Genomic DNA, 288,358 nt, shown 5'->3' on the forward strand with positions numbered 1-288,358 from the left:
ATCCTCCTTCCTACCCCATCGCTGTACATATAGACTATTCCCTTGGTATCAGGAAATAGCACTTCCCCAACAAGAACACCAGCCATGAGAATCGCAGACTTTCTGGTAGTAAAGGTTTGTTGATTTTGTTTTTTAAAGAATATTCTCAAGCAGGTGAAATACTGATACGATATGCATTTCTTTCACGACTAGCCTATTGTGTAAATCATATACATCAATCCTGTAATTTCAATCCAGCTGCAGTCTGCATCGCCTAGAATGATTTGAGAATCTAGTGTGATATTACAGCATGGAGATGACTGCCAGATTATGAAACATCAGGCTAGATCAGATTAGTAGGAAGAGGCACATGCTTTGGATTTAGCGGGAACATCTGAAGGTTCCTTGTTACCATATCCTTGTGCTCCTGAAGTTACAGTAATTCTGTGCATTACCCAAACGACAGAGTTTGCTTCCAGAAAATCGTGAGGTAACAGGAAACTTCTGAGCGTTCACTGCTGCTCATGGCACGTACACATGAAAGGTCTGTGAACTCAGCTGAAACTCTTGAGGTGCTAGGGACAACACAGACACAAGGTAGGCTACAGTCTGGTTAGGTCAGAAACAAAAACTTAACATTTCATTATACTGCACACGTTCCTTCTATGCATAAACACAGGGTGCGCAAAATAAGCTGTTCACTTAGTAAAATTTAATGTTTTGCATATATAAAATAATCAGCTAATACTGCAATGAAATAAAAAATCATGCACTAGATAAACAGAGCTTCTTCCCCATGAACTTTAGTTCTCAGGAACATTTTATTCTGCTTCAGGTAACACCTCATGGTTTGCCAGCTTACATAGTCCCTTTTAAAGAACACAGTATTTATCTAAAACTGAAAAGCAAAATTAAAAAAAAAACCAAAAAGAAAATAAGTTTTTCTTTTATTTGCGGTACAGCTGGGATAGATGCAACTGAGCTGCTGCAATGCACCAGAGTAACAAAAATTCAACATAAGTATCAGAAGAATAAATATATACCCTAAATTAGTCTCTGTAAATACATTCACAGGTCCACTTAAGACATCCTTACGCATAACTCATACTTCAGAGATGGATGTTAGTTCACGGGGAAAGCAATTTATCATATGACTTGGCTTATCTGTCATTATTCCAGCAAAAATCAATAGCAAATTTGAAAATCTACATTTATTTTCCCCAGACCAACCACACAGAGGCTTAAGTCACAAATTCTATTGTTTCCAATGTTCGATCAATAAGGCTTTTTTTACACTTTTTTACTATAAAGTCAGGAAAAAGTCTGGTGCAATGTGCAAGAGAAGACTGCACATTTCACTGATTGGAGACTAACATCTGCTTATGGTTTAATGCTAACCCACAGGCAGCCAATTAAAGTCCCATATATCCATGTTTTTACATAAAGTTTCCTTCCAGATTCTGTCAGAAGCATACTAGCAGTTAGGCCACCTAAAAACAGCAAAGATGGCAAAGTTTTCTTGAGGCTTAGTTTGGAATGAACACTTTTTCCAGGGAACTTATTTCTTCTTTTAGAATCCTTTGCATCATAAAACTCTATTAGTAACCTACAAGCAGACAAAAGGAGATGGTCAAAGTTACGCATTAGTGCAAGGAATTTTAAGCAACTTACTTTCATCCAATAACTGCTTCTGATCACATATTATTTAACAAATTATTTCACAACACATAGCAGCTCACCTGTGACAAGTTTGAACAAACAGTATGCCTTAAGAATATGATGCATTCAAAGTAACGTTGCATGTCAGAGTACTCAACCTGAACCCTTGTAAGCAATAAAGGCAGATTTTCCTTAGGGACCTATTTTAACACTAAATATAAAAGCTGAAAAGAATCCTTTTCATTCAGCATTTAGCAGATAAGCCCAGAGTACCGGGCAATATCGTAGGACAAAACAGCAAACAATCAGTGAACACAAAAGGGAGGAAAAATCTATCTTCCTAAAATAAAATAACAAATAACGAGGGCTCACAAGACACTAAATATTTTGGAAGCCAAATGTGCAAGATTAAAATGCTACACCAGTGGTTTAGTAGTAACCTTTTTCTTCCTATTTTTGAAAAACAGTAATAAATGGATTTGAAAATTCTGTGGTTTTAAGTATCTCTAAATTCTCCTGACAGGCTGCTTTGGTCCCAGGAAAGATGTTCCGGTCAACAGGAGTCTACAAGGAGACAGATGATCAGGGTTCAGTTTTGCTGATCTTCACCAGAGACTACTTAAAGGACAGTAGACAGCCTTTTATGTTATGTATCAGTTCCTTGTCTATAAAATGAAATTCAGACTTTCTTCCTCTCAAGAGTGAAGGAAAGAAAAATTACTTGGTGATCCTAAACTTCTAAGACACTTCAGCAATAGTGCCATGTTTACATAGTCATGTTAACTTTTACATGAATTGAAAGATCAGAGGACAAATTAATCTGTTTTTTACTTCCCTGGAGTATGAGACTGGTAGAACAATTTTAAAGCAGAACATACCTGAAGAACCAGGGAAATTTCTCTCTCACACAATGCATTAAGGATTTAGAAAGTAAACAGATTCTCCTCCCTTAAGCTGGACTTCAGACGTGGCAAATTAAACCATCGTCTCTCACATAATACTTAAATCCCACATTTAGGCACAAGGGCCCCCAGGGTCTGTTGCATATGCTCACTAGTGACCTTATCTGGAGATGCTGGAGGGAGCCAGGCACTTCAGTTCTGCCACGATTCAAAGACGGACAGATGAAACTTCTACTTCACCTACCTCCCCAGTGAAGGTAGGGATCTCAGGGTTACCTGTGTTTTTACCCAGTCGCTGTCTGACGGAAGATGCATAAACAACTTTGGCAGAAGAGATTAGATGAATACCTGCCCCTTTCCAACTCTAACACTAATTACCAGGCTAGAATCAAACTCCTTTTGCTTGCTTGCCTTCCTTGGGCATCTCACATTCCTGGCTGCACACGTCTCAGCTTCCAGAAGACAAATGGGAAGTATTCAGATGAGTATGAGTCTTGCCTGAAACACGGATTCACAGCTCTTCAGTCTAAGGAAGGTCTAAAACCCGGGAATCCCAAACTCCCAAAGCTTTAAACACAAGAGTATTACACAAAATATGTGCAGGAGTACCAACATCACTTCTCTTCAGAGCACCCTATGGCTTGCACTGCTGGTAACACTGAAATCATGGGTCTATCTGTTAATATAAAAGAAGGAATAAAGTTTCTTGAAACAGAAAGTTCTGCATATTTCTACTCACTTATCCTTTATTTCAAAACGTTCATGAAGCCACCGTCTCATATACATCTGCTCTTCTGGAATGTCTTTCAATTCAATTCGATCAATGAAAATATGAACTCTTGGGCATTCCTTGCAAAGGAACTCTAAAAAGAGAGCAAATCAACAGAACCAAGTTACAGAAACACTGTAGGGCATTTATTAATGTAAAATATGCTGAAAATCTTACCTCATAGCTGTACGTGCCTTGGAAGCTTAACTTTGGTTTTCAAAAGCCCCCCCTCTTTACACTTGGATCCCGAGCACTTCACTGAACTTTGAAGCCATCTCGCCTACATGCTTTTGCAATGGTTGCCCATTATCATGTGCAGCATGGAAAAACTGTCCTAAAATGCACCCTGCTAAGTGCAAAATGCTGTGCTTGAAAATGTTACACTTCTACCTCAGCAGCAATCTACTCATTCTGTAGTGTGGGATGCAATAACTTTGATGTTGGAAAATTATCCAGCCTGCAATTTCAATTAAAGTTAGTAATGCTCTTGTCCTTTTTAAAATCTAATTTTTTTTTGCCCCTCATCGACAAAATCACAATTATAGTGATTTCCCAAATAATTTCGAGGATAAGTAATAACCTATAGTTAAAAAGTATAATAGGGCAAAAGACTCGGAACAAACCGCTGCTTTCCATTTTGTGTCTCTTCATTTTCCCTCTGTCATACAGGGTTACAAAGCTCGAGACAGCCCTATTGCAATCCTCCTCCCCAATTCCTTAATTTGTCCCTAGAAAAATTGAGCAAGCAAGCCTTAAGCCAATTACAAACAAAACTCCATTACTCAAATAGCCTTGTGGGATTTCTTACAGCTAACAAATGTTAAAAATACTGCACATCGGATGAAAAACCCAGCAGTATTTGTGTATTAGTAATCATTTGCCTTTATCAGTAGCAAGGGGTATTGCAGTACGTGTAGCATCCATGTACAAAGAGATGCATGATGTGAGGATGTAAGTCCTTGGGAATTTGGACGATCTTCATATTTTGAAAAGTACATTTTGCAGAAGTGCCTTCCTACAATAAAGAGGGGCAACAAATGTAACACAGACTGGGTGGTCCCTTTAGGTTGTAGATGTTTTCTGGACAGCAGTGCAGATGTACAGAAGACTTTGACCCATAACTGTTAGGGGTATCTTGAGGAATGACTGTGCAAAATAATTGTCACTGCATGTACATCTTTATTATTGTCTGTCAAAGCAGATATCCCCCTATTTTTTGCTGTTCTTTACAGGATTATTTATTTTTAAGGACTTTGCTGTAAAAGCAATCCTTATCATAAACCAGAAATTGCCTTGAAGAATTTTAAAAGCCTGTTGATGAAAATGTGTTTCCATACATGTAGAGGGGGAGAGAAGGAGAAGAGATAAAGAGATCAGCAATGTCTTACAGCATTTTGATGCAGAAATCTGTAAGCTGCTCTGTGCACTTTTGTCTAGTCCTCAGGCAGAGAGATCCCTTCACTGAACGACACCGTAGTGTAAAGGGAGCAACACGGCCCATGCACCGTCAGCTGGACATGGCTGAGGTGCATGACCTCAGGTGCCCACCAAAGCTGCTCTATCACTCCCCTCCTCAGCTGGGCAGGGGATAGAAAATATAACGAAAAGCTCATGGGTCGAGATAAGGACAAGGAGAGATCACTCATCAATTATCGTCAGAGGTAACACGGACTCAACTTGGGGAAATTAGTTTAATTTATTACCAGTTAAATCAGAGTAGAGTAATGAGAAATAAAAATTAAATCTTAGAACACTGTCCCCCCACCCCTCCCTTCTTCCTGGGCTTAACTTTACTTCCAAATTCTCTACTTTCTCCCCGCTCAAGCAGTGCAGGGGGATAGGGAATGGGGGTTGCAGACAGTTCATCACACATTGCCTCTGCTGCTCCTTCCTCCTCAGGGAGACGACTCCTCACACTCTTCCCCTGCTCTCCAGTGTGGGGTCCCTCCCATGGGAGACAGTACTCCACGAACTTCTCTAACATGAGTCCTTCCCATAGGCTACAGTTTTCATTAACTGCTCCAGTGTGGGTCCCTTCCGTGGGGTGCAGTCCTTCAGGAACAGACTGCTTCAGTGTGGGTCTCCCACAATGTCACAAGTCCTGTCAGCAAACCCGCTCCAGCGTGGGCTCCTCTCTCTCCATGATTCCACAAGTCCTGCCAGGAGCCTGCTCCAGTGTGGGGTCCCTCCCATGGCAGACCGTCCTCTATGAACTTGAACTTCTCCGACGCGAGTCCTTCCCACAGGCTGCAGTTCTTCACGAACTGCTTCACATGTGTCTCGCCCACAGGGTCACAAGTCCTGCCAGCAAACCTGCTACAGTGTGGGCTTCTCTCTCCATGGGTCCACAGCTCCTGCCAGAAGCCTGCTCCAGTGCGGGCCTCCCAGGGGTCACAGCCTCCTTTGGATGCATCCACCTGCTCTGGTATGGGGTCCTCCACAGGTGGATCTCTGCTCCACTGTCAACCTCCACGGGCTGCAAGGGACAGCCTACCTCACCATAGTATTCACCAGGGCCTGCAGGGGAATCTCTGCTCCAGGGCCTGGAGCACCTCCTCCCCCTCCTTCTTCACTGACCTTGGTGTCTTGCAGAGTTGTTTCTATCATGCGTTCTCACTCCTCTCTTCAGCTGCAGTTGCTGTTGTGCAAGAACTTCTTCCCCTTCTTAAATCTGTTGTCCCAGAGGCTCTACCACCGTTGTTGATGGGCTTAGGCTTGGCCTTGTCCAGTGGCGGATCCATCTTGGAGCCAGCTGGCATTGGCTCTGTCAGACATGGGGGAAGCTTCCAGCAGTTTCTCACAGAAGCCACCCCTGTAGCGCACACCACTACCAAAACATTGCCATGGAAACCCCATACAGGGCTCTAACCAGAAATAAGTCCACCTGTTAGCTATAGGGTAGCAAACACAACTGTTGCTAAAAAGTTTTGCATAAAACCATCTCCTAGCTACAGCTATTAGATGGCAGGCAAGTTAAGTACCTGGAGGTCCAGAATGACGGTAGGTATAGATATTGTCTTCAGGTTTATGTGCAAAATTTTTACTAACCATAAAGAAATCAGTGCTCATGTATCTGAAAGCAGGTTCTTCCTCTTGCTTTTAATGGTAAGGAAGTATTTTCCAGATCTGTTTCTCTGAGGGTACTATCCAGGCCACTAAATGAAGGTCATTCACTACATGAGCACCTAAAAGCACACTATTAGTATTTTAAAATCACAGACGTATTATCCATGTCTTAAATGCTTATAATGTTCACTGATGTACAAATCCTCTTTTTGAGTGGCATTACTTATTAAGTGGAACACTCTAAAAATACGCAAAACTGTATCTAGAAAACAAATGCCTGGAAGCCAGATGATACAGTCTTTTTTGTACTAGACTCTTATAAAAAGCACCTCTGCTATGCATATCCAGCTAGGGCTGAAGATCTAGCTTTAAAAGGTATTTGAAACATTCTGTGCATCATATAGTGTATATTTCTTTGGCTTCATGGCACATAGGTTGTTCTGTATAGGAACAAACAACTCTTTTCTGATGTTATTTATAATCCCAGTTATAAATTATTAAGGAAAATTATAAACCAAATACAATTCTAAGTTAGATGAGACAACATTGTTAATAGCTATATGGTATTTTTAAAACTAATGTTATGCTGCTTAAAAAATATTGATATTTTGTCATTTAAAGACAGCACCTGAGTTTGTTATCAATCATAAGTTCTGTTTAACAAAACAGGAATAAGACATAAGTATTTCAAAAGAAACATCTTCTCCCACCAAAGCTGAAATGTAGCAACTCTATAAATCTGCTTAGAAAGCAAAAAGCCCTCCACAAATATCTAAGCATTGCTGCTGGTTTTCTACCTTATGCCTAAGTTTCAATGCAAGTTGATTCTTACTACTTCCTACACTGGTCTTCTACAACCAGTCTAAATTGATTCCCCGCATGTGAAGATCCTAAAACTTGGTCTTAACTTCCCACCTTGGTAAATCCCAGTGCTCTTCACCACAGCCTTACCCTCCCTTGCAGTTTGAGACGTAGCACAGCCTCGCCGAAGGCTGTGTCATCTGCAACTGCAGGTCCTGCCCTAGAGAGGACCATGATTCCCACCCATCAATTGAAGGCTGTTTTATCCAAAACCTAGGCATCCAGGACAGTTGCGGATGACACTGTAATGCATGCAATCAAGCTAGGCAGGGAATCTGACTAGTCTTTAATTATCCAATTCATGTTAGGGTTTAATGCAACTAATCAATTTTTTTTTTTTTTTTTTTAAGATGCACAATGTCACTGTGATCACGTAAGAGCACCAGTGGATAAGAACAATATATTGAGAGGTTGGTTTTGAGAAGAAACAGCTGGATTTTATCACCACAACCTCTAAAGGTTTGTGGTGGTCCCATGACCCTTAATTTCACATTAGCTTAACTCCCAAAAGACTTATGTAATTAAGCTAAGAAACAAAATCTTATTGAAGCAATTTATTATGTGCAAATTACATCCAACTTCGGGGACACGAGCCCTTAAGGCCAACATCTGACAGGCTTTTCAGATCCTTAAACTTGCCAGAATTTGTTATAATTAACGGCAGGAACAAGCAAGCTTGAACTTTCCTTCAAAAGACAAAATATAAGTGCAAATCAAACATTACAATCAAACATTATATTGGGGACAGTGTTGGTCAATCAAGAACCAAGTATGATTTGGGTTAAATGAACACAAACAACTTGTGTGGGAGCCAAGTGGACTGACTTTCATATGGGAGATAATTTCCTAATAAAGCTTTCTATCTGGCTAAATAACAGATACAAGTGCAGAATGTTTTTAATGCTTCTAGTGACCAACCATAGCAGATGGAAGGAACTGAAAATAATAAGGTGGATTGAGCATTTTTGTTCTTAAACTGTGACACTGTGGCCCTCTTCCTGTGGGATAGGAATCACCAACACAGGACTGAAGGATTCAATGCAGAATTAGGATTTATGAGTGGGGTGCAACAGCCTCCTGGAAAGGAATCAGATCTACCCAGTTTTTAATTGCGAATGAATGTTTTGGGAGGGTGCTTTGCTCACTGGAGCTTCCACAAAATTCTACCAGTTTTCAGCTCCTCACCTTCAAATGCCAATTAATTCTGTTTCGAATTATCAGCATTCCTAGAGAAAATGAGGGAAGAAGAGCAAGCTCCAAAGTACAAACACACCTGTAACTGAGAAGGGACATACAAATGGCTTCAGACCACCTTCCCCTTAACACTACCACAGAAGTTCATTCCACCACTCCAAATTATTTGCCTTGCCCCTTAAGAAATTCCGACAGTAGTGTTACACTTAAACAGATACTCCAGTTTGCAATTACTAATGAAGTCTATTTTTATATGAACTTTAAATACCACAGCAATAAAGTAGCTCAGATTTCAGCCTCCTACATTGGCTCTTTTACTGCAACGTAATTATTGCCAAAGTCCTTCAAAATTAAGAAAGGACAAACTGAAGCCTGACATAGGTGTGTCCACTTAAAGAGCCCCCAATCTCTCCTGTTTTGGCAGATTTCCATGTTTGTGATAAATTGAAAGTTATATCATAGGAAACTGAAATCTGAATAACATTTATTCTAAGCAACTAGTATTCCAAACGTGTGAGAACATATCTCTTCAGTAACAGAACACTGCATGTTGTGGTGTATATAGTTTTACAGGCAAAACCTCAATAGCAAAGACATTCCAATTTGAGATGTAGATGATTTCTTTACTTTTAAAACTTTCATTAGCTTGGACTTAAGTGTTCAGCTACCAAAGCAGTTCGTAAATTATCTCCTCAACGAAAGAAATCCTATCTCCCTGCTTTCATTTATTTTGTACACCAAATTAACAATCAATTGGCAAAACAAACATGAATGTAAATGCTGCGTTGTTTCTCAGCTTCACGCTTTCCATCACCTCAAGTTGAGCTGACAGGAAACTATTTCATGGCTTGCTCTAACAAAATAAAGCAGTGGTACAGCAAAATGGCACCAGACGGGAAAGCAAACATCCAGGCTGAGCGAAGGTTGTTTAGACGGGTTAACCTGGGGAGCAGCGGAGGAGCGGGCAGCACTGGTACCTGCTGGTACTGCTGATGTAGGGATGCATGAGGGGATGTTCTGCAGGCTGAATTCAAGCTTGCAGCCAGGAGACAAACCTAAGACGTGAGGAATAGCGCATTCAGAAATACTGCCAATCCCCTGGGCAAGGCCTGAGATGCACGTGGAGATCAGAGCCTCAGTGCATCCATGAGGACACAGCATAAGGAATAAGCACGTTAGGAGCTGGGGGACCTTTTGGGACAAGAGAAATGGGACGCATCTGAATCATTATTAAGGTGCTGGCAATGAAAACTGAAAAGGTCTTAGACAGCATTTCCACTAGCAGTTGGGGAAAGTGAAAGGTCAGGAACAGCGACCTCTTCAGACTGACATAACATGAGGTGGACGTGGCTAAAATACAACATGAGGGCAAAACTCAGAAGTGCCTCTGTACCAATATGAGAAGCCTAAACATGAAGACAGGAGACCAGAATTATTGGCACCAAGAGATTACCCCTGTAAGGCAGGTATCCTGGTGACCTTGAAGGAGTGTGCAACCTTACCAGGCTACCAGATTTATAGGAGTGCTAGAATAAGATGTACAGGTGAGGGAATGGAAGAGTGCATGAAGGATTATATAAAGTAGAATAGCTTTATATAATAAGGAGACAGAAGCACAATGAAATCCTTGTGGATGGAAATCCCAGACACTAATAAAATCTATAACAGATAGATATATTAAATTACTTCCTGATAAGTTTGATAATAGTGGCCAGAAACTGTGAAGCCAGACCGAATGCTGCAAGTTCAGGACTGGTAGCAGGAGTGTGAGATTTCAGCTACTTTTATTGAACTGCATTGATGCTTCCATCAGGATGGGGTGTAGAGAGGAGGCTGGGGAGTGAAGAAAGAGAGGAAAAATAAAGATTGTTTCCTGGAGCAACTAGTTGCAAAACCTGCAAGAAAAGATGTCATTCCTGATGTGGTCTTGAGTGGTGTACAGTGTTAGTGAGAAGTGCTCTGCAACCACAGTACAATTAATTTCAGCATTGTAGAGAAGGAAATTTTAGGCACACAAACACACCATTAGGCACACAAACACACCATTAAAGGAACTATGTAATGGGGGGGAAAAAAATGGTAAAGTGTCAAAACACCCTGAAAGAAACAGCCCCAAAGGAGGCAACCTAGAATCTGTTAAAAAAACCTCTAAATACCAAACCACAGAAACACTTGTGTTAGAAATCCGTGTAAAAGATGTGTAACACTGCGAAGAAAAAGTCTGAGCGCATCTGAAACTCACCTGTGTGGCTCCATGGGAAAATGAAGGAGGCTACCACCATATTCCTACCTTCTCCTCTTTGAGGAATGGAAAGCTTGTCCAAATAAGGAAAAGCCACAAAACCACTCATGCTAAACGTAAACATAAAATTAAGAGGACTAAAAAGGAACTTGAAAAATGCAAAGGATGCTCTAACAATTTTAACTTTCTTGAATACATCAAAAGCAGTAAACCAGCTAAGACACTGGTGGGACTGCTGGATGACAAAGGTGTGAAGAGCAGCACTCATGGTAAAGTATAAGCCCATGCAAGAGAAGCTCAAATATTTGTTTGCATTATTCTTTCTTGCTGAAAATGTTTGATTCCTACACCCTTTGCATTCTTTGTACCAGATCGCTAGAAGGAACTAGATCAATAAGTAAACAGACAGAAAGTATTAGACTAAATAAACAAGTTAGATGTCAGGAAGTCACCAAAACCAGACAGCATTCATCCAAAAGCTCTCAAATGTGGAATTTAAAAACAAAGACGTGTAACCTATCATCACAAACAGCCATTGTGCTGGAAAAATGGGGAGTTTCCCTTCTACAAACAACGGCTTTAGAGATGATGCTGGGAAATACAAACCAGAGAGTCTTACATCCCTGGGTAAGATAGCAGGGTCTATAATAAGATCACTAAGCACAGAGATAATCACAGTCTGTTGGAAAAGAGTTGGCGTGAATTCTGTAAAGGGAAATCCTGTCTCACCAATTTGCTGGATTTCTACAACAGTGTCAAGGACCAGACGGATAAAGGGGATTCACTGGACATGATATATTTGAATTTTCATAAAGCCTCTGACAGGCTTCCACACTGAAGGCTATTAAAGAAATTAAGCTGCCATGGGATTAGATAAAATGATGTTTTATAGATGGAAAGCTGCTTAAAGGAGAGGAAGCAAATGGAAGGACTTAATGGTCACTTTTCAGGATGGAAAAGACCCAGCGATTGGGATCCTCCAGAAATCGACACTAGGACTGGTTTTATTCTGTGTCATGACCGATGAGCTGAAGAAAGGAGCAAACAGTAAACCCTCTAGTTTTTCACCTCTTTTTCAGAAGATCCTAAACTCTTTTGAGTAGTCACACACTGGCTGAACTCCAAAAGGATCTCAAAGCTGAGCACACAGTGTGAAAATGTGGCAGCTGAGCTTCAGTGCAAACAAATATGGGGAAAAATAACAGAAACCCTGACTACATGATGCTTAACTTGGAATTGGTGGTTATGATGAGTCGCTGTCTCTTCTCTGAAACCATCCTCTCAATTCTGCAGCAGCAGCCCCAAATCCCCCCAAATACCAAGCAGCATCAGCAAGGACATTAAGAAGAGGGCAAAGTGAGTCACTTTGCAGATACATAAAAATACTGTGAATCCACATTTTAAATACTGTGTGCAGTTCTGGTCTCTGTATCTGAAGGAGGATGTAGTGGACTCAGAGAACGCCACAGAAAAGGCCACTAAAGCATTTAAGGAACAAAAAGCACCTGCATTACAAACAAGGAGGGATTAAATAGGCTGAATTTTCAGTTTGAAGAAGGGAAGCAAAGGGAAGGATATGACAGCTTCAAAAAAAAATAATAAATCCTGAAGATGGCAGGTGAGAACTACAACTCAACAAATCCTGTGAATTCAAGGGTAAATAATCACATTTCTGTATCTTCCTGGAGATGTCCATATCGAAAGAATCTTTTAAAATTATTATTATAAAATGGTACGTATAGTTTTCTATACTGGTATTAGCACTGGAGAGCAGCAGAGTGTCATTGTAAGCAGTCTTGCTGAAACAAGATGCTATTTGATGAAGCCCCACAGCACCTGCACATTACAGTTCACTGAAACAATCGAGTGGCTTTAATCTGTTATTCTAACATATGCATTCTGGCCTTTGTACTGCTCTATAACAATTTGTGAATATTGTATGTTGGCCAAGTTAATGGGAGGTTTCCTATAAAAGCGTACCAGTTTTGATCAATAGGCTGCCAGCAACAGAACCTGGATCAGGTTAGGTCTGTGGATTACACCTCAAGGGTATCCCACTGCTGGTAACTGAAAAGGAGCAAATTTAGGACATGTCTATGTCTTCCTTGGAACATTTTTGAAGTTTCAGAAGTGGAAAAAAAGAAGTTGAACTATGCAATTTAAAAAAAAAAGCAAGAAAAGGTACACGGATTGGACCTGTTCAAAACAATGCGCTCTCCAGCAAATAAACAGTATCTGCTAGGAACTATGCCAGTATTGATGTTTTTGCCTTTCCTTCAGCCAGTCTGTTTTCATAAACAGAGAACAGTACCACAAACAGAGTGGAAGAAAAGGAGTCTGATGCACAAGAAAAGCAAAAATAAACACAGGCTCTCAAAGCAGCAACATATTTCTGGCCAAACCTGACTGTGAAGAAATTGAAGTTGTTTTTCTTATCCTCAGGGTTTAGATACACTTTTCCATAAAGATCAGGAGTTCCTCAAGCTGTTGTACATAAATGCTGCCTGGGGAGCTGAAGGCTTCCTCTCACATGTGCATGAGGCCCAGATTAATTTTATGAATCTCCAGTGTAAATACTTTCAAAATCCTCTTTGTGAAACAGGGGTTTTCTGATGACCATGTGCTTTCTGATCACAAATTCCCACAGGGAAGCTGCAAAATACGTACCTTCAGTAGGGGCCGCTTAAGAATAACTGAGATACGCAAGGTCCTAGTTTACAATCAGAGAAAAACCCACTCTGGGCTTGAAGGGATGCTGGAGGGGGTGTGATCACCCCCGTCGAGGGGTGCTGTTAACACACAAACACAGCGCCCACAGCTGTTTGTGATTTGGGAATGAGAAGAATCATTTACGCTTGCCTTATTCTTACACTCCTCCTTAGGCAACCAAATTTGATTGTTGGTGGAGACAAGAAACTGGGCTATAGGAAGTCCAAATACAGAAATTTTTATGTTCTTGTTTTGACATAGGTAAAGAAACAGAGGTGCAACTCATGCTCAGACCGCCCTTTGTTTTCGCTGATTTTTGGAGTCCTATGCAAGGTCTGCATACATTCCCATAAACTGATGCTGCTCTTCAGTGAAATGTTATTGTTGATCAGAAGTTTAATTGTTTAATTGATCAATGTTTAATTGTTACAGTATGAAAATACTTTGCGTTTACCCAGAATGTCCTTATCTGCAGAATATTGACGCACATGTGCAAACCTGTGTTCAAAATGCCATTTCAAATAAGTCATCCACAAACGAACAGGTAGGCTTTCATGTTACTCTAACTACTTTTAAGAAGAAATTACAGAGGTTCTAAAATGACAGATCTAGTCCTATGGAGGATAAATGAAAACGCACTCAGTTTAAAACTGAATGATAGTTTACTTGCTTTGTGGTACGTGGTGAAATCATGTTATTAAAAAAGTTGTATTTTAATACTTTACACAAAATAAAACCAGGGTTTTCCTTTAAAGGAAAGTGTATGACAGAATATCACTAGAACTATGTTGCCAACTAGTGTTGTTATTGAAATTCCTCCAAATATTTCAATGGAAAATTTACATTTTGAAATATGAAAGGTAGTTACATAAATTTTGCTTGAACAGATGCAGAATGACAAGTTCTTGATGTGAGATTTACTTTACATGTTAAAAAGCCGTCCCATACTTGATACGAATTCCACCAATGCTGATGTCCAGCCTCAGCTCTAATCTACATCCTTTCTTTGGTTGTTCTAAAGTAATTGCCATTTACTTTCCAGTATTCTTTCATGCAATAAGAACATGCCAACTAGTAGAGATCTGAACAGATTGTGAGTCATTTCATCACTGTAAATCTTACTTTGGACTGGTGTACATTACTGTTACTGTTTATCAGTTTATTAATTTAGTTTAATTCTTTCAACATATCTATAATCGTGTGCTTGGTATTCTTTGGACCTTGAAAGACAATGGATGTGATCAAATTTGGGCCACGATCCAGTCAAAGACTGGCTTCTATTGCTCCAGTTTCTTTTCTATTGTCCTCTACTTCACTGTCTAACTGGGTCCTAAAAAAAACCTACAAACATTTGGAAAAGTGTAATTTCCCCTAGGGAAGTTAGGCCAGTCTGACCTCCTCAAATTATACCGATCAAAGTGATGTACTGATTTTCAGAAATGCACACATACACATGCTTTCAAAGTGTTTGTTCTGGAATTGATATACAGCAGAGTCAATAATTCTCAGGAATTCCTCTGACTTCTTTAAGACAGAGTCTACATGTACTTGCTATTTTTATTCAGTGTTTATCACTGTCACATGCTGTTATTTCTCACACTCTTTCATCTACAATGGCCAGATAAATACCATCTGGTTATGTTAAAGCCTTCAGGCAGAATAATAAAGATGTAGATGTGTACATAACGCTCTTTCAGGTGCAAGAATGACAACAGTTCCCACGTCCCACAAGACCTGCCCCTTAACACCAGGCAAAGCTGGATGCGAACACTTAGGGCATTCATTCAGAAGGGGGAAAACTAGGTTCTCATCCTTTCTCCCCAAGCTTATTTCTACTTTTTACGTAATGACAGTGTAGTAAAACATATCAACCAATCCAGCACAAGAGTTTCTCCCCCTCCTTTTCCTTTCTAAATAGTTTTTCCAAAATTCAGTACCTGACATGCATTTCAGCTGTGCCGCAGTCCCCATATGATTATCTGGATCTTACTCTAATGACCACAAAAAAACACTGTCTAGCGGCATGGTCCTTCCTAAGCAGGACCCTCACATTCTGTCACTAATGATCTGGGCAAACCATCTTCAGCAGTGCGAGGGGAGAAATCTGTGGGAAATTGCTATTCTTTGGAAAGGCTGCCACGTGCAGGACAAGTTTCCTCTGGAATCATACCAAGCTCCAAACTTGTTGGAAAGAAAAGGAGCGAATAATGAAAAAATAGTAGGAAAACAATTGCATCCATTGGTCACAACTGGATGTGAAGGAACAGAGGAAAGCAACATCCCTGTCTAAAGCTAATCTAATCTTAGTCCCTGTCTAAGACTAATCGAATTTGATGTCTCCTAAAACAACTAACTTGCAGCTAGAAAGTGCCAACAAAACATTACAATGCACAAACAGTGACCAAAAGTTCAACACACTTGAAAGGATATACTGTAATAATTTGCCTGCTCTAAAAAGGTAGCATGCTATCAGGTGTGCCTGGCGTTCACTGTTCTTCTCAAAGTACTAATCCAGAAAGGATGGTGAATGTCTATTTTCCAGCTAGGAGTATACTATGTTTTGTTTTAATCCCGTTAAGCAAGTCAACATTATGATATTTAAGCTTGCTGGACTGAAAAAAAAATACTCTAATTTTGCTAAGAAAGGTTATTTACACTGAGTTCCATATTACAAAATTTAAAATGCAATTCATTTTTTCTTCAGATCTTTTTTCCCATTTACAGTTTACTAACACAATTTCTCAGCTAACGCGTGGTAGTGCTACTCACAGTCACTAAAACGTTCCTTTTAACCTGCTCTGCTTACTACTGGAGTCGGTGGCCAAGGGCTGACCATATCCCTGGGTAAGTATGTTTTTTTCCAAAAGTGGCACAGGCTCTTCTAAGGAATTGAGATTTATAGAACTGAAAGTAAAATGCATTTCAAGAAACAAATTATATCTGTGTGGAATTCAGATTTCATTCACATGGGAAATGTCATACTATGGGAAACACAGTCCTCAAGTAAAGTTGTGTTTATCAGAAGTTTGTTTTCCATGCAATAAATTTCAGAGTTGCTAGGTTGAAAAAGACATGTCAACCTTATCTTTTAAAATTACCAGGATTGTACTGCCGTTTTATTCCGATGAGAATGAAAAACAAAATTCTCATTCAGCACTGACACAAATATGAAATGTTCATATGAAATGCACACACAAAAATGACATTTTATAACTCATTTTAGTACTGTAAAAGAGCAATAATGCGAAAAAATCTCAAATGCATAACGACATGTAATTCAATTCTTGTTATATTCCTGAACAGACCAATTGTTGGACTTCTGCCTAACAAATGGTGAAATGATCCTGACCTCTTAGGACAAAAACTGTTTTTCTTCCACTTTGTGTCTGGAGGCCCTAAAAGAATGAAAACTATGTTCCACGCTGTAATTTATAAAGTGTCCTTAATCTACATAATTTATATGACACGGAATACACGTGACTGCCACAATAGTGTGGAATGTCCTGGATGGACATCTCATTCATCTGCTCTGTAATGGGTAACAACTGGTTGGCTGCATGTCATTCTGTGTTACTGCCTTTATTTTCACCCAAGGCTGAGACAGTAATTACCCCTGCCCTAACGGTAAGGGTGGCTGGAAGATATGCCTGGACTGCCTACCGTGGAGTTTCCAAAAGGATGGATGTGGAGTAGCCACCCCAAACCAGCTGATTGCCACCAGACACCAGAAACAGTCAATAGGGAAATTCAGCTTGTTGGATCCCTTTCCATGATTACATCATGCTTTCTGCAAACTGGAAGGTTCAATAGGTGAAGAAGTTTTATAGGGAACTTCAACACTTGCCATCTTATCATTAGGTAATGACATTTTAATAGTTTAATTAACCATCAGGCAGTGAGAATTGCAGCATGAGAATGGTTGAAACTGCCTAATAATTAAGTCACGAAACAAGATACGCTGCAGGGGAACAATCCTGTTTGTTTTGAAGGGGGTCTTGAAAAGGGTTGGGTGATAGGATAAGAGGGAGGCTGCCAGTCTTCAAGGGAGTCTATAATAGGGTCATAAGATATTTAAAAAAAACCCCAAAAGTTTAAATCATAAAAATCTGTAAAATCAAGTTCAAAAGAAAATGATAAATAAAAAATGTTAAATCATAAAAAGTGCTTTTGCTATTCAGCCACGAAAAATGCCTATTGGGAACAAAACGTACATAAAATAAAAGCATCCTAAGACCTTACACAAGTGTTGAGTTAATACACAGTGTAAGCAGTTTTCTTGCTCACCTACCCAGAAGAATTTTAAATAGGGTGAAAATGTAAAAATAGACAATTTCAGAACTTCTAAGCAACCAGTACCTGCACAGAGTTCATGTGAACTTTACATCACCTCAAGGAATTATATCCAATAATGAAGTGACATAGAAACAGCCACACTACGAACTATTTTAGCAGCAGAATGAACAAGCCCCAGTGCCACAGTGCCACTGGGCCAGCCAAGGAGTGGAGAGTTAGCTAAGAAGTTCCCTGCAGCCAACACTGATTCCTTGCCCAAAAGTCTGAATAGCTCTGTGCAATTACTGTGGCTTTTCTTCCCCCCAGTATCAGTAGTGCAGAAGACTCAAAAGTACCACTTTGAGTCAACTAGTAACAGACAGTTGTGCACAGATATGGCTGAATAACACATCAACTACAACTGGAAAGAAAGATGATGTCTGGCCCTCCATTGATCGTGCAAGTAAATGAATTACTATTAAAAAAAAAATAGACTCCACCACCAAGCATGATCAAAAACCAGCAAACTCTGAAGCTCTCTGTTCCAAAGTTTTCCCCAACAGAAACCCCAGAACTTATTTTGTGGCTAGACTACTCAAGGAACATGCAACAAATTTATCCCATTCTCTCAAGGTGTTTTAGGTGGTTTAAAATACTACAGCAAGTAAAGCCCACTTGCATAAAATGTTGTTCAGAGTTTGTAAGGTTACTGGGTATGTGTAGCAATTTGAAAAATTGCCAGTAAAATACTATTACTACACACTTTCCTTTTAAAATATAAACATTTCAGTGACTACATCAAATGTACATATATGTAGCACAACAGAGGGAAAGAGAGAGAGAATTTATGATGATGCCAAATTCCAGTGCTAGAAGGAACATGAAGATAAATGACACCTGCTGCCTGTGGCCCCAAGTTCATTTGAACTCCAAAGAGCACTTGTATGCAGAATTTGACTACAGACATATTCTCTGCATGGAATAGGGAAGGGAAGGAGAGGGCAGGAACATCACAGGTAACTATCGTAAAGCCTAGTCACCGATGAACGATGCCCTGCCAAGGTGTGGTAAGACGGCTGAAGCACTGTGGAGATTTTCTTCAGAGCACTACAAAGCACCTGAAGTTGGTTCTGTGTATTAACAAGGATATGGCTGTAGCATGCCTAATATACATCAACTCACCTGTCATAGATGGTGCCAGTTTTCTTTGCCCTTTGTGGTCCACAGTACCTTCATAAGCTACAGTCACATCATAAACTGCATCCAGATAGTCTTTCATTGTGTCAATGGCTACATGAGTTGCCTTCACACGTGGCGTTAGCACATGCTTTAATATAGCGAGTCCTAGAGAGGAAAAAAAATAGTAACTACAGTGTTTGAAAGTAAACTGGACTACATACTACAAAAGGTTTATTTTTCATCTCAATTCTCAGTTGAGAGAGAGCACGTGCACATTGTGCACACTGCATATGCTCTACTGAGCACATGTAGAAGATGAAACAGAAATCCTAAAGGATATTAATGACAAAAATGCTGCTCAACAAAAGAGTCGTTTTTACAGCTCCTGCACTAGAAGCAGTGATGGTTTTAAAGTGGCTCATAAGCGATGAAACAGCACTTCTCTTTACAGTTTATGTTTGTCCAAATGAGGTAAAAAAAAGCAAATTAACTGAGAAATACTAAACGTACAGGACATAACCTCCTGAAATTCTATACCAGAAACAGATTTGGTAGGTGAGGCATAAGCACGGATAATTTTAAGCATGCCTAATGCTCATCTGGCATTTTACTTCAAAGGGCAAACCAATTTTGTCAACATACGGAATCCTAATGCTGCCCCATGGTAACAAAACAGTGGTTGTCTTAAACTACACATGCTTAAATAGGATGCTACATTTCTCCAAAGCTACCATGCTATCAGAAATTTCAGTATATTTTGTTATCTTCCTCTACAGATTCTAGCTTTCCCGGCTTTTGCTTCCTTCTTCCTAATGGCACATTCTGGGACGTTAGATATGGTTACTCCGAGGGTCCTCACTGCGGGGAAGGACAGGGGAAAGCAGTTGGACTCAAGATAGCTTCAGCTCACTGCAGTGACGTGCTGCTACAGAAAACAGGATATTCCACTTCATCCTTGCGGTTGTCTCCCTTACGGCTCTTGTCTGCATGCTTGCTCCTGCTGCTAACTTTGTATTGCCCTGGCACCCTTCTCACACCAGCTGATTCAACTCACCATTCCAGAAGAAAACTAAGCAGGGAGGGGGAAAATAGAGCACTGTGAACTGACAGCAAGGAGAACACCTTCTCTGTTTCCTTGTGAACACCCTATTACAATTGACTTGGCTACTAACAAACCCATAATCACAGAAATCAACTGTTGTCCTCAATCATCCAGTCCAAGACACAGAGATTGGTATGTCAAGGACACAAGAACATCAGGTTTAGCAGCAGTTCACAAGTCTTAGCAACAGTATTTCATATCCATGTTTGCTTCAGCTGACCACTTCCACCTAGAGCATACTTAAGAACATACAAATACACTGGGCTTGAAATTATAAACTTTATTGCATTTCCAGAATTTTAATAAACAATGACTTTCAAAATGAGAACAAACAAAAAGAACCCCAAATCTTTTCGTGATCTGAACACAGCTTTTCCGCACTTACCTGAAAGTGCTTCTAGGAAAAAAAGCATATTACGCAAAAATATTTTTCTAAAAGATGTGCATCTTTCTCAAAAAGAAGTATCAGAATAAAGTTGCAATTATTTCTTTCTAGGCTTATTTTTCATTAAGTTACTCTTCAGTCCATTCCAAAAGAACCATCCATTAGTGCTACTGGTTCTTGACAGATGAAGCAGAAATTTTTCTAAACCAAAGTATTGTGGTATTGCTTTTGATACCTTTCTGCTTGCAAAATCAATTTGAAAGATACTATATTATGTCCTGATTTTGGACTGAACTTCACTCTCTCGTTGGGCAAAGCATACTTTGATTTTAAATTACGAAAATATCTACTCAACACTGTAAGATAATGATAGTTTCTAAACTGCTCTAAAATAGTATATTTATTTATTTCGGTATAAATCATTATCTTGATTTCTTAGTATTTGCTAAGGATCTCCTTGTCTGAACACAGAGATAAAAGGTTATTTACTAGCACTCCTTCTGAAGTCATTGTTCTAAAGCTTTACCGGCAATACCGATAACTGTGTATGCAAAATGTCATATGGATCATGTAAATATTTTGAAGCATAACATGGTGGCAGTGTTTTCTTAGCTTGTGAACTGTTACATCAAACAGCTAATTATGTTATGTTTCCAAATGTTTACTCTGTAAATGAAGCACTGAATATTCTAGTGTTATGTCAGCCACGGTATTAGTGTGGACATTCCACAAAACACAACCCTTGTTGATCCAAATTCCCAAACATATTCTAAAAACACTGTCGTTCCTTTCCTGCCTAACTCATCTTCCCCTTAACCAAACTATTACTGTGGGAAAGAAAAAGGGAAAACAGGCTTCAGTGAGAACTGAATCCTTTAGGCAAGTAAATTTCGGTATCTAAGACTATTCAGTGCTGAGTTTTTTGAATCCATGACCAGTTTTGGTGATGAAGATGGTTGGTGATGATCCGTGAAGCGCAACTGTAGAATAAGCTCCTTTTACTCCACATGCTACCAGTGAACTCAAGAAGGTTTAAGTAAAAAATGAGTATGCATCTAATTAAAATCAATAAAGAAAGTCCATAATCCATTATTCAGAAACACTCCAGTGCATGACACACATGCGGCAACAACAGTTCAGCAGATCCTTTTAAAGAATCTGTTTTATAAAAACATTAACCACACATTCTTGCAATCACTTCATGATCTTTGCTAAAATCAACATAACAAAATTTAAACCCAAGTAGTTACAGTATAGTTACCTTGGCAAGCTGCCTGCATCCAATTCACAAAACACACTGTGCTTAAACTGTTTTTAATGTTGTGCAATACTCAGTTAGGACTCTCTGACAAAGTATTTGAGGTCATGAGATTTTATTTTAAATGCCAAAGAAAATGAACTAGATGTCTAATAGTGTAATCATCTACCTTAAAATGCTATAGCTTATAGCATTAAAAAAAAGTGAAAATCTGAAGAAACACAGTGAGCAATGGTACTTCAAATATAATTCATTTGCTAGACTATAGTAAGATAAAAAGATAACTTTAAGATAACTTTAGAAAGTTTGCAAGAAAACTGAATGAAATAAAGTAAGGTTTTAGTTTCGAAAGTACAAAGACCCAAATCATTAATGTCTGCAGGTTCAAATTTTTCATCTAAACATGAACAAAAAACACCGGGCAAAACATCATTTGTCTAACCTCTCATGGTGCAGTTACATATGTAATAGCTGAGTACCACTCTACAGAGATCTCCCTTCCTCTTCCCTTCATCCAGGCCAAAAACTCCCACAGCTTCTCAATGCAGGCAGGCCATCTACATTTTCAGACTTGGACTCCATTAGCCATATGTGCATACACCACATTTTTAAATGAAAGCAATGAAAAAAGCGCTTTAAATTAAGAACATCCTATGTGTATTCATTAGCATTACCACATTTCATCAACAAAAGTTAAGTGCTCACTAAAAGTGGATGTCAGAATTAGTTTGAGGTTTTCTCCTCCCCTACAAAAAACATGTTACTTGACAGTAATACAAAAACTGGAAGCAGAGTGAAAAACAATTAATTGATTTCAATACCAATTAGGTCTTTCTTTCCCTATTTTTCCTTTTTCACGTGTATGTGCATGCAGGAGTTACATTAGATTGAAAGGTTTGCAGTTACCTGAGGTGACCCAAGAACTCACTCGACACTGAGTTACCACCAGCCTTCTGGAATGCCTCCAGTGATTGGAGCCTTACTTACTGAAACCAGAGTCCAGAGTTACTTAGAACATGACATATGGTGGGAGAGCTCATCCATTTGTATGCCAGTACTCCACTGACTTACATGAATAGGACTCAGCTGATGACAGCATTAAAAAACTGCATGCTCTTGTAAAAAGTGTTTTCTGTTACCGTGAACTAAAGTGCAAGAAATACAAGTAATCCCCTCAAGAAGAGTGTAACTGTCCCACAGGAAAACAAAGGAGACAGTAAACTTTGGTACACTTTCTTCTGTACATGTTACAGAATCATAGAATGGTTAGGGTTGGAAGGGACCTCAAAGATCATGGAGTTCCGAAACCCCCTGCCATGGGCACGGACACCTTCCAATAGATCAGGTTGTTCAAAGCCTCATCCAACCAGGTCTTGAACACATCCAGAGACAGGGCATCTACAACTTCTCTGGACAACCTGTTCCACTGCCTCACCACCCTGAGTAAAAAATTTCTTACATCTAATCTAAATCTGCCCTCTTTCAGTTTAAAGCCATTTCCCCTTGTCCTATCACTAAACACCCTTGTGAAAAGCCTCTCTCCAGCTTTCCTGTAGGCCCCCTTTTAGGTACTGGAAGGCTGCTAGAAGATCACCCCGGAGCCTTCTCTTCTCCAGGCTGAACAACCCCAACTCTCTCAGCCTGTCTTCATAGGAGAGGTGCTCCAGCCCTTGGATCATCTCCGTGGCCCTCCTCTGGACCTGCTCCAGCAGATACTGGAGATTCTAGCAAATACTTCAGATTGATTTGAAGTACAATCTAAAACCAATGCCAAGAACTAGAAGGGAAACATTTTCGATTAGCTCATATGGAATACCTCTTTTTTACATGACCTGTAAAAGCAATTTTGAGATAAGCATATCCTGCACGTACAAACATCTTAGTAATGACACTACTCAAGATAAACTCAGCACTAAAAAACATTCACATTTGCAACTTTTCTGAAAAAAAAAGGGAGATAATAAATAAGTATCTGAAATGTTTGCTTGATTAAATGACCTTTGTTAGAAATCGAACATTAATACAAAATTCCATAAATGGTTTTCACCAGGGAAGATTGTTTTGTCTTCATTTAGCAAAAGCAAGCCAAGTTAAATTTAACAAGCTTCTTACCCCTTTCTCTTTGACTTTTCAGAGTTAGTAACATTAGGAGTAGGAGGGTTTTGGATTACTCCTATTTATTTTCAAATTTTTAAAATGCCATTTCTTAACATTTGGACGAAATACACATTCTACTAAACCTAAGATATTTGTGATGGTTTGGAACATTATGGAGGTCTAACTACTAGAAAATGATCAGAAATCTATACATCTGTATTTTAGGAAGATACAAATGGAACATTTTTTATACTAGAAGCTAGTACAAAAAATAATAATCATGTATTTTGTGGGGTTTATAGAAATTTTAGTCCAGTACTATTAAAAAGACTGAGACTTACAGTTTGAAATAAATACATAAAATAAAAATTACCACTTCTAACATTATGACAAGATTAAAGTTAAATTCCTGTGAAAATGTGAGTGTCACCCACATATTATAATTCCCTGGACTCAGCAGCTCAAGCCCACTGACTAGTGTGGAAGAATCACTGCACTTTTAAGATGCCTAACTAATAGATCAGAGCCTAAAAAGGGTCACCAGTATGTAAGTCAACTAAATACATCAGCTTTTGAAGGCGGGAATCACATTAGCTGACTACTCCCATACAATGCAGAACTAAAGCGACCCATAAGCTAAGATTACTGACTATAAACATTGAAAGTTGGAAGGCCAAAGCTCAGAAGACAAGGGGCAAAACACATGCTGTCACATTCTTAGATCTTTGAGAGAGCAGAGGAAGAAACAATCTTACAAGATGTCCCATTAGAAACAAGAGTCACCAATCACACTGAAACAGGGAGAAAGAGAGAGCCCTTTCTGGTAGGGATTGCTGGAATCATCTCATGTAGCCACCTACTTTCCATCAGGAGAAGACAAGTAGGTGTGTCAGGTTCAAATCCAGTTACATGGCATGTATCCCCATGGGCTTGGAAGTGGGGAGGGTTTCATTTGCCTCCGACAGAAATGAGAAAACTCGATACATGTCATCATCTGATATTCTGGCAACATTGCTTATGTGGTTCGCTGTGGCTGTGAAACCCCAGCAAATATTGCTATTTTGACCAACAAAGATAAATACCGGATTGATTTTCTTAACTCCACAGAATTTAACTTGTTTTATGAATAACTCCTGCATCAATCCTGCCACAAATAACTAAACAATTTAGTTTTAGACAGGCAATTTTTGCTTTTGTTTTTAAACTTCAGGAAGCACATTTTTCTTACCCCAGTGCAATCAAACAAACGTATTTTGAGTTGAAAATGCTTCCCTTTCTATCCTGGATAAGAATCTGATCTGACTGGAATTTTCTGCCACTTGTAAAACGTGTAAAATGAGTAATCTTCCATTTCTAAGGGTACTAGCATTACCCTTAGGTGACAACATTCTCATTTCATCACCTTAAAACCAGTATTCCTGGAAGTAAGCAACTTTCTGTACGTCACTGAATACACTTGTGCACAGAACTTACAATAGAGTTAAAATTAATTAGAGTTGAAAGCTGATACGCTCGTGTCAGTCTCCAACATGAAAACGATGAATATTAATGCCCCAATTTTAACAACTTTACCTCTGGATGTTTTTGGCATTATTTGGTTTTAACAAACAAAACCTGGCAGTACATTTAACTTGAACTTGGCAAGGTAGTTAGTGACAAATTTAAAAAGACCAGCCCATGGATTTATTTTTTACTGTATAATATCCTTTATTTCTTTCTAAAAATAGTAAGAAATTACACAGCCCTGCTGCTTCCCTAGAAGTTCCTCTGTGCTTTACAGACTGCAGTCTCAACTTACACCCAGATCTACCCAGCTCTACTGGATCCACTCTGTGTGTTTGATTTGCCTGTGTTTCAGAAAGAGGAAAACCATCTGCTCTTGCTAGGAGTTTGTGTAGAACCCAAGTCCTATGGCAGAACAAACTGTAACATGAAGTATTATCAGTATTTTAAAAAGTTGCCTCTCCTTCAAGGACAACCTCAATCACCTTTAAATTCTTTTGCTGTTTGATAGAGAATCATAGAATCATAGAATGGTTAGGGTTGGAAGGGACCTTAAAGATCATCTAGTATCCTAATATCCTTCCATCCTATTCATAGACAGATAAGATTTATTTATATATTCATATCAATGAGGAAAGACATAATAGTTGAAACCAGCAATGTCAAAATATTCCTTTAGATGTCAACCTAAGCCTTTTCTCTTTTTTTTTTTTTAAGTTTCTTTTAGTTGAACTGGTCCTAGGACCAATTGTAAAGAGGCAGTAACTGTGTCCAAAACTAGTGTTTACATAAAAAGAACATCAAGACATGGGACACAGCTCATCAGCTGGTCACACTAAGACCAGGTAATTAAGTTCAGCCCAGTGATTCTGCTTAAACCAATGAACCTTCTCTAGAAGAGAATCCAGCCCATGGAGAATAAAAGTGAACACAAACCCCACAAAACCATTTCATGCTTCCCCTCTGCAAACTACTAAAACATATACACACACTCATGTCAAAAACCGTATTTCAGACAGCATGAAAAACATGAGTTATGCTTGTGCTCTAGGAATAGCTTTGTTATCTTTGGGTACAATATCTCTAGTCCTAACATCAATATGAAGTTTAATTCTTCTTAATTAAACCACTTTTCCCCATACTACACTTGCATTATTTTCTCGACATAAAATTGTGCAAAAATGTGGGAAAAAAATTATAAAGTGTACATTTCAGGGTATAAACCAAACAAAAATATTACTCTACATGACTGTAAAGTCAACACTGAAGCACTGTGCCCTGTAACAAATATATACTAAGATGACAAGACTAAATTATCAGATTTCTTTATATCCCCACAAGGAATGAAGTGCAAATTTTAAACTATAAGTTACGGTAGCTCCTCATACCTCTGACCGACAGAACTACTAGACGTTACCGCCTTTCCTAAGACTGTAGGAAATTAGAAGCCTCTGGGATCTTTCAGACAAGGATGCAATTGTGCGTTTTAATTCGGCTCAGCAGTGTCACATAACGGCCCTCACATGCTTACCAGGAGCGCGGCCAGCACTCAGTCTACACGTGACCAGCTGGTGAGGCGCTTGGTCACGGCTCCCATGCTGCAGCCCCAGGATGCGGCGAGCAGCCAGGGCTGTGGTGGCACTGGGGCTGCTGGGTGGAAGCTGCAAGACAGGGCCAGCACCACTGCACAGTGGCGTGGTGAGACCCTGGGGAGTCGTTGTCATCTCTTGCTGGCAGCCAAGCGGAGTTCCCCGTCCTCGCGGCTTCCCGATGTACTGGTATGTGCCTCGTGGCTCTTAGCCGGCAGAATAGTTTGGTACGCAGCTTTCAGCGTCGGCCATACCTGCTTCTCAGCATGCTTGTACGAGGGATGCTCTAACTCGAGTGAATATTGATCTTGGCATGAACATGCAGGGGAGCAGAGTCCCATGCAGACTTGGCAATCTCAAGCACAAGTACAGGCTGAGCGGAGAATGGATTGAGAGCAGCCCCGAGGAGAGGGATTTAGGGGTGCTGGTTGAGGGGAATCTCAACATGAGCCGGCAATGTGCGCTTGCAGCCCAGAAAGCCAAGTGTATCCTGGGCTGCATCCAAAGAAGCGTGGCCAGCAGGTCGAGGGAGGTGATTCTGCCCCTCTACTCTGCTCTTGTGAGACTCCAACCTGCAGTACTGCATTCAGCTCTGAGATCCTCAACACAGAAGAACATGGAGCTGCTGGAGCGAGTCCAGAGGAGGGCCATGAAGATGATCCAAGGGCTGGAGCACCTCTGCTGTGAAGACAGGCTGAGAGAGCTGGGGCTGTTCAGCCTGGAGAAGAGAAGGCTCCGGGGAGACCTTCTAGCAGCCTTCCAGTACCTAAAGGGAGCCTACAGGAAAGCTGGAGAGGGACTTTTTACAAGGGCGTGTAGTGATAGGACAAGGGGCAATGGCTTTAAATTGAAAGAGGGCAGATTTAGAGTAGATATAAGGAAGAAATTTTTCACTCAGAGGGTGGTGAGGTACTGGAACAAGTTGCCCAGAGAAGTTGTGGATGCCCCATCCCTGGCAGTGTTCAAGGCCAGGTTGGATGAGGCTTTGGGCAACCTGGTGTAGTGGAGGGTTTCCGTGCCCATGGCAGGGCAGTTCGAAACTCGATGATCTTTGAGATCCCGTCCAACCCAAACCATTCTATGATTCTATGGAGCACCTGCACTGAGTCCAAGAGGAGGCCCACAAAGATGATCCAAAGTCTGGAGCTTCTCTCCTATGAAGACAGGCTGAGAAAGTCGGGGTTGTTCAGCCTGGAGAAGTGAAGGCTCCAGGGAGACCTTCTAGCAGCATTCCAGTACCTAAAGGGGGCCTACAAGAAAGCTGGAGAGACACTTTTTGCAAGTGTGTGTAGTGATAAGACAAGAGGCAATGGCTTTAAACTGAAAGAGAGTAGATTTCAATTAGATATAAGAAAGAAATTTTTTACATTGACAGTGGTGAAACACTCAAACAGGTTGCCCAGAGGAGTTGTGGATGCCCCATCCCTGGAGGTGTTCAAGGCCAGGTCGGATGTGGCTTTGAACAACCTGATCTATTGGAAGGTTTCCCTGCCCATGTCAGGGGGGTTGGAACTAGATGATCTTCGAGGTCCCTTCCAACCCAAACCATTCTACGATTCTAGGATTATTTCCATATAAAAAGTTGAGGATAGACCACCAACAAAAGAATTTAGCAGTGGGGAAAAGCAGATCAAGAGGATTCGGCACTAGAATTGGAGATGCTTCTTGTTTAGTAAATATTTGTCTTGAGAGTTTTTAAAATGAGTAACCCTTACAGTATAAAAGCAGATTAATACCAGAGAGAAAAGCACTAGAAGAAACGAACAGGTGCTCTTAAAGCACAAAAGCAGTGATTTACTGTTTTGCAGACTGCAGAGATATATAATTAGGAGGTTTTTTAAAATATTAATAATGACAACAAGAGCCCTTTCTTTTCCTTGAAAAAGGACAAGAGAGGGAAAAAACCTCTATCAAACATCCCCTCTGAACTCTCAAAAGAACCGCCAACCTAAATGAAACATTTGACTTTCATTTCCGACAGGAAACTGAAGCGATGAATAAATACATAATGACTTAAGCTCTCCTGCTTGTACACGCAAACAAATTCCATTCTTCCCAAGGAGGAGAAGAAAAGCATATATCCTTTTGGACAAGAGCTAACAATACTTAATAGCTTGATGATATCAACAGGCTGATTCACAGACTTGTGAATTCATTTCAGTGTGTCACAGAAATGAATTTACCAGACCTATTTGTTATTCTTTGTTTACCTTCAGAGTAGATTATTTCACTTTTGGTCAACAGGAAAAAACAAAACCAGGAAACATGTTCATGGAACTGCTGGACTTAAAAGTTTACACGTATTGTGCGTATGATGTGAGAAAAAAAGAAAAAGCTTGGGATTTTTCACAAGTCTTTCCAAAGATTAAGTAGTTCCATCTGTGGCTATAGAGATGACACCAACAATCAAAGTCACCACAGAATGAAGTTCAACCAGGGAAGGGTGAGACTGGAAGAGGTAGTAAGAGAGGACTAAAACCAAAAAGCCATGGTAATACCAACATTAATGAAAAATAAAGTGATGGAAGACTTTTTCTTTTAAGGCACAAGAATCTCTACACAAAACATTCTTTATATCACGTAACAACTGTAATTGAAGTTATAATGTCAACTTGGATAGAACAGTGCCCTGATCCAGTGTAGGTAATTCTTATGTCCCTGAAGGAGCAAGAAAAGAAGTGATATGAAAAAGATTTGAATACACAGATATAGATAGAAACTAAAGAGAGCTTTTTTGAGAATTAATACTCTTGCACAATGTGAAATGCATGAAATGTCTTTATATAAGCTTACTCTGTGGTAAGAAAAACAGTGGTTTATGCTATTGTAGCCCTTAAGTATTAATCAGGCAGGCTTAATAGTCCAGTTAAGGTGAGATCATCTTCACATTATACAACAATTTTATATAACGTATGTTAACATCGTAACAAAAGAATGATTTCAAAACTTTTTTGCTTACCTTCCTTTTCAGCAAATGATTGACTATCTGCAATGACTTTTGGTATTTCTGGATTGTAACGAGTCCCCTCTGGAAAAATCACTAAATACATCTGCGGGATTAAAAAGAAACAAAACAGACAAGTTCTTGTAATGTATGTAAATCGATTACAGAAATTATCATCACTTGATAATTCACACCATTGATCACTGTAAGGATCCAAAGAAAATCTGAATACTTGAGCTAAAATTTCTTAGCTCTAAGAAACTTAATGTTTGAGGTTCAAAATAATTTTCTCTGAATATACACCACAGAAAATTGCCCAGGTGATTTAGGAAGGGAGATAGTATACGTCAAAAAAAGTGAGCAAGTCAGGAGCAGCTGATATCAGAAGAGTATCAGTTTTGTTAAGTGGGATAAGAAGAGATTTCAAAAAGACAGTCAAATATGTCACAGATGACTTAAATTCAATTTTTTTCTTTAATACTGATATTTCATCGTCTTTCCTTATATTAAAATATTTAATTCCACTCATAATCAGAAATACTATTCATTGAAATTATGCTAGATCAGCTACCTTATGTGCCTTTATGCATCTCACTGCATTAGATATTAAATATATCATGAACTTAAACTCATAGTTTAGCATAATTTGAACTTTAAAGTCACATTCCTTTAAGCATCTGTGTCTACAAGGTTAGATTTCCCAAGTAAACTAGTTTGCTTGCCTGTTCAGCAACAACTGCATATGAGTTCCCCAAACATTACAAAGGTAAAAGTTGCTTAAGTAACTGCATATCTGAGCGCAAAATTATGTACCCAAATAGAAGCAGTCAAATTTGACGAATTTTCCATTTGCTTTTGAAACAGAACAGAGGTTTCCATCTCCGTCTCTTTTTTTTTTTGCTGTGTCTTACATAATCTCTACATACAAAGTTGATGCAAAACATCAGTTAAGCAGTGAAAATTCATATTGGAGGCTCATTTGCAGAAGAAAAGGCTACGACCACAAATGGTAACTAGCATGGAGCTGAACATGACACATTCACAGTAAAGTCATACCTACTGTGCCTAAACTAACTACTTAATTTGTTAACTTTGCAGAAATGGGTCTCAAGAAATACTTGAAAGAAAAAGAGTGAATTTACTAAACAGTCCAAGGAGGATTATCAGTGAATACAGGAAGACACTGACAAGTGGGAGAGCACATCGTGAAAAGATGCAAAGTTAAATAAAAACTCAGACACACAGAAATATAACTTTGTGCTTCTGGCACACAAAACATCAGAGTGTGCTCGTATTTGCACTTAATGATTGCGGAACAGCTAGAGACAAAGCTGAATGCAGAAAGACAGGACCCAGCAAGCGAACTCTCCAGAATCACCCCACAGCAAGGTTGGTTGAAAGATGTGCTAAAATGCAGAGGAGGGAAGAAATCTAGGAACTGTGCCAACCAGTAAAGCCAGCAGGACATCAAGAAAGAGGAGAACTGACTACATAGCCTAGAATCTGGCAGACAAAAGAGGAAAAAAAAAAAAAAAAAGAAGGATAGCAAACCCCAGATGTCAGTAGAGTGCAGTAAAGAGAGCAAGAGAAAAGGCTGTACTTGTCACAGCATGTTTGAGGAGAACTGGAAGATTGCAGAGGCAGGTGAAGTCCCAAAATGTTCAAGGACCAGCTTGGTAGGGAAAGAACAAAAGAAAATGGGTTTAAGAGGTGCTTTCTTTTTATAACATGACAGCATAAGCACAGAGGTAAGTACAGGAATCCTCAGACCCAGCTGCAGTCCACACTTCTCCCAGTCATGTATACATTTCATCTGTGAAGTACACTGTTGAGATATTTAAGTGACTAATTAAAACTTTTCCGAGTTAGCTGGAAAGGGCATGACATTCAAATCCAGATGCATTTTTTTTTTTTTATAATTGTGCTTATATTCACATCACATAATCTCGATCCTTAAAAGGGTACTTCAAGATGAGGTTACTCTCCTCCTCATTAAACGCTGCCGGCTCAGCTCCAAAGGGTAAGACAGTGGCTGTAACAGGCAATAACTGACAGAGCAAAGAAAGTGGAGCACACGGGATTAGGAATACCATTCTTGGTACAGAGGTCAGTACTTAAAAGCATGCAACAACATTACTAGTCTTCAAAGTAGATAATCAGCCACCAAAAGCTGATTACACAACAGAGAAGAGTATCGACTTAACTCCAGTCCTACGTGCGTAATGCAAAGTAGAGGCTGAAATTATATTTTAATTATTCCTGTAAATCTCTAAAACACAAGCAGCCAAACAGGTTTATTGACCAGAATCTGAATATCTCTGAATTGAAAGCGTACCAACAAGACAGAGAAGTGGCCTTTGCTTTAAATTCTGCATATACAAACCTAGTATGTAGCTCATTAGGACTATTTTACTTGAATAAAATTCATGAATGTAAATAGATGTCCTACTTATACTCACGTACAGTCCTGTACGAGACAAAGATATTCTGCCAGTGCAATTCAGCTTACCAAATCTACTGGCTTTTCTCTTCTCCCACCGTGGGCAGCAGTAGCTAAATCCTTAAGCACTATTTCCAAAGATTATAAGAAATACAAATCTCTAAGATTTTAATAACTAAATAAGCTCCCCTGAACTTGGATTAAGAACTGTTCAGTTGTAGGATCATTTTAATTGCCTGGAAACACGAGCTGCAGCTAGGGCAATTTTTTTTTATACAGAATCTTTCATTTAGTCCATTAGCTACATAAAAGTTATGCACTTTATCACAGTCCCTGCAAGATACAGTGCTCGTGTTGAAAATGGCATAGAAAATTTTGCATTACCCTATGCCCTGATTCATTGATACACCAATTTTAACCCAAGCAGAGTAGGTCCCTGAGTTCAGTTACATGGTACTTTCATTCCTGTTTCTGAGTAATGGGTGGGTGTTGATATACTGACTCTCTCTCATCAATTCAAAGCTTCAAGGAGTGGATCAGGATCCATTTAGCAGAACCCTACTGGTTCTTGTTGGAGCCAGAAAACCATAAAAGAGGCAGGGGTTACCTGCAGAGTCCCCAGAGTAATGTCAGTGAACTTGCCACAATCCACAAACAAAATGAACGGACGGTGACAACTGCTTTCACCCAAATGGCAACTCTATTCGTTTCCCCAGTGTTGTCAAGGTCTCACAGGCAAAAAGAAACAGCAATAGCACTGCGAGGGGCTGTACTTTGTGAGGAAGAGTAGGGCAGCCTAGGAAGTCCTTGAGATAGACTACAGTACTACAAGAGGAGTCGGTATGGATGCAGCAGGGGAAAGGGGCATGAAGCAATACACGAGTCCCTGGAGTACAGAACACAGCCCAGATACCAAAAACATACAGTGAGAAGAGGCGATAAAGAGAAAACCTGGTTGAGGACAAGGCTTTGAAGAGTGTCCTGGAGTGAGCAGCTGCCACTCTGTAGAAGAACATAGGACATCAAGTGGTAACTATTGATTAAAGATATCTTGCATTTACTGTGCTGTTCCTGGGTGAGTGACAAGGGGAAAATAATTAAATATTTTTATTTACGAAGTTCAAAATTATATTAAACACTGAATTTGCTTAGTTTCAATGTTACTACTGCATCCTGACAACTAGACAGATTCATATGATGGAATCATAGAATAATAGGTCGGAAGGGACATCAAGGACCATCTGGTCCAACCTTTCTTGACAAAAGCATGGTCTAGACAAGATGGCCCAGCACCTTGTCCACCTGAATCTTAAAAGTGTCCAATGTTGGGGAATCCACCACTTCCCTGGGGAGATTATTATAATGGCTGATTGTTCTCATTGGGAAAAGTTTTCCTCTTGTGTCCAGTCAGAATCTCCCCAGGAGTAACTTGTAACCATTATACTTTGTCTTTTCCGTGTGACTCCTTGTAAAAAAGGAATCTATTTTCTTTGTATAATTAAATACTGGAACATGGTGATAACGTCTCTCCTAAGCTGCCTTTTCTCATGGCTGAACAAACCCAGTTCTCAGCCTTTCCTCATATGGCAGGCTTCCCAGTCCTTTGATCATCTTTGTGGCCCTTCTCTGGACCCTCTCCAGCCTATCCATACCTTTTTTGCATAGCGGGAACACACTATTCCAGGTGTGGCCTGACAAGAACTGAGTAGAGTGGGATAATGACTTCTTTACCTCTGCTGGTGATGTCTTTGTTGACGCAACCCAGCATCCTGTTGGCTCACTTAGCTGCAGCAGCAGCACACTGTTCACTCCTATTGAGTTTGTTGTCCACCAGGACCCCCAGGTCCCTTTCCACAGAGCTGCTCCCCAGCTGGGTAGATCCCAACCTGTGCTGCACTCCTGAATTATATTTTCCCAGGTGCAAGACCTTACACTTGTCCTTGTTGAACTTCATAAGGTTCTTGTTAGCCCACTCTTCCAGCCTATCCCTGTCTTCCTGCAGGGTGGCTCTCCCTTCCAAAGTGTCTACTTCCCCACTCAGTTTGTTATCACCAGCAAACTTCACCATGGTACAGTTGATCCCATCATCCAGATCACTCACAAAGATATTAAACAGCATTGGCCCAATATCAATCCCTGGGGGATCCCACTTCTGACAGGTTGCCAGGTTGAAAAGGAGCTATTTCCCACCACTTTTGGGGTGCAGCCTGTCAGCCAGGTCCCCACCCACCAAACAGACCACTTGTCTAGACCATAACACATCAGTTCCTCTAGGAGGAGGCTGTGGGAAACTGTATCAAAAGAATTGGAGAAATTCAGGTAGACAATGTCCACCACTCACCTCACACCAACTAAGCAGGTTACTTTGTCATAGAAGGCGACCAGGTTTGTCAAGCACTCTTTACCCTTGGTGAATCCATGCTGGCTTTTCCCAATCACATGCTTCATTTGACTTGTGACAGCCCTCAGGACGATTCGTTCCATAACTTTCCCAGAGACTGAAATAAGACTGATGTGTCTGTAACTTCCTGGATCCTCCTTTAAGCTCTTCTTGTAGATGGGGGCGACATTAGCCTTCTCCCACCCTTCTGAGACATACCCCTATCTCCATGACTTCTCAAAGATTACAGAGAACGGCCTTGCAAAGATGTCATCCAGCTCTCTTAACATCCTCGGGTGGATATTGTCAGGGCCCATCAATTTGTAGGGGTCAAGCTCCTGTCATAGTTCACATACCAACTCTTCCTTCACTGATGGTGAGTCTGTGCTTGCATCAACTTGGGTTTTTGTTCTTAAGGCCTGGGGCACAACACTGCTGGTAGAGACAGAGGTGAAGAAAGTGTTGACAACCTCTGCCTTTTCAGTGTTATTGGTGACTAATTCACCTCTCCTGTTTATCAGCAGGACAATATTTTCCTTCTGTTTCTGCTTGTTGTTTACATACCTGAAGAACCCTTTCTTGTAGTTTCTGACATCTCTGCCAATTTCTGTTTGAGCTGAGCTTTTGCTTTTCTAACTGCATCTCTGCATGCCCTGGCAACGCCTTTGTCGTTCTCAACAGGTATTCGTTTGCTTTTACATCTCTGCTGTGCTTCTCTTTTGGTTTTGAGCAGACTCAGAAGCTGGCACTTAAGCCAAGTTGGTCTGAATCCATTTAGACCACTGCCTAGAAGATATGCTGCTGGTGAACTGGATGAGAAACATTAACACTCAGATCAATAACCGGGTTGACCCTGGCTGGATGCCAGGTGCCCACCAAAGCCGCTCTATCACTCCCCTCTCAGCAGGACAGGGGAGAGAATAAATAATGAAAAGCTCATGGGAAGAGATCATTCACCAATTACCGTCATGGGCAAAACAGACTCGAACTGGGGAAACTAGTTTAATTTATTACCAACCAAATCAGAGTGGGATAACGAAAAATAAAAACTAAATCTTAAAACACCTTCTCCCAAACCCTCCCTTCTTCCCAGGCTTAACTTTACTTCCAAATTCTCTACCTCCTCCCCACCAGCAGTGCAGGCGGATGGCGAATGGGGCTGCAGTCAACTCATCACACATTATTTCTGCTGCTCCTTTCTCCTCAGGGGGAGGACTCCTCACACTCTTCCACTGCTCCAGCACGAGGTCTCTCCCATGGGAGACAGTCCTCCATGAACCTGAACTTCTCCAATGCAAGTCCTTCCCACAGGCTACAGTTCTCCACAAACTGCTCCAAGTGTGTGTCCCCCACAGGGTCATAAGTCCTGCCAGCAAACCTGCTCCAGCGTGGGCTTCCCTCTCCATGGGTCCACAGCTCCTGCCAGAAGCCTGCTCCAGTGCGGGCTTCCCACGGGGTCACAGCCTCCTTTGGATGCATCCACCTGCTCTGTCGTGGGGTCCTCCACAGGCTGCAGGTGGATCTCTGCTCCACCATTAATCTCCACGGGCTGCAGGGGGACAACCCACCTTACCATGGCCTTCACCAGAGACTGCAGGGGAATTTCTGCTGCCATGTCTGGAGCACCTCCTCCTCCTCCTTCTTCACTGACCTTGGTGTCTGCACAGTTGTTTCTATCATGTGTTCTCATTCCTCTCTTCAGCTGCCGTTGCTGTTGCGCAACTTTTTCCCCTTCTTAAATCTGTTATTCCTGAGGCACTACCACCATCACTGGTGGGCTTGGACTTGGCCAGTGGTGGATCTGTCTTGGAGCTGGCTGGCATTGGCTCTGTCAGACATGGAGGAAGCTTCTAGCAGCTTCTCACAGTAGTCACCCCTGTAGCCCCCACTGCTACCAAAACGTTGTCATGCAAACCCAATACAGATATGGCATGATAAATAATTTCTGGTATAATTGGAATGAAGCACAAAAGCTGATGTGAGGAAAGCAGACAAGGATATCCAGGACTTACAAAGAAGTTGCTAGGGATTTGCAAATTAGTAACTATACGACAAAATAATTTCATTAAGCCTTATAAGCAGCTGTATTCATGTATCTGTCCCCTCCAGGACTTTACTGTTTGATTGGCATTGCTTCACATAACAGAGTTTTATTCTGTAACTGAATGAATGACAAAAACAAAACACATAGTAACCAGCTAACTATTGGCTGTACCGGGTTAAATCCCACATCTCAGAACACAGATTTCCTACTCTCGATGTATGATAAAAAGAAATTTTCAGTTATCAAACTGATTAGTTTGCTATGCAGAAGAGTTAACTTTCTTAATAAAACAAGCAGATTGAGTATATCAAGTGTCCGTTGGATATATTGTTACACTGAGAAATGCGTTTAACTTGTTATGGCTTACATTAAAACAAAATTAACACCACAGTGTCCTTCAAACTGTGTGACAGTGTCTGCTCTCACAACAAGACATAAGATTGAAATTCGTTAACAATCAGCCAGATTTTATGGAATTTTAAACAAAATCACATCACTTGAAGTGAGTTTCGCCAACAAAAGGCCCAGTAACGAACTGTTTGAGTGTATACCTCAACGATGGTTTGAGAAGCAAAGTAATTTCCAGAAATAAATAAGAAAATCTATTAGTTCAAGATCCCTACTAAGAAAACACAGGTGCAACAGCGTTTCAGTCTCACATCAGAGTTTTGTGTGTGTCTAATACTGCTGCGCTGCATCTGGGATGAAGGGTGGACCAACTGTGAACAGCCGGGCAGGAAAAGGGTCTGTTTAAGGCAGGCAGGTGGGTAGAAGTAAGACAAGGTGAGCAAGGAGCATCACGCAGTCCCCTGTCCCTACACAAAATGAGGCACACCAGATCATTAATCTGGTTCGGCTGTGAATATAAGAGACCAGGAGGCAGCTATATTTTTCTTGTCCACGTTCCACCTCCAATTTACTTTTCATTAAAAAAAAAAAAAGGACCACAGTAAACCAGTAAAGGGCTTTCTACACTAACTATAACAGAAGACTGATTCTGCCTTCCTACATGTCTTCAGTTTCTTAATGGCAACAGGGACGGCTCCAGGCAGACGGAACATTAATCATTTCGATTCTTTTGTTTAAACTGTATGTGGAGAGAAACTGTAAATAACAAAGTGACCCTTAACACAGATTCCCGTCCATCTCCTCTCTATTGGCATATAATTCTTTCCTTAGCAGCTGAAAGACAAGCTTTTCTCTAACACTACATTAAAGGAAGAACTCCACCATGTACGCACAGAATGTCTAAGCAACAACAGCTGCTCACTAAACTGAGGAAAAGCCCACCCTGAGCTGTAGCATCCAGTGCATAAATTTTCATAAAAATTCCAGAGCAGTAAATAAATTATTTTCGCATGAAGCCGATGAGTTCAGGGCGTCCTTGCTTTACTGATTAAAATATTTTCCTTTTAAAATCAATATGGCTGCTTGTGAATGTCACGCTAAGTTGCAGAACTGCAAAGTTTCTTCATGAATAATGCAGGAAGGACACAGGTTATCATGTTCTTCTCCCAGTAGTAATTGTAGGTTAAAAGGCATTTACAGCATCTGCATTTAAATTCTCAGATAAAGTGGATTATAGAAAGTTTACTCTTCCCTCAAATGACAACTCAATGGTCTGTGTCTTTTACCCCAGCAGATGCAAACATTTGTCTCAGTAAATAGGCTTTTGACAGCTTTGGTTTTGTAAAACTTAAGTGTCACTCCCTATGTGGTTTGACTGAAAGAGATTTAAAACAGTATGCATTTCTGCAGCAGTTACACTGATTTCTCTTCTATACTGCTACCATAGATAACACAAGGAAAATGGCAACAACTGCCTGATAAGCATGTCCAGGTTCTGTGCCCATTTCCAACACCACCAAACTTCCAGATAGCCAAATTACATCCAAAAAAATGTATCCAAGTGGTCACAAATCAATTTGGCATTAACTTAGATAGGTTATGTATAGACTTTCAATCCACACACAACTGAGGAGGGAGGGCAAAGACGATTCCACAAAAACAGCCTTCTGGATTTATTTCATTTATTGATCACATGTAGATATTCACCATGGAAAGCAGAACCCACAGTGGACGTAGCTTTAAAGAAAAGCTTTATGCTTAAACCTCCCCTTGCATACTCTAGTTGGGCTAAAATCACACACTAGCCTGTCCAGTCAATTTATAGCACTGCAACAACACTGAACATCATTTGCAGGTTTCCAAAGACAGGCAGAATTAGATGAATTTCTAGGCACATCCTCCTAAGATTGTATTAAAAAAAAAAAAAAATCCATGTTTCTATAAAGGAGACTAATTTAATGTAGAGTTCAAATCAAGACTCTTACCACAATCAAAACGTTATTATTACAACAAACCCCTCTATTTTAAGGGGTGCAGAGGGACGCCAGAAAGCCTGACTCAAGCAAAAGCTGCTGCTTTGGCTAGCAAGAAATCCATGGGCCTATGCAGGAAACCACCTTGCTAGGACACTTCATCCAAACAAAAGCGAACTTAACGAGCGCTCTGCAGGGGGAGCAATTGCTTAGGGTGATGACTACAAATATGTTTCATACATCCTGCAACTTGTCTTTGCTTATTCCATTACACCGCAAGTTTTACAGCAAGCAGAATCTTTGCCACTGACATACAGAAAATAACTTGACGCAACGCAACCATTTCACATCCCAGGACCACCCCCCCGGTAACGTGGGCACAAATTACCACTACTGAATATGACCATCTTCTCATTGGATCAGATCTGGACAGCAAAAGTTTAGTTGTTGTATTTCTGGCCTTTACAACTTACATGCTAAAAACTGGAAGTGGATCCACTTTCTTATCTTAATTAAAAACAAAAAACCACCGAGTTCATATTAGACTGTAGCTCAAGACAAAATGAGTTTGAGCACTGTTTTAAACAGGGACATGTTATTCATTTAAGCCTCTCAGTTAGTGTAACGCCAGTTTACTTTTTCAACACAAACACATGCAAAATAATAAACACACTCTCCATAAAAGAAAAAAGAGAAAAAAAAAAGATGACTAATATGAAGGTCAAAACAACCTATGCACTCCTTTTACCTAAGCCTCAGCTTATAAAAGGTCTGCCACTTAGTATTTGGAGTGGCGAGTCTTAATCACATAATTTTAAATAAAATGAACATGCAACTGTTCTATATCAAGGCTTGCTGAGTTGGTTTTCTCAAGTCTAGCCAAAAAGGCAGAAAACATTTTAATGCACAGCAAGTAATGGAAGTGAAGCACAGTGATTCTAACCACTGAGCCACAAACCATACACAGAGTCATGAGAAAAGTCACTTGGCACTAACAATCATTCTTCAAATAGAAAATTATCAGGAGGTTGGGGGATTTTTTTTTTTTCTCCTCTAGGCTTAGCAGACAAAGTTACTCAATTCTAAGATGTCACTGCCACTAAAAATGATTGATCACTGGGATGACTAATTAAGATTTGGTAAGAATGGTTCTCGACTTTCAGAAGTCACCAACACCAGTCTCTGACAAGCACACTAGTCAAAATGTCGTCTTCTGAAACACCGGGAACACTAACAAGGAAGGTGCTACAGCTCATGTTCTAAGATTTAGCCTAGATCCCCCCTGCCCTCTACAGACAGAATCATGAAGTTCGTATCATTCATAAAGGACTAGTCAAATTTTCCTAAGTTTAATTAGAGGTATCACTCTAATCACAGAAAGTAACTGTAAAAATAAAGAAAACAATTCTATGGTTACCGTCTTGTAGTTTGTAGGTATTGGGCATGGCTCATTTCTCCAATAAGACTTTGCCATTAAACAAGTCAAAGAAATGAGGAGAAGGAAGGTATAATCTTACCGGAGTCTCGGCTTTCATCTGAGTCCGCAACTTCTCTCTCATTTCTTTTTCATTGAATTTGGCACTTCTTTTTACATAGACTCCTCCATGCTAACAAACAAAAAGAAAAAAAGTATTAAACATTTAAGCAGTTTTATGTAGAACAGTTGATAGAAGAACAAACAAGATGACAAGTCACCTTTATGACTCACGCTGCAAATTGCCTACAAGACACTTTCTCCTAGGATGAAAGCACTTGAAACGAATTTTACATTTGCATGTATTAAGTTCACAAGATCTATTTAAATAAAGATCAGATTTAAAAAAAAAAAAAAAAGCATGAGACACTTGAAGTGTCTTGTTTAAAGGCGTTAAATAATTAACTGGTAGATAGGACTGGAACAGACCTCAGGGATCTATCTATTCTCAACAACGTTGTCAAGCAGCTTAACTTGTACATAAAGGGAAAGTTACACAACTGAAGCTACTCAGATACAAGTACTTACAGGTCAATGTTTTCAATTTTATGTGCCCGTTCTTAGTGACTAATGCAAATATTGGAATTACAAGTGTCGTACCTCTACATACAAAATTTATGAATAGCACAAAAGTAAGTAGTGTAGGTCTTGAAAACTTCCATGCACTTTATTAGAGAATGTACCTTTTAATAAAGGAGTTAAATACTAAGATAATAATGGAATAAGTAACACAAAAATCTTGAGAAGGCAAAGGATTTTATAGAAGTATTTTCACTGAAAACCATTATAAAAGTTAAACCATTTCCTGGAAAAGATTCATTTTATAACTTGTTCCACAGAATTTATCACAAACTTCAGTAAAAGGACTATGGCAAAGCACGCACAAAGACAGAGGGTTATAAAGAAATAAAATTTGCCTCATCATTTCCCTCTTCCATCACTTTATCTATGGTGTAGCTACAAGAGGATATAGACAAGCATGCTCCAAAATGAACTGATAAAATGAAATCCTGAAAAAAAAAAATATAGCTCCCAAATAACAGAATTTTGTTTTCAAGCTACATTGTTTTCATGAGTTTTATAACTGATTCCATAACTTTCTGCCGGCCCTGACTCTTGGCATTAGGATTTGTCAGATAATTTCTGTCCATTTATGGTTTTACATGCTTTTAACAGAAAAGTGATGGTAAGATTAAAACTACTAGGAGCTGAACCTCATTCAAATGTCTCATCTCAGGAAAAGATACAGTACATTGTAGAAACAAGGGTGGTGGTGTGCGTGGGGGGAGCTATTATCTTATTTGCATGGTATGAACAGGAAGAAAGTTTGGAGGGCTTGGAAGAGGCAGGCAGAGGAGGCAGGTAAAGATGGCCATGCAGCTGCCTAGCTAGCGGTATTTGATGTGACTTTTAAGTTGTTCTCCAAAAGCTGCAGTGACAAGGAACAGAAAGTCACCGGTACATTAACTCCATATTAAATATCCTGCCTTAAGATTATTGTCTGTGGTTCCCTTCCAAGATGAAGCAGCCAGCTGCGACACTCAGCTGTGCTGCTGTGGCTGGCAGGGGACCAAAACCAAGAACAGAATCCTCCAGTCCACCAAGCTTGGCCTTTAGCAGGCTGAAGCATCGTACCAGCATCATCCCACAAGCAGTTTACCGGTCCTGGATAGGTAACAGCATCAAGAGAAAAATGTTCCATCAGCTACACAGTAGAGAGCCACGTGTTATCTACACACTCCACACGTAGGACCATTTTTAAGATCTGACACCATTAAAGGCAGTGGAACAGGTTGCCCAGAGAAGCTGTAGATGCCCCATCCCTGGAAGTGTTCAAGGCCAGGATGGATGAGGCTTTGGGCAACCTGGTGTAGTGGAGGGTTTCCCTGCCCATGGCAGGGGGCTTGAAACTAGATGATCTTTGAGGTCCCTTCCAACTCTAACCATTCTATGATTCTATGAAAGGGAAGTAGAAGTCTTATTCTGTACAGTGACACTAATCATGACAACCACCCTCAGAAAATGCAAACTCAGTTTGGTATGAAAAATAACACATCTACTACACAAGACTTCCACCTAATTGGTAAGTCATCATTCTGTGTGAGCTCAGCTAGTTAAGTTTAGATAAATGAGAGAAGGCTGGAATCAAAGTCTTCCCTTATTTATCAAATTACTAACCAGCTGCAGTAAACTGGGAAAAAACTGAACCATCTTTTCCTTGTTTAATTTGTGAACCTGGAGAAATCAAGTTACTACTGCACAGTTTGCTTAGGGACACCGCACGACCAAAGACAGGTTTGGTATCCCCACCTCAGACTTTTTAATGCTCAGAAATAGACTTGTACTTCTCAAGTAAATACGAGTGTACAGTCACATAGCGTAAGAACAGACAAATCACATGCTGTAAGATCACCATTCCCTGCATACAACCCAACTACATAAATATGTCAGCTTCCCTATGGTGCCAGGTTACAAAGCTAAAGACAGGCAAGATGCCACACTAGCTAAATCCTTGGCTAAAATTCAGTAACAACCAAAAGGTTGCACAAGCTGATGCTGAATAACAGAAAAGACAAAGACATACTTCCTATGTTAAAAAGTCAGGCAAACTCAGGGATACCAAAAATATTTATCAAAATTACATCCCACTGTCACCAGGTGGTATAAGATGAATAGGAGCTAGCTGCGTTTTGGTGGAGAAAGATAGGGCAAAAAAAAAATTTCAGATCCACCCAAAAATAATAAAGCCAGTTTTATGAAAAGAAATGGCTCTACTTAATAAATCAAATCTGGAACATAACAAGTTAATTTAAGTGGCTCTTTTCTTTTCTTGCTATTAGAGAGCTGCCTCCAGAGAAGAATGCTAGTTATGCAATTGTATATAGCTCAAATTCCCCAATTTGTATTGCATTTCCTTTTCAGTAAGAGATCAAATATATGAACGCTTTTCAAAACATATTTCTGGAAGTACTGTTTTTAAGGTTATAATTTTTTTCCGCTGTACTTTAAAAGCCCCTCTCTCAGTCAACAATGGATTATGTTTACAAATATACTTCCTTTGTGCCTGAATTTTGCTCTCCTGGACATCCAGACCACGTTTATTTCCAAACAGGATGTTTACCTGAGGTAGGGAATATGAATTCCGTGAGCATGGCGTAATTACGTGCCTCTGGAAACTTTTAGTGGAGTGTAAGTGACATCACTGACAGAACATCAACAGGAAGGGCAGGAAGTGTTTTTATGTTTTTGCACTGTTTGGTGTGATAAAAACAATAAAAATACCTATTAGCTTGCACTGCAGCCCTGCTGCATCCCGTCTCGGTCATTTAAACACACACACATAACCACTGTCAGTAAGCTGCCTTTCATTTATGTCACTGAATTAAACATATATATATACATATAAAAAATATATATATATATAATCATCCTCCACTGAATCTTGTAGAAGTTTTATGTTTTGAGGAATCCAAAGTCGAACAGATTATATTTAATATACGTCTTAATTAAAAACGTAGGCTACAATCAGATTAATTTCCACAGGAACCTGCTTTTAACAGTCAATATAGTCATCAGGAAACTGAGCACCGGATGTTTCAGATAGCAAGAGTAATTTTCCAAAATCTTGAAAAAAAATCGTTTCTGGATATCTAGTGGATGGAATATATATCCTGTCTGTATTTTAATTAGGGCAGACTTAAATCACTACCAACGTAATGACTACAGGCAAGGACAAAGAGCAAAATAGTTCCATGCAGCAGGCTGGTGACTTTAGTGGAAAACCATAGAGAACCAGAGTCATTAATGGCGACAAGCATTAGACAACAGAGAAGCCCATTTTCTCCCAATGGATAGCCTCAGTGAGGTATGACAGGGTGTCACAGTCCATACTTATTTAGGGGACTTGGATAGCAAACCCACCAATAAAAATAAATTGTGAACAGTTTTCTTATTTTCTCTGCAGCATATTCTTTTCTAAATACAACAATTTTAGAAGACAGGGTGGCAATCACTCATGCTTCAGTCTAGATTTATAGCCTACTTACTAAGACATTCATCCAGAAAACAACAAACATTTTCAACAATCAAGCTGAAAATAATGCACCTGGATCTCCCAATATCTTGGGGGACTCTGACCTCTTACGCACCGAACAGACAGTAGCAACCTCAACCACCACCTGTGCTCTAAGATAAAATGGTGAGACAGTTCATACCTTAGTGACGGGCATCTTATGTGACATGATCCAAGGCTATGAACCTCTATTCAAATCAGGTATCTACACCCAAGCTAGAAGGCAACATCTGATTGTTGGGAAAGGTCACTGCTTAAGGCATTTCCTATTCTTCAGCACATTAATTAGGCAGTTCATGGATGCGTACCTCCCCTCACTCAATGCTCTCTAAATCTGATTCAACTTACATTAGCTTCTCAGAGGCAAAGTTTCAGTGTCAATGGTCACAAACGTGCTATCCTGCCTCCTCCCTTGTTCCCACCCATGGCCATAAACTCAAAACTTTCCCCCTTTTGCTGGTTCTAGCAATCAACTGATCTGACTTTACTTATGGATCCAAGTGTGCAAGTGGTGAAATAGAGAGGAACATGCAGCCAAGGATGAGGGTAAGAGTAAAGTAAGTCTATAGTTGTCAACTCTTCATAGAATCATAGAATGGTTAGGGTTGGAAGGGACCAAAGATCATCTAGTTCCAACCCCCTGACATGGGCAGGGAAACCCTCCACTACACCAGGTTGCCCAAAGCCTCATCCAACCTGGCCTTGAACACTGCCAGGGATGGGGCATCCACAAATTCTCTGGGCAACTTGTTCCAGTGCCTCACCACCCTCTGAGTGAAAAACTTCTTCCTTATATCTAATCTAAATCTGCCCTCTTTCAGTTTAAATCCATTGCCCCTTGTCTTATCACTACACACCCTTGTAAAAAGTCCCTCCCCAGCTTTCCTGTAGGCCCCCTTTAAGTACTGGAAGGCTGTGATAAGATCTCCCTGGACCCTTCTCTTCTCCAGGCTGAACAGTCCCAACTCTCACAGCCTGTCTTCATAGCAGAGGTGCTCCAGCCCTCGGATCATCTTTGTGGCCCTCCTCTGGACCCGCTCCAGCAGCTCCATGTCCTTCTTGTGTTGGGGACTCCAGAGCTGAACGCAGTATTCCAAGTGGTGTCTCATGAGAGCAGAGTAGAGGGGCAGAATCACCTCCCTCGACCTGCTGGCCATGCTTCTTTGGATGTAGCCCAGGATACAGTTTGCTTTCTGGGCTGCAAGCGCACATTGCCGGCTCATGTTGAGCTTCTCATCCACCAGCACTCTCAAGTCCTTTTCCTCAGGGCTGCTCTCAATCCATTCTCCTCCCAGCCTGTACTTGTGCTTGGGATTGCCCCGACCCACGTGCAGGACCTTGCACTTGGCCTTGTTGAACTTCATGAGGTTCTCACATATTCCTTTACAAAATAATATATAGTTCAAATCATACCCAGTGTAGTATTTATCTCAGTATCCCTCCCATTCTCTTGGACAGGGCTAATAGTCAATTCAATCAAACTGCCTAATTCTATTAGAAGTGTTTTTTGAAGTATTTTTGCTTTTCTTTGCCTGAGTAGGGGTGGGGGGCAGAAAGCAGACTAATGTTCAGGGAACAGGTAAAGATCAAAGACAGAAGCCAAAGGAGAAAAATCTTATTGAACAGGCACTTTGGAACAGTTAGCCAAAACATAATCCATTTCTATTCTAACAACTAAGCACCCATCTAAATCCTGAGATAAATACCGTGAAGCTATTTCTGATCACCTAGTAAATATACCAATACTTCCAAAAACATGTCCCCTCTACATATTATTTCCTTGTTATATAGAAACAGTTCTGCTTTCAGAAAATGCAAAGAACAGACATGAAAAATTCAGAGAGGATTTTAGGGAGGTAAAGCCATCTACACCGTTCTCCATCATTTTAGATTAAAAATCACATCCACTCAGTATGTTGGCTGTACAGTGACCATGGCCCACTGTTTCTTCAGTAACTGTGTAATTTTGAGTCACATCAGGTTGAGCTCTCAAACTAAAAGGAACAAGAGGAGCATTATGCAGGAAGAGAAGAAAGTAAAAGGTAGTAACAAGAAGACTGTCAGACCCAAGTTTTTGCTTAACTGAAGTCCAAAACCAAACCATCAACACTTTCACGGAGCCCGGGATCTGCTTTTCCTCCAAACTGTACTAAGGTCCAATTTTCCTCTTTTATGTTGTGCTAAACCAAACAATTGAAAAATAAGAAAGTAGACCACAGCAATGTCAATTTACTTCCAATTTGTGGCATGATAAAAAAAACAACCCATACTTCAAAAAAAAGAGTCTGTTTACACTTATGCTAAGTGGGTTTTTGGACTGTAAAAAGAACAAAGTTCTAGAATATTCTGAAATGCTTCTAATAGATTCTGCAGTTTTAATTCTAGTAATAAACATGGTCCATAAAAAGTATCCATTTAGAAACATAAACTGATTCTTTAATAATGTCTCTCAACTAAAATACACATCTAACTACACTGAGTGAAACCAACTACTCTCACGTTCAAATAAACAAGCGTCAGCTCAGAACTGCATCTTCCCAGCATGTATCACAAATGGAAGGAAGGTACATCTCATATATTTGACCCACAAACAGCATGGAAAAAGTGAACAGGCTTACCTGTGAAAAATACCACCCATACAGTGGAAGCCATTTTAATCCATCTTTCAAGACATACCGGACATGCCCGAGAGCATTCTGCCTCACTGCAAGCATATCCGCAATAATCCAATCAACTGCAAAGACAAAAGACCAAAATGTTTAGTTAAATTAGTTTTTAAATGCCACTGATGAAACAAAAAGTGCATGCTGCACATATAAATATCATTAAAGATTTCTAAACTTGAAAGTTCTTGCTCACTGAGGCAAGGCTGGAAAGAAACACAGAAAACAGACATGTAGATTTTTTAAATCTATAAAAATGGTAGACAATCAGAAAATACAAACCTGTACACTGGTGATTTGATAAATATATTACATTTTCTTTATTTTTTGGCAAATCCCCGTAGATTATTATCTAAAAAAAAAAGAAACGTAGTATTACTTTATAATTTATTTTTATTGCATTAGGCAGTGATGAGATCCAATGCAGTAATTAGCTATTTACTAGGAAAACTGCCAGCAAGTTAACACCATTAACAGAAAAACAACCCATCACCACATCAGTACCCATTATGCATACAATTGACAAAGCAGTGTATATTAATTAATGAGGGTTTAAGAAAGCTATTCTGTTCTTGTGCCTCAGTCCTAGAACTGGATCCATGGAAGCTGACCTACATCCACAAGATCCCCACATTAATATAATTAAAGGTAAAGAGGAACCATAGATATCTACACAACCACCATTTAACTTTATACATCCAATGAATAAGACATGCTTCAGCCAGACATTCCTTTTCATTCAATCTGAAATAGTAAATTTTCCTGGATTAGATCAAGAACAAAATCTCAACCATTTGCCATGATTTTAACCACCAAGAATGAACAAAAAAGCATGAACTTGAGGGGTGTCTTTAAACTGGTCTTCAGGTTCCAGTCAGCAGGTTTTGTTATGTTTTTTTTTCTCTGTCACATTAAAGATACCCTTTAACCTTACAGCTTCCATCCCAAGAGGTAATTGCCTACTGGTGAAATAACCTTCTGAGAGCATGACTACAAAGCCAGATGCTGAAGCAGTAATCCAAGCCAGCTTTTAAAACGGATTAATTCAATTACTTTTATTACAAATATAAAATCAGAAATTAATTAAACCATTTCAATTCTGATTTGAAGAATCCATGCAGCTGTTTAATAAATATTTTCATTATCTAACAAAGCTTAGTTTTTCCAACCAGTACATTCTAGGTAGCATTCCCCCACCTTGCGAATACCAGTGGCTATACTCCTTGTTTCTAGAAGTTAGCTGTGTTAAACATACACTCTTCTTCCAAGCAACTCCATTCACCAAAAACCAAAGTGCTATTTGGAAGGTTTACTCACTTATTATCACCACTTCTCTAGTCCGGACTATCTGGGAATTTATTCAGGAAGATCTAATATTCAGATCTTGATTATTATCATTTAGTATGCCAAGTCTGGTATTGACTCTTACAGAAGGTCTCTGGGAAGCCTGCCCACCTCTCAGTTAACCTGTGATACCAGATGGGTAACACCTTGTATTGTAATGTTGCGTAAAAGCCCCACATAAAGCTGTCTGTTTTACATTCATGCTGTTCCTTCTTCTTTGAAAATGCAGCTGCATTGCTTATCAAATTTTGTTTTCAAGGCAAGAAACCAAATATTGGCAAACTGAGATATTCAGTAAATATGGGAACGTGACATCATCCAGCATACAGTAAAGAGAACATTACTTATTTGAATTATTTAAAAAAAAAAAAAAAGGCATGCACAATAAATCTTAACATTATTTGTAACCAGTCAGTTGACAAGTATATTCTGAACAGTATCCAAGAAACTCAAGCAAGATTTTGAAAAGCTGTAGAAGTGATTTTCTCATTAAAGTTCTAGAAGAATCTATAACCTTCCCCTGACACTCTAGGTACCACATACTATTTAGTGCAAGGTGGCAGTCAGAGGGTCTGATCTTAGCGTTGAGGCGCAAAAATTTCACTGAAATAAAAAAATTATCTTCCTGTTCTCACTTATGGAGTTGAAGCTTCATTCTTCCAATAGTGTTACTCATTAGGTCCATAAATACTGTTTTCTTTAATTTCAAGTTAAGGCTCCACTATGCAGTTTCTGGCAAAGACTGTTTTAGAGGCAAAGAAAAAAAAGGCCCAATACAACAAATCATTAAACCAGAAGGTCCTGAACGCTATCTGTACTTTTTAAAAATGTAAGAAAGTAAGAACAAAACAAAATCTGCTCTAATGTACAAAGTTAAAACTGCAGTGTAATCAGAACCACAATTCAAAGCATTCACTTGTGACTATTGCATGAATAAAAACAAATATAAAGGATTATTCCCTTAAAAAGCATGTATGATTGTGACTGCCAAATGTAACAGTTAATCTGTATTATTTTTTATTTCAGTAAGATTGGATCTAGTTCACTTTTTAATCCCAGAGGAACAGCTGCTCGTTGTTACTGTAAGCAATTTCTGTGTGCACCATTAAGTCTTACTGTAACAGTTACATGTTTCCATGCAATGGACCAAAATATTTTACTGATGATAAAATACATAGCCAAATTGTTGTACAGGACAAAAAAAAATAAAAATAAAAATAAAAAAATCTATCTTTTCCTATTTATAATGAGTTCTCCTTAAACACAAAACCCAGGCTATTTTATTTCAAAGCAAAGGAAGGAGTGAGAATATTTTGAAACACTGCTTTGTTTGCTCAGATGGCTCAGCCTAAGAGGATGCAACAGCTTTAACTGCAGCATCATTCACTTCAGCACTGCCCACTTCGGTAATCTGGAGAAACAGCTTATACAGTTCACAAAAGGCCAGCAAACAGCTATTCACGCATCAGAAGTTCACAGCTAGGAACCCAGAGCTACAAACTGACGATACAACTGTTTGTTGTACAATCCGCTAAGAATGGCAGCTTTCAGCCTGCATTCTCTAGAGACTTCTTCAGATTTCGCAGGAGACACCTACTCTGCGGGCAGCCACACAGCCCTCCCGAAAATGAAGTGGTTTTGCTTTATTGTGGTGTTCTTGGAAATTTTCATAGATCTTGCACAACAGAGGGCTAACAGTTAAGAGCTTTGAATCCTGCAGGCACGTTGCTCTGTTCCCTCTGAGATGATGTCTGAAGAATTCACCTGCTTGTGGATAAGCAAGGGAAGAATCTCCTCAGGGCAAACCTTCAATTTCTGGCAATCTGATGCTTTTAGGTGAACCAGAGCACCTAATGTATATTATAGCTGCAGAAGGAAACGATACAGCATTCTTCGTCCAGAAAACCTCTTGACTCCGTGCCGTTTTTTGTAGCTAACTTTGCAGAATTCCCTGCTGTAGAGACTGTGCAGTCTCTGGCTCCTTCTCGGTCTGCTGGAGCAGAAGAGATCTGGGGACCACAATGAAGGCAAGCACTTGAGTGATTTACCAGGGATGGCAATGCAGAAACAAGTGTCCACAGTGCCAGCTTGTGCGTGTGCCTCTTTTGAAGCAACCTGAAGAGATCCCAGTCCTCCTCAGAAGAACAGTGCTGATCCTGGGGCCTACAGAGCACCAGAGGGGATGGTCTTCTCCTCTGCAGGGCACTCACTAGCCAGCATCAGGGAAGCGCTGCAGGACATGCCTGGGAGGCAATTTTCAGTTTCAGAAGCTAACATACCTAGTGCTTCAGGTATCTTATGCACAGCTCTCCAAATGCCACGGTATACATACCTTCTACCTAGGTATCACCTTGAAAGACTGAGAAGATAAATGTCCTGTCTGTCACAATGAAGCAACTGAGGAACCTATTCTTTTGAATAGGCGCTGCTTTGTTAAAAAAAAAAAAAAAAAAGGCACAATGAAGTCAAGGAAAGAAAATATGTTAAAAGGAAGAGCAACACAGCAAGCCAAAGTAAGCTGAGATTTGAGGGAAAACACTTAAAATGCACATTTACAGTCTAAGATTGCAAGCATTACTTGGGTATAGAACATTAAAATGTGTGTCTCAGCCATGCTTTGGTTGTTTCACAACCCAGTTCACAGCAACGAGTAATATGACTACTGTTAATATGGGTCTTTCACATCTGTTTACAGATGCAACAAGGTGGACACTCTCAATTTAGAGTCTGAGTTTTGTTTCTTGCTTATGAAATCTGCACATACCAAAGAAAATTAAATAGATCATTTCATCACACCCTGGCTACATCAGCTCAGAGAACAGGGCCATGACAAAAATAACTCAAGAGGTAAAAGTAATCACACTATCAGAAGACCTACTTGCAAGTCAACTGGTGACCACATCAAACTCCTAGCAAAGAGATTACCTTAATATGATAATTGGATGTGGCTGATAATGAGAGCACTGCAGGAGCTGACCTGTAAGAATATCTGGCACTTCTTCAGTGGCAGTGAGGCAACATTAACCTGCCTGCACAGGTTATTGGTGGTAAAAACTCGGTCCATCTCATCTGATGTCCTATCACATGTCTACCAGCACATTTGTTTTTAGTTCCTGAGACTTCTTAACCCTCCTCCCTTCTCTGTTCAAAGAAACCAGGTGTGAATTGCAGAACGATGCTGTTACTTTGCTGTTACTACAACAAAAGAAGGACATGGAGCTACTGGAACGAGTCCAGAGGAGGGCCACGAAGATGATTCGAGGGCTGGAGCACCTCTCCTATGAAGACAGGCTGAGAGAGTTGGGGCTGTTCAGCCTGGAGAAGAGAAGGCTCCGGGGTGATCTTCTAGCAGCTTTCCAGTACTTAAAGGGGGCCTACAGGAAAGCTGGAGAGGGACTTTTTACAAGGGCATGTAGTGATAGGACAAGGGGCAATGGCTTTAAATTGAAACAGGGCAGATTTAGAGTAGATATAAGGAAGAAATTTTTCACTCTGAGGGTGGTGAGGTACTGGAACAAGTTGCCCAGAGAAGTTGTGGATGCCCCATCCCTGGAAGTGTTCAAGGCCAGGTTGGATGAGGCTTTGGGCAACCTGGTGTAATGGAGGGTTTCCCTGCCCATGGCAGGGGGGTTGGAACTAGATGATCTTTAAGGTCCCTTCCAACCCTAACCATTCTATGATTCTAAAACTGAGGTGCACTGGGGCACTTTGTGGACAAGGTGGAGCGTTCCAATCAGGAAAAATGTCACCTTCAAGCACAGGCAATAGCAACTGGAAAGAAGGACAAAACCAGTAGGATAATAGCAGAAGAACATTCCTTCCCTCTCCTAGAGAAAGAAAGGAGAAACATAACATCCAAGACATTGACACTTCACTTAAAAACAACCACATGAACTTCATATACTCAGCTGTGCTATCCTCACAACACACACTTCATTTCGCTATTTCTTTCTGAATACTTTTATAACTGGGATTGCATGCTCTTTGGGTCAAGAGTGTTTTTGTTAGCTGGGCGCTACTACAATGTGAATGTTTATTAAAATAAATAGTATCCTAGGACCTATTTCTCATCTGTTTGTTAAAAGGCCTGTACATAACTTTGTGGTGAAAGGGTGGTGCTTGCATCACACAAAAAGTGACTATCAGACACGGCTTCTGAAGTCAACGTGTAACCCTGTGAAAGCCAATTTCTGCAGCATTGCTGCAGGCATCTTATGGGAAGTTGTTTAGATTCTTAGTCTGAAAACCTGCTATGGTGGGCTGACCCTGGCTGGACATCAGGTGCCCACCAAACCTGCTCTATCACACCCCTCCTCTGCTGGGAAGGGGAAAGAAAATACAGCAAAAGGCTCACGGGTCAAGATAAGGACAGGGAGAAATAACCCACCAATTATAGTCACAGGTAACACAGACTTGACTTGGGAAAAATTAGTTTAATTTATTACCAGCCAAATCAGAGTGGGATAATGAGAAATATCGTCAAATCTTAAAATGCCTCAGCGTTCGCCCCCCTCCTTATTCCCAGGCTTAACTTGACGCCCGAGTTCTCTACCTCCTTCTCCCTCAAGCAGTGCAGGAGGATGGGGAATGGGGGTTGTGGTCAGCTCATCACTCATCTCTGCCACTACTTCCTCCTCAGGAAGAGGACTCCTCATGCTCTTCTCTTCTGCTCCAACATGAGTCCTTCCCACAGGCTACAGTTCTTCACAAACTGCTTTAGTGTGGGTCCTTTCTATGGGTGTAGTCCTTTAGGAACAGACTGTTCCAGTGTGGGTCCCCCATAGGGTCACAAGTCCTGCCAGCAAACCTGCTCCAGCGTGGGCTCCTCTCTCTCCACGGGTCCACAGGCCTGCCAGCAGCCTGCTCCAGCACAGGCTCTCCACCATTGACCTCCATGGGCTGCAGGACAGCCTGCCTCACCATAGTCTTCATCATGGGTTACAGGGAAATCTCTGCTTTGCACCACCTGCTCCTCCTTTCTTCACTGACCTTGACGTCTGCAGAGTTGTTTCTCTCACATATTCTCACTCATCTCTCTGGCTGCAGTTGCTGTTGCGCAGCAACTTTTTCCTCTCTTCTTAAATCTGTTATCCCAGAGGCACTACCACTCTCCTTGATGGGCTCAGCCTTGGCCAGCAGTGGGTCTATCTCGGAGCCGGCTGGCATTGCCTCTGTCAATGGGGGAAGCTTCCAGCAGCTTCTCACAGAAGCCACCCCTGCAGACCCCTGCCACCAAAACCTTGCCATGCCTGATGACACAACCAGTCCTTTGAGCTTCCAGAGAAAGTACCTTAGATCACAGAATCTGTTTACCCTGTTTGACAAGAAGCAGGCTCAAGACAGGATACAAATGGGTGCTGACAAGTTTCTCATGTTTTCAGGTGTCCTACTGTAAGAATTTCAAATGTTTATTTTTCTTCACAGAAGACAGAGAAGCACTTTTATTTACATCCAACAGATAACGAGTTTCACTTGCCTATAGCATAAGGAATATGAATAGGACAGAAAGAGAAAGGCCTTTCATGTTATAGTTTTTAGTTGCTTTTTCTCTAAATCAGGGAGAGGGGGGGAAGTTTCCCTTCAACTATCATTTTTCTAAAACTACCTTTAGGTCACATACAGTTTTTAGGTAATGGCCATATTATTGCTACACCTCATAACCTCTTTAGTTAAAGAGACTACCTGCTCAATACATAATTGCACAAGTCTGAAGTCTGCTGCTCAGGCTCAGCATCAAACCATAAAACCACAATGCAATCCATTTTATTGAAGCAGAGAGTTCACTCAAATATTCTGCAGCTATGTATTTTACTGGGGTTCAGCGAAGAAAACCATTGCCAAGAGACTGGGCTCTGGGGAATATCGAGAAGACTCCTATATGTAATTCAAATTTCTTTTTTTTTACATCAGTCACTGATTAAACCAGAAAGCAGAGAACTTCAAAAATACATTTACTGCCATTTTATTTACTTTTTGTAAGAAGATTGTATTAGCAACATATACAGGTTATGCAAGACTGAATTATACCATCTGATGTTAAGTATGAAGTCTGTACATTTTTGCTTTCATACTAGCTTTTAGTCTTATGGTCTAAACTGACAAACTGCTACAAACATGAGTGGTTACACTTCATTCATTAGCTACGTGTATAGAAGAAATCTAGTTTCGATCCTAACTGTAAAGGCTTTACAGTTTCTCAGCTGAATTAAGGATAGCTGACCCGTGAATTAAGGGAAAGCTCCTTCTGGAAGAATCAGAATCAAAAAAAATCTTGAAGGAAATGCAGTTACCTTGTGAGCAAATGAAAACATATATTAGTATTTATAATATCTATGTCAGTAAAAATACAGCTTGAGAGTCTTTTATTCTGTACATATTTGACTACTTTTTGTATTTGAGTATAAAAAAGACTTGCAAATATTTAGGCTGTAAGAAATTAGTTGTCTAATTTTCCAGAGTTTTATAACGAATTAAATAATTTTCACTGCAGGCAGTCTGAAGAAAAATCTTGACAGTTTCACTGCCATCAGCTTACTGAAGGAAATCAAATGAACAGCAAATAAACAGCAATAACTACCACACTTATTTTAGAGCACAAGCTCAAAGAATTTCACAGAGAAAAGTTAACTAAAAAGTTTATACTCAACATCTAGTTACAGCAGCAGGCTAAATGATGCCAACATTCCCTGTTATTCTGAATGCTCTTAATAGGGTAACTGTAATTCTAAAAAAACCCCATAAACTCCTCACAATCCTGTAAAAGGAATGAAACAGCTGTCAACAGATGAGCAACATCATGCTCAGCGCTGCAGAAAGGGATTCACAAGATCTGAGATACGGAGCCTGCCAGCCTTGAATCACCAGAATCCAGCCCACTGAAAGCAGTTACACATCTTAAATCCTATCCCGCCCTAACACGCTGCTCGCTTCTGTTAGAAGGTATAACTATGGAGTGGGGATTCTCTATTCTGAAAATCAACTGCTAAATCATCTTTTCCAAAGAAGTGGTGGGGATATGCGTACGTAGAGAGGACTGAACTGATGCATCCTGTAAGTTGAGTTTGTGCTGTAACTCATCAAGTTAAAGAGAGGTACTGTAATTTATTACCTTTCGGTTTTCATTCGTTTAAATAGAAAAAAAAAACCCAAAAACAACAGCTAAAACTTTTTTTGAGGTCCCAGTCTTGCCAGTATATGTTAAATATCATTTGACAGTACTTTGTAGATTCAGGAGCTTTGCTCCTGGGGTTTTGATCAGGGCTATGCATGTTTGGGAACTTTGCTTTAAGTACACAGAATTACTTAATTCCTGCCTGAACTCATTAGGTATCTGAGGAACCTTAAAAGAAAGGCATCTGTATAACTTCAGTGTTTCAGTCTTGGTGACAGAAAAAAAAGCAGGACTTGCCACAAATACAACTTCAAGATTTATACAATTTTAAGATTTTGGCATCTAAATTCTGAAGCAATTCTATTTTCAGTGCCTAAATAATTTAATGGATCTTTCTGCAAATGACTTGCTTTAGATTACAGTGCAGTTCTACAGCATGGACCATGGAGTGGCCCACAATGATAATCAGTGACCACTTAGGAAAGTTAAAGTTAGAGCATCTAAGTAACTTTTATCACAAATCATCAGTAATTACATTTTTTTTTAACAAGTACTGCATATATTTCAAATATATACAGCACATGTGAAAGGAGATTATTTATAAGATGAGATTTCAACAGGAGGGTTTTTCTGAACATCTGGCATCTTAGTATCACACAAAACCTGAACATGCCTTCCAGCACAGGAGTGGAAGGAAACATTCCACCTGTTTCATTAGGAGTGAAATGGCCTCCCTTATTAGCCTTTGGCATCTCTGAGGATTTCTTCCCGCAGATTTTTGTAATTTCCTTAAAAGAAAGGAAAAAGTGTCCCACATTTAATGTATCTATTATTTACTTTATTACTATTCTGTAGTGGAAAAGACATAACGTCCATGTCCCATCCTGTCCATCCCTCCCAAAATAGCAGCTACCGTGCCTTAGTACATTAAACATATTCTGGAAATGTTATCCTTCAGGCACCTTACACCAGCCAGAAGCAGGAAACCTCGTGGCAGTTTGCAGTGTTCCTCTAGCTAGAACTCTTTGTAACAGGAACTTTGCTTCTAAATGCCAAGGACTCCAAGGAGTTGGCTGTATCTTTATCAGTAACGCTCGTACAAGCATTTGAGTACAGACTGAACTGGTGTGAAGCTATCAATGAGAAAATGCATGGGAAAGGGGACAATTAAGAAACCTCTATGTCCTCTGCTTGTGATTGTGGAATAGTATTTTTGAAAGGTCCTCCACACATCATTTTCAGTAAGTATTTAGAATTTAAGCGCTACAGACTCTCAAGGTGAGGCAAAGACACAGCAAAAGAGAACATGGAGGAAGGTATTTGAGCTAGCTGCAACTAACTGGGCTCCAGGCTTGAACACAGTAAACCTGAATCAGCCTCAAAGAACAGCAACTGTTAAAATCACTCTAATATCTGCACACCACCACTGCATGTGAACGAGCCAGTTCACCTGCACCTCTCTCAGGACTGTGCACTGTTTCATAACCCAAAAAGAAACACGCGTGACCTCAGATGCCCAAGTAGCATTAGAAAATGAGACAGGTAAGTTGTTAAGTCAATCCATGAGTTCCACAGGAAAAATTACTGTAACTACCACAATACAGTTCAAAGCCATCCAAAATAATTATTTTTCTTCGCATCTAGATATGTGCTTAACTACAGATTCGACTAAATCATGGGTAGCTAATTTTACGTTTAAAAATCAAACTACTATAAACTGTATGATTTCTTAGTCCCACACTGAGGAGCTAGTTATACCAGGGAAGATGACAAGTACTATGTGACAGAAATTAAATGAAGAAAAGAAGAAAATAATTTCCCTGTTTTTTTTTTTATCTCAAATCTCTTCATAGCATAAATTCAAATTGACAGAACAAAGATTAAAGAATATTTTTCCCCTGAGAAGTGATGCTTCCTCATAATTCTAATCTCAAAATCCTTGACATCTGAGCCTACTTTATCTAACACAACTAAAACTGAGAAAAAAAGGATACCCTGTAAGCCTGAGGTAAACAGTTTGAAATAATCGGAGTCAAGCGTTTAACTATGAATATAATCTTCTCTTATCGAGAACAGTGTCTGATAGCAGAGTACCAGGAGAAAAAACTCCTCAATTAACAATCACCCTTACATAAAGTATCTGGTTGTATTATGTAAGAAGGAGGAAAGGGCATGGGGGAGCACTGTAAGACTCCATGGCGCAGTATATACCAAAAGACATTTAAATGCAAAAAGAGGAAAGTATATAAAACTCACAGGGTTTTTTCTTTTTTTTTTTTAAAAAAAAGTAACTTCAAAAAATTTGATAAATAACATTTATTTCCAACTGTAATTGAAAATCATGCAAAAGAAGGACAACTTATATTAAGATCTGAATATACTAAGAATATTAAGATATTCAAATTAAAAACCTATTTAAACAGAATTTAAAAAAAAAAAATCAAATGAGACTGTGGAACTTACTGATTCTGGAATCAGAATTTTTTAAGTGCTTTCAAACCTTCCCTTGGACTTTTCAGCTTTTCCTACCTGGCAAACAGCTGACATTTTATGATTTTCTTAGATATAGGTAGCTAATTTTAAAATATAAATATACATGTTGGATTTAAATTGCAGACAGCATTAGATAAGGATGATTAAAAATTCAGATCCAATTGTGACTTGCCAACTAGAAGACATATCCCAGGCAAATTTCCACACAAAGCTTATAATTTATGAACCCAAACAGCAGTAGTTTTGGTTCAGGCAGCTGATACTTGATTTGCAAAAATGCTAACAGATCTCAGCTTTAATTTATTTTATTTTGTATACACTGGGCAAGAGGGTGAGAGATTAAGACCAGCATCAAATGCAGAATCTCCCCATACTAAACTCCTTCCAGATTGACCCAGTGCAATGCTGCAGCATATCCAAACTCCAGCTGATATCCCAACAAAAGTCATGAAGGACTTCATTTTCACCTTCAGAACAGTAGCCAAAGGCAGACAGAACAAAAATTAAGATATATGCAAATATATCTTCTGCAAGATCTAAAAAGGAAAGAGCACAAAGCTTACATACCTAATGTATCTATTTTTGCTGCCTCACACCACAGTTGAACGTAAGAGTCTAAAATTAGGCATACATCTCAATTTGAAAGTTGCATCCCTCAGGCTTAGCAGGTATCACTTAATTTCTGCTACAATAACACAGAGGACTTTGTTGTATAGCATAAAAGACATATGTGCCTGGAGACAGCTGCTCCCAAAACCTCTAATGAGATGAGCCAGGGTAAACCATCTTCATGGAGCTCTAGTATCATAGCAGAAAAATTTCATTATAAAAAGCTTTTTTCTTAAGTTTACCACACAAAAATGATTCACTTCACTACGTTCTCCAGTTTCTTTTCAATCTTCGCACAGCACCAATCCCCACATTTCTATCACTCCCCCAAGACCTTTATTTCATTATTTCTACCATTGCACATAAATAGAATCATAGAATGGTTTGGGTTGGAAGGGACCTTAAAGATCATCTAGTTCCAACCCCCCTGCCATGGGCAGGGAAACCCTCCACTACACCAGGTTGCCCAAAGCCTCATCCAACCTGGCCTTGAACACTTGCAGGGATGGGGCATCCACAACTTCTCTGGGCAACCTGTTCCAGTGCCTCATCACCCTCAGAGTGAAGAATTTCTTCCTTATATCCAATCTAAATCTTCCGTCTTTCAGTTTAAAGAGGGTTAAATAACAAGTTACGATTAACTTGTTATCACAACGATTATCTTGTTATCTTGTGATTCTCTCAACCTTTCAACATGCCTCCCAACAGCTAACACGGTTTCACGAAGTGTCAACGCTAGCGGGCGCTAACACGAGAACAGGTGCTGCAAGCTACACGGAACAAACTAGGAAAGCGCAAGCCCTCGGAGGCTGCTCAGCCACCACCTGAGCTTGGAGGTTTGACTTGCCTGCAGCTCTGTGCCTTCCCACTCAGCTCCCGTATCATTCCAGTACTCTCCCACTCCCGAACTACCAGACTGCGAGTAGCTCCGGGAACTCAAGCGCAGGTTCATAAAACCAGGCTGAGGGCAAAACGCAATTGCCAGCATTTTCTTTGCAAATGCACTGGAGAAAGGTGAAAAGTGACATCTCCTATTGACCTTCTGGTTATGGCATTTGCCTGGGAAACAGGTCCTCATCTCGAGCAGAGATAAACCCTGTCACTCACATCTATGGACAGAAAGTAGAAGATGAACCTTCACCTTGCCTTGATGAAGCCTAGTTATGATGTCTCCCCCACTGCGGAGAGGGAAGAACAAGGTTCCTAAGAGATGACAACCCACCTCACCAACAGCAACCAGGAGTACCTCTCTAACTTGAGTATGCTGCAACTTGGCCATTAGCCTTGTGCTGCCTCTTTTGCTTCCCATCTCCACCTTGGGCCCTCCTAAATTACCTGTTAGATGGCTGAACAGCTTCAAAAAGGAAAGAAGGGAGTAAGTCAAGATAAGCTTGTCTGGCAACATTGCTGTCCTAAAAATAGAGATGGCAGTAGAGACCTTGTAACCCTCACTTCCAGTGCAAATTGGCCAACGGCTAGAAGACTTAGCATCCATCCCAAGCTCAGATGCCAAGCTCTCCTCACACATTTCCTAGGAAGCCAAGATGTGAAACACAGCCCGGGCTCTACTCAACCAGAAAGCATCGTCATGAGTTCAGCAGCACAGTGTCTCTGTAAAGTTTTAATTTGCTCTAATCCTAAGGTTCTCAACGTTGCTGAGACACAGCAAGTCCAAGCTTCAATACCAACCCAGAAAGCACACTGAAATTTCGGATATCTCCCACATTTCCTAAAATAATTGTTAAAAACACTACAGCTTTGCTAAATGACACTAAGGTAGCATCTGCCTCTCAGAGTCCCACAATAACAATGAAAACCAGAATTTCATAACGCCCTTAATGAAAGCACCACTTCCAAAAACTCCTATTCAGCAGGAAGTGGGGGTAGGGAAGAGAGCTGACACAAGCACTGAACAAAATCCATGCACATTAATTCAGTCATGGATTTTATTCAATTGTCAAAACCTTTCAGATGGAAAATGATCCTTTAGGAAGCAGGCTGCGTGATGATTTCTTTATTATTTCTTCACCACCACTCAATACAAAATTTCAAACACAATTACAGCAAAAAACAGTTGAAGAACATTTAGTCCTCATCCGATCCAAAACATGTGCACAAACACAATAGGGATTAATTTCATCACCCTGACAGCAACTGGGATAAGATGCTAAGGGTCACAGAGAGATGACAGCATTCATCATATTGAATCACTAGTCCTTTCAGCCCTTCAAACATCCTAATCACGAGCCTATTTGCAGTCATTCTGGTTTTCACATCCTATGGGAAGATGTAACTGTTTATTGTCTGCATGAAATAGAAGAGACCAGTCTTCCCCAACACAGTAAAGACAAAAGCAGTAACACAACTGCATAGTTCACAGGCTACTTGATGATGTAGAAACTTGGGGCCAAACCTACTATTAGCACAAGCAAATGCCAGTCCTCCAAAGTGCTTGAATTGCACCTGTTTGTGTCAGTGACTGCTTTGGCTCGTCGCTGGTAAAATTAACATCCTTTGCTCTCTAAGACTTACTACTCACTTCGCACAGAGCTCAAGCATGTCGTATATATTCTTTCTTAAAAAAAAAAAGTACTGTAGCACTTCTGCAGCTTACAGGAGGACAGGTGAGAAGCAACACAACTGCATTTGCATCAAAAGCAACACAGGGCCAAAGCAGTGCCGTTCTCTCTATGCCACTTTACAACAGACTCCATTTACAGATTTTCATTCTTACGAGTTTATAATCCTGGAGGTTGTTGAGGAGCACTATCACAATGCCGTGTATAGATTAATTTTATATATTTATAGCTCCTTAATAAAATTAATGGGTATCTGCTAAACTGCACTGACAAATTTACACAGCATTATAGGATTTCACTTTTTTAGTCATACTGGCTTTTTTCAGTTTACCTCATTTATGTTCTGGGTTGCTTTTTGTACTCTAAATATTGGTTCTTCAATTTTCTGCAGCCAACTTTTGCATGACAGTCAGAAAAAGGGCTATTTTTGGCAATTCATTAACAGAATTCTAAAATTATTAGAAAACCTAAACTGATTCCATCTTGGCTCAAGTTCTCTTAGGTTTCGTAAAACAAATCGTTTTGGTGGAAAAAACTAGGTCTGACCCAAAATTTAAAAAGGGAAAAAAGTACAAGAAAGTAAGAAACTGTTACAGTTACTTCATGAGCCATTCTCTAGAATGTAAATACTCAGTAAGGGTTCACAGCAATTATAGCTCTAATTATTTTAGATCTCAAGTCAAATACTTAAGAGAAAGGGAATTATAAGTCTTTCAAGATTTTCTGTCATGCAGTTCAGGTTATCAGCTGATTTAGTCACATTTCATGACTGAAAAGCACTTGCTACAAAGATAAAATACCTTCCTACCATGAACTAGAGCTTTTGTTTTAATAAACTTGGCTAGAATCATCCAAGAAGACTAAAAAAAGAAGAAAAATATGTTGGTACATACAGTAGTGAGAGGTAAACAGATTTAGATACTTGACGGACTAACAGCAGATGATACACAGTAACATCACTTCCTGACAGACAAATAAATAAAAAATAATTATCAAAATACACTAGTATTTCATTCAGTTAAAAAAAATACATAAAATAATCTATGTTTATGATCCAAACCAACTTTATTCTATTATGGTCCCACTCACATTACTGGGCATTTCAGCAAACTTATTATTTTAAGATCAGACATCTCAAATATCCACAACTGCCCTGGAGCATTATCATATTGCAAAGCCAGAAATACTCTAAGCATAATAAATCAAAGAAAGCCAAGTAGTACATAATGTTAAAGACTTCTTATATAGGGTAAGACAGCAGCACTGCTAAGAAAAAGTCACTTAATGCTTTGATTCAGCAAGTCATTTAAGCATCTGTATAATGAGACTACGCAACAAGTGCCAGTATTCTGATGAACGAGGTGGTTGGTCTCCTGTTTATCCAGTTACAAAAAAAATATCCCAACACACGTCAATTGACTGAACAAACTAAGAGACCTGAAAGAGATACTGAATTCCTCCATCTCATAGCTATTACAATGCCTTAATGCTGGTAAAGTCCTACAGCTGCCTTTATGAAGCCATGCAAGTTACTATTCTTGCATTGGTTTTTGGAATTAAGTGTAAAAATGTTACGCTTTTGCATCTATTTACATGCTTCAAAGCAGCCAATTCACAGTAGCTCTCAGGTTACCATTCCAGTCTCATTCAGGCACACACTTAACTTTCCACCGTGAGTTTCAAGTTAAACGTGTTCAATGTTGGCAAGACCAGGTCTGGAAGGCCACCCTGTTTCTCCTCCTTAAACAAATGAGGGATGACTTTTAAGGACGCTACCTCTTACCCTTTCATAGATTCATAGATTTCTAGGTTGGAAAAGACCTTAGAGATCATCGAGTCCAACCATCCCTAATCCCCATTAAACCATATCCTCAAGTAGATCATCCACCCTATTCTTAAACACATCCAGGGATGGGGACTCAACCACCTCCCTGGGCAGCCTATTCCAGTGGCTGACAACCCTTTCAGAGAAGAAATACTTCCTAACATCCAACCTGAATCTCCCCTGACTAAGCTTATACCCATTTCCTCTTGTTCTATCACCCAACACTAATGTAAAGAGCCCTTCCCCCACCTCCCCACCATCTTTTCTCAAGTATTTATAGGCTGTAATCAGGTCTCCCCTCAGCCTCCTCTTCTCCAGGCTAAACAGCCCCAACTCCCTCAGCCACTCCTCATAAGCTTTATTTTCCAGCCCCTTGACCAGTTTAGTCGCCTTCTACCTCTGTATCATATTTTCCAAGTTTTTATTTAACTTTCAGTCTCAGTTATTATTTTACTTATCCTATGACATATGTCACGTTGGTTTTGTGGGCTTTCTTCTTCGTTTCTGTAATCCTTTATTTCTGCTTTGCATATATCATCTTTTAATATCATCTGTTGCTCACTGTGACAAAGCATTATTTTAATATTGTCTTCAGTGATCACCTGTACTGTCTCCCACCATTTTTTTTTTTGCATGGATAAAGTTTTATCAATGCAATAAAAGAAAATAGAGGTCAACAGACAATGGCTGCCTTCTTGTTTCTTTTGGATAACATTGTCCTTTCTGTACCTTTTCTGGATAAGAGTTCTTATCAAAAGTTCAAAGTGGTTGCTACTCTGTGCACATTATTTGCAGGAAATTTGAGTAACTTTTCTGTTACAGTTTATATCTTGATTTTTTACTCTCTTTCTTAAAACGGGTGAAATTAAACTACTCTACTTTCAGCAGCTAATGACCTAAGTGTGTTACGACACATCAAGATACTTGCATTAAAGATGCTATATAAAAAGGAAGACGGATAAAGCAGGAAGTACTTAATCTGTGAACTAACGCTCCCCCTTCCATTTTTTCAAAAAAAGACACATAATTCACCACACACGTCAACTAATTTGGGCAAGACGCAAGGGTGAGTTACATGAGCTCAACCAAAAAAACTACCACTGAAAGAAGAACTAGCTTCCATTTTGTATCTGTTCCGTTTACCCTGATGTCAAACTGTGCAATTCTTCTATCTGCAGCTGGCTTTGGGGGTTTCCAAGGCAGGAGGTATGAAGTGAGGCCTACAGCTTGAGAAAGGAAATTAGGGGGCATCTAGCCTAATTTTGAAAGAAATACCTCATAAGACAGTGGATGAATACTTTAGCTCTAAATATGAAAAAGGGTCTACTTGTACCAGCTTCGTCACCTACCATTCAACATGTAAGCACTTGTTCTTCACTCCCAAGCACCTACAGCTGACCTCAACTTCAAATCATAGAATGGTTAGGGGTGGAAGGGACCTCAAAGATCATCTAGTTCCAACTCCCCTGCCATGGGCAGGGAAACCCTCCACTACACCAGGTTGCCCAAAGCCTCATTCAACCTGGCCTTGAATACCTCCAGGGATGGGGCATCCACAACTTCTCTGGGCAACCTGTTCCAGTACCTCACCATCCTCAATGTAAAGAATTTCTTTCTTATATCTAACCTAAATCTGCCCTCTTCCAGTTTAAAGCCATTGCTCCTTGTCCTATCACTACACACCCTTGTAAAAAGTCCCTCTCCAGCTTTCCTGTAGGCCCCCTTTAGGTACTGGAAAGCTGCTATAAGATCACCCCGGAGCCATCTCTTCTCCAGGCTGAACAGCCCCAACTCTCTCAGCCTGTCTTCATAGCAGAGGTGCTCCAGCCCTCGGATACTGCAATTCTGTATACTCAAATGCACTTCTGTACACTCAGACAACTTTGAAAGTCAGGTTTAGGTGCAGTAAGCACCTGTCGTTTACTTAATTATTTTTTAAAAGTAGAACTAAAAGTCTCCTTATCTGCTTTTCAAATTGCAGACAAATACGTCGTCTTTCAAACATCTAATGCTTTGTGAAATAAGTGAAGTATTATTATCTGAATGCAAATACCCCTCTGGTCACACAAGGGAGGCCTCCAATTCCAACTTATTAACCTGAAATCTCGGACTCCAGTTTCTGAGATACCAAATAATGACAATCCATGGCTGATCCAAAATTTAAGGGTCAAAGACTGACAGGGAGTAGACTGCATGAAAACTGAGAAGCTGTAGTAAATTAGAGGTTAAGTAACCTATGTATTAAACACTTGTAGGTGCATTAAGCACAATTATGGTCGATTACAGTTTTCTGATCTGCTGCCAATTTAATTCTACAGATGTGCAACACAGGCCACAGGGTTCGAGTGTGCAGAGGAGGCTGCCATTCGAGTGCTGACAGAGCACGACCGGTGCCGCATCCCTTCCATTTTCCCAACCTGCAAAACGAACACAACATCAACACTCCGTGAAAAGCATCACCAGGGGCTGTGGAACGAGACTGTCCTCTGCGGATCGGGAGCCCTCGCCGGCACCGGGGAAAGGCCACAGCCCGCACCTGCCGGCGGCCGCTTCCTCCCCGCGGACCTCACATGGCGGCGGGCGGGCCCTGCGAGGCCAGCTGCATCCCGCCGGCCGGAGCGGCCTGAGGAGAGGCAAAGCGGGGGCAGGCGCCGGCCGGGAGGCGAGCCGAGAGCCGCGGGCCCGCGGCTGACATCACCGACGGCCGCTCCTCAAGGGCTATCGGGGGGGCCGCCGGGCCGGAGCCCCCTTCCCCTGCGCTGCCCTCCCCGCCCGGCTCACCTGCACGCCCGTGTAGTTCTCGAAGAAGAAGAGCACCATGCTCTGGTAGATGGTATAGAGGCGGTCGTCCACCTCGCGGTAGAAGCGGGCGGGCAGCACGGCGGAGAGCAGGCGCCAGGCGCCCCAGGCCAGCACGTAGGTGGGCGCCGTGCCCATCATGACGGCGGCGGGCAGGACGTAGCGCATGGAGTAGGTGTGCAGCACCAGCGACAGCAGCATCTTCCCGCTGCCCCCCCGGCCTCACCGGGACACCCACATGGGCAGCGCGCTCACACACAGCCCGACGGCCCCGCCGACCGCATCGCCCGCCGCGCCGGGCAGACCCGCCGGGCGGGTGGGGAAGCAGCAGCAGCGGCCGCCGCCGGGAGGGAAGGAGGGAGCGAGAGATGCGGTGGAGCGGGCACCGGCTCACGGCTCCCCCCGCGCCGCCTCCGCCACCATATTGCCCGGCCGGAGGCGGAGCCGCGCCGGCAGGAAAGCGGCCCCTCAGCGGCTGCCGGGGAACTTCCGGGACGGGCGGGCGCTGCGGTGGCTCCGCCTCGGCCGCGACTGGAGGGGACGGCCCCGGCGCTGCTGAGGATGCCCGAGAGCTGCTCCCCGGCGGGCTCGGCCCGACTAGTTGTAGGATTGTGTCGCCGTCCCTCTCCCTCGCTACACCGGCCTCGGCACGCAGAGGTGGCCGCAGCCGCCCCCCAGGGCGGAGGGTGCATGGCTGCTCCCTCATGGCGTGGCGATGGGCTGCGCCGTGTGGTGATTCCACATGGGATGCTTGGCGAAATGTGCGAAATGAGGCATCTGCACTTCATTAGCTGTAGTTGTGACTCATTTTAACCTAGCATAGGTTAGAAGAAAATTTACTTGCATTCCCCCCCCCCTTCGCCCTTTCTGCCATGAGTCCGAAGTGGAGCACTAAGAAAATTGTACTCGCTTTTGCCAGCGACACCGACGGTCTGGGGTTTGTGCGCGTTCCGTGCTCGACAGTTTGCGTTTTGACTCCCTGGGTTCTCATGGCAGCAGGCAGCTGCCCGCCTGGCATCCTCTCCTCTGGCCCCAATAACCTGGTGGCAGCAGCAGCCAGATGCACCAGCTGCTTCTGAAGAAAATGCAAGAAGTCTTGTAGAAAACAACAGTGTAATAGCCTTCCCAGAGGGAGTTTCTTGTTAAGCTCCAGCCCATGGTGAAGTACTTATTCCTTGTTTTTTTTTAAAAGAAGTTTTATCCTGAACCTTGCAAAGATCTCATTGTTTTAAAAGAAGTGGATGCTCAATGCCTTCCATTAAGATCTGTGTCCTTTGCCAGGCTTTAACTGGGACAAGCTTTGTCCTTTGCTGTTTACCTTATGCTAGCTGGTATTTAATGTCTGTTGAAACTCGTATCCTGAATAATTCAACAAAATAAGACTGAGGGAATGATTCTAGGTTGAAGTACTGTGGCAAGGTTCTCTTCAAACCACGTTGGTGGTCCTGAGCTCTGCAGTGAGAACCTGTCTTTGACATGCATCAAAGCCTCTGTGTCCCTAACGAGACTAAATGGTCTTCATTTCCTTCCTCTCCTCCAGAAAGGATGGGCAGGAGGGGTCATGGTAGCTATTCTGTCAGGGCTCCCCATCCTGATCAGTGCATATGTTTCTGTCCTCACTAACTGCATGCACTACCCTCAGCTCAGCAGTACCAGAACAGAGGTGCTTTCCCCATCATGGCCTCTTTTGGCAGAGAATTTTTCTGCTCTAAACCAGGCAAAGCTAGGTTGGACAGAAAATTGAAGAAGAAACTTCTGATTTGTGATGCCTATGACATGGCCATGTAGGAGAGAAGGTAATTCACCACAATACAGGGAGGAGAAAGTAATCCAACACATCACAGAGAAAAAGCTGACGTCAGCAGAGCAGAGCCAGGCATGCAGGAACGAGTGCTCTGATGTGGCTGGAACAGCAGGACGGGTTGGAGAGTGGATCCGGACCTGCTGCTTCACAAAGCTGACTGCAGAGAGAGACTAGGATTCAAAGCAACTAGGTGTGTTAGGCTGATGAGACTGTGATCACGAGTGGAAAATGTGGATTAGCAATCTGTAAAATAAACACTGAACTGGGTTTGGAAAATGGTGGAGGATTGGGTAAAATACCGTGAAATTGAGCTGGCTGGGCTTGAAGGCAGAGTATGAGCTTGTGAGATGAGGGTAAAGACTCAGTGACCAGCCTGAAGAGATGAATTGCAGTGAAAAGAATGTGAAGGGAATAAAAATAATCTTCCTATCAAGGAATGAACTTGAGGCCTCTGATTCCATATATATAAAATCATAAATTTCCGTAGAGGACTATACATTGACTCATACTTCGGAAGAATATGCATATTAAATGATTACAAAATCTGCAGAAATGAGCAGTTCTGCCTGTGGAAGATGGTTTGGCATCCCTGGAAGTGTTCAAGGCCAGGTTGGATGAGGCTTTGGGCAACCTGGTGTAGTGGAGGGTTTCCCTGCCTCTGGCAGGGGGGTTGGAACTAGATGATCTTTGAGGTCCCTTCCAACTCTAACCATTCTGTGATTCTATGATTCTATGATCATGTAATAAATAAGAACTGAAGACACACCTTGAATGAAAAGGGATGTAAAATACCAAACTCATCAAGAAATGGTTCACATTCCATGCAGCAAATGCAATAGAGGTCTAGTGGAAAAGTAGTACTTAATTTTATAGTTGAAGTCAGACAAGCAGTTTTAATCTGGCATTTCTTGATATATTTAAGTGGTTGACTTTGCAACCTTAACAATATTCTTTGCATTTAGGATTTGTGGGGCCCTTTTGTGTATGTGTTTGTATACATGGCTATTCAACAGTGATGGCTATTCCTATTTTGAATCTGACTCAGTCCTTTGCCCCAATGATAAAAATGAGCACTGAGATCCTTCAATTCATTGGGTTTATATATATATAGACATGTGCGTTAGCAGTTTTCAAATGGTTGCTTCTTGATTCCTTTGAATGTTTTTTTTCTCCTGTATTACCAATGAGTAAATAAGACTGCCTGGCTTTTCTGTGCTGTATTTTACATTCTGGATTATTTTGAAATGCCTCTTCTTTTTCCTTTTTTTTTTTTGTTACACTAACGTTTGAATTTTATTTTTTTCTTCCATTTGATGCTTTTTCACATTCTTAATCTGTCACCGTCCCACACCACGCACACACGTGCGCACATGTTCACACACTTCATTTCTGCTTTTCATCATTTGATATTTTCCATAGGCTCTTTTTCCTCTCTTTATCAAGTATATGTTATCAAATGTATAGATTCTGGTTTAGTTTTTAGTCACTCAGAAGGAACAGTGTCTCCTATACTAAGGCTTAGAGCTTGATTAATTTCCTGGTATAGTTCTATTAGTATCATATGGTATAACATGGAGTTGAAATGTCTGCAACTGAATGAAACCCAAACTTCCCAATTCAAGAAATGAGTATGCCACAATGATTAGATCTAGGACACTGCCACCAAGTCCTTGCTTCTCTTGATTCATAGTCACTTTTTATCCTAGATGATTCTGAATTGTGCCGCAGGAATTTGAATATTGGTCTTTCATATTCTAGACTACAGAGGCAAAATAAGAAAAATCTTCTGATCCTTGGTACAACTTGTAATTTCTAGTCCTATGAATGCATTGGCCCTAATTACACTTCCTTTAACCAAAATGTCAGTCTATCAGCAGAATTAATTCATAGGCATTTTACTTTCAGCTGGAAGAAGCAAAATCACCCCATTTTGGGTGATTAGGACTCCATTTAGGAAATTAAGACTTCAAACTGTTAAAGTATTGTTTTCCTCTGTAGAACAACCTTGAAAATTAAAAGAATAAACAAACTTTCAATTTTGGAAAAAAGCGTCAGCTGCCATGCCTAAGGAGCTCAGTCTGTTTGGTGTGAGCATAATTATTTGGAGTGAACCTGATTATTCTATTGTTAGGTTCTTCGGCCAGTGGTTGTCACCTCTAAAGTGGCCAAACTAACCGAACTGTGGAAAAATCTCAGACTTAGAGTGAAAAATACCAGTGACTGTACCTCTAGAAGGAACCATAAACTGTGTCGCTAAGCACCAACTCTGAACATTTAGGGATTTTCTCATACTGCTAGTCACACGATGGTGTTTCACAATTCTGTCACTCACTCACTGTAATTATCAATCAGAATAAGCAAAGCCAGATAACATTAGATACAAATCAGACTGCCTAGAGGTTTAGAATTTAAACCTTTACAGATAGTCTTATCTTCAACAATATCCTGGGAGATGATTTATTGGTATTACCTCTGTTTATATATGTTGAGAAATGAGGCACAGATGTTGAAGCCAAAGGGCTAGATCCAAATAAGGATTTAAGCACCTGAATTCCTGGAGCCCAGGACTCTGAGTGGGTGCCTAGGCTTTCTATGCAGTGCACGTCACGCGGAGACCTAAGCAGCGCAGAAAAGGATCCACAGCAATCATCAGTCTGAGGAGGAAATTGATTAAAATTAGCAGGGTCTGTGTGTCTTCGTGTAAAGTCAGTTAAAAGGAGATGCTGAGGCCTAAGAACAGCCTCACAAGACCTCATTCTGGATTTCGGAAACACCTCTGTTGACTTGAGATCCACAACCTACTGATCTCTCTCAAAGAGTTTGGCAACACAGTTTTTAAAATGTGGCCAGAGGAGATGCCAACATCATCTCCTATTTCCACTCACATGGATAGAGAACTGGATTAGACATGGATTCAGTTTGTCGAGGGTATCAGACTCATACCTTCCATCACTGAGGAGGGTGACCTGCAAGGTAAGAATAATGAGCATCTCTCATGTTGAAGATGCATTTACTTAGCAATTGTTTAATGTAACATATAAAAATAATTAGATTGGATTACTGATAGACTAGATTACAGTTAGACAAATTTAGACAAGTTGACTAGATTACAGGTCCTCTAGATGTGTGCCTTTTCTCTAAGAGTGGCCTGCGTCTCTCCATGTTTGCTCTAGGAGATGAAGGCTTCCTTGAATCCTGCAATCCTCTCCAATCTCAAGTGAGACTTGTAGTAGTTCCTGTCCATCCCGGACTCTGGCCTTGCAGGGCTCCTTCTGTGCCTCTGTCCTAGGGGACTCCTTGGCTACCTCTCACACAGAACACGATAAGGCTGTACAACATCTAGCTGGTCCACCTCAGAAACACATCTACATGCCTGTGCTCTACTCGTTCCATTCCTCACCCTCACATCCTATCCAGAGACTATGTCTTTTACCACCAGAAAATGGTGAGGAAGCCCAGTGGGCCAGCTTGTGTACTGAGATATTTCTATGGCCCACAAGAGGATTTTCCATGTCCCTGGGTGGCAGTGGGCATGGTTGTGTTCATGGTGTGATTTACACAGTCTTCTGCATCATGCCCTTGCAGTGAAGGAAAACTCAAGTTCAGCTGTACATTAATTGAGGCAGATTTCAGTCCTTCTCTGCCTCCTATGAAATCTCTTTTTCAGGATCTGGCTATACTTTTCCCCTCTACGAGTCAATAAGAATAGCAGATACAGAAGAAGTAGGGATGGGGCAGATGTCTCCCATGCTCTCCCAGCCTTCTCCAAGCCTCCCATTTGTGGTTCAAGGTCTAGAGACAGATATGACTTCTATATATACAGCAGTGATCACCAGGAGATTTATCCTACATGTACCTATCCATTCTTCCTTTTAGCTGTATTGGCTTACAGCCTCCACAACCACATTTGGCAAAGCAGTAGAATCATCTCCTTTTGTTCTGAACCTGCCTCATTGTAGTTTCATTTTATATACCTTGGAACTTGTATTGAAAGAGACAGAAAAATCCCTTTCCACTCTCTTATTTGTGCCACTCGTGATTTTTACAGATCTCTATAATATTCCCTCTAGGCTGTCTATTTTCCAGACTGACTTCTACTAAGTTGTGCCTTGTATGAAAGTTGTTGTATAACTTCTGTCTTGCAAGCATAGCCAGCATTACCTGTGGCATTTGCCAACTTTCAAGGTTTCATTTTGCAAGTGGTTCTTCTTTTACCAAAAATAAATCTCGAGATTTCATGTGAGACATTATGTTCACTCTCATAGGATTTATCCATAAAAATAACTTTCAGATTCACTGCTACAGGTCTAGTATAATATATGTCACCATTTAATAAACCAAACTAGTAAAGAAGGAATAACACACTTTGCCAATGGTTCTAAAATATATTTGATGACCCTAAAGAAATGGTGATTCTCAAGACTCTTTACAGATCATGGAGGAAAGAGCGTTTTAAAGAACACAGACTCTTTTGCATCAAGCTGGATCCATGTCACCTTCCATTTGCCTCCAAGTTTTCTCCTTCCTCTTGTTATAGTCTTTACCTTGTTTCCAGCCTTCACCCATCAAGCTCGCAGTCTCCCTTCCAAATGTTCTTCCTTTGTTCTCAGCTCTGCTCTGTCTCTATATGGTTTTTTTTTTTTCCAGTCTTCCCAGGCAAACGTAGCTAATTCTACTCCCATGACTCCTGTGCATCCCATTCACATTTCTCACACAATGTCAGTCTCTTTTTCCTAGTGAATCCTAGTTTGCTCTTAATTTCCCTCGAGAGCTCCTAATCCTGTTATCCACTCTTCTGTATGTCAAAGTCTCCTTGCTCAAGTGATTCTAATTTTTACTTCCTGTCTACTTGGTCACAGTCCAATCTTTCCTCAACAATTCTCAGCCACAGCTTCACCCTCAACAAGCAGTTTCAGTTTAGCCTTTTTTCCCTCCTTTGGTCTAGCTCTCATTCCCTTTGTATGTTACTTGGGTGGCCTCTTCCTCAATGGCACTTGGGTACAGGCAGGGAGCACACTGAGAGAATGGCAGAAATAAGGTACCGTGGCCATCCAGCTGGTCCTTGAACAGCCCAAATGGGACAAAGCATCCTGTCTGTGAGAAAGGACAGCATCTATATAGCCTGTTCTGTGAGAGCAGGATTTGTGCATGTTAGTTGGTAAACTCTGGGTTTTCTGTTATGCACTTGCAAACAGATTTATCAAAGGTCTGTGACTTTGCTAAATTTTCACAGTAGCAGCAGAAGACACATCCATAGCTTAAATGCTACTTACTACCTTATCGAGTTTCAAATTCCTCTTCAAAAGCCAAAAGTAGTAGAAAAGAAGAAGGTTACAAGGGTACTAACACCAGCAAAATAGCATCTTTTCCATAGCTATGTTTCCTAAAAGAACATAGCTTAGGAAATTTCAATCCCAAATTTTAAAATAGGCAAATATAAGACAACAAAAAAAGCCCTGACATTTGAAATACAAGTCTATTGATAAAAACTGAACTGACTTTAATAAATAAATGAAGTGATGCCACAGTTCTTGCCTACAATTAGGGCTGTGTTCAAAGTGAAAATCCAGCTGAAGGACGAGTTAATATTTACATACAGAAGCGTAAGAAACCTGGGATCATAAAAGACTTGGGAAAAGAGCTTATGTGGTGTGCTTAGGTACAGCTATAGCTGCTTGTGTTTAGCAGAACCAGGAAAGCTGGTTGAACTGTATATATGAGTGTTTAGGGAAGCATTAGTTACCTCCTTCTATTTGAAGTTTTAATTCTATAGTACCCACAACCACATATGAGGGCTTTATTCATAGTAAATCAGCTTTTTTGTATGGACAGTATGGCTTCAGTGTAACAATATGGTAGCACAGAAATATTTTGCCGTAGGAATCTATACCATTCCTGCAAGTAGTATGGTTGGGTAAGTGAGGTCATCCAAGACTGACTGTATTGTCTGTGTACTTTGTCCATGAAAGAAACAGGTAGGCTTTCTACTAAAGCGTATCAGCTTTAGGAACATTGGGTTCAAGTCCTGGCTCAGATACAGGTTTCCTATCTGCTGTTGTACAAGTTATTTTGGTTTTCCGTTTATAAAATGAAAGTAATACTTATCTCACAAGGTCGTTGTAATGGCAAATTAATTAAGTTTAGAGGAAGGATACTCTTATGATTAAGGGACAACATGGAATCTAAGTTTGCCTCCTGACTGTGGACTTTCTATAGTACCTGGCATAAATTACTTCATATCTCTGTGCCTCAGTCCCTCTGGTGTAAAATAAGGACAATATTTCCTCCCCACACACTTTATTTGTTTAGATTGCGAGTAGAGCTGTTGGAAAAATTCTGACATATTTTTAATTGTGCATTTGCTGACTCATCAAAATATAGTGTTTCAGTGAGAATCCTACCCAGCTTCCTGACAGCTTGCTGACCTGGTTCCTTGGCAGATATCTGGGAAGCGTCGGAGGTTGTGGCTCTCAGGGCTTCCAGGCTTGTTCTTCCTTGATAGCTGGAGCTCTCGGTGTCCACAGCTGTGGGGCCGCCTGCTGTGTGGGGACCTCCGTTGCTCATGGCTCTGGGGTAGTCCACCTCCAGTTCCCTAGCGCTGCAGATTCACACCTTTTTTTTTCTAAATAGAGTATTGTTCCCAACAGAAAGAAACCATATTCAGAAATAACACAGTCTTCCACAAAACAAAGTTACCGTTCTCTATTCAGATTTTCAGAGCAGACTGTCTTTTGCTTTAATGCTGATATATTGCATAAGACAAGGAGAAGTATAGCCCTCTGTTTAAGAAGCAATAAACCATGTAGAAAGAAGACCAACATAGCAGTTAAAGTCCTTTTGCTGCCTCCCACAATACTTTTGTCAGAGTTTTCAATCTCAGATCAAGCCATTCATCTATGGATGGGACCCTGGTGTAAGAACTGAGCTGGGAGCAGTTGGCCGATCTTCACTTTGCCTACTCCCCTCTTCCTGTAAAGGGCAGGTGATACCCTTACCATGTAAAGGGAAGGTGATATCCTTACCTGACATTGTAACACCAAAGAAAAGGGGTAACATAGAATCGGAATCATAGAATGGTTTGGGTTGGAAGGGACCTCAAAGGTCGTCTAGTTCCAACTTCCCTGCCATGATTTACTAGATCAGGTTGCTCAAAGCTTCATCCAGCCTGGCCTTGAACACCTCCAGGGACGGGGCGTCCACAGCTTCTCTGGGCAACCTGTTCCAGTGCCTTACTACCCTCAGAGTGAAGAATTTCTTCCTTAGATCTAATCAAAATCTACCCTCTTCCTATCATATACCCTTGTCCTATCATATACATAATGTTTTAATAATATATCCAGCATCAGCAAAACTAATCTCTGTTCATCTCTAAAGGAATAATCTAAGACATATAGCAGTCAAAGACTTCATAGAGGATGCACACACACAAAGTCACAATTTTAGATATGTTCATGTGTAATTTGTGAATGAATAGATGTAATAGTGTAGAGGACTGCTCCCTTTTTGGCTATAGGCCCTCTTTATCTCTGTATCTTGCAAACAACTACTCAAGAAAAATAAAACAGTTTATATACTGATATATGCCTGAAAACAACGATCTCAATGCTCAAAGCCGCTGATGGTCAAATCACCAGGCCCAGAATATCTGCTGGTGACATTGGTAATGACTGTTTTGAGACAAAAGCGTAGAAATGCAAACCTCGGGCCCCTTGCATTAAGAAAAGCTCAAACATACCTAATCAATCTTTTACATCTTTTATGTCTTCCCTGAAGTCTCTTTGGTCATCTTTATCCTGGAGCAAACAAACCTAATTTCTTCAATCTTTTATTTGCATGCCATAATTTCTAAATCTCTTCTCATATTACTTGTTGTTTTTTTTTTTTTTCTGACTCTCCCTGTTTTGTAAACTTCTTAAAGTCCAAATTTGAAAACCTCCCCTAAACAGAACGGAACAGACTAATTATTTCATGTTTTACAAGTGCTTTTGGTTGGAGAGATAAGAACCAAGCAGCCAGAAAGGGAGAATCAAAATGATAAACCATGTGTGAACACCCAAGACCAGTGGAATCAAAGTGCTAAACCATGTGTGAACATCTAGGACCACTGATATTCTACCTGAGAAGACATTCTGAAAGGAACAGTAGGTAAAAAACAAAACCAAACAAAACCAAAAGAAAAAGCAGTGTTCTTTCAAAGGTGGCTGTAGCGTAATAAGGAAGAACAATCTCCCATATATACTGTGGACTGTAAAACTGAGGACATAATATGCTGTAGACCTACTCTTTGTGACACACACCTAGCTCCTCTCCAACATAATCATTTCAAGTATCTGTTCAAAGTTCTGGAGAAGAGAAGTTAGAAACATAGCTGGGAATCATCATCACAGACTGCAAAAATTACGTTCTTACTCCGCAGGGGCCTGCAGGGAGCTGCTACACAAGTACAACACTGATTGGTAATATAATCTAGAGTAAATGCAAATAAGTAGAGTTTTCCAATTCTGCTTTGGGCCATATAAAAATTATTCATTTCTCATTAACCTACTTGAAATGCCTGATGGAGGAATTTATTGACTTTTTAAATTACTGCTCATCTACCAACAGTGCTTTCATGGTCTACTGAGGGTAGGCAGAATGTGCTGCATGCATGAAGAAAACATAACATTGATTCTGCAGCTTGCAAGGTTTCAATTATGTCAATACATGACGCTATATTTAGGAAAGGAATTCTGGATAGCTTGTCAGTCTGACTTCACAGGACATTAAAATCTATTTTTGATGGAAAAAACGATTAAAGAGACTAAAGTTGCCGTGAAAGAGGATAAAATGTAAATTGGATTTGGCAGCAGTAGTTCATGCTAGACAAGCTTGGTATCTTTCTTTAATAAGGTAACTGAAAAAATGCAATGGGGTTGTCAGCTTCTATAGAGGACCTAATACAGTGCCAAACGGAAAATTATTAATTAAGGTGGAGAACCTAAAGATTAGTGTTAGAACTGTAGGTAAGATGAGGAACTGGCTAAAGAGAAATGAGAACTAGTGTGAAAGTGGAGTTCCTCTAAGACTGGTCTTGAGCCTGGTACTGTTAAATGTTTGCTGTAATGACTTTGCCACAAAAAGTAGGTCTGTGTTGTTGTTAGGTTAATGGCACAAAGCTGAGTAGCTGGGTGAGGACAGGAGGTAGGAACATCTGCCAGCAACGGCAATGGCCCATCAGACTAGTGCCTGGGGTGTGCTGGTTCACGTGTGGATGCAATGAAATTGTTATCAAAGCTACTGGTCTACTTAAAGAGAAATAAAGTTACCATTACTGTTTTTCTAAGTTGCTTATCGTGTTCATTTTGACATGGCTGACAGTTAAGCTAGTGGCAGAGTTTCCAGAAACACGGTTGAGGGAAAGCAGCAGAAAATTAGCCTTACTTATGTTTTTATCTGTTATCTGCTTTGCCGGTTCTTTTTCTAAGTATTTCATAAACATACTGATTCTTACATTAATATATTAGGTTATAATTACATCAGTTAAAACAGTGGAATTCTTTTTGGCTACGCAATTGCATTTGTGAAAATTACCTCAACAGTCCTTTCCTAATCCTGTGGTGATGTATTATTGAATTTTAACTTTGCACTTCACTTCTGGCAGAAGGTGCCAGCACACTCATTTAATGGAACGAATGTGCATATTTTCCCTTCTGAACTAACAAGCAAGGTCACTGTAACCTTGCTCGGATAGTAGAGCATTTTCTGTTTATCAGCAGAATGATAACGCAGTTCTTGTGTATCAAATAAACTTCTTAAACTTACATCCTTCCCGATGCAGCTCTGTAAAGGCAAAACACTGAAGGTTAACAGGGTAGGTGAGAACTGGAGAAATGGCAGTGGGATTAAATGTAACTGTGCAAAATCGATGCCCTAAAGGATTAATACTAGGTAATTCTGTTAGATGATGGAAGCTTATCTCTGGGAAATGAGAGCTTCCCAACAGATGCAGAGCGGCAACAAAGCCTAAGTAGTTTTAAGATGGAGCTTGATAACTCTATAAATGGATTATATGACATGGTCTTGAGATAGTAGACAGCTGGGATTTGATGATGCAGGTAGTCCTTTCCTAGTCTGTGTTCCTTTTTAGGTGGTTATGCTTCTGGGGAAAGAGCCACTTGTGTCTGGTAGGATGGAGAGGTGCATATGAGAAGCTGTGAACTGTATTAGCAAATACAGGTTTCACATGTTTTTTTCTAAAGGACTGGGGACTGCTCAAACCTCCAAAGAAACAAAGTTTTCAGACGTATGCAAAAGAAAAGGTTTCCAGTCTCATAAGTTAAGTCTATGTTGTCCTTGTGACCCAAAGTGCAGGAGTGGGGCTTGGTCCCTAAGCCAAACTATCTGAGAAAGCAAATTAGGGATCCCTGGTGGTGAGCACCTGATGTGGTGCCTGGTGTGGTGCTGGCTACAGGAAAGCTGAGTAGGTAGTGGGAGAAGGGTGTTCTGCATCTGTCTGTGGTGGTGGTGTGCACACTGGCAGGTTTTTCTAAGTCAAGTTTTTGCAAAGTCAAGCTCTCCTTAGGTATAAGAGATAGTCAGATCAAAGAGTTTATTTCCAGAGATTCACAGGTTGTTGAAAAATGTCTGGTTGATAACTAAGGGATCCAAACGTCTGAGTCACAGCATTGGGGTTTGTATGCAGCACATCTATAAGCTCTTAAAAACGCAGAAACTTAATCTCTCAATTACATGCGGTAAAAACAGGAGAAAGAACATTTTCAGAACTAGAAAATCCTTAGATTATGCAGGCAGAACAGTAGGATTAAGATTTGCTTTCTGAAGTATAACTACCATTTATCCAAATTTATCCTAGGACGTTTGCTAGTGGGTTATAGCAGCCAATTACAGCATCAACAAAAATATGCACATGAGATTTCCTGGTTTATAAAATATTTTTGTTGTAAAAAATAAAGGACAGTATTACATTAATAGATACTTGAAACCAGGCATTTATTTCCATATAAATCCACCTTGTTTTAGTCAGGCAATCATTTAAATAACTTGTGGATCCTTTTAAAGTAAGAATCATAATGTTCTGCCCCCAAACTGAGGAATACCGTTATTCTCATTACTCTCCTGTTAGAAAATGAGTAACATTATACATCTCTTTTACAGACTGACCTTTTTGGAGAATATGTTGTCTAGCATTCACAAATGTAAAACATTTACATGAAGAAAAGAATGAATGGAATTCTTTTCACACAATTATAGCACTATAATTAAAGGCAGAATATATATTAATCATTTCCTTTAAAACCAAAAAGGAACTTTGAAATCCCACAGGTCATTAAGTTGGCAACTCATTAAAAACAAGACATTTCCCATGCAGCAGCACAAGTGTACTCCTTAGTTTCACAGAACCCAGTCCTGTAAAACTAAAGTTAGATTCATAAGAAAAAAACTGTCTATAAAAGTGCTGAATACAGTTAAATTTCCATCCTTCTCTTGTAATAAGCATATAGGTATATGAGCAGATAATTTCCAAAATGTTTCATCAGTCAGTACCAGCGCAGCAGATAGGTACCATTCGTCCAACTTTGCTCTGAAAATATAAAGGAAGAAACAAATGTTAGCAGATCATGTAATATCCCATTTCCAGCTGAAGGGATCCATTTCCAGTATTATCTTGTGATTTCTTAATTTTCTGTCACTGCAAGCAATGTTGTCATCATATTCCAGCCTGAGCAATTTACCAGAGTCCTGAAACCTTAACCCAGAAACCCTTTTCTCATGGGAACTTGTTTAGGGAATCTCCAAAGTCTTAATTATTTCAGGGTAGAGAGCCTCTGTGGTTACGCTACCTACAATAAAATTACAAAGGCTATTAATGTATTGTTGGCCAAATCCCAGGCACCGTCAGGAAGACATTTCTACTTTTTCATACGATTGCAGGAATTTATGTCAGCAATGGCCATTTCTCGGATGAGTTTGTTGTTGGCCACAGACAACAATGGGGAATCAAACTAGATGTTCACTCAGTTATTCTGGGGTTTTTCCTTACAGGCAATTCTACAGAAGCAATCATTTTAAGTAGGATTTTATTAGAAGTATCATGATGTGTTTTGATTGTATTCACCCTGGGTGAGGAATGTCCCTTTCCCGCTTTGGGTCGAAGCTCTGAGTGGCTGGCTCAGAGGGGAAGGAGCTTGGGAAGTGATGAGATTTGCTGTAGCTCAATTATTACTAGTCCTCCCCTGCAAGCGACACTGTGAGTCAGGTGGCGAAGATGTGGTGGGCAGAGTCAGCCCATTGAAAAAAGCAGACAGAGCAACCTTTCCATGGGGTTTATGGAGTCGGATAGATCATTGTGTCAGCTACCAAGCTGACTGACAGGACTCACCTCGCCTCCCTGCACAGGTCTACCCAGTCTAGCAGGTTTAAGCAGCTTTGCAGCTCCAGGGCAGCACGTATTCCTCCTCCACAGTCTTTCGTGGAGACTTTCTCACTGCTAGGGTGAGGTGGGTTGAGGAATGCACTCTGAAGCAATACAGACTTCTAAGAAATTGAATTAATTTTCCCCACCCAGTTTTCAATGATAGACTTGCTGTTTAGGAAAAGGGATGCTCAGCAATCTCATTAATTGCACCCTGTAGAAACTCTCATCCTAGTCTTTCACAGTCTAGCACTAAGGCTTCTGATCATACTTTTCTCATGAGGCAATTTCACAGTATACCAAACTTGATGGAGTGGGCCCACTCCCTGCAGCCCTGTGCTCCCACGCTGCTTCCCTGAGGTGGGATCTAGATGTCGTGCGACTACAAGTTGAACTTGATCAAGCAGGTGACTCCAAAGAAAACTAACCCATCAAAACAAGAAACAAAGAGTAGTCATTCCCGAAATCAGTGAACTGATCCATCTCCATGTGCCCATGCTGGACTGGGTTCCCTGCAGAGGAGGTGGTGGGACTACCCTTTTTGGTGTCAGTCAGTAATCACATCAGTTTAGTGTAATCTCACTTCCTTTGAAGAGGTGAGAGGTTTAGGTTCCTTTCCACTTGCTGCAGATTGTCCATGTTCCCATTTTACTGAAATGATCAGCAAAAGCCCCATTGGTGCCAATGGGAGAGAATATGAGTTCTCGGACAGCATTTCCTATAACATAGATGGGCGAGGAAGAAATGACCGACCTTCCTTCCTCTGAGTGGGAAACAGAGGGGAGTGAGATATGACAGAAACAATTACAAATTAAATGCAGTTTTAAAAATAGTCTGTGAAATTGCTGGGGTTTCATCTATACTGTACTATACTATATCATGAGATCTTTGACAGTGGCCATGCTGAAATTTATGGAGATTCTCCTTGTATTGAGGGAAATTTGTATTCTGTCAGTTTGCTGTCACCCAGATACATTTTCCTTGCTCCATTTTGCCAATTTGAGTTTCCTTTTTGCATTCAGACAAAGATTTCTTTCTCTCTAAACATCGCTTTTAGTGCCTTAGGAACGTTGCCAAGCTTGTGCCCTTTTTTATTCTTTGCAGCTAGGCTGGAGCTTTTAATTCATGATATTTAAATAACATTTCAGCTTGATCGTTTAACTCTTCCTTAGCTCAGCTTACTTCCACATTCAGCTTTATAGCAGAGCTTACCTAGAATAGCGTTAAGACTTCTCCTTGAACCAAGCCCTCTCAGCATATTAACTTCTGTTTGGAAAACATGCGGTAGGCTTTTGGGTTCTGTAAGATCTTGCTCCATGCCAAATGGGAGCAGCATTTTGAGTTGAATCCATTAGAGTGAATTGCATTGCACCCCACGGAGATAGGGACATGCAAAAGAAAAACACTGCACAGGAGGGAGATAAATGAAATTGCCAGTTCAGAGGCCATGGCTCATACTATGACTATTTAAATGAATGCTAACTAGTAAAGGAGTTCCACTTGAAAAACAAGATTGGAAGGAAAAGAAACTGGGCCGAGGAGCACAAGAGCTTACAGAGTACTTTGTGACAGTAAGACAGATAACGATTTTTTTTTTTTTTTTGACGTAACAGAAATTTCTGGGATTATCCTACACAACTGCCAGTGCAACATAGTGCTAGGTGCGTTCTCAGTGCTCTTTCCAAGGAGGGAGGAGTGTTGTGTCTCAAAGTTGTGGTTATTTCTTTAGCTTCGTTTGGGGCTTATGTTCTTACTGTTGTAACAGCAGAATCATTTACCAGGTCTGCTGGTATAGGCATCTCAATTCTGAATCAAAAATACACTGAATGAGAGTACATGCTGGCCACTACCTACTCTCCCTGATCAAGAGCTCAGGCTTGTCCTTTACCGTTAGCCATGGAGCCATTGCTTCTCTTTTCTCACAATTACCTTAATATAGAGGTAATCAGTGATGAGTAGAGTGGTTTTAAGTGGACTACAGACCACTTACTGATTGGATGATTTCTTTTTGGTGGATCAGCTGTGATACAAAGGTTTGTTGCGTTTCCATGTTCTGTCTGCAATGGATTCGAGAAAAAATATCCAGTTCCCTCCACAACGTGCACCTACCAAAGTCTTCAACAGTGTTGAGAGGTGGCTGTGCAGAGAGCTTTCTTTTCCTGTGCACCGTCAGATCTTGTCTGTTATGAGGAATTTTCCATTATCTCAACAACTTTTTTATCTGGACCAACTAAAATTGAGTCAATGATAAAATGAGGTATTTTTGAATAGAGCCTTACTCCGTTCAGTGCTCAAGCATTTAAGTGGGTGCAGAGTTTGCACACCATGTTACAAATCAGCAAACAGGTTGCGGTAGTAATATTTGTGGAAGCTTTGACTCTTCTTAAGGAATCAGCATCTTGGTTTCGCTTACATCACAGACCATTTGCATTCATTTTGCGTACAACTTTGCCACTGCATAGATACACATTTAAAACTATTTTGATTTAAACCATCAAAAGAAAGCAAGCTTGAATTCCTGAAGGCATTGATTTTATCTATGCTAAACCATTTCACCGTGCTCTTAGTCTTAGTCATCACACACTTTATTTACACCTTACACTATGGAGGTTCTCTGAGTTGCTGGAGTCCTGTGGGGTTAAGACTTTCTCTTCTCATGCTCCTTGTTTACAAAAGTCATTGCCATCTAATATTAGGAACTTAACATCCCTGCCAGTTTCTTGGCCCAATTTAAAAATGTTTGTTTTGAATCTGGTCTTTCATTACTGCTTGTCTAGATTTTTGTATACATGTAAACTGTGCATAAAATGGTCTTGATACAAACTGCTCTACATTTTGAGATGCGATGGCATAATGGGATATTCTGTTTTCACACAAACGTTTTTCTAGGCCACTCAGAATAAATGGTCTGGGTCTCTAAAGTGAGCGGTTCTGCCAGTCGGCGCTTCCTAAATTTTTTGTACGAAGCCATTCCCTGTGGCTGCATCTTGCAAATACCTGCTCAGGAGGAGACACATGAGCTGCTGTCACTGAGAAAATAATTTATCATCCTTTGTAGTGATAAATTCCAGTCTTTTGTCATCATCAACTTCAAATATCTTCACGTCAAGGGTAAAACAGGTATCAGAGGTTTTAGAGCTTTTTAAGTGACAGGACTGTGGGGACTTAAGGCGAGATAAAAAAAGGCGACACGGCGGAGATGAAGGACAGAATGACAGAACGACAGAACGACAGAATTTGCCACTTGGTCAAGCTTTCCTTCCTCCTCTTCTCCTTCTCCTTCCTTTAAACACTACCTTATTCTTCGCAAAAAAAAAAAAAAAAGGGAGCCCCTAGTCCTTTCCGCCGCCGCCTCCCGCCGCCTCCTGCCTTGCCGGGCGCGTTGGCAGCGGCTGGGCGGGCCAGCAGGGGGCGCCGCCGCGCGGGCAGCCGGCCTCGCCCCGCGGAGAGCGGCGCGCGCCTCCGCGCCGGCGGCTCCCGGCGCCCTGAGGGAGGCTGGCGAAGGCGGGCTAAAAATGAGCGGAAAGGACGTGTCTTGCTTGAGTGTTTAAAATACCAGCCACCGAACACACACACACACACACACACACACGTACTTCCAAGTAAATACACATAAATCCCGCCATTGCTTGGGGAGGCTCGGGGAACGACGAATTCCTCGCGAAAACAAACAACTCCCCCAAAATACCCCGTTGGGCTGAGCGAATAGAGACATACCACAAATGGCTGACTTGGGTGTCCCGAGGTGAATTATGGACGTGAACTTGTTGCAAAGGACGCCTGACCCTTTCCTTGCGAGAAATTAGTTTGAGAGCTGCTGTTAGCGACTTTATTAACTCTGTTTTGCGAAACATCTCCTAATATACATATTTTCTGAGCTGTGATCTAGTGTTATTCCCAGGGGTTCTCCAAGAAAGGAAGTGGAGAATGTTCTTTTCAAAAGCATGAAGTGGGAAAATGTTTGGAACTATTTATAGCTGCACTTAGACTTTGGAAATCCCAGACATTATAAACTATTTATAGTTATTCTTTGGGTTAAAAGGGTGAAGTCAGAAATCTTATTGAAAACGTTGCATATGCTTTTTATCCGTCGGTTGCATTAAATGGGACTTTTGAGCACAGGATGGGGCTAGTGGAGATTGGTGAAAACTGGGAGGAATCAAAGACGAGGTAATGACACTGTTTGGTGAAACACACACCCCATGTTGTGAAAACAGGAAGGAGCTCCTGCGCCAGGGCCCGGTGGTGGCCCAGGCTGCCCCTGAGCACCCGCCGACTTCGCCCGGTGCCAAAGTGGCGGTCGGGACCTCTGCGCTTCCTCTTTAGCTGTGGCTGTTGACATCAAGTTAGTGTCTTCCATTGCCAGAGGCTTATTTGTACCGACTGTCAGAGGAAACCCGTGCAGGTTGCCACTACGTTAGAGCCACTATCCTTGCCTGTTTTGGCGGATCAGATATCTTTGTGCTTTAAATCCCTGGAAGCCTGTGCATGAGCCCTTTCATTCATCAGCAGGAGCTGGGTATCACCCGGTACGTTATTTTCACGTTCCCAGCTGTGCTTAGTGGGGGGCTGCCCTCTGAAGCTCCAGCAGCTGGGATTGCCCACCTGTGGAAGGTGGTGGGCTGGGCTGGAGGGCTGGTTCCTTGGACTGGCCGGGGCACCCCATCCTTACAGCACCTTCGTAACTGACTACATTGCAAGAATAAGTAATCTCTAAAGCTTTTCATGCTTTTGTCAAAATTGTCTGGAACAAGCCTGAATTTGCCATAGTAATTAAAGATGTTCCTAGGAATATCCCGTTGCCAATCTACTGACACTGGAACATGATCAGCGGATGCAAACTGACATCTAAACATAAATGTCCTGTACAACCTGAGAAAGACATTGAAATGCAGCTTATTAGTACAAAAATATGATATAAAATAACATTGTTAATGTAACTGAACATTTAAGGGGAAGCTTTTCCTTCTGTAACCTACATAATGTCAAACATGAAATCACAGTGATACATGCTTCTCCACTGCTGTGTTTCACTGATGAAGTTGGTGTGCAAAATCAACTGTCTCTTTAAAAATCCCCAAACCCAAACCTCATATAGTATTACTATTATTATTAAAAAAAATCTCTCCTATCTTCCAACACTTTTTACTCTGCCTGGCTAGAATATCTTTCAATTAATATCACTGATAAATGAATTATTTCAAGTATTGAAAGAGGCATCTTTTAGTATCTTCAGAAAAACTCACTTTTTCTTCTTTGAACAGTGGATTTAAATGTCTCATTTCAAATTAGAGTTGTTTATTATTTTTGCTCTAAGCCAAGCTTCTTGGTCCTGCCTAATGCTGAAATTTGTGCAAGTGTCTTTAAACCTTGATCGTTTGCAGTTTGCCATGGTTTTGGGGTCAGCAAAGAGGTGCTGTGTGGTGATGCCACTGATCAGGTAGGTGATAACCTCTTACTTAAAATGGATTTTTGCTTGCTAGTGCTTTTGTTGGTCCTTCCAGCCCTTGGGAGAAGCATGTTTACATTGGCTGTCTAGATTGTCGTACCTTGTGCCTGCAATCTCTGTGAACAGAAACATGGGGTGGATATGTGCATATACAAACTACCTGACTGTTCTTCTGTTATCTTACCCTACTTCTCCCATCTTCACTATATTTCTGTAGTGATCCACAGTGGAGTGAACAAAGAGGTTTCCTGGAGTAAAAAATACCCTTTGAAGTAGGATATCCTTTTTTTCCCCCAGCTTCCCCCTTGAGGTAAAGCAGGTTTCACAGATGACATTGCAATCACACGCTGATATATGTGCAGAATAACTCCCCCGGGTCAGACCTCAGCCTTCACTGCTGAGAGAAGAAAGCCATCAGAGCTTGACTTGATGCACTTGGACTTTCACTATCCTTCATGGTATGAAGGGCTGATGATCAAAATTGTGGAAAAGTAGGTTTGACAAAGTCAAAGTCGAATTTAGGAGTGGCTTGAGTTTAGGATCTAATTTATCACACCTGGCATTTTGATAACTTCATAAATAATTTTATTAACCCTGCCATGATTCTCTTAATGATTCAGCAACCTCCTGCAGCAAGAAAAAACAGATTGAAAAGGTTGCAAACTAACGTGTGTTTTAATAGGCAGACCTACCCGGTGGCATCTTTTACTGGCAGCAATGCAGCCATTTACAGCCTTATTAGCAGCCATATGTATATTACTCAGGTATTCTATGAGACAATGCTGGGTGTTTTAAAGGGTATTTTCAAACGTATTTCTCCTATTGCAGTGTGCCTCCTTTTTCCCAGACCTCAGATTCATCAAGTTGAGTTCATTTTCTTTCCCTAAAAGATAGAAAAATGTTTTACAGCAACGTATTTAAAAAACAGGATAGAGAATAAATAATGTCATTTGTTCATAAATCAGACCATCAGACTGTTTTGCAGGAGCAGTGCTGTGCTGATCCAGTTCAAACGTTGGTCTTTCCCCTTATTAAGGAGGCCACAGGCAATGTCCAAGGAGGAAGCACCTCTGACCCTCTCTGGTGCAGCAGAAATAAAGTGTGGAGGGAAATCACGTCACTAGTTTTTGCAAAATTTAGCTATCAGTTTTCAGGTATTCAGTTACTTGAATCACGGGCAATAATAATGGGACGGAAAACACTTGTGAAGAGGCAGATGCTAGTACTTTCCTTGCGCAGATCATATAAGAAAGCATGACTCTGCTAAAAAGGAACATTGCTTCTAGATACCCATATTGATATTCTGCAGAAAGAGTTTTTTAAGTCTGAAAATGTAGCTGTATTCAGTAGCTCATTGTACAAATGATCTCAATATCAAACTCACAGCAAAGCAGTGTTTTACGTCACTGACTACCAATAATAGCAATGCAGAAGCAGAGGTGTTGAGTTTAAATGTCAGCCATGACCTGAAGCTCTTAGCATTTTCCCACACTCGATTTGCACCATCCAGTTTTCCTGAGAGACCCCTGTATTTGTACTTCCCTTGTATAATTTGGGATCATACATTTGTGTGTACATTTGTATGTACATTTTTTCTCTGCATTAGAAGTTGAGAGTCTGTATTTGGAATGTGGCTGAAGAACTCAGTCTTGCTATGGAGTAAAGTAGTAATTGTCTTCATGAATTGCTGGTTTTACAGAGTCCAGCTACTAAGATAGAACTGGATGAAAGATAGGACCACTGCTGTGAGTAAATTGTATTAGTTGTGACAGAGCAGACCACTTGTTCCTGATTTGCAAAAAAGCAAAGGTTTTGTTACCTCAGTAACTAAAGCTAATTCTGCTAAAAATACAAAAGCAAAAAGTTGTCAAGTTGAGATCAAGTGTGACTTCAGTTGTTTATTGATAATGTCAAACAGTTTTGCTTCCTAAAGATACCTGGAACAGTATTTTTTTGTTAATTTTAAAGAATTCTGATATTATTTTAGATATAAGTGCCAGTGGCTACCGTTAGCTACTAAGAAAATGGTCCGGGGGGAAAAAAGAAGTAAAATATAATTTTACTGAATGATTCTGAATTTTACTGAATGATTCCTAGCTCTTACTAGGAAGGCGTATGTGTGAATAACTAAGTAGCAATGCAGGCAGAAAAACTATTCCTTCCAAAGTAGATTCATTAGGGGTGCAGTTTCATGATCTGGAGCACTGAATCTGAGCACTTGGCAGTAGGAACACATTGCCAGTGAAGAGCAACAAATTAAAAAAGCACCCAATAGTGAGTTCTCAGCCAGATGCTTCTTGGCTGTGTTGCAGGAGTGCACTGCGCCCAGCCGACCGCTGCCCGATCCCGTGAGCTGTGGGATGGCTTACACTATGGGCAAGTTTGGGCACCTCCATGAAAAGATGTTTCTCAAATCAGCCACCACAAGGAACAGCGTTGCAGAAGGTGCCACGGCACATCACCACTGAGCCAGGCTGCTGTTTGCATCTCAGCACAGTGAGAGCAATACGCTGTTTTCAGCTTTTCCTGGTACCGCTGTCGTTGCAGCAGCAGCATAGATCCGTTTCTGACTACGGACGTGGAGATGGTTAGCAACTGTATTGAGAGTCCTTGTGAAGCGAGCAAGCTTTCCTACTCACTGCGTGTCAGAAAGAACAGCTCATGGCATCTGTGCTGGGAAAGTTAGAGCAGGCAGAGCTGACTACTCTGCTAGTCATTTCCTATGGTAATGTACGCATTTCGTAGTCTCTGGTCCATGAAGAGTGACAAGTTTGTGCTGCTGCTATGGGAAGGCATGGTCTTTCAGCAGTGTAGGAAGAACTTCAAGAAAGGGAAGGTACTTCTTACTTGGCGCAGTAATGATGAGACCACAAACGTAAGATTGCCAAGATTATTTGGATGCTGACTTCCACCTCCAGCATTGGAAAGATGATAGTTAGGCAGTATGGTATTCGTAAGATTCAATCTGCACCATTTCAGGGTGACAGTCACAAATAAAGCCATAGCAGACTTGGCTTGAACTGTGCCATAGCTTGAACTGTGATGCAACACACATCATATCTGCTGCCCTGACCAGATGTGATGGTTCATCATGAGGAAGGATGTTGTCCCTCTGCTGTGTTGCAAACCATTGTAGATCGTCATACCCATCACTTCCAACTAATTTTGCAAGGTGCATGATGTCTTGTATAACTGTTGCCTGGCAGCAAAAAGGCCAGAAAGTACCTGGAATTGGTCCCATCAAGATCGAGGGAGTCACCATGCCATTCAGCAGAGTTGTCCAGCCTCCAGTAGTTCCTAGCTCAGGAACTTCCTGAGCCAGATTATTCTGATTTGAATGAGTCCAGTTGTTTTGAAATCCACATCAATTATTAACATCCACTAAATTCCATAGCTTGGTTATCTTTTGTGTGAAGAGCAACATTGCCCTCTCAGCCATCTCTTTTCCAGACAGGAGAATCCCAGTCTATGTAATCACTCCTCATACGGAGATCACTTTGTAGGTTTGAATTTGCTGCCCCTCTCTGAGCCTTTTCAATATGTACTGTATCCGTTTAGATACAGGGAGATCAGAACTGCATACCTGCATGCTTGGAAATGCAAAGGAAGATGCTTCTAGTCTGGCAGGAAGTAAGGAACCTCTCTTGAATTCAATGTGCAGACACCTTTTGAGTAACTTGTACCTTCAGCTATCTAATTTAGGCACAAGAGGAAGCTTTCAGAAGTACACACCTCTCTTGATTAATGATATAATCTGGAAAACTTCAGTTGGCTATTCGGCCAGCTTTTGTTAGGAGTCTTCCTGCTTCTGCTGTCTTCCTGCTCACCTAGGCTTCTAACATGAATGCTCTAAATTGCATGTCAGATAGCTAAATATATGCTATAAGTAACTTTTATGAGGGCATCTAGAGAACTGAAGACTTAGGTACAGGGCCCTTGTTAGCCTGGGCAGATTCGAGCCCATGAGATTTCTATGGCTTCCTGGTTGGAGTGTGGTTCACCGCTGCTGTTCTGGGTATACAAAAGGTTTCAAATGGGAAGGCGGAAGAGGAGATCTGATTCTGGAGCTTAGTGGCTGTGATACTGTTAAAGAGAGTACTGTTTAGAGAGAATGGGTTTCAGTCTCTCATACAACATTTTTTTAATTTAATAGACATAAAATACCACTACAAATAACAGGGGGAAAAAAAGAAAAGAAGGCAAGAAAGCACAGAAGGAGAAAAGGCTGGATAAAAAAGTGAATCTCAAGTTGGATCATTCTATAACTCCATCCAGATTTTTTTATTTGCATCTTCATGCCCCCTAATATCTTTTATATAGGTCATCAAAATATGTTTGACATCCCTGCACTTATGAAGGACATTCTTCTCTTCGTCAAGTAGGACACTGAATGTAGCTGGGAATAAAATAACAGTGTTGATTCCCAGACTAGAGAACTCTGCTTTTAGCGTTGATTTTTTATTCAAGCCTGTGTTGCCTGGGCAATGTCAGGGAAAATATAAATTCTCTTCTGTAGGAGGAAATGCTCTGCCTCCAGACTTCTAAAAGGCTTATCTTTGTGTACAGCTGAAATATGATGGAGCATGTGTCCCAAAAAGTGTATTCCCAAGTCAGCATTTCAAGTGGGTGTGAATTTTAAGTTATTCAGAAATATTCAGTCATCAGTGGGGGGGGGAGGAGGAGCACCAGATTTCTTTAAGTGCACATTAAAAGTGGCAGAGGGACCAGTCAGGCTCTTCACAAAGGTCAAGTATCTGCAAGCCTGTAGCACTGTTTCCAAGTGTCTTGATTGTCATATGAATTGACATATTAGGCTATAATCAGAGCAGGTCCATATTTATTCATTTCTTGAACTGAAATCTTTACCCTCCCCACAGCCGTTTGAGTCAAAACCCCTGGGTTTGCTCAATTTAACATTTAAAGTATAACGCAGAATTGCGGATGTTGGTCTAGTTTTACCCACGTGTGTTGCACAGAACGTTTAAAGTCATACCATCTTCTGTACTGTATCTTGACTTTAGGCTTATCTCTGGATCCCAGGGACTACTTAGCAAAGCTTCCCCTGACTGAACTTCTGGTTTGTGAGTGAATGAGCTGGATTGCTTCACTCCAGAGCAGAAAATCCGGAAAGTGCTTTTCCTTTACCTCTCCCCGTACTTGTAGCCAAGTCAACAACTAAAAATGATCTAAAGAAAAAACAGCCTTACTGGAGTTGAAAGAAAGCCTGAAAAGTAATTTAATTTAATTTTTATATCATGTGCGTTGCATACAGTTTGAGTCTACATAGTCTTTCTGGGATAACACGTTACAGTATTTACTGTTTGTTGAAAACAGGCACAGGTTGTGCAAAGTACATATCCCGTGTCTTACCTTAATACGATGGGAATCTCTTCTATTGTGACTCTTTGTCCATTGTTATGGCAAGGTAAGAGTCTGATGGTCCCTGGCACTTGTCCACTCACAAACACGTCAATGTGCTGGAGAGCTTCCTCTGGGAACATACGAAGGAGGCAGATGAACCAGAGGGCTGGAACAGATGGAACAGAGCAACATAATCTAAATACAAGATAAAATACACAGTTCTTGGCCCATCCGAAGCTCAGAGTATAGCTTTCTACCTGCCTAGCCCTAACCTGGTAGTTACAGTGTACTACAAGTGGTAAAGAAGAGGAGAGCTTTGAAGAAGAACATGGAGAGGATGAAGGAATGCACAGTGGATTTCTATAGTAACTTGTAAAAGGGTAGTCTGAAAAGAGTAGCATGAAAATGGTTATTAACTATCCCATCCCATTCTCTCCCCCCAAGATTTAAGGTTGGTATCTTTTAAGAAAACAAAAGTGAGAATCAAAAAGTAGGTCCATGTGATAGGGTACATGTGATCTGATAGGGAGGGTGGGGCTACGGTGATGAGAGGTCAGAAGAGAAAGGAAGGTTTTGTTTGATGAACTGGAAGAATGAAAAAAGTAGTGACTAAAATAGAGAAGATGGCAAAGAACTGCACAAATAATTTCAGGAACAAGAGTTTGTTGGATGAGAGGAACTGATATCAAAAGTGTTGACTGAGGGAAAGATATCAGCAGTCAAGATGGAAGCTATAATTCTAGGCTTGCACAGCAGTTCTGGCAGAGAGGGAAGCATATGCCTTCAAGTTTCTGTTGGGCTATGTTTTATGAACTTGATTGACAGAAAACTAAGGAATCTGTAGGCAATGTACAAGAAATAGTTGTTTTTGAAGAACATGAAGGAATAAAAGATGATGCCCAGTCGCTGTATAATGTAAAAGTTGTGCTGCTTCTTCATTTGAGTGAAAGGATTTGCTTGTTTCTGTTCCTCTGCAGACAGTACTTCACTGCCTAGTAGCAAGGACTGCGATATCCTTATCAAAGAAGTTTTTCTGTCATTGACAAGGCTATTTCATCCTTACTTACACCATGCTCAAGGCTGCATTCTTTTGATTTTTATGTGTAAATATTCTGCATTGTAATTTAGACATGAGATCATGTCTGTGACAGTTCTTAATTGTAGGGCTATCTTCTGTGATTTTTGAACTATATTTCTTTAATTACCCAAAGTTTTGAAAAAGCAGGGTCTTAAGAGAGACCTATGTACTGCAGAAAGTAACCACTTACAGAAGAGTTTCCCAAGTTTCAGCTTCAGCTGCTTTCCCTGTTATCAAAAGATCATGTCACAGCAATAATACTGTGAAACCACTTCCCTCTGCACACTCCTTCCTAAAGACCTAGTTTTCTCTCTCTTAAAAGCCCTAACTGTATAGCTCTGTAAAATCTGTCATGAAGAAGGAAAAAGCAAACCCCAAACCTGCCTGGGCAGGTAGCACCAGTCCTTTCACCACCTCACACGTAGCTGCACTTTTTTTCTTTTTATATCTAAGAACAACATGAAAGGCATTGTGGACATTGATAAATCCCCTTGGGAAATAAACCCCTCAGGGTGGTTCTATCTTTAGAGATAGCTCAGGTGCTTTCCAGACAACAAAGCTAGTAGGCAAACAACACGATCTGGCACGGAAGAAGTCATACGGAGCTTCAGCTAGCATGACCTGAGGATTCTCAGGGGCGAGGAAGGTGTGGACCTGTGGGCATGTCACAAATCACTGCCGTTCCCTCTGAAGGACGCTGACTCTGGCAGTTCGAAGAAACTTGCAGTCCTACATTACACCTGGCTGCTACCTATCAACACCTCAGCCCTGCACAGGAGTTTGAGCCACTCCTGGGTGCTTAGAGGGCTCTTTCACATCTGTATCAACAAAAGAAAAACTCTGCTTTGCCAGCTCCCAGCAAAAAAGCTGTTGGCAGACACCTGTGCTGATAACATCAACACCAGCTGTTATTTATTTACTACAGCAGTTTTAAACCACCTTATTGTCAGCTGCTCCACGATGCTGTAGTAAGGATGATGCCCTTCCAGAACCCACTGGTTGGTCATATCATGCAAAGAGCTCGTTCTAAAATACAGCAATTAAGGGAGATCAGAAATAAAACTCTGCTTAATGCGATAGGACTACAGTCATTTGGTTTTCTGTTATTAGATCTGTTGCTAAAGAAGTCAGACTGCTGGCACCGACATAGACTTTTTCATGCTTTCCAGTTTTCAGCCTGAGCAAATATTCCATTTTTTCCAGGGTTGTGTGTTGCTCTTGAGGAAAAAATTAGTTTAATCAGCTTTCTAGACATTGTCCCTGGGATACCTCCATATTATGCTCTAGAAGTATTAGAAACACAGCTCCACACAGCCACAGTTCCTGCTCAGAAACACTAATTAAAAGCACCTTTGCCTTACTGTCCCTAAGCTGATTACAGGTTTCACCCAAAACTGCATGTGTGTGCTAGCAGCTTCCTAGCACTCAATGTGCTGATAACACTTTACCACATAATGCAGTCATGCTTAAGTTACATTCTTCAGATCAATTAAGATAACAGAATTTTATTATAGTGGAGCTATAAACAGAAGATCGAGTGATGCAATAGTTGTTACTAGTTATTTTTATTTAAAAAGTAACAATCTCCAAAAAGTTCTCTATAGTTGAGCCAGGAAAATATCCAGAAACATAAAATACCAACTCAACAAATCTGTAGTTTAATCAGTCAATACCAGATGGCTCATATACTAGGATCACTGTGAATATTTAGAGGTTTTTTACTCACTAGATATACACACCCCAAATGCAGTCACAACCTAAAACTGATTACAAAAACAGAGAAAGAGGGGAAAAAAGAGATGTATAATCCACCCACCTTACAAGTTTCTGGCAGCCTTGCTTTCAAACACATCCGTAGCCAATCTCACATTATTAGTTACTGTAACTATAAAGAAATTGTTTGAGATCCCAGTTTATTTTTAAGGATATACTGTTTGCAGAGGACATCGATTTTGCTGCCATTCTGACACAATGTAAGCGATGCATTCTTCAAGGTAATGCCTGTGTTTGTCCTCAGTATTTCTGCGTTTGCCAATGTGAGTCACCAGTAAATTACGGAAAGTGTGGTAAAGCCACATCTCATCTCTGGAAGAAGAAGGAGGGAAGGAATATAGGTGGTCTGCGTGTCCGAGTGATACCACCTATGCCACCAATGCAAGTGAAATGAGTTAAAATAGGACCTGTGGTGAATCTCAGGAAGGAATAATGCTTATTTTGGCTTTTCAATTTATGTGCTTTAAATGGATTCCTGATCAAATTAAGTTAACTTAGAAAGATCTTTAATCGTGCTAATGTGATTTTGTTAGAGACAGCCTTTAGCAGGGGTGCAGGAGCTCTCTGAGAAGTAGATATGGCAGCTGAGCTAAGTCGTTTTCACAAACGAATGGCAAAAATATCATGCAGGCAAAAAAAGGTAAGGTTAGGACAACTCCTCCTCTGCAAAAAAGCTTGAGAGAAAAAAAAAATTGAAAAATAAAAAGGTAGACTCCTGATAAGATGAGCCTGATACCATTTTGTGGAGAGAGCGCAGTTGCGCTGTACTGCAGCAGAATGTCAATTAAGCACTGTGTATTGAAAGATCTTAGCACTGATCAACTCAAAACTACCCATGAATCAATGATGCTTCACATTACTGGATTTTGTGCCTTTTCTTCTGCGTGTTACTGTCCTGAGGACCTTGATATCAAGTGCAGGTGTTTTTTCAGTTGATGGATTTCTTCTGCCAAATGAATCATTTGACGAGTTTTCATCATTCCCTCTCCCATGTTGGTTTACTGAGGGAATGATCTGAGTCGATGTGTTTACCTGCTGAGGTCTCGGGAGAAACGCGCCTTCCTTCCAATACTGAGAAGGTTGAGAACTCACACTGGGGTAGGCAGGTCAGAAGCTGTTTGTGTGAAAGACTTTGGGCCATAAGCATGAAATAGCGTTTCTTTTTTACTGCCTGTACAAATGCTAGTCTGTGGATTTAATTCTAACCTCTCCTGTATTCAGTATGTGCTATTACAAAGCAATAGTCAGTATGGATGGACAACACTCCTACTGCCCATAATGTGAGACCAAAATTAGGCATTTAATTTCCTGCTGGCTGTATTTACCTGTGTACTACAAATTTTGCAAGAACATCCAATAGATAGGCATTTCTATCAAATCATATAACATAAGACAAAATTATTTACGTTGACAGATTGTTTTAGCTGAAATGATTTAATTTAGAAATTTGACGTTTCATTATCAAGTCTGTTACACATGTGACTAATAAAGACCAACAAGTTGATCCAAGAATTTACAATTGAAATAGCTGAGATCAATCTTAAGAAGATTTATGAGAAAACTGATTTAGAATGTTATATTATATAAATTAATAGTGACAGATTTTTATGGGTAGTACACTTAGGAAATGACTACAAAATAAACTAGGAGGTCGTAATATTCAAAGTTAAGCAATATAATTCAAACAAATTATTCTGTTATTTACTGGGAACCATATGTTCACATGTCACAACCTATTTAAGTATTTATATTTTGGTCTGTAGTACTTGGCAACTAGTTTCTCAATAAAGGGGCTCATAAGGTCAAGGGTGAAGAGCGATACTGTGTTACCAGTGCACTGCAGTAAATAGGTAAATAAATTCGATTATAAACAGTATAATTTGTAGACAGACCTGATTACCAATTTTTGTATCAAACATACCAATTTTAAGATGCTGTTAAAAATGTGCACGGCAGAAAACTAAGCAAGGAAAAGACCTCAAAAAATTATATTTTCTAGTTTATGTACTCAAACAAGCTACATAGCACTTAGATACTTGAAAATGAGATCTTAACCTTTTGAGTTATAGGTGCTCAATATTTCTGGAAATAAAGTCAGTTTAATTTTCCATAAAAGAGTCATAACTTGGAGCTTTTTCATTAAGAAGCATGTTTAACATTTTATAGAGCAACTATACAAATGCAGTTTGTGCCTGAAACAGCCTGCCACCCAGCTAGTGCTGAACTTGTTTTGAAGAAAAAATTTGTATAATCCTCAAGTTTACAGAAATTGTATGTCCGAATCCCTTAAAAAGCCCAGTAAGTTAGAAAAATGCAATAGAATGGCAACATTTATAAACCATTGTACCTCGATTGTTCCATAATATTAACATGAAATCATTCTTTTCAGTACAGGGTTTCTGTTGCCTTACACTGACAGCAGTCTGAGGGGAGCACTGAGTTTGGAAGGTGTGAGTTATGAGCTGCCATTAAGGTACATGATAATACATCATTCTCTATGATGATGATATATCATTTTAATGGACCTTGCAATTATTTGGAGGAGGTTGAACATTTACAGGTAAACGAGCGTTACACAACATACTTTCATACGACTCTTTGTACCTCCTAAAAACAAAACCACAGGTTGGAAAGGAATTTAACATTGAAGAGGTTTGCATACATTTTTCAAGCATACCTAAAGGATTTAATGAAGGTTCTATTTTCAACAGATTTTAGCACTGGAATGAGATGTGTTGTCTTAATTCATTTGACGCAGGCTCAGTAACTGTTCATAGCTTCAGCCTAGATGTAAGGTAGACACAGTACAAAATTCAATTAAGTGTATTGAAATAAATGGATATCTTAACTATGCATCTGAGCATAATTACTGAGTTTCAATTACTTTTGAAAACTCAGTTTAGAAGTGCAAGCTTACACCGGCAGCTGTGAGTTGAGCATGATGGGCAACCTTGTCCTTTTACTAACAAAATGTAATTAGCAACGGCCATGAAGATGTGGCAACATGGGCCTTCAGCTGCCTGCAGAGGCGCTCAGAAGAGAGGAGCCTATGGAATCCATGCATCTGCATTGGTAGCACAGCTGCTGCTGACTACACCAGAGCTGGCTGAGGCACGCTCACCCACACTGCCTGCACGTCTTTTAATTGCACTGTAACATGATCAACTTTGCTTAGAGATTAGAAAAAATCTTTCCACTTCCTCCCAGTGAATAATGATTCATTCAACTTTTAGTTCCAAAGGTCTTCAACAAATAAATAAAAGCAAGATGACTTTTATTAGGGAAGTACTTTATTATAAAAAACTAACGATTTCACAAGATGAACGCTTACACAAGTATTAAAAATGTAGAAAACATTTCCCTGTATTTATAATATGTAAATTGCATTTTCATAGAAATTTTAATCACAGCTTATTTTTTTTATTGAATCCAAACTGGGCTTCTTTCCTTAGAACCATATGGAAGCTCTTGAGTTAGCTCACAGCTGAAAAATGTAGTTTTCCATGGGACATATTGTATGCTGAGTGATTGAATCTAAAAGAAATAAAAAACCAGGATTATTTAAGATTAAATGCACAAGAAACAGATTATAAAACAATGTCCTTCAGAGCAATTTCTGGTATAAAACAGTTTGGTGGAGCTGAGAAACTCGAGAGAGAAGGACCCTAAAAAAAAGGCAATCAAATCATAATACTTCAAGAGCTTATCTTTTATTTAAGTTTAAAAAAGGTGCTGCATGAGCTACCTATATGCTTTTTATTGTGGTCAGCCTTGAGTGAATTAATTGGCAGTCAGTTTTAACAGTAGAAAGCAGATAGCCACAGACCAACTGGATTGCAACAGTGAAGTCTCAAAGATTAGACAAAACTTCAGATCTGATTTGATTTATTTGATTAAGATGGCAATTCATAGGTGTCACTGTTCATACTATTATGTAAACAGTTGCTGAGAAAGGGGCTGAACTTCAAAGGTATGTATCCTTTCTCTAAGGTATCATATAGAAATACTTTTTTTTCCAAGTTTTGATGATTCATCATTTAAAATCCATTAGCTAGAGCTTGCATAACTATGCCTCTTGAGCAGGACATAACAATTAGAAAAAGTACCATCAGAATGCAAAAGAAAACTGAGAAATTTGTAAAGGGCATAAAGCTGGCCTGTCCAGCTGCAGTAAGCTCATGAGATACTGGACCTGGGGTAAGGCAGAACTCCATGATACTAGGGAAAGAGTGGGATGTGCCACATGAGTTGCATGACACTTTAGATCACTACCTTTGTTCATCTGGAATTTATGACTGGAGTACTACTATGTGAAACTTTTGTGTTTAATTTACTACATCATATTTTTTGTCTTGCACAAACCTCTGGTTTCCTCATCTGGTCACTCTGAAGCCAGACAAAGGCTCAATAAACAATGACACCTTCTTATGACTCTCTCTCAAATCTTCACAATTTTATCCTATACTTTAAGAAAGTATCAAATAACATTTGCATTTAGATGAGTATTTTTCCCTATGACTCACTTTTCCTTTCTTCTTTAGTGGTATCTTCTTTCAGGTTTTAAGTCATTATGATCTGATAGCATTAACAGTTGAGAGATTAGGACTTGCTTGGCTAGTCTCATATAACATCAATTCATGTAGTACATTTATTGCTAGAGTCTGAGTGAAACACAATCTAGAGGAGTCTGACATTGTATGATGAAAATTTAATCTTATTTTTTCTAGTATGCAAAAAGTCCTTTTTTGGAAAATACCCTTATCTTGTCTGAAGAAGGAAGAGTGTCAGGCTGGAAGCTGTGAATCCTACAGAGAGTATCAAAACCTTTTATTTGAGAGTGAGGATATTGCAATTTTACATCTGATTCCCTGGAAACAGATAACTATTAGAACTGTGGTGTCTTTAATGGAAAAGCAATGGACTAACAACTCTTAGAAACTTAACAGCAGACTTTAAAAAGAAACTTTTTACAAGTGAAATAAAAACTGCAGAAAATTATCTTTCAGATGTACAATATATAATTCAGGAGAAATTATCAGAGGGTGCCAATCACCATATTTCAGTAGTGCTATGCCAATTTATACGAGTTAAAAATCTTTCTTCCTACATCTAAAATTGAAATACATGCCATTTTAAAAAGCAATTATCCAATGGGTGTTTCCCCATAATTTAGTTTGCTGTTCTATTTTCTTCCCTTGATAACCTCAGTTTAGTGAGTTATTTACAGTCAATTTTTGAATACATATTCCACAAATATTTTATATGAGTTTAAATTTAGTGTCTTACCTAATACCCATTTTTCTGATAAACATTTTATTTCCTGGTACTTCTTTCCTGGGTTTTTTCCTATACAGATTTTTGCCTGACGTAAAGCTTTACATATTTTCCCTCCTGACAGCTGTATAAGTTCAATTAGCTTTTTGCAGGGTGGCTGACTGGTAGGAGATACAAACATGACAGGCTGGTTTGAAAAGAGATTGTGCTGGTATTTTCCTCTTGATAGCTGACGCTGAAGTCTGCAGACCTGTATTTGAGGAAACAAGGAAATTAATTAACCAATGTGTTGTATTTCCACTCCAAGTAAAACTAATCTTTGTCTTGTTAGTTCAGAAAAAAAGAATTATAGTATATGAGTATGAGCTTTACTTTTTCAGGTGTATCAGAAACTCTTGGGTAAACTATACAAAGAATTCACTGTGCTTTATAAATACAGTTCCCAAACCAAAGCTGAGATTATTTTGTTACAGTATATGTATCCTTTTATATATATATATATATATATAAAATTTTGTTTACCTATAAAACGTCTTAAAACACTTGGCAGCACTGTTTTTTGCCATAATCTTACATTTATAACACTGGCCATCACACAGAAATATTAAAGGATATTATAGATAATTATAGTCTTATAGCATAACTACAAACCACGAAAGCCTTTACAATATATAGTGCTCATCAGTTTGTATCAGGGATCTTTAAAAACATATCTAATTCAGAGTTTAAACCATTTTAGGACTTCTTTTTCCCTCCTGTGCCCCATGGATATGAACTGCGTTTTGTCTCAGATGTATGAAGTAACACAAACGTACCAGAACTCAGAATCATAGAATCATAGAATGGTTTGGGTTGGAAGGGACCTTAAAGATCATCTAGTTCCAACCCCCCTGCCATGGGCAGGGAAATCCTCCACTACACCACGTTGCCCAAAGCCTCATCCAACCTGGCCTTGAACACTTAAACACTTAACTCAGAGCAAACCATTTCATGTGAACTCCTTTGTTTCCACCAAAAAAAAAAAAAAGTCCTTTGTGAATGCTGTGCAGCCTGTAACACTTCATCATTATAATAAAAACCTGCTTGATCTGTATGAGGCAAATTTTCTTCCCTGTATATACCAGACACGATAGTGGTTCAGCAATTAAAGCTATCTGTTTTAGCTATAATGTGCATAAAAGCAGTGCATACAACAAGTGCACACACCATGGTACACAACATAAAGTTTTCATACTAAAATAAAAAAAGAAAAGCAAGCTTGTATTTCTTAGAGCAAGGTTGCCATTGACCTGTCAAATTAATGTATGTAACATGCCTGATTCTATATCTTTTGTCAAAGTTTGGAAAATTTATGATGACACTGGAATTAATAGTAGGATGAGAACAAAAATAAATGTTTCATATGTGATGCTTGGAATTTTCCATACAGATGATCAACACGAGCACATTACATAGAGGAAAGGTTGCTCTGTATATATCTGGTTTATATGAGATGGCTGAATGTGAAACTGTAGTCAGTGAGGAGGTGTAACTGGAACAGTGGAAGAAATTACTTTTTGAGTGGATTTCTTCCTCCAGTCCTCACACAAATCTCCTGTGAAACCCCAGGCACTTAAGAATTTAATGCAATAATATACGTGCTTGGCAGATGTGCAGCCAAAGTAAGACTCTTCACCTATTTTACAGGGGTTTATAAAGCCAAACAGTTCCATGGCATGTTCACACATCCCTAGATGAAAGTCAAAGTGAATTCCCTTAGTACTTCTGATCTATTAGCCAGATGAAGCACCTGCAAAGCGTGAAGCCCATGCTGTCACAAGACTTCCTAGTTCAGTGGTTCTGTGCCACTGTCCTCTGCTATTCTTGGAGCAGGTCAATCCCAAACTGAATTCTGAGCTCTCCTCCATCAATAAATAATTCAGCTTTCTGTGATTGTTAATTCCTTGGCTGCTCTCCTGAGAATAAAATTGATCCTTTGTGTTCTGACTTCAGCAAGTTATAGACAGTGACTGCTATGGATGAAGCAGGCCAAAAAGACTCAAGCACAATGCAATAAAAAGTCTTTATTTTCTGTTTTTCTGTGAATTTAGGTTTATGAATGACATGGCACCTAATCCTGTCTCATGGAAGTCAAACAGCTGCTAAATAATTTTGTTAATCACAGTATCAAAGCAGAGTTATATAGTAGATTTTGGAGGACACAAGCTCAGTGAATATATCTGATGGCCCTTCCTGTACATGAGTCATAACCTGATATTTTACACATGTGATGAAGATCTGATTTTTGGACTTGGTAGGGTACTACCTACCTCCATCTGAGCAGAATGCTCTTCCATGAATAGCTGTCTGCTGGACATCTTGATGTCATGATATATAAAAAACTAATCATTGTACAGTTTTAATATATGGTGTTGGATTTGGAATTGGCTAAGAGTATCACTTGCTGATTGGTTTTGTGAGGCTTTGAGACTATGATCAGTATCTTAAAATGGGACTAGCTCGAGAACATAAAACACTTTGCAATCTCTGATGTGCAGAGCAGTGTTGTGATTTTGGTGTTACTAGGACTGCAATAATTATTTTTAATGAATTAAGAAACTATGCAATTATGAAACTACAAAAGTATCTGTGGTAAAAAAGGTCAACAAATTAAAGAATGTACTACAGTGAAAAATAACAGTCCCTTTACATCAGCCTCAGAACAGCCACATGACAAATGCAATGCCATCTTAGTTGATCTGACACAGAGCTCTCTGGAGTTGTTTATTGGGACAAATCAGCTGCAGCCAATAGAAGAAAGAAAACTACCAAGCAACTTTAATGCTAGCTTATCTAAGATAAATCAGCTTTAACTTGAATAGACTGAAGTTACGCTGTTTCTGTCAACCTGGAACTCTTAATATTTTAAAGATAAAAATTATTAGAATTGAGAAGCTGTTATCTTAAAAACGCAATAAAACTTGTGTTAGATAGAAGTCACTAAATATAAATTGCTACAATCTGCTATTTCACATATTTTAGGGAATATGATTTAAAGGGGCTAATTGTATTCCCCCTTCCTCAAACATCTCCCCTGAAAGGATTCATTTGCTGCCACTGTAATGCAAACTCATTCATATGATACATCTTCATATAGAAAGAACTGTTGGATTAAATTAATATTAAAAGCAGATATGTACAAAGCTAACCATCGAATCAGGAATCTGAATTTTGAGCATCTTCCTCGCCTGATGTCCACAAATGGCATGCTTTATTCTGTACATTTAATACATATTAAGGAACCCAGGAAAGTGAAATGCTGACATGCTATAGAGAAGATTTTCTTAAACTGCCTTTAAAATTCCAGCTGTGTGTATTATCAGTGCATTCGAGAGGAGGACATGGTAAGAACACAGTACATCTTGGTGGCATCATCAAAGGCAAGCTTCCGCATGGAACGTCATCTTTACGTTTCCTTCGTCTGGATCACTGACACCACCACAGATTTCCTGACAGCCCATGCTTGGATTTGCTTAAGCGCACTGTAGAGCAAGGGAAAATCACAGCAATTTACATTCAGAGCTCAGAGAGTAGTCTGAAAGGTTAACTTCCCTTTCTGGACCACTAACCTGAAAGAAAGGCCACTAGCCAGTTGCTGAAAAGGCAACTATCTGACCACACAGGGTTTGGCGGTGGGATGAGAGGGCACAATCTAGCTCTTACCCCTGAATTGACTCAGCTGCCTTTGCAACATCAAAGCCTTCGTGGCACTCCAGGGGTGCTCACAGCCCTTTGAAACCATAAACATTTCGCATAAGCTTTTACAAATAAATGAATAATTCCTCAGCAGAGACCAAGCCTGGGAAAATATCAGACCCTAAAAGTGACTATTTCCACAAATTATGTATATATCAGTCACTAGTTATGGTTACAGTTGTGTCAGTCCTTATTATAACAGGCAGCACCAATTTTCCTTTCTAATTATATCCATTAGCAGATGGACAGAAAACCAAAATGTTATAAAAGCATCTATTTACTCTTTTTGGTAAGATCCTAAGTGTTAACCTCATTCTTTCACTAGCTTGATGAACGGCAGGAAGACGCCTCTTATATGTATGCATTTCTCATAAATGTACCATTAATTTAAATGTTTGTTTGAACCTAAGATTTGAAAGGAAAAAAACCCAAACTCTTGACAGAAGTAAAACTTAAGGAGCAAGTATGATAAAGAAATAGAGCCTTTCTTCATTATAAAAAAATCCCACTAAAAACATTTCACCAACTATTGTCCCTGCTGTGACTGATTTTCAATCCCTACAAGCCAAAATAACATACGTTATAAAAAACCTAAAACTTTGCAGCTTTGCCTAGAACTTTATGAAAATAGCTCCTGCTGGGTGGGGTGCGGGAATAAACACAAAACCCCATAAATGTCCAAGGATGTGATGCTCAGGAGATAGCCATCAAGTCCCATAAAGGTTTTATCTCTGAATGGATACCTGAATTCGTGCAATAGGAAATGTAAGGAAATAATTCTTCTGGAGGTATTTGGAAATTTTTCAGCATTGAAACTGCTAATGTCCTATATACAGCACACAATTTTCAGTGTACTTCCAGAAAATAGCAGATGAAGAAATTTTCAGTCTAAAATATATTAGAAAAATAATACTTCACAAATACTAAATGGAGAATATGTTTATGATTTATTACAATTAATAGAAATTGTATTTGTAAGCTAGAACTGAGTGACGTACTAGCTTCAGAAATATATACAATGTAGCCATCTAATAATTATACGTGTCTGAAAATTTGTGCATGCATTACATAGAATCATAGAACCATTTAGGTTGGAAGAGACCTTGAAGATCGTGGAGTCCAACTGTTAAGCTAGCACCGCCAGTTCCACCATTAAACCATGTCCCTAAGCACCACATCTACACGTCTTTTAAATACCTCCAGGGATGGTGACTCCACCACTTCCCTGGGCAGCCTCTTCCAAGACCTGATCATCCTTTTGGTGAAGAAATTTTTCCTAATATCCAATCTAAACCTCCCCTGGTGCAACTTGAGGCTGTTGCTCATTTTCACTAAAAAGAAAAGGATCTAACTGTTGAAGTATTATGGATTAGTTCACTGCTCTGCAACTATTAAATGACAGAAACCCATAAAATCGATAAAACAAAACCCCAGACTTTATGGTTTGCTAATGCACAAATTTAACTAAAAGAGACACAAAATAGCATATTCATTTAATATAGTTGGGTGATGTAGCTGGGGAAATATTAAACTCTAAGATTTTAATATTCATATGATTTCAGTATGGATAAATATACTGGTCAAGTAATGTTTATGTTTTCAGTTACTGTAATTCTGTCCAAAGACCTTGTGAAGAACACACTCAAAACTACAACACTGTTAGGAAACATAACATTTGCATGGTTATATGTGTTTTCAGACAGTCTGTCATTTAGTAAAAATTTAAAAGAAAAACACATATGTGGAACCTTATGTACATGTAAAGATCAAGGGCTCACACACATCCACACAAGTAGAGCATCAGCCTGCTTCTGAGAAAGAGGAGCATATTGCAGTGTGCAGACTTCTGGAAGTACAGTTCTCCTGCAGTGAGGAATTTGCAGAATCTGCAGGACCCTACAGGGATCAAGGAAGTTTGTGTTAACAATGCAGTATTCCTGCAGGATGAAAAAGAAATGCTCCTTTTTATCTTTCTAAATACCAGGTTTAGTAGGAGAATAGAAGCAACTAACCAAACAGCAACTGTATTTTTGTAGGAACAGTGTGTGACATATGTTTTCCACTTAAAAGCTCATGCTTTTCGTTTGCTTTTTTATAATTTATTTTAGCAGTTTGCTGATTTTTTTAACACATTGAGAATACTAAAATGGAAATAGTATTGGTGCTCTCCAGTATAAAAGTGTGTGTTACGAGCTGGAAACAACTTCTTTCAGCAAGCTGTTTCACAAAGAAATAGATCCTCAGCTTTGAAGAATCTTATCTAAGTTAATGAAACATCACATGGATGCAGGACCCCAACTAGTTCAAGCCATACTACCATATTGTTATCTCAACAGCACCCAGAACCTTATTCCACTCTTTGGCATGAAATGCATTTGTTATTGCTAGCAATGCTTTTCATTCTCAAAACTGAAACTTGCAACAGTCATGTAAATTATTTACAAATATTGCATCCTTATTTCTGAATATTTATTGAAAGAACACTTTCCCATTGGTTGTCTATGTCATTTGGCTAAAATAGAAGCTCCCTTTCTGTCAAATTAGACAGAAAGAAGTGAGAAGGTACTTTCTGAACACTTGATAAGGCAACATCAGCAGCCCAGCACATGGACACAAACGGAGATTACGTACGGGCAAACTTGCTACACGTTTGTGCGGTAGAAGACGAATGGTGCACTGAGCTGGGAGCCAGAAGTGGAGAGAGATAGAGTAGAAAATTTGGTCCAGAAAAAAGAAACCTTCAATGTCTGGTCTTGAAAAATAAAGAGGAAAGTAAAAGAAGGATAAATGGCATACAGTCAACTCTATATTATCTGGAAAATTCTTCAAAACACAGTTTCTTCCTGTCCTCTGTATAGTCCTTCATGTAAGCGTTTCCTGGCCAAGATGAGGGTGAAGGGAAGAACGCTCAAATCCAGACAATTTAGCTGATATTGTTTCTTTCCACTGCGTGTTGGCAGACAACCTTGCTTCTCTCAAATCCCATAGACTGATAAGAAAAGTTAATTTCACCAATTTATTCTCTGAAAGACTGAGTACCAGTGGGAATACTGTATGAAAACGTTTGGCAAATAAATCTACTGTTTGGCAGATATTCAAAATTACACTGGAAGATGTTTGAACCATTTTTTCCGGCAAAGCAAATTTTTGCAGGAAAAAAGATAACAAATTCACTTATTTTTAGTTTAATTTCCTTGTTTTCCAGAGGTATAACTATTTTTAAATACTATCTAATATCAATATTATCCACTATAGATTAATAAAAAACAAATTAGGGTAAAACAAGAAGTCTTCTCCTTTTTGAGGATAAGTATTACTTCTAAATCAAGGAGCTGTATTTCCAATATATGTCACTTAAAACCACTCTGCTAAGATTGTAAGATATGGTCACAGATACTGTACCTATTTGTTTATAACTTCAAAAAGGTTCTCAAATATATTTGCATTTGGTTTCAATGCAACTCAATTATTTTTGAAATTTAAAAAATCCTTTCATTACAGATCAGCTAACAAAGGAAGGAAATTTAAACCTTGCTTCAGAAATACCTCAAGAACTTGTCCATCCCTGTTTTTGTCTTATTTCAAGAGAATTAAACTCAAGCGACTACCAGACAGTGACAAGACTGCAAATTGCAATATGTCAAAATTCTGCAAGTAATTGCCAATTATAATTGGGAGGTGTTTTCCTCACCTGAATATCAGTGAAGCAGCCCTGTGCCATGAATCTCTCTCGAGCAGTATACAGGTGCGGCACATACGACTCTGTGCCCTGCACCACTGGTGTACCACAAGGGTTACGTGTACTACATGTGACAAGCCCCCAAGAATCCCAGCAAAATTCAAAGACAGATGTTCTCCACCTCCATGCACAATCTAGTCCAGTGCTTATCTTCTCTTGCAGTTAGAAAGTTTTTCTTAATAATGTAACCTAGATTGCCTCTGTTGCATTTTAAGCCCGTTACTTCTTGTCGTAGTGCCAAGGGACATGGAAAACAATTTATTCTCTTCCTATTTGCAACAACCTTTTAAATATTTGATGACTGTTATCATGTCTCCCCTCAGTCTTCTCTTCTCTAGACTAAACAAACACAGTTCTTCCAGTCTCTGCTCATGGGTCGTATTTTGTAGACCTCTGATCATTTTGTTATTCTCCCCTGGATACTCTCCAATGGATCCACGTTTCCTAAAGTGCAGTGCCCAAAGCTGGATGCAGTACTCCAGCTCAGGCCCCACCACTGCTCTGCATGCTGCAAACAATTCATGTCTCTTACATATAGCATTCCTGTTCATGCATCCTGGTATGCCTGCCTCTTTTATCAGAGTATGACATGGGTGACATGTTGTTTTCGGATCCTCTAAAATACTCAGCTGACTTTTTGGCAGAAATACCACATTGTCAATCTCTTCTCGTGTTTCTGCAGGTCCTGCTTTGCACTTGTCCTTACTGAACTCCCATCATACCTATTTTTGATGACTCCTTATATCTCTTGTGGTTTTTTTAATTCCAATCTGCGTGGCTTAACCCCACTAGGCAGCCACTTGCCCCCTGCCCCACCTCAGTGGGATGGAGGGGAGAATCAGAAGGGTGAAAGTAAGAAAACTCATGGGTTGAGATGAAGACATCTTAGTAATTAAAAAACCGACAGAGTCAATCTACAGTTCTACTACTTTAGGTTATGATTAATCAGATTTTCCAGCCTAGTAGCTTAGCAAAATCCGAGACAACAAATGCAGTATATGGATGGGATAGTTGTGTGTTTTATAGCAGTGATTCTTACGTGTGCTGGTGTGATGGCCTTGTTATGTGTATGAAAAAGAGCTGATTTGAGCATATACAGGTCATCTGTGCAGCAGATCTAAGTGAGCCATGTTGAACTACCTTTTTGTATCTGGCACTATCGGTGGGACGCTCCATCTAACTCAGTTTTTAAAGTTCAAATGTCTCAAAATCAAAAAGAAAATAAAGTAAAATTAGAAAGTCTTTTCACTTAACTCAGCTGACAGTTGAACAAATGCAGTTGAGCCAACGTACAAACCAAGAAAATCTCAGCCTCCAAATAATTTGCTTTAGACAACTACCCATGACTTTAAAAGGTATGCGATATGTACATGGACATGTTTTTCCTCACAGCTGACAAAGATCTATTCTTGCTGGATATATCCTTACAAGACCTTCGGCAGAAAAGATACTTACATTCTTACTGGTTTAGTTCAAGCTGGGAGTGCACTTTTGAAACTAATCTCTTGGTCACACTGTTGAGTGTACTTTTGCTTCCCATTGTGGAGCAGCCACAGACTATACTCCTTTGGGATGAAATGCAGTCAGAAGATGTGCTCAGTTCAGGGGAGCAGACTGGAATGAGCTCAGAGCCCTGAAACATGCATTGTGTGCAAGGTGCTCTCAGCACTAGCTCATGCACTCTGCAGATCCCTTTCCATTCATCTGCATTACTGGCTTATAGATCAGGCACAAGTGACCATGAGGTTGCTTCTGGAAGATGTAAGGGGGTAGTGATATAAGTATGGGATGCTTCTTTCAAACTGAGTTATTTCCTGCACAAAAATAATTACCTCAGCTGCATTTAGCCTTTTTTTTTTTTTTTAATGATAATAGTTGGAACTTGCTCTAATTGTTATCTCATATTTCTTTGTCACGTGGCAACAGGAAGGAGGAACATTAGTTGCATCTTGACGTTTATCTGTTCATATTGCAACCATTTACCCATATTTTTTATATAGTATCCTCCAGGCTTACTGAACTCTCCCAACCGATATAAGGTAAATTGTTGTGGTTTTTTTTTTTTAAAACACACTAGTACCTATTGCATGAGACTAGTACCTAATCTGTGAATAGGTCATTAATTGCAGCAAAGTATATTAAGGAATGAATTATTAATGAGGTAAATTTCCGTGTCTAATCACGTAAGAGTAAACAGATCTGCATTTACACAGACTGAAATAATACATTTCAAATAATACAGGCTGCACTGAAACAGAAATTCCACAAGCTAATAATGTGCTGCAGTTCATGGAAAATAACTTGATATTCTCCATGGTTAAAGACTACATATAATGAAGATACAATGCATGGAAGCCCAGTATTTGCATAAAATACATTAAAAATTATAACCTCATTTCAACTATCTTAGACTTTTCAGATACTGAATCATTTTGGACAGTCCAACATTTTTTTTAATCCACACAGGATATTGTGCAGCGAGCTTCAAGAATGACATTTGTTTTGCTGGCTTAGGGACATGGGGAATCCTTCCCTTCGCCTTTAACAGTAAATGATAAATCCAGTGCTGTCAACAGATTTGCTATACCTGGCAAAGTGCAAATGAAAAATGCTTTGATAAATAAAAGGTTTTTCTATTCCAGTAATAACAAAATGAGTGATCTTGTTGAAAGGAAAAGCCTGGCAAATGTGAAGGGCTACTCCGATGCTCCCAAAAGGCTCTTTCCCCAAACAATTGTATTAACCCACAATAAAAGTAATCTTAACATTAAAAATAATTCCTAGTTTTATCTTTAAAATATCAATATGTGAGTCCTTTTGTTCTACCTCAACAGACTGAAATAATTTAAGTGAAGGCAGAGTACATTCTTCTCTCTACTCTTTAGTTTTAGCTGAATGCCATTGCAACGCCCAGCACTAACTCAGTGTGTGCCAAACATGAATATTTTTAAGCGTCATTTGAGTTTTAAAGGCTACAGTAAGTGATGGGAACACAATCGTCTTGGGAATCTACAAATAACTTTAAAAAAGCTCATAAATCTGGCTTTCATGGTTTGGTTTTCAACAGCTTTATGAAATATGTCAAAGCTTGAACACAGTGAGTTCGTTTTCCTTCAAATTTCTTAGGATTGACTTTTCTCAATCTTTTTTTGATATGCTGCAGCGAGACAAATAAAACGGACTTGGCTTTAAAAAAACAGGCATCAGCAAATTGCTTTTTTAAAAAGTTGATCTGTTCTTTTAATTTTTATTTGGTTTTGTATCAACAAAGGAAAAAAGTACTCTCTAACTAGGGCAGCCCAAAGTATTCCCTGATCAACAAAAATATAAAATGCTTCTCTTCAGCACCCGATGTATTACAACATGACAGACCACATATTAATGAAAAGGTGATATATAATTAAAAACTGTTTTTTCTTAAATTGTTTAAAAAAGATGTATGGTAATACCTGAGCACAGCAGAAACTCAGAGAGTTGCATTCAGAAGTTTTATGTAATCCTCTGTACTTACAGTGAAACACATGCACTACAACGATAAGTGGCAGGGAAAACTTGTTTTTTAAAATATAGACTAAAGGGTCAGTTGAAAGTACATCAATATTCAACACAGAAAAATCCTTAACATTGTCTGAGAACTACTGAAATAAATCCACTGAAAGAGATTACCTGACATCACACAACTGGACACTACTGCTGTGGAATGGCACCAACTGCAAAACTAGACCTGGCTCAGGTTGCTTTCAGAAAGTTCTCATAGAACTACTATCACAATCACTTCTGGTCTGCAATTTCCCTGATTAGTACTCCTTGGCAGCAGTACTTGTTTATGTGTAATAACATCTCTCCTTCACTTAATCTATGTCATGAGTTAGAAGAAAAGATCCCATAGGAAGTATAGAAAGCAAAGACATTTAATCCTCCAGCACTGAGAGTGGCAAGTGGAGCTGCCAGCATACACAGGAAAAAAAAAAAAAAAGCGTTTTAATATTTGACCAGGTGCTTTTTGTCAATTGTGTTTTTAAATGACAATTACTCAAGAAAAGTTTCTTTGAAAGCACTGCTTTCTTCATAGGTGCTAAATAAAAGACACGATTAACATTTTCTATTTGAAGATTCTTTTCATGAACGCTTGTACTTTTTAGCATGACAATACCATAAGATTACAAATGAAGGAACTTTGACTACATTGTGACAGCAAGCTGGGATGGTCGTCTGTACAGCTGCGGGAGAACTATTTATATTGTGAATACACAGTAATTTTAAAACTATGAAAGTTGGTAGGGTAAAGGTACAGCACCTGACACCAAGTTTATTCTCTCTGCTCTTTTTTTTTAACCAGAGAATTTTTCAATTTAATGGCAAGCTTTTGAAAAGTTTTTTTTTTAACAAAGTGAAAAAATAATTCACAAACCACAATGATAAGCTGTGCATGGTACCAAATGATGCCCCTCTAAAAATAACTGATTCCAGTATCTGTTTTGAGGAGTTGACGCTTATCAGCTTGTGAGCTGGTACACCAAGCACATTTACAGAATATTACCTTACTGCTTTCTTCTCAGAAGTCTACAGAAAGCAAAGTAGAAGCTGTTTCTGTAAGCTTATAAAATGCTGGAGGAAAACAAAAGTCTAGCATTGGATCTCAGTTGTTGCTGCAAGGAAGAAGCCACTTTAGAACATAAGTCTCCTTTAGAATATAATCCTACTCCTGATTTTTTACTTACAAAGATAACGGAGCAATATTCATTTGACTTATCTTAGATTTGCATTTAGTCTTGCAGAAACTATCTTAATGAAGACAAAATGAATGTGTGACTCTACAGATGAAGCTATGAAAGTGCAAATCTAAAGTGTGGCAGGAAGATTCACTGAAAAGTGAATCACTGATTCACAGAAAAGTCCACTTCTGCTGACTGTAAATGTAATGATGATCTTGTTAAAAACTTCTTAAAAAATAGAAATATTGTTATGAATTCCATGTGGCGTTTGGTTTTGTTTTAAGGTCACCAGCCATGACATGGTTAAATACAGAGAACTAGGCAGACTTATTATGGTAGTGGACTTTCAGCGACTTCTTATGCTAGCTGGGCAAAGTTTGTAGGGTCAAACTGCTGACCCTGTCCTCCTTTCTGAGTTCCTTTGCTATATTCCTAGTGTTCTTCATGTAAGAATGATGCAGGACAGAGAGGCTACTACTGTTTAGCCTGTCTGGATTTTATCTAAAGTGCTTTAGCGAGAGCAGGAAGCCTTTCCATGAGGTTGTCATTGCATAAGCAAGCAGTTGCAATTTGAAAACCAAAGGATACTCAGCAAGTACTGCATAGAAAATATGAGCAACTGGCTATTTGAGCTTAGATGCAGGATGAATACCCTGAAGCATAGAAATAGTTGAGGTCTAATAATTACTAGTTATTTTCTAGTCAAACAACTGGATAGCTTAGATGAAATACAAATGCTCAATAACTCCTCAATATCTCCTACACTCTAGTTTTCTAGTAAAAGTCTGTAAATAACTATTTATCATCTCTGGCTCTGTCCCAGTCCAGAATTCCCACAAAAATCACTGGGAGTAAGGTGAGTGTATCAAAAATGCCTTATAACAATACAAACTACCATGGTGTAACTGAAGATACTGTTTGTATGCATATGTACTATACTAAACTATATACATTACTCAGATGATGGGGAAAAAGAATCAAAACTAGCTAGCCCTGCATAAGGGCAAAGGTTTAAAACTGTCCTGCATGCTCACTGGATCCTGTATCTATTTTTGTTTTAAAATTATATTAACTTCAAAATTTAGGAGCTGACATGATAGTTCTAATGCTATCTATGGATTTTTTTCTTAAAATGACATTGACTAAAGTGCTAATGCACTTATGCTATGGGCCAGTACTGAGAAAGCTACAAAGCCATCATTGCTCAGACTGTTGGTGGAGGAAAGGAAAGCTCACTGCACAACACTGGTATACTCCTGAGGATAAACAGAGGAACAGTAATGATGAGATTTGGAGGGAATTCAATAAAATCCTTCTCATTCATCCAGTGTCATACAGACCTTTGAAGGAGAGGAAAAGCCAAGTCTTATACAGAGAAGATACACAAACTCTCAAGTGCCTTTTAAAGATATCACAGCTAAACAAAACTATGTGCTATCATCATGCTCTGCTCTGCTATATGACAGACCTATTATTACAAACAAACATGACAATTAAAAAATAAATAATCCCATACTAAACTTAAAACGGTAGTTTTACCATTTATCACCTTATCACAGATGGTTACTTCTGTGGCTTGCAATAAAGCTGAAATCAAGTATGAGGAGGAAAAAAACAGTATTTTGATTAAGCAAGCCTTACATTATTTCGTAAATGTAATACATCAGGTTTCTTTCGTTCATTAAAATCTGAATATACTCACTTGGACACACTCCAGTTGTGCCAACATGACATACTCACAAAGCATGCACATCAGGGTGACAGCTAAAAAGCAACAGAGAGCTTTGCACATAATCTAAAACTAAATCTGTATGTAATTTCCTTCCCTTTGTTAATTGAAGATTAAAACTAAATCAAGGGGAAGCCTTCTATGAGACTACTTCCAACAACAGATGACTCAACTAGCACCTGAGAATTTGTTGTGCTTGTGTGTACTGAGGTTCTGAACTTCCTGTTTCAATAAAATACCAAACAAGTTGTGTTTCCTTTACAAATAAGCTATTACATCAAGCCCTGTTCCTATAATTTCAGTTTTTGTCCGCATTCCAACATTTTCTTTGGCAAATGTAGAAACATTCTAATTAAAGAGAAGAGAAGAGAAAAACAAGCATCATTCATCATGGTAAGAATGAATGCTCAAGAGAACATCCTTACTGGTTACTTCGTTCATTCAGTTTAATTTGGCTTTTGAAGTGCACTTAATTATAGCATGCAGTTCTCTTGAGATGAAACACAGGTAATGAGGCTTTCACTAATCGTGTCTCATGAAAGCTGTTAAAGGTAATAATCAATTCCCCTAATGCTACACAAACATAATACCATCTGTGTGAAGGGATTCAAAAACATTTTTAGAACATCAGAATACTTGAAATATAGTATTCTGCAGCAAAACTCACCTACTACTATAACTTGCTAGATCCTTTAACATATAATTTGAATTAAAAAAAAAAACAAACGGAAATGATCTTGTGTTTCCCTCAGCATGATCTATAAGACCAGAGTAATAAGAATCTTTTACAATGCCCTCTTTCTTTAATTTTTACAGTTTTTGCTAATGTTTAGATGACAGATTAAGGACCTCTGCCTACATCATTTGCAATTAGAATCATAGAATCATAGAATCATAGAATCGTTAGGGCTGGAAGGGACCTTCAAAGGTCATCTAGTCCAACCCCCCTGCAAGGAACAGGGATATCTCCAACTAGATCAGGTTGCTCAGGGCCTCATCCAACCGGGCCTTGAACGTCTCCAGGGATGGAGCATCCACCACCTCTCTGGGTAACCTGTTCCAGTGTTCTACAACTCTCATAGTAAAAAATTTTTTCCTAATATCCAACCTGAATCTACCTCCCTCTATTTTAAAACCATTATCCCTTGTCCTATCACAACTGGCCCTCCTGAACAGCCTCTCCCCATCTTTCTTGTAGGCCCCCTTGAGGTACTGGAAGACCGCTATAAGGTCACCCCGGAGCCTCCTCTTCTCCAGGCTGAACAGCCCCAACTCCTTCAGCCTGTCCTCATAGGAAAGGTGCTCCAGCCCTCTTATCATCTTCGTGGCCCTCCTCTGGACCCTCTCCAACTGGTCCATGTCCTTCTTATGTTGGGGACTCCAGAACTGGACGCAATACTCCAAGTGAGGTCTCACGAGGGCAGAGTAGAGGGGGAGAATCACCTCCCTCGACCTGCTGGCCACGCTCCTCTTGATGCAGCCCAGGATGCGGTTGGCCTTCTGGGCCGCAAGAGCACATTGCCGGCTCATATTGAGCTTCTCGTCCACCAGTACTCCCAAGTCCTTCTCCTCAGGGCTGCTCACGATCCATTCACCACCCAGTCTGTATTTGTGCCTGGGATTGCCATGACCCAGATGTAGGACCTTGCACTTGGCCTGGTTAAACTTCATGAGATTGGTACAGGCCCACCTCTCCAGCCTGTCGAGGTCCCTCTGGATGGCATCCCTCCCTTCCAGCGTGTCGACGGCACCACACAGCTTGGTGTCATCGGCGAACTTGCTGAGGGTGCACTCCATGCCACTGTCCACGTCACCGACAAAGATGTTGAAGAGGGCCGGGCCCAACACGGACCCCTGAGGGACGCCACTCGTGACCGGTCTCCACATGGACATCGAGCCGTTGACCACTACTCTCTGAGTACGGCCATTGAGCCAATTCCTTATCCACCGAGTGGTCCATCCATCAAACCCATGCCTCTCTAGTTTAGAGAGAAGAATGTCGTGCGGGACAGTGTCAAAAGCTTTGCACAAGTCCAGGTAGATGACATCCGTTGGTCGACCCTTGTCCACCGATGCTGTCACCCCATCGTAAAAGGCCACCAAGTTGGTCAGGCACGATCTGCCTTTGGTGAAGCCATGTTGGCTGTCACCCACCACCTCCTTGCTCTCCATGTGCCTTAGCATGGTTCCCAGGAGAATCTGCTCCATGACCTTGCCAGGCACAGAGGTGAGGCTGACCGGCCTGTAGTTGCCCGGGTCCTCCTTGTTCCCCTTTTTAAAAATGGGGGTTATGTTCCCTCTCTTCCAGTCATCGGGGACCTCGCCAGACCGCCACGACTTCTCAAATACAATGGCCAGTGGCTTGGCAACTTCATCCGCCAGTTCCTTCAGGACCCGCGGATGGATCTCATCAGGTCCCATGGACTTGTGCACCTTCAAGTTCCTCAGATGTTCCCGAACCTGCTCTTCAAGTACAGTGGGCGGTGGTTCATCCTCACAGTCCCTGCTAGTTCTTTCCACAGCTTGGGTGGTAAGACAAGAGGCTTTATCAGTGAAGACTGAGGCAAAAAATTCATTGAGTACCTCAGCCTTCTCTATGTCCCGGGTGACCAGAGCACCAGTATCCTTCCGGAGGGGGCCTACATTCTCCTTGGACTTCCTTTTGTCCCCTATTACCATGAGAAAGACAACTTCCCACAAAAAGTTAAACACCAGACCTGCTAACGCAACATAACATAATTGTCTGGTTAAGTACAATATAGTGTATTACAACATATGTGGTTTCTTTCCTAAATTTATTTAACTGTAGAATTGGAAGTGCTGATTCGCTAAGGCAGAAGTTCTACCTTAAAATGACATTATAACAGGAGTTATAATTAATCAGACAAATGCCATTTTGGATAAGTAAATTCACTATTACTAAAAGGTTTTCATGTACACATTATATCTTTGTGGACAGCACAGCTTCTTTTGCTTATAAACCAAGGGTAAGTTGTCAGGCAAACGCAGTTAAAACCCCAGTTGGCTGCTCAGCGTTGTGTTCTAGACAAATCTGGAATGCAGTAGAAGAAATATGCACTATAAATGGTTGAAGCCAGTAGAGGATGCTGAAGACTTCTGATCACAGAAATAGCCACTACCATGTCTGCAACATCGTCCAAAGACAGTGTGAAAATAGAAACAGACCAGTTAATCCTGAAAAAATCCTAAATTTGAGAAATGATCTCATCAATCTCCAGAAAAAAAAACAGAAGAATCCAAGAAAAAACATTGTCTATTGCATGTCAGATGAACCACTGTGTATCTCCTACATAAGTAAGCAGCAACCAGCCCAATCCAAACAGCACAGAGAATATGATGAGATCACACTATGCTACTGCTTCAAGAAGGTACATCTTTTGTTTTATCAGCATGTGCTGAGCCACACCAAAAACTCAATGGAATGGGACAAACAGAGCTTTCCATTATTTATGCCATTCCTAGTTTATAGTTTTTCTTCTAAGCCACAATCAACTCAACTACATGATTTCAAATGACAAAATTTTGTGCAAAACTTCTTAATCAACATACATATGATGACCTCCTTCAGGTTAGACTAAACCCAGAATTTCAATAATAATAAAACCTGTAAAGTTTGACCTCGCTTTGTGTTGAAACTGCAGCTCTTCCAGGCACTTGAAAATTACCTCGATTCAGGTAGGGATCTCTAAGGCTAGGCAAAACTTTTGATAGACCTCTGAAGCTTTAAGACAAGTTTTTCAGTTTTAACATGCTAGCAAAGAACCTTTAAAGTTGATTCTTAAATGTTTATTTCCTTTGATTCTAGGAAGTTAGTATTAAATGGATTTTTTACACTTTTTCCCTGGATTGTCCAAAATGTATTCATTTAAAAGACACCAATTAACAGTTACTGTTAAAACAGCCAACAAAATTCCACCCTGTTCAGACTGCCCGTAAAACTCCCTTCCCTCAGGCAAACATACTCCCATTAAACCTCTCTCTCTACAATAACTTTAAAAATTGTCATGCCATGCAGCAAAGACTATTGAAGGTCAGCAGAATCAGGCTACCTGGAATCAGCTCCACAGGTCCCTCATGTCACCTATTGCGAGTCTTCTGCTTGAAATGGAGTTGATAATGCCTCCGGGCCACAAATAAATTTGGTAAAATGGAAAACATGTAAAGTGTGACCTTTCAGCCAGATCGGGGAAAAAAAAGGATGGAAATATTCTTCTGTAGATCAAAAGGTCCCTGAGGCACACACTATCTTTTGTTTTGGATTTGTACAATGCGTTAAGATGCAAAGTCTTGTTTTATGTTCAGTGGAAAATAATGAAGAAATACTACCATTATAATAGCAATATGTTGACTAGCAAAGGGAGGCCCTTTTTTGATTGCAGCCTCTGGGACCAACTGTAGGCAATTATTAAATAACAGTGGTTTTAAAAATTATGAATTTAGATGATCTTTTAAATAGTTCTGATAAATAACTTCAATACACAAGACACAAATCATTGTAAAAAACTCCCATGACAATGGAACTTCTTGTCTTTGAAAAAGCCTCCAAAGTCTACAACAAAATCTCATCAACACATAATAAATCATACAAGAACAGAAGTATGTCTATATAGACATACATATACTCACAGACACAATAAATCAAAACCAATGCAAAATAAATCAGCTGAAGTTGGAATTTGGTTCTGCAACTATCTTATGAATAAATTCTAAAATCAATTTTTTTTTTCGTGTGGTTGGAGCAAAGATATGGGAGTTAGGAATCAAAGGAGCCTATTACAACTTTTATATCAGTGAAACTAAGACTAGCAGGACAGAATTTGGCACAGCTTCATGGAGTATTTTCTTCATATTAGCTGTGAATTACTCCAGCCTCGAGTTTGGAGGGCAGAATGCAGCAGTTAAGACCATACCTTAGACACACTTATGAAAGAATCTGAGAAGAGGAGCTGTATTAGCTAAAATGAACTTTCTAAGGCTCTCAGGAGAGGAGTAAGACTCTGTAACTGAGAATCACATTCAGAAAAATGTCTTATCAGGTCTGTAGGCCATGATCCTACAACATAGAGACCTTGTCATGGACTTCAGTGTCATATGCTCTTGCAAGAACAAGAGCTTTTGTTTATGACTTTTGCTTATGACTAAATGAAGAAACAGAGCAAGGAATTTGCTAAAAATAAGGGAACATTAATTAAAGGACTAACATTCACGTTTACTGGATCCATTGGATGACATTGTTTTTTGAGGGAGTCAGATTTATAACTAATTTTATTGCCTGGATATACTGTACTACAATCATGATAAACAAAAGCCAACAAGATCATTTCAACAGCTGTCTCCACTAAAACTGCTAGACTAGAAATTTTCCTTTTCCAACATAAAGATAGCTATAAACAGTCCCCATGAAGTTCCCTCATATTGTGGCTTCTTCAGCTATTCTATTTAGAACTACGGTTAAATACATATTAGTCTTGGTATTAAAAAACCCATGAAATATGTCAGTGTCATATTATAATGATAAGAGCACATAATTCAACACATTTTTCCTCTTATAAAACATCATTACTTGATACACACATTTTACTGCGCTACAAAGAAGTAGCTCTTTACAATTTCACCATTTAAATAAATGGAACGTGTTTTAGACTGACAGCATTTTAACCACTACAGATGAACACTGATTTACTGTTATGCAATAAAATACACATAAACAATTTCCTTCTACCATAACAAGTGTGGGGATCAAGTGAGACAAAGCAGGATTTCTGAAGCTTTAGCTATATAGCCCCTGTGGGGCTCCAATGGCTTAACCAACAAAAAATCATTCACATGCAGGAGCCAGGAGGTTTTCTAGCACATACTGGTCCCACGAAACACTTATTCTTCCACCTTGTTCATATAAGAAAGACAGAACACTAATCCTTCTGTCACTTCCATCCATACATGCAATTTAACTTTCGCTCATGAAATGTTGAGCATGTACAGAGAAACGTTTACACTGAAGGATAAAAGTATTTAGATGGCAGTGATTGAAAACAACCATGATTTTCTAGGCATTAGGATAAAATATATTACTTACTCTAGGAAAAAAATGTATAAAATCTAAAAGCTGATTATTATTAGCATCAAGCACTCTTGCAAAGTGTACGTGACCATCTGCCAGCAAGCTTGTAATGAATCATACAGGCAACCACAGTGTAACATCACCAGAAAAGAAAAAAAAGACAAAGGCATATAAACTTAACCAGGTTTTTGCTACTGTGGGAAAAAGACCAAAATAAAACTTTGATTGTGTTTTTATGCAATAACGCAGCTTCCCCAAATGCTGATTTTCTAGAAGGGTGAGGTTACAGTTCAGAAAATAATGTAAAAGTAGAATGTGTTACAATTGCAGCAAGCCAGAAATGTAACAAAACTATATCAATACAAAAATATAAAACTCTATTTCGTCCTAGCAATGAATATCAGCTGCAAAGATGACTGGGCCTGGCTCCGTTCTTCTTAATACCTATAGATTAATTTCATCTTCCTTACTCCAGGTTTTCCTTGCTCTTCTGGTGCTTTGTTATCACAGTATTTCCTATATAAGTTTATGGAAACACATCCTAGTGTTTCTTCTCATTTAAGGATCATCTCCTCTCAAGAAACTTGGAACAAACCCCAAAAGCAAACAAACAAAAACTGCAGTTTTGGTTTATGAAATGTAGTCTATGTTTATATGCAGAGAAAATTCTGGGCTGGAATCAGCTGTCCTGTCAACACTTAGCGCCTTCATTTAGCAAAAAATTTACATTCACTCATCTTTCATTTCCATGTTAGTCCAAACCAGTCGAATGTCGAGAGGAAACTGGTGGCATATATTAAAACTGCAAGCATACTTTGAAAAGTTTTTGTGACCAGAGTGTAGCAAGGCATCGGGATCCCATCAGTGAGATCTATGAGTCCATTGTGCTGTAAGCAGGGACTAAAGTGGTGTAAAAGGAATTACAGACACTGATTTTTATCCTAGAGAATTAGCTATGTAGCTAAAACAGAGCTCTTTTTAGCAGCTAGTTGAGAGGGTCACAAGCTATTTGTAAACAATTTCAGGACATGATCATGTGCTCAAGTGCATAAATCAAGTACATCAGCCAGAGAAGCCGCACAGGTAGATGGGCATCCTTCCCAGAACGGGCTCCTGAGCAATAATCAGATGCATCCATAAAGGCCAACAGGATTCTGAAACTGTTTCATCTTGACTGTTTTGTCGGAATATGCTACTTACGTCTTAAAAAACATCTTTTGGATAAAATTGGCCTTTTGACTCAGAATGCCTTTGTAAACTAACATTTAAAGGACACAGTCCACAAAAAACTACGCTGTCTTCCTCCTTCTAGTTTGAGCCAATTTCCCTGGTATGGAAGCAGGATGTACTTCAAGTTCTCATGTCTTCACTGGTAATAAAGGATAAAATTAGTGCCAGGCTCAACAATCTGTCTTTATTAAATAAAAATAGTCATTTGCATTCTCATCCTGAATATATAAAAGTTCCTTTCTTTCTTGTCTGTATCGATGTATCAAATGAATATGGGGATTATTATGAGTTTCACAGATGTAATGCAGACAAACTAAGAGCAGTAGTATATTAGATGGAGAAGAATATGACTTGCAGAAAGCAATGGCCTGGTAGCACCTTCTTTGACCTAGTGTTCAAAGTGAGATGATGCCAGGTAGGTGGTTTCTGCCATCTCTAGTAACATAAGTAATACTGAAAACATGATAAATGAAGGGAAATATTCTCAGGATTTGTTCTGAGAATATTTCTGAGACTGGGAGTTGACATGCTTAGAAAAAACTCCATATGCATTAGCCTGCACGTTATAAAATTTCTACGTGCAGTCACTGCAGTATTAGTAAGTGAAACCTGTATGCAACTGGGGATTGTATTGTGCTCCTGTAGGCAGGACACCCAATTCCAATATAAATTGAAGATTTCAACAGTATCAAAGGTACTGAGAGGACTTGCTTCTCATTAGGTATAATAAACACATAAATGCCAATAAAGAGAGGCTGAACAGTATTAGATATGTAAATAGATACAAGAAGAAAGTCTCAAAAGCAAAGTCAAATCTGTAGAAGATTATCAGTTTTTGCTTTTACATTTTGGAAATGTGAACAAATGGTCTGACAATGAGACTTTCAGTGGAATTTACATGTTCAGGACTGCTAACTGAACTTCTCAGAAATCAGGACTCTGGCTTCCAAAATCATGCTAAAAACAAAATTATGGTTTTTATTTATTTGCTGCCTTCTGTTGCCATTTCGCAGAGTAACATTTTCATGCTTCTGTAACCATGAGGAAAGGAATTGTCTTCTTTTCTTAACCTAATTAGTTCAAAATCCAGGATGTAACAGACCAAAACAGATGAGTAACATAAGCGCTGGCAACTCTGGTATGCCCCAAAACAAGGTAACATTTGGGTTTTTACCCCAAAACTGTTGAGAAAATTTGTAACATCTGCAGTTCAGCTTTCAAATATAACCTAAAGTACTCATGCACAGAACATATTACAAGATCTTATGCTTTATTATGCTTATGGATCAGAGATACATTCTTACCTAAAGATGCGAAGGGGGACATACCAAGATTTTTGGAAAACTCGAAGCCTATATTGAGTATTACCTTTCAAAATTTGACTGTCATTCACTTATGAACATTAAACTAAAGTTTTAATCATAAAGCATTAAATAGACTAGAAAGTAGAGAATACCTGACTATTCCAGCTCAGAGACATTGTTAAAAGTGGACTGTAACAGCTGAAACTGGAGCAGAATATAAACAGAATAAGGATTTAGTAATCATTTATTCCTCTAGTTTTGTTGTCTTGCCTGTATCTTTTCTTTCTGGTGGGCTTGGCAGATGTCTCACATAACAGGGGATGTCCTGTATTACACAGTCAAGTCTTGTGTCTCATATGAAAAGCATATGGGATATTCTTTTCCACATATTTTCATGGAAACCAGGCTGTTTTTCAGATGCCTAGTAAACTGGAAAAATCACACAGTGCATACATGGATAAAATCTGCATGTATAGCAGATGCAGTACAAACTACAGTGTATTTGATGTCCATGTGCAGAGCTGTTACATAGTCCCAGACTGACCTGAATTTCACCATTTAGTATTTAGGACTTTCAACCCTACTTTTAGTAAAAGAAAATTAACTAGGGAAAAAAAAAAAGACAAGATAAGAAACCTGTCTGTTACTTCTAATCCTGAGTACCTTCATTTCTGTTTGTCTTCTATCCATTTAAATTACTTCATTAACCCAGCTGTAACATGGGACAATACTCACTAAACCATTTGCTACTTCATTTTTTGGAAACAGATATCTCATTCTGGCGTGGAAGAGCCAGCAAAGAGATGCAATTTGATGAATGAGCATTTAATGAATTTACGAACATTGAGAAATCAATGAGAGAGAACCAAGTTTCACTTACTGTAAAGGCTGATTCTCATTTGGACCAGCTATGAAAGCCAAAATTTTAACTGGTGGTGACACCTCTTGAAAATACTTCCAATTGTTTAACTAGTCCAGTGAATGTATGGCGAAAAATCTGTATCTTTAAAAAAAATCCGCACTGTGTAAAGTTAATGCAAATAGCAACTGGTTGAGGATTCACAACTTCTAGTTTACTTTTAAAATATACTTGTATTTCAAATAAAGACAGTTCTTGGCCACTGTTCATGTCATTAACAGCTTTAGAAGCCTTGGGCCATCCTATGTGAGTCAACACAGGGTATCTGCAAATTATAATAATGGCGAACAGACCCACATTTTGTTTACTTCAGCAGCTTCTGACCATGTGCACACTAGACACATCAGAAAAAGGTTCTGACTGATATCAGAAAAGCCTTCTAAATGAGAAGCCCATAATTTGCCCTTAAAGCATGTTTTTTTGTTCAGTCCTCCAGGCTATCAGTTTATTGAAATCACTACCTTAAAAGTACATGTTATTTTTCTTTATTGGGTGTACTGCAGTCTAAAATTGTGGGCCAGCAGAGTTAGGTAAGATGTCGGTGGGTGCAGATTTTCCTCCACTCTATTACAGAACCATTGAGGTAAAATATATGAATAAAAAGGAGCCCACTTCATATAGAACAAATGTTCCAAAATAGAGGTTTTAAAAGTCAGAAAATAATCTGTCTCAAATTAATAAAAACCAAGAGAAGTCTGATTTTGATATAAACTTTGTGGCTTGTTATGTTGATGATGTCTATGAAGTACAGCCTCACTCTGATGTTTTTAGTAACAGGACTAACTATATTCTTTTGCATGTCACTGGTAGAATCAATAATATGAAATGAAGTTGTTGCATTACTGCAATGAAATCTAAAACCATAGTAATTTCCAACATTAAAACCACTGCTGCATTAGATTGAAATAATTGTCTTTAGCAGTCTGCAGGCATTAATATTAGCTTGTGGCTAACAGTTTTAATTTCGTGGCTGTGAGAAAGTGCAAGAATTATTTCAAATACATTAATTATATTTTTATCATCTGAAGAGGGATACTTTTTCTATAAGCACTTTTCACATGGAGGTCCAACATAAACGTTTTTCTTTCTTACAGCAAAAGGATGAAGTTTAATGAGAGAAATTAAGAGATGAAAAAGCTTATTAGGTCACTTATTCTTACTGCTGCCAGTACAGGATTTTCCTTTACATATTTCAGTGTTTTGCCAATCTATATTAAATTGCTCATGCAACAGGGATTCCACGACTTCTCATGAGAGGCTTCTCTACAGCCTCATAGATCTTAGCCTCAGAAAATATTTCTTTATACTTGGTATGAAATTAAAACAAAGTTTAAGCCATGACTCCTAACTGTTTCCCTGCTTGCTGTAGTCCTGCCTGGAATACTTCACAGTTGGCTGAAAGCTCAGTCCGTTGCTAGCTCATCCTTCCTCGCCATGGGCTGCAGTGGAGCTCCAGAACAGGCACTGCGTAAACATTTCAACTGGCACTTACCAAAGGTATAGTGCTCTTAACCTTGAAAAATGTGCCTACAGTGTAAAAGAATTAGCTTTTCCAGGGTGAATAATCTATTTAGACCAAATTTCTCAGTGGAGTGGTTTTTAACCAATTCACAGTCCAAGTGAATCCATTACTGAAAGAGATGAGAGTCAAAACAATAAAGTTGGGATATAATAGTCTGGAAATTGTAATAAAACAAAAAAAAATACTGATAATATACTAATAACAGCACTTTAAGTTGAGACAGTGGGACACATCTGAAATCTGGAATAACCATCACTTCCTTCAGTAAGTCCAACTAGAACTATTAGCAAACGAGAAGAAATCAGGTGCTTTTATCCTCAGTTCTTGTTATCTGCTGTAGAAAACTAGTTTGGAAAACACTCCAGTCCTTCCCATGAAGTCTACAGCAACAAGATTTTTGAAATAAGCATGAAGCCAGCATTTGTCCTGTCTAGTGAACTTTATGACAGTCATTTCATCTGTCTTCAAACACTTTCATCTGAGCTTCTTACTCAAGATTTCCCTTCTGATCAACAGACTGAAATCTCTGACTCTGCCAGGAAGCTTTGGGTGACCTGATGTTTGTGTTTAATCAAAGAAGGCCAACATGGCATCCTACTCAATAATACAATCTTCACTGATAGAAGAGGAAAATATTCTAAACTGGTAGAGTTAGGAGATGTTCTTCTAATTGTTGTGGAATCATCTAGTATTTTACCTTTAATGTATCCATTTTTGTTCTTAAAAATGATACTTGAGTGGGTGAACAGGCAAAGGAAGGCAGAAATTAGTAGAAAAACATCAGCTGATCAATAATTTGTTGAATTAGATATACAGTTATTTATGTTTAAGAAAAATGCTGTTCATTTGACATTGCTATTAATAACATCTCACAGGCTACAGTTGAAGCAGCAATGGATAATATATCATTTAACACTAAAGGTGAAGCCTTATTGGTTATTTAAAATAGAATTTGATCACAAATTTGACTGAAGATATTGACTTAAAAATCAAGTGACAACATACAACTACGAGCAAGACTTTTTATAATCCAATTTAAACTGAAGCTAGTAGGCTAAGATTGAACAATTTGATAGGATTTGTAAATATGATTCATAGAATCATAGAATCATAGAATGGTTTGGTTTGGAAGGGACCTTAAAGATCATCAAGTTCTAGCTCCACTGCCATGGGCAGGGACACCTTTCACTAGACCAGGTTGCTCAAAGCCCCATCTAACACTTCCAGGGATCGGGCAGCCACAACTTCTCTAGGCAACCTGTTCCAGAACCTGACCTCCCTCTCAGTGAAGAATTTCTTCCTTATATCTAATCTAAATCTCCCCTCTTTCAGTTTAAATCCATTGCCCCTTGTCCTATCACTATACACCCTTGTAAAAAGTCCCTCTTCAGCTTTCTTGTAGGCTCCCTTTAGGTACTGGAAGGCTGCTAGAAGGTCTCACCAGAGCCTTCTCTTCTCCAGGCTGAACAGCCCCAACTCTCTCAGCCTGTCTTCATAGGAGAGGTGCTCCAGCCCTCGGATCATCTTCGTGGCCCTCCTCTGGACCCACTCCAACAGATCCATGTTCTTCTTATGTTGGGGACCACAGAGCTAAACGCAGTATTCCAGGTGGGGTCTTAGGAGAGCAGAGTAGAGAGGCAGAATCACCTCTCTCGACCTGATGGCCATGCTTCTTTTGAGTCAGTTTGGCTTTGGCTAGCCTGAAGGGGGATCCACATTCAAACAATACGGACATCACCGATGACAGTCTCTGAATTTCACTTACATTTACTTCTAGCAGGACAAAATAAAGATTTTAAAAAAATTTAATTTTCTTCAGTGTACTGAAACTACTCAGTAATAATTCAGATCTAGATAAAGTAAAAGAGTAGTAAGAGGACTTTCTAATCGGTTTGTGTTGGGATGAAAATACACCATTTTAATGATAAGATACTCGTAAGAGATTTGATCTTCTGTACACATTCCACTGGAAATGGAGGATTATCTTTCCAGAAAATGATGTATTTGGAGAGATAAAGGACAGATTGTTATTCAGCCAGTGAGGTACTTAATATTTACACAGCAATAGGGATTTTGCTAGATGGCCATATGTAGGCAAGGAGTCCAAGAGCAAAATAGCTCTACTTTTGGTGTCAGTGTGCAGGTAATCTTTCTCCTGCCCCGTCACAGGTTCTGATGCCTCACTAACCAGGGAAAAAAATAGTTGAGTTCCTTCCTTTGCTTGTACGGCAGAAAGACAAACGATAAAATGAATCCCCCGTTTTTGTGGCAGGATCAGCAAGAGAGTGGGCACTGTTTTTGAGAACTGTTACTGAACTATGTTTATTAGTATTGAAGAAAGCAAAGATTTATCTTTATGGAGTGCAAAAATAGTTTGCAGTTGCTCTGTCCTCTTCAAATTACACATCCATAATACAGTTCAACAAATATGAATATATGAAAATATGCTGCAAATATTTTTCTTGCACTCTCCATAAAAAGGTTAGCATATGCACTGTCTTTTTTTCTTGAGGGAAACAGATGTCAGGAACTAGGTACCTTACTGTTGCCATAAATGTCCTCTCTCTCTCTGAAAGCTTTGTTTATTCCTCTTACACAGTTTCTCACTTCCTCTTCATTCTCTCTTTGACATCAGTTTATCTTTGAATTCAGATTCTTAACTTCAACACGCTCTTCGGAAGTATGACATGCTGTTATTATCAAATAAGTGTGCTATTACCAGATGAGAGAACCTTCCGCTAACCTGAATGACTGCTTACAAGAGGAAGGGTTTAAATCACGGGGACTGAGGTTATTTGGAAGGCTAGATTACTGTCAACTGCTTAGACAGTTTTAAAATACTTTCCTTTAAACAAACAGTATATGCATTTTTCTTTCAGATGTCAGTAAGGCAGATTTCTCATTTTCCAAAAGCCGCCTGGATTCTTTCACAGTCTGCTGCCTTTTCACATCAACATAATACAACATTCACTTCACACAACAAAAGTCAAAACCTTACATAAAGATTTTAGGTTTAAATTGTCCAAATGCACAAAACTAATTAAAAAGACATTTTTCAAAGAACATATAAACGGCATGTGAGCATATAGGGTAAGAATATCTGTTATTTTTTCCACATATAATTCAATAATGAAGAGTAAATATGCATGTGCTATGGAAACAATTTTTAAAAACAGGTTTTAAAGCACTTAGAGCTAGCTGCTACACATCAGCAAGCAAGTTATTTCATTTAGTTTCAAACCAATGGTAACCTGTTTAGACAAGTGCTCTATTATGTTTTGCCTAGTATGGGAGATAGACAGGGCACAGCACTTAACACTGCCAAATATATTCAGCAGTCCAATTGTAAGATCCTTAGCATTAGCTGTAATTTCCATGTTAATTTTGAACTCATGCTATTTGAGTTTAAGAATCAATTACACTTGTTACCAGCTAAAGTTTGCTATCATCACGTAACTGAAGAGAATGAGCACAGCCTTTGGGCACTATAGCCAACGGATATGAAAATGTTAAGGAGGAAGGACGTATAGCAACTATTCTTCATAATACTGGGACTGACTTCCTACTTCTGTATGTGGATGATTCATCTTTCGAAGATTAAAATAACATTCAATATTAAAAAATGCTCGTGGTGAAAGAAACTACCATCTGTCCTACAAATAGGAACTTCATTAATGCATTGTGAGAATCTTCTTAGGTATCTGAATGCATTATTCATATAGATGACAGTTTTATAGATACTTGTGTATTCTACTTCAGATATCCCTTGAAAATTTGGATTAATACAGGAAATCACTATAAAAGTAATGAAATAGTAAAAACTAAGAAACATTTTATATTAAAGAAGGTTTTGGAATGTCGAAGTGATAACGACAGGAATTTCAAAAAACATTCATACATGTTATCGTTGTTGCTCAAGACATGGGTAGCCTGGGAAGAATACAGAGCGATTGTCCGAACAACCAGAGATCAGGTTAGGAAAGCTAAAGCCCTGATAGAGTTAAACCTGGCCAGGGACATCAAGGGCAACAAGAAAACTTCTGTAGATATGTCAGCGATAAAAAGAGATCTAGGGAAAATGTAGGCCCTCTCCAGAAGGAAACGGGGGACCTCGCTACCCGGGATGTGGAGAAGGCTGAGGTACTCAATGACTTTTTTGCCTCAGTCTTCACTGGCAAGAGCTCCAGCTGCACAGCCCAAGACACAGAAGGCAAAGGTAGGGACTGTGAGAATGTAGAACCGCCCACTGTAGGAGAAGATCAGGTTCGAGACCATCTAAAGAACTTGAAGGTGGAGAAATCCATGGGACCTGATGAGGTGCATCTGCGGGTCCTGAGGGAGCTGGCAGATGAAGTTGCTAAACCACTATCCATCATATTTCAGAAGTAGTGGCAATCTGGTGAAGTTCTCAGTTACTGGAAAAGGGGCAAAATAGCCCCCATCTTTAAAAAGGGGAAAAAAGAAGACCCAGGGAACTACAGGTCAGTCAGTCTCACCTCTGTGCCCGGCAAGATCATGGAGCAGATCCTCCTGGCGACTATGCTAAGGCATATAGAAAACAAGGAGGTGATTGGTGACAGCCAACATGGCTTCACTAAGGGCAAATCCTGCCTGACTAATTTGGTGGCCTTCTATGATGAGGTTACAGCATTGATGGATAGGGGGTGAGCAACTGACATTGTCTACCTGGACTTATCCAAAGCATTTGATACTGTCCCACACGACATCCTTGTCTCTAAACTGGAAAGACATGGTTTTGATGGGTGGACCACTCGGTGGATAAGGAATTGGCTGGATGGTCACACTCAAAGAGTTGTGGTCAACGGTTCAACGTCCAAGTGGAGGCCAGTGACGAGTGGTGTTCATCAGGGGTCAGTACTGGGGCCAGAGCTATTTAATGTCTTTGTTGGTGACATGGACAGTGGGATTGAGTGCACCCTCAGCAAGTTTGCAGATGGAACCAAGTTGTGTGGTGGTGTGGACACGCTGGGGCGAAGGGATGCCATCCAGAGGGACCTTGACAGGCTGGAGAGGTGGGCCTGTGAGAACCTCATGAAGTTCAACAAGGCCAAGTGCAAGGTCCTGCACATGGGTCGGGGCAATCCCAAGCACAAGTACAGGCTGGGCAGAGAATGGATTGAGAGCAGTCCTGAGGAAAAGGACTTGGGAGCGCTGGTGGATGAGAAGCTCAGCGTGAGCCAGCAATGTGCACTGGCAGCCCAGAAAGCCAACCATGTCCTGGGCTGCATCCAAAGAAGCGTGGCCAGCAGGTCAAGGGAGGTGATTCTGACCCTCTACTCTGCTCTCGTGAGACCCCACCTGGAATACTGTGTTCAGCTCTGGAGTCCCCAACACAAGAATGATATAGAGCTGCTGGAGTGGGTCCAGAGGAGGGCCACGAAGATGATCCGAGGGCTGGAACACATCTGCTATGAAGACAGGCTGAGAGAGTTGGGACTGTTCAGCCTGGAGAAGAGAAGGCTCCAGGGTGATCTTATAGCAGCCTTTCAGTACTTAAAGGGGGCCTACAAGAAAGCTGAAGAGGGACTTTTTACAAGGGTGTGTAGTGATAGGACAAGGGGCAATGGATTTAAACTGAAAGAGGGGAGATTTAGATTAGATATAAGGGAGAAATTTTTCACTCTGAGGGTGGTGAGGCACTGGAACAGGTTGCTTTGGGCAACATGGTGTAGTGGAGGGTTTCCCTGCCCATGGCAGAGGGTTTGGAACTAGATGATCTTTAAGGTCCCTTCCAACTCTAACCGTTCTATGATTCTATGATTCTACGATATCACAAAGTCCCAATCTAAATTAACATGACTGATTATATTTTAGGTACAGAGGCATCTACAACATGCTAAGCATATACATATATACAGATATAAATATGTATCAATATAAATTTTTAATTTCATGTTAATATAATTTCAGTCAAAAAGCCTTAAGCAGATGCTATATAACAAAAGTGTGATATCAAAATAAGTTTGTAAGTGGAAAATGTGGTCATGTTAAATGTCAGGTTAACTGAGAAAAAACATCCCAAGTATAACCAAGACAGTCCAAGAAAGCCAATCCAGTCAGTGCCTGCAAAGTAAGCAATGAAGCTGACATTTTTGGTGGAAGAGGTGCTGAATTTAGAGCTTCCAAACAATTCTTAAGAAAATAAAGTTCAATGCAATTTACTAAGAAAGGCAGAACTAATTAAATAAGCTTCATAAGCAAGTCACATTTCAAATGGTATGGAGAAGCCTGACAGAATATGTTACAAAATTAAATGTGTTGATGATGAGAATCAGCATAGGAATTTTAGAGACGTTAACGAAAGCATCAAAAAAGAGAGAGAATAAAATATGAAAGAAGCAAAGGGATATAAACATAACTTTCAGATTATAGATGAAACACAGTGAAGGATGGTGGCGGTATCAACCGAGGAAGAGAGAAGGGGGCTAGCACGCAAGCATTTCCAAGGGAAGACACAAAGTCTAGTTTTGGCCACATTACGCTTCCACTAATGGCGTGACATCTAGGAAAAATACCATGTACTGAAATGATGGATTGGATGTTCCAAGGCAAGATGGGAACAAACAATCTGAGTCACCAAGACAGAGTGATAGGTGAAATTTTCAGTGGATCAGATTATTGACCTCTTGCCCCTTCAGCAAAAGTACAATATGAGAGTTACTGGGTAAATGCCCTCCCTTGAAAGGAAGGGCACTCAAAGGAGATGTGAGGGAATGCCAGAGACAGAACATAAAAAATGGCTATGAATTTACCAGATGTTCTGAGTGATTAGAAATAACTAGCAGCTGAGAAAGTGAGGGGAATCCTCAGATTTTGTTAAAGAAGTCGTGAGAGACCGGTGGAGAAGTGCTGACCAAATGAAAAGGATAATAGGCAAATGGTGGGGAAAGGAGGACCGCTTGGTAAGATATTACCACTAAATTTAGAAATACTAAAGAACTGAACTATGGGTCTTGAAGAAAATAATTTGTTTTGGCTTATCAGAAAGCATAATAATCTGGCACTCCTCTCTTTCAAAGAGAGTGCAAGATCTCAAAACAGATAAGATTTTCAGCAGACTAAAAATCTAGTAGGGTCCAAGATCCTGTTCCCTGTTTTTAAGCTACGAGTTCATAAGTCTTGCCCTTGTTGACATTTGTTCCTGAGAAACATGCTAAAATACTACCAGTGAAAGAAAATATTTTGAAGCTAGCTAAATGGGACTAACATAAACTAATATTAAAGTACCAGGAACCAAAGGTGGAGACTGAATATTGAGTGTCAAAATGTGAGGAATCTAAATACCAAGAATATATAAAATACTTCATTAATTTATTCCAAGTTTCAGATAATTTCTCATCTCAGATTTGATCTTGAAGTTCCGTATTCTCACCCTACAGCATTTTCATTTATATATGTAGATCAAATATCCCTGTAAGAATGCAGCACCCAAACCTACTTGTTTACATTGTTCTGGCTTTATTTCGCACATATTTCATTACATATTTTTCCCTTGCTATAACAAGAAAACTGCTGAAATGAGAACATGCTTATCTACTAAATCAACATCTTGAAAGTTTTAGGTGGCAAAGTCTGCAGATAGCAGACAAAAGCCAAGTCAACGTTTTCTTACATTACCTCAAACATTTTATGCTTCCTTTTCTATCAGAGATCTCACAACATCTCTGTTATTTGCCTGTCAAACAGAAGCTGTGCAGCTGTAAGTAAAATGATAATTGGAAAGATAATGTTAGTGGTATTCAGGCATCTCTCTCAAAGCAGCTTAGTCATATGCTGTATGGAATAAACCCAGGATTGGCTGAGTAAGGGAATTTACTGTTTCCCAGGAAAGGAAATTGCCTGCAACACATCTGGCAAAACGTTCTAAATGTTTAGTTTTGACAAAATACACATTTCAGCTCTTCTTATAAGGTGAGTTCCGTAAAGTGGGTATCTTCTTTCTAAAAAGGGAAAGATCTAATTTGTACTTTAAATATACCAAGCCAATATTTGCTATTTTATATCAAATACCATATACAGTCAGCTATAAAGCAAACAGGAAACCACCGGCTAAGCAGCTATATTTCAGTTTGCAGAATAAATGTAGCACTCCATATCTACAGCAGAAATAAAAGATGAAGAGAACAATGAAGTTGAAAAAAAATGCTGGGAGGAAGCCACTGGTCTGAATTACAACTTTTTACTCAATTTCATACTGGCATATATAACAACCCATGCCAAATTATTTACATTCCTTCCTACTTCAACATGTCTAACAATGAGATTTTCCTTCTCATAACTGATGGGAGACAGATCTTCTCTGTCATTCAGGTTTTCTGGAATAAGCCCTGCCCTGCAAGCAGACTTGTTATTCTGCCTCCAAGGCTCAGTAAAAAGCCTGTATTCAGGCATCTTCCTTCCTTCTCCTCAGTTTTCAAGGACAAAAATGTATTTAACTTGCCTTACTTTTCACACCAGTTTTCTAAATTTAGCTGTTACTACTTTCTTTCCCCCTGAACTCTGACTGGCTTTGACTCCCTGGGGAGGCAGAGGAGACCACTTCCTCCTCCACAGCTGGGAAAGCTGCTCCCAGAGAGATAGAAAGGGTGAAGGATCGCAATCAAATGCTCCAAAAGATGCACCAAATACGGCACTGTCCTGCAGTGAAGGGTTAAAGGGATGTATATTTATTTTGTTGGCAAGGTGAATGCTCACTAACTTCCCTGGGCAGTGGGAAAGAGCACTTCATTAAAGCAATGTGGGTCCATTGGACCCTGATAGGGAAATGCTAAAATCCTCCCTCAGTTATGTGTGTGTGTGCGCGTAAGTGCGTGTGTTGGAGGTCATTTTCAAGTTATTGCCCCTACGGTCTGGAAATATCAAGGAAAAGTTGGGGAAAACATTACTGTGGTGAACCTCAGGGTGTTATTCCAAGAGCTAGCTGGAAAGCACAGCAGACACAGCAGCTAACTGGTGGTGCCTGCTGTGCTGGTAAGGGTCTTCCAGTAGGTACTTATTGTCACTTCTCAGAAAAATACCTTCACTTTCCATACCTTTTCCCTGAACTGCTGACATGTGCCACAGCAACCGGCCATTCACTCATGCATTCAAAAAAAAAACCCCCCAAAAATCCCCCCAAAACCCAGGAAAAAACCCAAACCCAGCCAAAAAAAAAAAAAAAAAGTCAAACCGTAAAAGGTGGACTCGTTTCTCTTTCCAGTATTCCTACAACCACAGTTCTCCCTAGTGGAGGCCCAAGATACAGCAAGCCCTGTGAGGCAGTCTTCAAGTTCAGTTTTGTTCCTGGCCCCATTACTGCTCAAGGGCCTCCCGGGGTCATGGATCGGCCTTTCCTAAAGGAAAACAGACTCCAGTTCAAACCTTCAGAGACACTCTGGTCTCTCCTCAAAAACCCAGCAAAACTGAGCTGCCAGATTATGCTGGTGATCTGACTCACCAGAGTGGCATACAGATGGCAAGCTTCATAGCAATCCAAAAACTGTCGGTTTAATCAAGCCTCTCATGGAAGTCCTGTCTAATGAATTCTCAGCATCCACTAAATCTTGTCTTTTGTATGTGTAGAGTCCCTTGAGTACATCAAATAATTAAAAAGAAAACTTCTAAAAGTTTACACTGGTCAGTCTCATCTTGCCCTTCAATGTCTAAACAAGGGATTAAAAAAATGTATGAAAATAATGATAAAAATTAAGATTAGCTTTCAGTTCCTCTACATTTAGGAGAGAGATACTTTCAGGGCTGTAGCATTCTTATTCTCAGCACTACTCTATTGAGGGGTCTATATTCTTTGCGCTAGCTGTGAGAGGAAAAGAAAGCAGGGAGCAGACCAGTTTAAGGACAAGTCACAATAGGAATTTCTCATTTAACTGAGAAAATTAACAGAAACTAAATGAAAGAAAACATTGAATTTGAATGTCTGATTAGACACTGAGAAATGTATCACACAGTCTCATGTTATAAATCTAATCCTACACGCTGTCCTCATTGCATAACAGTAGGTTTCTCAATTACCTTGCAAAAGACTGCGATTAACATGGACTCAATCATTCTTTCAAAGACTTCGATATATTGAAAAGCAGATATCACTATGGAGAAAGCTTTAGAAACTTCATTAACAATGCAAGTAGCTGTCACCACATTAATTTGCCTTGCTATCGCAATACAAATTTGAAGGGATGAAGAATGCATAATTTACATGCCAAACCTTCCAAATATATACATTTTGTAGAAAATTATCTTGACTGTATCCCAAGTTCTAAACATATTCCTCCATTTCCTCTAGCTGGAAGGATGAACAATGGCAGATGAACACTGCACAGGAAGAAAATCTGACAAATTGGTTCCATAGGTCACAGTCCAAGTATAATTTGAGCCTTTCTGGAAGTCTCCAGAATTGAATTCTAGAGATTTTCCTTTCCAGAGGTAAGTATGTATTATGTAAGGAAATCCCAACAGCTTCCAACAATGTAAGGCATGCATTTTTATCTGCTACAACTATTTTTGACAATCTTTGAACTCAACTTCCATGATTTAAAAAGTAAAAGCCACATTTATACACTATATGAAATACAGCAAGTTGTGTAAGAAAGTCTGTCCGAAGAGATGCCAAGGCACGCTGAGATTTTCCTCCTATAAGAGAAACTTTGGCCTGTAATTCATGTTAGTTTGACTAGCATGACATTCCCTTTGTTTATTTTAATTAAGAAAAATCTATAGCTTCCAGATCCAGACCTAGCAAAACTCTCGGGCAGTTTGTCTTTAGGAGTCAGTATCCTACCGTGCTGGTTTCAAGAAGACATTTTCTAAACCAGATAAGTAAACTTTTCCAAAATTGCAGTGGAATCAACTCTTTCCCAGGGTTTGGTTAAGTTGGTTAGTAATTTTCTGCTTTTTCAAGATCACTGATTATTGCAGAGAACACGAGAGTGGGAAGTAGGAGGAAACTCCGTTTTACATATACATTCAAATACTGTATTAGATTTTTCCCTCACCTCTGATGGGTATTTCCCACTTCCAATGGCATGGAATTGGGCTAGGGAGAGCTGACAGGGCAACTGCTCTTCAGCCATGCTGTTTCCTAAGGCATGCCTTGCTGCCACTGCCTCGGCAGAGTTATTCTCTCTCCCAGTCCCAGCTGACTCGTGAATTCTAACTCCTTAATATTAGCACTTCCAAAGTTAGCCATTTAATACAGACAAAAAGCATTTTAAAAAAAAACCCAAACCAACAAACCAGCAGCTTGAAACCGCTTAACTCTAGAAAGACATGCCTAAAAATAAGTATTCATCTCAGAGATTCAGTAAAATACAAAGCCTGTGTTCGAGTGTAAACTTTTAATTAAAATCCCTCTCTTTTTCTCTTTGCAAGGACGTGCCCAAGCCTGCTTTTGTGTGCTCAGGACAGTGTCTTTCTCTGTAATTACGCAATGCATTAAACGCAAACGAAATTACATCTTGGTGCAGAATATTTTTTAAAAAATATAACAAAATCTTTAAGAAAAACAAACAAGCCCAGCAACGTGTGGTGGGTTTTTTTTGTTTGGTTTGTTGTTTTGTTTTTTTTTTTTTTTCGTCCCCCGAGACAGTGTTTCGGAATGATTACCACCACCAATAATTTACAAGCATAGTTGGAGGCGATCGGAACTGATTGCTCTGTCTAGGAAATTCTTAATTAGAGCCGTGCTGCAGGAATTCGCAGGGGTCCTGTTGCTGCCGGCTCCTCCCCGGGGTTTCCTCTCGCTCCGCGCCGCTCCGCACCGCTCCGCGCCCGGGCGGCCGCGCTCCCTCCAGCCGGCTTTGCAAATGCCGTCCCCCCCCACCCCTCCCACCGCTCCCACCCCCCGCAGGAAGGCGCTGGCGAAGCCGGGAGGGAGGAGCAGCTCCGCTCCACATGTCTGCATGCTCCGATCAACTTATCATATAAGGGAAGGGAAGTGATTGATTCGGCTACCGAGGCCGTAAAATCTTGAGGCGGGCGAGGAGGAGAAAAACCTCCCGGTCCGTGCGGCGAGCGGGGCCGGATCCCGCGGCTCCGAGGGGACTGCGGTTCGCTTCTCCCCGTCTGACAGCTCAGGGCACGGCGGCGGGGGGGAAGAAGACGGCACGGCCCCCGGTCGGCGACCCGGCGAGCGGGGAAGCGCAGGCGGCGGCGCGGCGGCCCATGGCAGCGGAGCGCTCCGCGGCCGCGCAGGTTAACTAGCCCCGGGCTCCCGCGGGCTTCAGGCGCTCTAGGTTTGCTGGGTTACCGCAGGAATTAAGATGCAGCTGACTGTTTGCTACTTTTTGGGCTGCAGTATTTTCTTAGCTTCAGGATACAACTCCTTTAGTAAGAGCATGGAGGCGATAGGCAAGAAGCAGTACCAGGTTCAGCACGGGGCGTGCAGCTACACCTTCCTTTTGCCCGAGACGGACAACTGCCGGTCTTCTACTTCCTTCGTGTCCAACGCAGTGCAAAGGGATGCACCTTTAGATTATGACGATTCAGTTCAAAGACTGCAGCTACTTGAAAACATCATGGAAAACAACACCCAGTGGCTAATGAAGGTAGGATAATATCGTTTCTGTTAGAAAAAAATCTTGCTCGCAATGTTCGTTGCCTATTTCATTGTGGTTTTTTTCTTCTAACGGTTTCTAAATTCACAAAATGCATCATCTAAACTACGTTTCTGAATCACCTTTCCATCAAAAAGTTGTTTTGAAGTCTGAGAACGTAATTCAACTGACTAGAAAGGAACAGAGAACCGCATTGCTGTGCAGAGCTCGTGCTTTAAAGTTGGTCATTACATTTGAGTTGCTTGGACAAATAGCAATTACTCAGGCAGGCAGGCTGCGAGGATGTCTGAAATTTCTGACATGAAAGAACCAACTACTAACTTATGATTAACTGACTAAAGAATATAGACTGCACCTTGATCCGAGGCATGTTTGCACAATGTTACTTGAAACATGATTTCAAAACTTGCAGGCAGAAATTAGCATATTAAGACCCACTGATAAAGAATTGTAATTCTAAGCAAGGACTGCCAGTTTGACTTGCAGTGAAATTAGCCTAGTGAAGTGATAGAATTTCAAGAAAGTTCATTAGCAGATGTCCTTCGCATCCTGTAACGTTTCCACTCAAACATGCACCATTCAAGGGAAAAATAGTCTGGAAAAGGTGTTGCAGATGCCACATAGCTTCCTTTAATGCAACTCCATTGTAACTAAGGGAAAACGGCATGTTTATTGCCAAAGTGGCAACATTTGTAAAATTATACCTGAAACCACAGCAAAACATTTATACTCTATAAATTCTTAGTATTACTGAGAATAAGCCTGATCACTAGTCCTCATTTTAATACAAACTCACTTGATTCTAAATGCTATACAGTTCAATAGATTCTGGTTTAATAAACCCTTATTTCACTGGCACCTGAAGTAGTGTGATAATATAGTTTAGTTGCATAGTAAATTTGTGAGTGCTTAAGTCCCATACCAAGATGCCTAGCTTCTAAGCAATAAATATTTTGAGGACTGAACTGAGCAGTTGACATAATATCTCTATGTAAGTGTTCAAGTGATGTCATAAGGGATTTTTTTTCATAAAGAAGTATTTGTTGCGAATAGAGAGAATTCACAATTCTCGACAATGAGCAGCCAATTCTTTCTCCTAAGTTTACATGATTATAAAATAATTTTGCACTAGGGTTCAATTCTCTGATCAGTTACAAAGTTACAGAACTGGCAGGATATAATCAAAGGAACCTGCTAGAGAATTTGTGTGTGTAAGAAATAGAAGTTACACTTCAAAGCAGAAAGCATAGTGTTGCCATCTACCTGAAAATGAACCCTGAATCTTAAATCCAAAATGCATACACTTGAGGGCTGCAGTATGGGCCTCTAAATCTGTCTCTATGGGTTTAGGATGCTTAATTTAGACACCCAAATAATGTCAGTTCAGTAGCTTTTGGTTTTTTTTTTAATCTCACAGGCAAACATACCTCCCTCCACATACTTACCTTCCTACTTATTAATTTACAATGCTCACTATTGTAATGTTAAGACCAACATTAACAGATGTGCAATGCGGGATGAAAACCACACAAAGTAAAGCAGTCTAATCTACCCAGCTGCTAAGCAATTTCCTAACATAAATAGAAAATCACACACGGGACGCCAGTGCTAAATGCCACTTAAGCAGGCAAACACAGTCTCGTAAGTGGCATCAGGTAAACAGAAATCAGTAAGCAAATTCCGGCATCCTTATTTAGTAAAAACTATGCTTTTTCCTCTCAGTCCCTGGGAAATCAGTTACAAGAGGAATAGGATAAGTATATCTAAGCCATTCTTTGGGGGATCAAAAGGCAGATTTTCTAAGATAGAGAAGAGTTTCTTTTATTTGAGAAAGATTCCCAAATAATATGCTTTAGAATAGCCTGATTTTTTTCCCCTATCTGTTCCCCAGCTAAACATCCTGTAAAATAACTGCTGTTTGCCTTTTTCACTATTTTAACACCTGCTCTTTATGTCATCTGTTTTGTTCACAAAGAGACTCCAACAAAAGTGGCTTTTCCTCAGCTTTGCTTTCCTAGAGACACCTGGTCTGCAAGTGAAGATGAAAAGCAAACAATAACCTTTAAAGTTGCTTACAGAGTTTACTTGCTGTTTTTTTAAGGTCACTAATACACATTCCTAGGTTTACATTCCAATTTACGAAAATACAATGCTAGATTAATCAAGGCATAGCAAAAAACGTTTGTTCACTTAGTCTTTATACCATATTGAAAGTGTAATATAAGATTGATTAAAAAAACCCTGACATTAACTTCTCGACAATTGCACAAAAAGCTACTTTAGGTCTTGCTTTTTTAAAAAAGTTTTTTTTTCTCATTTAAGAGGCAGCACCTGTTCTATTTTGAAGTTGCATTAAAATGTATATATATTAAAAGCTTTTAGTGTGAATTAACCTGTAAATGTTGTTCCTGAAGTATTGCACATCCCCAAACATTTTTACACTCCTCCCCCCCTCCTGCCTTTAATCCGTCAACTAAAGGAAACATTCTGTTTCTGAATGAACGCGAGGCTGCATGAATGGGACAGCATGGGAAGTGTGCGCTTCATCTGGTTAACGGACAAACACAATGGGAAGAAAATGGGTTACGTAGGTCCAGGTTCTTTTCTGATCTGCTCCCGCGTAGGGAGCAGAAGACTTTGTTCTACAATTGCTACAAATTGCTGCTTCGTGAAAACACATTTTTTTGGTCTGAATTGTATCAATGCCTTATGCCACTAATGTACATACCTTACATAAAACTGGAATGTCTTTTCAAAAGTAGATTACGTTTAAGCGTGCAGATGACATATTAGAACAAACCACTATTCCACCTAATCCAGTGTTCAGTAGTAAGCCAGTAAGCGATGCTGTAGAGTAAAGGCCAAACCCCTGGATCAGCTGACTTTTCCTACCTTGGACTCAATTTCTATATTGAAGTGTAAGATTTTTTTTTTTGTTTAATGCATGTATGGGCAGGGAGAACAAACCTCTTGATAATAAGAATTTCAATTAATTTTAGAGGATAGCAAATTGGTATACAGCTGAGATACAATACTGGAAATTTTAAATGTATATATGTAAGTTGGCTATTATAGTTTAGGGTTTTTTTTAATACAAACCCAACATCAATATTTAAGATATTCCTGGAAGACAGACAATTCCTCTAAGTTCCACAATTAAAAAAATCTCTATTCGAATTAATGGCAGCTTTACCATTTGCATCATGGCATTTCTATCCAAGGAACTGCATTTTTTTTGAGTATTAAGACAGTCAAATAACTGAATGCTAACTTGAATTTACTTCTTAGTGTGTAAACTAGATCTTATGACTCAGGAGATATGACTGTTCAAAACAAATACTTTCTTAGTCTTTCTTATTATAAACATTTGAAAATGGTGTATGATCAAATTGATTATAGCATATGGAATACAGGTAATTTATTTGTAGTGTATCAGCAGATCAAAAGACTGGAAACTAAAAGTCTGTGCCAGGAGTCAACATTTAAGCCTAAGACCAGAACTTCTTCCTGAACCATCTCAGCAGACTGGGAGTGAGACATTTTGCTGATAGAGATGCAGTATCTCTGGATACTCTGAACTGAGATTCGTTTTCCCTTTTCATATTATTCTGGAAGCTAAAAACCCTTTGTCAACTTGAAATGTTTTTCTTCTCTAAGCACAACAGATTCAGATGTTTTAAAATGTATGGGAATAAACGCTTGTAATTTTTGATGAGTAATTACCAATTAAAAGTTTTAAGTATTGTCATACTTGTACTGAACTTCGTATCTCAAATACAAAAAGATACTCTGACATGTCATCATCCAAAAATATCTGCACACAATGGACAAGGACAAATATATTTTACAGTGTTGGATTTTGAAGTACGCAAGAGATGATTCTGACTCTGAATCAAGAGCTGCATTCCTTTCTTAAGTAATGCATCTGTTTTCACTTATGTGAAAAGTGCTTGTTTCTGTCTATCAACTATGTATTTGTGAAGCAAATAGTAGTGGCAGGACCCAAAAGAAAATGCTTTTTTTACTTTCAGATTAGTACATGTTATTGGATAAAGTTTCCATGCTACTTTAAATAATCTGACTATGCAGTTTATTGTTATACCTCCTGTAGGTAAATTTCCATGAAACGATTTGAGATTAAACTTTTGCATGTGTTTCCCCATGTTTCACAAATAGAAAGACTGTTTCCCCATCATTTCACAAATACCAAATTGGTGATACAGGTATGAAATTGGACAAAATCAACAAAGAGGAGTAGAGCTTTTCTTGTACAACTCTACAAGACAAAATTGAAGTTAAGAGCTCACCATCTCCAAGATGCTATCAGTAAAAAATGTGATAAACAGAGGCTCGTTTTACTGAACCAGTCTCTTGCTAGCATTCAAGATATATTTTTATGCTCTTTGTCTGTTATTAATATGATCATAAACTTATCATCTTTGACTGATCCAAAAAGCAAATTGAGAGACTTTCTCCATTAATTATTGACATCAAGTGCTTTATTTTTCCTCTTTTTTCTCTTTCTTCAAGTGCACATATAGGAAACGAGCCTGGAGATGCTTAAGTTGACAGTTTCCAGTCCTTTTTGTTTGCATACCCACTTAACTTACAAAACTTAACAGCATAACCTTCAGAATATCTTAGAAACTTTCGCAGAGACTGAGGTTCAGAATAGTGTTTTCTTTTACAGACAATTATCTTGTTAGTTCTCCTTTTTTGTTGTTAATTATGAACAAATTCAACATCATGCATCTCCCCATAATTCATCAAGAGAAACAATTGATATAATTTGCTTGATTCCTAATCAGAAGAAAAAAAAGCGATCACACATGTATTGCTTAGAACAGAATTTTGCCCAGAAGACAGATACCCATTTCTAACCTTCAAAACATGACATCTAGTATCTTCAGTGACTGTATTATACTGTTGTTTTCATACTACAGTATTTGTGTTTTTGAAAATATACCACATTATACATTATTTGATTTATGATACTTCTTACAGTAAACCAAGACAGCTGAGTAACCCACTATTTATTTAACAACCTTTTACATACTTTAGTGCAAGAACCTCCTGCTGCATCTGTTATTTCATGGGATTTTACATAGCTTTGGTTGAAAGCCAGGATGGGGACAGAGTAAGACTGTCTTCCTCCAACATTACTGTTATTATAGGGCTAGGCATGCAAAATGCTGCCAACTGATGTAGAAGACATTGTCTCAGACCTTAGATTAGGGTCTACAACAGAGAGGTGCCACTCTCGAATCGTCCTCTGGAGCTCAGCAAACCCAGAGCTTCATCTGATGACTCAGTCTATCTTAATAAGCTCCCTAGAGTAAGTTCAGTCTGTCTCTTCAGCTTGCCAGAGAGAGAAATAGAGGAATGGAAAACTTAAAAGAAATTCCCCTTGAAGAGACAGATTTATTAGTATTGCTGAAGAAGTTGCAAAAGCTAGCATGCTGCATGGCTCTCATCCTGGCATACTACTTTGGCACTAAAGTTTGCAAGCCTCAGAAGCAAGAAACAATAGGTAGAAAGTAGAAACATGGACTAGGCTGCAAATATGATACAAATATACAGATAAACATTATGCTTCCCACTTGTTAAAAAAGCTTAAGTACAAGAGTCAAACCGGGACTCGTGAGCTTTCCAAAGTGTTTTGTGTCTCCCCGTTCCCACATCCTGACAGGGTCATGGAGTCACAGAATGGTTTGGATTGGAAGGAACCTTCAAAGATCATCTATTCCAGCTCCCCTGCCGTGAGCAAGAACATCTTCCACTAGATCAGGTTGTGCAAAGCCCTGTCCAGCCTGACCTTGAACACTTCCAATGCTGGGGCATCCACAACTTAACTGGGTAAACTGTTCCAGCATCTCACCACCCCTATTTTACAAAATGTCTTCCTGAAACAGAAGATGCAAGCTGTACTTTCGAGAAAAAGGGTTCTGGTGTCTAGTTAGCAATAAGATGCTGATGGGAGCCTTAAGGATAGCCGTGTAGACTTCAGAAGGGAAGATGGAAGAAGATGGCTTTTGAATAAAAAAATGTCATGTATGTACTAATATATGAAACAAGGATGCCACACATAGAAAATATGTTGGCAGTTCACATGCACCCTAGGAAATCTCTCTCTGGTAATAACAGCTAAACCACTGAGAAAATAATTTGTCAGTGACCATAAATACCAATATAACCTTCAAGAAAAGGAGAGTTTCTATGACACTCAATAAGAAGTTTCAGAAATAAGCATAGACAAACTTATCTGCCATTTTATTCTTTGAATTTCTCAGTTTAACCAAATATAAATTACAGGTGAAAAAAATAATAGGGATATCAGATAATCTCAGAGGCCTAAGTATCTGGAAAAAAAAAAAAAGATATGGCACAGTAATTTAATGCTGAGAAATGCTGTAGAGATATGGCACATTCCACAGTGGAACAAATTAAGCCAAATAACCTCACATACACAAAAAAAGTGAAAAAAGTGTTTTACAAATGGAAAAATTGTGATCATTTCATTTCCTTTAACAGACATATCTCTAGGAAATGGGGCACAGGAAAAAAGAATTGTATTTATTCTCTAATGAGAATAAATGAAATACTGTTTGGTGAACTTAAAGTCTGTTCAAAGTAAACTAAGCTCATAGGAAATGTTAAAGAATTCTCAAAACTACAAAATCCAGATCCACGTTTTGTATAAAAAAAAATCCTACACCTAAATAGTTCTGCAAACACTCACTGTGTCAGTTTTCAAGCTGCCTAGGAAAATACATTACTACTCCTTAACTGCCTTTTTCTTAATGCTTACTACATTCCAAATAATTACTGAAAATCCTATTTGTTTTTATCTGTTTGTGGAACAGGTTAACCCTAAAATTAAATGTTGTTTACAAAGCTCAGCAAATCTATCCTGCAATTTGTACGATTAGGAGATATCTGTCTGTTTTCATTCCAACTTCCAGCACATTATGACTTAGTCTGGACAAAGAGAGGGGAGCTACAGGAACTTTTCCACTGTCTTTATCCTGCCCATATGAAGATTTATCAGTTTATCTAATAATCTTCCAGGAGACCACTAAGGTCATTAAAAGGTCTTAGGGGTAAAAAGAGAAGGCTGATAGAACATGCAACCTTCTCTCCGTTAACTTCTCTCTCTGTTAGTAAAAGTATGGATGGAAATCTAGCATTCTTCACAGAGTTACATTATTCACAGAAGCTGTAAGGAGTGAAACATTTCCCTCCCTAGATGAGGGAATACTTCAGAATTCTTAGATGACAGCAACTTTCTTTCCAATTCAGCTGTTCTAGAGATTACTGTTAAACTCAAGTGGCATACAGTGTCCTAACTTTGCTCAAACTTCCTTTAATACTGTAGAGAAAAAAAAATATCTTTTCAGTTTTGTTTTTATATTCAAGTCTCAGAGCTTAAAAAAAAAAAGGAAACTATATAGGGTTCTTTACCCTCTGGGGAACAACATATCAACTTTCTATCCTTGATTTTGGTCAGGGGTTAAAATCAGTGTGTTGGGGTAACACAGCTGAGAGCATAAAAGACTATTTTATTGAATAGCTAGCTGTGACATCTTATTATTTAAGTTTCCAGAAGCGGAAAAAAAAAGCTTTGGTTGATACATTACAGCTCCTTCAATGTTAGCAACTGAAATTCTTTAAGAGGCATTCAATTTTTGGACTCTGTAGTACCCTTTTGTAATGTAATTATCAATAAATTGAAAATAGCCACATGCATTTCAAAAGTTGTGCTAAAGCATACATGAGGACCAGAGTAATTCAGTATAAAGTCAAAACTAGCATATTAGAGCATTCTGGTGTGGTACAGCATCACCAGTAACACAACTGTCATCATTTGAGCTACTTCAGAAGTAATGTTTTAGTATGCTTTTTGAATAAAGTGTTTGTCAAAACCACATGAAAACACACTAGGCAAATGTTTGATCTTTAATTATCACTCCACTTAATAGAACTTTTGACAGAGAGAAAAGCTAAAAGTTCTCATCTTTAGAGAAAGAAAAATTGTCTCCATCTAAAAATGATAGAATCTTCTTGAAATCTCTACGATAAAAATGATTGTGCAGTGTATTAATCCCCGTCCAAACAACAGCTTTGCAGATCTGTTCGTTGTCACACTGCAAGTATTACGAGTCATTCACCTCGTGTAGTCACGGTATGAGCTTCATCGCTACGCTTGCTTTTGGGGTCAGGCCTGCACCTGATGTGTGTGATGCTGGAAGGAAAAAGCCTCTTTTGTTCCATTCTGTCAGGGTGTGGGAATTGGGAGACACCCAGCTCAGTGGAAAGGACATTTCCTGGGCAATAGCCATAGCCCTTACCCCATCAGCAGCTCCCCTACATATGATATGACGTCAGTGTATCGAAGGGCTGTCTTTCATCATATGACCTGATGTATAGTCCTTACATTGAGGTATTTGAGTAAGCTGAGGGGTTTAATTTTGATAGCTGGCACCTAAAAATCACTTTATCTTCCTCCAAAGAACTGGTAGAGAATATAGTAAAACACCATGTGCTTCCTTTCGTCTGTTCCTTTGAACTATAACATGTTCTGTACAACTGCTTCTGTACAACAATTTTCTCCCCAATTTCCATTTGCAAGGTAGTAGTTCAAACCTCCTATTTTGAAGAGAAATACAAACCAATCCCTTAAGCAGAATGTGCCAATTTGTGAAGAAGCAGTAGCCTCATTTTTCCACAGTATCAGCTGTCAACTGACAATCTCAGCTGTGCAAAAAGTCAACATTTAAACATCAAAAAAGCTGTACATCAAGACTCAAATATATGTAGCAAGGGAAAACACACTTGCCATACTTTCCTATTGCATTAACAGATATCCTGTCCATTGAGATAGTTCAATATTCCAGAAAATTCCCTGGTGAAGACTTAATGAAACAATTTCCATGTTTTTGCTTTTCTTTTCAGAAAGCTTTTCTATAAACAGGGTAATTCAGCTACTCAACAGGAACATCAACTTCCAGTTTCTTAATACAACTTTAAAAAAATGGATAAAGTAGGCTAAAGACAGCTTAAGTGAATGAGTAAAACTGGACAAAATCTTGTATTTTTCTGCTACTAAGAAATTGACTTAAATAAAACTAAACTTCCTTGCGTGAGGTCTGAACTTTGACCATATTAACTATCCCTGTGTTTTTCACTTATGTCAAACTTCTTTCCTGATGCCAGATTTTCTGTCAGATATAATGATTGCCTATAAAGTAATAGTAAATTAAAAAAACCCTGTTGTAACTGCTACTGGAGCCTTACTGGAAATGTTTTCTGAAAACTACTCTGACATGATGAAACAAAGTTCAAATAACTAGAAGGTAAAGCCCAAGAGGAATAACCTAACCCTTAGAAAGAGTATAAACTGGAACAAATATAAACAATCTGACCCTGTTGAAATCTTACCACATACAAGCAAGTATTCTGACAACTGCTTTTTACCAGCTACGGAAGAAAGTTAAAAATATAGTTAGTAATACCCTGATTTTTTCCCCTGACACATAAGTTTATTTGACTTGCATCTAGAGAAAACTTATCCATGTCTTGAGTTCAGCTGCTTTGTTATGGTAAGCTTTATTATTTTAAAAAGGCTCTGAGGACAGCATACAAAAATCTAGCTCCACTCTAGGCAAGCAGAAAAATTCCCACTGACTTTTTAGTGAAACTGAGGTTTCATCTGATATATCTAAAAACTCATTTGACTCAGAAAGTGAAACTTTAAAAAAAAAACGTATTTGAAGTTGATAATGGAGTAAACCAGTAAATCAGACATGTGCTTTAAGGCTTACTTCATGTAGACTACCTCTAACTAGTAAGGATGCTATTGGAATAGAAAAAAAAAGAGTGATAATTTTAATCACAAGGAAATACACATTTCCTTTTCTTGTCCCTCTCAAGTCCATGTAGGAGTAACGTCTCCCAAGAGTCTCATCCAGTCAAGTCCTTCGCACACACCATTTTCCTCAGTGATTTTCCTTCCAATTTCACAATGTGTTTTAACCCTCAAGCCAACCAGACAATTCCTTCCCTCAGCTGGCTTTAAGATCAGTATTCCAGCCCCTTTTGTAGCTCATTGCCTTTATGAATTCCTATCCATGACACATACATTTTTAAAATTCTGCTCACACAGATTCAGTTCCTTTATATTTTTTCCTCCTTCTTTCCCTTTATTAACACCATTCTCCTTCCTGGCTATCCTTTCTGAACTCCCTTTTCTCTACATCACACGTCATTCAGGATTCTCAGTTCTCAATTCTTTTGTCATCATTGTTAAATTTCTTTTTATCCCTCACCTTACATGTGTACTCTCCTGCATATTAAGACGGACAGATAGTTTCTTTTTCTGGTTAACTGCATGTAGTATCAATGACATTGTACTTTCTCCATTGCTAGATGTGGTTACTCATCCTGAAAGCAGATTCTTGCAGCCAAGGGAGTCTTTGAAAGTGCATTTAAAAGTCTCCCTCTTCAGTGGCCCATCCCATCAGATCGTTAGAGACAGGGACAGTTTCTTCACATAGAATACCCATACTACAGTGCATAGCTTTGGTTCCTCAGTCATTTTTGCTGAGATTTCCTCCTATTATAACACCAATAGCTGCATTTGTTTTGTGAGAATTGTACTGGGTTTGCATGGCAAGGTTTTGATAGCAGGGGGACTACAGGGGTGGCTTCTATGAGAAGCTGCTAGAAGCTTCCCCATGTCTGACAGAGCCAATGCCAGCCAGCTCCAAGACAGACTTGCCGCTGGCCAAGGCTGAGCCCATCAGCATCATGGGAGCACCTCTGGGATAAGATAATTAAGGGGGAAAAGCTGCTGTGCAACAGCAACTGCAGACAGAGCGTGCGAATATGTGATAGAAACAACTGTGCAGACACCAAGGTCAGTGAAGAAGGAGGGGGAGGAGGTGCTCCAGACATGGGAGCAGACATTCCCCTGCAGGCCCTGGTGAAGACCATGGTGAGGCAGGCTTTGCCCCTGCAGCCTATGGAGGGTAACAGTGGAGCAGAGATCCACCTGCAGCCTGTGGAGGACCCCACATCAGAGCAGGTGGATGCACTCGAAGGAGGCTGTGACCCTGTGGGAAGCCCACGCTGGAGCAGGGTCCTGGCGGGACCTGTGGAGAGAGGAGCCCACACTGGAGTAGGTTTATTGGCAAGACCTCATCGGGTTCCAAAGCTGGAGCAGTCTGTTCCTGAAAGACTGCACCCCATGGAAGGGGCCCATACTGGAGCGTGAGAGGACTGTCTCCCATGGGAGGGACCCCACACTGGAGCAGGGGAAGAGTGTGAGGAGTTCTCCCCCTGAGAAGGAAAAAGCACCAGAAACAGTGATGAACTGACCACAACTCCCATACGCTGTCTCCCTGTGCCCCTCGGAGGGAGGGAGGTAGAGGACATTTGAAATTAAGTAAAGCCCAGGAAGAACGGAGGGGTAGGGCAAAGGTGTTTTAAGATTTGGCTTTATTTCTCATTATCCTACTCTGATTTGATTGATAAGAATTTAAATTAATTTCCCTAAGTCGAGTGGTTTTTTGCCCATGACAGTAATTGCTGAGTGATCTTTCCCTGTCCTTATCTCGACCCATGAGCCTTTTATTATATTTTCTCCCCACTGCCCAGTTAAGGAGGGGAGTGATAGCGCAGCTTTAGTGGGCACCTGGCATCCAGCCAGGGTCATCTGGCCACAAGAATCTGGCTCCAGTTTCTGGTGTTCATAGAAGGGCACCAACTGGCAGCTGCTTGGCTTCAGGCTTTCAGGAGCACTGACTGGAACATAGCTTGAGAGGTGACTTTCCATCACCGCCCGAGTGCTCGGTGGGGCACCAGAGACAAAGAGTAACTTTTGGAAACAATGGATGGAAAGACTTTTCTCCTTGGTTCTGTTCCAACAAACTAAACTGCCTGTTTTAGATGGATACTAGCTAATACTAGCTATTGAGGCAAAAAAAAGTATTTTTTATCAGGATTACATAATTTTTTTTTTCTGCATGACACACTACATTTTCTTCCTGAAATATGCTGCCTATACGTGATCTTATTTCCAAATATTTGTGTTTGTCCACTCTTAACACAGTAGCTTCCTGTTTTATCTTTCAAGCATGGAATTCCTCAGAAGCTTTTGCTTTAAAGACTCTTAACTGTGCTAATGGAACAGCAAAGGGAAATAAGTTAAGTGGCATTTGACGACAACATACCAAGATGCTCAGTTTTTTAACTAAGCAAAGGTGACCACCTCAGCTTCTCTTACTCAAGGCAGCACTGCTTTCTGTAGTCACAGTCAAGTCCGTTTTGGTTTTGGGGTCCTGCTTTCCCTGCCCAGTGTTTTGGAAACCTCAGGGAAGTTCTCTGACAGGTGTGGTCTGGCGAGCAAGGAAGTTTCAGATTGGTCATGAAAACGTAGCACCTTTTCAAACACACCATTTCCCCTGCCCATCTAGCAAATTAGCAATGGAAACAGTGGAGAGAGACACAGCATGTCTTAAAAGAACCACCACAGCACTTAAGAGAGAAAATTACTTTTTTTTTATTTTATTTTCAGGAATATCAGTGCGTGAGTTCTTAGTAGAGAATTCAGTCTTTCAAAACTGAAATCAGCAGTGACACATGTACTGTCTTAGTCTTGAGCATTCAAAAATTGGCAGGTCTTCAGCTCAAATGATGGGTTCTCTCTTGGTAGCATGATCATTGAGGCTTCTTCTTCAAGAAAAAAAAAAATCTTATAAAAGCTCCATAAACTATATTTAGAAGACAGTATGTTGCAAGTGTGAGAACTACTCCAAATGCTTTCAGTTTCATTTATCTGAGGTTTAAAAAAAAAAAACTAATGATTTTTCATGCTGAAAGATGCTCTGTGAACACAGCTTTGAAACAGGAGACACCCAGTTTTATAGCTTACAAAAGGGACTAATTGTGTTCCACAGCTTCCTAACTAGTTTGATCCTTGAACTCCAAATCATTCTTCCTTCTGGTTGGAAGTGGAATGTAAGATGACTGCTTCCCTAGAAAGCAATGCTGAGAATGAACTGTGAATGCCTAGCTCTTTTTCACTTCCCCTATAACATATTTTGAAACAAGGAATTTGCTTCATATTTCCTCAAAAAACTGCACTATGATTTGCTCTGCCACATCATGAGCCACTCTGTAAAATAGGCTGTCCTGTTGAAAGAGGAATTAATTACAAAACTAATTTAATATTGTAAGTTGAGAGAAAAAAGATATTGTTATATTAAGAAAAATCTGTGCTAGATACAAATTCACTAAAAATTTTGTAACGTTTATAAGGCTACATAGCTAATGTCTTTAACGAAAAAATGTCATTAAGTACCACCACCAGCATACCTGGTAGTAAATTGATTTCAGCTGCCTGTTGCTCAGTGGAATGGAAAAAAAATATGCAAATGGAAAAGGACTACTTTGGATCTGGGATCTTAGCACATGTTTATTCAAATATGCACGTTTTAGGACAGAATCTCATCTTTACACCAGTCTAGGAAAGTCGTGATTCCCTGACGTTGGCGTACAAGTACAAAATATGGCTGAAAACATGTAGGCTTGTCTCCAAAAAGTTTGAATATTCAATTTGTGAAATTATAGCCCAATGCTATAACCTAGTATTTAAAAATTAAATATTGATAAGCAGTATTTCTTATACCGTTCATAAATAAGGAATTCTAATTTTGAATGTCGGTGGCTGGTTGCACATAATGAGGAATACTTATATTCATTTCAGTGAATGGCAGAAGCATCACAGGCTTCTTGTCTTCCTGGCTTGAGTGCTACTGAGATTCGGCAAAATGCCATTCATGACTCAGACTATTATTTATTTATTCTTTATTTTTAGACTAATGGGAACTTTATGAATTCCTTCCCTGATTTCTAAGAGAAATATCATTTAGCTGTGATCTTGAAAAACAGTGATTCAGAATGTTAGATTACTACCTTAATGAATATCCTTAATTCTTAATGAGAACAGCTAATCATCAAATAATTGGTTTTAGTTCTGAAGATACTGTTGTTAATTTTTTCTTTTAAATTATTTCCTTATCCATATAGAAACTCAGACTATTAATGTTTTTGTCAAGGCTACTGTTTAGTTTCTATTAATGTTTTTTTTTTGAGACCTCAATAATATTTTTCATTTGCAATTTTATTTACATCTTTTAAAAAATGTACATCTGTGCACTGTATAAAGTATATGCATCATGTACAGTATAATGAACCTACGTCATCCTTCAAGTGACAAACCACATGAAAACGCATACGCAGTTTGGAAAGCAGTAGTGCAATATCACATGTACAAAACAAGCTCAGTGTCTGGAATCGTGGGAGCTCAACTCTAAGATAGCCTTTGGGATAGTTTCAACTCTCAAAGTTCCTTCCTTTTTCCTATGCACTCTCTTGCTGTTTCTATGTCATCATTTCGATTGTCATTTTGGTAGTTAGTTCAAATGTAGAGTAAAAAGTATGAATATGCTGTAAATACCTTTTAGTATTAGGAACAAAATAGTTCCAGTCAAGAACACAGAGTGAAAGTTGGTCTTCATAAATATTCACGCAGACAATGAAGGTATTTCATGCATTTAGTTTCATGTTATATTAATGAAATACTTGTTTGTTATTCAAGTAAATTATTCCCAATGAAGGGGGAGTTTTTTCCTTCTGCTATAAAGTGTAAATTATAGAAACGTAACAAACCGTTTCACCTAAATGAGATGTAATCAGACCTAAGAATAAGCTGGTAAGCTTTCCTTCAGTGCACAGTGGCATTAACTGAACCATATCCTTCGTGTAATTTACTTTAAAGTCCTGGATTTACTTTTTAAGAGTTAGCATTTAAACCTTTAGTATTTTATTACACAATTTCAGTTTGAATATTTCCAATAAATCACAGCTCACTTCAGCTAGTATTCATTTATGATGTTACTTTCAACCTTTTGTTTGCTGACAGGAGAATGAGATAAGAGAAAAATCTTAGCTGGAGGTCTGGACAGGCAGACATGCTCGATGGGGCATGTAAGAAGCTAATAGTGTAGAGACATCTCAAGCATTCCCATATACATTCCCAAAAGATTTTTTCCCCTCCCTTGAGAAAACAACACATAGTCCATAGGGACTTCCTGCCCCAGGAAAAGAAAAAAAGAAAAAAAAAGGCAATTTAAAATGTCTCTTTTCCAGACATGATTGCTTTTTCCTTCTGCAGTGTACCAATTTTTTCCAAAAGTTACAAGCTACTGAAAGTGATAACTGACTTTCAGAAAACATAGAGAAGTATATTATTTTATTAAAAGCTGATTTAAAATAGCTTAAGGTCTGATTGATGGAGATTGATGCAATGCCCTTAAAATGTGTTTCCTTAGATAAATGGACCTTGGAAGGGATAGTGATTCTTCCATTTTTATTCTAACTTTAAGCAGTAGCAACATTGATAGACTGTGAAAAAAAGTATGAAAAGCTATTTTAAAGAGAACAAAGCTGTCTGCAAAATTGGAGGTTTTATAGTATTTGTCTTCATTACACCAATATAAATATAAGCACACATGGAGAGCCAGGCAATATTGTGCTCCATTCATTACATGCATGTGCATTAAGCAGCATGTGTGGCATATTGCCTGTATGAACTGCTGTGATGAAATTGTTGTGTTCACATATTTAATGACACTGTTTTCTTCTTTTTATAAAGACTACCTTACTTTTCACTGTTATCCATGTTCAATAGGTTCCAAGAAGATAGTTTCATCCCAAGAAAACTTCCTAGAGTGAGACTTCAATTATACCATAAATAAACTATTTAAATATTAGTATTTTAATTGTAAGTGAGGTCTGTTTGTCTTTGACAAAACTATATTTTATGTCTTTATATACAAAAATGTTTCTGTGAATCGGAATTTTAACGATTCTGTGGCATATATGGATGACCTTCTACAATGTGACAGTTGCACATTGGCACAGAGTTTGAAAAAAATGTTTCAAATTATGGATTAAATTCTACTTCAGATGACTCATGAATAAACCAGACATGGCCACAATCCAAAAAACACTGCCACTCTGAAGCAAGGGCAGGCAACTAAGACCAAGCATTACTGGGTTAAAGATAACTCAAGACATCTAAGTATGAGAAGTAGAAAGGTCTCATCTGTACTCTGAAGAAGTATTCAGAAAAAGAACTGATGAGACTCAGCAGTGTTTTTCTTATTTTACCCTGTCACTAGAACTAAATTAAATCCAATATAGATGCTTAAGTTCATTTTCCATCTTGCTCACTTTTGTGCAAAAACTAAACATCTTAGGGAACAAAATGTCAGGATGGTGACCATAGGCATTGGAAGGACTAATTCAGTTCCTTGGTTTAAATTCACAAAGATAAGTTTTCAATAAAGCACAGGACATTTTCAGTAGGGATGTAAGAACAGTAACTCAAAAATCTTTTGACAGCTTAATATATGTCAAGCACTGTAGCTTCAATTCATGTTTAAAAAATGCCTAGCTGTAAATGTTGTATTTTCTGTTGCTAGGTTTTTGACTGGATCTACTCCACTTGTGGAAATTCAAGATAAAAATTAGAGGAAAAATACTAGAAACATGTCATTATCTCAGCAATTTTCTCTGTATCTACATTAGATGACTAAGCATGCAATACCTATTGTAATACAAGCTGTTCAATACTTCTGCAAGTTCTTTTTAACTATTTTGTAAATTAATAACAAAGCACAATCAAGGTCTGAATAGAAATAGCCATTTCTCATGGAAACCTTATGCATATTCTTTGGTTTTCTCCCTTGAAAATATGAAAAAGCTAGTTTTAGTTAAATTATTCCATATTTATCAGACCGCTGCTGCCAAGAACATGAAGAATGTGAAGGATCTAATACTTTGAATTAATGGCAGGAGAACAATCATTCGCCACTGCAATCAGAGAAAGATAATGACCCTCATATGCACTGATATCCTTAAGAGAATATTAGTCAAAGTCTGTATTTAAAACTCTAGTATATAACTTTAAATCATGTTACCCCTTAAAAGAACTTTTCTACACTATCAACAGCCAGAGTTATCTTAGCAACAGTTTTGACATCTAGAAGAGATCCACAGTCCACAAACTTGACAGGAAATTGCCCCTTGTTTTCTTTTATGTTAGTGCCTCCAGGTTTAGTTGAAAGTCGAATGACAAATGTAAGAGCTGGTGCAAGGAAGGGAGCAGGAACATGGGGCTGGGGCATGGGGACGTATGATGTGGCTGTTAGAATGAATAACCCAAATGCAGATGAGCTTCATAGAGTATTCACACATAGCAGTTGCTAAGTTTATGGGGCTAATGATATTTTTCATGCAATGAATCTGCTGATTTAAATACAGGGCTATAGAGATAGGACTGCAGATAAACTTTGACCTCTTTGCTAAATCTCCCAGCAGGTACAGTTTTAGAATGGATGCCTTATTGTAAGAATAAGGATTATCTTCAGATTTCAATAGACAAGTTTTGAGAACGCCTATAAACAGTGCTTTTAGATTTCTCTCAAACTTACAGATGAATTCCCTGAAGGTGGTAAATTGCTTAGTCTAGTAATTCATACTATTTAAGGAAAAAGATCTTGATAGATACCAATGATCTTAGGGCTGGTTACAAAGGATCATGCAGCTCCAGCCATCTACTTACCTCTTCTAGGGAACACAGCACTGTGTAGAAACTCATGATTAACATTACCTCTGGAAATAAATGTTACACTTGACAGAATCAGATTATAAACATTAAGAAATTCACTGAACTTTATTTGGAAAGGCTGCTCCAATAACTGAACTAAACTAGCAGCCAGTACTATTTGTACCACTTATATGGGGGTAGCATTTGGCAAAGAAGGGATGTATATGTTCATGTAGCTATAAAAGCTGCCAGGAACATGACTGTTTAATTAGTATAGTTTAAGCATTTGGCAGCAAAGAACAAAATCAAGATCTCATTTATAACTTTAAATGAAAAAATTGTAAGTTAAAGTGTCTACAAAATGCACAAATAAAATAGAATCATTTAAGTTGGAAGAGACCCTTAAGATCATCAAGTCCAGCCATTAAACTAGTACTGCCAAGTCCACTACTAAGACATGTCCCCAAGCACCACATCTACACATCTTTTAAATACCTCCAGGGATGGTGACTTAACCACTTCCCCGGGCAGCCTGTTCCAGTGCTTGCCAACACTTTCAGTGAAGAAATTTTCCTCATATCCAATCTAAACCTTCCCCTGGTGCAACTTGAGGCCATTTCCTCTTGTCCTGTTGCTTGTTACTTGGGAGAAGAGACCAACATCCACCTGGTTACAACCTCCTTTCAGGTAGTTGCAGAGAGTCATAAGGTCTCCCCTCAGCCTTCTTTTCTCCAGGCTAAACAACCCCAGTTCTCTCAGCTGCTCCTCATAAGACTTGTGCTCTAGACCCTTCACCAGCTTTGCTGCCCTTCTTTGGACACACTCCAGCACCTCAATGTCTTTCTTGTAGTGAGGGGCCCAAATCTGAAAACAGTATTTGAGTATTTGTCCCCCTGTGGAGTCTAGGGAGACAATCACATCCTTAGTGCTGCTGGCCACACTATTTCTGATACAAGCTAGGATGCTATTGGCCATCTTTGCCACCTGAGCATACTGCTGGCTCATATTCAGCCAGCTGTTGACCAATACTCCAGGTACTTTTCTGCCAGGCAGCTTTCCAGCCACTCTTCCCCAAGCCTGTAGTGTTACACGGGGTTGTTGTGACCCAAGTTCAGGACCCAGCACTGAGCCTTATTGAACCTCATACAACTGGCCTCAGCCCATCGATCCAGCCTGTCCAGATCCCTCTGTAGAGCCTTCTTACCCTCAAGCAGATCAACATTGCCACCCAACTTGGTGTTGTCTGCAAACTACTGAGGGTGCACTTGATCCCCTTGTCCAGATCATTGATAAAGATATTAAACTAAAATAGCTCCAATACTGAGCCCTGGGGGACAGCCCTTGTGACCAGCCACCAACTGGATTTAACGCCATTCACCACAACTCTTCCGTCCAGCCAGTTTTTTACCCAGCGAAGAGTATGCCCATCAAGCCATGAGCAACCAGTTTCTCCAGGAAAACACTGTGAGAAATGGTGTCAAAGGCTTTCCTGAAGTCTAGGTACGCAACGTCCACAGCCTTTTCTCATCCACTAAGCAGATCACCTTGTCATAGGAGGAGATCGGGTTAGTCAAGCAGGACCTGCCTTTCACAAATCTATCCTGAGTTGTTGATTATTTGGAAGATTGTTCTGCAATATGGACACAAACTATACAGAAAGGCTCTTCATTTAAATAAGTATTGGCAACCCTTCATAACGGATTAATGCTATCTGTGCTGATGGTTAGAAAACAAATTTCTGTTAATGAATACTCTACATGTTGTCTTTTTCTTTTTTGCCAATTTAAAGCTTAAAAAAAAAAAGACAATCTTGGCTATAAAAGCAATGTTTTGGAATGTGCTCCAACATGATTGATCTGTCTTGTTCTTTTGGCAACTTAGCTAAAGTATTTTCATCAAATTTTATGATTTTATATGATTTGAAGTAATAAAGCATGACAGCCTCAAATTGATGACCTTACAGAATTTTGTCTCTAAAAATGCATTACCATAACTATATTACAAACCTTAATTGTAAATTGTTTTTTTTCAATTTTCCCAGCTGTTTTTGCAATTTAAGCATACTTTGAGACATGCTTTTTCCCATCTGTGCTGTCATTTTTATATTTATTTTCTTCAAGAAAACATGGCAGCCAGTCTTACACAAAAAGTTGAGTGTTTCATGAAAAAAATCCCACAAAGAATCACTGAAATGCCATCAACTATTCCTTCTTTCAAATCTGACTGTATTAATACCACTTTCCCTCTCCCCTGCAATGTCCTTAAGATAGGATTCATTGATTGACTTACTCTCTCAAAAGCGGAATTTCTGAAAAAATGCATCACTAACAGTCAGCTATTAGGTTTTGGCAATTACCTTGTCCAAAACAAGAATCAAGTAATCAAGGTTAACACACATGAACGCTTAAGTCATACACCAGCTATTAACTGAATTGAAAAGAGATTAAAAATTATCTTCTATAATTAGCCATGTGGTACAGGAGAAATCTGGCAAATAATCCCTGCTGCACTATCCAAATTTGAGCAAAATATTGTAGCAGACAGACATGCTGTTCAAACCCAACTGCCAAGCTTCTGAACTCATGGATGGGGACTGAAGCGTTTCATTGCTGTGCCCTTCTCTCTTGTAAATGACCCAAGCTATTCTCCCCCCTTCAGAAATTCTGAGTGTGCTATTGCTTATAAAGGAAGGAGGCTCCTTGGCAGGAGCTGATGAATAGAACTCTACAAAGCAGCGTGCCACAAAGAACTGCAGTCTTGCAAAATGGCTGCTAATCCTTGGTGTTGTCAATGAAGCTCAGTTTTGGCTGCCTTAGCTGGAGCCTGTATTGAAAAAGTTCTTCCCCGCCCCTCCTCACTTTCCCAGAGTATGCAATGGGAACACATTCTGCTCTTGCTCACGTCAGTGGGAGATGATGGCGTTTTGTATGAAAGTAATTCTTTTATTCATCTTTGAAGAAATATGAAAGTAAGCACTTGCCACTAAAAAAAATTATGAACCGTAATTGTAAAAAGTCTCACTTTCTACAGTGTTGAGTTGTATGATGAAGAGAGAGGGGAATCTAAGCAAAGAGGGATGAGTGCATATCTTGGTTCAGGTCAGGACATGCAGAGAATGCACAAAAGTGAGAGAGGATTAGTGAATATGAAGGAAAGAACAGAAGGGATTTATGTAATCTAATCATGCTTTAAATTTTCAGGGGAAAAAACCCACAGAAGCTGCAAAGCCACTTAATAGGTCAATATCGTTTTGATGCTTCATGTTGCTCTAAATTAGAATAAACGAGCCAGATCATGAAACTGCCTTTAAGTCTTAAAACGAATCCCTTTTGATGTTCATATTTCATGCTTTTGAGTAAGCACAAATAGCATATTCTCTAAGTTAGTTATTTAATATTTTGGAAGTTGAAAACAGATGTGAAGACAAACTGTTAAACTGGAGTCAAGAGGATACTTCAATGGTTTAGAATACATCACATAAATGAGATATTATTTGAAAGACATTAGATACTTGGAGATAGGCTTATACTTACAGATATTCAAATATGGTAAATTATAAAAATGCAGATCTGTGTGTCCAAACAAAACTGCTTCCTAAGGTTGCAAGCACAGTGACAAGGGGAATAAAATCTGGCAACCAGAACCACCAGATGCCTTAAATTGTAATCACAGGTTTTGCGTACTGTAATCTCAGCAACCTTACAGCTGTGTGTTTTAACAGGGTAATTGCCTAAGCCTACCGTAAAATGTTTACCTTACCTTTAAGCCCAGAATTAACTCCTTTTCTAGTACTGTGGTTTGGAATAACTCAGTGATAACATTTTCAAAGAAGTCATGCAGTTCGGTAATCCTATTTGCAGAGATTACTTTGCTCAGATTCTCATTCTGATCTCTCTCTAGTGAATAAGGAACCAGCCTTGAAGAATGAGGTTTAATATCCGCAATTATTTTATGAAAGAATCAAAGCTCTTGCTTGGTCTTTCTTTGTTCATCTGTTTATTGCCTTTTTTTTTTTTGTGGGTCTTTTTTCTAAATAAAGAAGATAGATAACAATATTTTCAATACTTTCTCATATGTTAGCTTTCTGATACCTGAGATGTCTCTCTCCTTTTTTCTCTGCATGTCCTTTGTTTTTCCCAGTGTCCCTTCTAACTGCTGATGTGCGTTCAGTCTGCCAGGCAAGACCATATACTTGATATGATGGATATGGCTTGATGATCTTACAGGTCTTTCCAACCTAAACAGGTCTATGATTTTATAAAGCCATTACAATACTTGACTGTGGTACTGAGGTAAATAAAATGCATTCTGGAGATCTCCCTTTATTTTCTTTTAACAAAGGTGCATTTGAGCAAAGGTCTTTTCCAAGTTGTCTATAATGATGTCCAGTTCTCCAGCTTCAGTTGCTAAAGTTAATTTAGACTCATAGAAATTGTTTAATCTCCAGATGTCTGGCCCTTTCAGAGGGACACATATTAATTGCTGTTTCTTGGTCTTCATGGAGCAGCATCTAACTTTAGTGAAAAATTACTTCTTTTTATCTATATAAAAGCCTTCAGAATTTTGCACATCTCCTTGGGCTACGGTGCACTAAATATCATCTTGCACTGCTTTTTAAGTTAAATTATCACTATACTCCAACATCTTATAGCCTAATCATCAAGGATCAAAAATGTCTTACCCTTACTACACAATTAAAAGCTGCTGATCTTAGTTCAGCAGAAAAGAAGTTGACCTAAAAGATGTCACCAAAGATTTTAAAAAAATTCCAACATGTTTGGTTAAATTAGATTCGTCTCTGCATGGGGAAGCTTTTGAAAAGGAGGAATATCTAGGAGCAAAAGGTTAACACTCAAGAACTGATCCTGTGAATAGAGAACAAGTCTTAATTGCCATAATGCAATGGCAATTCAAGGTATCCGTGTTAGGTTATCGTGCCAAAACCCAATCGGTTGTATGCTTATTTAGTATTCAAAAAGGTTATTATGCAAAGAGCATCTAAAGGCTGTCTAAAGGCTATTCTTAAATCCTTCTGGTACACCTGTGAAGTAAGTACACTTATTGCAGCAGTATAGTAGATGAGGGTCAAAGCTTGTGCTAGATCTGAAGTCTCTGTTGTGCATTGCAGTCCACAAGCCGCATGGGGGAGAATGGAGTGAACAAACAAATACTGCTTTGAAAGTTTGGTCACACTAGACAAGAAGAAACAATGCTTACTTCAAACTAAGAATATACTTCCAGTTTTAGAGGTTTTAACTTCCTAATACACCTTGCTTGCTTCATTTGACACCAACTGTGAAGTCAGAAAAAAAAAAATCCAATCCTTGCTCACGGGGAAACATTCCAAGGTGATAGATCTGCTAATTGATCTTCAGCTGGTCAGAAGTGGAATGGCTATATCTGAACAGTGGTTTGATAGAATATTAAACCATAAGCTGCTTTTTCCTCAGTGATATGGAAGTAGCTATACAATAATCTTCAAAGCTCCTCCTCACTACACACCATTATTCATATCAAGATAGCATTATCAAAATAATATTTTAAAAAAATCAAGATATCAACTTGTTTACCATTTCCTTAGATTAGGAATTCGTGATGTTTTATGATTTGTGCTTAATGACACTAGCTATTTGTTATTAGCTAGTATACTCTTTGTAGGTACAGCGTGAAGCTCAAAAATTATTATAGTTCTCTTGCTAAAACAATGTTGGAGTGAAGTAGAAGTTTGAGTCTAGAAGTTTCTAGAAATTTCACCAGTCAATGAAAAAAAAGAAATCACATGGCCTTGATTTTTAAGAGTTGAAACATAAGCAATGGCTCATGAAATATGAAATATTTGCAAAGTTATTGAGAAAACGACCGTAAAGAAGCACGGAGAAAAATCAGACTCCTTTTGGATAATCCAGACACATGGAAAGAAAGACTTCATGAAAGGTTACTTGAATTTGCTCCTTGCTACTTATTTTCTCCTTGCTTTCCTTGAAAGCAGTCTTCTCTGTTATAAAATGACTACCAAAAAAGCTTTATTAGTTTAGAAACAGAAATGACTTCAGAATCAAGTATTTAGAACAGTTTTTGCATTCCTAAATATTAAGCATTTAAAGTATTTATAAGTTTTCCTGCTGTTTCATGTCTTATTTGAAATTCTCTCTGATAAAAATGCGCACATAACAGTGTTAAAGGACATCTGACCTCTTCTCTGACTTCTAGTCATGTGATGAAAAAATGCTTTTGAAAATATTTAACACTAGATACAGGAAGCTAAGCTTTTGTCTTCTAAAAATTCCCATCGCTGCCAAAGCTAGTGAAGCTCCTCTGGTGATTACAATGGTGGGAGCACTAAGGCAGAAAAGCTTCCAAGTGCCCGCAAGCATTCTCATTGCCGTGCCTTCTGCATACCTTCTCCAAATCTCTGTTCCTGCCTTTAGAAAACGGGTGGCCCCACTTTCCTTGTCATATTTGTCCTTCCTCTCACAGAACTTAACGTTGGGAAGCTTCATATAAATGCATAATAGACGAGGACAAAGAACAAAATTTGTTTAGTGAGGCAGCCAGCAGGCTTACTGTACTATCCTCCCCTTCCAACATTTAAAGAATGCAACTATCTTCTCTCTTTCCTTTCCCATGTAGCTTGAGAATTACATCCAAGACAGTATGAAGAAAGAAATGGTAGAGATCCAGCAAACTGCAGTGCAGAACCAGACTGCAGTAATGATTGAAATAGGCACAAACTTACTAAATCAAACAGCTGAACAGACCCGCAAATTAACAGATGTTGAAGACACAAGTAAGTAAAGAATTTCACCCTAAAAATACTTCTGCTTCCCAAACACCTACAACTATACACTTAACACAGATTAGTGTTACACTATTCAGTTCAACGATTAGAAGTCAATCACTATAATGAACAGCTCTATGCAGCTTAAGGAAATGTCAGTATTTGGTAACACATAGTTCCATCTCAAGCCCACTGTTGTCACTTGAAAGACTTCCATTACAGCAGGAGTTGAAGTATGTCCAGCAAGACAATCGTTACATTCATCTTCAAAGATCATGTACTTAAAACTACTATATCCGAGCATCAGTTGGGTACTGGTATGCTTTTATACAACCTTTACTGACTATCTGTTGATTATCTATCTCTCACCTCCAGATCTTAGCTAATCAAGAGTTCCTTCAAACTGCCTTTGTTCCATTTACCAAGCTAATTCCTTTTTTTACACCTATTTTTTCTTTGTACTTTTTAAAACTTCTTATCAGGAAAAATGTGTCTTTTTAACGAATGTTTTCACAGATGCTGTAAGTGGGATAATAGTTCATTTCCAGCACAATGCATGTTATTGTTCTTTAATGGGGATAAATTAATCAGAGATGAATCAAGAAAAAGGAATTATGTGGAGGCTACTAGAAAAGTATATTCACACAGAAGTAAATTTGCCTACTGTTCACATTATTCTCTAAATTATTTCAAACAAAAAAGAGGAGTTTAACTTTAATTATTGCTTTAATTGAAAAGCATTAACTACAATAAGACAGTCTGTGAAATAGAATGCAGATTTTAATATGTTATAAGGACAAGTCTAATTAATGTATGTAGAATAGTATGTATTTGTAGTTTTGCTAACACGGCAGGAAAATTCTGATGTACAATTCCCAAAACAAATAATGAATATAACATTTTCTATAACATAAACAGCATGCAAAACTTAAAATCCTTGTTAGACATTTTACTATCTGTAGAATTCAACCAGTGAATTAAATTACATTTTTTAACCTAATCAAGACTTTGTGAACTCTTTGATAAACTGATAGTTCACAGCTCATAGGCGTACTGAATTCAACTTTCTGATTGCATTATTCAGGAGCCCACTGTTTTGAACATGTTGAAAGAATGTATTTATTCATTCACAGTAATGGCTTTATGGAAATTATTCAATTTTCTGCTCAGAGGAAGAAAATCATCACTGTAACTTTCCTCCTCTGCTTGAAATTACTGGTGACTGGGTTAAGGGCTTAATTAACAACATAAGGAAATTAAACCAAACAATTACTCTCTCAAGGACACTTACTTTTGGCAGTAGTTTTCAATTGCACTTAAGTGTGAAATCATGTCCTGAATGACTGTTTAACATGAAGGACATGAGTAATCAATTCTTCCTGCCAAGGAAAGCCAAATTCTGCTGAATTAAAAAAAAGCTGTTCTAAAACAATGAGAAAATATTTCTAGAAAACATGCCTTAAAGTAATGCAATCCGATACAAACCAAAAAGTATCTTCCACATTTCCTAACAGCTGCCTTTCTTCATTTAAAGTTGCAAATATTTAGATAGTAAACCATACATATAGAAAGGTAACATTAAAATGCAAGGAATGAATCAACAAAAGTGTGATTCACATGATAAACACTTTAAAATATAATTTGGGATTAAGGAAAATAGCTAAAAAGGAATTATCTAGCAATTTCAGGACTGGGCCAAGATTTTTGACCAGTAAGAGATATGCAAAGTGCCTTCTTTCTATACCAGATTGAAAAATGAACTCTACTTATTATTCTCTGAACAACAACCATAATAATTCCAGTAATGACATAATATCATAACAGAGGGGAAGGTATAAGGTATGACAGCAAAACTAAAGCACACAGTAACATTGATCAGAAACATAGCATACTAATGAAATATTCCCAATGATATATGGTAGTGTAAGAACAAAATTAGTGCAACTCTGTATATTCTTCTTCATTCTAATTCTATGACAGCATTTCTGCCTAAATTAAGTGTTCAGGAATATTTTTTAAATTACAGGCTTAAGTAGAGATTTGTATGATTTCACAACATAAAGAAATTACAATTTATTTAAAAGAAGTGTCTTGATTTTCAAATATTTTTGTAAATTTTATTTAGGTATTAAACCAGACAACCAGACTTGAACTTCAGCTTTGGAACACTCTCTTTCAACAAACAAACTAGAAAGACAGATTTCAGATCAGACCAACGAGATAACTAAATTACAAGAAAAAAAACAGGTAAGTTTGCCTATCAATCCAATAAAATGCTACATGACCTGCTAATGGTTTTAGAAACAAACGTACGCAAGTAGGAAATTAAGGCCTTGTACAGAGGCTCCTCACCTCAGCTATGCTCATTAAAAAGGTCATATATTATTAAAGGCCTAGAGAATCATGCAGATTTATTCTTCTGGTGTTCTGTTTATATATAATTCTTTGCTATCTAAAGTTCTTCTTTATATGAGGAACTTAAGGTTAAAACTAAAATACTTCTCAGTATCTCACTTGTGGCTAATTCATATTCTCTAGATGTATCCAGATTAAGTTATGGATTATGTAGACTGACTCAAACTAAGCCAGTGCAACCACATCTCTCAAATTTTATTTTCATGTAGTACACAGATATCCTGATAAACAATCATGTCATCACTACATTTTTTTTCTAACCTGGTGAGAAAAGCCAAATATTATTCATATTCAACATTCCTTACTAGTCGATCTTTTGAAATTCAGACCAATATCCAACTATTACTCCTGTCCATTCTTGTACTCAGCTGTTGTCCAAAGGCTCGTACCTTTCTTCAGCTAGTTTCATTTTCATATCACCAGGGTCTTATTTTACTTTTGGCAAGAAACAGTTTACAGAGAAATCTAAAAGCAGCAATAACAGTAAGTTTTCTCCTTCAAAGCCATGTTTTTCAATGAGAACCATATGTGCAAAGTGCTTTTTATTTTAAAAGAATCAGCTTTAAAAAAACAGGAGACATGTTTTGACATTTTTGTTCGCTACTCTACTACATTTATATATGCTCCCTAAAGGTTTTATCTACCAGCATAATAAAAACAAGCATCCTCATCAAATGGAAAGCAAAGTAAATACTGAATTTTAAAATGTCACTTTTTTTTTGTGTTGAACTCAGCAGACTGTAGACTATTCTTGTAAAACCCACGTAAACAAAAAAGCATTATTTCTCACCTAACAAAAGACAATCTGACATCGAGCTAATCTGCTTGAAACATAATTATAAGGTTCAGGATTCTTTTTAGTAACAGTAATGGATTTTAGGTGAACTTCTTCCTTCCGGCCATCCATCTTTTAACATGAGCTTTCTCAGACTCTGCATCTTTCATCAGACTCTGCATCTAATGAAATAATTTTCCTGCCAGTCACCTACTCATGCCAGCTCCAGAACTAGAGATGGATAACACATCTTTGAGAAACTATTTGCATGTTTCCCTGTCTTAGCAGTGTAACATTTCTTTAAGTATATATTTTTATTATAATTACAGGACATTTGAAAAGTTCATAGGTTCATCTTTAAATAAGTTTCATCTTTTAATACGATAAAAACATGAAATCTCTCACTAATATGCCTAACCTGTCAGAGAACGGTATTCAAGTCATAAGTAATGGTTACCTTGGGTCTCCATTTTAAACACCTTGTACTTCTAGCACTACTATACTTTTTTCAAGACCAAACTACATGTTTCCTTTCATAACATTGAATTATCAAACACCCAATTGTTAACACTTCAAAAGTCTGCAATAGAGACTACACTCAATAATGTTGTTTATTAATGTACTAATGGTTATATAATAAATTAAAGCATATAAAACTAAATTCAGCTTTCGTTTAGCTTTCTACTGCATGCATGGCATCAGAGAATGAAGTTGAGTACTTACGAAAAACTAAACTTCTGCAATGGGCTTGATTCTCTTTACATCAGCTCACAATTGCTTTTTGAAAGCCTAACTGTAATCTTTTATTTAGCTTTCTAGAAAAAAGAGTTCTTGAGATGGAAGACAAGCACACACTTCAGCTGAAGTCAATAAAAGATGAAAAAGATCAGCTTCAAGTCCTAGTAGCCAGACAGAATTCTATTATAGAAGAACTGGAAAAGCAGTTAGTTACAGCTACAGTAAACAACTCAGTTCTGCAAAAACAGCAACATGATCTGATGGAGACTGTTCATAACTTGCTTACTATGATATCTACACCAAACTGTAAGTAAAAGCAGACATCTTTATCATTTGAGTGACATTCCCTAGTTTGTGTACATTATTATCTACAAAAGTCTTAACAATCAGTTTCCTCATGCTTCTGCTTCTCAAAATTATGTATTTTTTTGCCTTAAATTCTGCATCTGACTTAACTAACCTATTTTTTATGGAGGGGGGGAGTGGAAACAACCAGAACATTTATGTGGTTTCTTTTCAACATTTTGCTCAACTTCTATGGTTTATATTGGTTTGCCTGCACACTTCTCCAGTGGTTCAACAAAATACAGAGATGCCAAGTATCATCTTACATGGCACTCATTCATCTCACAATACACACTCTCTTGATCTAGGTTAGACTGCATGATGTAGGCCTGTAGCTTTTCTTCCTGGCTCACAAAAGTTCCTTCTGCCACCTCTCATTGGTCTATGCACACAGAGTTGATTAAAGAAAGGTCAAATTAGGGTGGTTATTAAAGGCAAAGGAATCAGCACTGACCCAGTTTTTAGCACCTACGTATGCCCCAGACAACAGAAAGCACCAGCCCAGGGCAGCAGGTACTCCCAAGAGTCCTCCAGTCTTTCACTGAAGCTTTCCTGTTCATCCTAAAAATCCCTCAGCCTAGCAAATTTTATAGGCAATAATCTCACCCCTAGATGCCTGACAGCCCTGCAACAAATCATAGCCACCGATCATAGATTCCAAATTTATGTAGATTCACATGCTCCATAAAAAATCCACACAAACCATAAACTCAAAGTTATGGCTAAACAGGATTTAAACAAATGAACAAATTCCTTACCTTGGATTTCCTGTCTGATATGGAACTTTGACAAATTAAGAAGGAATAGCTGTTCTATATAAAAGAGTAAAGAATCTGACACGTTTGCCAGTAAAGTTCTTAGGGCTGGAAACACACAAGCATGTAGAACCTCTAAAAAAAGGATTTAAAATTAAATACTAGGAAAATTTTAAAATAAATTGTTACAACTGTTGTTACAACTTCAAGGACAGTACAGATGGACCATGCTACATTACTGTAAGTTGGATCACAAAAAAGAAAAAGGGTGTTCGGAAGTCCTCGCTTTCAGTAGTGTCCTAAATAATATGATGTTGTAGATTTTTCTAAACAAAGTAAATCCTCAATTTTTTGCCTGAATAACTGACACTATTCCCTTAAATACCATTACCAAGGCCGTACAAGTTCCTGCTGATATTATCTGCTATGCTAGTGCACAAATAAGTAAACAAGTCAAAGTCATGTTGGCTACAACACTGTTAAACCCAGAGTGGAAAAAATAATGAATGTTTGCCAAAAAGACAAAATTAGCAGGGAAAGCTTCTAAGACAGTATACAAACAATAGAGTGTGGAAAAGCAATTAAAACACTGAACGTGTTATTTTTATATTTAAGGCAAAGCATGTAAATTGATAACAAATAAGCAAGCTAAAACCAACATAATAAGCAATTGTAATATAAGCATATATTTACATGGCACCTAAAACTTTGTACTAACTGTCTGTGCTTGTTAGATTAAATTAAAAAGGAAAATACACAGAACCAACCCCAGAAGGGTCAAATATGAAATATCAGTCAGCTGGCGAAATGCCAGGAAATTCCAACCTCCATAGTTAATAAAGAACTGAACAAAAAGATGAGCTTTAGATTGTTCTGTAAAACAAGAAGGCTTAGGCATATTAAAATGTATTTTTTACACAAATGAATTCCAGAAGGGATGTTTCCTTGGTGTGTTGGGCTGAGCTACCAAGTTTCAGCTTGGTACATACAAAGCTGTTCCTGCTCAGCACAGGGGCAAAAACTTTGTAAGAGTAGTTACTCCAGTCAGCTGTATTATAAAAGATTTCATAATTCTTATGTTAGATTTCACAATTTCAGAGTACCGGCCAAAGGTCATTATTAATATAATCAGTTGATAGTTAAGATATGTTTATAATAGTAGTTAATGTGTGCAGAGGTTGTAATGCATGTAAGAGTGCAGCAAAGGCAATGAATGGAAGCAGAAACTGTTCAACTGAATGAGATGCTAGATCCTAAGTTTTCTTATTCAACATATTAATGTCATCACTTTTCAACCTATCAAGGAACCACGCTCATATCAAAATAGTGCCTCTAAATAATATAAAGTAGCAACACACATAATTAATACCTTGATCTGTCATTTCTTTTAGGACCAGGCATATTTTTCACAAAGCTTTAAGCTGATTACATCATTAATTGCTTCATAGTAACTTTTATTCATCTCCTCTTAACACCTTCAATTTCTATTGTATTTTTAGCAGCTAAGAACAACTTCATAGCTAAAGAGGAGCAAATCAGCTTCAAAGACTGTGCTGAAGCTTTCAAATCTGGACTGACAACGAGTGGAATCTACACCTTAACACTTCCCAATACAGCACAAGAAAAGAAGGTAGGATGACTATAAAGTGCTACCTAGGCATACCGTGTGTTAAAAAGTTAATCTAGCTGGTAAATATGCTATTTTAAAGGCTAGTTAATAGTGACATTTATTACTTGCCCTTTTTTTTTATGAACATTGCATCATTTACAGATCTGAGTATCTCACAGGAAGAAAGTCCTTCAGGTGAAATCTTGGCTCAGTTGAAATGAATGAGCATTTTGTTGCTCACTTCAACATGCCATAATTTCATTCTTTGTTTCCACATCCTTGTCTCTAAACTGGAAAGACATGGTTTTGATGGATGGACCACTCGGTGGATAAGGAATTGGCTGGATGGTCGCACTCAAAGAGTTGTGGTCAATGGTTCAATGTCCACGTGGAGGCCAGTGACGAGTGGTGTTCCTCAGGGGTCAGTACTGGGACCAGTGCTATTTAACATCTTTGTTGGAGACATGGACAGTGGGATCAAGTGCACCCTCAGCAAGTTTGCAGATGACACCAAGTTGTGTGGTGTTGTGGACATGCTGGAGGGAAGGGATGCCATCCAGAGGGAACTTGACAGGCTGGAGAGGTGGGCCTGTGAGAACCTCATGAAGTTCAACAAGGCCAAGTGCAAGGTCCTGCACGTGGGTCAGGGCAACTCCAAGCACAATACAGGCTGGGCGGAGAATGGATTGAGAGGAGCCCTGAGGAAAAGGACTTGGGAGTGCTGGTGGATGAGAAGCTCAACATGAGCCAGCAATCATAGAATCATAGAATGGTTAGGGCTGGAAGGGACCTTCAAAGGTCATCTAGTCCAACCCCGCTGCAAGGAACAGGGATATCTCCAACTAGATCAGGTTGCTCAGGGCCTCGTCCAACCTGGCCTTGAATGTCTCCAGGGATGGAGCATCCAACACCTCTCTGGGCAACCTGTTCCAGTGTTCTACAACTCTCATGGTAAAAAATTTTTTCCTAATATCCAATCTGAATCTACCTCCCTCTATTTTAAAACCATTACCCCTTGTCCTATCACAACTGGCCCTCCTGAATAGCCTCTCCCCATCTTTCCTGTAGGCCCCCTTGAGGTACTAGATGTGCACTTTCTGGGCAATGTGCACTTGCAGCCCAGAAAGCCAACCGTGTCCTGGGCTGCATCCAAAGAAGCGTGGCCAGCAGGTTGAGGGAAGTGATTCTGCCCCTCTACTCTGCTCTCGTGAGACCCCACCTGGAATACTGTGTTCAGCTCTGGAGTCCCCAACACAAGAAGGACATGGAGCTGCTGGAGTGGGTCCAGAGGAGGGCCACAAAAATGATCCAAGGGCTGGAGCACCTCTGCTATGAAGACAGGCTGAGAGAGTTGGGGCTGTTCAGCCTGGAGAAGAGAAGGCTCCAGGGTGATCTTATAGCAGCTTTCCAGTACCTAAAGGGGACCTACAGGAAAGCTGGAGAGGGACTTTTTACAAGGGTGTGTAGTGATAGGACAAGGGGCAAAAGCTTTAAACTGAAAGAGGGGAGATTTCGATCAGATTTTAAAGGAAAAAATTTTTTACATTGAGGGTGGTGAGGCAGTGGAACAGGTTGCCCAGAGAAGTTGTAGATGCCCCATCCCTGGAAGTGTTCAAGGCCAGGTTAGATGAGGCTTTGGGCAACCTGGTGTAGTGGAGGACTTCCCTGCCCATGGCAGGGGGGTTGGAACTAGATGATCTTTAAGGTCCCTTCCAACCCTAACCATTCTATGGTTCTATGATTCTATAATTAACACAGTGAAGGTAATATAGTACTGTAATTTCTTTATAAATCTTAATTCTAACATAATTGCTCTGCATGATCAGCAGTCTCCTGTCCCCTCTAAATTCTTAGTTCCTTGAATTCTTAGTTCCTTAGGCCTTTCAGGTGGCAAAAGGAGGTAAAATCAGGGGCATGAAAGAGTACTCATGGATGTGTAGTCATGTAAGCAATCTATTAATATTGGATACGTGTATGGCTTCCAGTTCTTTGTCATGCAGAGTTTTGAGGACATTTGCGTAACAATTACATTAGCAATTAGGTCAGTGAAACTGTCCCGGGGTAACAGAGAGGACTTTCCTGGAAAATATTGCTCTGAGTTAAATAAAAGGTCAGAGTTTGCAGTGGTTTCACTAGATCAGTTTAAACTCTTCTATGGATATTTTTTTTCCTCTGTGTGTTTAACAAATGAACTTTAATGTCAATTTAAGTTAAAGCAGTACATCACATCGCTATAGAAGAGACCTTGAGCTAAAAATGGCACTCAGTAGATGAAACACTGGATGCCTGACAGAGATGCGCCATCTACTGAAGTAAATAAAATGATTAAGCTTCAGATAGTGTAATTCAGTTAAAACAATCAATAAAATCCAAAAGGGAGAAAAGTCCCAGGTGGACTGTGAGGATAAAGAACTGAAAACTGCAGTGAGCATTCTGAGGAGCAGGACTTGAATGATGAATGTTTGTTTCCAACTTTTCAGACACAGCAGGCTGAGGAGGCTAAGGGATGTTTGAATATAAACAAAAATGCTTAATATATTTCTTAGAAAAACACTAAATAATTTTCTAATGTTTTTATTTTATAATTTCACATTGTAGATGCTTCCTTAAAAAACAGGAAGTATTTTATGGAATTCCTATAGTTCTACTTTATTATATCAGAAATACTTGGGGGAAAAAACCTAACAGAACATGTGCAGAAGCAGAGAAAAGTGGGGGCACATGTGGAAAAGCAATTGGTAAAACTCTGAAAGAGAAAGCATTTTTTTTACCAAGTTTTGACAGCAAAGGTTTAGAAATTAGGTTCACCAGTGACTAGTCTTTGAAGTGCCAGAACTTTGTCTAGCCCACACCAGACTTTGTGATCTTTACCCTTGCAAAGCTCTCAACTAAAGGAAATAAGTAATTTGTTTGGGTAAGATCTATAAAATACAACACATAAAACCTGCAATTTTTGCAGATATCATCTAGAGAAATGATGATATCTGAAGTCTGCTTCTTTTGGAGGGAAAAAAAAAAAAGGCTGGTTTTCCTTTGGAATCATCTAGTCTATATTCAATACATCTGTTTCAAAAGAAAATTAGTTACATAAGATGAAATAAAGTGTTTTATTACACATGACGTAGAATGGTATTTAAATAGCACAGATATCTACAATGACAATTTTAAATTATAAAGAAGAGGTAAGCTACTATAAAGTAACAGATTGCAGCAGTCTTTGTCAGACATCTCAGGAAGAGTTATATTCCTTGAATCTTTTAATTTTACCTGTCCCAAGCATTTACCTTTGGTTTAAATTTTACTATCAAATATGGTATACAGAGCATGCGTATTTTCTAAAAGCAGACACAAGTGCATGCCATATTACAGAATGAAAATTTCTGTCAGACTTTAACACTGCACTGTCAAAGCCATAAATGCTTAGGCAATTTATATGATCTGAGAAGCCAAAGTAACACACATTTCTACAAAACTAAAGTCTACCAAAATATTCTATCCCTGAAACAAAAGTACAATCGCAAATTTCCTAGACTGTAAAATATTAAATGCTTTACATTTGAATATGGAGGCTTAAAACACTTAACAAAAATACCCATTTTGGTAATTGACTAGGTAAAAAAAAGTAGTTAAAATGTAATAATTTAATTAAATTAGTAATTCATTTCGCAGTATTAAAGAATTTTAATCTTGTTCTGCCCACTTCAGATAGAATGAAAAAGACGCTTAAAAAGACAGCAAAGATTTTATTTACTATACGACATGAAAGAGATTAAAAAGTTTTAATCTGATGCAGATTTTTTATACAAATACAAATAGAAGAGTTGTCAAGGGAAGTGAAGGTTTAGGGATAATCAACACGTTACACCGTTTTCAACTGTTTATGATGGGGATGGCCACTCGGACCAGGAAACAGAATGACCTTTTTTATTTGCCAAAAGTGCTGCACTGCTGTTTATGTTTTTGTCTTTTCCTCTTGTAACACCTTCTGATCTCCCAACAGGCTTATAAACAACTTCTGTGCAATCAGTAAGTGATCCCACTTTTCTAATTTGTCTCCTATCATAACACAAGACTAAAGAATTGCATATGAGAGCTGAGAGGAAAACAATTATTTCATTCCATTAATATTTCCAAGCTTTCAAGTTTTCCTGTTGTGCACCAGGACAAAAGCTAAGTCCTTTTAAAAACACTGAGGAAAAAAAGCAAAAGATTGATGACACAAGGGAAAATGGCAGAGGTAAACCCATGAAAAGTTGATAGTTCAGTTACCTGAACCAATTAACGTCCTGGTGTTAACCGGGCAGAATCGTTGAACCTGTATGACCCCAATATATCAGCTCAACCATCACCACAACTATTACCAACATATTACCCCAAATCTGAAAATAGTGCCTGAGCTCTTCCCCATTTCCACCCCGGTGAGCTGAATTTTCATCACAGAACCGACACACATTCCAAGCCAAGGCCTTTTTTTAACCAAAACTTTCTTGCAGAAAGTGATTTGGTCAAGTTTGAACTTCACAAAAAAAAAAAAAAAAGTTTTGCATTACTTTCCCAGAAAGGGATCATGTAGACAACTAGCTATTCATTTGAAAAGGGGCCCATGCTGTGGACCTTACGTCTAAAATACACATACACAAATTGTTTCCAACCCCAAGCATTAAAAAAGAGCCTATGTGTAACTTTTCCAATATGGTAACTGGTCAGATGAGGGTTTTTTTGGTGAATTTTAGAAGTCTTGTCACCTGTCTTTCATTGGTAACTGGTATTAAGTCAAACTACATTGTAAACCATGTGCGTAGTTATTTTTTCCGGAGCAAGGAAACTAAGACCACAATTCTTACCTAGTCACATCTCTAGGAGCTAGAGATAGCACAATACAGAATCACTGAACATCACGACTCAAAATTGTTCAGACAACAGCCAAAAGTGATGCAAAGGGAAACTGCACAGATACGGCAACTGCACCTGCTTTGGTATAAAAACTGCAGTGCATCTTCATCCTGATAACTCAGTCACAGCCTTACCCTTCAGAAAGAAGGTCTGAAAACACTTACACCTCAAATATCCTAATGTGCAAGAAGAAAGAAGAAAAATTACTTGCTCTGGAAGTCAACTTCCTAGACAGCAAAGACATCAAATTGACTGCTGACAGCTTATACGCTTATAATTTTTGGAAAGGGGACTACTTCTGGTTACACATAGCTTACAGCATTTTCAAAAATATAGTGCTGACCTTTAGCTGAGGGTGAAAAATATAAACAGCTGACCTTAGCTTGCACAGTGCTACAGCTGCTAGAACTGTAAGTACCGAAGCAGTTCACAAGATAAATCAAATATTCCCCCTGCCAATTTGTTGTAATTTGAGAGGCTAATCTCTTTATTCTTTTTGGCATCTGTTTGAAGACTCCTGCTGCCTGCCTAATCTTGGTATCTATTTTTGCTAGTTTTATAAAATGTTACATTTCTTCCTCTTGAATATAAACCCTAGGCTAGGCTGAAAGGTCAGAAGAGTTCTGTTCTACAGAAAGCCTCATAAGCATATCATTTTACTGGAGAATGAAGATTTTTTTTAAAAAAGAGGTTATAGTCTAAATAAATGCTTCCTCTCCTGTCATCTTTCACATACATTATGAAGAAATTGTTCCCTCTGCACACTGACACTGCAATTTATTGTGTTTATTTTAAACTAAGCAAATCCTTTCCTTAATCTTCATTTTACTGAATAGCCTATCTCCATCCTTAAAATTACTTATGAATATACATCATTCACTTCAGTATTTTTAGTAAAAAGTAATAAAAATAGATCAACTTATTTCATTAATTTCCTTTATGTAATCTTTACTGCCATTTTTCTTCATTGACTTTATTCTTTCCCAAATTAACAATCAATCAAGTATGTATGTAAATTTGAAGTTCCTTGTTTTACAGTAAGTATTTTCATCTTGTTTAGTCAGAGAATTGATTTCTAGGGAAATGATCTGGAAGGCAAAGGAATGATTTCATGAGCAAAGCTGCATATGTGAATCCTCGAAAGGCAGGGTTCTGGTTGCCAGTCCAGCCTGAAAGCAAAACATTTCACTGCATGATGCTTATTTAATGGGTGGTAAAAAGAATTTTCACCTATTAGCTAGTTCAAGGGAGCAAGTGTGCAACCATGAAGTACAGCAGTTAGAAATCATACACTGAAATTTCAAACAACAATAATCTTCTCATCTTTTAAAATAGTTACTCTGACACTAGAAGGAGACAATGTAACCAGTACACTGCCTTTGCCTGTGCCACACTTTACACCCAAGAAAGAAAAGACTTCCCTTTCCAAGGCCATAAACTGGCATCTTTTAGAAGCACTACCAGATGACTGACATGAAATTTTTTGGCTTGGAAAAATTATACTCCCAAATTTACATAAAATTTATAAAATCGTTATTGGTAAGAAAAATCTACATGAGATTTTTATGGCCTTCACTTTTTCAATTTCTTATTATGTGCTTCAGTTCCTACTAAATTGCTTCTCCCTTTGGGAACAAATTTGCAGTACCGAAGCATTTATCCCAAAGAGTCTATTAGTGTCTATAAAAGCTACTTGTCTTACCTTTCACATACAAAAAGGATACTGGCTGTAACAGGAATATTTTATGTAAGACATTCCAAGCCATTCACTGTTTGAGAATATGTTAATCTCATTAGAACTAAATAAAGTGCTGTTTAAAGGCATTTATATCTTCAAAGTAATAATTCTAGCTGAATTGAAATTTAGACCTCAAGGAAATTGTATGTAACATTCAAAAACATCAATTAACGTCTACAATAGCAATATTTGACTGCACCAGTGGCCCATGTAAATTAATACCCAGCCCCTCTCTCTGAGTAGTAAAATCTACATGTTTCAGAGAAGGGTGAAACAGTTCTATTCCCAATCTGGCTGCTTTACTGTCCTTTTAGTGGGGTAAAGCTTCAGAGTAAACTACTTTCTCTATAACCAATGATACTTGACCGCTATCAAATAAGCATTTTAACTCACAGAGATGCTTAATAAAAGTATCTGCATCTGCTTTAGCCTATCCCTAGTATCCCTCTTCACAGCCTCCTGTGGAAATTAATTTTCATGTATGCATTACACATCACAAGTTAGCTTTCTTAAACACATTGATCAGCTTTTACAATACCTTATCTTCAGCCCTTTAATTATAAAAATTAAAACTCCTTATTTTTACTAAATTTAATTTATATACTATTATCATATCTGTACCAGTCATTAAATATCGAAGTTAGTAGAAACAAACAAAAAACAGGCTTCAAGGTACAAGGAATTGCATACAGCAGTACAGATTAAAAGTTGCTGCTTTCAATTAAATTCTGTTCACATGACATACTTTAACAAGTAATCACTAATCTAACTCTTTTTCTTCTTTACCTTTCCTAAAAATTTCCAGTTGAATGTCTCACGATTCTCTGATCTTGAACAAAGACTCTAGAAACAACCTTAAAATACAGTGTCTGCTTTGGATTTCCAGTGTGTTACAGCCTATTGAAACATTAGTATGTTTAACATTTGCAGCTCTAAGGGCTTCTTTCCCTTCAAAAGTCCAATGCCTTTGAACAGTGTATATGCCACTGCTTGCATCGTAATTACGCTACTTGATTTATATAAATATATGTGTGTGTGTCTGTAACATATGTACAATACACAAACGCAAAAATACATGAATACCCTAAAAGAGCCAACTATTTTGAAAACTTAGTAAGGAGCACACCTTACTTCCTAAAATGACACAAAATACTTCGACAAGATAGAAGTAAATTGACTTCTGTGAAGTCATACTTTTTCAATTAATTTTTAGGATGTCGTTAACAGTTCAAAGAACTCAAATCTGCTAACACTGATTAAGACAATCTCCCATAGAAAAGGATGAAAAAGACTTTCGGCTTTCGGTGTCATTCAGTCATGATTTGGGGCATTTATAGGCATACTGTGACAAGCAGCAGTAATAAGTTAGGTAAGAAGGAAGACCACTAAGAGATTTTTTTACACAAAGAAGGAAACATCCAAATTCATAATGAAACTCTTAGGTCTAGGTATTTTTATTTTTTTAATTCATCTGTACAGATGAAATATCCTATCAAAGTGTAAGAAGCCAAATCTTGGCACCACTACTGTAAATGGGAAAATGCAACTTCACTTCATTGATGAAAGATCTAGAATACAGGCTAGAAGTTAATGTAGTTTAATACTCAAAGTGTAACTTCATGAAGATGCCTTGGCAGAAAGTGGTTAAAAAAAAAATTAAACTTCCAAATGAGAGAGCGTAGAGCATTAACTGTGGACTCACCAAACAGGAATATTTGTACAAGAAATTTAAGATTTTTCTTAAAGTTAGCATTGGTACTACCATGCAATTTAAATAGGTACTTATTGCAGTTTGACTTCAATTATATTGATTTACACCAGCTTAGCTCCACTGACTTCACATATGTACATCTAAGTTCTGCTACTTTCAGAAAAGCAGAATTAGGTGCAATTTTAAATCCTTTCTCAAGAAAAATGGTCCTAAATATTCCCATATTCACAACATTTTCTTGTTAATCTATCCCCTAATTCTCCCAAACATCAGTCAAAAATTCTAAATTTTCAAAATAATTTTTTCCATCAGCATCTTCCCAGTGTCTTGGCACCTCCAGTAAATACCTTTTTATCTCTGACACTGCAGCAAACATACATCAGGATTCTATTTAACTCAGTCACTTTCTATTTTAACCTAGAAGGAGACTGACTGAAAAGTCACCTATGAACTTGAATTTTACTAGGAATTTAACTAGGATGCATTTATTGGGTATTCTAAAACTGAGTTCAGTGAACTGCCTATTACATGCCAATCCTTTCAAATGTTTAGCAATAACTTGGTAAAATCAAAGATGATTAATGAATATTTGAAAACATCTTATAGTCATTATGTTTTTGTTCTAGAATATATTTGTTGCAGTCTGTATATATAACAACATAGCTTCAAGATTGAACTTTCAGGTAATAATAGTTCTACATTTAGACTTAATTTTTGGGTCAGACCATCTGCAAAGCTATTGGACAATGACAGTGGAAATAAAAACGTATTTCAGATTGCGCACTGCCTGAATTTAACTCTGATAAACCATGGGAAATTTGAATGGATCTCTCACAAAAAAAGCTGGAGAAGTGAAAACATCTTTCAGGAGAAATATTTCATCAAGAAACTCACAAAAATATCAATGCAAGAGAGAGGTATAGAATCAGAAGCTACATGCATTTTTGTCTTCCTTTAACACCAGCTACCAGCTATTTTTAAGGTGTCTTTTGTATTCTGTTAAGAGTGATATAAACTGGGGAATCACATTTATTTGTGGACAACCACAACTGATTCATATGAAAGTTATGAAAACCAGCATTTTTAGGTTAATACCCTTTTGCACTTGTACGCTTTAAAACATGCCACTATATAGAATTCTGCAAAGTATATACTTTGTATTTTTGTTTTCCCATAACTGCATGCACTTACGCTGTTAAATGTTTATTCTGGTAGGCCTACTGTGACATGGAGACTGGTGGAGGAGGTTGGACCGTTATTCAGAGACGTGAAGATGGCAGCGTGGACTTTCACCGGACATGGAAAGAGTACAAGATGGTAAACAATGGTTTTTGAAGCCTTAGTATTAGTTATTATTATTTGAAATCTGATATAATAAAGTTATATTAATAGCATCCTTAGAAGGTAAGCAGGGAGAAGCTGTCTTTGTCCTTAGATGTTCATTTAGGAAATGCCAGAGTAGTATAAGGTGTTGGCCTAAGTTTGTTCTTTAATCAACTGTTCAATATGTCCACATTTTTTGAGTTATTTATTTTTGTGTTTCTAGTGGCAACAGTAGAAACTGCTCCAAATCTACTAAGTAATATTGATTCACTATTTCAGATTTCTGAGTTTATCTTTGCTGAAAATAACTTTTTGAAATATATAACCCTCCAGACACAGTGAAATTCTTAGCTGACATATTGAAAACTATTAAACTTAAAAAATTGATAAAATGATTTTTTCAAACTCAAAGGAAAAAACAAAACTAAACTATTTAAATATACAACTTGAATTACAGGGATTTGGTGATCCTGCTGGGGAGTACTGGCTGGGAAATGAGTTTGTTTCTCAACTGACTAATCAGAAGCGTTACGTTCTTAAAATACACCTGAAAGACTGGGAAGGAAATGAGGCATATTCATTGTATGACCATTTCTCTCTAGCAAATGAAGAACTAAAATACAGGTAAGCAAGAAAATCAGATCTGAATAAAAAAAATCTGATAGTAATCAGTCTAGACTGTGTAGATGCATGACCTTATTTCATACAAATTATTTTGAGTGAACTGAAAAAACATCATAATGTTTGCTCCATTTTTCACCTATTGCTTTAAACAGTCTTAATAATAAATTGTTTCCCAATGAAGACAATGTATATTTTACTAGTGCACACTGGATGAGTTTAACACACAAGATGCACAAAGATGAAGACATGGTATAGTGTGGTATGATCTAGGATACGCTTGCCAATATAGCAGATGGCAGAGCACAATATTCAAGACAATAGGAACCTGTCTGCTGTTGCTATCAAGTCCTGATTCCAGACAATAAATACATTTCTGGAAGGCGGATGACTAAGATGAACAGTACTGCAAGGAGATTTTCCACTTCAGTCAGTGGCCAGTAGGAGCTGTTCTGTTGTCATGAAGAGAACACTGCGGTACTGCTACCTTCTCCTTCCATGATCCATTGGCTTGGATTCTCAAAGAATAATGCTTCTACCTGTGCAAATGAAGCTAATAGCAAATGTCCAGTCTCACTCTCTACAAACTTGTCAATTTAAACACCAGATTTTAATGGACCTATTACTGATGCTCCCATCATTCCATAAAATGTAAAGCTTACCAATGTCTTCTTACGTATTTGGGTAAAATAGGAAATGGCATACATTTAAAAGAAATACTTCATATATAAATAAATATTTTCATAGTAGTGTGCATTTTCAATAGTATCATAGTGTTATTCATTTTGAAACAGTATCAGTCACAGCTGAAATATATGGGCTGTTCATACGTCATTCTCCAGGCTCTCTGTAAATGCAGTTGGTATTGTTTGATTGGTTACACAGAAACTAGAGACTCTACAGTATAACAGATGCTTTCCTACTAAATATTCCAGGAAATGTTTCTTTATAAGCATCTTACAGATTCATGGAGCTTAAGGTGACTGGACAGAAAAATTGCCTAAATTTAGATTAATCTCTCCAAGATTTCTAGCAACTATTTGTTGTAAACAAAGTCAGTCTGACACTCAAGAGAACTGATGCTGTTGCTTCAACTCAAGTCTTTTATGCAAAGCAATCCAAAACTATCCATCTCCTTCCCTCAAAATGTTAGGTCTTAATGCCTTAGTGGTATACAGTTGTCTCAACTCCAAAGCAAATATTTTTTCATCTGGAAACAGTCAGAATCTACAGCAGAGATTTTTTTAAAGTAATGCTTTAAAATACTTATAAAGGCAACCTTTGAAAAATGGGTCATTACCCTTGACAACTTACAATATTAAAAAATAATTACTGAAAACTAAGATGGTTGTCTGTAAATAGATACTTTATTTTAAAAAGCAACCAAACATGGAATGCATCATAGAACGCAGTAGATTAAAGAATATATTGAACATTATGAAAAAGAAAAAAACTAAGAAAGTATTCAATTAAGAGCAACTTTCATTACATAAAAACATTTATATGTTTTAGAACCTGAAAAGATTATGAGTTGGGTCATAAAAGTGAAATTTTACAGATTCATAGAAAAACTGAGATCAGAATGGACTTCATCTGAGTCAAATTTCCTGATCTGAAAGCTATGAGATCAGCCCAGGTTGCTCAGGGCTTTAACCAGTTGGGTTTTGATAAAGGTCTCCAAAGGTGGATACTACACAACTTGTTCCTATTTGTCTGCCCTCATGGTGAAAAAAGTTTTCCTGATATCCAGTCAGAACCTCTCATTTCAATTTACATCCACTACCTCTCATCTTCTGTTATCCTAACAGAACAGTTAGTTATCCCAGCCTAGTCAGGGGAGGTTCAGGTTGGATGTTAGAAAGAATTTCTTCTCTGAAAGGGTTGTCAGCCACTGGAATAGGCTGCCCAGGGAGGTGGTTGAGTCCCCATCCCTGGATGTGTTTAAGAAAAGGGTGGATGAACTGCTTAGGGACATGGTTTAATGGGGGATTAGGGACAGTTGGACTGGATGATCTCTAAGGTCTTTTCCAACCCAGAAATTGTATGATTCTAAGCTGTACTTTCAGAAATTGAATAGTAATAATAATAAATAATACTCTGCTTACATTAGACTTCAGATGACATTTGAAAATCAAACCTAGGCACATACATTGTACTTGGAACCTTTAATACCATTTATGTTAGAAATTGGCTTACAGAATTTTGAACTCACCTTAAAAACCCAGAATGTTTAACTTTTTGAAAGAGATTTTTGAGAAAATCTATAATGAACTGATATTTCGAAATGTAAATGAGTAACAATTCATTCATTCTTAATATTGTCAAATAGGGACTATGAAATAGGTTAAAATAATCTGTTAAACTACCAAAGACAGCTTCTAGCATAAGCAGAGAATTAGATGCAAGATTAAGATGGAACTAGGGACAAAGTTAGTTCTCCTCAGAGTCAGATCTCCTCCTTAAAAAAATAGAATACCTCTGAGAAGGATGACCTATTTGATACAGAAACGCAGTCACCAGGGAGATACTGTGGGAACAGAGAGTTTAAGACCTTCCAATTCAACGTAACACAGTAATAGCAGTGTAATCGCCTCCCCAGTTCAGTGTCCTGTGTCTCGCCCCACTGAGATTGCATCTGTACCTGTGTAAGCAGATCCAAACAGTTGCAGCCTCACTGAAAGCTTACCTTGCCAGGGAACTGAAGCAAACAAATATCTGTTTTGTTTCATATCTTTATCAATTATCTGGATACGGGGATCGAGTGCCCTCAGTAAGTTTGCAGACGACACCAAGTTGAGTGGGAGTGATCTGCCTGAGGGTAGGAAGGCTCTACAGAGGGATCTGAAAGCCAATTGTATGAGGTTCAACAAGGCTCAGTGCTGGGTCTTGCACTTGGGTCACAACAACCCTATGCAACGCTACAGGCTTGGGGAAGAATGGTGGAAAGCTGCCTGGCAGAAAAGGACCTTGGCGTGTGGGTGGTCCACAGTTGGCTGAATAGGAGCCAGCAGTGTGCCCAGGTGGCCAAAAAAGCCAATAGCATCCTGGTTTATATCAGAAACAGCACAGCCAGCAGGACTAGGGACATGATTGTCCCCCTGTACTCAGCACTGGTGAGGCCACACCTTGAATCCTGTGTTCAGTTTTGGGCTCCTCACTACAAGAAAGACATTGAGGTGCTGAAGTGTGTCCAAAGAAGGGCAGCAAAGCTGGTGAAGGGTCTAGAGCACAAGTCTTATGAGGAGTGGCTGAGGGAACTGGTGTTGTTTAGCCTGGAGAAAAGGAGGCTGAGAGGGGACTTTATTGCTCTCTACAACTACCTGAAAGGAGGGTGTAAGTGGGTGTTGGTCTCTTCTCCCAAGTAACAAGCAACAGGACAAGAAGAACTGCCTCAAGTTGCACCAGAGGAGGTTTAGACTGGATAATAGGAAAAATTTCTTCACTGAAAGGGTTGTCAGGCATTGGAACAGGCTGCCCATAGAAGTGGTAGAGTCACCATCTCTAGAGGTATTCAAAAGACATTTAGATGTGGTGCTTACGGACATGGTTTAGTGGTGGTCTTGGAAGCGCTGGTTAACGGTTGGACTTGACGATCTTAAGGGTCTTTTCCAACCTAAATGATTCTATGATTTAACAGTAATAAATCTATGAAGGATATGAAAAGGAAGAGTAATTAGGAAAGGGAAATATTGAGAAACTTAATTGGCAATTAGTAGTTCAGGTAATGCTATTATCTCTCATAGATGCAAAGTTGTAATGTTACATTGCCATGTTGTGCTAACAGCAAAATAAGAATGAAAAGAGTTTTGGTTGAAGCTTTTGAACTTGGTTAAAAAAAATAATTGCACACAATGTACTTACAGTATTAAGAAGTGCATGATACATATGAAAAATTCCAGGAGTTATTAACTATCTGCTTTCATTTTCTTCTAATATGACACAAAAAATCCAGTAATCTCTACATATGTGGAGGCTGTCAATTAGAATATTGTGCTGACCATTTCCGCTCATATAAAAATGTTATGCTACAAAACAGCTTACAACAGTACACGGGCCAGAAGAGAACTGAACTATTTGAACAGGATATTTATTGCAAACTATTCCATCATTATTTTGCAGATCAACTGCTGTTAACTTCCATGTAATAACTGTTTTTCCATTCCTCACTCCTACAGGATCTACCTTAAAGGGCTTACTGGGACAGCAGGCAAAATAAGTAGTATAAGCCAACCAGGAAATGATTTTAGCACAAAGGATGCAGACAATGACAAATGTATTTGCAAATGTTCACAAATGCTAACAGGAGGTAGGAATGTTTTTTTGTTTCTCAGTCTTCCTATTTTTATTGGCACTGAAATTGTCTGAGATAAATAGTGATAATTTTGACAGTAAATTTTGATGAAGAAGTCCAAAACTCACAGATAGAAACGCTAGTGCAGTGACTCCAAATTAAGTATTTTATCATTGGAAAAGGTTAGTTAAAGTAAAACAAGAGAAATTAAAACTGGAGAAAAAACTCCAGTCTCTCAAGTTGGGGTACAGGGAAGTCTGTAATTGTGGTACTAACCAGAGCAACAGTAGATTCTTCCAAGAAATGAGATAACATAGTTGCAGAGATCAAAACACGCCTAAAAAACCCTTGTTTTAAAGATTCAGTTGGCCAGTGAAAGGGCTCTGGATTCTTTAGGCACAAACCTGTTCCCTAACTGTCCAGAGTAGAAGAAAGCCCCAAAAGCTGCTGTATACTGTACATGCCGCAGAAGGGTACAAATATTTAATTCCATATTTCAATATAATTATGAAATAGCAATACATAAATTTAAGATACACCACATACATGAGGTATCTACATTTTTCTAATGATCATTCACTAGTTATTGGAGTTTTAGGTGCTATTTTTATCTTGAACCACACAAGGCATTCTATAATTTGTCAATCTAGAATTCCACGTTTTGAAATGTAAACAACTGCTTTGTAAATTTGACTTCTCTTTGTGTTATCTCTTAAGCAATGGTTTGTTTCCCTATAGCACAAGTTGCAAGACAAAAGACAACTTCAGTTTATCCAAAAGGATAATTGGATTACTGCCCTGCAAAACAGAACACACACATTATCGCCATCATAGCAGAAGTACAAAAATATTATCCCATTAATAAAAACAAATTTTCCTTATGACCCACTAATGGGTCAAGACCACAAGGATAGAAAATAAGTTTGGGCTGCTTTTTTCTCCTTTTCCTTCTTACCAAGTTTCAGCACAGAGATTTTGAACTAAGCTGCACAGAGAACAGAAACAGATAACTGAATTAATGCTTAATTAAGAAAGAAGTTTAAATCTATAAAGAACAGGAATTTACCAAAGGGCAGATAAGACCAAAGAAGACTCAATATCATTATAGTTCAAATCAAGTTCTGCCCTGAGACTGTCAACAATAATGTTTGATATTGATAATAAATTAAGCTTGACTGAAGGTCTTCCCTTCTCAATTTTAAACTAGTATGTATTACATAAGCTTCAAGAATATGTAGTGAATACTTAAACACAATTAGTTTGAGGGACATACTATATACTGACAATTCCAAGTTGTAAGAAGGAAAACCTGGTTTTAGGTTTCTCTTTCATTTCAGGACAACAGTGTATCCTTATATACTATTACGAAAATTACCTGTGCTGACATTTTCATCTGCTGATGTTTTTGTTTGTTTTCTGCCTTGCAGGATGGTGGTTTGATGCATGTGGTCCTTCTAACCTCAATGGAATGTATTATCCATTACGACAGAACAACAACAAGTTCAACGGTATCAAGTGGTACTACTGGAAAGGCTCCGGATACTCTCTCAAAGCCACGACTATGATGATTCGACCAGCAGATTTCTAAATGCTTTTGCATTATGTGAATTATGTATTGTATAGTCTTCAAAGACTTCATTTGCTGAGCATATAAACACACATCTGCAACTTGTCTCGTTTTCAAGCCCAGAAAACATGTGCTAGTGTTCTGAAGGGATCAGTTCAGTACAATTCCCGAATTGCAATAGCCTTGATCAGCTAAAGCTCATATTATTCAACCAGACACAAAGTCTAAAGCTTCAACCTGGTATAACAGTCATTTGGCCAAACTGAATTGAATAAAAAGAACATCCAAGAAACTGTCAGACAACTTAAGGACTCTGTTTTACTGATCGTTTATGTTATGTATGTGTTAGTAAATAACTGGAACTGTGAAAAATACCTAAAATAGTTTTAGAAATATGCATTTTGCCTCATCACTGAACTTTAAACATTAGTCTAACATAAAACACTTAACTAGATCTAGAACTATTTATCTCTGTGTCATGTTTGCCTTTTATGTACATAAAAAAATACCGTCCTGTAATTAGCTCAATACTGTAGTTAAAGAATACATTCTTTCCTCCCATAGTCTCCTAAACAACTTCTTACAATTATTCAGGGATTTTTTCCAATAGCCTGTATTACTTTATTTAACAGAGGACAAATAGCATTTAAGTACTTTGCATTTATTCTTGGGAAATACTGTGTACAAATCACCATTTCTTTCAGTTCGTACTTACTACAGTCACTATCTTTAAGTTACAAAAATCCCTGCAAGTTACAATATAGTATATGTTTCTTTATATTTTTATGAAGATTGCACTTTTTCTTTCCTTGTCATTTACCTGTAAAATAAATGATCAGTATTTGATAAACCGAGACAACGGCATTAACACCAAATGTCCAGTTGTCTATGACAATTAGTTATCACCTGGTGCTGTAGTACATCTATACGTTCTGTAAAAAATAACCTAACTGAAAAACGTATGCATGTTCTTTGATACAATTAAATTTATGCTCATAAGTTGATACAAATTACTACGTTTTAAAAACATGAAAAAAAAATCTGTAAGTTATCAAAAGTCATACTTTTGGGTTTTTTTTCAGTAAGGTTAGGACTTCTCCCTAGAAATTCTCTGTAGGTAGGCCCTCAATGTATGACACAACGTGAATAAATTACTCTACTGGGTGATTTTTGCTTTTAAATTTTTTTTTTATTACTATATGATTTGAAATTGTGTACTGTACACTGCAGTTCAGATTGAGAAGATATTTTTTCATAAATCACATGAAATAATTTTGTGCAGATTTTTCTCCAAATTAAGTTTTAATTTTCATGCTTAGTCTTTGTCTTAAGGTAATAATTTTGTAAATTTTTAATTTCAGCAGATGACTGAATTAGGTACAAGACAAGAACATATCTCATGCGAAAACAAAACCAAAACCCCAGACACAACATTTCTGGACAGGCTTACTTAACAAAAAGTATTGTATCTTAAAACAGTAACTGATTTTGACAAAGATGGAAGAAAACTCTTGGTTTCCTACTGAGTACCCCACCATTCACACCACTACCATTCTTCCCTGAAAATGTGTCAGCATCACTAAAGAGTAGCAGAGACAAAAAATACTTCTATTACTTCATGATGAATGTAAATTAACAGTCATCATTTGAAGAGTTGCATAAAATAATCTGACTGTATTAAAGATTACTGTTTAAGTATAGCAAACTTGTAAAGATAAACCTATCCTAAACCGAAAAAATACTTCAAAAAATTGCCTTCATGAATTTCTAAGAACTATCTTAAAGTACAAGTCTATCAGAGGGCCACCAAGCTAGTAAAGGGGCTATACATGCCATGAAGCACACGGCATGCCATGAAGCACACGGCATGCCATGAAGCACACGGCATGCCATGAAGCACACGGCATGCCATGAGAGGCCAAGAGCGCTGACCTTTTTCAGTCTGGAGAAGAGAAGGGGAAGGGCAGACCTTACTGCTGTCTACAACCACCTGATCAAGGACACAAAGACAGAGCCAGACCCTTCTTGGAGGTGCACTGCAATGAGACACAAGACAGGGACAAGAGGCAACAAACAAAAGCTGGGATTGGAGAAATTCGATTTTCTTTTTAACTTATTTACTACCATGAGGGTGGACTGGAACAAGTTCCTTGGAGCAGAATGTTGAACTAGACAATCTTCAGAAGTCCCTTCTAATCTAAAATATTTTATGATTCTATGAAACTTAATAGAAATGTTGAGTCTAGATTACTGTACTGCTTCACTGCATTTAATCAGACAACTAAAGAAAATACTCCCAATATTTGAGATAGTAAGCATATCCAGTCCAATAATCAAAAAAAAAAAAAAAAAGCTTCTTAACCATGATAGGATCTGGCACAGTTTGAATGCTCAATCTGATAAAGGAAAATAGCGCTAACTTCTGGTTGGCATTAATCTTCATTATTTCAGTAAGAAAACACTGTTTAATTAAATTAAATGCAAAATTAAATATTGTATGGCTAGTTTCAATTTGCTGAAAAAGTCTTTATAAAGCTTAATGCTTTTTGATGACTATTCTGGAAAAGTGATCAAAGATATTGATGTACACATTGAACAGAGCAATTGTTTAATGAGACTTTCATTTTTTGAGAAACGAATAATTTATCAACATGAATGGAAAATTTTAGAGTGAATAACTTTTTAAATTACATTTTATCTAAATGAGATTGCATGGATAAAACTGCAAACACCAAAGGGAAGTGAGAGGAGGACATTTTGGAAGGAATGCAATAATAGGAAAAAGAAGGCTGTAACAATTGTTTTGGACTTGGTACAAACAATTAAAACTTAACAGCAAGATGACCCCTTCTTTTAATTCCTTCCTATAATCAAATAAACAGGATATAAAACTAGAATGCACTTCCATTTTCTCTAAATACTTCTTAGGAAGAAGAAAAGAAATAACAACAAAAGGAATATAAACAGCATTCATGCTCAAATGATATTGTATCTTTAAAAAGAAGATATCTGTTACAGTAAGAAACCAGAATGACTCAAGAAGGGAATGACTGGAAAGGTGATGGAAATAACACCTTGGACACTGACTTTGCTCCTCTGCAAGAGGAGCACACTGCAAATAGAAGCAATTCAGGTTCTCAGTACAACCATAACCTCCCCCAATTTTATCTTCTCACCATTTCTCAAGCCCTCCTTACTTTGCTTTAGGAATAAAAACTGTAAACAGAATCTAAAAAGCAACCTCAGCAGGAATCACTTCCAAAGAATGCTATGTAAGTTGTTAACTGATAGCATACTTGGTTATTAAGCAAGGTAGTCTGAGAAGAAACAGAAAACTCAAGACAGCTTAATCTTAAGTTCTTCGTTGTGTGGTTTTTTTCATATAAATATAGAAAAGGAGGAAAAAAAGAACATGCTTCTTATTTATTTTTCATATTAAGTTTTACCATTCATCATGTATTTGCTATATAAAAAAATCTACTTATTCCTTTTAGAAAAAATACTGCATTATAATAGATTATTAATTTCTTTGGGCTTATTTCAGAATAGCTGCTACAGTTTCCCTACACTTTAAGAACATACAACTTCAGAAATAAAGTCTTCATCTTGAAGATGTAAATTTACATAAATTATAGATTTAGAAAGAATGTTAAAAATAAGTTCTTACAAGTTAATAAAATGATATTAAAAATAAAGTTCAAACCCCATTAAATGTTCTTTCTTCAAAGCCTGTAAGAAACTTTGAGAAAGAAGTAGCAGATGATAATATATTTAACTAACTGCTACAATATAAGAGAAATTGTGAAACCTTTTTTGACAAAACTATTAGAATGATTGACTAGTAATGGGCTAGAATTCTACTTGTTCTAAAACTGAAACAAAATTACTGTTTAATCAATTACAACACATGAAGTGCAGATACACTTGGGTCTGCACAGATATACCAAGCCCCTACATAAACATTTTTGCACTAGTTCACAATTGAGTACTAAGAATGATCATTAAAGGCAGGATAAATGCTTCATTTTACCTACTTAGCAGTTTTAGAAGCCCACAGTAATTTTTTATTGCCAAAGTCATTTCTGGACTGAAAATATTGAGTCCTTGATCTGAATAATCTTTCCGTTAGGTGATAACATGCCTCTGCAGTTTATATACAAGCATAGATAGAAATAAAATATGCCACAAATAAATTAAAGGACATTTATACTTAAATAAGAAGCTAGTTCATTCAGACATCAATTGTGAAATCAATTTTCTGTGCATACCAAAGTTTTTGCACACACTTCAAAAAGTATTGGATGAAGGAAAAAATAATTCCTTGCAGTATTTGCTTTAAAAAAATATATTTTTTTCTAGTAGGCCTTCTTGATAACAAAAACCTATTTAAAGGGCCAATCATTATCTACATAAACAAAAGAAAGTTCACAATCTTAAAGGGCCATTAAACTTACAGGAGCTGCAGGGAAGTTGGATGAAAGCTCATATGGTTCCTCTGAGATCCAATGTCCCAATTCCAAAGACCACAGAACCTAAAATAAATTGAGTGGTAAGTAGAACTCTTACATAGCAAACGCTTTGAATGTGTAATTAGAAGTAACAGTGCAGTTGCAATAGTTGGTTTGATATTTCATTTACCCAAACCAAATGATTCACCAAAAAAAAAATCAAGCAATCAGAAAGATACAAATTTTACAACTAAAACAAACCATTCTAATACCAAAATCATATTTCTATGTGTAGCTACATTAAATTTTAAAATCTTGTGAGGATATTAGAAAAATAGACTTTTTGCGTCATAATACACAAAATTAGAGTAAAGATTTGAAAAGCGAAGTCATACTCTCTCAGTTCTGCTCTCTTGGGTCAATTAATTGTTGAACTTCACAAGGTTCCTATTGGCCCATTTCTCCAGCCTGTCAAGGTCCCTCTGAATGGGAACGCCCATCTGGTGTATCAAATAGTCCTCACAGTTTGTAACATCTGCAAACTTGCTGCGGGTGCACTCTTCCCCATCATCCAGATCATAAATGAAGATGTTAAACAATATTGGACCAGTATCAGCCCACTACTACTGATTGAGATTACACAACTATTGTATATAATCCACATTACATAGATAAATCAGCCTGCAAAGAAGAAAAGCTCAATTTCATTTTCTTCCATGTCCTTCTCTGTCAACGTCACATTCTAGAGCATAAAAAAAGGTTGCTAACAGTGCAGAGAACTGACTGTCTGGAAAACACACAATCATTTGCGTTCAACTGAGCTCTGAAATGCTGGATGAACATGATCCTCGGAGACTAGCTATCCTAACACTTCGAACTACTTCTGTCCCCATCAGGGCCACCACAAAATGGTTAACAGAAAAAAAAAAACCTACTTGAAATGGTTATATTTTCAGTTTATGAAAGATTTTTTTTTTTCTTGGTAAAACTGTCCCAGAACTACTCCATCCAGCATTTTTCCTGAGTTGATTTTCTAAACCATTCTTCAAAACAATTTATCATTATAAGTTGCAGCTGGTAGACTATAATATTAAAAGCCTCACAAAGAATGTTCAGAGACTATTCGTCAAGTGGTAAAAGCATCGTCTTTATGGGAAAATGGAAAAAGACTGAAGTTCCTACCAGGGCTCTGCCCTTGAATTGTATAAAGAGTGTTTTCCTACTAATTTCTAGACAATCTAAATTCTGAAGCATACTCTGATGGAAGAGCAGTTCATTTTCCCCATTGGCTTCATCACTGTAAGCTGAACCATAAACTTTCTCATATAGGTAAAAGACTCGTAGTTTTTTTGCCAAGCTTGTCCACTATCACACAATTCAACAACTTTCCCCTTTAACAGATATTTGAGCTTCGCAACATTCTTCCTGCAGTTGCCATTTGGCATGCCTTAAATAAAAGTCAAAAAGCCCTGTTACCCAATAGTGAGAGAAAGCACGATGCATACATGCAACCTTAAAAACCACAGCAACCCCCCAATACCCTGCTGCTCCTACAGCAGCAGGTAGTATTAAGTGAACAAGAAGTGTATGTATACGCCAAAATGGGATTATATGGCATTTATTAGAAAGTAAATCTCTGTGTTCAGGATAATTCTACCTCTGGCAGTCACAATTTCCCTAAACAGTTCTCTAGCTATTTCAAGTAGATGATGTCTGTTTCTCAGTGTTAGCACAGCCATGCAGCATTAAACTGTTGTCATTATATACCTTACAAAGAGCTGAATTTCATCAGTGCATGAAATGATTCCCATGCTCGATTCACAATTAACTGAAATATTCTGCTTTTTTTTTGTTCTTTTGGAAGATGCCATACAAATCCATGTATTGCTAGTTTTAATTTAAATTATAAAACTTTACCTCACAAAATTTGGGGAGCAGCGCTACGAGATGCTCCTCTTGGACAAAAATTGCCATGATAGATATCAAGCATGATAAAGTTATCCTTTACAATGTTACAGCTCAGTAACTAAACAAGATTCTAAGCTGACTGATTGAGCAGACTGACTGTAAACTAGTAATGTAAATCTTATAAAATGGCCTAATTGTATGCAGGAAAATAACTTTCTATAAAGGGCTCTTTTGCCCCAGATCTGTTGCTACAAGAAGTAAATTGCAAACAATATAGAAACTAATTTTGTTATCAAAACCAAGTTCTATAGTCTTTAGTCCAAAGTAGCTCATGCTTGACAACTTTCAAGGGAACCAGCAACCTCGTCTATAAACTGCTACAAAAGCTAGTGCTTTGTGTGATGTGGCAAGTGATGTTTTACTTGTGAGGGGAGGGAAGGTGTCCAATTTTGCAGGCTATTGGAAGTGAACAGTGATTTTTTGTTGATAATAAAAAGCAGTACATATTCAAACTTATTGTTGAAGTTTCTTACAAACATCTAAATAATACTGTGTTTACTTTTAGAAAACATACCACAAAATATTTGAAAATGCAAATGCTGTACAAAAAGAGAAAATAATTTCTATAGTCATTATATCATATAAAACCTAAAAATGAGTTAAGCACATTAATAAATCAATGAGCTTTAGAAAAATATTCAAAACATAGTAATCCATTGCCATGTTTAGCCAAGAAAAGTACAGTAATTTCTTAAAAACATAGAGTTAAGACTGCAATTTAGGATTTTCAGTTATAAATTTTAGGGATACCTGTGCATATTTTTTACAATTTTTACAATTTACAATAAGAATGTTGAAACCTGTGAGCTTTATTTTTAAAGTTGTGTGTATTTATTGCAAATCAAAGAAATTTGTTAATCCAAGCCATTTCTCTCTTAATCACAGTATAAATCAACTTTGACTGAACCAGGAAAATTGCAACTTCTAATACAATTCTCAAAGACGTGCTGCATGAAAACAATTTCGTTGTAAATAACCTCGAGCAGGAACAGATGTACTATGCTGTATAATGTGTACACCATGTCCCTATAGTATCAAAATGATGTTTGTACCAAGAGTAACTGGCAAACAACCCAAATAGATTAAAATATAAACCCAAAAGATTAGTTATGATTAAGTAATCCCATTTCATTTTCCAGGCCAATTTTACAGTAACAACCTCTATCAATCCTTGTAGTATTTACAGAATTTTGTTTAGAAATGTATTTTGTTTATCTTAACAAAAGATGGATTAATGCTTGTCTATCATGGTTCTGGAATTGAGTACAAAGGCATCGTATCTACTTTCCTAGATAAAAAGAAAATTAGATACAGAGTTCATGAACAGGTCCTGCAGTAAATAATTAGGTCACCACTCACTAGAACAGTTTTCATGAACACAAAGGCAACTAAGTCACTGAAAGTTTGCTTCTGACTTTGGCAGAGACAAATTTTCAACCAGTATATTTTCACAGCAACACTAAAAAAATGCTTCAAATTCATGCAAGACAAAACCAAGTTATGATTTGCAATATTATTCTTGAGTAAACTACTTTTTCTTGTTAAGTCAGTAACATCTTCATATTCAACAGTTCCTTAGAATGTGGAAAAGGATAAAGAAAAATTGAAATACTTCAGAATATGAAAGTGTTTATATTAAGAAGACAGAGCTATCTAGAAGTTTTCAAATGTGTAGTTAAAAAAGACTTAGCTTAAAATGTAATGATAAAGCAGTACAGTACATATCAAGCATGAATGCTGGATATAGGAATATCAGAAGTTAGGAGAATACAGCTGGTAACATTGAGATATTAAGAATGTATCAGATTCTAGTAGAATGCTGCCTTGCCGGTCATGGCGGACCCAAGAAAGGAGGAAATAGAGAAAGAAGAGGAGAGGGGGCAAAGCATAGTTTTTCTGTGGACTTCTTATATTAAAGAATGTTTTCCTCTGGGTTTGGACTCTAGAATAAAGCTGATCAATCTTCCGTTGAAAGTATGGACTATATTATCTAATTCAGTAGCAGGCAACCTGTATGGCATAGAGGTCCAATAAGTATCCTGCAGGTTATGTGGCTACAAGGTTAGTCTTGGTGCAGTTTTCTTTCGCGTATCCATATCAGTCATGTTCTTTTATATTACACTATACATATTCACTATATACATTACAATACTTATATTACACTATATAATATACAATATTCACACTACACAGGAAAATTCACGTTAAACATCCAAGTTCTCAAGGCTCTGAAAACACACAGTTTGACTAGTCATTGTTTAAGGCCTTTTACCCATCCAGCTAGCACACTGAATGATCATATGGTATTTGTACTTGAATAGCCCATTTTGAAATATGTAAATGGAGGGCTACCAAAATTAAATGTCTGATTAAAATTGATATTTCTCCAACATCCACTTTTAAAATTATCATTTTAAGTTTTTCTTAGAAGAAGAAAAAATATTGCAGCCTAAATTATCTCTCCATGTTATGAGTCAAAAGGCAGAGGTAAGTAATATTTGTAAGTAATAATTACCAGGACTTGGGAGTGCTGGTGGATGAGAAGCTCAACATGAGCCGGCAATGTGCGCTGGCAGCCCAGAAAGCCAATCGTATCCTGGGCTACATCAAAACGAGCGTGGACAGCAGGTTGAGGGAGGTGATTCTGCCCCTCTACTCTGCTCTTGTGAGATCCCACCTGGAATACTGTGTTCAGCTCTGGGGTCCCCAGCACAAGAAGGACATGGAGCTACTGGAGTGGGTCCAGAGGAGGGCCATGAAGATGATGGTTCAGTATTGTAGCATTAATAAAAAGAAAATATTATTTTGCTTAAATGAAATTCTCCTGACTCATTTTCTATAGAACTCCTCATGATGGTTAAGTAAGACTTCAGCTTTCTCTTCTCTATTTAAAGTATGAATTCATGTTATTATAGTTAATGAATTTGGGTAAAAAGATGGCAAAATTATGCCAGTGACACAATTAGCAATAAGACGATAATGCTTTTATGTCGTAAAATGCATAGATTTAACCAGATTAAGACATATTTTTTTAAAAGGTTCAAAGTAATATTTTCTTTCATGACTTAATTACATGAGGGATTATACATTTATGGACAAAGTTGTACCCAGCCTCAGTGGAAGATCAAGCCCAGTTCTAAGAAAATTAAGAATAGTAATATTCACAGATAAGCAGATACTATAAGACTGAATAAACTTGTGGTTTGGAGAACAGAATTCTGAAGTTTTTCTCTAGTTCCTTCTTATGTGGCTCTCCTAGTAATTTTAGAACTTTTTCTAAATAGCAGCTCAACAAAATGAGTGAAGACAGCTTCAGCATTTCATCCAATGCTTACAGGAACAAACTTATCCTTGGAACAATTCCGCGTAACGTATTGGTATTATATGAGGGATACAGATGATCCTGTGATGAGTCTAAAAGGTAGACTGTAAGACAGCAGGAGAAAATTTGGCATTGCTACTAGTCAGTACTGGTCTATGAAGAGGATGTGTGGATGTCTTCACCATGGATTGGTTCATAGAAGCACAGTGCATGAAATGGGCAATGAAATTCCAAGATAGTGATTGCCAGAATACTAATTATCCAAATACTGCCTACCTCCTGGGGAGGGGTGCTGAACAGAGAACACCTTGACGCTGTGTAAGCACTGTTGAACAATAGCTAAAACACTGGTGGGTTATCACCACCATTTTGGTCACCAGTCCAAAGGAACTATGAGGAAGAGAATTAACTCCATCCCAGCCGGACGCAGTGCAGCAATTCATTATTATCTTGTCTTTACAGTAACCGTCTGTTAACTTTATGTGGTCGTCCACAAGAAATTTTGAGGATGTACAGTCATTATTTGATCTGGATGTCTGGGAATAATTTCTGTAAATTACACTGTCTCCAAACTACTCATCTACAAATAGCTTTCCTTATTTTTTTTTCTATTTTGCAGTTTTTCCACTACGCAGCAAAGTATCTAACAATTCCCTTTCATTTTTTACCAATGCTGAACATAACGTTTCGGAGCACAGCAGAAATGTATTACATCAGTACATAAAAAATTTGATCTGACTAATGTTACTTGGCTAATGTACTGAGGTACAATACAGGAATAATTTGGGTAAATGAAGTACTGAAGGACTAAGTCATAGTAACAGAGCATCACACAAATTTCCTCTGATTGAGATAACTCTAGGTAGGCCTGAATATATGAACATTGCACTGCTGTGCATAGCATGGACACAAAACATTGTTATATGGTTGATATTTCAGCTATATAAAATAAGTTTAATTTATTCTGTAGTAAAATTTAAAAATATTTCTTACCCATTCATAAGAAACAATCCAACACCCACGAGCAATTCCCAGCATAACATTCAAGGTACGGCGAGGACTCCCTGTAACTACATGACTTGTTGTTTCACACACTTCATCTGAGAACAAAAAGTCTCCAAGTTTATTCACCACCTGAATTACTGTATTTTGTTTCCTCAAAAGAAAAAAAGGGGGAAAAAAACACACAATGTTGAATGGATATGCAGAATTATGAAAGCATATACGCACAAGACAAATAAACTCATCTCATTTCTTTCCTCACTAATCATTTCTTATCCTTTTCTCACTGAGCCTGTACCCATTTGCCATCCCTAAATTCATTAGCCTTCCCACAGAGTTCAAACAGACCATTTTTGTCATCACACAGTCATATCTACTTGCATATCAAAGCTCTTTTGTTCCCCACATCTATCTTATCTGTTTAAATAGATGCTTTTGAGTCAGGAATTATCTAACATACGGTTTGTGTACAATGCCTAGCACAACAGAGCCTCATTCTTGGTTGCTTTTGCAGTACTATCAAAAAAGTATTAGCAGGACATGTAAACATTTAGACACAGCACTCTTAAAGAGGTTTTCACTAGGAAGCACTGGATTTTCAGCATATGAATAAAATGCTGTGTCTAAATGCTTCTCTAATTTAGAGAGAAGTCTTAAAGTTCCAAGGTGCTACCTATACATCTGAGCCAATGTTTCAATTAAAAATTCACTTATCCTTAAATGCCATTATAACTGAATATAAAATCCAGAACAGCCACCTACAACTGGAATTCTAATTTGAGTTCTCTACATAGATACCCTAAAGTAGACAAATACTTGATGATAATACAAATACATCATAATACATAATCGTGAAAACAGTGAGATCTTGCTATCACTAGAGAAAAGCTGTTGCATGAGAATAATTTACTGTTCTTACTAATGATGATTACTATAAATAATCATTAAAGATCTGTAAATGAAAGCGCAGTTCCAGTATCCTCTCTGCTCACTTGGAAATGTCCATGGCATGCCACACGAGACAAAACAATTAAGCACAGCCTTGAACACAGTCACATCTTCTATCACAATGGTGATCCTCTTGGGTAAAACATTTAAGTTAATGACTGATATAATGTGAGCACAGTCAGAACATCTCCAGAAGCCTCTGGGGTTACTTTCATTCTCACTACATTTCACTTCACAGAAAATAATTCAGTTACAGCTCCTCAAATACCCCAGCTAAAACAGACACTACTTAGAGGAACTCTAACAGAACCTGCAAAAAACTACTCACAGAGAATACAACAATCTATTTTTTGAAGTAGTTTCAAACAAATAAATGAATAGTAACAGCAAACAGTGTAGCAAACTAACTTCACACTTAAGTCAAAAGGTATTATTGTATGTGGAAACACTTAAAAAAAAAAAAAAAAAATCAAACCACTGGTATAACTGCCTCACTCCAGACACCGGTTAGTGTGTATTCTGGCCTTGGCTATCTTGCCTTGAATGTTACTAGAATATTTACTATTCCCATTTCATGTGAAAATATTCCCTTTTCAGCAAAATTTCACTGAATTTGTGATTCAGAAAAACATGTAGCTGCTGGCAGTGAATCAGCAAGCAGGATTTAATATAATCTCAAAACTTAATGCCATAAACCCACTGAACTCATGACCTTTAAATTTAAATTCTAATGAACCACTTTTGAGCTACAGTCTACAAGTGAATTGGCTTTTGGCCATTGGGTTGTACGCTTCGGAGGACTGTTTTCTGTTCTGTAGCTCTTTCAGAAGCAGTCCCTTTCCCTTCACTCACTTACAGGCTGATGAATGCCTACAACTGTAGACAGCCAAAAGCACAATCTTGATGAAGATGTTCTTAAGAAAAGCAATTGTTATCACCAGACATTTTTATTTAAGGAAATAGTAATTGGCTAGTGGGAAAAATCAACATACGAACAATGTAAATTAAAAATATATTAATGACCGCTTTCAACAAAGGAGCTTTTTCCCCAGCTCTGCCAGGACTTTTTCTGTTCTTCTAGGCAGATCATAGCCTCTGTTTTCCACTACTCCTATCTGCACTTCAGCTATTATCTCTACCTCCCCCACAGTGCTCCTGTATTGCATGACTTGCAAAGTGCATTTTACAGTCTTGGTGTTAGTAGCATCCAGTCTTAAATACAAGAAAAATATTGTTTCCATTTTACGTTTCTGACGTATATTAATATACTTGTTAATAGCTATTGACAGCTATTTACAAAGAACTCTAAAAGCATAGCCACTAAGTGCTGTTTCTGAGTACTTATGTCTATGTAACTGTCAGGATTTAATTACTCCAAACCCGAAACAGATTTGTGGGTAGTAGAAATATCTTGAGTTTTGAAAAAGAATTCAAAAAACTGTAAGCAAGTGTAGTATAAAATATGGAATTGTGTTTTTGTTGGATGTTCTTTATGCTGTAAGACTTTTAAGAGAATGATAAAAGCATGCCAAAAAATTATTAACTCTCCCTCAAAATATGCAGTGGCAGCTGCTTCTAATGTTTCAAAACTAAGTGGCTAAAAAGCCTAAAACTGATATTTCTTCAGCAACTATTTATATGAAAGAAAACATTCTGAACTGATGTTTCAGATTACAACTTTTTAAATAGAAATAATTAAAACGTATGGGGAAAAGCTAAGTCTTGGGCTGAAAAGTCTGAACCATTTACTACATAAAATTCCTTTTTATGCTTCCTTCAGAAAAATCAAAAACTTGCTTAGGATATAAGTATTATTGCTCTGAAGCCCTGTTCAGCTCACCTATGGACAGCTACTTCAGTCTGCACCATAACACAAACATAAACACACACTATAGACAGCAACAACATATACATGCGTATATATATGTTCCTAGCTAGAACTCAGAATGAAAGTAAATATTTTAACATATGGTCCAAAGATAAATTTAATTTTGTGTAGGCATAAAAAGGCTATCGATATTCAAGTCTAAACAGTGTGCTGACTAAAGAGTCAAAATGTTTAATACTTACTCAGAAGACATACTTGTCATAACCAGTGTCCTTGATGGCTAGAAGTGTGAAAGAGACAAGAAAACATCAAAAATCTGAAAAGTTTTCCCCTTTGAAAAAAACCTTAAATTAGAAACTGTTGAAAGGACTTAACTACTTCATAATTACAGTATCACCTGGGGAAGAGGCTGTACTAAGTAACATATAGACTAGAAATATTAAACTTTGAGAACAAGTATCAAAGCATCCAATACAACAGAATACAGGAATGTAAGTTTTCATTAGTAAAAACAAAAAGCGAAGGTTTTCCAGTCTGGGATGTCACAGAAAAAAGGATAGTATCTGTCTTCTGCCCTTTTTTTTCTGATCAGGTGGAAAGGAAAATGCAGCCTACCTTAGACAAAGAAAACCTGTAATTTGGAATTATTCCATTTTTTTTCCAAAAGAAAGGCAGAAACTGGCTGAGATGCTGCAGAAGCAACACTATTGTAAAGTATAATCCTAATAATTTTGGTTTTATTTTAACAGTGTAGCTTTTTTTTTTGGCATGACTTCAGTATTTTAAGTCCAGGTTTTTAAGTAAACATTCTTTCACTTTTAAATCTTGTCTAGTGAATAAAAGTTGTCCGAGGAATACAGCACACAAGGCATACTCAAAGAGTACAGCAATCCTTAAACCAGCAATTCTGAGACACCTTACAAAGCACCTCCCTCTTCCCCTGCAATACCCTCCAAAGCTCATGTGCAAAGTAGGAGTCTTTGCCCTATACAGACTTTAAATAAGCTTTTTAAGAATTAGTATTATAGAAGTCAGAGGAGGAATAAGTATCCTTTGGTCATCAGCAATGACCATGAAATCCTCCACCACACATAAAGGTAGGACAGAACATGAATTTTAGCAGTATCAGAGAAATACATATCTGCACATCACATGGTCATCAAAAAATGTATGTAAGGAGAGGTTTTGAGAATCTTAGCTAAGAATTACCTGTAGCTACATGAACATGCACAAGTATGTATACACAAACATTTTAATTCTGTAAAAAAGTAGATTGACTGACTTTTATACAATGATTTCAAACAACTCCTCCTAATTTTCGAAATCAATATATGATTTTCAAATTATTTCTCTAGATGACTATTGCTCCATAAGAAATAATCATTCCCATTTCTGCCCTCCCAATATATTACCACAACCACAAGCAGTAAGCTCCCGAAGTCTCTGCTAAAATTTAGTTTCCTTTGAGTAATGTATTGAGATAAGACCATAAAAATATTTTGAATTGGATTATAGCTAGTAGTACAGGCTAAAAAAAGACTCGAGGGCAACTCACTTTACTCAGTAATGAATCACAGAACAGAAGAGAGAACACACTCTGATGCAAGTCCATCCGTCCTCTCTTATCAGTACAGAACTGTTCTCCATTAAGTGTTCAAGCAATTTGTCACATTTAAGAATGGAGTTCCTTGGAATTATCTCTGTAGACTAATAGGGTGTACCATGGTTGTTCACTATATGAACAATCTTTGCATAAATAAAATACAAGATAGGTACCATTGACAAGCTAGATATTAAAGACGACATAAGAAGTAGTCTTTTCAATAATTTCCTTCTGTGGTTGAGTAGATTTGAAAAACATAAAACCCAGACACTATTTAAGTCTTCAAAGCAACATAATGTAGCATATTCAATAATTTTTTAATTCATGACAATTCAGACATTATGTAAGCTATACAATACTTCAGAACTGAAAACATATACAATGTGAAAACGTAAAACCAATCAATAATAGAATGAAATAAAATTTCAAATGAGGAAAGGACAAAACTTTTATATTGAAATATTTCTTGGAGAGAAATTCTATGCAGTATTTTTGGAAATGTAAGTTTCCAAATTCTAACTTATTGCCAGCAATACTTACTGATGATGCCTTTAGCCTACTGCTAGCCTGACAGTTGAAGAGAAGATAATATGCACTTACCTGCAATCAAAATTCGTTGTATTCTTAGCCAAAAGACTTTCTACCGCATTACTTTCAACTCCAAATCAGCAGTCGCATTTAATTGCTCTTGGAAGTTCCAAGAACTTCACAGCTTCAATTCCATGTTTGAGTTTTATGTGCAAAGAGTTTGACAACGCAACAATGTATATTAAATATATGTCATAACATTAACATAATTATTATTAAGTAATACAAACTCAAAATCTGAGTATACACACTCAAAAAGATACCTAGTAAGACAGAAGGATTGCAATATTACTGCACAGGTTAGGTCAGATGATTGAAGACAGACATAGGGCCACATTACACAATAGTGAGGACATACCTCCTACTGTCTTAACATATGTTGCTGGATTTGCATAAACTCCTGAATATTAAAGGATCCTGGGATGTGACAGCTTGGGAAGACACAAAACAAGGCTTAAAAGTAAGGTCTTGCTCTTCTCTGTTCAATCTTTCTGGTCTGAAAGCCTCATCTGTGTCAAATATGTTTGCTTCAGCATCATCATGGTGTTATCCTTCAATAGCTGTAGCCAAGTCTCACTGTCATCAGAACAAAGCTCTTTGGCTAAAAGTCTGCACTTACATCCACGCAAAAGAATTGCACCAGGTTCTTGAGGCCCTTGTATAGTACTAGCTCCAAAACCAGATCCTGATGTGCCTGTTCAGAATGTGCAGAAAAATACCCTTCCATTCCATGGAATGTCATGGAAGTATTACTAATCAGGCTGCTACTTTTGCCAAGCTTGGGTTAAAAAAAACCAACATTACTATAAACCAAGGCCAGAGGAGCTTGAGATCCTACAGCTGCTTCTTCAGCTTCAGAGCAGCACTGTTTGTTAACAGTTCCTTAATACCTTATCTATAGAGAAGTGAAAATACTGGATTCACACAAATCGGGAAACCTGTAGCCAGTCCTGACATTACCCTGCAGTCAGCTTTTGAGTTGTAGCTTTTATGCTACAACACATAGCATACAAGATGGTACAGTGAGTATTCTGAGTAAATGTTCCGTCAGTGCGCTTCAAAGTGATTCGAAGACTCAAGAATGCAGAAAGATGATACAAAAGGTAGAAATTGGAATAAATTTAATTTCCTCAAAACTATTACTTCATTTTCATTCGGAACTGCATATTTTTGCAAGTTAGGGGTCATTTGCTAAGCAGACAACATTTTGTTTTATTGCTTCAGTAAGACAAGCAGTCCTCTTTAATTACAATTACCAAACAGAAAAATTTAGCCAAACTATGTTTTAATTTTCAGTTGTACATTTTTCAATTTAATTGCTTCCCCCCTCCTCGCTATGCAATTTTTCTTCTATGGTCTTTGTGTCTGTTTTATTTTACATGTTGCTTTTATTGCAAAAACTCTTTTTGAGTTAGCGTTTTCTTTTCTGACCAGCAAAAAGACATCTGGTGAGCATCATTATGAGTTCTAATGCACATTTGTAGCAGGATTATTATTAATAAAACACTGGAAAAGGTAGCATTAAGTTAACTGATCTTTTTACTTATCATCAATCTCTGAAGCCTGAAAAGTTGCCTATCTATACTCTAAATCAGAACACACTTCATTGTGAATTATTTTTTAGGTCTGCAATACAGGCTGTGTTATAAACGACATGCTTCAGCTTTCCTTTACATATTTCTCAGAAGCACAGTTGCATTAAGTATTTCTTTAGAGTCTGCCAACAACAAGATTTTTCTAAGTCATCTGAAATATAAAACATGCATTTCAGTAGCTCAAAGGAAATAGTATTTGTAAATCTTTCCAGTACTTAAGAGACAACGTGATACTTCCTGTATGCTAACTGACCTACACCACAAAAGAGGCATCCAACTTCAAAATTTATTCTTTCTTCTAAGTTTGAACAGGTGTCTCTTAGAGCTGAGGGACAATAAAAGTCCCGTTTTGTACAATCTGCTTTTCAAGAACGTGAACTCAAATTTTGTTTCCTTAAGAATGTCAGGAGATGTTTTTCATAAGTGACAAATGAACTAAAATGAGACCATAAAATATGTTTTTCCAGCCAGTTCTCAAGAATAAAGTGCATTCATGCTAAGAATTGACTTAATAGGAATAGTTCTACACTTGTGACTTGTTAAATTCCAGCCCAAGTATATTAGATCTCATTTTATCTTTGGATCAAGAACGCAGGCCTCAGATATTTTTCAAGAAAGGATTTCAACCAATAAATACCACTTTTGAATTGTATATTACTTAGTCTAAATGCTCCTCTTATGACTTAAAGTTGACTGAAATTCTGAAAGAAAGAAGATTCAGCGTACTCTCAAACTCAGACGTATGCTGTGATGGAGTTAAAGACCTTTACCATAATGACTCAACAAGATACTGATCCGATGTGGTTTGGCCAATATATCAGAAACAAAGGACTTTTTGGGAGGCGTGAGGGAGGCAAAGTAGTTCATGTATGTGCAAATCAAGTGCAATAGAGAGTACAAGATTATTATGCTCTTTTGTACTCTTCCAATCTCTTTTTTTTTCTGGCTATTGTAGGTCAGAAAAATATTGTAGGCTATTTTTCTGGCTATTCTGGCTATTTCAGGTGGCTCCAAAATTGGTTCAGAACTCATAATCTCACTTTTGATCTTTCCAGCGGTATTTCAGAAGTAATAATCTTCAGTTCTACTAGTGCATGAGCCAAAAAACAGAGCCATGTATAGCATGGAGATACTTAAGAATCAGGTTAATTTCACTCTGCATTTATCTAGGACAGTTGTAATGTGGATCCAGAACTTCAGAGACTGCTTTTAGAAACTACAAGTTGTGCTACATTAATTTATTCTATTCAAGTAATTGTGGCTCATAGCTGAAAATAATAGGTAATTGGAATGAATGATTACTATTCAGTAGTTTTAAATAGCAGTTATTCAAAGCTGTAATTTACTTTCTGGCTTGCCTTTCTCCTCTTATCAGTCCTCTGATACTGATATTTTTTGCAGTTTCTTTTGGCTGCAAACTCAATTTTGACTGTAATTTCCTGACCAAATATAGTACCTCTGCTTTGGTCCTGGAAAGATGTGAAAAATGCACCCATCCTAAATCAATACTACTATGGGGAAAGATGAAAAAACAAAGCAGGCTACAAGACGACAGAAAAATAAGATGACATGACAGGTGTGTGGGCATGAGTTTTCCTTCACTGCCAAAGAGAAAAAAAAAAAAAAGAGAAATCCTGTAATCATAGATATAGCGAACCCCTAGAAGTTTTGTTGGCAAGATTAAGGATGATGAATAGCTTCAGACTAGCAGTGCCACAGTTTACAACTCACTGACATTTTCAGTTTTTCACATACAACCATAATCATTAACAACTATATTTAAAAAAAGAAAAATCCATCATAGGGGATACAAAACTGTAGCAAAGGACAGCTTTCACAGCATTCTGCAACTTCCAAGGAAAGGTTTATCTGGCTGTGATCATTAGCAAAACTGAAGACTAACTTTTCCTGGTAGGACAAAGATTAAAAGGAGCGCAGATGCTCCTTCCCACCATTTTGACTGCAACCAAAAATTTCCAAGTGAATCAGCATGACATGAAAAAAAAAAACAACAAGCATGATTATGATTTCTGCAAGCACATGGCAGCAGTGATTCGCATTCTGATGGGAAGCCCAAGCCTTTCCAACAGGTACAAATTAGGGGTTGGCTCAGAAAAAGCAGCAGCTCAGTTATCAACTGCCTTTTACTAGGAAAGCTTCACCTCTAGACCATATAATGTGAAACCTGAGGAGACAGAGGCAGAGACTGCCAATGCGACAGAAGTGAATCTCAAGAAGTGGGATGCTAAGGGGAAGAGAAAGCTACTTTATAGTTCAGATTCTAACAGAAAATGAAAGTTCAGGTGAAAAAAGGACACTCCTTCACTCCAAGAGTCACAGGACAGGAGAAAGAGCAACAAGGGCTATCATGGGGCAACACTAAGTTATGGAGAAAACTCATATATGCAAGCAGAAATATTTTAAAGACTACACTAAGGCATAAATTGATTCTGTCATTAGAACCACATAATGCCCAATGTATGCTCACCTTAAAAAAGTGATCTGTGAGAAAGTCAGGCACAGTTAATTTTTTTTCTGCCGAAGTTTTAAGCAACATGAACTTCTCCCCCCCATCCGCCAGCTTCACCAAGGGTAACAAAAATAGTTTGTACCCTTCAGTGAATAATTTGAACAAAAAATTAAGCATGATGTAGGAGTGAATCTGTTTCATCTACTCAAACATTAAAAACTTTATGTTTTCATAACGATCCAAAGAAGTGAACAATTTATTTGGACAGCTGACTTATGACCAACTAAAAGCACTTCATATAGCTTCAGCTGAGATATCCTATCCCGTGTGATAAAAATCAAGCCACAAGGGTAGTGGGCAACAGTAGAGTAGCTTCAGCGAAACTAATGGTTTGATTTTTAAGCCTTCATCAGCTATCCATTCCATCTTTGGTAATGGTGATTGCCACCTATTGTGGAATGTTCATTAGAAATGATGTCTGCCTCAGTTACTTCATTGCAGATGTCAGTGGCAAGCTAACACTGCTCACAACAGGTCATACATTGGGCAGAAGCAACTGAGGCACAGAGACACACTTCCATTGCACAGGATTTAAGGGATGGAACAATTTTATTAGGAAAAGAAACGTTTTGCCCAGGGCCATGGTTGGTGGGTGATCTGTCCCTGTTCTTACTTGACCCTCAAGCATTTTACTACCTTTTTCTCTGCTCCACCTCAATAGGGGGGATGAATGAGCGGGCAGCTGTGTGGTGCTTAGGTGCTGCCTAGGGCTAAATCATGACACCACTGATCTATAAAATATTTAATTTCAATGTAGAAAAGAATGGTGGTATTTGTTAAATTATTTAAAAAATTGTCAATGAAGACATGTCAAATGCTGATGAAATGGGGTTTAGAAAGTCTTTTGTTCAGATCGATTTTCAAGAGCTGTTTGGCTATCATTAGAAAGCAGTTTCACCAACTAAAGCCTATAGAGTCATGCCAGATACCAGTACGTTTATGTAGGGCATTCATTTCTCCAAGAGTTAAACTTCCCCAAAAAAGTGGATCTAACCAGCAGTTGCTCTTCCTCCTCGTGGTTTCTGATGCCCAGAGGGAAAACAGTTTCAGTTTTACACTGATTCTTTGCCAAACCAGTTGCAGTTCAGTGGATTGCTTGGTTTTCTGGCATGATGGTTATGATCTCAGTGTTAAATGTAATAGTGTATCCCAAAACTAGAAAAGAATTGTGATTTACCAGTAACGAGTTAAGTTACAGCATACATACATATCTTCAGCAGTGAGGTATGTATGCCTCAATCACAGACCGTATGCTGTCCCTTCTTATACAATGTTTATGCACTGTTCCCGTCATGCTCTGAGCCAGAAAGAGTTCCGTCTGTTTCTTGCACCTAAGCCTCCCTTCCACCATCAAATCCAATGCCATAGAGTTTTAAATAAAAGGATGAAGATGGTCTGTATGTACTTCAAATAACTTGTGATTCTAGGATTTTACTCCTGGTGCTTATCTCTATCTACTGTTCACCATGGATAGCTCTCAAGCAATTTCCTACTTGCCTAAAAGTAATAATAAAAAATATGTTCTGCCTTTACATAAGACCTCACAAATAGTCTCTGGACCAAAAATCACCATACCTATCAATCTTCTGGGGAAGAAAAAACAACACAAACAAACAAAAACAAAGTGAAGGTTTTTTTCTTAATTCTATGCAAACAAAAATCAAAACTCTCCACATACTTAAGTCACTATTTCTTCAATAGGTTCTGAAAAAGAACCAATATGTTAATCTGTTGACCAAACAGAAATCTAGTGACAATTTTATATAAAATCTTGAGTGAATTCAACTCCTAGATATTAACTACCCTGCCTGCTAAGACGACAAACTGCAAAGTCAACCACCTTCTATATTACTGTCACGGCACATGTTTCCAGTGTTCCAAACAGCAACCCATACAAGAGTGTCAACAGCAGCTGCAAATGTATCTGGGACAACACAAAACACCCTAAACTTGAGTTGAGAGAAGGTCGTGTCTTTTGCCTTAGAAAGGTACTGATTTGAAAAGACACTTTTTTTCCAGGTAAGAAATAGACCACAGCACTTCAGTAGGTAGTCCAGAGAGCTGGCATGAAACCTATCATAAAAAGAATGATTTCTAGGGATCCAAGGCCATGAATCGGCCCACTAGGTCCATCTACAGATATCTTCCTGGCAGGAACTCATCCCTAACTGACGATAACGAAGCTGTTGCCATTAGGACATGGCCCAAAGCATGAAGCAGTACATCCAAGAGTATGGTTTCCGTTCTGGAAGCTCTCAAGTAGATGTGGGAGAAGTGTGGGGGACCAATTCACCAGCTGGACAAAGTCCAGAACCAGAACTGCCTTGCAAAGGTTCAGCGAAAACACTCATGAGATTAAACATACAGCAGGATTTACAAAACTCTCTCAAACCATGGGATACGCAGGCATCCTTTACAGTGCTATCCTCTGAAAAGCTTGACCATGACCAGTAAGTACTAAGTCATAGGCGGTATTTTGAGACTCTGCTTTTCAAATATTTACTAAGAATATTTTTCAGAGTTTTTAGCCATCTCGTATTAACCTTGTTGAGTTTTTCCTGTACGTCACTCTTATAGTGTTCAATATTTTTAAAATCCATTAGGCTAATATAAAGTTCTTAGATTTTTTTCATTACTTAACTTTATACCAGAAGAAAAAAAAAGTATTTTTTCAAATGAGTATCTGCATATTTCATTTATATGAAACAAACACTAACACTACTTATTGATATAGCATTTTGTTCTCAAATGCTAATATTACTACAAAACCTGGATGTTTGGAACAAACAAATGACCACAGCTAATATTTTGAATATAGCAATAGCATAAGATGTGTCCTGCCAGTAAAAATAAACTTTGTTGGATTTCAATGTCCCATTCAGTAGCATATTTCAGATACCAAGGAAGCAAATTTTCTCATAAAAAGATGTTGTCCTCTAAACTGATACAAACAGTTTAAGACAGTCTACAAATGCACATATCAAATATAGACATAAAGTTACTTTCCTGAATGTCTGGCAAGATGCTTCAAGTTTTATAGTTACAGATTTTTCAGGATATTAAAAATTGTTTTGCCATGAATGAAATATTTTCAAAGAGAAGGATTTAGGTAACAGATCTAATGATGGCCTGCTTCACACTAACTGTTCCACAGCATGTGCTTAGATACTTTGTAAAAATTTTCTCTTCACTCAAAAATCTCTTAAATTCAGAGTTGTAACTTTACCTTCACCCAAATCCAAGAGCTACAGAAATACCAGCCAAGATGAATCTATTTAACACAAAACTGAAGCAATTTCAGTTAAGTCCATAATGTCTTCTCTGTGAAAATATGTTTTTAATTATCCTTCATGATGTTTAACTGTTTTTTTTTTTTTTCACATGGTTGAAGAGTTTCTTCTATTCACTCAGTAAGACAGTATTGTATGGGTTTTGAGTGTAAAATTTATTCCAATTGCATTTCTAGTGATGTGATACTGTTATATCCTTTAAAAGATATGTATCATCTCTCATATCCCTCTAAAAATATGAAACATTTTATTTTAATAAAAATAGCAGTTAAGTGGTTATTTATAATGAGTCTTTCTCTGATCTTTTTAAAGTACAAAATGTTTACATTTGTGACATGCAACAGCTGTTGAGATAAATGTAAAAATTTTTGTAACATCAAGCAATGAAATGAGCACTCAACCCTCATACCAACAGATTAACAACACTGTAACTCAAGTGTTTGGATACACTTTTGGCTTTATGATATTTAGTTATTTCACTTTGTTCTCCTTATGCAAAGCAACAAAGAACTATGTATTCAATTCCATGGAATAATTGAAAAATGCATCACCATGCATAAAAGGTTTATTTTATGCCTGCAATTCAGTATCATCAACTTAGATTTCTAGACCAGGGAAGCCACCTGCTGACATTCATCGGCATTAATCCACAGTGTTTATCCTTACCAAGTCTGTACCAGAAGAAACTGGAACTATCCTGAACTATGGGTTGTCATGTCTCAAAACTAAGATGCTCAAAGCTATAGAGCAGTTTTATAAATCTATCTTTATGCACTGCATTTGAATATCAACACTCCTGGGTTTTTTTTAGGGTGGTGATGGTGTTCTAAATTCAAAAAGCTTGTTCCTGAAGGAAGCCATTAAAGATTCCTGAAAATTTTACTTATCTTCCCCCAACATACCTGCAGCTGCCATTACAAACTGCTCTGTCTTTATGGCTTTTGTTAGTTGGCAGTACAATTTGAGATAATTTTGATTAGAAGTCTTCCATGTTAAGAGTACAATAAGTATGTCTATATAAACAGTATAGATAAAGAAAATATGAGTACTTGTATCTAAAATTGTGATAGATAAGTACCTGAACAAAGTCAATCTTGATTTTAAGTTCAGCTAATACAAAATACAAGAAACTCAATCTGCATAAGGTTTTGAAGAAAACAAATGCATAACACAATAGCACAGCAGAGAAATACAGAACTTACACCTTGATTTATATTAAATTAAAGGAACTACAAATGACAAATGGAGTAATCATGGAAGTAAATAATGTTAACACATCTAGTTATATTTCTTAAAGATACTTTTGTACGGCTTTTTTAATATTTACCATCACACAGTAGAACTCTAAATACCTACTGATGCATTCACTGTAGTGAATGAGTTGTAACTAAAGTACTCTAAAAGGTTTCAGTTCAGATATTGTCTAGAATTACAATCAGCAAACATTTAAAATGTTTTGGAAGATGTATTAGATTTCAAACTCTTCTTCTAAAAAAAAAAAAAACAACCAACCAACCAAACAACCCTGCAATTTATATTGCTTCCCAAATTAAGACTTACAGCTAAGTAACAAATTTAACAGATTACACTTACAACAGATTCCCAGAACACCAGCAATATGATCTGAAGCCTCATATTGGAACTATTCAGTAAAAAACTGCATATACACTACAATGACTATAATTTAAAGCTGTTTTGTGTTTTTTTTTTTTCTTTTTTAGATATAAAAGGTCTGGAGATTCACAGTTACGTTTCTGGAAACGTTAGTCCATTAAAATAGCCAGGAAATTGCATTTCTTTTGCACTTGTATTTTTAATATTAGAAAATTCTTCATAATACTATGATTCAATAAAATAATATTTTCTAAAATACACTTTTTGCTTTAGGTAAGAAAACTAAAGTCTCCTAACTTCACTCTCACGTTATCAAACATTACCAAAATGTTGCGATGTTTAAGTTGCAGCCATTCAAAAAAAAAAATCTGTATAATGTTTGTTTGTTTTTAAAAAGCTTCAAGCACATATTGTGACTAGTACTAGAGAAGCTTTGCAACTTAATTCTTTACAAAAATTTAGACATTAAGTCTAATTTTGTTCAAAACAATATCCTCTTAAGATTGCTTCACTAAGAAGTTCCTAGAGATCTCCAAAACTGGCTTTACAAATTTTGCATGTATGTATGCATACAAGCAATGGAAAATAAATCTTTAAATAGACATATTCATAAACATTTAATATATATTAACAGACAATTGCGTGACAAAAATATGAAGTAAGACTTCTCAGTGCAACAGTCTGGTTGCTAGACTGGTTAAACCACATAAAATATTTTTGTGAAAGTTCTTTCTACTTTTCAATCAAAAACCCCCAACACTGTCTCTATATGAATTTCCACAGTCAAACCCCAACTGGAAACCTTTAAAATTGTTAAAAAGAACATTCATGACATGAAAGAAAGTATGTGCTGCTATCTTCTGATAAATATTTAAGTCAAATTGTATTATCACCCAGTTGAAATGGACAGATGAAAGAAGACATCTCAAAACACTGAACAAGAATTTTCTCCAGCTACTGCTTAGCTTTTGTCACTGTTAAATACCTTGTAGAGCATGCTTTGCAAGCAGACATCAAATAGAACCATTCAAAGATACCACCTTTGACTGCAAGGCCAGGTTTGAAAAAGGCAAACAATAAAAAAAACCCTTGATACTGTATTTTTTTTCTCTTCAGTACACAATAGTTATGTTAAGATCTTCAGAGAAATGAATCAAAACAAGCACTACAGTACTGTACTACTCTTGCAGCGTCAACACACAGGAGAAGGAATCAGTACCAACAAATGTCATACACCTCCAAGCATCATTTCTGCAGATAGCCTTAGGAAGAGTCAATGACTGTAGTTTGTGTATATACATTTAGCAGCTTTAGTTAGATTTCTGTGACAAGAAGTGAAAGTGTTCCCAATAGATGCTTTAGCCTCAAAGTAGACTATCTTACAACATTTCTACAGAACGTAAGAAATTCTTCACTATGAGGGTGGTGAAGCACTGGAATAGGTTGCCCAGAGAAGTTGTGGATGCCCCATGCCTGGAAGTGTTTAAGGCCAGGTTGCAGGAGGCTTTGAGGAACCTGATCTAGGCAAAGGTGTCTCTGCCCATGGCAGGGGGTTGGAACTTGATGATCTTTAAGGTCTCTCGCAACACAAACCATTCTATGATTCTATGATCTATGACATGGATCTAGAATGAAATTGATTTATACATTCTACATAATACTTAGTTACTGGTTATACAAGTAATATATACATTTAGGAAAAGAAAGTGAACAAATATTTAAGAAAAGTAACAAGCAGCAAGATGCAGGCAAGAACTCATAATATTTTTAACCCGGAATAGACTGCTGGTCTATGGAGATTAATATTCCATATCTTTAGGATGTTTAAAATGTTGAACAGCAGCAGCCTAGTAATTGCACCTGCTCAGAGCCTTTACATAAAAGAGGATCAAAATCTGTGATCAATCACTTTGAAACTAACAAATGATACACCTGTCTAATTTAATTCAAAGAATTAATTACCTCAGACATTTTAATGCTTTAGGAATTCCCATTATCAAAACAAGTCAGTGATCACTTTAATTGTATGACTTGCTACTTACTGATAAAAAGAACTATTTATTTTCCTGATCAGTTTTATATTTACTTAGAAGAAATGTTTACAAGGGAAAAATACCAAAAAAAGATTCAGTGCTGACCCAATCCTCTAACTTTTTTTTTTTTTTTTTTACACATCCAAACTGAGCTCAAATATTGAGTTAAGAAATTTAGCCTTATCTGAACCAAGAAGAAAATACTGCATATATCTTTATCCTACAGAAACAACTACTGGGGATAATCCACTATAACACAAACAAAAAACCCTACCCCATTTAGCAATTCCTCCAAAAATGACAGGCATCTTTTCAGGTTACTTCAGCAGCTTTTCAACTAAACCAGTTTGACCCAGCTTACCAACCTCCTTTACGATGTCAACTTGACACAGACTCTGGCATCACAAGTTACCAAAAAGTTGAGTTTCATGGTCATACATATTGTCTTCGAACACCATTCACATAACATTTGAAGAAAGTGAGATTCAGAAAAGCTTTTAAATTGATAGCGCATAGAGAATGCATTTCTTTTTTTGTACATACAAAGGCATTCCGTGATTCTCCAAGAAAAAGGAGGAGCTTAACAAACAGTACATTGAGTTAAACTGACCTTTTGGAGTCTTCTATTTTTTCTTAACCCCCCATTGTGCTTATTCTTTGGTTCATTAAAAACTTTGTAAGAGCCATCAGTAACATGACACTCTGAAACTTCATTTTCATCACCTAGAAACCAAATTTAGAAACTTGAAATGAAAAATGCAATTTTGTGAAATGAAACTGCCACAAATTATTTCATCATAGTACATAGAGCTATGTACAATTAAGATATCTAAGAGAACAATTTGTACCACTCATTTTCCCATTATATTTCAGTTATGGAAAAAAGAACGACATTCAAGAATCTGATTTCATCTTTCAGTATCTGATCTTGTAAATAAACTAGTTGTAAAACTCCTAATTTCCAATATTTTGAAAACCATATATTAACCACAAGTAGACAATCTCCTAAATTGCTTTCTATTTATTACAAAATTTGCAATTTCTCTGAATACAGACCTATTGGACAGTTTGAAGCAGTGGTGGCTAGAGTTTTCCTTTCTTCTTGAAATGTCAATGCTTTCAGTACACGCAGTGTTTATTTGAAATGACCTGAAGGTCTGAAATATATTTTTAAACATTTTGCAAACAAATCTAGCAAGCTGTTAGCAGGCAAGTATTGCATGTGCATGCAGGCATATCAGTCTTATTATTTATAATTATTTATTAAAGGCAGAAGAATGTACTCTATTGTGGCTGCCAAAAAGCAGTAATTTTCATCACCTATTTTGTGAATTAACATATATTTAATTCTTCAACATTGTCAGGATGACTTTTATAAGCACTAAATAATAAACTTTCAAATAATTTGCAAAATTAGCTTGCTTGCATAAGATGAAAAACTTTGATCTATTTTTTCATCAATGAAGTTTTAATTACTGAAGATTTAAGTAGATCATTTTTCCCAAATTTAATTCAATGGCGTCTACTTCAGGACATTCATTTCATTTCAAAGGAATGCATAGGACCAGTCAAAGAAAGTTTAATAATTAGTGATTAAAGTGGCCTAAATATAGCTCCTCCAAAATAAGCTGCTTCTGATTACTTCTGGAAAATACTGAAAGGTACTAACCATATTTACTACTCTGACTGCATATATAACTAAGAACCATTTGTTTTTGCTCTGTCAGCTACCTAAACTCATAATCCTTGAGGTGACAGAACAACAAATTACAACACAACAAATGATGACAAACATTTTCCATTACCAATTACTTATTTTAAAATTATAATCTTTAAACTACTCAAAATTTCATTATTTCTTCACAATGAAGTGGTAATTTTCACGTGAATTTACACAGTATTACAGTAATTTTTATGTAATACAAGTAAATCTGGCTTTCAGGTACAATCATTAATTTAAACCCAATATTTAAATACAAATACATTTAACAAAGGGAGAATTAATAGCTTAACTATGTTAATTTTTAATTTAGTATTGCACTGAGGCCCATCGTCTTCAATCACAGAGCAATACTGATGACAAGTAGAAGAGGAGAAAAGATCTTGCCACACAAATAAAAAAGCTAAGGCATGTAACTTTTAACTCCTTTTACTTGGAAAACAAAATTTTTAAACATATATTTGAATATTAAAAAAAGCCTAATTACCAAAGGACTGCAAAGGATGTCAGGAGGTCATCTCCTCCATCGCTATACCCCAAGCAGATGGGGGTGAAGCAAGGTATGTGTCTCAATCTCCAGTAGGTCATTTCAGTTATAGTAAAAGGTGTTCCACTCTTTTGGTTTTTTTTTTGAAGGAGTGGCCTGATGGGGGCAGTCAGAAGCGGTGTAATATTCCTGGACCTCTTTCCACTTATGGTTCACTCTTGTTGGTTCTTCATATTTACAGGAAAGCAGGAACAGGGTCCGTCATTTCCTCTGATTATCAGCTTGGGGATCATACGTATTACATAGGTAAGGACTATTCTTTGTAATCTAGTTCCTACTTTTCTCTCCTGACTATCAGGACTTCTCAAGCAATTTGCAGCTTTTCCATCATGTAGGTCTCAAGTTTTACTGTCTATTGTCTGTTTTTCCCTGATTGCTTCTTTTTAAAGCAGTTGCTCAGTCACAAGTAAGGAGTTTTCATATATAGTAGCTTTTCCTAGGTTATTTCAGATAAGGTTGACATAACTTTTTTAAGCAATTCCATCCACTGTTAGTTATCCCTAAATTTAGTTCGAATACATAGCTAACTCATGCCACTGTAGTCCATTAGATCCTATAAATTCTCTTTTAAAATGCTGCTCAATGACTGGTATCAAAATCAACAACTCTGAAAGCCCTCTGAAGTATTATAACAAATTCAAGTGACTTTAATTTGCAATTTAACCTTCTACTCATTCATGATCATTTGTCACCAGTGAGAAGTTTTGAACCAGAATATTATCTCAAAATTCCATTCGGTATTTCCTTCGAGTTAAAAAGCAAAGTAACAATTAGGCATAATGAGCTAGTTTTTGTTCAACCAAATCAATCATGTCTATAATAAAAATGTTATCTATAGTATAGTGTTCCACTTAAAGAATATCATATCAAAGTGTAATTAAGCTATATCATATCTATTGTTTTGTAATTATCCACACATCCCAACTATGAAGAAAGTTAAGTCTGAATTTGTCATCATTACTAATCCTTCAGGTACGTACACACAGAATATTTAATAACTTGTGTTGTTATTATTATTGTAGTTAGTATTCTAGTACAGGCAAATTTTTGCTATTCAGAGCACAATTTCTTCAAGTCTTACGAAAGCTTATGTGCCTACCAGGTTCTCAAAGAGAACCTGCTAAAGGTTTAAAACAATTTTGTCTAATTCGTTATGTGCTCTGAGACAAATGTCATCAGGCCTTGTAAATTTGACTACATCAAAATAATCCTCAATCTGTTTCTCTATTCAGAAATATTTGTCCTTTTTTTTTAATAACTGGTTACAATTAAACTTCTTGTGAAGCTAAACAAACAAGGAATCAAGCAAGAGTTTTCTTTTTCATCCCTCATTTGTTTTTTAAAAGGACATAAAATGTCCATACAATATATTTAGTGAGCTTTTCTTCCAAAACTGAAGAGAAAAAAAAAAAAGACACATCAAATCTAAGGAAGTTTTCACATGTGTGTTTTTAAAGACATAAACAGTATTTTAGCAGCTTTAAGCACCTAGAGCTTCATGAAAAACTTCATTTAAATTAAACTTCATCATTTTTGCACCAAATAACAATGATATTCCAGATTCCCCATCTTAAAATTGAATTACATTAATAACACTATAATGGGTCTTAGTTTATGTCTTTTGGCCAACTAAGATAATATTTGCTTCCCACATTCGCCATAAATATCTAAAATTCACTTAGCTAAGCCTTAAGTTTATTTTTAAGATTGAAAATAGTGCTAAGTCCCAGTTTAAATTTCTAAATGACTTTAGGATGATAAAAGCTTAAAAGAAGAGTGCCACTAATCTAAAAACACATGTAAAAAACTGGGCAAGAAATATGTTTGATATTTAAAATTTATACAGATATAATTAAATTTTATATGGATATTCGATTTATCCTAACTGTATATATATGATGGGTGAAAAGAATTTTTTAGCTTTTAAAAACAATATTAAATATTATTTAAAAACTGTAATATAATTTAAAAACTGTACTTATCAGTTTTCATATCATGCACAACATACAGAAAAACAGCAATTTACTGTTTATTTACTAATTAACAGGGACAAGAAATAACTTACATTCAAGCAAAAAAAGAGGAAATACTAAACCTATGTTTAATAAAAATCAAGTATTCCATCATACAGTGTCACAGTAGTTAAGTTTAAAACAAGATTTTCATTTTCTTTCACAGAACTTGCATTATTAGGGAAAATACAACTCATCTTTCATTGATTCCTTCCATTTTTAAGTGAGCTCATTTGAGCTGTGAATTTGAGGTTTTACTTGATTACACAACAGATGCACAAAACTGAATACATTATACTCGGGAAACAGCCATCACTGATAAATCACAAATACTACTAAAATCACTAGCAACACAAATTGAGACTTACAGAAGTTGCTAACAAAAAGGATAAAAAGTATAATGATTGTATAACTTGTTTGCTGAACACTGTTCCTTTTTCTTCTCTTCCAAAATCTGTTATCTTAAACAAGATGTCCAGCAAGAAAATAAAAGCACAACATGCTAAAACATTGATCATACTTTAATCACTAGAATTTAAAAGTCAGAATTAAATCTAAAATTAACTGGCATGCCTAAGTTTAAAAGTAGTAAACATTTTCTCCTTCCTCATTTGTATTCATGATTGCTTAATGAAAAACAGACTATTCTTTGACATTAAGAAATACATAATTTAAGGATCATCTACTACATTGCCACATGCCAAAAAGCACATACACTGGGTTCATACATTTATGGGTGTACATTTATATTTATGACATACACTTGCATCAACTTTTTTTAAAAAACTGTGTTAGAATGATGCACTCCAGGTATTAAAATACCGATGTAGTGAACCCAAAATAGCAGCTCCCAGTTCAGCAACTTATTAGCCACAGCTATAGACACAGCCACCGTTCAACACTTCCACTGGAGGATTTCTCAAGTCTGATACCAAGTTTGTTGAGCCTTTTAAGTTAATAATTAATTTTATATAATTCATTGATGCACTGCTGCAGAATTTTCTAGGGACAACAAGTGACTAAAACATGTAATTATAATTACAAATATTTAAGCCTATGTAAAGCTTGACAAACAGAGCTTAAAATATAAAAATCTAAAAGTGATTACCCCAATGCAAGTTAGGAGCATTTTTCAGGGAAGTTCCTGAGATTCAACATTCTAGTATACATTTACACAACTTAGGCTAAACAGTCAAATATTTAAAAATCTCTTAAAATTATTATTAAAACCTAAGATCGGCTCCATGGTTGAAAAAGATGCTTACATTGCAACTCTTGCACATGCCCTCAAATGCTTTATTCAATCTTCATGATAGCAAAAGTTAGAAATTGCTGAGATTTTTTTTTCCACTAGGGATTTTATGCCCTTAACTGTAATTAATCTAAAGTAACTTGTGAAATAAAAATAATTTTAACAAGGGACCCTATGATGAGGAGTTATATATGAACAACTTACAAGAGTATCATAACATTTAAAACAGAAAGACCTTAGTTTCTTAAATAGATTTTGAATAGCAGCAGAAAGTTTACAGAATACCAAGCACTAGGGGAAAAGAAGGCTCACATATTTTAGTTGTATTTTGTGAGCAGTTTCCTTATTTCCTGGTGACTTCTTTGTGTGTACAATGTACGGTAAAACAAACGGGTGTTCTTTTGGATCCTATGCACTCATCTATTTTACTCGAAAATAAAGTCAATACTGCAGCATTTTCTTCTTTTGTTGTAATTCTGAAATATTTTTCCCTTGAAAATGGCAGTTCATTTTGCAATTTAGTTGTATATCTAAGGCAGTATGATATCTTTTCATTTTCCAGCTCTATGTAGTGACTTACCAGTAGCATGAGTACAGTAATTCACATTGGTTCTGCAGGATTTTTCATAAGCATAGTGAGGCAGCCTATCCACATTATCAGAGTCTAGATCTTCTGCAGTGTCAGTTTTTTCGCCATCTGACATATAATTTAATGGTACACTTCCAGAGCACTCAGCTGGTTTGAAGTTTTTCTTTACTGAAATATCATTTGCTGGAATAGACTTTTTCCTACTTTTCTTAGAAATACTATGTGGCTTAGAGAAACTCACATCAAGTGAGTCCATGCTTGTAAAGGAGTCTTTGTTAGAAACTTCAGCAGGATTCTGTGATTCCTTCGGTCCTCGTACCTGTACTTCATTTTTGTTCACATTAGACGAGGAAAAGAAGTCATCGTAAGAAGCATCTTCAGGGCAAAAAGGCTTGTTATATGTAGTAACTGCTTGCAAGAACTCTTTAGACCCTGATGCACCCTGTTCTGAGGTAGCCCATTTCAAACTAGGTAGCGTTTGTAGTTTCTTCCTCTTTTTGTGTTCAAGAATACAATCATTTCTGTCAACAGGGAAGCTTCTATCCAATGAACATGTATTTAAGTCTTCACTGTTCATAGGTGAATCAGAGAGACTGTCAATCAAAGCTGGAACAGTATTTAACTTGACTATTTTTTTGGAAGGAGTAATGCGACCCAAGCACTCGATTTGGAGAAAAGAACTTTCATTTGCAGCTGAAGTAGTCACGTTATTTTCATCCTTCTGATTTTTCTCTGTAAACTTTTTTAGATCTTTCTTTTCTAAAGACAGTTTATCATCCAAAGTGTGCTGGAAAATCTGTTTCTTTCTTAAGCTTCTTCTGCTATATTGTTTTGGTGTTAAGCTCTTCTGCTCATTCACTGATGCACTCATGGATACAGGAATATCATTCGAAGTATCACCGGCATTTTTTCCTACCTCTGTTTTCTGTCTCTTTAATTTATCAGTCCCCCAAAGATGATCATAACTTGAGTTCAAGCAGTCTTCCAATTTTTCTCCTGCAAAACATGAAAAGTGGCAACATAACAAATAACAAGCAGAAAGAGTACTGACTTCTTAGTAAAATGCATATGAAATTACTCAAAGAAGAAAACAAGGATTTATCCACTTTTCTGGATATTGTATGGCAAGTCATCAAAAACTAAACAGAAAATGATTAGAAACAAAGCACATTCTATGTTAAAAAGCAGCTATGATAGCTCTAGCCATAGTATCTTCTTATGCAGTAGTAAATACCCATAAGTCCTGTTCCGCTTTCTTGAATAAAAGCAGCAGAGGAACTCCCTTTCACTCTTGCATTTGTGGAGAAAAATACCAAGATTTTACACTGATAAAGCTAACTAGTAATACTGGAAACTCAATAATCATTTTTACTACCACAGCATTACCACCACTTTGTAGTTTTTGCAATTAAGACGAAATTAAATACAACATCATAGCATCATATCAAGTATGTCAACAAAATGTGTTAAAAATAATTTGAAAGTGGAAAATATTTCTTGTAGCTATGCTTATGAAATGATTTTGCGGGAGATGATATATACGGAATCTTGTCACAACTTCACAATAAATTTCTCTGAAACAGGCTAGTATGTTTGATTATTCAGAACACATTTTTAAAAATCTGGTTGTTCTATAGTCTGATTACTGCAATAGATGCTTTTGTTTAAATACACATCGAGCACAAAGTTTCAGTTTTTACTCCTTCTGTAAGCGCTCCTGTAGGTTTTAGGGGAAGTCTTGATATTATTTGCTTACTAAATATAAATATTAAACATATGGTGTAGCTAGCTAAATTAGGAAAAATGAAGTATATGGAGATGAAAGAAGTTTCATGTGATATGATCAGACTTCCATATTGACAATTGAGAAAGTCTTAATTTCAATCCTCAAATTAAACTGGAGTCTTGGACTTTTTAAACCATTGTTAATACTCTCATGTATTTCACAAACACAACCAAAAGGTCACTGTCACAGAGCATCAGAGATGGAAGCTACACTGAATATTGTCATGGGACGTGGAAGTCTATTCTTAATGTAAAATTACACTGTGCGGTTGTAATGTAGGAGAGACAAAGAATGTTTGGGGTTGGAAGGGACCTCAAAGATCATCAAGTTCCAAGCCCCCTGCCACGCGCAGGGACACCCTCCACTACACCAGGTTCAAAGCCTCATCCAATCCGGCCTTGAACACTTCCAGGGATGGGGCATCTACAACTTCTCTGGGCAACCTGTTCCAGTGCCTCATCACCCTCAGAGTGAAGAATTTCTTCCTTATCTCTAATCAATATCTCCCCTCTTTCAGTTTAAAGCCATTGCTCTTTGTCCTACCACTACACACCCTTGTAAAAAGTCCCTCTTCAGCTTTCCTGTAGGCCCCCTTTAAGTACTGGAAGGCTGCTAGAAGGTCTCCCAGAGCCTTCTCTTCTCCAGGCTGAACAGTCCCAGCTCTCTCAGCCTGTCTTCAGAGGAGAGGTGCTCCAGCCCTCGGATCATCTTCATGGCCCTCCTCTGGACCTGCTCCAACAGCTCCATGTCCTTCTTGTGTTGGGGACTCCAGAGCTGAACACAGTATTCCAGGTGGGGTCTCACGAGAGCAGAGTAGAGGGGCAGAATCACCTGCCTCGACCTGCTGGCCACGCTTCTTTGGATGCAGCCCAGGATACGGTTGGCTTTCTGCGCTGCTGCAAGCGCACATTGCTGGTCATGTTGAGCTTCTCATCAACCCACACCACCAAGTCCTTTTCCTCAGGGTTGCTCTCAATCCATTCTCTGTCCAGCCTGTACTTGTGCTTGGGATTGCCCCGACTCATGTGCAGGACCTTGCACTTGGCCTTGTTGAACTTCATGAGGTTTGTACAGGCCCATCTCTCCAGCCTGTCAAGGTAAAGCTCTCGAGTCACAATATTCAACCTCATCAGCACACAACTAATTTACCAAAACAAAAAAGATTGTTGGCACAGCTATGCTACTTCCAGTATTAAGCTATTACTTCTCCCTAACATTGCATGAAGACATACCAGTCTGTCTCACGCTGCAAGATACTGCCTCTGATCTCATGTAAGCCAGCATGACACAATTCCTGTATGATGTCAACAAAGTACAACACTTGAAAACAGCGTGAGGTATAGCGTACTGTTGGGATAGAACGGTGAGTAGGCAGACCACTGAAGTGGCCCTCATTATGAATTGTAAAGACTGTCTTCTCCTTACTTTTCTACTGAGATCAAACATCAGCATCCAACTTCAGCTTTTTGCTCATGTGACTGACAGAAGACGCAATGTCTGAAGTACATGCCCATTGCATGCATGATTAATGCTGTTAAGATGCCCACTGATGTAGCTCAATAGCCTTCACAATAATCTTCTCCCTTATGTCCTTCTACTATGCCAAAATGCAGGAACAAATCCCTAACTTTATGAGAGTAAAAATCTTGATAACAAATGACTTGAATTCGTCTGCAAAAATAAAATATTTTGAAAGCTGATTTATTTTTACTCTTGTTATTTCTTCAATCTCTGAATATTCAAGATGGAAAACACATTAGGTTTCCTTTTAAATTCAGGTTTTCAACTAAAAATTTGGAAGATATTTCTAAAGGTCTCTCTCTCATTCAGTTCTCTCTTTTGCTTCCCACATCACACTGTTTAGCATGCACTCTGTATTCTATACAAGATCACTGTAAGAGCAGAGAAGACCGACACTATGCCAGGACAAGAAGCTATTCATGGGGAACTGTGAGGAAAGATGAGGAAGTGAGGCAAGCAACACAGCAGTGAGGCAGAGCGTCCACCCAATGTGATTCCTCATGCTTCGTTTCCTTGAATTCTTACTTCTACATACTTTGCCAGTTAAGAAAAACTAAAATCTTTAAATACAAATGATAGAGCACGTATATACAGTTCCCATTTCCATAGACTACACTTTCCAAAATAAGATATACAGGCCATGTATTACTTTTGATTTCTGTAAATACATAGAGTCGTGTTAGTTACCTGGTAACAAGGCATCTTCCGAACTAGTCACGACACAAGTAGACAGTGGGCACTCTCCTGGTGAGCTGCTTGGAGGTGTGTGAGACATTTGTGAAGCTAGGAATTTGTAAATAATAAACTAGTTAGCCCTATTTGCAAACATACAGATTTCCACACCATCTACTCACATTTCAAAACAGCTCAATTGTAAGAGACAAGTCATTCCTTTACCAACTAACTATAACCACACAAATAATTATAGACTGCTCAACAGTATTTCAAATTTACATATTAACGAAAAAAGCTGTTAGATATTCTACAATTTTAGGCATTTTTTTTTTCTAGATAAGTCAGCATCACATTTTTCTGAAACTAAAGAATGATGGCAAACCATTTAGAAAATATTATAGATATTTCTAGGACTGTTGAGGCATTTTACTAAGGAATCTGTCAAATTCTGCAAAGCCTTGATATAGCAGAAATGCTTTTCAAAATGTTTGATGGTATTACCTTAAAACTCAAAAAGAAAACAAATACAAGCCATGATAAAATAAATTAGATTTAATTTTTCATCCATGTATGACTGGTTCCTTAGTTTTCTTCCACAATTATTTCTGAATTATAAACTGACAGTTTAATTGACACAGACTTCTTAAAACTTCAAATACTACAGACTCCACACCCTCAAAAGATGTTCTACATTTCAATAGTTTTTATAACAACTGACAAAACCTAATGATACAGGCCTCAATACTTTCACAGTACAGTAACAAAAACTCTAAAAAATTATTTGAAAACTACAATCTACATTTAATTCATCAGGATCTGCATTTTTAAGTCAACTAGATTTATGCAATTAGGTCATTAAAATTCATTTATTTCTTAAAATCCTCTTCTTCAGTACCTGGACAGATGTCTTATCATTTTTAGACTCCTTTTTAAACTGTTGGCCTGGGAGTAATAACATTACAATATTTGTCAAGTACAGTATTCACACTAAAATTCAACAGGAAATAAGATGTAGAGTCTCACCATAAAGTTTAGCCAAGTTGTGATATTATTAATTCACAAGTTTAGAAAGTCTACCTTAAAAACTAATCTTCTTGAGGAGTCTAGTGATTAAGAAATCCCTTTTTGAAATCATTGTCCTCTATGACTTCTTGTGCCCTTCAATAGAAAGAAACTAAAAGCTAAAGCATTCACATCTACTCAAAACCAGGGAAAAAGGGAAGGCATGTAATCAAGATGCGAAAAAAATTCTGAAGCCCAGAGCAAGATAAGTGTGCCAGAAATTCGGCAATAAAGATGGTAGACATCTCTGCATGGATAAGTAAAATTTAACTTCTTACCAGTAGGAGAAAGATTTTCTCTTTTTTCCTTCATCTCCTTTATTTTTCTTTCCATTTCACTGCATTGACCTTTTATCCTATTAACAGGGCTGTAGACAAGTGAACCATTGTCTTCAAATAGTAAAGCTGGTGTATCAGTTTCTACACAAAGAAATTGCATTTGTACATTAATATTTATATGCTATAACAGCTTCAGATGAAGTTTCATTTTTTTCAAAAAAACTTGAAAAAATTAGGTTCCTTACACTTAACATGACTACAGATGCCTTAATACCAAAAACTTGAGAACTCCTCTGTAAAAAAGGAACCTTATTTCCCAAAAACAAAACAAAAAACAATAAAACCCAAAACCCATCAAGTGCTTTAAAGAAATAATTTAAAATATTGAATCTTAGTTCAAAGTAGTTCTTACCAGCATTAATTGCTATCTTTTGTACAGCTAATTCTTTAGCCATCTGGTCCAGTCTTCTCTGCAGCTTTTTATCTTTTTCTGGAGTTTTTTCAACAAAGTCTTTTGGCTGCATACATTTGTGCTACAAAACACACAAAATTATTAATTACATGGTATGAAACTGCCAGAAGTAACTACACTTCCTATTTGCCTACCACTTTATCACAGTATTTATTATGAATGTTTAACTCTGTCCTACTTATTATCACCTCCTTGAGAGTCACAGATAATTGTAGAAGTTAACGTTTTCCAAAATGAATTTTAATACAAAATAAAAAAGAATGTAACAGATTTATTTAGGTTAGATCTTAATAAAAAGGAGACTAAGTCATCCTCTTCTCTTCTTTTGCTTAAAGCAAAGCAAAAGGGTTAAGGGTTTGTCGCAACATTGCAGCCATGTCTTTTTGATTAATCATTACATCATTTTAATTTAATCTTCATTTCTTTATTGACCAATATAAAAACTCTACTTTTACTCTTTTCTTCAGATAAGAGGTCACATCGCAGCCACAGCCTACCTTTAAAAACCTGCTCAGATGGATAGGCAGTTTACAGAATGTTCTGAAAAGAAACAGTTCAAATGACCAAGGTCAGGAAGTCAAATTCAAACTTTAAAGTTTACTACTCTAGGCCTATTTAAAGAAAATAAATCACATACTCACTTTTCTGATCAGTAGTGGTAATCCTTCATTAGTGTCTACTGCAGGAAATAAGGATTCATCAACATGTTCCCCACTTTCTCGACACCTGTAAAATAAATTAAAGCGTGTTGTTCTTTATTGTTTTTTTTTTTTTAAGAATGAGAACCTTTTTGCAATAAAGAGTTGTCTGAGCCCTGTAACAATGAAACAGCAATCCATCCATATAGCACAACACAATTTTTTTGTCCTAATGATGCCCTCTAAATCACTGTTCTGAAACTCAAAGATTCCCACTCATATGTTATTTTCCATGAATTCAAAATTCACTGTACTAAATCCTCTGGCCAGATTCTCATGAACCTCAAATCTTGCCCTTTTGTGAGGACCGTAGGCTTTCACTGTTCTCTAGCTAGTGAACTTAAACTTAACTTGGTCACTGTGGTGACAGTAAACTCCCAACCACAAAATGTCATGGTGGGGGAAGGCAGGAAAATTTTCTATTCAGGCAAGAGGAAGGCAGCTTCACCTGGTCCTGGCTTTTACATCTTACCCATTAGTCTCAGTTTTCAGCCTTCTCTTTGTATATGCAATGCTAAAAACAGCCCTTTATGGAGAAGCAATCTATATTTATGCAACCTTTTTTTAAAAACACAAACCCAAAAATCCACCTGATACCTTATCCCTAGTTTTTCCTGTTTTTTTTATATTCAAAGACTGACTCAATAACTGACTTGGGATTAATGTTATCTTGGAATATGATACAATCTACAGTATTTGTGAACACTAAGGATGATGTTGAGACAAGAATTTGGTTATTAATATATAAATTAAAGTTACTGTGATCAAAATAGGGAAATACAGTTTTATTCTCAAACAATAAATAATAAAACTGATTATGGGAAAGAGTACAGAACCTTAATAGACTACACTAGAATTCCCTCACAAGTCATTCAAAACTGTGATTCTAGTGACACCTAGTGATCGAACTGCTATAAAGTTTGTGTCTGTAGAATTACAATCTAATGCTTAGTTTACACAGTTTTGAATAAAGAGCCAAACCACTACACATATTTGTCAAACTAACTGAGTTTAGAGTTCTCTGGAGCATCAGAGATGATATTCAACATGCTGGACTTCAGTGGCTATTATTAAATTCTGTATAATAATCAGAACAGATGTAGACTACATTAAAATTTACATTAATTCAGATACTTCATTGATTCAGAGAAGCTAAATAAGAAAATTTCATCATTAAATATCTTACAAGAATTTATTACTTTGCAGACAAATGTGAACATAAATGATTTATCTATCCTATCTGTGACATGAGTTACCGTACTAAGAATACACAGGTAGAGTTTCCCAGTCATAGGTTTGATTTGGAAGTATTGAATGTTCTTAATTTGGACACAGATTGTAGCAATTCTGTCTTATGCAGGGTTCTTTTTGTTCTTGGGTTTGAGGGGTTTTTTTTAGGTTGCTCATTGAGGTATTCGAGTTAAAGAAGGACTAAAAAAAATGTTTTCAATGATCCCAAAGCTGTCACTCATTTTGCATTAAACTTACAATTTGCATGAATCTTGTAGCAAGTACATGATTTTGTGCACTATTTTTAAAGTTAGACATATCTACTATTCTTAGAAAACAAAAAAAAAAGGAAATAAACCACTTGGGATTTTTATTAAAAATACATTAACTCTGGAGTTAGGAATTTTTTTGAATTCAATTACCATCTTAAAGAGTCTTCTTCCCAATAAAATTACTTCCTAATAACTGTAGAACTGCATTCAGTTTAGACTGAACTAGATGCTCATACTACAAAGCAGAAGCTTCCAAATTTGAGGCAGATTATTGAAGAGAGCACTGAAAATCCAGTAAGAGTTCAACAAGGAAATGTTCACTAAATGCTGCACAAACTCTTGTACTCTAGTAATTTGAACAGAGCAGCTGGTTGATCAAAGCATCTTTTTTCAGTAATGCTAAAACTTCAACTCATATGAACTCTGCATTATTTGCTTACACAGTTATCAGTTTCAAACTAAGCTTCCATTCATATAGGATCACTATTTGACTGGCACAGACTACTTAGTCCTTCCTGTTCACATTGTCCCATAGTTCCACATGTCTTTTTTAAAAAATTTTTCTGTCTGCCAAATTTCTGAGATACTGACATAAGTAGGCACATAATTCAAAGTCAGGCACTCCAGTTCCATCATCTTATTACAAAAAAAATTAGCACGTATGCTAGCACAGACTCATTGAAATTTTTTATGTCTGTGCCTCATTTGAATAACTCTACAACTAGCGAGACTATTCATTGTCTCTTACGTGAGCTTTTGCTGCTCCTGATCTATACTTCGCTCAAGGATACGATATTCCTATGAATTCTGCCTAGAACACACATCAAAGTTGTACGTTCTTGTGTACCTTTTGACATTAACTTTAAACTAAAAGGCAGAAAAAAAAGATTACAGAGAAGTTCAATCATAATTCACAGCTTAGGTATTTCATTCTCATGCAGTTTCAAATTCCGTATTTATACACTTAACCATCTGGAGAGCATATTTAATTTTATAACCTAAGATTCCTACTGAAATGACCATCATTCTCATGCACTCAGATAGCACCAGGTCACAGAAAGATATATTCACATAAATAAAATTTTGCATCACTCTCATTTTTGAGAACTAAAGGCATTTCTTCCTCAGTGTTAAAGCTGGCTGGGTTGTGCAGCTCTAATTTCTACATCCGACATTCTTAAAAAAAAAAAAAAAAATCTTGTTTCTGCATAACTGCATTAATTTCTTTTTTTGGCTGATGGACTTGCATCACAAGTTTTGCAGTAGTACTGGCCTACATTTAAGTGGGTGCAGAGCTCAGTTTTGTCCCTCTCTCCTTTGTCTTTTTGGTGGGTTTTTTTTTTGTTTGTTTGTTTGTTTTACTTTGCACTTAGCAGACTTCTATCCCTCTATGTGTACTACAATTGGTATAGGAAAGAATCTCTTTACTTGACTTACATTCTAATTTCCACCATCACAGTGTTACTGATACTTAGAATTTCAGTAATTAGAATTTAATCAATAGTTTGTAATTAATATAGTTTGCAATTGATTTTAATAATATAAAGCTATAAGAAATATTTCAATGAAAAGTATGCTCGTACAGTAACCAGATGCTGCTATGAAAGTCTTTGTACAATCCTGTACCAAGACCAAAGGGATAAGTTAGAATCATGTAGAAATTAGATAACAAGTACAAGTTGACCTACCAATTGATTTATGATACTTACATAGAACTAGAAGAATGCATGTAGCTATCAAGGTTTGGATTAATGAGAATGAAGAAGGCCAGCCTTAACGAGTTATGGGTACTTGCCAAGAAACCATGAGGTAATTACCAGAAACCGTGAACTTAAGCAAAATGTAATTCCGGCAGGGGGAGATCGCGACCACTGACTCATAGACCACCTACCCATATTACACCCCAGACTCATTTCCAGATGATTCTAAATTTATTGCGCAGAATCGGAAATAGGGGAAGAATATGCTAATGATTTTCGGGAAATAATTTGTTTATGCATGTGCAAGCTCTATATAAGAAGTTTAATTTTGGTGCAAGGTGCGCACGCTAGGAGGAGATATCCCCCGTGCACCCGGCGCCACAATAAAGAAGTGTCTGCCTATCTACATCCCATTGGTGTTGATAAGTTTCTTATTCCGGATTTTCGGTAACAACAGCAATTTATTGATTTGAGTGTTTGAGTAGAAAACACATATATTCTTAAGCACTGTAAGTGTTCTTACTTCATCTGAAATCTAAATTAGGCCTCCAAACTATTTTGTAAACTCAGAGAAGCAGCTATGGACTAGTAAACTCTCACGCACTGGCTGCACGGCTGAAATTTAACTATTATTTTTTTTAATTTTAACTTTTTCCATATAGTAGTTAAGAATCTTCAAGCAGTGCTCTTCTGAACCTGTCAAATGTCTTCAAAGCCAGACTACATACGGATCTTTTTCTTTCTTGCTAGGAGATATTCTGTCTAGACGAGCTAAGTAGAGAAACAATACAATGTCCCTGTTCAAATGTGCTTTCTCATAAAAAAAAAAAAACACAAATTCTATTCAACATAAATATCTGTTCTTCACTGCCTATGGATACCATCTGAGAGCAAAGAAGTGGAACACTGAATGGTTAACAAATACACTATGGAACTACTTCAACATACTCATTTTTCCAGAGTTAACATTTTACTTTTTTTATGCAAGTAAAATGCTTAATAATAGGAATAATGCAATAGAAAAGTTATGATTTACTCATGGATTTATCACTATTTCAAGTACATTAAAAAAACAGGTACTGCTTTAAATAAAACAATACTAGAATCCATTACCTCCAGAATGGGTCACATTCGTCATATTCACAAGTACTCACCTCTCCACCCAGAGTACAGAAACTAGTTTTACACCCATCTTCTGTGCTTTTCTCCATGTAGTCAAACGTCCGTCTTTGAAGACTACATGGGTCACATGCTTGTTCAAAGTTTTTGAAACCTGCAGAAGTACACAGAGAGCTCATCTTTAAGTCTGATAATGAGAAAATGCTAATGAAACTAGCTAGCATAGTCTATTTTTTATGTATAAACCATTAGTGTAAAAATTTATTCTAAACATTGTGTCAAGGACTCTTTTGATCTTTCTCACCTTTGCAAGAAGACTCGAGAAATCAAAACTCAAGTCTCGTTACTCAAGACAATGAAAGACATGCTAGAGGGCTAGAGTAGACTTTTGTTTTTAAACTTCTTTTCTCTAGGTTACCACTTTCATCTCCCTACACTAGCTGTATCACTAATCTTAAAATATTTCATCTATGTAGCCCAACATCATTTCTTATGCAATGGCCACTACAGAAAGCAGTTGCCACTATGCAAAGAAGTGTCAAACTACATTTTTTTATTTAGCAAAGAACATAGGTTTAAAGAGTACAGTTAATCTCATCCTTTAAACTAATTCTCATCAATAAAGATTACTTTTAGTTTTGAGGGAAGGTTGAAGCTACTACAAACAAAAAAAAAAATACACAAGAACACTTTAAAAAGTCAGAAATACAGAAAATTTAAGTCAGTACAGCTAGTATCATACCTGACACTTTCATTGTGTTGTACAACTGATCAAATCTTCAGTTATCAACCGCTATTGACAACTAAGTGATCATCTTTTCAGTTCTAGATATTCCATTTTTCACAACCAAAGTTTTCTTTTGCGGAGACTAAACATCCTATGCATAAAACTGTTTGATCAGTTGTTGTGGCTGTAGACATAGTGAGAACAGTAGAACCCATATTTTACAGCAGCATCTTCTCATCACAGCCAAATGGAAATAGCTGTGTAGCTTTCTGTTGCGCTATCAACCGCATCATTACACCGCATCACTATACATGGCTCCCAACACATTGGATTTCTATTTGGCTTCAAGAAAACTATTCAGCTTTTCCAAAAATTTCTGGTGGCAAGCTGATTTATTGCTTCTTGGAAGACAAAAAACCCATGGTATTTAAGTATCTGGATATACAGGACCAATGAATCTCTTTTGGAGCAAGTTATGATGCCCGATACAATTGCTGACTTGCTTATGCTAGTGTCTGGCTCACAGCCCACATTCTATGCTTGATACAGCTTTGCATCCAAATTATGGAGGAGCAACACCTTACACCTTCCTCTCACCTCTCCTGCCTCCTCCCTTACTGTGGACTTCCTCTGCTGCTCACCTGACCTTAGCTTGAGATGTCTGAGTCAACAATCTAGTGAAAAACTAATTTAGAATTTCATTTCCTGACAGAGTGAGCCAAGTCAATTTGCTATCCTGTGCTCAGCCCAATAAAAGGGAAGGAAGTGTCTGGAATAGTGAAGGTGCAGGGCCACCCCTTTTCAGTCACAGGTATCTGCTAAATAGGCTTATCTGTATTATCTGCCTTTCACCATATCCAGCTACTTTTTGAGCAACTTCAGGAACTCCGAAGCCTTATGCTTTGTCATATTTTCTGTGAGAAAAACCTAACATCATTAGAATTCCATAGATCTGATAGTACAGCACAAAAAAACAAGAAATATTTCTTTCTCTAATTATTTATTGAGAGTTGTATTTGCTTGTATAATAAAAATAGTTATTGTACTGTTTTGTCATGCTATCTCTGCTAAATTCATACAGAAAGAGAGGCTTTGGGGAGATTAGCAAAATCTCCTAAATTACAGTAAGATACACCTACACGTGTCCACTTAAAAAGCATGGGGAGTTCACACAAGTGTTATTTAGAGTATGATGCAGGCTGTAAAATCCTCCATTAACCATTGGTAATGTGGAAGAAGGGAAGATGCCAGTTTGACTTTGGTCTTTGATTGAAATTTTACAGCTGGCAATTAAACATATTTTGCACCTACAAGTCAGCTATACTTGATATGGAAAAAGTCTCTGAGACATATACAAAGACTCTTAGATGTACTTCTACTAGCACTTGGTGGAGTTGAACCACATTTGTGGGAGAGCGAACAGAAGAATAAAACGTCATGGTAGTCAGGTTAGAAAATAATGTAGTAACAACAGAGCAGTTGCCTACAAGTTAAAGAAAACAAAACAACATAAGGTACATACTTGTAAACCACAGGTTTTCAACACTTTGGTTTGCCCACAGTATGAGGTAAGCCAAACACTCCATAACAAATGCATGCTATCATATTAATAAATATACAAAGAGGTTTATAGATATAAGGAGGCTTTAAATGCCTTTCCCATCTGTCACTAAAAAGAATTTTACAGCACCTTTGTCTGTTCTCAGGTCTGTGATTATCTTCCATCCTGCACTTCATGCTAAGAAAAAAAAACTTCATGCTAAGAAGAAGTATACATGACAAGCAGAACATGCAAGCTGGTTTGTAATTAAGAGCTTTCCTATTCTATTTACTTTAAAATGTTTCCTTACTTTTGCTCCCATATCAAGAAGTTGCTGTTCAAAGGTTTTCGAGTAATTTTCTGTTCTGTTAGATGACCAAACTTCTACAAATGCAGATATACCTGGATCAGAAGAGACAAAACGACAAACTGCTAAGAAAGTATATACTTTGTTAAAACCAGTTAAATTACCTTTCCAACAAAATTTTGGTTTTACACATATTGCATTCGGGAACAAGTATAGTGCTTCGGGAACTGAGTTTTAGATGTTAGGAGCAGAATGTTCTTTTTAGAGTATTGCTGTCCCTTAAATTACTTGTTATGGAATAAACTTAGAAGTTTGACACTACTTACACAACTTTTCACTTGGTTGAAAAGTTTCACTACTGGCTTAATAAGCAGTGCAGTATCTTTACATGACTGCTTAGCCTTATGATTATTTAATCCCTGCTAATGTTCAGGTTAATCAAAAATGTTAAGACAAGTTGATGTAACACTAGCTACAGAACGTAATGAAACAAATCTAATGGAATTATTCCTTCCCCAAATCTCCAGAAAACTCTGCAGAAATATTACTTAACAATTTCCAATTTACTTAAAATTCCACCTTATTTATACTGAATCACCTCAAATTAAGTACATGTCACAGGGGCATGTCGGCTGCCCTATGTAACTTTAGGTAGATCTCATTTAAGTAGCGATCAAATACAGCGAATAAAGCAGGTCCTTTATCGACCAGACTAATTATCTCAAGGAATGAAGTCAGCCTTGGTTGAGAGGGTCTTTAAACAAACAAACGAACCCAGGTGTATTGACATGGAGGGATAAACAAATGAAACTCATAACAATCCCTTCATTAATTTTACTTAGGACAGACACTAAAGTGACCTACAGCTCCACCAGCTATGCCAATTTCCCATTTTGAATGACAAATCAGGTAAGTTTCAGAAACCTGGAGGATTGTCAGGTCACCAAAAACAACTTTACACAAGCTGCAGGCCAGACAACACTCAGAACTCTTTAATAAAATGAAAAGTGTCAATTTAAAAGGGTCATCTTTAGCAAATATTCCTTAAGTATCTTAGCCACCATGCATGCCCTTCTGATTCATTATTCTGTAGTGTCATCTGTCTTCTTTCTAAATGAAGACCAGAATAACACTCCAACAGTATAAGTACTTTTATGAGAAATTAATGTATTTTTTTAATTGCTAGGAATACTTTTAACATTCAAGAAAAATACAGAACATAAAACATCCCCTTAGCCAAACCACAGGGAAAAATCTTATTATCAGTACTATGACTTCAGATATACATGGGAACTTGAGTCTAACCCAATGCACTTTTAATTGTCTTCATTTTACTACTGGACCAGGGCAGCTTTTCCTAGAGTTCATTTTTTTTCTTGATTGCTCTATTGTGAAAAATATTGCACTCTCATTGAAAAAAAACCCAATACCTTCCTCTTATAGCAAATATCTTAGAACCTTTGTAGTTTTAATTCCCCTAGAAAAACATGATCGAGCATTTCAGTGAAGGTCAAACTAGGGACTTACAGGAACACTACTTCAAAGCTGCATTAAGCTACAGTAGGATCGAAGGTGTATTTTACAATAATTAGCCAATTTTAGCTAATCAAATATACTCCAACAAACGACAAGGCACTTTGTAGTTTTTGTACAGTTGATGAAAAGGAAAACAAGGAAGGGTTTAGAGCTATTTTTGATCCAGAGTAGTTCTGAGTAGAGCTCTGTTCTTGCAAAGAGCAAGTTATGCTAGAAAGTCTCAGAGAAGGCAGTGACAGCGGGGAACATAAACATCAAAGGGCAACCGAGCGAGGCAGAACTTTGGAAAGCTGCGGAAGAAACCACCAAGAACGCAGCCATGACCGACCAGGGCAGGAAGGGCCGGGCAGGCACCGGCCCGTTCCGGCAGAGGGGGGTGGCGGCAGCGCCGGCCAGTGCCGTACCGGGAGCCCCGCCAAGGGGCGCCGTTCCCTGCCCTGCCCGCCGCAGCGGCCACGGCCCGCGCCCCGCCGGGACAGGCCCGGCGGCCAGGCCCTGCCGCCGCCGCCTTCGGGCGGATTCACGACAGGGCACAGCAGCCCTGCGGCGAAGTCCTCTCCGTCCCGCCGCCCTCCCGCGCCGACCGGAGGGCTCCGCCGCGGGGGGAGCCACGCCAAGAAGCCGAGCTGAACACCGACCCCGCCCAAAGGGCTCGGTCCCAGCGCAGACTCGGTGCCAGGCCGCCCCCGGGGACAGGACCGGGCAGGGAAGGCGGCGAGCGGCCAGCGCGAGCCGGAGCCCCCCCCCAGCGGTCGCGCCCCCGCCAGCCCCGGCCGCTTCCCGCTGGCGGCAGCCCTGCCAGGAAGCACCGGGGAAAGCGCCGCAAAGGAGACGGGATGCGGGGGCAGCGCCGGCCCGCTCCAGCCCGGTGGCTCCCCTCAGCCGCACCGGGAGAGGTGCGACCCGGCCGCCAGCCCTGCCCCCGCACTGCGGACGAGCCGGTACCTTTCAGGACGGGCTCCATTAGCGGCACGGCGCAGCACCGAGAGGCTCCGGTACGCGCCACCGTTCAAACCCGCCCCCACGCGCCGCCGCCGGGCCTGCGCGCTGCGCGTGGCGTTGCGCCGCGCCTGCGCGTTGTGCCCAGTCGCGGGCAGCGGAGGTGGCGGGCCCGCGTGGCCGCGGCGATGTGTCGGGAGCGCGAGCGGGTCGGTTCCGTGGCGGTTGAACGGTCCCGGGGGGGGGGGGGCTAGCCCGCGGGCAGCGCCTGGCTCGGGGGGTGCGGGGGACGGCGTTCCAGCGCCGTCGGTGTCGTGGTCGCAGAAGTCAGGGATGCAAAGGGGTTGTGGCGTCCTGAAGTCCTTTTCAGAGATAACGTGTGCTGTGTCCAGCCAGCTCCAGCCAAGTGGCGGAGGCGGGGGGGACACGGACGGACACGGGACACTTGCGACAGCTGAATGCTGCTGAAAACGGTGCTTTGAAAAGCCAAAAAAAAGGTGAATTTTCTGTGCCTGCGTTCACCATGAGGAGCTCTCAGGAGGCTTCTCTGAAGAGTTTTGTTCTGTGGGAAGGGGCATTAGAGAACCAGTGGCTTCTGAACGCCGGTGGCTCGAACTGCAGTGTCTGAAGTGAAGAAAATAACAGAGAAAGCCGAAACAACGGGGATTAGCAAATCGCAGAATCACAGAATGTTAGGGATTGGAAGGGACCTCGAAGGATCATCTAGTCCAATCCCCCTGCCTGAGCAGGACCACCTAGATCAGATCACACAAGAACACGTCCAGGCGGGTTTGGAACATCTCCAGAGAAGGAGACTCCACAACCTCTCTGGGCAGCCTGTTCCAGTGTTCTGTTACCCTTACTGGGAAGAAGTTCTTCCTCATGTTTAAGTGGAACCTCCTATGTTCCAGTTTATATCCATTTCCCCTTGTCTTATCATTGAATGCCACTGAGAAGAGCCTGGCTCCATCCTCATGACAGTCACCCTTTACATATTTATAAACATTAGTGAGGTTCCCCCCTCAGTCTCCTCTTTTCCAAGCTAAAGAGACCCAGCTCCCTCAGGCTTTCCTCATAAGGGAGATGCTCCACTCCCTTAATAATGGGCACGACCAGGTGGTATTTACCGAAGCATCCAAAATTACTTGAAGGCAACTGTACCGTTAACTGTAGTGACCTCACCCTTACGTGAAATGGTGCTAGAAGGCTGGAGTGTAGCAAATGTGATGCCAGAGGGAAGTAAGAGAGAGAAAACCTGATGTCTTCCCCAGGAAAAAATGATGAAATTTATAGTAAAATAATGGAATTAGTGAGCATAAAGAAATTTACAATGAGAAAGAAGGAGCACATCTTTTTTGAAGGTAAATGGTGCTGCACAGCTTTTTTATGCAACTCACACAGGCATTGCTATATGGTTGTGTAAATCAATGCTGTTCTGAAATCTTCAATGTGCAGTCCTCATTTCTTGGTCTGAAAAATAGCACAGCAGAAATGGAAAAACAATAGAGATGCTAAACAAGGATACTGCATGATTTCCATATGAGAAACAGCTATTTAGACAAAGACTCATCAGCCTGGAAAAGGAATGGTGGAAGGCGATGTGCTAGAGATCTCTCAACTCATGAGCACATGGAGAAGGTGAAGGTGGGGTGGTGCGTTCCCAATAAGAACTAGCGGGCACCAAATGAAACTAGCAGATGGGGTCTTCATGGAAGAGATGTTTCCACATTGTACCTCATCAAATGTGCCTGTGGAAGTGTGTTCAGAGTGCTGGCAAACCACGTGGTTTCTAGAAGCAAATTCAGCAAGTTCATGAAATCCCTTTTAGGAGTATCAAAAATGTACAAAAGCACCTTTACTTCAGTAAAGCCCTGAATTGCAGGTTGCTGGACTCTGAGAACATATAGTGAACACTTTGACTTTTTCTTTTCTTTCGTTCTTTCTTCAGTTACCTGCTGCTGCAGACAGTGCTGGCCCCAAAAGGCTTTGATAATGGTCCATTATGCCCTTTCTTACTTTCATGGTGAAGCTCAAAACTTAAATCTTGACCCCTAGTAGTCTACCAAGCAGTTGACTATGCCAATGCTATTTAAGATATCTTAATCTACTATATAACGTTTTAGCATTGATACAGCTTGTTTAATTTCCAGGTCATTAATATAACCCTAGCTCTATGGCATGTGTTGAGCACAAGCTCTTGGGTGCTCCGTCTTCTGAACCTGTGACAGACCCTTCACCTATGTGTTCACTATGTGAATAAAGTGACCAGTCAATGTATATATGTTTGTATTTAATTATCCTTTGTGCTTCTGACAGTGTGTTACACAGCTCTTTGCTAGGCAATAATGAAATATTTTTGCGACGGTTCTCAACTGTGGCTCAAGGAAAAAGGAGTCTAGTCTTAATGCTGTGTCTATAGACATGGTTGATATGAAAGCAATTCCAAAAGTGAAGGTAGGGGAGATGATTGAAATGTTTGCTGTTGGAGAGATTCTGTTCTCAATGTGGTTGGAGATAACGACCTGCTTGGTGAGAGTTCTGTCGTGTATGGGTATATAGAAATGATAACAGTCTTGGATCTTGTCACTGAGTTAGTGCTTTCTTAGATTCAGAACCATTTCTGAATTAGTGATTGTGGGTAGAATATGTAGCTGTGAGCTTTCAGTTAGAGTTTGGAAACACACATAATGAAACTGGAGCATTGAGGAAATTAACAAGCAGAGCTGATGTGTAAATGCATCAAATTCTGTTGAGCATCTGTAAATAACATTAGTTCAAAATTGGACACATGCACGCAGTCTCTGGATTTGTATGGAATAGGAAATGGTAACGTGAGGCAGCTGAGATAGTACCACTGTTATCTTATGGTGGTACTGTCTTCACCATGTGCTTTAAAATGACATGTTTTTGTGAATAGTTTCCAGCTGTGTTAGTGGGATGATTCAGCTGAATCCACATGACCAAAGCTGACACAAACAACAGGATCTACAGCCAGCGGTTCTAATAAAAGTAAAATCCAGAGAGGGGGAAATTTTGGCATAATTAAAATCCATCAATCCGTACATATGTGTCCAGGCATAATACTTAATCTGGGATACAAGACTGAAGACCTTCAGTGAAAAAAAGACAGGGTATTTTCGAGCCTTTAACTGAAAAGTAGTAGCTGCTTTTATACACTCTGAAGGGAAATTTACTGAAATGGTAATTATACCTGTATGCTCTGATTCTACACTGGTAGAGACAATGAAGTGTAGTGACTGCAAGAAGCTGGTACAACTCTTTGTTGGAGCAGATTAGGACTACTAATGGGAACATTAAACTTGGGATACCCACCTTTTTTATTAGAGAGACAAATACATACAATGCCAAAAGTATCTCAGGAATTTACAGTTTTGTCTTAAACTGTTAAACTTTTGACCTCACAGTTACTTTAAGCTTTACAAGAAGTTCATTCTCAGATTGTGCCAAAACTTCAAAATTTCTCTGATAGTTAATAGCTGTCTGTTCTTGTGCCAGTATTGTCTTCTTGTCATTCCTCCTTAGCATTTGCCCTCCTGTAGTACTTACAGAAAGCAGCAGTGTGTTTTTGCAGCTGCTGTTTTACCAGTTCGAATACATCAGGTTGTTTTAGCTTTTGTGACATAATGAACTCCTGAAAATGACGACAAACGAGGTGGAAGTAAACTTAATGTATAGGCTTGTTTGGCTTGATGATATGCAATTTCACGGTGTCTGTAAAGCTAGGAATGCAGCATAAACTGTAAGATTGACATGGTGTCTGTACAGTCAGTACTTACTGGGACATACAGGTTACAGAATGCTGCACTGGGAAGAAAAGGTTTTACAGGTTATATTATGGTGAAAAAGGAAGCACCTGTAAAAGTTACATTTCACTTGACCTCCTAATCAAAAAGAAGTAATAGTCCCAAAGAAGAAATAGTCCTATGAACACCTAAATATTTCCCAGGCATCCCAACAATCTTGAAAAACTAAAAAACCCTACAATGCAGTAGTTATCCAAAATTAACTAAAATATTAAAAGGAGCTGTATTCCCAAGTATTTCTTTGATCATTCAAAAGATTCTGTCTCAGCCAGTTCTTAATTGATTGATATAAATTGGAAGGGTTCTTTGGGATGGTATTTTGTAAGGCTGTAACACAGAGACAAGATTAATTTCTCAGAAACAGAGCTCAGATGGTGGGCTGTGAATTACTCCCTAAGGCTTGACAATAAGCGTGCGAAACATACCTAGAACAATTAAGAAAGTTTACTATTGTGAAGTATAGTCTAATTTTGTATATTTATTATTGGAAGGTGTTTGGTTTTCTGTTTCGTTTGTTGGTTGGCTTTATGGGCCTGATTCCAGTTTGGAAAAACAACAGTTTTAACCTTTTGTATTTTTCTTCATTCTTAAATTTCTAAACGTGAGTCATGAGTCCCAGATAAACTTAAAAAGTTGGGGTGCATTAATTCCCCTAAAGTATCAATCTGTGTATTTAACACCTGAATGCTTGTATACCGAAACATATTTGGAGTTACCTTCTCTACAATGCTCTTTGCCCATTACAGATGGGTAGAAATGCTTAAAGGAGGAGCAAACTTACATGTCGCCTTCATGGAGGAAGCCCCAGAAAGCAGCTCTGATTGTCCACATCAACTATCATAGTCTCTTCTACCAAAGCAGACTCCAAATTTTCTCAGTAATCCTAACAGTTCTTGTCTGCGCCTGTTTCATAGAATCATAGAATCATAGAATGGTTAGGGTTGGAAGGGACCTTAAAGATCATCTAGTTCCAACCCCCCTGCCATTGGCAGAGAAATCCTCCACTATACCAGGTTGCCCAAAGCCTCATCTAACCTGGCCTTAAACACTCCAGGGATGGGGCATCCACAACTTCTCTGGGAGCCTGTTCCACTGCCTCACCACCCTCAATGTAAAAAATTTCTTCCTTATCTCTAATCGATATCTCCCCTCTTTCAGTTTGAAGCCATTGCCCCTTGTCTTATCACTACACGCCCTTGTAAAAAGTCCCTCTCCAGCTTTCCTGTAGGCCCCCTTTAGGTACTGGAAAGCTGCTATAAGATCACCCCGGAACCTTCTCTTCTCCAGGCTGAACAGCCCCAACTCTCTCAGCCTGTCTTCATAGCAGAGGTGCTCCAGCCCTTGGATCACCTTGGTGGCCCTCCTCTGGATCCGCTCCAGCAGCTCCATGTCCTTCTTGTGCTGGGGACTCCAGAGCTGAACACAGTATTCCAGGTGGGGTCTCATGAGAGCTGAGTAGAGGGGCGGAATCACCTCCCTCGACCTGCTGGCCACACTTCTTTTGATGCAGCCCAGGATACGGTTGGCTTTCTGGGCTGCCAGTGCACATTGCCGGCCCATGTTGAGCTTCTCATCTACCAGCACTCCCAAATCCTTTTCCTCAGGGCTGCTCTCAATCCATTCTCCGCTCAGCCTGTACTTGTGCTTCTGATTGCCCCGACCCACGTGCAGGACCTTGCACTTGGCCTTGTTGAACTTCAGTTCGAATGTTGCTTTCTTAAGCAGCATACAAAATTGTACAGTGTTTCAGCTGCCATGTACGTTAATACTGGACTTCTGGATATACTTTATGTAATCCACCCTAGGATCGTATGTGCCTTTTCTCAGGGCCACATAATTATTCTGCGATGGACTAATATTTCCAGCTGATGAGCTCCGACATTGTAGCTGCTTCTTTATTAGTTTCTAATTTCATTGCATTCCAGTATGTGAACCTATCCAATTGTTTCTGTATTCTGGTCTGCCTCCGTTTTAATAAAGCCTCTGTTCAGGCCATCTGCAAATTTCATTAGCACACGCTTTCTTTATTTCCAAGCTCATAATTAAAATAGTGAGTAAGATGAGATCTTAACTGGATCTAAGACTTAACTGGAGCTACAACTGCTCATTCAGGATCTGCATTAGAATCTTCTTTAGTTCTCCCTCTGCTGTGACCTGTTTTATCCCTGTCTACCTTCCCCACTTAGGACTTCTTGAACAAATCCCTACTTCTTCACATCCAGTAATAACATACATCAAATGGTTTATTAAAGCAGCATCGATTTAATCTTTGTTACCTTTGTCTAGAAAACAATTTTCTTACGAAAAAAGGTATATGGTAGCGTGATCTCAGGAATCCTAATTTTTGCAATTGATAATTTTTGTCCCTTCCCTATGCTGTACATTGCTCCTAAATGCCTTTTTCTTTCTCCTATCCTAGTTGGTATAGAAGTCAGCAAAGCTGCTCCTGACCAGTTAGCACCAGGAAGATATCTTCGAGCCCAGGAATGGTCACCTCCAGCTGTTTAGAACTGAATTTTGATAACACACAGTGGAATTACAGGCAAGGAAACCAACTGAAAGTAGTGCTAATATAGCTCAAAGTTGGGGCTATACTGGTGAAAGGAAACTGATGCTGCCATTTTTCGTACCACGTAGTAATCTGACACACATGCTGGCAGTAGTTTGTGTTGAACCGTTATAAATAAGATATAGGAGTCACGCCTCAGTAGTCTCAGAGGCATTCTAGTCTCATTGCTTCTCCAGAAGCAGAATGCCTCCTGAGATTGCCAACACTGGCTTGTTTGTTTTCCTGTTTTCCTCCTTTGACTGATGCTTAAAAAGGCATGTTTTAGCTTTCCACTTCTGTTCCACAGAACAATGAAAGCTCTTCTGTTTTGCAGAGTAATTCAATCCAAATAGACAAGGGGGAATTCTTATCTCATATTTCCCCTATTTATTTTAGTATATATTATGTAGAATATTAGTATATATTAGTAAAACCAGCATAGAAAAAAATTAGAGTTTTTTTAATAGCCATTGTGCGCAATACTGGGGAAAAAATGTTGCATACCCTTGTCAGATGGCTGTGTATTTATCATGGTCAAAAACCTTTACTGATAGTCTCGCTCCTTATTTGTGTTTGATGGAATGTGGAAAAAATTATGAGGGACATTTATTTCTTGCCAGAAGAAAGTGTAATATTATGGATCATGTAGTCTTACAAAATTGTTAAATATTCTCATCAGTGAGATTACTTTGTTCATTTTCCAATGCTGATGTTCATCATCAAGTAAGTGACATGAAGTAAGTATGAGTCCTTCTTCAGGAAAAGAAAAAGCAGTTAATTTTTTTTTCTCTTTCAGCTGAGGCAGTGACACCAATTTTATTTTCTCTTTCTACCCTGTAATTTAAGAAATCACCCATTTTAGATCCACAGCTATTCTGCTGACACAGCACTAGCTTTATTTTGAGTTTGTGAAACGCTGATAATAGGATAGAGACCTACCCTTCTAAGTTTTGACTCACACAGAAAGACAATGTCTTTGACACGCTGTGACCCCGAAGCCCTATCACGAAAGAAAAACACAGCACCATGCTGAAAAATAACAGCCCATCATGTAATTGAGATCATGGCTCAACAACATGCTAATAAGCAGGTGTCTGTGTTGTTCGTGCTGGTGTGGAAGGCTTGTGCATCTGCCCTCTGAGCAGTTTTCACTGCCCGCAGTTCAGGCTATGACTGCAGCTGTGAAGGGGTGGGAAAGCCAATTTATCTGACCTCTGTACTAAAATTCTGTGCTGAAGGTTTGTGATTTTCCCAAGCAATACAGAACTGGACTACTGACACAGGCTGCTTGCTTTTCATACAACTCTTTGTGGAGATGCAGATCTGAACTATGGACGATAACGCTAAGGATGAGTATCCAAAGTGCTTCATGATCCTATTCTCACTTGGCAAAGCAAACCAAAGGTACTGTTTTAACTGTCCCTATGCATGTGTTCATGCAGGTCCTGGTGATACATGTGAGAGCAATTTAAGAGGTTTCTATCTCCTGCTGTGACCTACACAGTTTATGTGAGTCTCAGGAAAAGTGATGGTAGGGTAAATTTGGAGTTCAGGCTGTGAACTGAGGCAGGAAATGTCCGGATTCACATTTGCTGCAGCTGACTCAGCTCCTGAAGCAGTGCACATAGCAAAGAGAGTGCAGTGGTAAGCATGAACTTCTTGTATCTCCCTGAAATGGATGACCAAAGCTCATTTGAAGGCATCTGAAGTGCTTTACTTGCCAACTAGAGCTTCAGACATGTATTAAGGATGAAGTGGTACACACAGGAAAGGAGCCCTCTGTTACCATCTCTTTGGGAGTAGACAGCAAAACAAGGAATGCAACTATACTTGTAACTATAGTTTGGCTACATCCTGTCAGCAGATCTTGTCTCCCAAGTTAAGTAGGGTACAGTAGAGTTCAGGTTCAGAGAAGCGTGACTGGCGTGATCAAAGGTATGCAATAGATTCTGTATGATTAAATGGGCCTCAAAATAGACCAGAAAAGAGCCAGTTGAAGGGGGAATATAAAAAGGGATGTACAGAATGATAAGTTGCCTGGACAGGGCAATTCAGGGGAGGCTATTCACTCTTTTCCCAATAGAAAAGTAACGGCATCAAAAGAAATCAGCAGAAGGCAGATTTGTAACAAGAAGAAGGGATTTTTTTTCCACACAAGAGAAACTTAAGTAGAACTTCTGACAACCAGCTGTTGTGAATGACAAAAGTGGTTACAGAATTCAGATGGAGGCTGGAAGGAAAATATAAAGGGGGCTACTGAATATATCACAACTGTGCCTAGTTCAGAAAATCCTGAAGCCATAAATAGGTTGAGACTCTATCTGAGACAGGTTACTGGGTTTGTTTCTTAAGTTCCGATTTGTGAGAGCCTCAATACTCTTAAGAAAGGCATCCATTAAGTTTGTGAATGACTCCAAGTAGGAGGTGAGGTCATTATTCCTGAGTGTAAGACTGCCATTCAGAGGGACCTGAGTGGGCTAATTGGAACCTCATTGAATTCAACAAGGATATATCAAAAGTCCTACACCTGGACCTCTGAGAGAAATGTGGTCTGGTTTGGGTTATTTCTGTACAAGAAGGACATGGATAAGCTGGAGCTGGTTCAGTGAAGGGTCATCAGGATGTCTGGAGCATGTATCCTTTGAGGAGAGACTGTGGGAGCTGGGCAGCCAAACAATGGAGCAGGTTGCCCGGAGAGATTGTGGAATATCAGTTCTTGGAGGTTTCTGTGAACCTGTCCTAGTTTTAGCTGCGATAGTGTTAGCTCTTCTTTTTAGCAGCTAGAAGAGCTCCGTGTTTTGGTTTTACTCAGAGGCTCGCTCTGAGAAGAATGCTGATAGCAAGTTGATGTTTGTGGTTGGACATGAAACTCCAAGGACTTTTCAGTGTGCGGAGTGCAGAAGCACGGCGGGATAAGGGGGGAGCATAGCCGGGACAAGGGGGACACGATTCCCCTTGTGATTTGTGGTGGAACTTAAGATTGAGGGCCAAACTGGCCAATTAGTATTCCATATCATGCAGCGTCATGCCCAGTATAAAAGTGAGGGTCAGCCGGACAGAAGGGCTTTTGCGCTTTGGCTCTTTCGCCGCTTTTGCTCTTTTGCGCTTGCTGCGCTTTTGCTCTATTGCCTTTTTTTTTTTTTTCCTCTCTCTCCCAGTACTCCCACTCTCGGAGTACTATCTCTCTCTCTCTGCCCCTCTCTATTTCAGGGCCTCGCATTCGTCCGGGATTGCAGCTTTGGGACGAGACGGGCTGCGGATAAGAGGGGGTGGTGAGCATCTACACTGTGTATTACTTATCTGTATTAAATTGTTCTCATCTCAACCCATGGGTTTCCCATTTCTCCTTTAATTCTCTCCCTCGTTCCTGGGGATGGGGGAGGGGGAGTGACCGGCTGTATGTGGGGGGTCCGGTTGCTGGAGCAGCCTAGCCCACAACAGAGCCAAGTCCACAAAGACCCCAGCAAACAGTCTCAGTTCAGTGTTGCGTCTGACTAGACAAACTCCCAAGATCTCTTCCAAATGGATTTATTCTTCAATTCTATGAACTTCCAGCTAGATCACCGCCCTGAACGAAGTCACCACATGACTTCTGAGCAACAGTGCTTGTGTGAAGCAGGGGACAGGGCCATATGGTTGAGGGAGGGACTGAAGCACATCTGGCTTGGGCCAGTGTAAGCTTCTGTGGAACCGCACCCTCGCAGCAGTCCAAGACACCTTTCACCTCGTGCTGTACATCAGGCCTGTGTTCTAAAGGTGGAACAAAACTGCCTACAACCTGATCTTTTAGAGAAGAACAGGTCTGCTGCCTCCCTGGGACCCAGGTTAAAGATGTGACAAGAAAACGTCCTACCATGGTATGGCCCTCAGATTATTATCTGTTATTGGTTTTTCACATAGTCAGCAGTGAAGTTGCAATGAGAAGTCCAAGAGCAATCAAGAGAGACTTCAAGGCCTTGGGACAACTGGTTAAGGGATCAGGAGCACAAGTAATGTTCTCCTCTATCCTTCCAGTTGCAGGGAATGACGAGGAAAGAAACAGGAAGACCCAGCAGATCAATACCTGGCTCCGAGACTGGTGTGACTGGCAGAATTTTGGGGTTTTCGATCATGGGTCAGTCTACACGATACCAGAACTGCTGGTGACAGGCAGAGTACACCTGTCTCAGAGGGGGAAAAGGATCTTTGGGCAGTGCTCACTGAAACAGCTTTAAATTAGATTTGAAAGGGGGAAGGGATAAAACTAGAGATAAGCCTCCAGGCAGCGCGCCAGTGTCTGAGGGACAGCGTGCTAGCAAGGTCCACGATGTGCTCAGTACTGGAACGTGTTTGAAATGTCTTTGTACCAATGTGCACAGCATGAGGAATAAGCAAGAGGAGGTAGAAGCTTTGGCCAGTCCCAGAGCTACAACAACATAGGTGTAAGCGAAACCTAGTGGGATGAATCCTGTGACAGAGGTGCTGTGATGGACGGTCATAGGCTCTTCAAGAAAGGTGGCCAGGGTAGGCAAGGTGAGGAGGTGACGTTGAATGTGAAGGAGGGGTTGGACTTTATGGCACTTATAGTTGGTGATGGCATGGTAGAGAACCTCTGGGTAAAGATGAAGGGGAAAGCAAATAAAGTGGATGTTGTTGTGGGAGTCTACTATTGACCACTCACCCAGGATGACACCACCAATGAATTATTCTGCAAAGGAATTAAGGGATATCTCTAGATCAACTTCCCTTGTCCTTATGAGTGATTTTAACTTCCCAGACATCAGCTGGGAATATTATACAGCAGACACAAACAGGTCTTGGAAATTTCTGAAGCATGTTGAAGGTAACTTCTTGTTGCAGATACTAAGGGAGCTGAGTAGGAGAGATGCCCTCCTAGATTTCTTTGTAAACAGACAGACTTGTGAACGAAGTGATGATTGGTGGCTGCCTTTGTCACCGTGACCAAGAAGTAGTTGGGTTTCAAATCATTGGTGATGATAGGAGAAAAACTGCCAGCAAAATTTTCTCCCTGGATATGGGAAGAGCAGACTTCAGGCTGCTGAAGGAGGTAGTTAGTAAGGTCACCTGGGAATCTGTTTTTGAAGAAAGATATTTGGGTCTATGAGTGCTAGTTACTTTTTAAGAACTATATCTTAAGAACCTAGGAGCAGGCAACTGGAGTTCTCATCGTCTAATGCCTTTTTGTTCCTAACATTCTTTTAAAATGATTGATCTGGAAATTTTTTTTCATTCTGCTTGTCCATTTCCCTGCTCCTCTTCAAACATGTTGAAACAGTATCTAGACTAAAAGCTGTTGAAAGTTTTTTGTATGTCTCTAACTCTGCTTGTTAATCTGTTACCACAGTAATTCAATGGAAGAAGCGCAATAGAAGTATAACTCTCAGTACCATTACATGTGCAAGCAGACTCTGGACAAGCAGCAAAAGAACAAAGGACAAATGTTAGATAAATGTCCATTTATGTTCAAGTAGAGCAAACCTGTTTTGGTTGTTTCTATTGCTCATAACATGTTTTTAGTCGTCAGGGATCAAACTAATCTTTTATGCAATTCTAGTGAAGCCAGTAATGAATATGGCCCATCTAAAATTAAATGGAATAAAATTCAGAAGTGAATTATAAGGAAGAAAGTAAATGGCAGATGGGAGACTTGGGAGCACTAAAGATTAACCCATTTGCTTTTCAGCTTTTTGAAGTTGGATTCAAATTGCTCTTTCAGCAAGGCAGACATAGAATATATTTGGATCATCAGAATAGACAAAACCTGTCAGAAGAGTAAACGACTTTGTCCAACTGTTCAAAACATAATGAAACAAGCTAAAAGGATGCTTCCCAGTTAAAAGTGATCAGTGTCATTAAGTAATGCTTGCAGAACACTTACATGAATTCTATTTATTATGACAGTGTTTCCCCTGTGAGCTACAGATACATAGATCACTTCTTGGGGATTTGCCATAAGAACAATATCCAATGGATGTGAAAATTTAAAGTGACATATAGACCTGCTGGAAAAGCTGTAGAGATCCACAGACTGGAAAATACTGAAAGCCACTGACTGATAACAAGACTGTTACTTGACTTTCATACAGCATCTCAAAGTTTTAGAGCAAATATTGTTTTGGACAAAGTCCAAGAATGAGATTATTTTGAGGTTGTTATCTGGCTACTTTAGTTTCTATATTCTTTCACATAATGCAGTTCGGATATATTGTGTAACACAAAGCTAGACACCATGAGAACTAGAAGATCTTCTTCTTTCTGTATCATGTTAATTTGCCACACATATGTTACATATGCCTGTTGGTAAAGGTAAAAAGTTATTCTTTCATGCAGCCCGGCAGCACAGTGTAACATTTCCAAAACTGATTTCTGTTCATCTAGTTGAAGTTTTCACATCATTTTTTGTTGGCTAGAAATTAAGACCTGACTCTCATGAGGATATGACTGGCAGTAGAAGCAGTTTGGGCATGAGTAGTAGGCTTCAGACCCATGATCAGTATTTTTATGATCATTTTGGGTACCTAAATTTCAGTCTGGCTACTGTATAGAACAGTTTTGTTGTTAAGGTACGGGCCTATAGAGGAGTCACTATGGAATTCATCTGTTAATTTACAACACAACAGCTTGTCCAATAACTGCCAAAAAGTAACTGCTCTTAACCTAGAAGCAGGTGAATGATTGATTACCCTTTCTCACTGACTAGAGAGAAAATGTTTACAAGAGGTAGAGTATGAACATGAATTGTTACAGTGGAATGGCCTACGTTAACTTCTTTTATCTTGGTAAATTGCTGATAGTCTTACAAAATATCATTTGCCTTCCTCTGAAACAAGACACGTAGAGAAGTTTGGATTGAGCTTCTAAAACTGTTAATTGGTTTGGAAAAATTAAGCCTGAACCTAAGATTCTCAAAAACGGCAGAATATTGGGGCAAAGAAATAGTTCATTGCACTCTCATGTAAGTCTTGCAGATAGCAGCAAAATTGTGTCAGACAAAAAGGAAGTGAATATATTATTAGGAAAAAAGTTGCATCACTATACTTGCTTGAATAAAAAGTAGTATATAAAGTCTCAAATGGGATTGTAAAAGGATTCATGCTCTAGGAATATGCTCAGTGATGTGGAATTCATCTGCTTTGCCTTCCTATTGGAACAAAGAGTTCTTACTGGCAGTATATTGGGTTATAAAAAGGATTTGAATGTCTCTTGAGGCTGAGGAAGAGACAAAGTGTTCTTACAGAGAGAAACTTCAGGAGCAGCAAAGCTCGGGAGAAACAATAGAATGAGTGAAGTCTATGTCTTTTTCTCTCCCCTGTCCATCAAAGGGGATAGCTTTGGATCCACTATGTGTATGTCTTATTAGAAACATGGAGAAAATATTACTAAGATGATGTGTGCTTTTCAACAGTTTAACAAGTCTACTACAAATTAGACTCAAGGTAATTGTCAGTATGATAAATGTCAGGGGCATTTTAAATTTCACACCACCACTGAGGATAACATTTGACTCCTCTAGTTTTAAATGCAGAGACCTTAAGTAGATGGGCACACAATTTTCATGCAGTACATCCATGATAAAATATCCTTGAAGGTGAAACAGGCTTAAGAAATTATCCCTTCCGTACACACACAGTAATACCATTGTTGTTTGCTGTCCCCTCTTAGTGGCCGTAAGCTCTTGCACGTTCGTGATGCATTGTCGGCTGCGTTCAGGTTAAAGATAATGTCTTCTCCTCCAAGACTCATTTTCTTGAACAATGTTATTTCATTTAAGTGATCTGATTCCAAGCAAGTAGGAGGGGCCAGAAGGAGCTCTTGAAGATGGGAAACTTCCTAAGTCTGTTTCATTGTTAAGGACAACATATTATGAACTACAGCCTCATTTTTGACAGCTGTGTTATACATGGCCTCTCTTCTTTGCATTACTCAGTGGCGATACTTGTTTTTTTCCAGACTATATTGTATGAGAAAAAAATTCAAGACTTTATTCATATCTGGCCTCAGCAAAAAAAAGGAGAAGCATGTCCTCGTCCCAGACTGGTCTGTGATCGTAACATCAGGATCGCTACACCCAGTGTATTCAAGCAGAACATGGCATGCATTGTGGCAAAAGTTATGTTTGATTGGTGAAGACAGGAAATGTACGTAATTTGCGGAGAGGAAAGCAAGAATCAAGAAAAAAACTTCTGCTAGTAAAACAAACATATAGAGGTTTAGAAAATTAGATTATATCTATCACATCACAACAAATAAGCACACCAGAAGATGATCTTTACATGAATCAAAGCTGATCAATGCTTCTGGTTACAGAGAGAAAATCAGGAGCATCATTAATCTGAAATGCTGCAGGGAAAGCAGTTTCTTCATTTTTTAAAACTGTACATAACTTTTCAATCTCGGATGAGTTTCAGAAGTCACCTAGAAACTAGAAAGGAAACACAGCTAGCAATTTTTGCAGTAGTTTTATTTTACATCCTAGGAACATTGCTCTTGCTCTCCTCCTCTGAAAGTAGGCTATCTGACCAACAGAGATAAAGACATTATTTACTAAATTCAAGGGTAACCAAAGTGATTCATAGATAATGACTGAAGGGGTTCATTTCTGAATATAAACAGGTACCAACAAGGTAGCATGGGGAGAGTGTATGTAAACATTTTTACCTTTTAGTGTGAGAAACATGCAATGATATATTTTCAAGATATCAGGAGATGCATCTGTTTTCTCAGTCTGATTTAATCATTCATACTTCCCTGTAGCATAGGAACACTATAAGAATTAATTAGTTATTGTTTGTTGATTGCTTTTTTTCTAGGTGCCCTTATGTCCTGTTATACTCAACAGAAACATTTCAACTCGAGTTTCATTTTTTTCAAGAGGCTGTAATTTATTGTGATAAAATGGTGGAGCTCTGCTGTTTTGACCGGGAGATCAGTCTGAACGTGGAGTAAACAGGATGGAATTGTACATATTCTTTAAGGAGAGAGTGCTTCCCTCTCCCATCAACAGTATTTGCAACAGAGAAAGAGGAAGCAGAGAGGGCAAGGCGGTTTCAGAAAAGTGAGAGAGTAGTAGGGAAGGAACATGGCTGAGGTCCAGGTAAGATTGTTAGTAAGGAAGCAAGTCTTTGGCGGTGACTGTTGGCTACTATGCTGGTTCACAAACATTAAAAAAAGAAAAGTCTTTAGGGAAAAAAAATGTTACAAGGATCATCAACCATGTAGTAGGCTTAGTAAATTGGACAACTGCATTTATGAAGCAAACCCACTACTTACTGACTGCATGAGTTCTCATCTAAATTCCTATTACACAAAGGAGAGAAAAAAGGACTTTCCTCAGTGCCAGAAATGGAAAGTATTAAATTACATGTGCTAATATTGCCTGGCACCACCAATGATGTCCTTGATGCTTCCTGCCCATCAGCAACACTGCCTCTTTCTCTCACCTGAAAGAGGTCAGTCTCTGCTCACTGTAGCACTGCTGAATCAGTCTAAACTGAATCTTTCCTTAAGCAGAAATTGCAGCAGTAAGCCAAGCTAACAGAGAATTTGTACAGACCATAAAAACCCCCCACCCAAACCCAGAAATGAACGAAAAATTTTAGTGTTACTCCCTAACAGAGTAGAGCTGACTCTCCCTTACTGGCAGAATGCTGAGTGTACTTTTCATTGACATGCTGTCACAACACCTCCCTTGCTGCTCTTTTGACCTCACCATTGTCCTGCCTTTTCCCTCTTGAAAAACAAATGGAAAAAAAAAGCCCGGAAACTTAATTTTGGACCAGGAACAGCAGCTGCAGCCACGCCAGTTCCTCTACAGAGTCCTGCCCCTTGGTTCTTAGCCAGCAGCTCGACAGGGCATTGGAAGAGGAAGGTGTGGGAGGGAGAAGGTCAGTTCTAGAGCATTTGCTCTCTGTGCCCAGGCTGCTTCTGTGGGCCCAAGAGTAAACAGCAGCTTGCAGCAGTCCGTTTCATGTGAACAAAAAGTGAGACACTTGTGGTAAGCGTACCTGCAGCTTAGGTAGAAAATTGGAGCCCTAGGCACAGCTTAACACTAGGTTCTTCTGTTCTCTCGTAGTTCTTCTGGACTGACAGCTCTCCTTCTCAAAACAAATACAAACCTGGTCCCATGGTGTGAACCTGCTACCCACGGAGTTGGCTTGAATGTTTTTCTTGTATCTGTGGTATTTCTAAGTGCTTGAGATGTCTTTACTGCAGTCTCCTTCTTGCCTGCAACAAGGTTGATACTCATTCGTCAACTCAGCAGCAGATGTGGAATTAACATCCCATTGGAGATGTATGGGACACCTCTTACCTTTCATTGTGAATGAAGACTAGGGGTGGGATAAAATGGGACATTATAATGCTGGATTTTGCTTCTCTCTAGGTACAGCTCTCTCAGGGCTCAGGCTCTTTCTTGACTTCTCCTAGTCTCACAAATGACCTCTTTTTTTCACATTCTGATACAATGTGGTCAGTGTGGTTGGTGAAAGGCAGCAACATCTGGAACAGTGAGGTGTATCAACTATTTGGGTAGTGTAGACAAAAAGGGGTTGGCAAAGCAATACAAAAGCCTTGCTGCATCTTATGAAGATACATGAAATAGTTTGCTTGTACAAGGACACCCCACTCTTTAGGGTGTAAACAAGATGTTCGAAGGACTTGCTGCATGGATGCAGAAGGCACATAGTGATCTGAGGCACCATGGCTGGGCTGATCATCAAAAGCAACCTAGCAAAGTGTTGGCTAACATTCTAGATCTTCCCAAGAAACAGAGACTCGGAACCATTTTTAGTTGTATTTAGATGGTCTCTGTTCCTACAGAGATTGTTTGTTATGATATATGACTTTGCTGGGTATGGTACAGCTGTTATCTTGGAGATCTGCCAGTGACTTTGTTTTAATATTCTGACACACTATTCCACTTCCACTGGGGGTAGCTGACTGATATCCATATTGAAGTGTTTCCTCTGTTTATTTTTCTGGCTCTTTTTAACTAGTTCAAGGTTACCAGGCTTTGATTTAAGAAGCATAGTAGGTGTTGGCACAATGGTCCTAGTACCATTCTATAAAATGTATTGAGTATTTTAACTTTCTAAATGTGAAATTACCAGCACTTCTATATTTGTGTTTATTATTATTTCGTTTATTTATTTTTACTTGAATTTATTTGATATATCAGACTAACTTTCAGGATCTAGATTATGAAAGTTGAACAGGGTTCCGGGATCCAAATAGAAAATGAGATGGCATCTGCTGGTTTAAGGGATTTTTTTATTTCAGTCTCTACAGTCTCTCTAGCTTAGTGGTTCCTAGAGAAGCAGAGCCAAAGAAGGGCAAAATTCCTACCATTAGTACTAGTTCATGAAATACATTTTGGTGATTTTAACTTTAAATGTTCTTTGCCAATATTAGAATGCTTTAGCTCATTTCCTGCTAAACCTTGACCTCATTAGGAGTCATGGAAAGCTGCTTCTATCAGTTCTTTCAAAGAATTGAATTTGTAGCATCCATCTGTATCCCGAGGTACCAACTTTTATAAAGTGAATTATATAACAAGTTAAGACAAGCTTCTACCTTGAATGACTTACTGTTTCTCAAGCTCTTTAGTCCCTTCTTTTCTTCAGTCAATTAATAACTCTTTACAAGCTCTACTGTAACACTGAAGATATATATGAATGTGATTTGTGCTTTTCCTTGCTGTCCCATAGCAACTCTCAGTAAGTCTCTAGACCTGTGCACAATTCACCACCTTTGGTTTGCCTATTCAGTTGTCTCTGAGAATAGGTCAATACATAGCTGATTTTATTCATCCCAGTTCAGTGATTGAACCTGTTTAATTTGTAACTTGGAATTGGGTTTTTTTGGTTTTGAACAGCCAAGGGCAAAGAAATATGCCTATGACAAGGTAGTTTTTCTTCCGTGTATTACAGTCTTTTTGGATTTCTTAAATTAGTGTCTAGAATATAGTGTAGGTCTCCAGGTGCCTTTGGATATGCAGACTTAGGAAGTTTTTCAGGATGAAGATAATTTTCCCTTGGGAAACTGTAAAAATACGATGACCTTGTGAGTTCCCGTGCCAGACTCTTTTATAGACTTATATAGGTTTCTTTGGGTATTATGTTTTTGCCAAGTACTTCTTTTCTTCTGATACTAATACATGCACTGCATGGAAGCATGATGACAAACTATAGAACTCATAGGTAAAATTATCCATTTTCATTTTTTCATGGATAGTCTGCAGTATTAGTCTGCAGTTGAGCCGATCAGAACAAAGATCCTGACTCTGCACTTCTCTGCAGTCTGCATAAAATACCTATGCTGTATTCAATAAGGAGAATGCTGGTAAAATTAGGACTAAAAACCCTGATTGTGTTGCCCCAAAGACTGTAAAAAAACAAAATTACAGTTAAATTTAAAAGAGAAAAAGCTAAACCCACCTGAGCGATAGGTGTTGACTTTAGGAAAGGCTGAAAGAGCCGTGGGGGTGTATCCCACATTAGCAAGCTGTATCTCGTACATCTGCTACTTTCCCCTTTGCTGAGGACTTTGACAGAGACTGAATGTGCTAGCAGATCTCACTCACATCCCTGAGAACAGGACAAAGGAATTCCTGAGGTCATTCCTGCCGATGCATGATGCTGAGATGTCCTCTGTCTAGCTATGAAATCTTACTTGCAAACACACACGATAGAGCCGAGCAAATCTAATACGCTAAGTTCTTCCTTGCTTGAGTATCTCCTTGCATTTATGCAGAAGTAAATATTAAACTGTAAAAAGGGAGCTCATGCTTAAATATACCTAAGGCCATTATGATTGTTTAACATCTTACTGTTTATAATAATTGCTGATAGTATCAAAAGCTGTACATCCTTTTAAAGAAAAGAGCAGCAGCTTTATTATAGAAACAACTAGATGGTGCTCCTCTGCTTTGGAATTTGTCAGGGCTGCAAGACAGGTGAACTAGAGAAGGAAGATATAATCTGTAGAAAAAAAATGTGTAGTCAGAATCATCCTGTTCATAATGTTTGTTACAGATGCCTAGAAACATTTGCCAAGTTACAATTAAGATTGTAATTTAGCAAAGATAGAACAATTGCTTTGAAAAACATTACAGCCCTTTCTTGTAATTTGAGTGCTTAGCAGGGTAATTATCCCCATATATATGTATTATAATGTAAGTATAATATTTTGTAGTGTTCCTATTAAAAATACATTGAAAAAATTTTTAAAGTATTACTCTTAAGAGGTTTTAGCAAATTAACTATGTGACTCTTTTAAAAGGAAGCCTTGTTGCAATGACAACCACAGAGGAGAAAAATCCTGCAACAGTGGCAATATCTGAATGAAGCCGAAAACCTAAACTATCTTTAACTGAAATAGCAAATTAAAAAGGAAGTCATTAACTTGACAATCACAACTGCACTTTAAAAATTATGTAACTCCAAATCATTCCTAAAATGCTAGAGCATTGTAAAATGACCAGCTTATGCCATTCTATGATTCTATGATTTTTTCTGTTTTCTGACCATTTGCTATATGCTCCTGATTGCATATTATATGAAAATCATGTAATGACTTGAAAGTATGTATGTTACTGCTTGTACTGCTGGGTCGTTGGGTTTACTTGTTCAGATTTTGCTAGCTGTGATATTTAGTGGCAACATTAACAGCCAAGATGAAAACCTATAGGCATGGACATTCAAACAGTATAAAGGGCAGTAGAAAGGCAGTAGAAAGGGCCAGAGGTTCAGGGCATGTCTCAGTAATGCTCATAATCTGTTTTTTAAAACAGTAGAAACAGAACCTTTTGTAGGCTTAGAAGGAAAATCTTAAAGAGAAATGTGGAATGTGTTTCTCAGCTGTTTTGTCAGAAAGCTGATATGATTTGAACAAGTGAATGAAAGTTCCTGTGTCAGTGTAGGTATCTACTGGTGTACCCAAAGAGTGGTGGTGGATGGAGTTAAATCCATTTGGCAGCTGATCACAAGCGATGTTCCCCAGGGCTCAGTTCTGAGGCCAGTTCTGTTTAATATCTTTGTCAATAATCTGGATGAGGGGATCAAGTGCCCCCTCAGAAAGTTTGCAGATGACACCAAGTTGGGCGGGAACATTGATCTGCTCGAGGATAGAAAGGTTCTACAGAGAGATCTGGACAGACTGGATCCATGAGCCAAGGCCAGTTCCATGAGGTTCAACAAGGCTCAGTGCTGGGTCCTGCACTTGGGTCACAACAACCCCATGTAACACTACAGACTTTGGAGAAGAGTGTCTGGAAAGCTGCCTGGCGGAAAAGGATCTGCGGGTGTGGGTCAACAATTGGCTGAATATGAGCCAGCGGTGTGCCCAGGTGGCCAAGAAGGTCAATAGCACCCTGGCTTGTGTCAGAAACAGTGTGGCCAGCAGGACCAGGGACATGATTGTCGGTGGTGAGTGCTCGGCACTGGTGAGGCTGCACCTCAAATACTGTGTTCAGTTTTGGGCCCCTCACTACACGAAAGACATTGAGGTGCTGGAGTGTGTCCAAAGAAGGGCAGCAAAGTTGGTGAAGGGTCTAGAGCACAAGTCTTATGAGGAGTGGCTGAGGGAACTGGTGTTGTTTAGTCTGGAGAAAAGGAGGCTGAGAGGGAACCTTATTGCTCTCTACAACTACCTGAAAGGAGGGTGTAGCAAGGTGGATGTCGGTCTCTTTTCCCAGGCAGTTAGCGATAGGACAAGAAGAAATGGCCTCAAGTTGCACCAGGGGAGGTTTAGATTGGATATGAGCAAAAATTTCTTCACCAAAAGGGTTGTCAAACATTGGAAGAGGCTACCCAGGGAAATGGTTGGGTCACCATCCCTGGAGGTATTTAAAAGATGTGTAGACGTGGTGTGTAGAGACATGGTTTAGTTGTGGCCTTGGCAGTGCTAGGTTTATGGTTGGACTTGGTGATCTTAAAGGTCTTTTCCAACCTAAACCATTTCATGATTCTATGATTCTGTCTCAGGGTGTGTAGAAAATTATGTTAACGTGTTTGATCTGTGAGGCATTGCAACTTCTTCCTTTCACTCACATATATATGAAAATAACTTAGTCTGTATAAATTTTAGAGCATTGAAAACTGCCTTATCTTTGTCATATATTTACGTATCGATAATAAAATTTAAAGTTCCTGAAAATACTTTCAAGTATCTTACATTTTTATCTATTTAAATTCTTGTAATATAAAGCAGCATTGCCACTTTTATGCTCTGGCATCGTTTAATGTGCAGAGTGGTATAGAATTTGTTATTTATGATACTGAAAGATAAATACTTGCCCAATGTAAAAGAGGAAGATGAGAAAATGCTACTGTATTGCTGCATGTGTTTGAGAACTGTATTATTATCCAAAGGAAACGTGTAGCTCTGTATAATTTTACCAAAAGCACAAGAATTTTTCAAGCTGCTTGTAAGACTGCTTCCTGTTTTTACCAATGACCATGTCAAGTAACCGTGTTCATAAACTGATCAAACTCAAACTTGCATTGTCTTTTCTTTAGTGGCCCCACAATAATGTTTCATAGTAATTTGTGATTAAGCAGTACATTAAGTTTTTCTTGCCTTTTGTCACTGCCAGATATGGAGAATAAAATGAATTTCAATCTTAACAGATCCCTATCTTGGCACTCGGGTTCCCTTCCAGCATTTACAAGTTGAGGATCTGAGATATTACGTTATGAGCTTTGAAATTAGCACATAAAGAACAGGCATGCCTTCCCTGGCCACTCAACTACATTACCTACCTGATGATCAAATGACTCCTTTATTAAGTAATTTATTGAATAACTAGGAAGCTGTTCAACTGACCAAGTAGGCTTTAGCCAGAATTTTCTTCTGCCTTTTCTGTGGTAGCAGGATGCAGCAGGGCATTATCCAGCTCTTCCCTTCACTCTAGACTTCTGCCATACTCTCTACCCCACTCTTAAATCTTCTGGACTAGTCAGACCCTGTCTTTTCCCCAGTTTCTTTGCTTAGTCCCAGAACTGTCTGTACTTCTCAATTAGTCTTCCTGTCCCTCCTGTCCCTGCATTCCTAAAGCCACGGCACGCTACGTGCCTTGTCCTGGTTCTCTCCAGTACCCCAGCTCGTCCTGAGATCTGTCCCACTGCCTCGCACTTGGCTTTTCCCGTTCCCTTCCCAGTCTCAGGCCCAATGGCTTGTCAGCTAATTTTGCCCACTAACCCCTGTAGTTCTTTCTGTGTACCTATTTGCATCCTGTTCCCTGGCTCTTGCTTTTCTTTCTTTTTCTCTCTGTCTTGCTGTGCCTTTGCCAACCCAGTTGTGGGAACTCCACAGTTCCTCAGTGCTCACTGAATGCAGAGGAGAGTGCTCCTGCTCTGTGTATAGACGTACAGAATTTACTCCCGGTCTCCTCATGGCCCACAGCCATCCAAACTAGCAGCTTTGTAGAAGGTATTGCTCTGCACTGGCTGAAGCAGACTCACCCAGCAAAGAAAGCATCTACACTAAATGAAAGCTGTTAAGATCAAAAGTTTTTACAGAGCATATGCAAATGGCAGCATCCCGAGTAGTCCAACCTGGACAATTTTAGATGTATTTGCATGAAGTTAGAAAAGGTACATTTTGGAATATGGCTTAAGTCAAAGCATTTGCTTACCAGATCTTTACAGGGCAAATAGAATACTTTTTCCTTGAGTTTACAGTGTAACTAATATTTATCCTGAGGAGGAGCTGAATCAGCTTGACAAAGGTTTTCCCAGAGTGTTTGGCCTCTGAATTAAAAAATTTCAGTTGAAACTGATAAAATTTTTCAAGATTATACGCATCTAAGTGCAGAATACTATAGTGGGAAATGTCGACCAACCTGAATAACAAGCAGTCCCAACAATCTTATCTATAAAAATGCAATAAATTGCCAAATGTAAATAAGTAATTTAGCATACATGTATATGACTTTAGGCTTCTATCCTCCACTGTAATGTTACTTGTCTTCCTTGTCTTTAAACTGTTAAAGATCTTGAACACTATCTCTTGAACAGTCTGACAGTGGCCTCAGGGTTCAGTGGTAATACTAATATTGGAGAAGAATGATAAATCTGTAAATCACTTGGGTCGTGCCAGAAAATGCATTCCCTAGTCATTATTTTGAAGTTCAGAACTAGAAGGTGTGAATAACAATTTATTGTCCATTCTACTTCAATCCGTTTAGATATAACCTTAGGGTTTTTTTTCCTCTCTTTTTCAGACCTAATGATAATTAATTTAAAGTTTCGCACCCTAAGCTGTAATAACCATTCAGCAGCCAGAGTTCCAATTTTATACTGACAAAGAAGGGTGTTCATAACACCCATCTTTCCCCAGTTTCCCTAGGCTTTCATTATAGCTCCTTGAAGGCTCCTTCTGTGGATGGTTCAGAGTTGGACCCTAATTAAACTGCTCTGTTTTTTCACTTGAGAACTTTCTTTTCTCCATTGATTTTAGAAAGAATCTGTAGAAGTTTTTCTCACAACACTTTTAAATTGACTTATATAAATAAGTCATCCTCTATTTGATACTAAGTTCCATGTCATAATATGGTGGTTGTCTAGGGCATATTAGACATTATTTAAAATAGTGAATGCTAGACAATGACTTTGTTATGTTGATTGACTTAATTATTAGTCTACCTCAGTGATAAATTATTGAATATTCACAGCATTGTAATTGCCTTAGAGCATGCATAATAAGCAAAATAAGCTTTTCTATCCTGAAAATTCCGTGGAATTTGGTACCATCACTCACTGAAAAAGTATCCCTAAATCTTTACAAGTTTGAAATCTACTGCACTGTCGTACTTCCTAAAGACAAAGGCACAGCCTTTGAAACAGTGTTCAGTACTGAATCAATTGCTGAGCTTAAACACTTACCGATATTTTCTTTTCAATGTTTTTATACCAAATGTTGCATTAAGGATACTAGCATTTCAACATTTTCTTTTTTTGCTTTTCTTTTTTGAATCCAAGGACATTCCTATCATATGGATGCTGGTTATTCTGATACTTTTCCTTTGTAAAAATCATTCTGCATATCAAGCTATAATAGATATGCAATAGTCCATGAAAAATTGCAGAAACAAGATATCTTTTCTAAACATCTTTTCAATTCTAAGCAGAAAATTTAATTTTACATAGAAAGAGTAAAACTACTATTTGCTACTGATTTTGTCTTTGTAGATTCTTTGTACTGCATGAAAGGTCTTATGCACAGTCACAAGTTTATTGTTATTTATTTATGATTTTTATTTGCCATCTGTCTGTTCAGTCTTTTCTGACTTGCATTTATTTATTTATTTATGCTCAAATGAATTATTATAGGATTGTTTTAAAATTTCTTTTGATCATGGCTTATCCAGGTCTTTTTCTCTTTTGATCATGAAGAGAGGTATAAAATAACCTATTTGTGAAATCCTTTCAGATAAAGATAAAACAGATACATATCCATAATATCTTTCCCAATATGGAAAGCACAGAGGGAATGCATCACCTCTTTCAAAGTTAACCTTGTACATATTCAAGGCATGTAAATAAGAAAAAAAAACCACCAGAGTAAGCAAAAAATTGGCTTCAAACTGTTGTCTAAAGGACCTTCAGGGTGATATAAAATGTTTTAGACTGGTGATGTGACGTGCTTAGGATGCACATATATAACATCTATATTCTTATTATAGTGCTGTGTAAACAAGTTTCATTAGACATTTGGCTAACTTGTCTTACGGTCTAGCAGAATTTTTTTCCTGCTTTAAATTTTGACTTACAAAGAATCTGATCCTGCAGTTTGTACCCCAACAAATTTTAAATGTGTGTTTCCTGTCTTCGTAAGTATCTCAGAACAAGGGTCTATGAGTGTCCCATGTATGTTCTCTACACAAATGGAATAAATAAATGGTAAATAAAAGTAAGAAAAAACAACTCTACTTTTTAAAGTAAGAAAATGTTAATATTTAAATATTAACATTAGGTTTTTTTCTTTACTCATTAGTTTAGGATTCCAACTAATGGTCAAAGAGAGAGAAATGGAGGCAGAATAAATCCATACTCTGCTTTTATCTTTGTCTTCCCAGCCACAGGGATTCTTTCTGATTTAGTTTAATATTGTCATGCATCTCCTAAAGTTCAAAATTAAAATTTACATCAAAGGAGCCATCCTTATCTGCACAAGTACCTTTGCCATATTTTTATGACAGTCCAATTATTTGATCTACTTTTATATAAAGACATAATATAAAGCAGGACATCAGGGGGTATTTACAATGACTAACCTCAAGCACAGGAGGCTAATTTCTCTAGGCTTCCTCAGGATTTGGTAGAGGACCCTTTATGAAATTCTTCAGAGTGGCAGCCTAATTTAGTTGCTCTGAGGTGCCTTCTAGAGAAAATGTTCTCCCTCTACTGTATAAAACAAGCCTAGAGAAGTAACTTTCCTTGCTTAAAGACTTGTGACTCCTGTATAGCCTGCCCCAACCTCTGTCCGTGCTTGCTTCTTTGAGGTAATTTCCTAATCTATACTTCAACAAGGGCTAGACTTTCAAAAATCCTGAAAACCTAAAATTCACTTTGATGAATATTTACAGGTGTTGTATCTTAGCAGCCTTCCTGCCTTGGTACACATGATTGTATGTATATTTAGGCCCAACTATGACATTCGGATTTTTTTAAATTGTCGTATATATTAGATGTTCATTATAATAAGTATATACATTATATAATCCATATTGTCTATGTTGCCTATGTTACATATCTTATGCAAATGTTAACCACCACTTGGTCTTCATATTTAGACTCTAGCAGGTCCCACTTGACTAACCCAATGTCCTTCTATGACAAGGTGATCTGCTTAGTGAATGAGGGAAAGGCTGTGGATGTTGTGTACCTAGACTTTAGGAAAGCCTTTGACACCATTTTCCACAGTATTCTCCTGGAGAAGCTGGCTGCTCATGGCTTGGACGGGCATACTCTTCTCTGGGTAAAAAAATGATTGGATGGCCAAACCCAAAGAGTGGTGGTAAATGGAGTGAAATCCATTTGGCAGCTGATCACAAGTGATGTTCCCCAGGGCGCAGTTCTGAGGCCAGTTCTGTTTAATATCTTTGTCAATGATCTGGATGAGGGGATCAAGTGCCCCCTCAGAAAGTTTGCAGATGACAGCAAGTTGGGCGGGAACATTGATCTGCTCGAGGATAGAAAGGTTCTACAGAGAGATCTGGACAGACTGGATCCATGAGCCAAGGCCAGTTCCATGAGGTTCAACAAGGCTCAGTGCTGGGTCCTGCACTTGGGTCACAACAACCCCATGTAACACTACAGACTTTGGGGAAGAGTGTCTGGAAAGCTGCCTGGCAGAAAAGGATCTGCGGGTGTGGGTCAACAATCAGCTGAATATGAGCCAGCAGTGTGCCCAGGTGGCCAAGAAGGCCAATGGCATCCTGGCTTGTGTCAGAAATAGTGTGGCCAGCAGGACCAGGGACATGATTGTCCCCATGTGCTCAGCACTGGTGAGGCCACACCTCAAATACTGTGTTCAGTTTTGGGCCCCTCACTACATGAAAGACATTGAGGTGCTGGAGTGTGTCCAAAGAAGGGCAACAAAGCTGCTGAAGGGTCTAGAGCACAAGTCTTATGAGGAGCAGCTGAGGGAAGTGGTGTTGTTTAGTCTGGAGAGGAGGAGGCTGAGAGGAGACCTTATCACAGTGTATAACTACCTGAAAGGCAGTTGTAGTGAGGTGAATGTTGGTCTCTTCTCCCAAGTAACAAACAATAGGAGAAGAAGAAATGGCCTCAAGCTTCACTAGGAGTGATTTAGATTGGATATGAGCAAAACTTTCTTCAGCGAAAGGGTCGTCAAGCATTGGAAGAGGCTACCCAGGGAAATGGTTGGGTCACCATCCCTGGAGGTTTTTAAAAGACGTGTAGATGTGGTGCTTAGGGACATGGTTTAGTTGTGGCCTTGGCAGTGTTAACAGTTGGACTTGATGATCTTAAAGATTTTTTCCATCCAAAATGATTCTATGATTCATAAGTCTATGATTCTGTAGTCTTCTAATTTCAGCTCACATTTTTGAAGAGCTGAGTAGGTGGTGATTAATGATTCTGTCTCTACTCTGTACTATTGTCACTATAGTGAAACTATAGACGTCGCATAGTAGAAGTTGCATAAATGTGTAAGTATTTCTAAAAGCAAGTAACTGCTTCCCCAAGTTTTCATTTTTTGTTTAAAAATGTCTCCCATAGGATCCTTCCAGGCAGATTCCTGACAAGCTGAAATTTGCTGTCCTTATGTCTAGGGTTGTGATTCTACTATTTGTCGTGCTCATTTTTCTCAGAATTTTAAATTCCATGATCTTAAGGTCACTGCAGCTAAGACTACCTTTGACCTTCACATCTTTGGCCAAATCTTAGTTATGTGAGATTAATAGGTCCAGCAGAGCTCTCCCTAGTCAGTTGATCCCCTCCTTAAGGAGGAACTCAACTTCTTGTCAACACAGCCCAGAAATCTCCCAGATTGTTTGCACCCAACCGCATGTCCTTCCAGCAGATATCAGAGTGGCTGAAGTCCCCTTGCATACCAGGGCATGTGAAAGTGATGTGTCTAAAGAAGCTTTCATCTTCTTGTATTCCTGATCAGGTGATGTGTAACAGATACATACCACAATGTCACCCATGTTGGTCTGTACTATGATGTAAAAAAATTGGACAAAAAGCCATTGCAGCACTTAGTTTTGTGAGCTGTCCCACTGCATTTCTCTATCCCAGTGATATCACTTCTCTACAGATATGCAAGAACTTTTAATTCCTCTTGACATTTCCCACTCTGCATCCATTTGTGTAGAGGCACTTGATACAGACCTCCACTCATGCTGCACTTCATGGTAGAGCGCAAGAACCTCATCCTTCATGTCTTCCCCTAGACACATCCTCATCTTCCTCCTGGCTTTCACTTCTCTTCAGGTTATAGTAACTCTAGTTACATATTTGGTCACGGACCAGAAGGGGAAAATGTTCTTTAGATGAAAGCAGTAAAGAGAGAATTGAAATAGCACATTACATGCAGTAAAGCAAGCATATGGGCCCTGATGCAGTAACAGTTAAATAAGCACACATACTCCTGTAAAGAGTTTGACTTTATAGTGCAGGATATCTAAAGATACTTAAAACATTGGAAAATCCATAGTAAGGAATAGAATATCTGCTTTTGAGAGGCGTTTGTGAACTGCTATTACCGTTCGTGTCACCACACACACAGATATGTATGTATCCTTGAAAAGTCAAAGGTTTTGAATAAGGCAATAGTTGATGAGGGATTTATCCCTTTCAAAGTATTAAATTCTGAAAATATATACAGTTCAGGATTAAACTTCTAAATTGTGAGAAGTACTTGGATCAATGCTTGATATACCAAGGTGCTACAAATGCTCTTTCAATTCAGTGTTTATTTGTGACATGTCTCCTGGCATATTATGCCCCAGCAGTCTCTGAAAGCTGTTATTGCTCTTGTAATCCGCGCAGGAGAACTAGAGTAACTGTGCTTTTAGAGTAGACCTCAGGACAGGATATGCACCACATTTAAGTATCCGCTCAAATCCCACCTCATCTATCAAAACAGGCTCTAAATGAGCATAAAGGTCAGACAGAGTTTTTTTCTTTGGCTTCTGTGTACAGGGGTTGTTTTCATTCTGTGCACGTTTATAGGTATATCGCTGAGTCTTCTGTGTATCTGGTGTGTCTCCGTGTAACCTTCTTTTTTATTTACACCAACAGAAAAAAAAAATGCTTCTTTGTTTTACAGACCGTGGTTTAAAATGCTGGACGAGTTCTCACTTATCTCACTCCTGTCCAGATCAGTGAGTCAGACAAAGGAGTCATCCATCATAATTCTGAAGCCAGATTCCTGTTTGTTATGAAACCATTAAAGCTGCAGAAAAAAAAATGTGACCTAAGGACCTCAACCTTTCCCTTCCATAAAGTCAGAATACCCTTCTCCAAGCACCTGTCCCAACTGCCCTCATAGGAATAGCAGAGCATGGAAGAGGCGAGGGTAGTCTCTGACAGGTTGTTGGCTGCCATGACTTTTGGCAGAAGCCAGAATAAATCACTCAATCTGTGATCAGGAGAAATTAGGTTAGCTTAGGAAAAGGACAGGAGAAAACAGAAAGGTACTTCCATCTTCAACTGAACAAAGTATGAATTCAGAACATCCCCCTTTTCTCAGCATCACATTCAAAACTAGGATTTTTTTTTTTTTTCAGTAGAGCATATTGGAAGGGATTGTCTTCCACAAGGTTGTTGCACTTGGCTGTGGGCACCGTAGGAGAAAAAGGCTTGTGAACATGGGTTAGCGCTCACATAATTCTCCAGTTTCAGTCTCACCTCCTCAAGTCTATTTTCTTTCTTTCCTGGGTTTTCCTGAGGCGTGTGTTTCTCTGTTTATGTACAGTGACTTCTTCTGTCCTCTTCCCTACTCTGCCTGCATAACAGTATTTTCCCTCTTATGTTTTGTGCTTTGACCTCTCAAGCCCCTCACCTCCTCCAAATGTGTTGTTTCTGCATAAAAAGAGAGGAGCACAACCACTGGGAAAAAAAACAGTTCTTCAAAGAACTAGACAGCAGCCTCAGTCCCAAACCTGGGTACATATTTCTGAGTATGAAAGAAAAGCAGATGAAAGGTTGGTGAGGTTTTCTGGGCTGTTATTAATGCAGAAAATTCGGAGTGAAAAAGCACGGAGCTACCAAGGAGGTACCAGGCATAGCCTGAACCAGTCTTGGGAATGTGGTCCTGAGAAAAGCAGCTATTGGGACTGAGAGCTCCAAGACAGAGCTGTGAACTAAGAGACTTGTTTCTTTCTGTCTTCACAGAAAAAGAATGTTGTGGTTTTTTAATGTTGATGTATATAAACAAAATGCATTATCAGTGTCTTCTCACATAAACAACCTGCCGGCTCCAAAGTTTGGCTAACTGCTTAGGTCAAAAAGGGGTAACAGTATATATTTATGTAGAGTGAATAATACATGAATCCCTTGCTCTCCAAGTGTGATATTGTGTTCTTTGAAATGTCATTCATTAATCTATATGGCACAAACAGTGGGAGCAGGTCAATACGGTTAAAGATAATTAAGAATTGATTAGTGCCTGAGAAGCCAAATGAAAAGACACATTTTCCCCCAATGACTGGAATTGTTAGAATAATTGATAAAACCAAGAATCTTTCTTTGAGTTCAAATTCTGTTGCTCCTCACAATTACTGAGATTTTTTTTTCTATAATTTAATTTTGGCTTGTGTCAGTGTCATCACACAGTGCCTTAGGTCCCTTAGCCTTTGTAGTGCTAAGGGCCTTCTCTTTCCATTCCTGTTGTCTGCTTTCCACTTGCAGCCCTGTGAACTTTCAACCAAGTTCCTGGACACCTCCAGGGGTGTATGGACACCTCCAGGGGAGGACGCTTGCCTGTGAACTCTCATCTCTTCTCTTTGCAGTTGGCCACTGGGGAGTCTTCCCTTCCCCTTCCCCTTCCCCTTCCCCTTCCCCTTCCCCTTCCCCTTCCCCTTCCCCTTCCCCTTCCCCTTCCCCTTCCCCTTCCCCTTCCCCTTCCCCTTCCCCTTCCCCTTCCCCTTCCCCTTCCCCTTCCCCTTCCTCTCTCTCTTCCCCCACTCTTTTTTGTTTAATTTTTCCCCAAAAGTAACTTTTGCTTAGTTTGCTATATGCCTTTGATACAGACCCTGCTAATCTTTGTGCATGTGAACCTCTCAGAAAAAAAACCAGTAACTTTAGAAAAAGAAACAAAAAGTCTTTCATTTACCCATTATAAAGAATTTAATTGAAGAGTAATTTTCATGAGAAACGTAAAAGTACATCTGTAAGTTTTTAGAGTGTCTTAATGTCTTTTAATCCATTCCAATGCAAGCTTGAGGCACATATACTTTTTTGTGGAGTATTAATATTTAGCATGAAGTATTCCTTGAACATGAGTCCTGAAGACTTCTAACCAGTGGCAAGTGGTTTCCCAACTAGTTCTAGCTTCCTAGAGTGACTTTGAAAAATAACTGTTCATGTAATTTGCTTCCAAACAGTATCTGTCCTTATAAAAAGTGTCGAGGACTGACCTAAGGATTTTTGGGAGAAGATTAGTAAGGCAGTCCTTTGTGTTAAGTTTGTCTGCCATCCTGCTCCAGAGGGAATCCCATCACGATCTGTTGCACTTTTTCTGACTGAATTGTATGAATAGCCATCCCGTATCTGGCACAAATCAAGCAATTTTTGCATCATATAATAAGTATGATGAGGTACATCAAACACAGTATAACCAGCCAGTCAGAAGCGTTGATTATCCTGCTGTATTTAGTTTAGCGGTGGTGCAGTCTCACCTTGAGTACTGTGTGCAGTTCTGGGCCCCACAATTTAAGAAGGATGTGAAGGTCTTTGAATGCTTCCAGAGGAGGACAACAAAGCTGATGAAAGGGCTGGAAGGCATGTCCTGTGAGGAACAGCTAAGGACTTTGGGCTTGTCTAGTTTGGAGAAAAGGAGGCTGAGGGGCGACCTCATTGCTCTCTGCAGCTTCCTGAGGAGGGAAGTGGAAAGGGAGGTGTTGAGCTCTTCTCCCTGGTATCCAGTGACAGGACACATGGGAGTCATTCAAAGCTGCACCAGGAGAGGTTCAGACTGGACATTAGGAAGCATTTCTTTACTGAGAGGGTGGTCAAACACTGCAACGGGCTTCCTAGAGAGGTGATTGATGCCCCAAGCCTGTCAGCGTTTAAGAGGCATTTGGACAATGCCCTTAAAAATTTGCTTTAACTTTTGGTCAGCCCTGAATTGGTCAGGCAGTTGCACTAGATGATCGTTGTAGGTCCCTTCCAACTGAAAATATTCTGTTCTATTCTATTCTATTCTATTCTATTCTATTCTATTCTATTCTATTCTAAATATTGCTATCGATAGTAATTCTGTACTTCGTTTGCACTTCAGATGTTTCCACTGGCTTTCTTTTAAAGTCTAAACACATACTTTCATAAGTCTACTGTATACCACAGATGATGATGTGGTTGTAATATTCATCTAATACCTATTTCTGTTACTCCACTTTGTCCATAAAGTTCTGCTGGGATTTCTTTTGATATTATAAGCTACTGATTAGTTTCAAGATACACTGTCTCTTTTGAAAAGCAGGGTAAAAAAATATCTTGCTAGAGAAATATTTCATTCTTTCTGCTTCTACCACAAATGCTTAATTTCAGTATGGCCTGAAGCCCGGGACAGACAATATTCTGTAATGTACCAGTGACAGGATTAAGATCCAGTATTTTGTGATCCATCAGTGTAGAAATGGGAGCTGTATACTATTGGCAGGGCAGATCATTGGAAAGGAAACGGAATGTGTGCAGTACTTTCTATCAATCATGTCATTGCTGAAGTATCAGACCTTGCACTTGTCATATTATGTGTGAAAAAGCAATTTATATTTAATTATTATATTTCTACAGTGTGTTAGTGATCGTTTCACTCTTCTTTAGATGTCTGCACAGTTATACTTCTGATACTAGAGGATTTATTTTGCTGCTGGAGGAAGATGAAAGTGACACTAATAATATTTCTTAAATACAAAAAAATATTTGCATAGTCTTTTTTGGTAAAGTCTAAAAAATACAGAGAATGTCTGACAGATGATAGAGAGATTATATTGTTATTTGTTTGGCATGCATAAGGCCAAAATTGCTAGATCATCTAGTTGCTCATAACAGGTAATTGCATTTCACATTGTTTTTCTAAGGCACATCTTTTGAAAATAGATCAAATCTGTAATTGAAGCTTTTTGTCAGTAATGGGAAAATGCAATGTTTACACATTCTCATCACTGAAATTTTGTGCCTTAGCTTTCACATGAATTTCTGTGGATTCAACTTCAAGTCACCGGTTCCTGCTTTGCTCTCTCCTGCTAGATTAAATAGCCTTAGCACCTGGTGTTTTCTCCCTGCAAATGCACTTATGTTCTGTAATCATCTGATAGCTTTGTCTTTTTGATAAAGCTGGATGGATCTACTTTGTCCCTCTCTGAAAATCATGTTCTGCAGCCCTCAACTTATTCTGTATTCTTTTTCATACTGCTGAATTTGCAACAACTTTTTCTAGCCATAGCTCCTAGGTCTAGATGCAATCTCCTTGGATTACTCTCACCAGTACTGTATTCAGCACAGTGATAGCCATGACCAGGAGTTAATGTTTAGTTGCTAGTCTGTGGTTCTTAAATGCTTTTTAGTCTCCGCTTTTCAGGATACAGACTGTCGTACTTGTAGTTTTTACCTCTGTTCTTGGTTTCTACAAATACAACTTTGCATTTTGCATTACTAAATTACATGCTAATTAAATAGAGGCCAAGTGAGACAGATGGCTGTGCATGATTCCTTTTCCTTATCATTACTTATTATTTTACTAACTATGTAGTAATTTTTAACTAACTCACTGATGAAAATGTTGAATAGAATCAGGCCTTGAACCAGTTCCTTTGGGACTACCTGAAAAACACTACCAGCCAATGGAAAATGTTTCAGTGACATTGTTTCTTGAAGGTATTTCAGTAAGGTAGCATCTTATACTGGATCTTAACCAGATGGCCCTTGGCTCCAAGTTCTCAGCCTTCCTTGTTTGTCAGGTTTTTAGATCGATCACAGGGATTGTCCAGCTCCACTTCAGAGATTTTGTTGAATTTCCAGGATGAATCTGACTTTACTTGCTTAATAAATTCAGAACTTTTCAAAAGGTATTTCAAGCTCACTTGCATATGCAAGCTTTGAGTATTAAAAGTTTTCAAATAACAATAATTTCTGGCATTTTTGCACCCTTCTTCATCTCTCTGATTCCACTCCATGAAATATATATATATAAAAAAAAAAAAAAAAGAAAAGCTGCCCCATAACCGACAGGGCAGTGCGCATGCTTTTGGTTGACTCCAAGGTCAGCCTTAGATTCAGTGTTTGTACTATCCATGGTAGCTTTCAACCTATTTAATATATGCTTTAATGACATTATATGATGCTTATTTATTAATCCCAGTGTAATGCAGTGCACATCAAATGCTTTTCAAGTCTATGTATTAGGTGTATATAATTCCATTCATCACTCTTATGAAAGAACTAAATCACTTTTGTTTGATGAGGTCTGTTTTCCATAAAATCAAAATTCCTAACATTAACTGTATTCCTATCTTAAGTTTTTGGAGAAATTCTTTATCAGCATTTCTGTGTTTCTCCACAATTTCGCTTGGTTTTGATGACAACCTAGTTATTCAGATGTCTAAAACACTTATTTCATTAAAGATACTACCTGAGATGATCACATATTTATTCTTCTGAAATTTCCCTACTGTCCTAGTCTTTGTTATATGAACATAAATCGTACTAGGTTTGCCAACTAACCGGTTTAAGAATCTGGACTATGAGCTATGCCAGTGTAAAGCTCTTTATCACTCTTAGATGATTTGAAAAGTAATGGAAATTCGATACATTCTATCTGATCTTCATCTGAGTATTCAATACACAACTATTTGGGAAGCTATTGGTTAAAATAAGGAATAGTGAAAATGGATAGAAATACAGGAGCTGAGAGGAGAACTGACTAAAGACAGTATGATAGAAGTTGATAGAAAGAGATTGCCTGTAGAATTCCTCAAGGATTGGTTTTGGAGGTTGATCTCATATAATAGTTTAATTAATGATCTTGGCAGAAATAGTTAGAATGTGGTAATGAAATTTGCTGATGACAAAATTTGGGAAGTATTATCAATGTAAAGAAGAAATTGGACGACCTCAAGGACTGCAGTAATAGAATAGTGTTGCATTTAATAATGAAAAGTACCAGGTCATGCGTTTAGGGACTAATAACAAGAATTTATTCCAGAAGCTGGGAGCTGGTCAATTGGAAATGGCAACAAAGGAGAGTGATCTGGATCAACCAGGGTATGACAACAGGGCAAGTCTGTGAAAAGGGCAGGTAACCCAAGGATGTATCTGGTAAAGTATTTCCAGTAGAGAAAGGTATTAGTGCCATTGCACAGTGCACTGATGAGACCCGCCTTTGGAATCCTTTTAAATGGCTCTATCTGTGTTCAAATTTTCCTGAGCTTTGTAAAATAAGCCTTTCTGAAGTGCTGGATGTAATATACCAGTTTAGTCTGTCTTGTGTTTCCCTGTGGCTAAGCAACCTGTTGCTCACAGTGTAGGAATTAATTTATCTGTATCCATCATAAGGTGGTACCTTGCTGAACGATGAATTTTACTCTCTCTGGGACCTATATACACATTTATATACAGCTGTGCTGCATGAAGTTCAGTAGTTTATTGATTATTTATATTTAACCTGTAAAATCTTTATCCTTGTACAATCATAACTGATAGTTATTAACCTTATCCCTAGAAGAGTGTAGAGTGCTGTATTTAAAGATATTTAACGCTATCTTGACCTTATGTCTCTGGTGCCCCTTTGGCTTAAGTGAGAATAGAGTGAGGACAACTTTTAGTGCTTTAGAAATCCGGTAACACAGTAGGCTCTCACATGAAGTCCACTGAAATCACTAAATGGCCATCTATTCTAAGCAACCATTTTGCAGGAGCTTATCGACATCTAAAATCTTCAGGAACTGATCAAAGCATTAAAGATTATACAAGGCTGCAAGAGTCTCAGAAGAATAACAGCTCAGCAGATGGCCCATTGGCTCTATGAAGCTTGTCACCACCTTGAGAAAGCTCACTGCCTATCACCTGAGTTTAGGCCCTCTAACAAAATGATTCATTACACATTCTGGCACTGTAAACAGTTATTTTTCCAGTGGTTTTGGGGGAGGACAGCTTGGGAAGGCCCTCTCAAACTAAGAACTCCTATTCTAACTCATTGAAGTCTATAAACACTGAAAAAATAGGCTTAGGATGTTTCTCTGAGTTTCTCTAGGCTCACAAATTCACACTAGGAGGTCCAGAAGCCCTGAGTCCTTGCTTAGCCTGCCTTCTTCAGGCTCCCGAGCTGTGTGCTGTGAATTGACACTCTCCAACTTCAGGAGTCCAACTGCAATAGAAATTCATTGTCTTGATCTCTGACCCCAGTCCTGTATACATAGTGGGGTCTTCTTCAGATCCAGGCCCAGAAACCTTAGAATCTCCAGTTTTTATACACATATTGCTAACCTCTTATAATCATTAAACTTGTGACCCAAGGTCCAAGTAACCTTCCAGCTTAGCTAGAAAGAGATCAGATATCTGAATGAGATTTTTTCCTGCTTAAAAGCCTGCCTATGTCTGTGCTAGGCGTTGCTGAAACCCAGATGCTTATACAAAATATTTTTATTTTAGTGAATCGGCACTTTTTGCCAAAATTCTTGCTTTGGATTTGGAATTTTTCACGAGACTTCTGCAGAACTGGGCTTTCAGTTTAAAAGGTGGGAGGGAACTTACATGGTGTCAGGCTTCCTGATATCATCATATTTCACAGGAAGGTTGCCATGCAGTTTTGAACTGCCATTACATATCCAATAAAGAGTGATGAGACACTGATGAAATGTTTCAACACAACACGGGCATTTTGCTTTATGTGATAAAACTCCACAGGTAGCAATCACAACCCTATTCACATTGTTCCAGAGGGAGGAAAAAAACTCTCCTACATGCCTTTACAGCTGAGCTGGCAGGTAGCTTTATCACTTGCTCACAGCTGTATATTGGGTTTTTCAGCCATGGGATTTACTCTATTGTTGGACTAGAATACATTTTTTTTAATGTGTGATCATGCATGAGAGGAGGGATTGAGCAGCATATCTTTAGAAAGAACAAAATAAAATAAAGTACTAGTGAGGGGTGTATGATCTGATTTCTGACACCCATTCAAATGCTTCGCAACTCCAGCTGAAGTTTTTAATTTTCTGCTTTCAAAAATAATGTTTCAGATGCAGTACTTATAATGTTTATCACTGAGTTCCTGGCTCTCCACTCCTAACATGAGCCAAAGAGAAATAGATATGCCAGATATATGCCTTTGTCTGCTCCTTAACACATCTTTCCTTGTAAATTCCTAATGTACAGGGAAATGAAGGGCAAATGAAAGCAATAGCTAATGCAGTTTTTGTGTAAATGGTCACAACAGATATTTGATACATGATAGTGAAAGGATCTCACAGGAAAAGGGGCAAGGAAAGAGAGATATGGTAATTCTGAATTCTTAAAAATACCTTTGCAATGTTCAAAACTCCACAGAGTTATTTTGGTTAGCAGCTGCAGAAGATGTAAATCAGGGCTAAGAAATAATCCAAAAGAAGCAGCAATACTTTCACAAGAGGTTTAAGACAGCTATTCACAAAATTCTTTGATATTGACGGGTCAGTTGAGGAATATGCATTTCAAGTGAAACACCACTTAACTGAGTATTCAGCTTGTATTCATCCTGCATTCAGCTTGCACACACGGAGCAGCTTCTAGAGAAAGCACAGCTTTGATTCATCGAAAAGGTTGACTTACCCACTGTTGTCCACACAGTTCTTAGAGGCTTTTTTTCAACTTCATTGTCTGTATAATTTTGTCAAATATGGAACTGTAAGTGATCCAGCCATTCTCCCTCTCTTTATCCATGTGCTAAGCGGGAGCCATTGGAGAGGGCTTTCTGGGAGAGGAAAGGGTTCTGCTGTGCCTGCATCTGCCTTCTCGCCCAGCCTTGGACTGTGGGACCTAAGGGAGCACAGTGGGTAGACATTGGAGGCATTCTCAACAAAACCTAAAGAACTCAGTTTGGAAAAGATGCTAAAGCATATTTATAAGGCAAAATTTGCCTTTTCTAGTACCCCAGAGAAGCACCTTGTTAAGAAGCACTGTGACCACAGCTTCACTTGGGTTTCATACTAGGGAGAAAGGTGTGTGACAGAAACTCCCATTTGTTAGCGGAATGAGGCCAGTAGAGAGTGTGTTGCAACCTTTTTGCAGATTCCCTGGGAGCCATCCCATCTGATGTTAGGAATGTATCAATGAGTGTCGTTACCAGCTCCAAAGGAAGGCTTTTGACCAAAGCAACCATATTGGTATCTTAACCTTCTGTATGTCCAATCAGTCCCACAGAATGTGAAGAAAGAATCATAGAATCATAGAATGGTTAGGGCTGGAAGGGACCTTCAAAGGTCATCTAGTCCAACCCCCCTGCAAGGATCAGGGATATCTCCAACTAGATCAGGTTGCTCAGGGCCTCATCCAACCGGGCCTTGAACGTCTCCGGGGATGGAGCATCCACCACCTCTCTGGGCAACCTGTTCCAGTGTTCTATAACTCTCATGGTAAAAAATTTTTTCCTAATATCCAACCTGAATCTACCTCCCTCTATTTTAAAACCATTACCCCTTGTCGTATCACAACAGGCCCTCCTGAACAGCCTCTCCCCATCTTTCCTGTAGGCCCCCTTGAGGTACTGGAAGACCGCTATAAGGTCACCCCAGAGCCTCCTCTTCTCCAGGCTGAAGAGCCCCAACTCTTTCAGCCTGTCCTCATAGGAAAGGTGCTCCAGCCCTCTTATCATCAACCAAAGAAAATGGTTTGTCTTGAATACTGTGTATCAGAACTAATCACACTGTTATCACCCAATATCTTTTTCCATTATTTTCCCATCTTGCTTAAATTGTGTATTACAAATTCACAAATTAACTTTTCTGACCAGCAAAAGAAAAATGAGAAACGCCTTTGGAAAAGTTTAAAACAACCCTGATTGGCATTTGCAATAGTATGCTGCTCAAATAGCTGCTGGCTAGGAAGAGAAAGGGAAATGTGCCAAGATAAGGTGACAAGGGAGACCAGCAGCAAGAAAGAAAGATTTGCTGTTTGCAGACTTGACTGGTTGATTCGACCACAAAAATAATTACCGATCTCCAAACCCTTAAGGAGACAGTATTGCAGCATCATGCATCACAAACGCTGCTTTTTGCAAATCAATATCTCAGAAGCAATAACGTAAGACTATTGGAACTTCCACGATCTTGAAGTAGTCTTGCATTCACATTTTATCTGTGATATTTTTCACCACAATTACTTCTGTCTTCCCTAATTACTTCCCCCCTAATTAGTGAGAGGGCAAGTAGATAGGTTGTATTAAGTTAAATAATGTCCTAATCATAACTCTGTTAACATGATCATTAAAATGATGTATAATATCACAAGTTCACATTTATAGTTTTGCCCGATCACATGCAAGAGGGGAACTTAACAACTGTGTATGGTTTACTATGCTGAGTGTGTGAATAAAATGATAAACATGCCATATATCTAGTGTGCATGTTTACATCTGTATGGTGATTTTTCTGATCAGGTTACTACCACTGCAGAGGATTATGGTTTCAGTGTTTTGCTTTGCCAAATTCCAAAAAGCAACTATTTTATTGGTGGCAAGTTATTTACTGAAGTTAATGTCAGTTCTTCTTTGTGGCCAGAGTGGAAATAATATTTATACAGATAAAAAAAGGGAAGACATTTGTTACATAAGATAGAGCAGTATTTGCCATCAGAGTATTGAGAGCATGAAGAAAACCTCAACAAAATTGAATATTAATTTTTATTGAGTGGTAATTAAAATAACTTTTTTGTGTGCTTTCTGCTTTATGAGATAGCTAGGCAGATAATCTTATTTTCCTGGAGTCATTCAGGCATAGAGTAAGCAAATCTCCAAGGAGATGAAACCTCTCATTTTGACAGATGTTTTAGCAAACAGCATTCTTGATGAAACTTCTGGAGGACTTTTTCAGTCTAATACAATGACTAACTTACCTCATGTGTTTATATTCTTCCTTTCTTAAATTTCTTGATTTCTGCCATCATGCAAGCCCAAGGCTTAGTTGTATTTAACAAGTTTGATGTCCATAGACACTAATACATTGAGGTTGGTGTCATATTATTATTTTTAAAATATTTTTGCTATATCGTCACAAAGTTAAAGATCCACCACAGCTGGAACTTCTTGTGATACTGTGTTCCAAATAAATAGTGGACATACCCTGGTGTTTTGAATGTATCAAGAGATTTTGAAGTTTCTCAAGACTTTAATATTGAAAAATTGTTCAGGTTGCATATAGAACCAAATGTACATGCTTTCTTGATGTTCTGTCCTGATTTTAGGAAGCAAACTTCTTTCATCTTCATCTAGTTGCATAAAAAGTATTATGAATTACCTAAGAGAAATGCTTTTATCTAAACCTTTTGGAAGTGCTTGTACATGTAAGCAGACCTTTCCTATTATAGCTTGAATAAAGCCAAAAAATTGCACTTGACTACAAAGCGCATCTGTGCTTTTCATTCTGAGTGGAGTACAAAGCTCAGTATACCTATGTGTTATAAAATCATAATCAAGTCATGATGAAGTTGGGGTTATAGGATAAGCAATGTTTTCACAAAATCATAGAATGGTTTGGGCTGGGAGGGACCTCAAAGATCATCTAGTTCCAACCCCTCTGCCATGGGCAGGGACACCCTCCACTACACCAGGTTGCTCAAAGCCTCATCCAACCTGGCCTTGAACACTTCCAGGGATGGTATGCCCCACAACTTCTCTGGGCAACCTGTTCCAGTGCCTCATCACCCTCAGAGTGAAGAATTTCTTCCTTATATCTAATCTAAATCTCCTCTCTTTCAGTTTAAATCCATTGCCCCTTGTCCTATCACTACATGCCCTTTTGAAGTCCCTCTCTAGCTTTCTTGTAGGCTCCCTTTAAGTACTGGAAGGCTGCTAGAAGGTCTCCCCAGAGCCTTCTCTTCTCCAGGCTGAACAACCTCAACTCTCTCAGCCTGTGTTCAGAGGAGAGGTGCTCCAGCCCTCAGATCATCTTTGTGGCCCTCCTCTGGACCCGCTCCAACAGCTCCATGTCCTTCTTAAGTTGGAAGCCTCAGAGCTGAATGCAGTACTCTAGGTGGGGTCTCACAAGAGCAGAGTGGAGGGGCAGAATCACCTCCCTCGATCTGCTGGCCACACTTCTTTGGATGCAGCCCAGGATACAGTTGGCTTTCTGGGCTGCCAGTGCACATTGCCAGCTCCTGTCCAGCTTCTTATCAACCCACACCCCCAAGTCCTTCTCCTCAGGGCTGCTCTCAATCCATTCTCCTCCCAGGCTGTATTTGTGCTTGGGATTGCTCCAACCCATGTGCAGGACCTTGCACTTGGCCTTGTTGAACTTCATGAGGTTCACACAGGCCCACCTCTCAAGCCTGTCAAGGTCCCTTTCTTCTCTCTTTTTTTTATATTCTTGCACAGTTCCAAGCACAATTGTTTTCTGGTCCAAGTGTGGGGTCTCTAAATGCTACCATAATAAATAAAAGAAAAAAACTGTTATTCTTCCCATTGATCATTCCTCTCTAATGCTGCCCTCAAATATTATTTTAACTTTAAGCTTTCTGTAAAGAATGCTTGATATTTACAGTGTTCCATTTAGAAAAAATAAACAAACAATGAATCTATTCTGTTATTTCTGTGGATCATTCTGTATACCATACATGCAAACTAGGTCTCATGGGAGGTAAGTGTTGTGGCATCCTTCTTCTTGTTATGTACCACTGTATGTCTGATAAACATTAATGTTATAAAACAAATTGCTCTTATAAGGTCCTTAGTTAATTATAGTATTTTCTTCAGTGAGAGACAGGTAAATACTGTAAAGAAATAGTTCTGCACATCATTTTTTGCACCTTTTTTTTCCCCAATTTATATCTCATTTTCTTTTATGCAGGTGTGGCACTGTTTTCAGGGAAGAGTATTAGCATGAATCTCGGCAAGGGGGCTTATACAGTGAGTTCATGAATTTTTAAACACTGTAAACAACGACTGTATTAAATGAGCTCTTTATGTTCCAAGTCATTGGATATGAATATGGAATAACTATTGTGGAAAAATTCAGATTCTTAGGGTGTAGCTCTATGTTAGATAAACAAAAGAATTCTGTTTAAAAAGCATTCTCCACCCCTTTGTTTCTTCTGCCTTGCTATCTTGAACTTTCTTTCCCCTCATATTATATAGGTTTGCCTGACTTAAGTCAAATGATTACTGTGAAAAGACTCCTGGATGCTTTTAATGACTCATCTGTATTACCAGCTTAGTGGATGGCATTCTTCTTTCTGGGTAGATACTGATCAAAAGCCTCAGTGGAGCATTATGAAGTACTGCTCTTCTCCTATGAATGCCTCTCTTCTTGAAGTTTCTCACAAAAATTACTATTTTTTATCATATATTGTCTCCCTATCTGCACATAGGAATGCTAATCATAATCTATGTGTCAGGTAGTACACAAACCCAGAACAAAAAGATAGTCCATAAGCAGTTTACAGTCTATGCACAGGACAGGAGAAAGGATGCTTAAAATGGGTGAGCATAAAGACACAATGAGACATTGGTTAGCATAAACAAGGTTTCAACAAGTGACTTGAAGGTGGAGAAAGAAAGTCTTCACAAATGTTTAGTGAAAATTCTACATGAATTTAGCACAGGACAAGGTATAAATGTTTTTAGAAAATTGAGTAATTGGACAGTGGAGGCTGACCTCATGGAAGTGACAGTTATCATTTCCAAACTGAATGAGAGCTGTTAGGTCAGAAATGGGCCGGAGCTTGAAAAGGAAGCATATGCTATGCTTGAGGTGTTAGAAAAATACAAGACGAAAGAAGGGTAGTCAGTTATCTGTGTGATGCTGGTAGTGTTCAAGCCATAACTGGTCTGGCTTTTACTTTTGTTTATAGGCAATACTACAAACTGGTGTAGGGTGAGACAACATGCAATTTTAATTATATTGTCAATGGACTGCATGTCTGAAGAGTTAGCAAATGCTACAGAAACCACTTAAAGCAAAAGTGTTGCTTCCAGAAACAGACTGCAGGTAATATTTCTGGGAAAAAAACCCTGTCTTGTGAGTAACTACTTTAAATAATGTTGGTATTTATTTGAAAACATTTCTGTGGACTTGGTTCAGTCATCTGGAGAATAATATATGAAAGCTTAGACCAGAGCTCTGCTAACTTTTTGATGTAGGTGCCATTATGTTAAGCATAAAAGTGGATATAAACCACATATATAATTTTCTGCAAATGGATCTAAAAAAAATAAAAATCACAATGCCCCTTACTGTTGCAGGTCTGTGGCTTGCTGCTGGAGAAATATTTTAAAACAGAAAAATGCCATTTTGGTTTGTCGTGTAACTTCGGCATTACAAATGGAAATAACATGTAACATATTCTGACTTTAGTATTATGAGACATTTTAACCATGAAAGTTTAAGCAGAGACCACATTAGGAGACATATCTCTGAACAGGGTTCAAAAACGGTCCCCAGCATCTGCACTGACACAATACAAGGGCCACAGATGTTTTCAAGTCTAGGCTTGAGGTGTACTGACAAGGTCATCAGCTGCCTTTCTGAGCGCTCAGGAGAGTGCTAAAGCAGTGGTCTGCTGCTTGCGCCTGCACTCTTTGTTTTCGCCTGTTTCCTTCATGTTAATTTTTGACAAACCAAGGTTTTGTCTTATGTTTATAATTCTTTGCATTTCTTCAATAGAGGCTGCTACTGCGGTCAGTGAGATCAAGCATCATTGTAATTTCTAGAGATCAACTAGACATGATTGTGTCAATAGGTACTTTTGTTTTCTCAGCACTCAGGATTTCCTTGAGCTTCACAGACTGTGAAGCAAATGTGCTTCCTGCCCTGAGGAAAGGAATTTATATGTGTATATATATGGGTATAGGTCTATGTATTTTGAAAAATAGTCTGAGAGATCTACTTGGAAACCAACTAATGTATAACTTTTTATTTCTGAAAATTTGAATGCTTGGAAAATAAACTCATGATTATCCTTGATACTTTGCAGTTCACCTGATGCACTGTCTTGCTTGCCATGATCTTCTGAATCCTTTGCACATTTTTAATTTCCTCCTTGCTGCTCCTCCCTGCCTCCGACATTTGTAAATCCCATGTTCATCACCTGCCCCACAGCCCGTGGGGAGGAAGATATTAGAACTTTAATTGGTTGAGGAAGGTCAGGGACAGGTACATGGAAGATCACAGCCGGAGACTGGCTTCAAGGGACATGTGGATGAGAGAGATGGTGTGAATGGGATAAGTGGTTGGAGACAGTTGTGGCAAGAAAACATATAAGTATTGTGACAGTGAAAGAAAGCTTTTATGTAGTGAAACTGAGTGTTCAGTGAATGATGAATGAGCTACACTGAATAAACACACAGAAAGAATGCAAGCAGGATAAGCAAGAGCTTCATATGCAAACTCGTGTAAGTATCCATATGTAAGAATATACTAAGGTTAATTGCAATATTGTAGGTAGACAATATGCAAACACTTCAATGTTTTCCCGAAACTTTGGCTTGTACCCTGCTACACTCTCATGGTGTCTGAAGTGATTAATTTATGTTTATTAAGTGCTTTTGGATAGGAAGAACTGTGTGATACAACTGGCCATTGGCCATCTCAACTCATATTTTCATGGGGCCTCAGGAAATCAGGGATGGGAGAAAAGTAAGCCAAAGTCATCCTTATTCTAAAAATACATCTCCAGGGTTTTTCTGTGTGATAATATTCTAGACAAGATTCTTTGGCATAGAATGAATTCTGGAGTATTTATTATTGGCAGTGCTGGGAGGGCAAAGCAGGGCACAGTTTGTCTATTCATGACTTATCCATTGTACATGCCAATGGTTTTTAACTTAATTCTTTGCATTTCAGAGTGGTCCAAGGGCATGTGATCGTGTCAGTTTGTGTAGGACTAGAATAGTGTTTTCTTCCTTCAGGAGTTCATAAACACAATCTCATATGCAAACTATGTCTGGTGAGCCAAAACCTGTTTCTGTTTCACTCTGAAGCATATAACGTCTCCACTTCTACTTCTGCTTAAGATAATTATTGTTTTGGCACCAGACTAAAACACATGGATTTTATGGATTCAGAAATGGCTTTCTGTGGGCATTTGTACAGATGAAGCTTTGCTTACTCAAATGTTCAGAAAAGGCAGTTGTAAAAGCAATGTGAACTTACATGAAGCAAAATTTGGTTTCTAAATAGCACCATTTTTCTGTATTTTGAGCTAAAACTCTACAAGTTTATACACCTAAGAGGGTGGCTCAGTACCTGCCTGGAACCTGTCTCTCCATTAGGAGCAAGAAACCTGTATGAAAAATATAGCCCAGGAGTGAGCTTCCTCTTAGCTGGTGCAGTAGGCTGACTCCACTTTATAGCAAAATGAATTACTTGCTGATGCATTGGAATGACAAGAGATATTAATGATTTTATATCAGCAATGTAAAATTAATTGTGTTAATTGATTACCGAAGGTAATGTTATTACTGCCATGATTATATTATGGTCTCATCAGGTCAGTAGTTTTTGAATTCATGTATTACAAGACTTAAAATTTACTGACTACAAGTAGCATTATTTTCTTTTCCAGTATGAATAAATGAACTTTCCATGCCTTCTCTTGCATTATTAACCCTGACATAGTGAAAAGAGTCGCAGGACCAGATGAACATCCAGCAGAGGTAAGTTTGGTTGTAGCAGTGAGAACATTTATTATTGAAAAAAACCATTTGAGCCATAACTCCAGACCAATCTCGGAGTTTTAAAGGTCTTCATTCCAAGAATTATCCAGCCATTGAAGACCAGGCCTAGCCTGGCCCACCTTTTCACCATGTTCTGTTTTCAGCAGGTCAGTTTTGTTAGGCAGATGGCATATCTTCTATCTCACAATAACTGAAAGCCAGATGGTTGATCCCACATCTCCTGGGATGACCGTAGGCTGCTCTGTTTTCTAGCCATTAGGTGAGTTCTCTAACAGCTAGTCATTACAGAAATGGTGTACAACTTACCATCACAGCAGGTGAAATTAGTTGTATTGCTGACTGCAGCTAATTTTTCAGGCTTCCCATGACATAGGTAGAGATTGGGTTCCCGCATGCCAAACCTGGTTAGCAATGACACTTTAGGGAAAAGAGAGGTGCATCTCTTTCTGGAAAAGGCACCCTGCACATGTATTAGTGACCTGAATGGAGCATCTAGGAAACCAGGCGAGCAGACACAGGCACCCGGCAAAGAAAGACTTTGTCATGGTTTGATGTGGAGGGGGGGGTGGTTCTGGTGGCAGGAGAGGGATTTTGCTCCCTGCGACCTCCCCGGTTTTGGAACCGGGTTAGGCTTAGTTCTGGCCACCGGATCAGACTGCCATCCCCCTCGGGGTTGAGCCAATAGGGCGCCTCTGCGAATTGCCCTATTTAAGTCAGGACAAGGGAACCGGAAAAGGTGCTTCGCCCAGGATCGAGCAGAGAAGGGAGGAGGGCACTGCCCCCGCTCCCTGGCTCCCGGCCGGGCGGCTGCCTGCGTCGGGCCGGCGCCGCCCACGGAGAATGGCGGCGGCGGAGCCAGCTGGGGAACTCGGGGGCACCCCACTCCCAGGGTGCCCACTGGGCTGAGTTCACCTGGAGAGGACTGAGATCTGAGAGAAACAGCTGCATCGACAGCAGGTCAGTGAGGATGGAGCGGGAGGAGGTGTGCCGGAGCCGAGTTTCCCCTGCGGCTGATGGTGAGATAGCAGGCGGCCCCCCTGCAACCAGGACGGCCTCGGTGGAGCAGCGACCCACTCGCAGCCCGTGGGGAGAAGATGCCTGAGCCCGAGGATGGTCGTGTTGGGGGCACGGCAAGGCAGAGAGGCATCTGGAGTCTTCGTGACGACCCACGCCGGAGCGAGTGGCTGCAGCTCCCTAAATACCCGAGACTGTGGTATAGCCCACACCGGATCAATCTGTGGGGAAGGATTGTTTCCAGTGGGCTGGACTCACGTTGGAGAAGTTTGTGGATTTTTCCTCGTGGGTAGGGGATCCATTGGAGCAGGGGAAAAGGGTGTAAGGACTCCTTCTCCTTTAAGAAAGAAGCAGCAGTAACAGCATGGAATGAACTGACCTGCACTCCCCCAGTCCCTGCCCCCTGTGCTGCTGGGGGGAGGAGGTAGAGCCGGGAGGAAAAGGAAGGTGGGGGGGGGGGGGGAAGGTGTCGGTTTTAAGATCTGGTTTTGTTTCTTTCTGTCCTCTCAAGTAATCGGTTTTTATTTCCCTTTGTCCTTCTAAGTAATCATTAATAAACTGTTTTGCTTTGAGAAAAGCGCTGCCTGTTTTGCCCAGGACCATGGTTGGTGGGTGCTCCCTCTGTTCTTGCCTCAACCCTCAGTCCTTTGTTTTTTTTTCTCTCCTCTCTACTTTATTGGAGAAGGAGAGACTGTGTGAGTTTTAGTTGCTGGATCAGCCTAAAACCACGACAGACTTACGCTTTTGGAGGCCTTCTGTTTGGGACTTAGAAATTGGTATAGAGCAAGTATGTCTGAGCTGAAGGAAGACTGAATAAGCTCTCTTGTGTGCAACTTTAAGAACAATTATCTGTGTTTGAGAGTTGTTTGAGTATGTATAAAAGGTGGGTGACTAATAACAATAGTTTGAGGGTGACTCTGATGCTCTTGTGGAAGTGCAGATAGATAACTCTGAGTAATTCTGTTGGATAATGATGGTTTTACTGAATATAGACATGTCATTACCACTTCATACTGAAAATCTAGTGAGTTGTCTTGGAAATGATAAAGACTCATGATAGCTGAAATGACAATACATGTTCCTTCTAGTGGTGTGAGAGAAGAATTTGGACAAAAGGAAGAAAATATTAGTTGTACCATTAATAAATAAAACAAATTAAATTTTAATTTTATTTTACTTTTATCTCATCCATTTTAATTTTTGGTTTTGCGTATATTTTATAATATATATATGTAATATATTAGTACAGGAGTAAATGTATGTAATTTATAAATTAAAAAATGAAGGTATATTGGGTACGTGTGCTCAGAAATTTTTTACTGATAGGGGTGCGCAATTGAACCAGTTTGGAGACCACTGCTTTGATATATGTGTGATAGCCTTAATTTCGCTCTGGACTAATAAATAGTTAATTGCAGACATGAGAAAACTACCACCCACAGAAAAAAAGTATCATGAGAAAGAAGAGGTCCTAAGAGTCTGGTACATAGAAAGACCTCCTGCAATTGCAAGTGCTTCTGTTCCCTGCATTCCCTTCTGTATTTCTATAGTGTGTCCATATTAAGTATCAGAAGCTTTTCCCAGTAAATGTCATTCATGCTAATCCCTCAAAACCTTTGATAAATGGGCTCTCCTGAACAGTAAAAGTTTCACTGAAAAATTCCAACAAGCTCTTGCCTAAAGTTTTTCGATTTGTTTTATTTTAAAGTATTTATTTACTTAGAAGACATTACAATGCATTGCATTACATAAAAATGATAGGCACTGCACTGGTGAATATAAATAATATCTGTGAGGCAGAGGAATACATTTATCATTCTCATGTACATGTGAGCTTACTCTTACACTCTCAAAGCTATGATGAAGAATGAGTGACTTCTAAAATTAATGATAGTTGCTGTGCAAACCATAGTTTAAAGGATTATGTACATACACATACCTATAGAGGCTTTGTGTTCTCTATTCATTTTTTCTCCTGAATGTCCAACAAATAAAAATTTTATGCATTCAATGGTTGATGCTGAATTTTACATAATGTTAATAAATTCTGAAAATACAGAAATGGCATTAAGTGTCAGCAGCTCTGCTTGTCTGTGGCATGATGGATATATCTTATCATTTTTACAAGAGTGATGTACATGTAGGAACCTTTGTCTCATATTTAGAAATACTTTGTGCTGATTTGCCTTTGATGTTACTTGTATACCAGGTTTATGAAAAAAACTTTTGCCAGTACAAGCAAGTTGGCTTTGAATATGGGCATGAAAAATCTCAGCTGTTGCATGAGCAGAAAAGAACATAATAGACTCATTTAAAGAGAAAGTAAATTTACACTAGCAGGAAAACTCCTGTTTTTATGGACAATATGGACAGCGTTTTAATTCGGATCAGGAGTGAACTTCTGAAGTGAATCTCCTGACATCGGCCGATTGCTTTCTTCACTTCACACTATGGAGTAGCCTTAGTACACATGAACTGGATTTTAGATGAAATAAAAACTGCAAGATGAGTCCCAGCTGCAAATGAGCATTTGGGCAATGGGACCAGATTAAGGGAAGCCCAATAGAAAAAAAACCCATGGATATCCAGTCCCTACCACTAACTGTTCTGCTCTGCAGATCTTCTATTTGTCTTAAAGAGTTGCTAATGTGGACATACTTTTTGTATCTCCTTTGGAAGGAGACTGATTTCCAATGCATTTGTGCCAGTGTAGCTATGATGATAGAGAGTCTGTAAAACAGAGCAGCCTTCAGCATGAAAAACCTGTCCTAAAATGATCTGGAGTCATTACTGCTGTAAAAAGAAGCTCCTTGTCACACATTACAGATCAAGCAGTAAGCCGTGTTACAGGTTCTTCAGTAATATCATCAGCCATATGAGAACGGATCTTCTGTTTGCTCTTTTCTTAGTGAAGCAATGGTTGAAGATCTCTTGGAAAGCTCAGGTTGTATTTATAGTAAATGCAGGGAAGCTGATGGACACTTTATGCTTAAATGAACATAGGCCATTTCTCACTGCTTGATGGCTAGCTAATGGCAGATCCAGCCAATTCTGAAAGCAATCTGATTTCTGATAAGATTGATCCTGCTGAAGTAGTCTAATAAATGAGATATTTATCAAATGTTTTATAGGGTTGCAATTCATTATATTTTCTATACTCTGTACAATAGGGAACATTAGCTTTCTGAATGGGTCATTTTGAAAGTGTTCTCTGTGATAGCACTAGGACAATATAGATTGCCTTCAGTGACTTTAGTTGCTTTGTGTGCTCGACTTAGGAAAAAAGCACAGTTCTTAGCCTTGTATCTGATTTGTAGCATCCCAGATAGGGGCAGGAGCTGTGCGTAGTGCATACTACTAAATGCTAGAATCAGTTCCTTTAGGCAGACCGTTTTGGAGTTGCTTATAGATTGTATTGTTACTTATAGCAACATAACGTCTGAAAATAGCGAGCATTTTCTCTTGCTGTTATTGGAGGAAGAAATAAGTATTAATTATATTACATAAATTGTGTACATTATATTGGAGGAGATGAGAATAACAAAGACCAACGTGGGGTTTGTCTTTCAACTTTTCCTGTTGTCTGATGTTTCACAAGTCATTAAAACTCTATATGCTTCCAGGGATTGAGGAAAACATTTAATAAGGGCCTTCAAAAGCTGGCTTAATTTTTGTAGATACGATTTTTTCTTTTTGTTTAAAAAAAAAAAAAGAATTTAATTACTTGGAAGGAGAGCATATCAGTGAAAAGATATTTTTTCTGTTCTTTATTATTAACTTTTATTGCTAGCACATCAAAGTGATTTCTTGGTACTGGATAATGGCTGCCATCTCCAGGGCACATGCCATCCCTACCCTGCTTTAATTTAAAGGCAGAGAACCTTAGGCTGTGGTCCAGTAGTCCCCTTCAAAGGACAGATAACTTTGCATGTAAAAGTATGGTTAACTAACCAGTGTGTTAATCAAATGTGACAGTTAACCATATGCATAGGCATGTGAATCATCTTCCTTTGGTTAGATGTCCCACACCCCAGAGAGATGTGATTGCGTCCATTCTGTCATCACCTCTCTCACTGATTTTGCAGAGCATCAGAAAAGCATCAGGAGCACAAGTGTTTTGATTTCTAGTGCTTTATTTTTTTTAAAGTAAAATTTCTATTCATTTTTTAAAAGAATAATGATTTAAAAAGCTGGAAAAAACCACCCCCCATCAAACAGCAATGATTGATGGAAACCATTTCTGGCGCTCTCTGAGTATTTTATGTCACAATCAAACTTTTCTATAAGGAAATGCATAAAATAAAAAAATAAAATTGCATATCTTTCAAACCTGCTTTGTAAAACTACCTGGGCCAAACTATTGAACCACACTAATGGTCATGGGAGTTTTACTTCAGTAGTGTAAGCACAGTGGTAGGGACAGGGGCTCTGTCTTACAAGTCAGAGTCTTATCTTTGCCTGCAGAGCTCCACCTGGAACAGCTGAGCAAGTATATCAAGGGCTAACAGTCTGCTACTAATGATAGTCCAGAGTAGATCTGATTTTCTTTCTCCCATGAACTAGGAAAGAAGGGAAGAGAACAACTTGAGACATGGTGTTTATGCTCTTCTGCACACTCAGTCAAGAGCTTAGGGTTTCAGTGTCTGTGCTGTGCATCTCTGAATAGTTATTAATAGCAAAAATGATACCATGGTAAGCTCCAGAAAATCCGAATATGTGTTTTCCTTTAGATCTTTTCTCTCACCCTGTCTTATATCAAAAGAATGCCTATTTTAGCAGCCACTTTTAACTTCAACTTTTAAAATTTGGGAGTGAAATAGAGAGCTATCCTAGGTATGACACTCATGTTAGCTTTTATTTAAAATTTCCTGCATCTTCTTTTTTTTTGGTCTATTTTTTCCTCATAGTATAAATAGAGCTGTTAATAATGCTTCAAACCACTGTCACTGAAGAGGGGTAGTAGTTTTTCATTATAAGTCTACCTTCCACGTCTTATCCTAAGAAATCTTTAGGAATTGTTCTTTCTACTTCAAAATTTGCATGCAAGATCTGTGACCAGAGGTTAGCTTTTGACCAAATTTGATAACATTTAAGTCAGTCTTCTAATTTAATTTCTAATAAAAGGTGAAAGCGAAAGGTGACATAATGATGGATGCCTGTACTACAGTGTGTCAGGGCTTCTCAGTTGCCTGTCTTTCTGCCAGCAATTGGACATGCTGTGATCGTAAGTGCCAAGGAGCTAAAACAAAATGACATTTCTATTTCCTAGTGCTGGCAAAATTGAAGTTTGGATGCTCAGAAAACACCGATGACCACTGTCTCCCTTAACACCTGGCTTATTCCAGTAACTAGCTTCTGATACATTTTAAAAGGTTGGAAAATGAAGCAAAATGAAGCCCCATAAACTTAGACAAATGAAAAACAATCCTACTTTCCTACTGCAAGCTATAGAAAGCGTGGTATGGCTTTGCACCAGAAGGTGCTGATTTCTTATGATCTCAGAAAGAAAGGCACTCAGAGTCTGTAAATTATCACTTAAAATCCCAGTTTTTGGTGTTAACTTTATAAAGGAAAAGAAGATAATACAGATAATCTTATGTCCCTTCAGATGCTGGGAACCCCTAGTTGCATAGCATCAAACAGGTCTCCAACCAGGGCACAGCACACTGTGTGGATGCCATCCGTGGAAATGTTATTCCTTTTTGGTCATTTGAGATCTTATAGGGCTTTCTTAAAATAAACCAATTTTATTTGTCCTTTCTACTGTCAGACAAAAAGGACGTTCACATGAGAACTTTTTGCTGCACTTCTAGATAAAGGCAGAGTCAGGCAGGCGGTGTAATTGCTGGTACTGTGTGGGAGCTGCCCACAGGCTCTTCTGTTAGGGTGAGGTTGTCCCCTGGCCAAGGGGTGGGTGCAGCACAACACAGGGCTGAAGGCCAGGCTCCGCGTATGTGATAGCACATCACAGGGCTGTGCCTGCTCGGGGGAACTCTTCTTTGGATCATTAATTCCTCGAGGTACAGTGGTCTTCTCTATCCCTACAGGATCCCTCCAGGGATGCATTTGTAACCTCAGCCACCAAGGGCTCCAGGAGACTAGTTAGAACTCTGAGTTTGAGCTGTATTTTGTAACTAGGGCATATAACTAAGTCTTAAAATTACCTCTTTTGTTGTCTTATGATCAGGCTTTTTCTCCTACTAATTTCTTTAAAAGCTTTCAGATGTATTCTGCCCTATTTTTTTCTGTAATGCATTTTGTGTTCCTCTCTTTCCATTCATCTAAACAGCACTGAACTTTTGCTGTGCCCGCCTGGTATGTGCTTGCAGTAGTATGCCTACGTCAAGACATGGATTCAAAACGTCAAAACCTTTTTGTGCTTACACAGGAAATGTGTTCTTCATGGTCTTATTATAGCTATACAGGTTTCTGGCAGCTTTAATTTGTCTGTTGTTTGTATCTTCTAGGTTTGGAAGACAGTGAGTCTTTTGAGAGCATTTGAGTGAATACTAGTATGATGACTTACAAACCATTTTTGTATGATATTTTTATGCTTTATGTTTACATTGAGCTTGATTTCAATCTTGTACAGATGTCTCCTGGGAAGGTTAAATTTGAGTTCTCATACAAATGAGCTAAATAAACAGAGTCAGAATTACAGGGGGTTACCTAAAACCTATCTAGAGTTTTGCTTTGTGTGCTTTCCTAGCACATCCAGGTGAAGGGAAAATTCTAATTGTAACTGCTCAGCAGTGGTAATTTGTGACAGGAATGATCTGGTGTGGAGGGCAAGAAGACCTAACTGCAAGAAGGGGTTAAACTGTCTGGAAGCAGGAATGCCAGAGAGAGAATGGACTCCTTGCAAGGGAGTGAGTTTCCCTTGGCGATAAGAAACAGCCTCAGCATTGTCTTGTAGCCATCCTGGAATGGCAACAATCAGAGGCCCAAGCTCAGGGGCCAACTTTGGGCAGCACAGCTGGGCTGGAGTCTGGATCTGTGGTGAGCTGAGATGCCCCATGTGACCACTCTTAGGATTGGTGCTGGTGCATACAAGTGTATACAAGGAATCTGCTTGTGATGCGTCTTTGCAGATTTCATGTAGAACCGTGTATTGTGGTAAGACTCTGCCCAATGCATTGTTCATTAATCTTTTTCTCTTATATTAAGGTACAAACATGTTTAATTCACCTCAAGGCGTACCATAAAAATTCCCCAACACAAGCAATTCCCATTTGGAAGTGGGTTGTGCTCAGTGTTTCAGCTGCCTCAGATCACTCTTCAGGTATGGTATAGGTTCTTGCCATTGGACTACTTCTTTTTATAACACCTAGCAATGCCAAGACAAATGCAACTGTGCCTAGACAAAGAAAATGCAAATAATGACTATCTCCCACAGATTGGGGTCATCTGTAATGTCACAGCATGAGAACTACACTGGATCTGTCCTTAATAATGGATGTCTTCCTACCCCCCAAGAAGCAATAATTTTACTAGTTTTTATGTGACTTTCACAAGTGAAACATACTCGTGTTATGACTCAGAACTTTCATGACAAGTCCCCTATGATTCTGCACTATCTCACCTCTCATGCATCACCCTCTGATGACATCTATACTTGCTCTGGAATTTATGTCTAGAATTCCTGGAACTGCATCACAACAGCACACAGAATGGAAAGCTTTTAGGAATTTGTGTATTATGCATTGTTGGAGAACTGGCTTTTCTTCAGTGGCTCCGTTACTGCTTTTTTTTCTTCAGAAGTTCCTCAAAGAGTTTGTGCCATGTGACCCAACTTAGGACTCATTAGATGGGCTACTTAGTTGTTATCCTAGGATGGCATTATAATTAGGTATCAAACTCATGGTTCTTGGATTATTCCCTTCCAAGTACATGCTAGTATGTGAGCATGGTGGTCTTAAAAAGTGTCTTTGGGGCACATCCTCAGCTGGGCAGAATTTGGACTATCTGGTGGTCTGCAAAGCTAAATAGAACTGGGAAGAGAACATAGCAATATGAAGGGCTTCTCAGCTTTGGGGAAACAGGAGGCAACGGATTACACAGGACTGACAGACAGGGGAACAAGAAGCTGTTGGGAATGTCATTAAGGAACTCATGGCTGGGGTGGACAGGCTAGTAGCAGCTCGTATGGTTGTGCATCTGGAATCCAAAGAAAGCTCAAGCTGTCCTTGAGGATGAGAATTTTTTTTGGTGGATGACAAGGTTTGGAGCAAGAAAGCAAGCTTGGATTGAGAAGAAACTTACTGTTTAGACACCGAGGTATTTCTGCCTGGGTACTTTAATAGAATCTGATGTTCAGTGCTCATGAACTCCTCTAAACTAGGCTTTAGGAGTAGTGATGACAATTAGATTTCAAAAGACATACTCAAAACTTGTTATATTTGCATCTAGTTTTTAATTCAGCGCATCTTCTGAATTATTTTATTAAAAATAGATAACTATAAAAGATTATATCTGTGCTTAAGATCAAAGCTCCCTTATGCTAGAATTTAGGCTTACAAAGACAGTCTTGATGCAATGCTGTCTGTATAATTCATCATGTGCAAGAAATAATTTTATTTGAAAAATTTCATTGAGTTTCTGTGCATAAAGTCATATGCATTAGTTTTTCATTGCCATAAGTGAAATTGTTTATGAACTTTAGATTTAGCTAAGTAAGGTTATTGAAGATAAGTACTAGTAGTAATTGAAATCAGCTAAAGGAGCAATATATCTGACTCTCACATTGTGACATTATTTGGTGATTGCAGTGCAGCTATAAACAAAAGTGGACCCTGACTGATTCTTCTGCAGGACTGGGTTGTCTATCTGTTATATTTTCCTGAATATGTAGTTTAAAATCTCTTTTGGATTTTA

The 288,358-nt window shown here is 38.6% G+C and overlaps 3 protein-coding genes across 3 annotated transcripts; 1 reads left to right on the top strand and 2 right to left on the bottom strand.

The window, feature by feature from the left end:
* Nucleotides 1-1,191: 1,191 nt before the first annotated feature.
* AGPAT5 (1-acylglycerol-3-phosphate O-acyltransferase 5) lies at nt 1,192-66,065 on the bottom strand. Its single transcript, XM_086608335.1, has 8 exons — nt 65,847-66,065; nt 47,387-47,456; nt 47,060-47,175; nt 40,413-40,502; nt 29,726-29,816; nt 18,836-18,997; nt 3,280-3,403; nt 1,192-1,585 (listed from the first exon to the last, which is right to left on the bottom strand). Exons 1-8 carry the CDS (start codon nt 66,063-66,065, stop codon nt 1,360-1,362), a joined length of 1,098 nt encoding a protein of 365 aa, XP_086464461.1. The 3' UTR covers nt 1,192-1,359.
* A 31,154-nt stretch (nt 66,066-97,219) lies between these two features.
* Nucleotides 97,220-232,568, bottom strand: MCPH1 (microcephalin 1). Its single transcript, XM_086608337.1, has 14 exons — nt 232,550-232,568; nt 230,072-230,163; nt 227,530-227,648; nt 223,117-223,201; nt 222,416-222,536; nt 222,004-222,144; nt 220,676-220,771; nt 216,673-217,677; nt 211,172-211,284; nt 197,551-197,588; nt 194,524-194,686; nt 188,247-188,324; nt 99,028-99,265; nt 97,220-97,275 (listed from the first exon to the last, which is right to left on the bottom strand). Exons 1-14 carry the CDS (start codon nt 232,566-232,568, stop codon nt 97,220-97,222), a joined length of 2,364 nt encoding a protein of 787 aa, XP_086464463.1.
* ANGPT2 (angiopoietin 2) lies at nt 136,266-183,813 on the top strand. Its single transcript, XM_086608336.1, is given in 10 exon segments — nt 136,266-136,550; nt 160,864-161,017; nt 163,135-163,167; nt 163,170-163,254; nt 165,010-165,245; nt 167,539-167,669; nt 177,206-177,307; nt 177,771-177,937; nt 182,110-182,240; nt 183,653-183,813. Coding segments are annotated over 10 exon segments (1,485 nt in total).
* Nucleotides 232,569-288,358: the final 55,790 nt, after the last annotated feature.

The sequence above is a fragment of the Tauraco erythrolophus genome, chromosome 2 (genome assembly GCF_009769465.1).
Source record: "Tauraco erythrolophus isolate bTauEry1 chromosome 2, bTauEry1.pri, whole genome shotgun sequence".
NCBI classification, from domain to species: Eukaryota; Metazoa; Chordata; class Aves; order Musophagiformes; family Musophagidae; genus Tauraco; species Tauraco erythrolophus.

Coding starts and splice junctions, on each gene's coding strand:
- MCPH1 (XM_086608337.1), bottom strand. Junction 211,285..216,672: donor TTACTGTACTCATGCTACTG/GTAAGTCACTAC, acceptor TTTGGTTTCTAG/GTGATGAAAATGAAGTTTCA. Junction 188,325..194,523: donor GGATTGTTTCTTATGAATGG/GTAAGAAATATT, acceptor AATTTATTTTAG/GTTCTGTGGTCTTTGGAATT.
- AGPAT5 (XM_086608335.1), bottom strand. CDS start 66,065: ATGCTGCTGTCGCTGGTGCTGCACACCTACTCCATGCGCTACGTCCTG. Junction 47,457..65,846: donor AGAACTACACGGGCGTGCAG/GTGAGCCGGGCG, acceptor TTTTTTTTTTAG/ATAATAATCTACGGGGATTT. Junction 29,817..40,412: donor AGATGAAAGCCGAGACTCCG/GTAAGATTATAC, acceptor TTAATCCCGCAG/ATGTATTTAGTGATTTTTCC.